General features: G+C 36.6%; 9 protein-coding genes and 1 pseudogene across 14 annotated transcripts; 3 read left to right on the top strand and 7 right to left on the bottom strand.

The window, feature by feature from the left end:
• Window positions 1-3,428: 3,428 nt before the first annotated feature.
• On the bottom strand, window positions 3,429-28,299 carry coro2aa (coronin 2Aa). 2 transcript variants are annotated; one of them, XM_058791084.1, is made up of 12 exons: window positions 27,891-28,299; window positions 18,079-18,279; window positions 15,533-15,649; window positions 14,812-14,961; window positions 12,758-12,937; window positions 12,213-12,329; window positions 10,271-10,375; window positions 10,070-10,166; window positions 7,534-7,646; window positions 7,300-7,390; window positions 6,595-6,881; window positions 3,429-6,493 (listed from the first exon to the last, which is right to left on the bottom strand). In XM_058791084.1, exons 1-12 carry the CDS (start codon window positions 27,903-27,905, stop codon window positions 6,362-6,364), a joined length of 1,605 nt encoding a protein of 534 aa, XP_058647067.1. In that variant the 5' UTR covers window positions 27,906-28,299; the 3' UTR covers window positions 3,429-6,361. The 2 variants fall into 2 exon arrangements, with proteins under 2 accessions (XP_058647067.1, XP_058647076.1); XM_058791093.1 differs by lacking the exon at window positions 27,891-28,299 and adding an exon at window positions 21,247-21,467.
• Window positions 28,300-29,630: 1,331 nt separating this feature from the next.
• uso1 (USO1 vesicle transport factor) lies at window positions 29,631-51,305 on the bottom strand. 4 transcript variants are annotated; one of them, XM_058778380.1, is made up of 26 exons: window positions 51,015-51,305; window positions 50,498-50,584; window positions 49,653-49,717; window positions 49,485-49,561; window positions 49,206-49,217; window positions 48,217-48,317; window positions 48,005-48,107; window positions 46,144-46,199; window positions 45,930-46,050; window positions 45,652-45,830; window positions 44,923-45,063; window positions 42,526-42,614; window positions 42,284-42,438; window positions 41,730-41,935; window positions 40,280-40,300; window positions 37,205-37,315; window positions 36,763-36,881; window positions 35,496-35,677; window positions 34,983-35,104; window positions 34,065-34,203; window positions 33,805-33,968; window positions 33,258-33,317; window positions 33,071-33,148; window positions 31,041-31,136; window positions 30,693-30,908; window positions 29,631-30,574 (listed from the first exon to the last, which is right to left on the bottom strand). In XM_058778380.1, exons 1-26 carry the CDS (start codon window positions 51,078-51,080, stop codon window positions 30,503-30,505), a joined length of 2,838 nt encoding a protein of 945 aa, XP_058634363.1. In that variant the 5' UTR covers window positions 51,081-51,305; the 3' UTR covers window positions 29,631-30,502. The 4 variants fall into 4 exon arrangements, with proteins under 4 accessions (XP_058634363.1, XP_058634446.1, XP_058634532.1 ...); XM_058778463.1 differs by lacking the exon at window positions 49,206-49,217 and having other exon boundaries at window positions 51,015-51,304; XM_058778549.1 differs by lacking the exon at window positions 40,280-40,300 and having other exon boundaries at window positions 51,015-51,303.
• A 1,715-nt stretch (window positions 51,306-53,020) lies between these two features.
• On the bottom strand, window positions 53,021-63,153 carry g3bp2a (G3BP stress granule assembly factor 2a). Its single transcript, XM_058778972.1, has 13 exons — window positions 62,719-63,153; window positions 62,182-62,298; window positions 62,012-62,093; window positions 61,744-61,917; window positions 60,201-60,291; window positions 58,476-58,578; window positions 58,127-58,313; window positions 57,111-57,212; window positions 56,891-56,993; window positions 56,689-56,748; window positions 56,432-56,557; window positions 56,196-56,314; window positions 53,021-55,463 (listed from the first exon to the last, which is right to left on the bottom strand). The coding sequence occupies exons 2-13, from the start codon at window positions 62,274-62,276 to the stop codon at window positions 55,182-55,184; spliced, it is 1,524 nt and encodes a 507-aa protein (XP_058634955.1). The 5' UTR covers window positions 62,277-62,298; window positions 62,719-63,153; the 3' UTR covers window positions 53,021-55,181.
• Window positions 63,154-63,309: 156 nt separating this feature from the next.
• ints12 (integrator complex subunit 12) lies at window positions 63,310-69,597 on the top strand. The gene is made up of 6 exons (XM_058779101.1): window positions 63,310-64,380; window positions 64,464-64,622; window positions 64,725-64,909; window positions 65,326-65,485; window positions 65,580-65,732; window positions 68,820-69,597. The coding sequence occupies exons 1-6, from the start codon at window positions 64,225-64,227 to the stop codon at window positions 69,435-69,437; spliced, it is 1,431 nt and encodes a 476-aa protein (XP_058635084.1). The 5' UTR covers window positions 63,310-64,224; the 3' UTR covers window positions 69,438-69,597.
• A 152-nt stretch (window positions 69,598-69,749) lies between these two features.
• Window positions 69,750-86,789, bottom strand: arhgef38 (Rho guanine nucleotide exchange factor (GEF) 38). Of its 2 annotated transcripts, none has more exons than XM_058778762.1 (14): window positions 86,435-86,789; window positions 83,285-83,469; window positions 83,011-83,128; window positions 82,526-82,673; window positions 82,407-82,424; window positions 81,977-82,176; window positions 81,675-81,808; window positions 81,483-81,587; window positions 80,386-80,508; window positions 79,626-79,937; window positions 77,036-77,167; window positions 76,766-76,967; window positions 70,919-71,130; window positions 69,750-70,195 (listed from the first exon to the last, which is right to left on the bottom strand). In XM_058778762.1, exons 1-14 carry the CDS (start codon window positions 86,658-86,660, stop codon window positions 70,013-70,015), a joined length of 2,298 nt encoding a protein of 765 aa, XP_058634745.1. In that variant the 5' UTR covers window positions 86,661-86,789; the 3' UTR covers window positions 69,750-70,012. The 2 variants fall into 2 exon arrangements, with proteins under 2 accessions (XP_058634745.1, XP_058634828.1); XM_058778845.1 differs by having other exon boundaries at window positions 69,751-70,195; window positions 86,484-86,621.
• A 3,807-nt stretch (window positions 86,790-90,596) lies between these two features.
• ppa2 (inorganic pyrophosphatase 2) lies at window positions 90,597-96,007 on the top strand. The gene is made up of 12 exons (XM_058770438.1): window positions 90,597-90,918; window positions 91,300-91,364; window positions 91,516-91,554; window positions 91,636-91,689; window positions 93,593-93,712; window positions 93,901-93,987; window positions 94,345-94,471; window positions 94,559-94,686; window positions 94,779-94,867; window positions 95,034-95,103; window positions 95,179-95,218; window positions 95,293-96,007. Exons 1-12 carry the CDS (start codon window positions 90,744-90,746, stop codon window positions 95,319-95,321), a joined length of 1,023 nt encoding a protein of 340 aa, XP_058626421.1. The 5' UTR covers window positions 90,597-90,743; the 3' UTR covers window positions 95,322-96,007.
• A 379-nt stretch (window positions 96,008-96,386) lies between these two features.
• On the bottom strand, window positions 96,387-121,840 carry tet2 (tet methylcytosine dioxygenase 2). Its single transcript, XM_058770423.1, has 10 exons — window positions 120,792-121,840; window positions 104,914-107,754; window positions 104,574-104,664; window positions 103,228-103,321; window positions 102,816-103,024; window positions 102,372-102,522; window positions 101,531-101,620; window positions 101,173-101,310; window positions 100,618-100,972; window positions 96,387-100,458 (listed from the first exon to the last, which is right to left on the bottom strand). The coding sequence occupies exons 2-10, from the start codon at window positions 107,708-107,710 to the stop codon at window positions 99,062-99,064; spliced, it is 5,322 nt and encodes a 1,773-aa protein (XP_058626406.1). The 5' UTR covers window positions 107,711-107,754; window positions 120,792-121,840; the 3' UTR covers window positions 96,387-99,061.
• A 20,916-nt stretch (window positions 121,841-142,756) lies between these two features.
• Window positions 142,757-168,172, top strand: cxxc4 (CXXC finger 4). The gene is made up of 3 exons (XM_058785260.1): window positions 142,757-142,976; window positions 144,424-145,362; window positions 167,127-168,172. Exons 2-3 carry the CDS (start codon window positions 144,538-144,540, stop codon window positions 167,169-167,171), a joined length of 870 nt encoding a protein of 289 aa, XP_058641243.1. The 5' UTR covers window positions 142,757-142,976; window positions 144,424-144,537; the 3' UTR covers window positions 167,172-168,172.
• Window positions 168,173-212,059: 43,887 nt separating this feature from the next.
• On the bottom strand, window positions 212,060-217,554 carry LOC131543978 (uncharacterized; annotated as a pseudogene).
• A 5,430-nt stretch (window positions 217,555-222,984) lies between these two features.
• On the bottom strand, window positions 222,985-224,344 carry LOC131544784 (uncharacterized). The gene has a single exon (XM_058783234.1). It carries the CDS (start codon window positions 223,980-223,982, stop codon window positions 223,050-223,052), a length of 933 nt encoding a protein of 310 aa, XP_058639217.1. The 5' UTR covers window positions 223,983-224,344; the 3' UTR covers window positions 222,985-223,049.
• Window positions 224,345-230,951: the final 6,607 nt, after the last annotated feature.

Raw genomic sequence — 230,951 nt, forward strand, 5'->3', positions numbered from 1 at the left:
GAATACAATCAAACAACCAAGTCGGAAGAGATCGTCATTCAAGCTTACTCTTCTTCATTGTTTTAAATTGATAAATCTATGACTTAATTATTTAATTATATATGTATATGTATGTATGTATATGTGTGTCTTGGGAAGTGCTCAGGTCTAAATGGCTTTGACTAATAATTTGTAATCAAAAGGCAGTGACAAACTTATATAGTATATCAAAGACTCTTTAAAAACAAATCGCAAGTGTTCTTAGAAGATGCATGTTGGTAAATCTATGTTAATGTTTGATCAAGAGTCAGATGATAAATATAGTATTTAGAGTACAAAGGGAGTAGCTGCTCAAACTCCTATAGTTCTACATCTGTGACCCTGGACCACAAAACCAGTCTTAAGTGTCAATTTTTCGAAATTGAGATCTATACATGATCTGAAAGCTGAATAAATAAGCTTTCCATTGATGTATGGTTTGTTAGGGTTGGACAATATTTGGCAGAGATACAACTATTTGAAAATCTGGAATCTTGAGGGGGCAAAAAAATCTAAATATTGAGAAAATCACCTTTAAAGTTGTCCAAATGAAGTTCTAAGCAATGCATATTACTAATCAAAAATGAAGTTTTTATACATTTACGGTAAGAAATTTACAAAATATCTTCATGGAACATGATCTTTACTTAATATCCTAATGATTTTTGGCATAAAAGAAAAATTTATCATTTTGACCCATACAATGTATTTTTGGCTATTGCTACAAATATACCCCAGCGACTTGAGACTGGTTTTGTGGTCCAGGGTCACATGATCCTGTCATACTTTGTACATATTTCATGTGACTTTAACATATTGTAGTCACAAATTACTGAAAAGCTGAACAATATTTTGATGAAGCACTTTAAAACTGGTATTGTTTATAAACATTTTTTGTCAAATCTAAAGAAGTTTGGGGCTAGTTGTTCTCCAGTGGATATTTCCCAGGATAGGATTGCTTTGATTCATTCAGTTTCTGCATGAACCCAAACCTGAATGCCTTGAGTAAAAACAGCTATTGAATATTTTCACTGTTTTTTGCCCAGAAGAAAAAGATACAGTTCATTCAATGTATAATGACCTTTTGTAACAGGTGGGATAATTTTTCACAATAGAAATCTGCTATTAAATGGCTATTAAAAGCTTTATCAGCTAAATATAAACAGTAAAACAGTTGTGAAACCTTTTATGGAAGTTATGTTATTTAGTTTTTTTGTTTATTATTATTCAAAATAGGTTTAAAGACAAATTAATTCCAAATGAACTTCACTTTCTGTAACTGATGAGAATTGGTTGTGTTTCCTCTCTCAGCAACATGAGGGCACCACATCTTTTGGTAACTGACTGTCAGTGGTTACACAGAAATGTGTGTTTGTTTGTGCAGGGATCATGTAGAACAAACATCCTACAGGTCACATACAGTCCCACTGGTGTCCACATACTTGTCCTGTTGAATTTCTTAGCCTACAAGAAATAATATATGTAATATATACCCATTGTAAAATGTAAATTGTTCATATGGTTTGTTTAGAATTTATTACTATTGTATTGCCATTTTCAGTGGGGTATAATAATTGTGGTAAGGAATCATGGAGGACACCTGCAAGACTACAGTATTCTTATAAACACAGGCAAGGCTACAAATTCTCAATCAAGGGCCTGGGACCCGCTTTAGGGTGCCTGAGTAAACTTCAAAAGGGGCCAGAAGATGTCTCATTATTAAAATAAATTATATGAAATAATTTAACAATGAAAATGTTGAAATCTGTTGAAAATCAATAATGCAACATGTAAACTGATTTGTGTTTTTCACTCTGGAGAAAAAACTTTACATGCACCTCTAGATTCTCACTCCCATAACCTTTTATTTTGCCCCCTCAACAGTATATATAATTCATATTCTGATTCTAGTAATACTTAGATATAAATGTCAGACTCTCTTTTATTTTATTTAGTTTTGTTGAATATGCCATTACAAGAAATGTGTAAAAAGTGTTTGAGTCTGTGAATTTGAGTGTTACAATAAGATGAATTAGCAATTTGATCAAGGTATGAATGGAAATAACATGCATTTAAACAGCATTTACTTAACTGAATAAATTCAAGTCATTTTGATCAGTCTTTCAAAGCTGTGTGTGCTTGAGAGACAGGCATGAATATCACTTAAACTGCCTGGAAACAGATACCAGGTAAGTCACAGTTTATTTTAAATATAAGTGGCAGGTGGAACAGCGGGCGATGCAGTGAAATTCCCGCAATTTGTGAAAAAGGAATGGAAGCTGTGTGTGTGTGCGCTTTTGTGACAAATGAGGACATAAATTTGCATAATGACAAGGGTATGACATAGGTATTACAAGGAGAAGCTGACTTTTCAGGACATTATCCCATGTGCTCACTTTTCAAAACGCTTATAAATCACACAGAATGGAATGTATTGAAAATTTGAAATAGCACAAAGTTTCCTGTAAGGGCCTACTCCTGAAGAGTTTAGCTCTAACCTAATCAAACACACCTGAGCATGCTAATCAGAGTCTTCAAGATCATTAGAAAATCACAGGTAGGTGAGTTTGATCAGGGTTGGAGCTAAACTCTGCAGCAGATTGGCCCTCCAGGGAAAGATTTGAGGAACCCTGGTGTAGGGCAATAGCACATACAGTTTGTACAGTATAAAAACCATTATGCCTATGGGATGTCCCCACTTTTCACAAAAACAAATGTGTGTGTGTGTACCTGTTGTTCTATTCAGGTGGGGACTTAAACCTGAATACACACAGAGTCACGGGGACTCGTGTCACGGTGGGGACCTAAATTGAGGTCCCCACGGGTAAACAAGCTAATAAATCACACAGAATGAAGTTTTTTGAAAATCTAAAAATGCAGAAAGTTTCCTGTAAGGGGTAGGTTTAGGTGTAGCGTTGGTGTAGGGTGATAGAATATAAGGTTTATTTTAGGGTCTATTAACTAGTTGCTTATTAGCATGCATATTACTAGAATACTAGCCATTTATTAGTAGTAATTAAGCACATATTAATGCCTTATTCTACATGGCCTTATTCTACATCCCTAATCCTACCCAATACCTAAACGTAACAACTACCTTACTAACTATTAATAAGCAGCAAATTAGGAATTTATTGAGGGAAAAGTCGTAGTTAATAGTGAATAAGTGTTCCCTATTCTAAAGTGTTACCGAAACTTTTTGTATAATATGACCAAAAATTGTAATCCGTAACTGATTCCAGATTACATGACAAAAATTGTAGTCAGTAACATAATCCGTTACATTACACATTTTAGGTAATATAATCAGATTACTTTTAGATTACTTTTGATTTAACTCGTTTATAACATTGATTTAAATAGCCTTATCTTGTACCATAATGATGTAAAAAATGCAAAGAGTAAGAAAACTTGTTCCATTCATTGTAATTAACAACATGAAGTGCATTAAACATTATATTACATCAAGGTTTCCCAAACTAGGGTTCGTAAAAGAACTGCAGGGGAGTTGTGAGTTTAAAGAAAAGCTGACAATGAATTAAATCATAAAATATTAAAATGAAAATAAATCATTTTAAAACAAACTCCGTTTTGAGGAAAGTCTCTTCACTCGGTGGCCATATTTGCAACGTCCTGGGCAGCTCGTACAAGTCCTATCTTAATGAATGAGGGAATCCAGAAATCTCAAAAACTGATCGCTGAACTCACGATTAAATAACATGTCAAATCGTGTTAATTGCCCCATGAATGTTGTTTCTTATGCTCAAATAGTGTTAAAAAGCTTATTTTTCAGGCTAGACCAGCCAATGCACATGCGGAGTAATAATGTGCTTATGACTGCTCATGTGCATTGGCTGGTCTAGTCAGGTTTCTATGGGAAATTTGGCTCTTTCTTTTAGAAGGTGGGACTATTCCTCAATATTGTGCGTTGCAGTTTCTCCCATTCATAAGTATAGGAGAGAACCGTCTTTGTATTTTTATAGTGTTTGTTTTAAATACAACACTTACTAAAAAAGATGAAATATTTTTATTTACCTGCATGCAGTGTGATCATTAATCAACATCAAAGAAACCGTGAGCATGCAAATGTGTTACTTAATTATTGAAATATTTATTTTAAAATCTAAGGGGTACTTAAAGCAAATATATTTGGTGAATAAGGTTTAGATGAAAAAAAGTTTTGGAATGCCTGCATTACATGTAACCAAGAAATAACGTGAATATGTGCATTTGGTTAATTATAATTAATAATACATGGTTAAAAAACCTACAGAGTAATAATTCAAATAAAAATGAATGTGTTCATCAGTAGCCTAGTTGATGCAATATTGAAACACTTCTTAAACCTGAAATGATTTTTGTAAATCCAGTGGTCAAATGCAGTCGCCACCTGACTAATGACTGATCTTTGTGTGAATGTCCACAAAACTGGACTATATATACATATATAATATGTATATAATCGGTAGGCTATTTTAGAAAGGAAAATTTAAAAGATGAAAAAGAGAAATTAGGGAGAATCGATTAATTATGAATACGTTATTGCTATTGTTTGAATAATATGTAATCATGTAATCCATAAAAAAGTAACTGTAGTCTGATTACAAGTATTTTAAAATGTAACTTACTCTAATTACAAGTACTTCATTTTTGGAATCTGACTTCATATCCAGGCTTAAATCTGGATTCTTTCGAAGTTATTTGACTAGTCTTAAAAGAAATTATGAAAATATATGTCATTTAATAAAGTGGCCCATTTTAGATTAAACTAGAAGGCAGCAACCAAATTCTCTTTCATGAAATAGAATTGTTTTGTCAGTTCTTATAAAGATCATCAAAGTTTTATCCATCACGCATTACTTTTCTAGATTTCATATTTTTAAATCATCTTACGTTTTTCTGTAACACAACAGCATAATAAATAATGTAGAAGTCTTGTTTATTGTTAGTTCATATTAACTAATGTTAAATGAAACCTATATGTCAAGTATAGTTGTGACAAACATTTATTTGTGGTGAATGCCTTATTGAGTCTCCAAAAGCCTCTTTATTTGGCTATTTTATCTGATAGCCCAAATTATTGTATTTATTTTAGTTTAGGATTAAAAAAGAAAAGACTGCAATCAAGGTTGTTTGGACAACATTTAGTAAATATCTTGAAATATTTCAGCAACAACACTTAAAATAGCATGTTTACCCTCTTATTCGATTATATATTCTGACATGTGCATATACAGATCCATATATAAACAGAACATTATTAAAATAATTTGTAAAAATTATGGCTTGTTCAAATTTGTGAAAGGCTCCTAATGGATGACTATTTTTAGTTAAACACGGTAAACCAATAAAATGTGGTGGTACTTTCATGCATTTTGAACAGTTTGGCAGTTCATAGCAAGCATGTTGCAGAATGGGATTTTGGATGGCCAGAAGGAATTACTGAACCTAAACCTGACTTTCCTTAGATATTGTGTGAACCCCAGCCAGTTCCCACAATGCTACCACTTCAGTGCATGCTGGGATTTGGTAAACTCTTTTATCAGCATTTGAACACACAAAAAAGTAAATATCTTAAACATAACATGATAATGCACATGTGTATTACATTTTCAAATTTACCTCCCTTTGTTCTAAAAATGTTGCATTTGCATAATTATTATCAAACTTTCATCCCACATCACTCATCCATTTGCACAGAAATTTAAATAGAAAATTAATCTGAAAAAAAATCTCATTACAATTATATTCAAGCTAAATCTCAAATAACCTAATTTATAAAACAAAACACACATATGCTCATTTACGCCATTTTTTAAAATAGTAATAAAACAAACAAACAAAACATTTAAACAAGTCCGATCACAAGCTAAAAAAAAGTTTGCATAGTGCTAAAGTCTACTAAAAATTTCCATGAAGGTTGTACAGTATATTTGTGCACAAAACGTGCATACAAGGAATGACTTTCCATAAAGAGATGTAGCCCGTGTGTTTCCTCAAGGCGCGGTCGCATTAGCGAAATTTCGTGGGCAAAAAGGTCTATTGTCCATTGTCAGAAGTGTCGCGATTCATGAAGCACAGAGTCACTTTCAATCCAAGCAGCTTTCTATTGGTCAATGGCTCAAATTCGTGTGACCAACTTGAACACAAACAAAATCTCTGAGGACTGAACTGTTTTGCCGTCAAACAAAACTCCCGATCGCAAGGATTCCTCTAGAAATGACTGGACTTCTGTAAATGTAACCACACCTTTACAGCATAATTCATGAGGCAGAACATTTTTTTATGTGAATGTTAGTGAAGCAGACAAGACTTTTGACAGTGTGATGTACTACAGTTTCTTTTAAAGATTGGCTTGTGAGTTTCTCACATTTTTGATCTCCAGTTCCAACTGTTTAATCCGCACATCCTTCTGGTTAAGCTGCTCCTTCAGCCTTCGGATCTCTTCCTGCTGCTTATAAAACAATTGTCGTAGCTATATGCAGAAACACATACATAAACACACATTAGAGGGAAGTATGAAAACCGTTTATGCAAGTAGCCCCTTAGCATTGCTATAAGCTCTATGTAGCATACCTCATTCTCTGTTTTTGGTGGCGAGCAGCGTGTGGAATCTAGTTGTCCATTGCTGACGTAGCTTGTAGAGCTGCTCTTTTCATCTGTGGATGGGAAAAGCGAGGTAGGGGGGGATTCTTTGCGTGCGTTCCCTTCTTTGGCATCCAGCCGTTCCTGAATCAGCAGTGATAGTCCTGGCCGACTGCAAGAATGCTGTGTCTCCATCGAGTCTGTTGGGTCTTTCCCTGAGCCCAGTTCCACATATGAATCCAGTTTACTTCCAGGCCTCAGAGACATCATCACCGGACCTGCAGAGCAAGTAATTAAGTTTTATTCTCTGAATCACTAAAAGAAATTGTTTTATTATTTCTATGACATTAGCAATAATGCATACACAACCAACCATTTAAAAAAAAAAAACACTTAAGGATGCATTCAACTGATTTAAAAGTGACTGTAAAAACTCGTTACAAAAAAAATATGTATATTTCAAATAAATGTTGTTCTTTGGAACTTCCTGTTTTTCAAAGAATCCTGATTTATCATAGTTTCCACAAAAATATTAGGCAGATATAAAATATGAAATATTATATTAGTATATATTTCAAAATATTAGTTTTTACTGTATTTTTGACCAAATAAATGAAGCCTTGGTGAACATAAGAGACCCAAAACATACAACCAATAAATAAATATAGAAATATTTTATTTTTATTAGACTCTAACCTTTGTCTAGACCACCGATCCACTCATCTGCTGTCATGGAAGGCTTGTTCCCAGCTGTCATGGGGTAAATGTCCTCTTGATAGGACTCTGACTGCAGAACAGAGTACAATAACATCTGTGAGACTGCTAGGGATCCTCATCAACAAGGATAGCACAGTCAAGTGAGAACTAGCTCTACTTTTTGTCATATTCTTTTGTATTTGAATGCATGTGTGAACAGAATTGTGTATATACCCTTCGTGGAACAATCATGGATAGAGGTTCTATGAGACTTTTGATTGTCACTAGCTTGTAGAATCTGAAGATTTCACAGGAACACACATCAAGACCTCTCTTTGGCATGACACCTGGAAGAGAATGCATAGACATGTTCTGATTTAAGTCACAATTTAAAATATATGAACTGTATAGTAATATATTAAAAGTAATTTCAAATAACACGCAACAGTTAAAATTACATGCCTGTTGCGTGTTATGAGCTGTTATGAGCTTAATTATGTTAGCCAACACATAAAGTACGATTATTAAAACAATGATTTGATATGTACTTTTAACTTTTTCATTTGACGTTACTACAAAGTGCACTTTTTAAAGTGTTAAGTCTCTTTGAGTACACATAAGTGGCATGTGCATTTTTTGGGGTTCATAAAGATGAAAATTTACAATTAATATTGTATCTCCCTTTTCTGTCAAATATATTAGAAAAGGTAGTATCATCACAACTATGTTCCTTCTTAGAGAAAAATTATATATGTGAGGATTTCCAGTCAGGTTTTAGACCATATCATAGTACAGAGACTGCTCTAATTAGAGTTACAAACAACCTGCTTTTATCATCTGATCGTGGTTGTATCTCTCTATTAGTGCTACTGGATCTTAGTGCTGCGTTTGACACTATCGACCACAACACTCTTTTAAATAGACTAGAAAATTATGTTGGCATTAGAGGAAGTGCACTGGCATGGTTCAAATCGTACTTATCTGACCGCCATCAATTCGTGGCAGTAAATGAAGAGGTATCATACCAATCACAAGTGCAGTATGGAGTACCTCAAGGCTCAGTACTTTGCCCCTTACTTTTCACGATTTACATGTTACCCTTGGGAGATATCATTTGGAAACATGGTGTTAGCTTTCGCTGTTATGCTGATGATACTCAGCTCTATATTTCTTCGCGACCTGATGAAACTTACCAATTTGCAAAACTAACAGAATGTATAGTTGATGTCAAAAACTGGATGACTAGCAATTTCTTACTGCTAAATTCCCGAAAAAACAGAGGTGTTAATTATTGGACCAAAAACTTTTGCATGTAATAACCTAGATCACTGTCTAATACTTGATGGTTGCTCTGTAAATTCTTTGTCATCAGTTAGGAACCTAGGCGTACTTTTTGATAGCAATCTTTCCTTCGAAAAAACATGTTTCTAGCATTTGTAAAACTGCATTTTTACATCTTAAAAATATATCTAAATTACGACCTATGCTCTCAATGTCAAATGCAGAAACATTAATTCATGTGTTCATGGCCTCGAGGCTAGATTATTGTAATGTCTTATTGGGTGGTTGCTCTGCACGTTTAATAAACAAACTCCAGCTGGTTCAAAATGCAGCAGCTAGAGTTCTTACTAGAACCAAGAAGTATGACCACATTAGCCCGGTTCTGTCAACACTGCACTGGCTCCCTATTAAACATCGTATACATTTTAAGATCTTGCTAATTACCTATAAGGCCCTGAATGGTTTGGCACCTCAGTATTTGAGTGAGCTCTTATCACACTATAGTCCTTCACGGTCGCTGCAATCTCAAAACTTGGCCATTTGATAATACCTAGAATATCAAAATCAACTGCGGGCGGGAGATCGTTTTTTGATGCTGTCAATGCTGTTCTCACAACAACTACATCCCTTTGTCTTGTCACTAAAGTAGTGTATTTATGGGCTAGATATGAACGATCATGCGAAGCATATTGTATGTTTTATAAGCAGTGAAATAAGCATGTATTTGACCGAAATTCCAGAATTGTCAGCGAACTCCATGTATAGCGCAGTGAATGTTTATATGATTGTCAACCAATGGGATGCTACATTTTATCCTTTCCGGCATTAAAGCACTTGAATATGACAAGCTTGTAATCACGACTTCATAAGTGGGAAATAGGAAATTTCTGATAGCACATGAAGGCAGCATGATCCCCAGACCCTGTCTCCTAGACGGCCATCGGGACAAGACCACAGGAACCAGATGAGTCCTCTGTACAATCTGACTCTGCTTTAGCCTAGATCTAAACTGCTGATTTTGTCTGGCCAGAGGAGAATGACACTATTTCGACACACTATTTCCCCGTCTAAATACTGTAAAGCCGATATAAAGCCACCCAGCTTTATATCAAGCTGATGTAAAGCTGCTTTGACACAATTTGCATTGTTAAAAGCGCTATACAAGTAATAGTGACTTGACTTGACTTGACTAGTATAAATATGTGTGTGTGTGTGTCTGTGTGTCTGCTCCAGCTGAAGATAAAATATAGTACAGTACTTCTCTGACATCTAAAGTATTTAAACCATTTACTTACCAAACCTGATAAGTGAAGAAAAAAAAAGGGTAACAAGGATGAACCAGTTTTAAATGATTGTAGACGCTGAGTTGTACTGATGTTTTGACTACTTGTGCAAAGGAACATTGGGGAAATGGGGTAATAGATTTATGATGTTGTTATGAGTATGTTTTTGTGTGTGTATACATGTAAACTATACATATAGTACTCACTCATTCCCTTCTGTGGTAGAAGAGACCGGTATTCAGTCAAATAGTGCACATATGGCTTCTCTGGACTGATTTCATAGTATCTGATATTTCCATCACCCTAAAGATTAAAGGAGGATTGTGTTATCCATTAATAACCTGTATCATCAATACAGCAGTAAAAAACTATTTGCCAATCTGGTAGTTTAGGTTATATGTACTCACTTTTCCAGCTATGTAAAGCATGTGTGTGTCAGGGTCATAAAACGGGAAGAGAACGCCAGAGGAGCCGTCCAAGTCCTCTGAATAAGATGGCTGAGAGAGGTCCTCCTGCAGAACACACACGCACATGTGATTTTGGCACTTCACCGATGTAATAATGTTAGATTACAATTTTTCTATTATTATTTTTAAGCAAACCCACCAAAAATACCTATGTAAAATTATTACTACATTTGATCCATATTTAACTCATCTCAGGAATATACAGTGGGTACGGAAAGTATTCAGACTACTGAATACTATTCAGAATACTTAGGACCATGTGATATTTCAGTTTTTCTTTTTTTAATAAATCTGCAAAAATGTCAACAATTCTGTGTTTTTCTGTCAATATGGTGTGCTGTGTGTACATTAATGAGGAAAAATGAACTTAAATGATTTTAGCAAATGGCTGCAATATAACAAAGAGTGAAAAATTTAAGGGGGTCTGAATACTTTCCGTACCCACTGTAGATGGGTTGCATTGTAATGGTCAGTAAAATAATCGCTATGTCATGATTGTAACACTAGGGGGAAATCTAAAGCGATGATTAGCGCATTACTTATACTGCTTCTTAGAAATGTCTGTCTGAGGATGAACGTGTCAGAACAGAGCTTGTATACAGACGACAGGTCCATTCCAAACAGTCAGAAATTAACCAGGGCTTACGGCACAAATGCCACCAAAAGTGACAAAAATGTCACAGATATTTAGATGTGAACATAGATAACTCCCCCATAGTGAATTCCTCTGTTTGTGAAAAGTCCAAATTTGGAGTGTTTATCTCTAACACTCCAGTGCCACTACTAGTAAAAAATATGAAATAATATAATGAACTGTATTGCATATATATATATATATATATACATACAGGTGTATCTCAATAAATGTCGTGGAAAAGTTAATTTATTTCAGTAATTCAACTCAAATTGTGAAATTCGTGTATTAAATAAATTCAATGCACACAGACAGTGGGTTTTTGTTAAATGTGAGCCAAAATCATCACAATTAAAAGAACCAAAGACTTAAACTACTTCAGTCCGTGTGCACTGAATTTATTTAATACACGAGTTTCACAATTTGAGTTGAATTACTGAAATAAATTAACTTCCACAACATTCTAATTTATTGAGATGCACCTGTGTATACACACACTACTTTTCAAATTTTTGGGGTCAGTAGGTCAGTAAGATTTTGATCAGTCAATATGCAAAAAATTATTCAAAAGTGTCAGTTAAAACATTGTTACAAAACGTTTCCTAAAATTTCAAATAAACGCTGTACTTTTAAACATTTTGTTAATCAAGTATTCTAGACTGGGGGAAAAAAAATATTACTGGTGCCAAACTTCTGAACGGTAATGTATAACTCCTATTTAATTCCTGTTTTTTTCCCTCACCCATTCCTTTGGTTATGCTAAGTTTAATGCACCCAAGGGTTTCAGTTTCCAAAGAAAAATCAGTTAGAATTTTGTTGAAAATGTACTTTTTTGAACTTGTCTTATAGCTTTCATCAGATCTGCTTGAATTTAAAGGGGTCATCGGATGCCCAAGTTGATATGAATCTTTAGGGTTTTAATGAAAAGTCTATAACGTTCTTTGGTTAAAATTTCTCAATGGTAGTGTAAAAAAACACCCTTTTTACCTTGTTAAAATCAGCTTTTCACAGCAACTATTTCCTTTTCCAGTCTATTCTTTTATACTTTATACCATTATGGGAAAATGGTTCCCTAATGTTCAAGACATGGTTACGGTCTTGTTTTATAGGTGACAGGCTAGCCATAGTTGCTCTGATCAAGAATTTATTTCAATTAATGAATGAAAAATTTGCCCTAAAAAGAAGACACGCTGTGTGTTTTTATACAAATAAAGAAAAATAAAGAAGCCTATTTTGAGAATCACCTACCTGATCCCAAAGTGCAATCTGACGATGGTTCCAGCGTGAATTGCCCGTGGAGAGGAGCATTTTCAGGTTTCCAAGAAATAGCACTTTACTGGCTTTGTGTGATTTGCAGTTGGTCTCCTGAAATCACACATTACACTTCAGTGAGATTTAAAAATAAATGCACATTCTCTTTCATAAAAAACATACTTGGTGAAAAAAAATCAATCAACCATGTCCTATACAATGACATAAATCATGAACTGAAGTCTTGTGTTCATCTGAGTCACATGAAGAGACACTACAGTGTGGATGTAAGACTCTGAGTTGATGCTGACATGTGGGTAAAGGTTTAAAGGTGTTAGTTTTGGATGTGTGGTGTCAGAGGGGCAGCCAAGGGGAAGTGCATTTCTGTGCAAGTACACATATATGCCGTGTGTCTCAGCTCATAATCGAAATTAAGTGTAGGACTAATTACTGGGTTAAAGTTGCATGGAATAATAATGATATGAGCCTCAAAAACATATGCATGACAGATAAAGAAGAACATCAGGCTAAAGGCAACACACCTGTAAAAGGGTGCCAGTACGTGGGTCAATCACTCTGATCTTCTTGTCCTTACAAGAGGTGGCGAGCCTGCTGCCGTCTGTGTTGAAGGACATGGACAGAACCACATCTGAGTGCACACTGATGGACCGCACAGGGTTCTTGATCACCTGCTCAGGAACATCGAGCTTCCACACCATAACCTACTCATCAACACACAAACAAAATTAAGTCACATTTACTGACATCTAATGCATGTACACTATACCGTTCAAAAGTTTGAAGTTGGTAAGTGTTTTTTTAATTTTTACAAAAGATTTCTATTTTAAACAAATGCTTTTCCTTTGAGCTTTCTATTCATCAAAGAATTCTGTAAAAATATGTCACCGTTTTCACATTAAGCAGCACAACTGTTTTCAACATTAATATAATAATAAGAAGAAATGTTTCTTGAGGACAAAATCAGCATATTAGAATGATTTCTGAAGGACCATGTGACACTGAAGACTAAAGTAGCCTATTGGCTGCTGAAAATATAGCTTTGCATTTCAGAAATAAATTGCATTTTAAAATATATTAAAATAGAAACTACTTATTTTAAATCATGAGAATATTTCACAATATTACTGTTTTACTGTCTTCTTGATTATAATAAATAGTGTCTTTTCTTTAAAAACCTTCAAAATCTTACCAACCTCAAACTTCTGAATGGCATCACTGCAAACTGTCATTTTTTGTAGAGACATTTTACAAGAATCCTACAGTTTCTGCAGAAACAGTGCAAGGAATGTGAGATACTGTGAGTGTGCATATGCGCTGTGAAGGTTGTTGCTCAACACCCACCTTCACTGCCTCAGGACAGCACAAAAAAAAAAACTCAAACAGAAAAAAAGGAGGAAAGGGCGGGGGACCATGAATAAGAAGATTGGGAAACAGTGATGCTTAAAACCACTTTTGTTCTAAGGCTGGCTGGGTGGAGGAGAATGGGCAACAAATGGAGGTGGGAAGTCGCAAATGCACAGTCAGTGTAAATTTACTTAGACAAGAAATCACAATTTAGAAACAATAAATCAGTCTGGCTCCAAGCATCCAGGAAATGTACTGTAATATGGACTGAAAACACATCCAGACACGAAAATGCATCAGATTAACTAAAATCTAATTTAACTTTAGATGAACCTAAACAGTTAGCTTATCTGTTTCTTGATCAAAAAGGAATCAATAAAATTAAAATCTACAGCCAAGGTCAACAATTATTTAATTATTCTGATTATATTATATCATTATACTATTACTACAGACCTGAAATAAAAATAAATACTCATAGGGCTGTAAAAAAGGACAACAAATACAGTACACAAAGGGTAATATTAGAGCTCAATGTTTAACATAAAAAATAAGCATCTATTACACCTAGAATAAAAAAGGCGGTGTTGCCCTATTTTATTTCTCTTGACCAAACAAGTTTCAGTATAGAAAAATGACTCAGGATGTAATGTTGAACACTGCATACTATGAGGCACATTCACTGCTGATACAGCTATATTACATTTAGATACTGAGTTTAGGCTTTTTAAAGTTCTGGTAAAGTTTGAAATTATATGTTTAATAAAATAAGCCACAAAAAAACTAAATGGAAGCTTAAAGAAAAATACTTTCAGAAAAATATACTTTCAATAAAAGTGTCATCATAAAATGTCTCACTGCTGCTTTAATATATATATATTAGTGTTTTTGGAACACTGCTTGTCTAACTAATTGCTGTATCATTTATTTAAGAGATCCCTCAGCCTCTCTTCCAATATTAATAAGGTCACTGCAGATTTTTGGGTCTCTTTCAAGTTCTAAATTAAATATACCAAAACTCAGCTGCTGGTGAGTATTTTATTTGTTTCGCTCACACACCGAAACCATACAACTATTTGACCACTGGAAAGGAAGTTTAGGATTATAAAATGGTGATGTGTGCCAAGAGCTTATTATCATTGTGAATATTTTAAATGTCTACCTGGGGGCCAGTTCACAGAAATCTTGTCTGTTTTCATTCCATGAGAAAGTATGTGTATAGTTTAAGTACCTGGTAGTCGTAGCCAGTACTGAAAATGATGTTGTTGGCAGTGGGATGCCATTCAATGAGTCCGACACGTCGTGAATGACCCTGCAGCTCCTTCCGAGGCACTATGATGTTCTTCAAAACACCATGTTCAGGGATATCCCAGATCTTTACCTGAACAACAAACATGAGCACAAATGATAAGCTGTTATTGTTGCGAAGACAATGTTAAAATGTATCAAGAACATCTGTCTGAATTCAGTTACACTGTAAAAAGTGATAAGTTGACTTAACTTAAAAAAATTGAAGAAACACGTTGCCTTAAAATTATTAAGTAAATAATAATAAAAAAAAAAAAAGTTAAGTGAACTTGACAATTCACTTAACTTTTTTTATTATTATTATTATTTACTTTTAAGGAAACGGGTTTGCTAAAAAATTTTAAGTTAAGTCAACTTACCACTTTTTACAGTGTGAGGAAACCCGTTGCCTTAAAATTATTAAGTAAATAATAATTAAAAAAAATAATTCACTTAACTTATTTTTTTTAATTATTATTTACTTAATAATTTTAAGGCAACGGGTTTCCTCATAAGTTAAGTCAACTTATCACTTTTTACAGTGTACTGATCTGAAGGTAGAAAGTGGGATATGAGATATCCAGATCCATTTTAGTCAGTAAAATGTGAACATGCACCAGTCTGAATTTGTGCTGTGAGTGTATGCACGTTATGTCCACACTTACTGTGGTGTCCTCTGAACAAGATGCTATGCAGAAGTCATTAAAGGGATTCCATTTGATGTCAAGTACATTGCCTCTGTGACCAGAAACCTTCGGATGATGAGGGTCAACCTTGCCAGTCTGAGAAGATACACAGATTATTACATACCAATATTTGTGTAAATAGAGAGAAGAAAACCATGGGGTCAAGGTTTGAAGTATATTTAGCACACTCTGCTGATAAAATTATCTACGGAGTAAAAATCCGTGACCAGCGATTATCTTAAATGTTATAACTTAATGTATTTAAGTTGAATAAGTAATGTTAAATAATATATTTGACTTGAATAAAACCAGTTAATTATTTAGGTTAATATTATTTTCAGTGTTCAAAAAAAGGTTTGCAATAAAACTGGATTTAGGAAATGTACAGTTTAAAAAAATCAGGGGACTGTAAGGTTTGTAAAAGAAGTTAATACTTGTATTCAGGAAAGACACATTAAATTGAACAAGCGTGATGGAAAAGACATAATGTTACACAAGACTTCTATTTCATATAAAAGCTGTTCTTTTGAACTTTATATATTTATCAAAGAATCCACAATGATATAAGCAGTTCAGCAACATTAATAATAAGAAATGTTTCTTAAGCACTGAATCAACATATTAGAAAGATTCCTGAAGGATCACGTGACACTAAAGTATATAGTAAATATAAAACATTCAGCTTTACCATATGTTTTTTGTTTTGCCTGTTTTAAGTATAAATCTCACTCATTTATATTAAAACAAGTGACAACATTGGTGAGAACACTTATATTCCATTATTCATTCAATATTCAGAAAAAGAAAACAAGCCAAAATGCTTCTCAATTTACTTTTTATACAGTTATTTAGATATTTACTAAAAACAAGATACAGATTAGACTGTTTGTAGTGTAGTACGAAAAAAAAAATTTAAAAAAAAATTAAAAAACTAGATATAAGTCATTGCAAGTTTGACCAAGAATCATAGCATAGAAATGTGTTTGCAAAGGACACAAGTCTCAACAAGAAGAACATCCTTTAGTAGCCAAAAAAACAATTACGTAACACAAATGACTCAGTTAGCAGGTGACGAAACTTGACTTTATCATTTTTCATATCTAAACTGACAACAATTGGTTGTGGGTAAAGGCACAAAAATGTTGAAATGTTGAAACATGAATTAACTTGTATTGTGTGGTCAGACCACTTTATTTTATATGTTGTTTGCTACAAAAGCAAATTTAATTGTGCACTTAAGTTAACAATAATATAACACTACTTTTTTAGACAACATTTAATGTTGGGGGAAAGAAGAAGAGACAGACAATACAGAAAGATGCCTCAAGGCTTTCATGTAACCTGTGCCATTCTTGAGACATGAGGTAATATCTGACTGAACATGAGACAGTCAACAGACCAATAAAATCACACAAAGAGCTAAGTGTGTCAGAACAGGTAAGCGTGCAGGAGAGTGTGTGTGACAGAAAGAAAGAGTGCGAGAAGCTATTTTTGTATATTAGGCTGTAAAATAATAGAAGCTCATAATAAAAAGGTCTTCAGAAAAAGGGAAGACACTGTAACTTATGTAACTCGCCAGGTTGTCCTTTAACCTTCCCATTATGTTAAAAAACTGGGTACAACTTTTGAGTCACAGGTCAAATAGACCTACATTTGTTTCCATCCAATTTACCAAAAATGTACACTGTGAAAATAATAATGACTTACCTAAAACAAGAAAACCTCTATTGTAGCTTGTCAGAGAATGAAAAATACAAAATTTGTGAAAAAAAAACAAACAATTTTGACAATTTGACACAAAAGTGGTTACAAAAATTGTTTAAAAGCACATTAAATGCAAGTAAAGTGTCTACTTTTAAGGTTTCAAATAAGTTTGGAGAGAATAAAATGTCAAAATGTGGGATCGGTGTACATTTTCATTCAGTGTCACTTATATTTATGTAAAAATTTAAACAAAATACTTATTCTGACCTGTACATATTAAAATATATAAAGAATAAGTGAGCATACAACATTTTATTGCATTTTAAATCAGTAAAAAATTATTACTGACAAATGGCCAAAATGGAATAGTGGCAACATTTAAAAATGTAAAATTACAAGTAGACTTTGGGGGGAAACGAATGAATCTTTTAAAATGCCATAAACTGATTCTTGTGGTAAATATGCCTGACAAGTTACACTGAATTATATTTTAGTGGCTGTTTTCTGTTAATCATGGTAAAAATGAATGACTATTGAAAAACTATTAATTGAACAGGACACTTTGTAATGTACTGAAAAACAACAATAACAATTCAAAGCAGTATTACACTTATTGTTTTGATGCTTGAAAACCCTTTTTCATCTTTTACCCATGTACATTCATGAGAAATATTCAAAGAATTTCAAGAAGAAATAAAGAGTTAACCAGGCTGAAAATTGAATGTGGGTCTAAATAACGCAAACACAACAGGAGGGTATTAAAACATATACAGTCCGTATATTTTTAATACTAGTCACAGATATGAGCGTGTTTCACTCACGTGATTGATGGACAGTACCAGGAAGGCCCCACCCCCTGCACATTCAGTGATGACGGCGATGAAGCGAGGGTTGACGGTGCAGAGGTGATTGTCATGAACACTCCGGGTGATGGGGACACCATCATAGCAGTTCTCTTTTGTGGCCGGCTTCCCAAACACATGGCGATACTTGGAACTACGGTACTGAGGACGCCATGTCATCTAGATTGAAACAGAAGATGGATACACATTTGACATTACTGCCCTATTGACAAAAGTTTTGAAAAAGGCATAAACAGGCCTACAGGGGGAGAGAGAAAACTTGCATCACAATTATTTAACCTCAAAAATATTCAGAAGTGGCTTCCATGAGGGCTTACAGTTCTGTGTAAAAAGAGTATTTTTCTGGGTAAGTTTAATATTCAATGAAGATCATGAAATCAGCTCATGAAATACTGAAGATGTAACAGAACACAAACATAAAATCCGCAAATGCCCCTCCTGGTAGATGCTGATTTCATTTAATATTTTTCCAAAAGAGTGAACTGGAAATTAATGTCCATGACACAAATATAGCAGCCTCCAGGTCAGAGTGAAATATGCACGTGTGCATCAAAAATATTTGTCTAAAATTACTCCATTTAATAAAACAGGTGTTGTTAGTGTTCTATTCAATTTATAGCATATAGTTATCTTTTCACATATATTTTTATAGCCTTAAATGTCCACATTAGTCTAAAGAAGGACACTGGGATAAATGTATTAATGTATTTTTTTTTTCAATAAATACAGGGGGAAAACAAATATTGTGAAAGATGATGATAATTAAAAATAACCATTTTCTAGTTTAATATATTTTAGAATTTTAATATTCCTGTGATGGCAAAGCTGAATTTTCAGCAGCCATTACTCCAGTCTTCATTAGTCATGACACTTCAGAAATAATTATAATATACTGACTTGGTACTCAGGAAAGTGCTGCTTAATATTTTTATGAAGACTGTGGTTCATTTTTTCAGGATTCTTTGATGAACAAAAAGTTCAAATTAATAATAATAAAAAAAAAAAAAACATCTACAGATTAATCAATTATCATTAGACTTGTACATAATTTGTACATTATGTACAAATAATTGTACATAAATATATATATATATATATATATATATATATATATATATATATAAAATACCTAACTACATAATACTATTATTGTTAGAAATTGCAACAATATAAAAATAGAAATATAATAAATTTATACATTTAAAATTGTAATTAAAACATAATAATATACAAATATGAAAAATGAATAAATACATTCTAAAATAATAAATAGTATATATATATATATATAAATATATATATATACACAACAGAAATATATTAAATGAATTAAACTATACATTTAAATGACAATAAACAAACAAATATATATTATAAAAATAGACCAAGAAACAATAAATGCATTAAACTACATTACAATTATAGCAAATGAATAAATCATATAAATGAAAAACTTCAAATAATGAATAAAACACAAATATAACAAATGCATTAAATTATAAATTAAAATGCTCCATTATGACAAGACCACGGGAATCAGATAAGCCCTTTACACAATCTGACATTGCTGCGGTTGGAATTGAACTGCAGGTTTCGTCTGGCCAGAGGAGAACTGGCCCCCCGACTGAGCCTGGTTTCTCACAAGGTTTTTTTCTCCATTCTGTCTCAGAGGGAGTTTTGGTTCCTTGCCGCTGTCGCCTCTGGCTTGCTCAGTTGGGGACACTTAATTTCTAGCGATTATCGTCGATTTGGTTGCACAGATACTGTCTAAACTAAACTGAGCTAGACAATGACATCTCTGAATTCAATAATGAAATGCCTTTAACTGAAAATTGAGTGTTTAATCTTAATCACTATTCCACAGAGACCTACACAGATTTCCACAGAATTCTAACTCTCATTCAAAAATGTTTGATTGTTACATTTTATAGATAATTTGTTGATGATACTCTACCCATAAATATTTCCACGTGGGCATAATTACCATCCACCTCTGCAGGAAACTACGAAGAAAAATGTCACTAGCCAACTTCCAACAACTTCACAAACAAAATTCCTGTCAGAAACATCTGCAACAACCCTGATGACTGTGTAGATAAATGCATTGTGAAAACAGTATGACTGGTTTTGATTGAAGGATAAAGTTAACAGGTACTAGACAGAAAAGCAAGATCAGATTGCAGAAAGTCTGGTGTTTCCACAACTGGATTTACATATCGGAGCTGTCTGCAGTTGAATTCTGAGTGTGAAGATCCAATTCTGGAGAATATTGTGACTAGAACAGATAACAGTTACAGATTTGACGGTTTATATAGCTGCCTGACTGGAACTGCAACTATATGCAACTAAAAATGTTCAGGCGATTCCACAGTATACCGACAAACACAACAAACAAATGCACATATATTTAAACACACCTGAGATTAACATCTGCTCTTTCTAATCTTCCCTTTAAATGCAATGCATCCTGGATGGAAAAACAGTCTTATAGGCAATAAAGGTCAAACACGTATCCTAACACTATATTCTGTGTCTGATCATTTATTAGAACATAAATACATACTGAAATATTTTGAAATTAAGTAGAGAACATGAAACACTGCAACACTGTTAAATTAACGAGCAAATCCTTCTGTGGCAGGATTTGTATATGTTTGAGTTGTTCAGCTTTCAAAGGCTGGTGTAATAATTAACGAAGTGACGGATTATCTAGTGTGGGTGTGGTGGTTGGTTACAATAGATATAAAAATCATGACAATACCACAACCTTCTTATTAATGTTTGAAGCATAATTAATAAAATAACTAAAATATATAAGGGTAGATGTCATCCAGACACAATGTGGAACATGACATGAAAAGTTTACAATTACAAGACAGTGTCTTTATATCAGTTACTACATTAACATAACCAAAACAGTTTGAGCCTTGACATGCAGATAATAATAGTAACAGTATCAGTACCATAACTATAATAGTATAGTATTCATTATAATATCTCTCCAAACTCCATCTGACCTGAAATGAACTAATATAGTTTTTAAAGATCTGAATGGTTTATTTAAGTGAGAATGCAATACATCTGAATTACAAAGTAACGTCCAAATTAATTGTGGAAACTACTCACCCTGTCTGTGCTGAGCACACGAAGACCTGAGAGAACAGAGGTGAAGATGCAGATATAAAACTGGAGAAAATATCCCTATTTGCCACTTCCACAGGCAGAGTTATTCCATTTAAGATCTCTTGTAAAACATCAAAGACAAAGAAAATATGACAATAAAGGAAGAAAATCCTAAAGACAGTGAGAAAACGTCTGCCCTACAGCCTCAGTAAATGTGGACAGAATGCCAGCAGCACGTCCAGTGTTTGTGAGCGAAGCAGGTAAGAGATCAAGTGTGCACACTCCCTAAATGGGCGGTGCCTCACAGCAGAAAGCACAGGGGATGGGGAGGTGTGAAGGAAAGATAGGACAAATTCCCCACACTGATTTCCTGTACATTAATCTCTAGGGCTAGGGTGTTAAAATGTCTTAATACTTCTATATTCAATAAATGCATTGACATTGGTGTATTTGCTTTAAGATAGCTCTTAAAGAAATGTTTTTATTCTGAACATTTACTGAAATAAATCACACAAAGACTTCAGACTAATCATGCAAACTACTGAATCAGAATATGAATCGATTCAGTAAAACAGACAGTTTGAGTTTATTCACAGGAATGAATCGCACAAACAATAATGGCATTTTTACAGCTTTAGTATAAATCAGAGAAGCGATTAAAACACTCTCATACTTATTAGCTGCGAGGCAAGGAAAGATTTAAACCACTGCAATATTCACAATTTTGCTTAATTCTGTGGGATTATTTATTCCATGGAGCTGTAGTGTGACAACTTTTTTTCTACATTTACCTTTCTATTTTTGCTCAAGGACCTATATTTAGTTTTTCTGTTCTTTTGGATGTGCGTGCTTTTGTTCATTTTCTTTTCCAAAAGAATGTATTGTGAAAATGTCAAGACAGACATTTCAACTGAGCCGAAGCAAAGGCTGTTTTTCTGTGTTACTGTACAACAAGGAAAGCTCAGGTCATTACCGAGTGTTATCTGAGTACAGCAGAGGCTTGATAGAAATATGTTTATGCTATGTAAATAAGCAGGGTAAAACAAATACACAGGAAATGAGGACTGGAGTCGTAAAAGTGGTAGAATTACTGGATGCAACTCAATATGAGAAGCATAAACACACACACAGGGACAGAGTCCAGTCCACAGGTCAGGCTTAGTCTAAAATGAGCAGACGGAAGTATCGCTTCTGTCAGATGAGTTTAAGTTTCACCTGGAAGGTATGTTAGACACCTGCAAGTCATAAGAGGATATGAATCACTGAAAAATCTGCTAACTGTATCTTTTTGCTGACTTGCTGCAGGCGAACGTCGATCACTAAAAAAAAAAAGAAGTTCACACTACCATTAGTGATGAGGTCAGGATCTGTTATCCAAGCAATTAGAGAGCAGCTTGACATACATCTTTCTGGAGGCCTTTAGAGCTGACTAATGTGCAGAGATTACAGACATTATGCTAATAACCCGCTACAACAGAGGAAAAGCTCTATGGGTCCAGATCTTTCAGTGTGGAAAGGTGTTTGATCTTAAATGAGGAGATCTGCATTTTAACAATACACCGCCTGGTTTCAGTTTCTGGGCCATTGAGGCCTCACTAAATCCTGACTGTGAGGATGGGGCACTGGAATTAGCATTGTCTTGGAGAATCCAGTTCACTGAACTTTGTTATGTTAATTGACCCCAAAATCTTGAGAAAGACTGTGTTTTGATATGATAGGGGGGTCTGGTTGAGTTTGTTTAACCTGTCTCAACTCTTCACTCTTGCAAAGTAGGTGAAGTTTGATCTGGAATAAGGACATGAGTGCACGTCCTGAATAAATAATGATAAAAAAGAACAACTTTATTGCTTTATTGCACCAACACAAGATCATGAAACTGAGTCTGTAACAATATCTGTTAACTGACATCCCTAAAGTCCAAAAATAAACCAGTGATATGATAGCAGCTGTAGATAGCAATAAAAGCTTGATCACGTCTACAGCTTTCAACACAAAATGTTACATTAAAATCTTGTTCTTAGCTGTATAAGTGTAGCAAAAACAAAAAAATGCAGTTATGTAAGAATATTAGAGTCCAAATAAACTAAATAAACCAGCCCAGGCTCAATGAAAAACAAGATATTTCTGCACAATGAAATTTCATTTCTTCTTGCATGTTTCAAAACATTTACAAAGTGAAATGCCAGTCAGTAGCACTAAAAGAGCATTTGGTTTTATCAGAAAAAAATAAACGTGAATCTGGCAAAGTTATATTATATTGGTTGCTGTACGTATTGTGGCCGTTCCGAAATGAAATGTCCTGTAAGTGATGCTAAAAGGTTAATGCTCTATGGCATTTAAAAAATACCAACTACACTAAACCCTAACCAAAAAGTAAACATGAGATTAAAAAGTAGTTTCAGAAGCAACCATGCTAAACACTAAATTTCCAGGCTAGACTTAGAACACATTGGCGTAAACATGTTTTGCATATGCCCCCCATACATTCTGTCTTCAAATACTCAAAAATCTTTATTTTGGACTGGTAGGAGGTGATCTACTTTTGGGTTTGGTGAAATCATTGAGGTGAGCAAAAGTTTGTCAATGCATGTGTTGAGTAAGGAAAAATGTGACTTTATTACCAATGTGCTAAAGCTGAAGAACGTGACTCATTTGCACATGCTCTTTTTTTTCCTTTAAAAAGCGGGACTGTTCAATTTGACTTTCAAAGCTTACATTTGAATTTCCCTCTTAAGAGAGAAAATCTAGCTACTGAGGCTCACCAATCTGTTGGTCCTGAAAGAGACATTTCTGGATATAAACATCTCCATTCCTCAGAGAAACAAAACAGTCTATGATTATGTATTCAGCTATTACAAAACATGAATAGTAGTTTCTTGTCAAGTCAAAATTGTGTTTGCAATATGGGTGGAAAGCACATGCCACACGGCTTTACTCTGCTAGCAGACACATTATTGATTCATATAATATAGGTAATATGTTAATAAGGAACTATGGCTTCCTCAAAGACTCAGTGGTCAGTATTTTTACAGTTCATAAGTTAAGTGTGCTAACAACTTAAATATATGTTAACATTACCAACATAAAATTGTAATTTCCCCCCCAAACAGATGATGAAAGGGGAACTTATGTGATGTATTAGTGTGTTTTATAATATTATGGCACTGTATATTATACAATAGACAGTGGACACTAAATACATCCACATAAAATTTGTTTATATAAATCATGAATGTCTGTTCATAATCTGTTCACCTGCCTAAATGAGTGAAACTATATATCCTAATATTGCAAACAATACAGCCATCTGCTCATTTAAACACTATGACATTCAGAAGAGTTTATGAAACCTGAAACTAAATCAATATGTTTATTGACTAATACAAAGCAGGGATGTGCTGCACACACAAACTGTATAATGACCTGAGCATTACAGAGGGATGTGAAGTCAGGAAGAATCCATGCCATTCAATAACCTACTTAAGAAGAGAGGATGCTGGGAAAGGCTCCTTGATGGGTTTCAGAGTGCAGTACAGTAACTGTAATGTGAAGCTAAAAATAAAACAAACTGGCTTGTTTAGATGATGGATGGATGGATGGATCTCTCTCTCTCTACACAAACACACACACACACACACACACAAATGTTAGTTTTTGTGAAAAGTGGGGACATCCCATAGGCGTAATGGTTTTTATACTGTACTTACTGTATGTGCTATTGCCCTACACCAACCCTACACCTGAACCTACCCCTTACAGGAGACTGTGCATTTCAACTTTCCCCAAAAATACCTCACTCTGTATGATTTATAAGCGTTTTGAAAAGTGGGGACATGGGTCAATGTCCTGAAAAGTCACCTTCACCTTGTAATACCTGTGTCATACCTTTGTCATTATACAAATCTATGTCCTGACTTTTCACAAAAACGCGCGCACACGCACACACACACACACACATTTATATTTATATATACTGTATAGATATAGAATAAGCAACATGTATATGTATATAAGAGTTGTTTCATAGTGAGCGATGTTGCTTATTTGTTAAGGGTTTGTAATCTCCCAGCATGCACTGCAACATGAATGAATTAGATGGTCAGGATTGTTTTGCTGTTTGCTGACTTGATTTATGTTGCTGTTTTTGTCACCATTGCAAGTTATTTGTTTTGTATGGGTTACGAGCTCATATTTTTTTCTTTATTATGTTTGTTGATTGTTATTGAGGTTTCTGTGCTAATTGTTGAGGACCATGTGTCTATATTTTATTACTGCACATAGTACCATTCTTCAGAGGTCAAGATTAACTGTGTATAAGAATGAAATATTTCTAAGGCCTATAAAAAGATTTGCGGCATTGCTCATTTATTATTTGCTCAACAAGAATTATGTATTGTTCTGACATTAACTTTTCAAATTTGTATTTATTGAATGAACAAATTAAATTTGGACAAAGAAAGTAGTATTACAATTATGTCTAGAGAACCTAACATTATTGATGTGCATATGTTGACTTGTTTCTTTCCCCAACAGCTCAACAACTGAATGATGGACTGCTATTCTAAAAAAAACTTTGAATCAATATGTGGGTGTGCATTTCCATCCACAAATGTCTAACTTCACCAAAAGCAAGACAAAATGAAAGACAGTCCCTGTAGATTCCCTGTCAGGTCAAGACAGAGCTAATTTGATCAGAGTTTTTTTTTTTTTTTCTAATGTACAATACAGAATCAGCATATTAGAATGATTTCTGATTGATCAGAAAACAGTTATTTTAATTTGTAACAATATTTCACAATAGTACTGTTTTGTCTTGGTGAACTTTTTTCAAAATTAATAGTATATAATTGACTGTTCAACAATAACCGGCTAGTGCATTAGTTGACCACCATAACTCATCTATGACCTTTCACTAAGGTCAACTGAAGGTCAACAGCTAGAAGGAAAAAGTTAAAATAATCCAAGATCTTTGAATATCAAGATCTTGATGGGACTTATTGTTTATGTTGAGTAGAAACCGCTACAGTTTTTACAGCTACAACCAAATACAAAATGTAAAATTGAAACAAATCATGAACAAATGATCTGTTCACACCAAGAGCGGAATTCATTTGAAACAGCGCACAACTGTATTTAATAAAAATATGTGATGCAAAACAAAGAAGCGAAGAATACTAAACACCAAATGTGCTAAGTACAACTTCAGTGGCTCTGGAGATTAAAAGCTTAGCCTACAACATATTAGTTCATGTATTTGCTATATGAATAATACTAATAATAAATAAATAAATAAATACAATTTGAAACACTCACCAATGTGAACTACTGGCACTTTTATCTAAAGCTAATTGTGTAGTGACAGTGCTAGCAAATGGATTGTATGCAGTTGTGTATGGTTCATCAATGCAGGTTCAACCAAACCTTTTCTGAGTAAAAAAGAGTGTTAAGCCTTCAAGTTGGCATTTCCTTCTCACCCTGTACAAATGCTCATAAAAAAATATTTTGCTTCAGTAAATATTCTCACCTGACCTGAAATCAACCAACAAATCAAACTCCTCAGCCTATGCTGAGAATTATCACTGAACTGTTGCAAATGTACAGACAAAAATACCATTAAAGAGTAAGAATGGACAGAAGAGCCAGAGTCATATGTGTCCAGGTAAAGACCCAGACTAAGGCAGCACTCATGGCTCATGGACGTGTCTGAACACGACCACACCTCTCTTTGACACGTTTCACCCTCAGGACTTTGACACCTGGCAACCCTTCTGAACTGTCTTTCTTTACCTGGCCTCCCCTGAGTGTCTGTCTGTCTCACTCAGTAATACAGCCAGGCCATTTCCTCCATTTAATATTAAAGAATGACAATATTCAAGCCAATTCGACTAAACATTAGTGGTCTGGCAGACATGTGTTTTATGATAATTGATTATGATAATGATTATTTGTATTAGTATTTTCAAAGAGTAAATATATAGGCTAATACATGTACACTGGAAAATGGACACTAAATGGATAGTTGATGACTGAAACTATAGGGCTATCTCTTTAATGAATGTGATAATATTCTGTTCACATTTGAAACAATCTAGTCAATATTAAAAAATAAATAAATAAAACACTTTCATCCTTCATTGCAAAGATCACATGATGTAAGTCTCAGTTCAGCTCTAGAAGGGATCGTGAAAAAGTCTAAACAAAATAAACGCAATAAAACAAACATCACTTTACAATAAGTTTTCATGTGTTGACATTAGATAATAGCCTATTAGTTAACATGTACTAACAATAAAAATAGGCCTATACCTCTAAAGCTTTTATTAATTTTAATGAACGAATCAGGCTCATAATGTAACAAATGTATTGCTCATTTGTTAGTTAGGCTATGTCAATGCATTAACTATGGGACCTTATTGCAAAGTATTACAATCTGAAATATAAAAGAAAGCCTTCAACAATAAATTGGTAGAATTATCAAAACTACTTTTGACAATTTTTTCAAAATCATTGATATTCTAAGGTCTCCTAAAGTAGCTCTATCACCGTCAATAAAATAGCCTATAATAGCCTAATAATAATAAATGACATTTAAAAACACAGTCTGGAAAACTACAGCTAAGTGTGTATATAATTATGGGTTTTCCTACCTTTGTGATGGTCATGCAGTATGAAGCGAACTGAGAATAACCCACGGCTACTAGATCCGCGTCTTTTTAAACACTCACTCGCAGAAATGTGTCAGAGAGAGAGAGAGAGATTGTAGGATGATGCCGCAGTGTTTGAGGTGAGGTGTGAGCATCAGCTGGCATCTGTTAGTGTTCATTATGAGACGCAAACTTGTCCTCCTAAAGGGGCGCTTGGGCGCTCAGAAAGACAAACGCACCATTGAGTTTCATTCAAATCCCGGAACACTGTTCGTTTAATTCGATACATTTATACACTACAAAGTGTAATCGTTTAAATGTATTAATTCAGGGAACTGTTATCCGGGAAACAAGTAGAAATATTGTAAAGCAATCTCTATAAAATCATGAAATAAAAGTCTCAGTCAGCAATCACAAAACTACTATGATTGGTCCAAGCTTGTTCAGCGAAGTGAAAAGTAACATACACCACGTGACACCGCGGTGTGTGCCTTACACCAGCATTTGCCTGGACAGCAATTTCCCACGATTAAGAAAATTCCCGACAAACTTTAATACTCATTTAGTTTAAAGATATGGTTAAGAGTTAAAACAATATCTTACTTTTTTGTACTAATTATACCTGCACGCACTAAGACCCGCCCATTTTCATTCGGGTGTATTCCGTTCAGCATCCGTCCCGTTTTTTCGATGTCTATGGGTGTGAGGCGGCGCTGCGGTGGAGTAAAGGGTGGGGAGATGATGAGAGATGATATAACCCATAACCTGTGTTTGAGAACACTGTCCCCTCCCCCCATCCCACAGTAAACAATCAGAGGGCCAAATATGAACACAAAACATGCAAATAAATAAATGAAGTAATGTGCGGGATACATGTGTAACCAAGTATAAATGCACGATAAACAATAAATCTGGTCGGGCTTTTTTTTTTTTTTTTAAGTCTAAAAGTAACATATGCAACTAAGGCATGAATTAGCTTATTAGTTCTTGTAATACTGCATTTATTATCTTTAAACCTATTTATTTATTTACTTACGCGTTTCTTTCTACAGTGTGATAATGAGGGGAAGTCAGTGTTCTTTTAATTAATTAAGATTTGGCTGGTCAGAATGGTCCCGGTAGCCCCTACTTATAAATGTCAGAACTACACCAGTTTGTTTCAATCTTTCTTCATTGGCAGCTATTCATAGATTTGTAATCTTATTCTATAGCTTAATATTTCTATTGCAAATAAATGCTGCTCTTTAAATGACAGAAGTGCCAATGGTCTCTATAGTACAGCGTATTCATTTGGGAAAGGGCCACCCATAAAAATGTCACAGGCCCATGAGTCTCTGATATACTTGTCTTCTTGTCTCTCTGCCCTGGTTGCTGAAAACATGGCTTTCCATCACATGTAAATGTTTTAAAACATAAATATAAAAATAGACTTTTAATTTTTATAAAAATTAGAATATTTCAAACAATAAAATGTTTAATGCAGTTTGGACCTTTGATTTTAACGCTACCTTGAACAGAAGAACAAATTGTAGTGTACAAATAGCAAATATTTACTTATATTGTAGCATTTTTTCCTCCAGTGTATTCCTAAAAATAATTATTGTAGAATTCATTATCAAACATGACCATGAATGCAGTTCATGGCAAAATTCCCCAGTCAATCCTCAAATACAGCTGTATATTGAACAACACACCTTTCAAAAACATTAAAAACCTTAGTTTAAAACCAAAACATCACAGACAAGCATTTATATAGTTTATTCTAAGGAGGCTTGTTTATCCATAAATTAACCAAAGCTTGAATCAAATTTTGCAAAATACCTCTCCAGTTTTTTAGGAACCTGAAAGTGTAGCATCCCAACATTTAATGGGACTTCAGAAGTGTGATACTGAACACACGGGTAGTACTAACACAATGTACTGCAAAGTGGGTTGAGTGTGCTTGATCATTTGTCGATATGAATGTATGGATGAACAATTCTGAAAACTGCTGACAGGGAGGAACAGATGAAAGAAAAAAAACAACAACAACAGCCATTTGACCAGGCAGCAATCTAATGCAAAACAGGAAAAGGGAAATTTGAATGAGATGTTAAACAGAGTTCACAATGCACCTGAGCAGAGAAGGCATGTCTTACAGAATACATCCATCCATCATCAAGACACTCTCATTCACTCACAAGTTGCCAAACTGTATGGAAATGCAGACTGAACTTTCTCTGTGGCTTTGCACTAGGCATACGAAGCAAATCATTTCTTTATTTTCTCCTCTCCATCATTAGTGCAAATAGCTCTCCAGAATCTTCTACAGTATGTTACCCGGACATAAGAACGTTGATCAAAAAGAGAGTATTCATCTGTATTTATTATCTGAATAAATTCGAAGCTTCTTTAAAATGAAATGGGTCTGGTTCAATTAGTTGGATTGTTTTCCACTGCAAAATAAATTCTAAAAATTAAAATGCAGTTATGAAGAAAGTAAAGAAATATGTGACTCTTCTAAAAATCAGAAGATCGGCTCTACTGTCCAAGGCTTACAATCTCTTTCTCTAAGTGTGTAAGTGACAGGTTAATATTAGCAGTCTTTCACTTCCACTATTAAGTCAATACTTTTTTTATTCATCACACTCTTCTTCATCATCATCATCAAACTGGTCCCTTGAATCCAAATCATCCTCATCTTCAATCTGTGGGAAAAAAAGTCAAATCAGAACCAAGAATAAGAAGAAATGCAAGAAGCCAAAAAGACATTTGATGAATACAAAGCCAGTGAAACTATGTTCTGCATTGTTGGGAGGAATGTACCGTCTCTCCCAAGTCCTTGAGTCTCTGTTTCAGGCTCAGAATCTTCTGGTCCTGGTCAGCGAGTAGCATGAGAAGATCGTCCTGCTCCTTCTTAGACTCCTGCACCTCCTGCTGCAACTTGATCTTCTCTGCCTGCATGATGGCAGCTGTGCTCGTGGCTGAAGCATGTTCTTTCTCCATCAATTCCTTGCTCTCCAGAAGAGTTTTAACTTCCCCCTGAAAGACAGGGTAGGACAGAAAAAAAGAGTAAGTGTTAAATGGGAAATTATGGAAAGTGTAAAAGCACAAAGTAAGCAAACGAGTGAATGATGAAAAAAGGAAGGCGGCCATTCTTCTAGGGCAAGTCACCTTGAGCTTTTGTGTCTCTGCTGTCTGAGCAGAGAGTCTGCTCTCTAACTCTGCAATCTTCTCTGTGTAGACACCGTCTTCTCCTGGAACTGCAGCCTGAAAGAAAGACAATACTGAACTAATGAGCACAATCACAATCGTTCAAAAGTTTAAGGTCAGTTAGATTTATTTTTTATTTTTTAAAGAAATCATTGCTTTTATTCAGCGAGGTTGCATCAAAAGTGACCGTAAAGTTTTCAAATAAAAATCTTTTACATCAAATCTATGGCAATCCAGAAAAAAAAATTACTAATAATAAGAAATGTTTCTTGAGCACAAAATCAACATAGAATGATTTCTGAAGGATTGTGACACTGAAGACTGGAGTAACGATGCTAGAAATTTAGATTTGCCATCACAGAAATAAATTACATTTTAAAGTACCTTAAAACAGAAAATTTAGTGCAATTTGAAAATTTGAAAATAAATTTAGGCTACTTCAAATTTCAGGTGGTTTTTGTCCTGCCCCTTTCATTTCTGGATGATAGTATTCAATGGCCACGTACACACTACAAGTTTCAGGAGTGACAACCGCATTTAAATGCAGGAGTGAGTCCCATAAATTATTGCTCCATGTGTGTATGGAACAGCAGTCACTTCCGCATTTGTAACTATAGCAACATTTTGGCTTCTTGCAGGAGTGAAGAAGAATTTAGCCATTTGTCATGTGCCATTTTTTGGCTAAAGACTCTTTTTCTCCGTCGATTTTAACTGAACTACCGCTGATAGACGTGCTGTGTTGTGTTTCTGCTCGGGAGGCTGCTTTAGAGAGCGCTGTCTTGCAGTGTTGCCCCGTCCTCATATTTACAAGTGCTTTTAGGCATGTTGTTTGGTCTTAGCTCATAAATCTAGGCACTTTATGGAGTTAGTAAAGTGGTCTGTTGTAGATATGAGACATAATATTTTTTTTAGTGTTATAAAACAAAGCATTTGGGTGTTTTAGTGCTTGTCCTTGTTTGTAGTTGTTGTTTTTTTTTCTATGAAGATCTGGCAACACTGACACTTTACCGCAGGGTTCAAGAGCGCAGCTAGCCCCGGCCGTGTCAAAATGTGCTAAGGTTAAGATTTCTTTTCACTGTTATTTTCTTGCATCTCACATACAGACGAAGACACATTTCTGATGCACGTTTAAATACGTCATTAACAACTAGTTGTTCAGTTCCGTCCGTACACACTGCGTAGAATTTCTGTAAATGAAAGAATACCTGTATTTTTCGGGAGTTAATGCGGTTGTCACACCCGTATTTTAGTGAATTGTGTGTGTACAGAACACGATTAAGGAGTAAAAGGTGAACTGACAACCGAATTTAACTGTAGTGTGTACATGGCCAATGTGACACTGCAGAGGTGGCACAGATCCTGCCTCTGAAGTGGCATTTAGATGCATTTACAAATTAGAGCATTGAAAAATTAAATAATACTTTAAATATGAAATTAAAACTATTAGTAGATGGTGGTAAGTTCTTGTCTTAATGAGTAAATGAATCATTGACTCGTTCAAACAATCTGTTCAAAGCATATGATTCATTCAGAAATTCAGTCTTTATGAATGGATCACTGAAACACAGACTCATTCATGCCCTCTCAAGGCTTGTTTTTTGCAAAATGAGTGACACATTTACGATATGTTTGTAGATGATACATATCGCACATCCCTATGTACCTGACTGCTGCTCATGGCCTGAGGTGTCCCCTCTCTAAACTGTCTGGGTGCTGCACTGCTCTCAGTTGCCAATTTTATTTTGTTAATTATTATTTAGAAAATCAATTTTCATAATTTGGGAAGTGATTTGAATCATTAAAAATAGAATCACAGTGTTTCCCCTCCACTCCTAGTGGACTGATGAAAAAAGCCTGCCCATGATGACTCCACAAGACTGGATTTTACGATTCTTAGACTGAAATACAGGTGGTCTGTGGGAATGCTATCTGAAGCTGAGACTACAGTGTGGTGGACTGTACTGTCTGTACAGTTATTGGAACACACTTACTGTGGTCTCAGATCCTCTGAGTAGCTCCTGTCTTTCACTCTGTAGTTGTGTGATCTCTGCTTTCAGCAACTCCACCTCCTGCAATCAAACATTTAAAAAAAATTATTTTCAATTACGTTCAAAGTGTTTTGTATATAATATTAGCGTTTTGTATGTAATATATTGAAGGGAAAGGTTGGAATTTGACCTTTTGTAATTCTGTGACATCTGAAGTTGACCCCTCTGCTGATGGTACTCCCTCAGCTTTCTGTTGGGCAGAAACCAAATATACCACTACTGTTCAAACGTTTTGGGTCAGTACATTTTATATGAATTTACTATTCAAAGTATCACACAAAAAAATATTAAGCAGAACAACTTTTTTCAACATTGTAGTAAATGTTTCTTGGGCACCAAATCAGCATTTAAGATGATTTCTGAAGGATCAGGTGACACTAAAGATTTGCCAGAGAAATGGCTGCTGAAAATTCATCTTTACCATAGCATGAATAAATTACATTTTAATACATATTAAAATAGAAACAGTTATTTTAAATTGTAACAATCCTTTGTAACCATTTTACTGTATTTCTGATCAAATAAATGCAGACTTGGCGAGCATACGAGATTCATTGCAACAACATAATAATGATCCCGAGCTTCTGAATGATATTGTAAATGCTACTGTAAAAGGCTAAGATATTAGAATACCAATAGAAAATAAATTTCAATTTTGAATTTTTGAACACTCATACCAGGCTGGTTATTAGCGAGTCCTTTTCAGTCAGCTGTGTCTGCAGCAGCTGGTTTTGTATTTGCAGTTCCTCAAGTTGTTCTCGGAGTTGGCTCAGCTCCTCTGATTGCAGGCCGTTCACGTGTGCTGCCTCTGCCTGGCTACCTGTCTGCTGGTTCTCTTTACCTACAGAACGCGAAGAAAGAGTAGATCAGTTGTAACAGTAACTTCAACTAAAATACTGCAGAGACTACCGATATATTTCTGATATTTTCTCAGTACCTAGTTTGAGTTTGAGGATGTTGTACTGATCTTTGTGCTGCTGGATCTGAGAGAACTGCTGTGTTATGTTGTTCTGCAACTTTTCATTCTGGGAAGTCAGCAACGTTACGTGCTCCTTCAGCTCATTTATTTGAGAATCCTGCAATTAAATGAACAGAGGAGAAATGGAAAATTAATGTGTAATTTAAACAAATGTCTATTTTTCCTTTTAAAACCCTACAGAGGATAGATAAACCAGTGTTTAAGCAAGGGTAACCCACTTTCCTGCGGTCAGAAGTTGAATATGTTTAGTTATCCTTATGACAATTATAGCCCTATAATACTATAATCATATTAGCCATATTCTAAGCCAAATACATAAGGATTCACTTTTCTGGATTAAGATCCAGTAGGACTACCTATGGCAGCAATCAGAGCTATAAATAAATATAGAAAATATATATCAATTCTTCTTGGTCAGATTTGCACGCTTTTGAACATCATATTTGAAGTGGTCATTTCACAAAAGTTGCTCAAAGTGCATTGGCTGGATCACAACATAAATAATCATTTGAATTTAAGTGTATTGGCATATCAGTTTTATGGTAGGTACAGATAATAATCAAATATTCAATAAACAACATCTTATAAAAAGGAGAGACAATTATGTGCAACGACTACTTTTTACAAGACTCTTTACATGTACTTGTTATAAAAATTGTGTTTTTAGCTGGGAAATATATATATATATATTTTTTTTTTCAACAGAGCTTATGATTTTCATATAAAATAGACTGATGAGGTGTGCAAATTATTGTTGCTTCATGAATAACCCAAAAGAATTGAACATACTACATAGATTAAAATATCAATAGGACTACTTTGAAACCTTGCACAGACATAAATGTGAAAATGGAATATAGTTTGATGTATTTTTACCTGTTCTCTAATCAACCCTTTGTACTGGGTTACAATGCTGTCATGCTGTTCTAGTGTTTTCTTCACCTCTTCTTCTTTTTTCTCTTCCTCGCTTGACCTAAGCACCGCTTTTGTTATCATACCTATGAACAAATAAACAACCATTATGGAACCATTATGAAAAAAAAAAAAAAAAAACATTATGGATGAGATAAAAGGGTCATGTTGTGAGTAATCAAATTTTCTTTAAGGTTTAATTCAGAGAGGATCGAAGATATTAACAAAATGAACATTTTATGAAGCACATAATGTATCATAATGTTGAAGTCCGCTCTTCATTCTAAGGCAATACTGCCCCTGGACTCTTAAAGAAGTAATTCACCCAATAATGAAACTTTTTAACAATGGAATTTCAATGGGTCTGCATCACATTTAGACTTGATTTAACACAGTGCACTTGTGATCGGATCACTGACAGATGTTAATAACGAGGGAAAAGAGGTATTAGTTTGTGTTCAGGGTTCCAACACTGACCTTCCAACTCTTTAACAAGTTTGGTGAACTCATGATCAAACAGCATGTGTTCTGGGGCAGAAAAGGCTGGCTGAGGTTTCTGAGCAGCACGAGAATACAGTTCGTGTTTGGTTATAAAGCCCAGCTTCTCCACAAAATTTTCTTTTCCTATGCGCTTCTCAATCAACTGCTTCAGCTTTTCTCTGTGGAGAGGAAGAGAAAATGTTTTGTGAAACAGTGAGAGATAGGAGGCACAACTGATGGCATAGGGGCAAATGTTATAAGAAGGGCTGCCAATGGTAACATGTTAATTTATCAGATTAATTAGAAATATATGTCAGTAAGATTTTTTTGATGTTTTTCAAAAGAAGTTTCTTACGCTCACCAATGCTGCAATTGTTTCATCACAAATACAGCAAAAGCAGTAATATTGTGATAGTATTACAATACACAATAAAAATTGTATTTATTTATTCCTGTGATGGCAAAAAAAAAAACATTTTAAAGCAGCCATTACTCCAGTCTTCAGTGTCTAATATGGTGCTCAAATAACATGTTATTATCATGAATGTTGAGAACAGTTCTACTTCTGATTTTTTTTTACAAACATGTAAAACATGTTAAGCTTATATTTAAAGGGTTATTTCACCCAAAAATGAAAATTCTATCATTAATTACTCACCCTTATGTTGTTCTAAACCCGTAAGTCCTCCGTTCATCTTCGGAACACAAATTAAGAAACGTAGCAAGGACATCGGTAAAATAGTCCATGTGACATAAGAGGTTCAACAGTAATTTTACGAAGCTATGTGCGCAAAGCTATGTCCCCGAGTTACCGTCTTCTGCCATTTTGGAGAGTACCCCAGAACGTAATCCGCATTGGAGGGTCAGAGAGCTTTCAGATTCCATCAAAAATATCTTAATTTGTGTTCCGAAGATGAACGAAGGTCTTACGGGTTTGGAGCGACACGAGGGTGAGCAATTAATGAAAGAATTTTCATTTTTGAGTGAACTATCCCTTTAACACGAATTTGTCCAATTACCTAATTTTGTACCTAATTTTATACAATATAAGAATAATCATATCTGCTTTCTAAAAAAAAATTTTCTGTGTTCATGTAATGTTAATGTATTAGCACAATAACATTTAATTATATGAACATTAATTACCAATTAAAAGATTAATCATGATTTTAAATCAACTGACAGCCCCAGTTAAAATACAAAGAAATATGAATAAAAGAAAGTATGAGTGGAAATAAAGAAAAAGGGTAAAGTAAGAACATACTTTGTGTAATTCTCTAAGCTGTTGTCATTATAGTAGATACAAATGCCCAACAACAGAGCACACAGACCCTGAACCAGTCGCTCATCCTCACCCAGGTTTTCTGAGATTTGACCAGTCAGCTGAAAACTTAAGTTAAGGATAACACACAGAGCCTGTGACAAACGAGTATCTGTACTTTTAATGACGAGCCATCAGAATGGCTCACAGACAAGTCCACACTGGTTGTAGTCTAGTTTGCAAAGAATGAAAGATGTAATGTGGTTGCTCTAAATGTAATTCAACGACTAGCTGTAACCAGAACTGATCACCTTAAAGCCCATAGTCGCACTGTGAATTATTAACTAAGATTCAAGCTTTATCATCACTGTACAATGAGATTAGTCACTTTTTATATGTACATCAGCTTAATAAATCAGGTGTGTGCGTGTGGATTGAAGGATACAAAGGGAACATTGTCTTGATTGTGCAGGAAGTGCATGACAGCAATTGGACAGTTGCTGATCCAGGTGCAGAGCAACATGAGGAGGCCGACCTTCGTCTGCACCCTACTGCCCTGTACACAGAAACAAAAACACACAATTATAAGGTCTTAATCACACACTGCCATACATATTTATATTGAGATACACACATCTTTAACATCTAAGAAATGAGCAAATGAGTTAATAAAGAAACCACTGCAAGAAAGTCACATTACATTGTACAACATCTGTCATTTGTTAATAAAACTCATTTCAGACAATATTTCCAAGGTCCTCCAAATCATATTTGCTCATTTCTGTAGAAATACATTAAACAGCAAGACTGCAGAGGGTTGCTTTTTTGAGTTAGAAATGTGCAGAGCAGTTGGAGCCCATCTAACCCGTCTTTGACCTGTTTTGCAGTTGATTTTACAAAAAACTATTCAACAAAAAAAATCATTTACAGATAAAAAGAGAATTACAAATTGAAAAATGTTTGCTGTTAGAGGGTCAAATTATATTCAACATCTATGAGCTTAAGACTAAACAAAAGCAGTCAGAGAGAACTGAGTGTGTGTGCCATTTTGATTTTAAGTTATCAAAAACCCAATCCATGTTCTATCACAGCATATCTGCAATAAGTAACTGTGAATAACAGATGTGTTTTATTCAAAAGTCAAAGGACAAGGTTAAAGGCTTTCCAAGATTTGACAATTTTCTGTACTACCTACCAGCACACACACACTTTTAGTTAATTAGCTTTAGGCTAAAATACCATCAGGATAATCAAATTTTTTTTTTTTTAGATTAGGTCTATGACTTCCCATTAATAATACGTAAAGGTGTAAAATATAAGTTATGTGAAAAAACAGGAGAAGGAAACGTCAAACACAAGCCTCAAACTGAAACAGCCTCTACAGAAAAGACAAGAGTTGCATCCCAAATTATGTATTAATGCAGTATTATAATGCTACCATCTACTTTATGAATTTAAGAAGGGTAGTGTAACTCAAAAGGACCACTCAACATTTTTAGCACATGGAAGCATTCAACGTTTTTCAGTTGTAGATATTGATGTGCCTAATGAATGTTTAGCTTCTGCTCTTCTTAAAGAAAGCTGTGACTGAGTTTAAAAAGTGTTTTTAAAGTGTCTTTGTATTTTTAGTCGAAGAACTACATCATCCAGATATTCGTACACGCTACACTTTAACTGCATATTTCAGTGTTAACACACTTTAGGTCAATTCAAACTGCACAGACAAACGCCAACAAACACGTTGACTGTTGCATTTTTCATTTTATGAAAAATAACTCATGTTCACACTGCCCAACAAACTGCAACAGACACTGACAGGGGTAACACACTTAATTAAAAAAACCCAACAAACGTGTTTGTTGGCATTTGTCTGTGCGGTGTGAATTGTCCTTTACATGCATTACTTACACTACCGTTCAAAGGTTTGGTTTTAAACAACTTTGTTTTTGAACAGTCTCTTATGCTCAGCAATGCTGCATGTATTTGATCACTAAAGCCCTGTTCACACCAAGAACAACAACTATAAAGATAACGAGAAAGATACAGCTCTAAAAATCGTTCTCAATATTAAAGAATAGCAGAGTCCACACCACAACTATAACGATAAAGGCACAGAGAAACAATATCGTTGGAATCACTTTCAGAGCGATTTTTTCCAGCTGATGAACGATACAAACATTGACAGCCAATCAGAATCAATTCTGCTATAACGAGCTCGAGAATTTAAAGCGGCAGACGCGCGTGCGCTTAGAATAAACAGACGATATCCTTTGCTGGTGTGGACGCAAATATCGTTATCTTAATAGTTATCGTTCTTGGTGTGAACGGGGCTTAATACACTATCAAAAAATACACAGAAATATTGTGAAATATTATTAGAATTTAAGAGAATCAGTTCTGTTTCAGTATATTTAAAATGCTATTTAAAATTTACTCCAGTCTTCAACATTACACAATACTTCAGAAATCATTATAATATGCTGATTTGGTGTTTAATAAACATTTCTTCTCAAAAAAAAATGTTAAAAAGTTTTTTTGCTCAATAATTTCTACAAAATTGTAATATTTTCTCCAAAAGAACTGTATTTATTTGACAGATCAATTGAATGTGTCCTTGCTGAAAGTTTTATTTCCTTACAAAAGAACAAAAAGAAAAAAACTGGCCCTAACCTTTTGAATGGTATGCAATAATTTCGAGTTTGAAATGAAGCATGTACATTTCCATTCAAACACTATGCGATAGGTTTTATTGTTCAAAAGCTTCGTTCAGACTGTCAGCCCAAATCCGATTTTGTGCATATCCGGATGGAATCTGATTTGAATAACTGACTGTCTACACAGCATATCGTAACTGTTTATATCCGATTTGTGTGTATTGCTGTTACTGTTGTTTTTAGCGTAGTCATAACAGCGCAACGGCATTACCATAGAAACCAATGCACATTCAGTAAAAACGAAAGAGCGCTTATGGACACACAAATCGGATATGAACAGTTACGATATGCTGTGTGGATAGTCAGTTATTCAAATCCAATTCCATCCGGATAAGCACAAAATCGGATTTGGGCTGACAGTCTGAACGAGGTAATTGACGAGTTAATTGCTCAAAAACTGACACAAAATAATCAACATGTTCAGAAAAAAAAATTCACAAATAGCAAAACAGGAAAGGACTGGGCAGCAGAAAAAGCAATCAGAAAAATTAGTTTTGAATGAATATTTGCGGTCATAAACTCATTGGACTTGCAGCCACCTGAAAATGGGTGAATAACAGTACAGATTTCACAGATTGAGTCCGAAACATCTGTATCTTCCAGAACAAGCCCGAAAGACCAGAGCATGCGGTCAGCAGTTGAAAATCAAATGGTCAAAGCCAGGGCTGCCAGGGTCAGTAAGGGGACACAACAAACAGGGCAGAAACAGCAAACAGAAAAAACACAAAACACCTAATGAACCCCCAATGTGGAAAATGAGGCCAAGCCACACCATCACATTAAACTGTCCACACTGAAATACTCACCCTCCGGTTGAGCTTATCACCCTGCAAAAACCACAGCACATTTCATTTTGAAATTTAGTGACAACCACAAGCTACCATTCCCATACGAGTTCCCAGTGTCTCCAAAATGTGGGACACCTACCCCACACCTGTTGAAAAAACAGCTTAGACCGACCAGTATGAACTTGATGGTCCAGGCTTGTTTATGTTGGTTTGGTGCTGGTCTAGCCAGGGCCGTAACCGCCATAGAAATTAAGGGGGACAAGTCAATTAGAAATAGCCAAATTGTAACAAAGTGCGCTCATCAGTGTTTACTGTTAACAAAAACAGAGTGCAAATTCCAGTGTGACAAATCTTAATGGTGAAAGAGTGTGAGGTAAGATTTAAATAGCTAAATATTTGTGACCCTGGACCACAAAACCAGTCATAAGGGTCAGGTTTTTTTTTTTAAATTGAGATTTATACATCATCTGAAAGCGGAATACAACTATTTGAATATCTGGAATCTGGAAAAAAAAAAAATAAAAAAAATAATCAAAATCAAAATATTGAGAAAATCACCTATAAAGCTGTCCAAATGAAGTTCTTAGCAATGCATATTACTTTTTACGGCAGGAAATTTACAAAATATCTTCATGGAACATGATCTTTACTTAATATCCTAATGATTTTTGGCATAAAATAAAAATCAATAATTTTGAACCATACAATGTATTGCTGGCTATTGCTACAAATATATTCGTGCTACTTACGACTAGTTTTGTGGTCTAGGGTCACATTTACTATTTAACTGATAAGAAATGTTAATGACAAACAGTAATTACAGTAATACAAACTACTCAACCTTTTTGTCAAATTTAGCTTTGAATTGAAAATACATGCTGTCATTTATGTGATTCGTGTAATTTTTTTTAAATGAATGTGACGAGACAGGAAGGCATTGTTTGTGTGTATACAAATAAGACAAATGGTGCATTTTTAAAAAATATTATGGTTCAAATTAGTGTCTTTACCAAAAGAATTGTATTCTTGTCCCCTGAATCCATGTAATTTTTTTATCTATTTAATGAATTTAAATTAAAAGAACATTACCATTGGACTCTTTTTAAAAGACCCTCAAAGAAAATGGTCCCCCCCAAAGTTCAAGACATAGTTATGGCCTTGGGTTTAGCCGTGTAGCCATGCTGCTAGTTGAAAAGGTGGATTTGACAGTTAGCCTGAGAACAAACTAGCACATCAGCACCCCATGCAGTAGACCAGCAACCAATACACAACAGTCTAGTCTTTTCAACAGTGAGTGTCTGAAAAAAGTGGATACGGTAGAATTACTGAGGTAAAAAATTAAACCTAAAAATTAGTTTTAATACCCTTGACTAAAGTCCACAAGCTCAGAGCCTTAAACCCAAAATGTCGACAAAACAGCCATGGATTCCAACACACACTGCCACATTTTGAAGTTGAGAGAGGGTACCTGAGACAGGATGTTGGTGCACTGCTGGAGAAGGGAAACGGGTGGCTTGCCGAGACTGGTGGCCAATTGTACCCGTAGCAGCTGTTCTTTCTGAGTGAGGTTATCCTGCAGCGCATGAGCCAGAGCCACAGCGGCACACCAGTTTGACAGAGAGTCCGCTGAGAACAGACCTCCACACAATAACTGTCCCGCTGAGATGGAGTTAGCTGAGGGATAGAGAGACATGACATGGGTCATAAAATGTACACAAATGACAAGGGGGAAAAAAATGATTTTGAATGTAAAAGTTTGATTAGTGAAATCAAATATTTAAACTGTGAAAAACAAACAAAATAACCGTCTGAAAAATAACCACCAAAGTTATTTAAGTTAGTTAAATTATAGTATAAGTTTACAAAGAAAATAGCACAGCTACATTGGGACACAGTTTTTGGACAGAAATTGTCCTCCTACTGTTCCCATGTATAAAACATAACCAACTGAAGTCAAATGATGCATGAATAGTCGACACTAAGACATCCATTAATGGCAGAACTAGTCAGGGCAACCCTTACCATCTATAGTGGAGGGCAGCAGTGTGGCTACAATCTCCCCCTGTCCTTTATGGTTCTTGTACAGGAAGCATTGGAAGCAGTAAAGTACAGCACAGCGGAGAACAAACGGCTGTCTCTCGTTCACCATCGACATTAGAAGAACCACAATCGCAGGCCTGGAGGAAACAGCCAATATGTTCATATTACCAACTCTTCCTTTTTCGGTTACTGTTTCAATAAACAGTGCTAAGGACAAACCAGACCTTGGTGGATTGGATGGTGCGTTAACTGATGCAAAGTAGTCCTGATTCACTTCAGAGCCACGTATGACTTCTGACACAGTATTGATGGTCTGCACAAGAAAGACAAATAGAAAATACTTTAAACTTTTCAGTTGGTACATCACTGGTACAGTGATATTCAGTTCTTTTTAATTGTATCAAATAAGTAAAAAGCGGCAGTTGTGTGTACATGGTGAAATACTGCACTTTTTTAACTGAATGCTGCACAGTTAGGGGTAATGTTTTTGACAGTTTTGCTAATATCTTGTATCATTTTCAGTATCTCGCAGGTGAGCACTGCATTTTTATAACGCTGTTTCAGTTGAAATTAGTTACACTGAGACACTGCATTCTTTTTTCTTTTCCACTACTCGTGCCTCGCAATTTTAAATGCAAAAACATGTACTGTGTGAACGACCCCTTACTTTGTAAGTGCTTAATAGGGATCCATTTCTTTGAACAGTGGTTTCACTATCTGATGTATGTACACTGGTTGCTATAGTAATGACACGGGTGATGATAAGAGTAGACAGAAAACAAAATTTTGCCTCATGTCATCTCATGGCAGCTCATGAGGTGCATGAGAGAACATAGGCGAAGCAGGAAACATTACTGGTGTCTGCACACCCACATTTATATCCTACTGCACACTGAACAACAAAAATGAACAGACTTGAAATTATTCTAATTTCAATGCAGCTTCAAAAGACTCTACACAAACCCAGCCGAGGAATAAAGGATCTCATCTAGCGAAATATTCAGCCATTTTCTAAAAATCAACCTCAAAAACAGTTTTTTTGCCCTACCCTACCTTTTTGAACCGCAGCGAAAAACTAACCATGCATGGCCTTTCCATCATGATTATGTAACGCGTGTAATCCTGCATGGACATCACAGATCAAATGCAAGATGAGCATTTGTGGTTAAAAAGTATATACATTTTTATTTCTTTTATAAAATGACCAATCGTTTTACTAGATGCTATCCTTATTCCTTGGCTGGGATCGTGTAGAAGCTGCACTGAAACTGAACCTTGTGCCTTTGGACCTTCAACCCATTGGCTCCCATTGAAGTCCACTATATGGGATTAAAATCCTGGAATGTTTTCCTCAAAAACCTTAAAGGGTTAGTTCACCCAAAAATGAAAATTCTGTCATTAATTACTCACCCTTATGTTGTTCTAAACCCGTAAGACCTCAGTTCATCTTCGCAACACAAATTAAGATAGTTTTGATGAATTCTAAGAGCTGTCTGACCCTCCCATAGCAGTTGGGGGTTCGGTGCCTTGCTCAAGGGTCTCACCTCAGTCGTGGCATTGAAGGTGGAGAGAGTTGCTGGTTATTCACTCCCCCCACCTACAATGGGGACCTTCAGGTTACAGGTCCGACTCTCTAACCATTAGGCCACGACTGCCCCCAACGTAGCAAGGACATTAGTAAAATAATCCATGTGACATCAGGGGTTCAACAGTAATTTTACGAAGCTACGAGAATACTTTTTGTGCGCAAAGAAAATAAAAATAACTACTTTATTCAACAATTTGTCACTCTGGAGCCATTTTGGAGAGTATCCACTGAACGTAAACAACGTATGATGTTCTGTGTCAGGTGCGCCACACGGATACATTTTCTACATTGTTTGGCTCCAGATGACGCGGAGGAGATGAATTGCTGAATAAAGTCTTTTTTTTTTTTCTTTCTTTGTGCACAAAAAATATTCTCGTAGCTTCGTAAATGGATTGTCACATGGATTATTTTACAGATGTCCTTGCTACATTTCTGGACCTTGATCGTGGTAATTACATTGCTGTCTATGGAGGGTCAGAGAGCTCTCAGAATGCATCAAAAATATCTTAATTTGTGTTCCGAAGATGAACGGAGGTCTTACGGGTTTGGAACGACATGAGGAAGAGTAATTAATGACAGAATTTTCAGTTTTTGGTGAACTATCCCTTTAATTTCTTTGCGACTAAAGAAAGAAAGACATGAACATCTTGGATGACATGGGGGTGAGTACATTATCAGGAAATTTTTCTGGAAGTGAACTAATCCTTTAAGATTGAAACTGATTGATCTGAATGGATTTGGGCAGTTAAATTGAAAGTACTGTTCAAAACTCTCTACATGTAACTAAATATTGTGGTAGGTGACCAAATAATGTCCACTGTTAGATTTCACTTGCCAGTGATTGAGTTAGAGGCTAAAAAGTTTAGCACAGATATATTTTCGCTTGCCTACACTACACTCTGACTAAGTGCTTGAGAGTTTCACGCTCTTTCTTTTCAGTGCACGATTCCTATTGATATCAACAGAAGCACAGCAGTATTCTGAAGCATTGTAAACTTTGAAAATAAGGTGCCACTGCTGACAGCAATCTGACCTCTGTGAGGATGTCTGCAGGAACACCTGTGGCCATGAGGATGGTGCAGAGCTGCTGGAGGAGACCACACTGGAACATGGCCTTCTGACAGCTGGAGGTGGCCCCTGGAGAGTTCACTGGAGAAACCATCACTCGTACCAGCTACAAAGACAAAACACAACTAGAGATTTTAACTTCTCTTCACATAACAAAACAATGCTTGTTGACAGTTGTTTCTATGAATTTTTTTGGAATATGAAAGAATCATTAGCTGGTACAGGTAAATAACTAGAAGAACATCAAAGTGCAGTAAACAGTAAAGCTATTTTGTGTTAAAAAAAAAACTAAAAAACACTGCATTTATGATTATGTAAATGAATTGAAATAATATGATGACATATAACAGGTTGCAAGATAAAGCAGCATAACAGACTGCTTTTATACAAGTCAAATAAATGGAAGCAAAAGACACCAGATCCATCATACACTCAAGTTTCCAATAGCCATGCCTGCTCTTATATTAAAAATAAGGTGGGTAATATTGTAAAATAATATAATAAAATAAAAACAAAAACACTAATAAATAATAACATTTGTTATCATTATTATTAATATAACTAGAACTATTCAAGTAATCTTCATAAAAACTAAATTCACAGTAAATGTTTTAATTCCACAATAAATCTTATTGTAGCTAGTAAGTATTGTAATACTAATCACAACATATTAAATGGATTCTTCATATCAGACCTGTAGCATTAGATGGAGGTTGGTGACCTTCTGTGCCGACCAGCCAGAGTTGTCATCCCCCACTTCAAACCACGGCTTCATCTTTTGTATATAGGAGCCTTCTTTAAAAAAATTCTGGTTGGAGCTATTGTTCTTCAAGAGGTTGAGCAACAATAAGAGACAGTCCTCCACCACAATACCTGTGAGGTGAAGATGTAGATGAATTCACAATCTTTGAAAATTCAGGGTGGAAATTCATTTTCTATTTTAAAAATGAAAAGTGTCTGTTAACTGTATACCTCCGTCACTTGAACCCTCCTCTATGATAATTTCAAGAAGTCTCTCAAATGCATTTTCAAAAGCCACAATTTTCTGTATAGCAGTGTTGCCTTTGGTTAGCTGCTGCAACAGCAGGAGACCCTTAATGGGGGGGAAAGTACAATGGTTTAATTTAACTTTAAATAAAGACTTCCTCTATGAACATTCATGTTAATGTAGAGCGATAACACTTACGTCATTACGGATAACTTCTCTGGAGTCAGCAAGTAGATCCATTAACCTGGACACTCCTATCGAGTGTGAAAACACAACAACATTAGAAACCAGAGGATTTTATGGATTCTAGAAAAGAATCCATACAGCTTTAAATAATGATAATGTTGAACTCTGAGCAAAAGTCACCACAGATATTGACCTGTGAGAGTAAAATGAAAAAATATTTATCCTCCAAATTTCAAATGGCCAAAGCATTGGGTTGTGAATATCCCAACCGACCCAGTGGGTCTATACATATTTTGTTTTAAATGTTTTTGCAAAATGTTCACCAAGGCTGCAATCATTTGATCATAAACACAGTAAATCAGTAACATTATGAAATATTGTTAAAATAAAATACTGTTTTCCATTTTAATACATTTTAAAATATAATTTATTCCTGTGATGACAAAGCTGAATTTTCAGCAGTCTTCAGTGTCACACGATCCTTCAGAAACCATTCTAATATGCTGATTTGGTGCTCAAGAAACATTTTTTCCTATTTTTTTTTTCAGGATTATTTGAAGAAGAGAAAGTTTTAAAAGAACAGCATTTATTTAAAATACATTATTACAAAATAATCTAGAAGTCTTTACTGTCAATTTTGTACATCCTTGCCTAATAAAAGTATTTATTTTGCTGCATATTAGTCTTTAACCACTAAACCTATAGTCACCACAAGCCACATATAAACAGCTATTGTGGCTGCTTAGATTTTTGGGAGTGGCATTTATTCAAGGATTAACTGAACAAAAGGGTGCTGGAGTTGTCACATTGTTCGCTTTAAGTATATATTGGTTGTTACACTGCAAGCAAGCAGTGCAATACCTAACAAATCTAAAATCATTTCAAATGACCACTAATGCTTTGGTTCTAAAACTTCTTTAGGTATCAGGAGATGTTTTTTTAAAATGGTTAGTTCACCCAATAATTACAGTCAGCAGAGTCTAACGTTGTGTTCAGAAATAAAGTCAGTGAGAGTGAGTAAATAAAGACAAAATTTTTGGGTGAATTATCTCTTTAAGTACTCATTTTCAGGGTACCAATGTGAACCTTGTGTGAACAGCACCTGCACCATTGGCTTCTGAATCCTGACTTGCCACTGCATTCTTGCACCCTATTATTTGGTGCCCTGCTTTTTGTTTCATGTGTTTTCTATATACAACCAAGTCGAGTTTATATTTTTAATGAAATTTTGGTAGTCTATTGGATCACGCTGGTTTGTAGTACTTCATTTTGTAGATATCTCAGCTAATTTATAATTTCATATTCAGAGTTATAAAGCACATTATGTTGGCTAAATGTGTCAAATTCATAACACATACACTCCAATTCAAACATCATATTTTTCAAAGAAGTCTCTTATGCTCATCAAGGCTGTATGTATTTTAACAAAATTACGGTAAAAAACGTAAAACCGTGAAATATTATTACAATTTAAAAGAACTGCTTTCTATTTTACATGACTCGCATGATTCTTCAGAAACCTTTCTAATATCCTGATTTAGTGGGGTTTTTTACCAGGATTCTATGATGAATAGATTTTATTTGAAGCAGAAATCCTTTGTAATATTATAAATGTGTTTACTGACAATTAAAAAATACTGACATACGTTGGCACGGTAATGTATTTTATGCACTGTATATGAAATGTGATCAAATATTCACTGTACATAAGTCATTTATTATTTGAAAATTTCTTTCAAAAAGCATGTAATTATCAGTGTTTTCAAACAAAAGCAGACCACTGGTACCAGCAAATAGTTCTAAACAATCAGACACGCTAATTTTGCAATGATGCTTTCCTAATTACAAGAGAAAAGGAAATTTTTGGACTAACCCATTGGGCTGACAAGGATGATACCTTGGACCTGAGCACACTGGCTTTTCAAAAGTGCAGTTAGGAGCTTAACACCTGGCCAGCGGACATGGAAGTCAAACTCCTACCGCAGGCAAAACGGTCAAACAACATCAGGAATATGTTATAGAAATATGGTAAGCAACGAGACAACAAAAGTATAGTTAGCAGATGAAATATCAGTCCTAGCTTACCTCCAACAGTGTGAGGAGAAGTGTGATATTATCTGGGTCCTGGATGAACTTGTCAGTGAACTGAGCTCCCATATCATCCTCCTGCTTTTGCTGGTTCTCCTCTGAAAGAGAAAATGAGAAGCAGAGAAACTTATTCTTTGTGGGGTTTTTTTTACTTTTCTTTGATTACTTTAATGCTAAAAAATCCAGGAGAAAAAAAAAAAAAAGGAAACGGATATCAAAACTAATACTAGGAAAAAGGAGATTCAGTGTGCTGCTAAATATGATCAAACAAAATTGTTTTCGGTACATATGTTATCAAGACTTCAGATGGAAGAGCAGTGGAACATGTCTGCTGACAAGAAGTGTATTAATACAAAGAGAGAGAGAAAAAAGCACATCAACCCACAGGTTAGTAAACTGGAGAAAATAAAATAAAATAAACAAAACCACACACCAGTTAAAGCTTAACCTCTTCCACACAGAGAAAAATGTATTACACTTAATGATATTAGGACAAAGCAAGGACAAGGACATAGCTTGAGAAGTGCAGTTCTCTTTCCTGTTTCCAATAGAAATTTGATTTGGGGGTCTTTTGTCTATTCTTACAATTTAATTATCATTAACTTGGAAGTCCACTAACAACTAAACCATGTAATCAGTGCAGTAGCTCAACCTTTGATTGAGCTGAACATAAGGAACAAACGCCTGCTACCAAATCTTAAGCAGCTAAATTAATATATTGATCAAAAGAAATTTTAGGTTTTGGATGATTTTCTAATCTCCCAACCAGCAGCATTTGTTAAATGTTTTCAATTTAACTGAACATCTGTTAGAACCAGAAACCATTACACTGTTATATGCAAAATGCCTAAATGTTGCCGTTTTATGGAATTGGGACACTGTGAAATTCCCAGAGTATCAAATGCATAGTGGAGGTATTCTGCAGGGATTTCAAAGCATGGATGGGCTAGCGGTTAGACAGCATCATGCACAAAAAAGTGCTTTACCTTCAGAATCATCTGGTCGATTAAACATGGAAAGAAAAAGGAGGACGATCAGATATGCAATATTTCCCTGCTCATCAAACATAAACTGCAAGAGGGAGACTAGTAACAGACTGAAACAAGGTTTAAGGACTGTAAGAACAATTTAAAGGAAAACAATTCATTTGGAATCAAAGAATAAGACTTGAATTAGCCCAAGATGCTTTATGGACATTGAAACAAATCAATTAAAATCCCAACATGTCAATATACGAACCAGACAAAATAAAGAATATAACATACCTGGTTCCTCCTCTTCGTCACTGCAAACAATATTGTACAAAGTGTCCAAAGCGTAACCAAGGATTTCAGTGTCTGTCCTGTTTCAAATAATCACCAAAGACAAGTCATACTATGAGGCAAATGTCTTTACAGTGAATGTTATATTTTTGACCAAAGTTTGAAACATACCGGTCAGTCTGTAGTATACGAACCAAATGGTCCATAGCCATTGTGCCAACCTCCATACGGTATTTCTGTAATCAAAACATCTACTTGACACATGTTCTTATATATTTCTGTCAATACAGAAATTTCTTTTCTGAGACAAAAGTGCTTTAGAGGTGTAGGAGGAAGCATTTTACGGCAAAAAAAAAAAAAAGATTAAATAAATCAAAATCTCACATCGCTTTAAGGCACGTTTGTGAAATATAAATCATTCTGTGAGATTTACGCAGCATGTACTGTAGTCCTTCTATTTTGAAATTCCAGTTACTGTAATATGCATTACGAGCAGTGCCCAATGTATATAGACTTATACAACAGTTAACTATGGTCTCGAGTCCCGACCTCTAATTGATTAAATACATAATTAAATTAAAACATCACCACAATTTAAAATGACTGTTTTCCATTTCAATTTATCTTAAATTGCAATGAATTCCAGTGATGACAGAGCTGAATTTTCAGCAGCCATTACCCCAGTCTTGTGCCACATGATCCTTCAGATTTCATTTTAGTATGCCGATTTGCTGCTTAATAAACATTTCTTCTAATTATCAATGTTAAAAACAGATGTGCTGCCTGATATTTTTTGTTGAAACCATGATACATTTTATCAGGGGTCTCTGATGAATACAAAGTTCAAAATGACAGCATTTATTGGACAATCCTTAATGCAACCTTGCTGTTTCAAAGTATTTAATTTACTACCTTACTAAAACTTTTACCCAAACTTTAAACGGCAGTGTACTAGTACAGCACCCATAATACTTCAATTACTAACATCCACATGAAAAGCATTAATTGCTGGTCACCTTGGAAAGAGATTTGAGGGCACGGACAGCATCTCTTCGATCCTCCAACAGGGTGGATGAAGCCACTCGGTCACACAATTTTTGAATCTGACAATGAACAGACAGACACATGAGAACAGTTTGTGAATACCTTGACATTGCATGGGATAAAGTGAAGTCAAATTATCCATACATAAAAAAACTACTATTAACACACCAAACACACAGTCTAATTGAACATATGTCATTCAAACTTACTTTACATCAAGGTAGCACAGACATAAACACTGCCTGATTTGGAAGTGTCATTTGGAAACGTTTTAAAATCCTGATTCATAAGCTTTCGTATTTACACACACACACACACACACACACACACACACACACACACACACACACACACAACTGCTGATCTGTTCAGCCTTATGTAATGTTTGTCATTGACTCGATAAGCAGGTGCTTTCAGTTGTTTATAAAATGCATTAATTTTTATTTGTTCACACATATGTTTATTTGTTTATGCAGTAAATAGACTCACTGTTTCTGCTCCAGTCGGCTGTTGGCCTGTTGGATGCCTTCCCACTACTTCCCAGATGTAATTCATCCTGCTATGTGTCCGCTTTAGCTAGTATTGTAAACGTCGATGTTGAGACAGATTAAACGTCTGTTAAAGTAAAGAGAATTTCCAGGACAGACAGACAGTAAATGTCATTAAAAACAGCAGCTGCCTGATGTTGATCTCTCAACACAACAGCACCCAGCCCGGAACTGACTCGGAGGCGCATGCGCACAGACGTGGCGATACGTGGCTGACCAAAGCGTCAATGACGGTCTTTTAAAGACACAGTTACACATAAACACCATGGTGGGCAACTATATTGTATAAATTCATTCATTGACCAGCTTATTTTCATGTGTAGTAGCTTTTCAAATAATAATATTAATAACATTTAAATTAATAATAATAATAATAAAAACTAAAACAATTGCTTGTAGACCTCGTGGTTCTGTGGTGTAATACTTAACGTAGAAGTTAAGATAACGGCCCGGTTTCACAAACGAGGCTTAGTTTAAACCAGGACTAGGCCTAAGTTAAATGAAGATATTTAAGCAACTTTTACAAAAATGCCTTAGAAGAAAACATTAAAGTGTGCATCTTGACACAGAACAATGACACTGACATATTTGTAAGGGATAATCAACGGCTAACGTTAGCTGTGCATTAAACGATTTGAATGCAAGACGTGGAGGCGAAGAACCACCCGACGCGCAGCGGAGTGCATTCAAATCGTTTAATGCACAGCTAGCCGTTGATTATCACGTCATTTGCCAGCATTCACATATTAAAGATGTTAATAATATTTGCGCTGCAATATTTGACCGGAACAATAAAAATTACGGTTATTTTCGTCTGTATTACTATTCAACTGTAACTGTATGTTACTATGGTTACCACTGTAGCACATTAATATAGAACGTGATTAAACTGGCCTGGAACTACCTGTGCAGTTCAACGAATTTAATCAACACCTGCCAGCCAATCAGAATCGAGTATTCAGACAGACCATGGCATAATAAGATATGCCAGAGCAAGATATTTTCAGTTGAGACAGCTCAAACATACATTTTAGCCTGGGACTAGCTTAAGCCTTGTCTGTGACACTGGGGGGATATGATTTATTTCATTTAAGAATTTCATGAATAGACGGTTTCAACGGCAACAACATAAATAAACCTTACTGCGCATGCGCGCTTTTGTGGCCCTAATTTAACTTCCGGTAGACATCCAAATACAATCAGTAACAACAGCTAAGTCCCTCTAGAGTAGATTATGTTTTGATAACAAGCAAAATATGTTTGCTGCGTAAATCAGACGGACTGAGATGCAGCGATAACTACTTGTACGGACTTTTTAAAAATGCAAATTTATTCTCTGCCAGCAGGAGGCGCTTTAAAGCGGGAGAACTAGAGGTTTTCCCGGAAACGGCTGTTGGGCTGTACGTTACACAAAGCAGCGCTGAGCTTACAAACGCTGCTTTATCAGGCATATAACTAGATTAAATGAAAATGACATCGAACATTTTCTAAAGACAGTTGTCCTTCAGAAATACAGTGATATAAAACACCTGCACCTCGTTTTGATTTTAAACGTGCATTACGTGCTCATATTCAACGAAGCAAGAAAATCGGTCAGTTTTGATATTGTAGCGGGTTGCCACAAATAAATATATGTACAGCACATCCCACAGCACAACAACCTGAGCCCAACTTCATTACTCATCACCTTAACTTTAACTGTGTTTGTAGCCGGCGCCACTAACAAGACCGATAAACAAACACAGACCGGAAGTTAACTTCGGTCCAGGCGCGTGCGCCCGATGAAACCGTCTATTGTAGCTCCCTGGAGTTTGTCTCTGCTTGTAAATTGATTCACTGCAAAAAAAATAATAAAAAAATAAATGCAAATAAAAAAAGCCATGCTGAATGTTTCTTTTTATAAATTAAACAACTTGCAAGTGTTACACTTCTGATCTTTTCTTTTGATTTAAAGCCACAACACTTGCACTGAACAGCACAGATTTCAGTTTATTGTATGTCAAGTCTAACACATTGAAACTGAATAAAAATGAAATAAAAATAATAAAAAAATAATAAAAACAGTAATAAATAAACATCCAGCTGCAACATGTTCTACTCACACAAAAATGCAGTCTAAGTAGAATAACATGGTAACCACCTTCTAATACAAGAACATGTTCTTGTTCCACCAAAATGAACTACATCTATAAACAGAGCATTTATAAAACTCATAATAACTGCATGAAAACCAATGTTTTGCATTAGGATTAGAGGGTTAAAATAATCTGATTATATGATATGAGTGAATAAAACAAATTAAAGTCTGATGCATATTTTGGGTTGAAAAAAAAGCACAGTTATTTGACCAAGCCCTAAGTGTATAGTCTTCTTTTGTTCTCTTCTGTAATCCAAACGTTCAAAGTATTTGGCTGACTGAAGTACTTTACATCTAAAAAGAAAGGCCATTGTGGCATTTATTTACACAGTAATTCAAATGTTCCAGGTCCCAAACTCAGAACACGAAAGAACTAGGTAGAGTTGATGGGGAAAGAAGTCTCTAGGCAGGACTTTTCTTCCAAAATCTTCCAAAAGTAAATGTATCTGCAACCAAAATGTCTTTTAACAGAGAACAAGCTGTCCCCAAAAAAACAACAACAAAAGAAATGCAATGTCCCTGATGAAGATTGTCCTAGAAATACTGCAATTAGTGCAATCTACCTGACACGGAAGACATTAAACATCAAAAATAGCGCTACATTGAACTGTACTTACAAAATCAGTGCAAATTGTAGACCGAGTACCACTGCACAATGAAAACAGTGTCTACCCCACTGTACTTATACTTCCTTCCATTCATGAAGAACAGCATTAACACGTTCCTCATCATGAAAATGGAAAACGGGTGTGGATATCAATTAAACAGATACACATGAAAAATAATAATGAAAAAAAAAAAACAGCAGAAAATTATGCTTCCCCCAATAAGGCATAAATTCTGAAAGGACCAACAGTTCTTAGGGGAAAAAAACTGTTAATGAAGCCTTATGTGTCTGGAGGAAAATTGACAACCTCTTTTTCTAATCAGTGCTTTTTAAAATACCATAATTTCATTTTTAAAAAAAATGTAGAATGCAAAACTAGTCCATTTGGGAAAGTCAGAAATGCACCAGCAAAGTTTCTCTGTACCCTGTATAAATACGGTTTTGCTTTAATTTAAAAAGAACAAGAACAATTGCTTGGATGTAAAATGGAACTCACATCACAAAAATGAGATCAGGATTATATAAAAAAAATGTATTAAAGTGACTCTGCCTTAGAAAAAACATTCAGCATAAATCCAAAATGCCTTTACACAAAAAATCATGGTACCTTTCCACTTTACAAATGCTTCCATTAATGCTCCATTCACTTATTCAGGCAGACCCAGAACATAAGAAAAGTGTTGTCAAATCTGTACATTAAAAAATAAAAACAAAAATAGTACATAAACAGAACTGGAGAGGACATGCCTTGTCTCCACTCTCACTGTCTTGCACTATACTTTAACTTTCCTTTTTTCTTTTCTTCCCGTACAAGTAATTACCATTAAATGAAATATTATTAGCTCACAGTTATGACTACAGGTAGCCTTTAGCTTATTAATGAGCTGATTAGTGAAATTACCTAAATAATATGTATTAAAAGGCTAGCCTGAAAGAAAAAAAAAGAAAAAATATTTTTCAAAAAAGCCACCTTTCAATCTGCACATTTTACACCAACAGCAACTGGAAGGTAATCTAATAGGAAATGTCAAAGAAACATCACAGATCAGAAATCAGCGCTAAATATACCTAACTGATTTGTTTCCCTACAAAGTTTGCAATTGTTACCACTTGATAAATGACAAACCAGAGGACTTGCAGCACAATTCCAATTTAAAGTGAACAGTGTGTTTTGAGTCATTAAATTGTTCAAGTTGTTGATCTGTTTCACAAGAAACAGCTGACATTCCAGAGGCAAAAATGCAAGTGTACACAAGGAGTAAAACTGGAAAAAAAAAAAAACCTGATGTATGTTTTTACATAGACTTCTCAATATCATCATAAATGAACATTTTACTACTTCCAAACTACAAGGGGAGCTCCTCTCAACGCCTCTGAGCAGTAAAACGACCCTCACTAGACCCTGCACCCCTCCCAGAGGCCATGCCTGGTTTAGGTACGGTGGAAACACGTGAAGGTGGGCCTCTGCCGTCACGGTCTCGCATCATGCTGCTTCCGGGAATGCCACGCAGCCCGCCTGGACCACGGTCACTACGCCTTGAGTCCCGGCGATCTTCTCCACCTCCACTACGAGTTTCCCGCTCACGCATCGCCCTCGTTTTTTTCTCCTCCACGTTGAGACGTACCTCACCACGGAACATGATTGGCTAATCACAAATGAAATGGAGATGGGTCAAAAAATATTCTCTCAATACCATATCTTTATACATGAAGAAAAGTATAACAGGTATTACAAATAAAAGCAAGGATGCACGTTATATATCAGTACCAATTAGCAATGCCAAAGTTAGAGTTTTTCCCATTTATCATAGAAATTATGTTTTTTTTTTTTTATTTAATTTTTTTTGAATATTTACTGAATATTTTATTTCAAGTAATAAAATGTTTTTATTATATATATATATATATATATATATATATATATATATATATATATATATATATATATATATATATATATAAATATTGATATCAGAAATTATTAACAATAATAACCATGAGACTGACTACAGTTATTAATGTTTCCCTGGTTCTCCCTTTTGATTACAGCAGCCATTCTTCTGGGCATTGCTCAACCGGCAAAGGGCATATCCTCCACACTCGTCTTGCAGTGAGAGATGGAATTGCATGCCTCATCAAAGACTTTATATTTTGCACAGTACCTGTCTCACAGTGCTTTGCAATAATTCTGCAGTTATCAATGTTTTTGTTCTGGTCATTTATTTAGAGAAAACAACAGAATTTAAATACTGGCCATTTCTAGGTTATTATTATTAGCTTAGTGTGTCTGCCAGAATTGAAAAAACTAATTGTAAAATAGTGCATTCCTAAAAATTGTTTTAAAACCACATGCATCAAAATAAAACAGCTTTCCTTACTTTAACTCCTAAAATTCTTTGCACCGGCTCAGAATCATCAAAGACAACAAAGCCAAAGTTGGGAATCTTTCCTCCAGTGCCTTTAGTGTTGATTCGCAGCTCAACAACATTTCCAAATGCTTGATGGGAGAGACAAAAAGCAAATGTTAAGATGATTGATTAACAGATATGAGAACATGGATCAATCCAATGGTTACCACAACCTTAAAATAAAAAAATAAAAAAACACAACTTACTCATGAAGAAGTCTTTGAGTTCACTCTCATCAATGTCATGAGGGAGATTTCCAACAAACAACTGATGACTGTCTGGATACCTGACAACCCTTCTGCTGTCCATTTCACTCGACTCATCACCCCTTCCTAAGCAACATACAAAATTTCATCTGCTATGACTATGCAGGGACCAACAACATCAACCTTTCCATATCCATTAACAGCATTATTGCCCAAACGAAAGCTATATCCTATAAACAATGGAAAGACATATTTACCTTTATTCACAAAGCTGAAATGTGGCTTTCCAGTTTGAGAGTCAGAAGATAAGACACCATCTAATGATATAAGAAAAAATATGCAAAGAAAAGTTCAAAAGTTGTTTTGAAAAATGTCTAAAACTCATTAATAACAAATGAAAGTTATCTGTAAAAAAATCATTTGTACAGAAAGTGTGAAAGTATTTGGAAAGATTCATACCAGATCTAGGCCCTCTCGAGGTTACTGAAGGTCTGTCACGGATACGCTGGTCACGTGGACGGATTGTAGCTGATGACACCTCTGCCTTGGTCTCAACTCTGGGCTGACAACATTAAAAATCAAGAAAGCATGCACATGAAGCACGGTTCTAGTAACTTTAAGTCAACAGCATTATTTTAAAATAAGAAAGAAAGATATTAAGGTATTCATAAGTACTTACCTGTGGGTTTGGTGCTTTAACAACATGTGGTTGAGCTCCAGAGGATGGAACAGTGCCAGCAAGAGGCAAATTTTTGCTGGTCACAGAAGCCCAAGATGAAGTCTGACAGAGATATGATAATTAAAAATATAATTAGGACATACATAATTAAAACAACAATAAAAATAAGTCATCTAGAAAAAAAAAAACAGCTAAACTTTTTTGAATACTTACCAGTGAACTAATTATATTGGAACTAAAAATGAATTCTCAAACTATCAGTACCAATCAAGCTCTTTTATCATTTGTTCAATTTATGGATCTGATATAGTCTGAATTTTTAACAAATTAAATTAAAAATTTTTAACATGGGTTAACAACAACTTCTCTGTGATGAGATGAAAAGTAGTTCATGCATAAGTGGCATTAAAGATCTTGGCAGGTCTTCCAGCCAGTGCTATCAAACCTTTACAATCAATACAGAATGCGGCTGCAAGATTAGTCTTTAATGAGCCAAAAAGAACACACGTCACACCTCTGTTCATCAATTTGCACTGGCTACCAATAGCTGCTCGCATAAAATCCCTTTCACAGACTTTTAAATTAAATGTTCCGAGCAGCTGAGTCCTTAGCTAAAACACATCTCTTCCATCTTTATTTGACCCTCTAATTCTAGCACTCTCTATTCTAATTCTATTTTATCTATTGGTTTTCTTTTTTTATTAAAATAAAAACACTTTACCCTTTACAGAATTGCACTCTATTTGTTTTCTAACTGCTTGTTTTCTTTTAAAAAAAAAGCCTCTAACACTAGCTTTCTCTATTCTATTGGTTTTGTTTTCTTTTAATTTATTATATAATTAAAAAACAAAACAAAAAAACTTGCTACATGTACTGCGTTAGGCTAACTGAGACTTGCATATTATTGCTCTTTTGTTGATTTTGATGGCTTCCATTGTCCTCATTTGTTAGTCGCTTTGGATGACAGCGTCTGCTAAATGACTAAATGTAAGTGTAATGTAATGATCAAAATTTACTTTAGGTGGTTCTTGTATGTTAGGTGGCGATTCCATAGGAACAGGAGACGGTGCCTTCTCCTCAAACTCCTCTACGACCTTCTCCTCTGCCTTGAGCTTCGGCTCTTCAATCTTGGGTTCTGGGGCAACCTCAGGCTCTAGTTCCATAACTGCTTCCTCATGAGCTTCTTCCACACCATTGTTACAGCTGAAGGTGAAAAAGAAAGGGATAAAGATATTTATATTTATAAAATGGATAGTAGTAATTCAACAGTACCATACCAGAACGAGAAACCTCTACAATTCTAGAACATTACAGTAAGCTTTCTTTCTAAGTTTTCTTTTAAGTTCCAAGTGAAATGTGGGTTACCTCACAGGATGGGGTTCATAGCAGTTTGCATTACTGGGGCTGTCCTGGAGGGGTTCAGGTGATGGTTGCCTGTCTTCTGGCTCATCGGTTTCTTCTTCGGACTCTGTCCCAACATAACACAAAGTTTTTAAAAAATCATTGAAAAAATCTGAATGATGAAGTACCATCCTGTTGCTTTAAAACATTCCTGTAGCTCTAAAGAAATCAATTCACAAAACATAGCTGCAAGCAATTAGAAGATACTGATGAAACAGACTTAGGTTGCAAAACATAATTGAGTCTTTTATGCCTGACCAAATCTAGTATTTTGTATGGTTGACCTTCGTCTATAATAAGGTAGCACTGACTGTTTATATCCTTAGATACTTAGTTATTTGAATCCCAAACGCTATTGTTTGTAAATATATAAGACGACCATCAATTTATGAGGAATGCCCTTGTTAAAGTAACTTTGTATTGATGTGGTCCAATCCGCATCAATCTGAAAATGCTGCATCAATTTGACTAGAGTAATGAATGAAAAAAAAAAAAAACCCCAGACATTTTGGGATGTAAAACATTGATGTATACCAAACTGAAAGAATATCTAACAAAATAATTTTAAATTTGCAAATTCATAAAATCCAGACAGAGAAAAAAAAAAGAAAACATTTTCAAGGTTGGACTTATGAGTACTTGAAGTTATTCTTGAAATTTGTTCCACATATCTCCACGTGGGGATTTTCTTTTTTTTTTTTTAAGTTATATTTTCTGGCTTTTATGCCTTTAATGGACAGGACAGTAGAGACATGACAGGAAAGCACTGGGAAGAGAGAGGGGAGTGGGATCAGCAAAGGACCTCGAGACGGGAATTGAACTCGGGTTGCTGTGAGCACAACTGCGCTATACGTGACCCTGGACCACAAAACCAGTCTTAAGTGTCAATTTTTTCGATTTATACATCACACGAAAGCTGAATAAATAAGCTTTCCATTGATGTATGGTTTGTTAGGATCTGACAATATTTGGCAGAGATACAACTATTTGAAAATCTGGAATCTGAGGGTGCAAAAAAAAACAAAATCTTGAGAAAATCGCCTTTAAAGTTGTCCAAATGAATTCTTAGCAATGCATATTACTAATCAAAAATGACGTTTTGATATATTTACAGTAGTAAATTTACAAAATATCTTCATGGAATATGATCTTTACTTAATATACTAATGATTTTTGGCATAAAAGAAAAATCTATCATTTTGACCCATACAGTGTATTTTTGGCTATTGCTACAAATAAACCCCAGCGACATAAAACTGGTTTTGTGGTCACATATGTCGGCGCTCTAACCACGAGGCTATAATTTTAAGATTTTAGCTCAAATGGTGTAGCAGAGCTGATGTTTGGAATATTGCAAATTTAACTGCTAGTTGCTAAGCAACCATATATCACATCCATCTCAAAACAACACAAAATATAATTAGTCACAGACCATTTATGCACTTAAAGTACGATGAATTTTCACTAAATGGAAAAAAGTTAAAAACGTGAAGAACAATAAATGAAGCAACAAATGGAAATCCCTGGGGTCCAAGTACACTGTAAAAGTAAAGAAAAAGACAGAGCTAGAGCAATACCAATGCCAAGACATGCACTGCTAATACTTTTGGATATGAGAACCAACAGTTTTTTTATAGATGCTGAATGTATGAACTGTATGCGTGTAACAATCTTTAACTATCAGCTAACCTTCATCAAGCTCCGCCTCAGAGTCACCAAAGACCTCATCCTCATATCGGAAGATATCGTTGTGAACATAAAACTTATTGGCCACAGAACCCTAGACAACAATGAAAGAAAAAGGGCAGTATATTTATAGGGCAAATCATGATCAGCATGCAGATTATCAGATTGGCCAATCCACAGTCTACACAGGTGAAATTAATGTCATTCTGTACATACTAGCACACAGCAGGACAAGTTTTTTCTTAGCATTGTGGGGTAAAATTAACAGCAGACAGCCTGAGCGTCAGTGATAGTTTCTTGCTGCTTTTGGGTTTTTTGGTTATTTTCACTCCTTTATATTGGGCATGTCATTTTTATCATTTACGTTAACTTTGAAAATAAATATAGTGTTTGAAGCTGTGAAATCAAATCAACCACTTATTGACAAATTCAGGGTCTTTTATATTTAACAATGTATAAATGTGGTGGTGTCAGGAGTCAAGAGAAAATGAAGACTATTATGTTCACTTTTACATCCAACTACAAAACACCTGCTTTGCTTAAGAAACATTGTTGTCGCTACAGCTACTTGAGCTGTAGAAACCGGCGGACAGCATACAACTGGCTGAGGGCAGAAATATGCTAATGTCCACATGCTGCTAAGACACATTTATTTGCAAAAGTGAACTTTGCATCCGATGTCCCCTTTAAGACCAAGTTAAGAACATTGAAGGGTTAAATTAAAGGGAACTCAATATATCTAAGTTTTCTAAATGTAAATGCATAGAGAGCACACGAATTACGAACATTTCAGAGTTTAACAATACAACATATTTCCATTACTTTTTAATTCATTTTACAAAGCAATAGATAAAGGCTTTTCCAACCACTAGAAAATGGAAATAACCATAATTTTCACTGTACCTGCAGAAAAAGATCAGTATTTTTGTCTTAACTCAAGATACATTTAGATGAGAAGCAAAATAACATAAGAAGTTGGTTTTCTGAGAAACTGATAAAAATGTAGAAAGTTTATGATTAAAACAAGAACAAAATTTGTCAGTGGGCTCACAAACATGAAAACAAGTTGATATTTGCTCTTGTTTAAGCATAAACTCAGATAATTTTGTTCAGTTTTTCAGGTAAGAGACTTTATATCCTCATTTTGCATCTCAGGTAAATGTATCTTTAGTTAAGGATGTTTAGATATTTGTACTGAAAACAAGACAAGCACTGAGGAAGATATTCATTTTTGCAGTGCATGCAACATTTAATACCATAACTTTACAAATGTAAGACTTTCTGTTCCAATTTAACACCCTTGATTTGTGTAAGGACCTTTGTAAGACCTGTAGAAACCCCATACTAAACACTGACTGTGGAGGTGAATACCAATGCAGATGATTACTTGGTATTTAATAAACTGACAAATTTGTAGAAATTCATTTTCAGTAAGCAATGCTAAAAAAAGACTAAATAGGTGCTTTGGGGTTTTATGCAGCAAAACTTCTAAGGAGGTCTATGCTTTTTATAAGGAATTCACGTGACGTGTTATTATTATACACACCTCTGGAGCCAGTACAAATGTCTGTAAGAACTTCCTCATGGGCTGCCCATTATTGGAAAGTTCTCCCATCACCTGGACAACCACACCATCACTCAGAGTGGCATGGGCATCCACATGCCGGATTTTTGTGTGGCACTCACTGAATTGCAGGGACATTACCTTCTTATGTATCTCCTAGAGATGAGGAGAACAGATGCTGGTGAATATATTTAAATTTCTGAGGTTTTGACAGGTTATACATGAACACTCAACAAACATCAAGACTTACAGCTTGCCCATAGACTGCCTCTGAAAGCTTTCCATTTGAATCCAGTCCACCATGGACATAGGATGAATTTCGTCCATAGAATCTGAATTATGAGAAAGTTTTTTTCATTTTTCAGATGAAAATCCCATGAAAGATGAACTCATGCAATTATGATTTTACAAAGCATATACCTGTGCAGAAAGTCTGGTGCCTTATTGAGAAGTGTGTAATACTGTCTCACAAACTCCCGCCCTACCAGCAGGGGACTGGGCTTCTCCATCACCATTTCTTTGCTAAAAAGTCAGAATCTGATGGGGTTTGAAGGGGAAAATATGTATTACACTACCACTACTACTACTACTAACAACAACAATAACATAAAAAATAAAACAAACATTAAAATCATCTTCCACTTCTCATTAGTAAATTGACTCTTTTTCTAAGAATTTGTATTATCATTAACATGCTAAGAATGCTTTAAAAGTATCTCATGTAATTTATTAAAATGACGCTTACATGAGGGTTCTATGCAGTGCATTAAGAAAAATGACAAAGAAACAGGTTATTTCAACTTTACTGTCTGGTAATTGTCAATAACGTCATAATCAACATTTATTTATGCATAATAATAACAAAAATATGACATCTAAATAAATCCTGTTAGACTACAGAGAAATGAAGCATGTCGAAATTAACTGAAATGGTTTTGGATTTATAGATCCACTTACCTTTTTCTGGGATCTATTTGATTTATTTAAGTGATTAAATAAAAAAGAAGAATTATTCAAATCGTCTCATAAAATTTTAACTGTTGTATGTGTGTCAGCGACAGCTGCTCAAGAGCACAGAGAGATAAATTCCATCTATGCTGTGTTATTAATGGAAATGCTGCTGTTTGGATCCTTATTGTCTAACCCCTGCGATCTGGGACAAGAACCCCCGTCACACTGGAACAGCCAATCAGCTTCTTACACTCGACAGCACAATTATGACGCTGCTAAAACGCACTCTTCCGACCTCTGTCAACAGCACCATAATCGACGCGATTTGCCACTTAATTCCCGCAATAAATAAATTGGATGGTTTTATAAGAATACGGCTTATGATCGTTCATTATAAGACCTCACTGAACCATTTTATCGAGGTCAACACAATTTTACGCACTACGTAGCATTTCCTTGTGTTACATTTATTAGTGTCCGACTCATTTGATTTTTAAATTCCCTGATACGCTCTCATTTTGTTTGCTTGTTTTCGTTTGTTAATATATAGTGATATTTGTAAATCATCTGCAACTTAATATTTCTTGTGGATGTGTTGTGGCTGAATATGACAGCTAAAACGTATCGCTCGTGTCGGCATGATTTAATAGAAACACAAAGCGTCACCAGGGAGAAATAAGAGTCTAGTCGGCAAATATCAACTCAACTCAACTCAAGGTTGTCATCCTGTAGGGGGCACTTAAAGGCTCAGAAAACAGGATCCTACAGTGAGACACATTCAAAACTCAGGACGTTTTTTCTTATTAGATACATTTGTACAGAAAATCAATAATAATTTAACTCAGTTTACTCCAAGGAATAGTGTGTAACCCACTTATGGATTTCCGCCACGTAATTTTCTTTTTAATAATCTAAAATTAGTCATCACAAACGACTGTGATTGAGCCATTCTGATCAGCGGTAAGAAAAGTAACAAGTATCACGTGACAAAAACAGGTTCCGTTTCAGCAGTTATGTGATAACAATACAATAATTTAAACGTGACATTGATAAATGTTTGTTGCCTTCGAATTGAAAACACACAGAAAAGAGATTAATTAGAAGGTAAAAGCGAAAAACGATAGCATCCGACCAATTAGAGACAACATCCTTGCCGCTAAGCCCCGCCCATTTTGAGTCTTCTCAGTTTCATCAAAGGCTTCTCTGTTTATTCTGTTTCTGTTAGGTTGTCGGACCATTTCAAGCAGCAAAATGCTCACTGCTAACTTAGTTAATTAGCGCTAAGGGTAATATTGTGATTTACTACTGTATATAAAACGAGCTTTACACAAAACCTTAAGACCTTAATCTCGAGTCAATCGGTTCCAGTTGCTTAGTTATCTTAAAAACTAGAAGTTGTACGGGACATAAATGCGGGTTATCTAGTGTTATTCTTGTATATAACACATTAAACGCCATAGGAAGAGGGCTAATTCGTTGTCTTATGTAAAATCATATAATAACCGCTAAACAATGGCTGGAGCGGTAAGTCTAGAGCTAGACCCCATCTTTCTGAAGGGACTGGGGTACCTTCACTCCAAGAGCAAAGACTCAGCAGAGAAACTCAAGGCCCTGCTGGATGAGTCTTTAGCCAGGGGCAGTGACTCCAATTATAGGACATCACTGAAGGTGATCAAATCAAAAAAGGTATTTTTATGCTTGGAACTTAATTGTTAGATGCATTCATGTGCAACTCTTTTTCCATGCATTAGGAAGCCGAAGTGAGCAAGGTGTCATTACCAAAAATGACCAAACAAGACTCCAAATCCTCTTCTAGTTCATCATCATCATCATCCATCACCAGCAGCAGCAGTAAATCAAGCAGCTCAGACAAGACCAAGAAAGAGAGCGAGAAGAGGTCTTTGGAAAAGGTCTTTTTCAATGTCATTTTGCACTATTATTTATTATTGTAAATATGCTATAACTGGAAAAGCTCAATCGAAAACACTAATAAAAGATCATGTAATATGTAGATTAGGGTTGATCCTGGGGAAGGAGTGGAGCCACCAAAAAAACCTCGTGTGGAAAAGCAGGACAGTCATCCCTTGCCAATTGCATTTCAAACCAAGGACATTCCCATCCCGGATTTCACGGATATTGATGAAACCAATGCTGACGACTTCGCCATGGAAATGGGTCTTGCTTGTGTGGTTTGTCGGTGAGTGATGTAGTAGCGTAATAATGGCAGAAAGGCCTGGTAACCAAAAGGTTGCTGGTTTGGATTCCACAAGGATTTATCACGTTGTTATGTATACTCTGGTTTCATTTGAACTCTTTAAACATTTAAAGTCAGCTGTTTAAATATCATTTACCTATTTTCTTACCATAAATAAACAAGTTATAAAATACAAAATAATAACTAAAACCAAAACTGAAATAGATTAAAAAAACTTCAACTAAAATTCAAAAGAAAAGTGAAACTATAAAAATAAAAGCTAATTCAAAATATCAGCTAATAATATGATTTATAAACGTATTTGGAACGGTATTTGTCTTGTCATTGATGTTCATTGAATTCTTCACAAAATTCAGGCCATGTATGTGTGACATTGATCCAGCTTTCTCTCTTCTCAGACAAATGACTGTCACTTCTGGCAATCAACTAGTGGAGTGTCAAGAATGTCATAATCTGTATCATCAGGAGTGTCACAAACCTCAGGTTACTGACAAGGATGTAAATGACCCACGGCTAGTGTGGTACTGTGCTCGATGCACCAGGCAAATGAAACGAATGGTAAGAATTTTATGACAATAAGTTAGATGCATATCACTTTAAAACTTTGAAATAATAGTAGCAACACTCAGAGTGATGTTTATTAATGTCTCAGGCCCAAAAAACCCAGAAACCTCCACAGAAACCAGCTCCTGCTTTGGCAACAGCAGCACCTATGTTGAAAGATCCACTAGTGAAGAAAGCTGAACTAAAGCCCAAACCGGAAACAACAGGTTCATTCCAGGCCTTTAAGAGAACGGAGGTGAAGGTGAGTGTATTCACACCAGTACAGGTTATGGACCAGGGGTCTCAAATTCAAAGTACTTGAGTCAGTTGAAAAATGACAACAAATTTAAGGGGCCCTATCATACACCCGGCGCCAGGTGTGATGCAAGTGTTTTTGCTAGTTTTAGTCCGACACAGTTATCATTTTCATGTCCAGCGCCAATTTGTTTAATTTCCAAATGCACTTTCACCCATCTATTCGCTCATGGGCGTACTGGTCTGAAAACGAGGTGTGTTCAGGTGCATTGTTGGCACATTGCTGTTTTGAGGCAGCTGAAAACAATTGCACCAATGACCAACTAAAACCTGGTCTAAAGTCAATGGCCCAGTAATTTGTTATTTATTTAAATGGCGCATTAGTAATATGCGCCTATAGGCCAGTGCACAAGGTGCGTACACTCAATGTATTACAGACACAGGGACGTGCAGCAGCACACAAACATGCCAAATATTAAAAATGAAAGGATTACAATGTAAAAGATTATTATTGTGTACGCTTTAAGCTCGCACACAAGCAGATCTGTTTCCTTTCTGGAGTGGCGTTTAGTCTTTGCTCCATGTAAATAGCGAATCTGCCATGGTGCAAGCACAACTGGTTTTTAAAGGGAATGGGAGATAAGACTCTGATTGGTTTATTGCACATTATGCCCAAGGCCACCCTTTTGGGCCATGCACCTGGTGTGGCGACGTTTTTTTCCAGCATTAAATTAGCAAAAGTGGATTCGAACATGCCTTAAGTGCATCTGCGCCATGCGTTTAGATCAGGGGTGGGCAATTAATTTTCCCAAGGGGCCACATGAGAAACTTGGGCGGTTGCAGAGGGCCGGACCAATACACTTAACTCAGTTCTGCCCAATATATTTTATATCTCTTTATAAAAATAAAAAAAAAAACAGTAAATGGAACATTACAATCATACAATGAAAATGTGGAGCACACAATGAAAATGTGCATTTTTTTTTTTTTTTTGCAGCGTTTTAAAAACTACCATCACAACTTTGAACAAAAAATCATGTATTTCAAAGATTATGGACGTGACATTCGCAGTTAAAACCTGAAACATACATTCTCATAGAACGTATTCATTACCAGTAGCTATATTGAACCATCTCTTTATATTTTTCTAAACCGCTGAAAACAGAGTGCAGACATCAGTAAAGTATCAGTCTATAAACAATGAGGAAAACAGTTCTCTATTATAGATCAGTGGGCGCATCCAGTACTGTGGAGATGAGAGAGAGAATTACCGTAATAAATAATTAAAATATCTCTTTTTTTTCCAACACATTCATAATCATTAGGCGACTTTTGCCTGTGCTTGGTGGCAACCTTTATACGTGTACTTGAGCACGGAATATATTGAAGCTCATTGGATTATTGGACTTAAATGAACGACTAGTTAAGTTGTTGGGGGCAGCCCTATTAAATGCCAGTTAGACGTCTCTCTGGAGAAGCCCAGTCCCCTGCTGGTAGGGCGGGAGTTTGTGAGACAGTATTACACACTTCTCAATAAGGCACCAGACTTTCTGCACAGGTATATGCTTTGTAAAATCATAATTTCATGAGTTCATCTTTCATGGAATTTTCATCTGAAAAATGAAAAAACTTTCTATAGATATAGCCTATTTCACATGTCTGTGAGGCAGCCGTACGTTGAGTTTCAGGTTTTTTTCTAACACGCTTCAGAGATGGCAGAAAGCGCGTCCTGCTTTCATTATTTTATAAAAGCAACGTTTTGTTGTTTTTATGAGTTTACAGAAATCAAATCAGTTTCGAACTGATTTTAAGTTGTTTCATTATCAGGGAAAAATGCAACTTGCGCTGTGGCGCCTCCCTATCATGCAGGTGCATTCCACACTCCGCACAAACAGGTTTATTAAAATAAATCTTCACCAGTCTACATTTACATCGTTAAGTAAAATATGTTGAATATAATATCTTACAAATATTTATAAAAATGCTAGCCTAGACTGCAGTTTCACATTTTGCGTCTGCATAACAAGGCTGTTGCCTTGAAAATAAAAGCAGTGCGGTTGTATTGCATACACCTATTTGCGATTGACTTTTAATTCACTAATTACCTCATGTGGGGCCGGTCAAGGATAGCCAGAGATGGCTATACAATGCCTAGGTCTGCCTTAGATCATTAAAAAGGGCCCTAAGTATTTTACAGCCATGAATTAAAATTATATAGTTACTGATGCATGATAGACTGACTACAAACTAGACATAAGCTAGACATATCAAAAACATAAGCTGACTTCAGTGTAAAGGTCAGTAATTATTTAAATGTAAAAGGGCACAAGAATCAAATTAAAGATGCAGAATGCTGTTTATTTATTTTTTTTTGGATTAAGTAAGTCGGGAATGTAAAAGACTCTTTTTCTCTTGGGAAGTTTCAGTGTGAACATACTACTCACTCTATTTATACTACAAAATGCCAGTGAATAGTGCAAAGTACACAAATTGGGATGCACTTTAGCAATGTATGTCCAGCTTTAAAGTTATCTATTTCTCCCTGCAACCGTCTAGTCGTGTGTTTGTTTTTTTTTATCATTTATTTATTTAGTATTCGTTTTGTATTTATTTATTTAAGGGGTTAATACTTTTATTCATCAAGGAAGTATTAAATTGATCAAAAGTGACGGTAAGGACATTTATTATGTTACAAAAGATTTGTATTTTAAATAAATGCTGCTTATTTGAACTTGCTATTTAAAAAAAAAAAGTAGCACAGTCCAGTTCTGGGTCCAAGCTCTGTCAGATGGCAAAAGCAAACAACAGACGTATACAACCACAGTGTACTGTAATATTACAGAAAAATCATGATCCTGACCTTTATCTCCATACTGAAGTCTCAGAAGGTCAGGCAAGGTTTTTTTTTTTTTTATAAATTATTAAAATATTGGTGAACAGGATGGCAGGCTGCTGAAAATGTAGCTTTGCCGTCAAAGAAATTAATTCCATTTAAAGTATATTCAAATAGAAAAGTTATTTTTGTAATAATATTTCACAATATTACTGTTTTTACTATATATCTGATCAAATAAGTGTCTTTTTTTGTGTTCAGGCATCTGTGGCATCAGGAAACTCTTCCAGCAGTAGCTCGTCTTTGCCCCCAGGCCTTACAGGATGGGCCGCTTTTACCAAGACCTCAAATGTAGGACCTTCCAGTACCAAGTTGAGCACCAGTCAGCCAGGTAGCAGTAAATCAACCCCACCTCCCTCGGCCTCCAAACCTGTCGGACTCTCTGCGCTGGCCAATGTTAAGCCTGGTCTGGCTACTAAACCTTCAGGAAACAGTAGTGGTGGAAGTGGTAATGGAAACAACGGCTCTAGCACGGTACCCATGAAACCACCCCCTCCTCTCACACTTGGCAAGCAGGTGTTGAGCCGCTCAACGAGTGGAGATAGCTTGGGGAAAATGACTGTGACTGGATCACAGTCACCTGGGGCAGCACCCTCTAGCAGCCTGGGAGGCAACGGTGGGTCAGGAGGCAATGGAGGGGGCAACGGGGGCAATAGTGGTGGCAATAGCAGCAGCAGCAGCAACAACAACAACAGCAGCAATGGAGCAAAAGCCTCAGCTGATGGCAAGACGCCCACTTCCCAGGAGTCTCAGCTCAATGCTATGAAACGACTGCAGATGGTGAAGAAGAAAGCAGCACAAAAGAAACTGAAGAAATGAGGAAGAAAAAGCCAGACTATTATGTTAAAGAGCAAGTCAAATCCTGTTTTTCAAATCAAATATACTTGAATTTGAATGTTACTGGTCTTTCAGAAATGGTTTGGTTTGAAGATGTGCCTCATTCTTTCTAAACCAGCCACATTACTGAAAACAAGCTGCTCATTTTAATGACGTGTTTAATAAATAACACTTTTTTTTTAGAAAAATGGATTGTTGTTTTAAATTTTCTTTTTGTTTGTTTATGCTAATACTTTTTTAAAAGTGTAGGAGATGAATGAACAACAGCCCACAAACAAACTGACATGGTGATTTGCATGATCGTAAATATTTTATTCATCACATAATCTTTTATATATTAATATTACTATATACAATTACTTAAAATAAATTTTTTGATTAACAAGCTCTCTATAACAATTTGTATATAATTCAAGCAAACACTGTTGGTAGCATCACATGTGCAAAAATATTTGTGCGGGGGTGGCCTTCATTAAGCGATTAATTTAAAAGCTATATTCATATTTTTCTTCTTTTAAATAAAAAACAATTATTAATAGAGATTTAAAAAAATAGTTTTAAGCATATGACATCTTTCCAAGGTAATTTGCTGGGACGTAGCCTTTTTGTCCATTGGATTCAGCGAGCCACCAGTCTTTGTTACCAACGAGGTCAGAAAACTTGAGGATACGAACATGCTGGTTCTCCTGAAGTGTGAGCTCTTGTTCACAGCGTGCCTGGAATGCATAAACTGCATAGAACTGTGAAAAAGAAAAGTAAAATTAGTCTTTAATAATTCAGCTTGACGACAGTACAGCCTCAAAGCAAGAAAATTTAACTTTAAAGAAAAGATATTAGTTTGAAACTACAAAATGCACTGTATTGCCACACAACAGAATGGTATCTGAATAGTATCTGTTTGTCTCATTTGAAATGTCTTGGTTTGTCCTCCTGAGATCCTTTCCAGGACATATTACCAGTAGATGGTGCTGTCTATCCGTTGTTTAATACAACAGAAATAGGATATTTGACTGTTCCTTTTACTCCACTTGTGTGTGTTTGTGGCATTCCATAAAGTTCTGCAAGTCATCATTTTACCAGTAGGAGGTGACAAGTAAGTGGCTTTTTGTATCTTATGAGTCATTCATTCATTTGCTTGACTGATTAGTTCAAAAACATGGATTCATTTAGGAATGAAAGGTTGATCCTGTTTGACTTTGCTGGGAACCATTTCCATTTCCAATAAAAAAACATTAGCTGCATTATTGTGCCTAATATGAATATGTTCTTTTTCATTGAAAATGTATCATCGAAGAAGCACTAATTAAACATCACTGTTCCTGTCAATGATTCTGGCCATCCTAAACTCAGTTTTGCTGTTTCGACCGGTTGCTAAAATTTTGATACAACAGCACTTTTGCTTGTATCAAACTACTTCCATTTTTTAAGCTTACTGTACTACACATAAGCTACATGTGTCTTACATGTTGGTCCTCAGAGGGGTCCGGCTCGTCCTGTGGTCCAGACTGAGGGGACATACTGTCTGAAGTGCTGTATGGACTGAAGCTCCGCATGCTACTGCTCCTGCTGTTCGACACGAACAGACTCAGATTGTCAAAGTCATCTGGCCTCTCAGTCACCTCCCGCTGGGGGTTGTAGGCTTTCAGGAATGAGGAGTACACGTAGCCCTGCGTACCTAAACACACACACAAAGAGAAATGTCATTATCAGCAGCAGGAGCCTGGTTAACCTAATAGGAGCAAAAAAAATGTTGCTTTGTGAGACCATAAGAATGAACGTGATCTCAGACAGATCAGTTTCAGGCCTCAAACTAATTGAATGAGTTATCTGAAGGATTATGGATTCCACTTTTCACATTCCTCTTAAGTAATACAATTAAAATATCACTTTCATGACGAAATTACAAAGAACACTCTTTTTTCCGTATTGTGATCTTGAAATATTTCATGTAAAAAGTGTCATTTCAAGTGCTTTAGTGGCTAAATTCCTTTTTTCTACTTCCAAACGCTGTTGTTTTATCCCCCATTGACCTGAACAACCTACAGTAGTTGATACAGATAATAAGTCACCTGACATAACCAGAACGCTGGTCCTGTTGTGAAGCAACAGTCTCTGTGGAGTTAATGAGAGGCTAGTTTATAGACATGTGATGAAAGATTATCCTGAGGGGACTTCATTACTTTCTCCCATAAAGTTATGGAGTGCTACCACAGATAGTATTCATCCACAATTTCCTCCAGCCTTATTAATGCTTTAGTTAATGTTGCCTCTTGGTTTAAACTCACATTTGAATTCATAGCATAAACATGGGTAAAACAACAGCAACAAAAAAACACTTGTACTTAACATTAGTAACAAATCGAGTTACAGTATATTTTGTTACAGAATTTATTAATCTAGGGTTAAAGATAATTTATAAATTTGCTATCGTTTATCGTTAATTCATATTTATTCATGATACACAAACTACTGTTTATACAACTTGCAATGTTAAAATGTATGTAGAAATTAACATTAACCAAGACTAATGAATACAGTAAACCTTAAGATTCACCAAGAAATTTTAGTTTTACTTGCTACAACCACTCATTTACAAATAAATAACAGAACATATGCTACTGCTAAAAGTTTTGGGGTCAGTAAAAAATAAATTAATACTTTTATTTAGCAAGGATACATTAAATTGATGAAAAGTGATTACAGAGATTTATACTGTTACAAAGGTAACACTTTACAATAAGGTTCATTAGTTAACAACATTAGTAAACATGAACTAAGAATGAACAATACTTCTACAGCATTTATTCATCTTAGTTAATGTTAATTTTAGCATTTACTAATGCATTATTAAAATCACCAGTTGTGTTTGTTAACATTAGTTAATGCACTGTGAACTAACATGAATAAACAATGAACAACTTTATTTTCATTAACTAACATTAACAAAGTTTAATAAATAGTGTAATAAATGCACTGTTCATTGTTTGTTCATGTTAGTTAATACATTACTAATGTTAACAAATGACACCTTATTGTAAAGTGTTACCGTTACAAAATATTGATTTAAAATGAATGCTGTTATTATGAACTTTCTCTTTTTCAAAGAATCCTGAAAAAATCAGGATTTCACAAAAATATCAAGCAGCAAAACAATTTTCAACTGTGATAATAAGAACTGTTTCTTGAGTACCAAATCAGCATATTAATATGATTTCTGATGGATCATGTGACACTGAAGACTGGAGTAATAACTATTGAATATTCAGTTTTGCCCTCACAGGAATTAATTAAAATTAAATATATTAAAATATGAAACAGTTATTTTAAACTGTAATAATATTTCACAATATTTTGCTGCATTAAAAAAAAAAATCTAATAAATGCAGCCTTGGAGAGTATAAAGAAAACTTAGTCTTACTCAGAGATGGGCAGTATTTCAATTAAATGTATTTGAAATACGTATTTAATTACTAAATACGTATTTTGTAATTTGTATTTTGCTGGACAAAAACAAATAAAAAGTAATGTGTAATTAAATACTTTTTTGTATTTGAAATACTTAAAATACATAATCAAGTAGGCCTAGTTCTTTTTTTTCTCAGATAATACATTATATTTCTTCAAACACACAAAAAAACCCCACTATTTATACATGCATTTATTTAACACACCAAGCTTCTTATTTACATTTCCTTGCATTTGTGCATAACACACACTGTCATTCTGTTTGTGCCTGTGGAAGCCTCTGTCACCATAACAAATTCCTTGAATGAGTAAACATACCTGGCAATTAAGCTCTTTCTTCACCTGTGTTAAAAGTACTGTCAACTATACCCTAGTTTTTGGCTAGATGCAAGTGAATCATGTCCTCTTAGATCTGGGTTAGTACACCCAAAAAAACAAACAAAAAAAATCTGTTGTCAGTACTCACCCTTGTCATCATTCCAATCCCGTAAGACCTTCATTATCTTTGGAACATAAATTAAGATATTTTTGACGAAATCCGAGAGCTTTCTATCCCTCTACAGTCAGTCATGCAACTTACACATTCAAGGTCCAGAATGGTAGGAAAGACATCATTAAGTAATCCATGTCATTAAGTATAGTTTTTGTCCTAGTTTTCATTGTGTTTTCAGTTGGTCTGTTCCCCTGTGACCTAGTTTCCTGATTTGTTCATCTTGTTCACCTGTTCATGATTTATTTACTCGTCAGCTCCTTTGTTTGCTCCTCTACTTAAACCCTCATTTCTCCCTTAGCCTTTGTCCGTTGCTCGTCTATTTACGTTGTGTTTCTCATCTGGCTTGGTTGAAAGTTGATTTATTAAAATGAAGAATGTCTTGTACCGCATCTCCTGTCTCCTGTGTCCTTCCTACAACAGCGTGTGACAGAAGCACGGACCAAAAGATGACTGCAGCTGAGGACGCGTTGTGGGGTTTGCGGCAGGGCGGTCGGGGGTTGGAGCGATATGTGGAGGGTTTTCTCGAGCTCTCCAACCTGGTGGGCTGGCACAACTCTGCTCTAAGTGCGTGCTTCTAGCTGGGGTTGGATGACGAGACGATACGCTGTGATCTTCCCGTCTGTGATTTTCCCCTGATCGAGCTAATTAATCTCATCCTCTTCCTTAAAATTCTCGTCATCCAGCCCCCGCTCGAACACGCTGCGTCTCCCCAGCTCACCCCATGCCGAGAACCTCCACATACCGCACCAACAGCTCGGACCACCTGCCCCGCCCCAAATATCCCCGAGTTGTCCAAAGCTCCATCCTCATCCTCAGCTCAGAACCGCCATCCGCGGGGAAGTCAAGCCTGCCGTCCACGGCACAGTCAAGCCCGCCAGCTGCCGCAACATCAAGCCTGCCGGCAGCCCAATTCTTAGCCCTCATCCAAGCCCCTGAGTGTGCTCCAGTGTCAGCTCCTTCTGGGCCTGTTCCAGTGCCCGCTCCTCCAGAACGCCCTCCAGTGCCCACTCCTCCTGAGCTCCTCCCAGACTCTGTCCAGATTTTTAAGGACCTGAAAATCCCCAAGAAAATTTTTGGGGGAGCCATATGCCCATGGCCATAGTGGCCAAGGGCCAAGGCCACGGAAGTGGATCTGCCATGGCCTCCCGAGTCTCCTGCTCCGCCATGGACACCCAAGCTCCCTGCTCCGCTGTGGCTCCTTAGACTGCCTGATCCGCCCTGGAGGCCTTCCACATGTCCCTGTCCAGCTCCAGCCTCCAGAGCACCCACCACCCCTGGTGGTATTGTTACTGCGCGGGACGCGCCTTCCAGGAGGGGGGAGTTATGTCAGGGTTATGTTTAGTTTTTGTCCTAATTTTCATTGTTTTCAGTTGGTCTGTTCCCCTGTGACCTAGTTTCCTGATTTGTTCATCTTGTTCACCTGTTCATGATTTACTCGTCAGCACCTCTGTTTGCTCCCCTACTTAAAACCTCAGTTCTCCTGTCCGTGCTCATCTATTTATGTTGTGTTTCCCATCTGGCTTGGTTGAAAGTTGATTTATTAAAACGAAGAATGTTTTGTACCGTATCTCCTGTCTCCTGTGTCCTTCCTACAACAGCGTGTGACAATATCATTAAGTAATCCATTTTATTAAGTACATGAGTGCTTTTTTTGCACCAAAAGCATAATTTACCACTTTATTTGTTGTGGTACTCTAGTGAACACTCACTCATGTGTGTTGTGTTGACGTGAGTCTTCTATGGCATGGACACAACTTTTAATGATTTTGTGAACACAATGCAGATCAATATTTTCATAAATAAAGTTGTAAATTATGTTTTATTGTGCAAACAAAGCACTCACGTTGCTTAATAAAATGGAGGTTAAACCACTAAAGTCACATGGAGTACTTTAACGATGTCTTTCCTACCATTCTGGGCTTGGAATGTGTAAGTTGCGTTGGTGCCTACGGAAGGAAAGCTCTTGGATTTCATCAAAAAGATGAAAGAAGGTCTTACAGGTGTGAAATGACATAAGGGTGGGTAATTAATGACAGAATTTCCATTTTTGGGTGAAATAAACCTTTTTTTATTCCCTCGTCCATGGTTCCAACTGGAATAAAAATAAGCTTTTTTTGGTGCTCAGTGCAAACTGGCTATGTATTAAAATATATACTATGAGATATTGCTCACTGAATGTTATTACAGGACAGAAGAAAATGTTGCTCTAGAACTTTACTTGCTAGCTGACAAATGACTTTAGCTTGCTTGGCAAAAGTTAGCTACTTGTTTCTGTAGACAAACTGAAAAAAAAGTACTAAATTAAAATAAATACTATTGCTAATGTCTGAACAGCATGTAACAAAAATTAAAAAATGAAAGCCTGTAGACTAATTATTATGTGAATGACTCAGCACGGTTTTGTTAGGAAAATCGAAGGGAAACAGTCATTACAGTGTAATTTTAACGAACCTCATCTGTCGACATGATGTTGGTGAATCTCACTGGCCACTGCTCGCTGGCAATGGCCAGTGAGATGTGTGAGTGTGTGCAAGAACATGAGCAATAAGTTACTGACCACAGCTCACTTAACGGCCACCACCGGTGTCGCTAATAACAAGGGTTTCTGTGTATAGAGCCCTATAACAGCTAAATATCAACATTTTGAGGAGTTAATCTTTACTGTTGACAGTGAAATAGCTTGAGCCATTCTCTTTAGTATGACAATACAGTTTCACAGGACTGCTTACTTTTTGACATGCTTATAAAGAAACGATAAAGGAGCAATAAAGAAACATGAAAGAATAAAGTGGAGAAATGCTTGATGGTATTTAACTTTGGTAGAAATATGGATCAATAAATTGTATATATTGTGTAGTGTTAGGGTTAAAGAGTATGTTGTTTATAAGTTGTTCAAGGAGGGGAAAGCACTAAATGTTATGGCACGGCCTTTTGTACTTGATTGCTTGTAAAAATGTATTGTATTTTTGTATTTTCAAATTACAAATGACTTGTATTTTAATTAAATACATTTCTCACACCAGTATTTTTGTATTTTAATTAAATACATTTGATGAGCTTGTATTTGTAATTTGTAACTAAATAGTTTTTGATGTAATTGTGCCCATCTCTGGTCTTACTGACCCCAAACTTTTGTATGGTAGTGTGTGTCCTGTTATTTATTTGTAAACGAGTGGTTACAGCCTGCAGAACTAAACTATTTTTTGTTAACACTTTACAACAAGGTTCTATATTTTAACATTAGTTAATGACTATCAATATCTCATAATACTTCCCTCTTTTGTGCATTATTATATATTTTTCTTCTAAAAAACAAATGTAAGGGCATTTGAACAGACATAAACAGACTTACTCCCAGTATGTACCAGCCAGCGGCTGCTGCTTCCCATAGGGTCTTTGTCTTCCAGCAGGGCCACCAGCTCCCCCTCCAGCAGGCTGATGTCATTTTCCTGACAGGCATTGCAGTTACGCTTGAGCTGATAGAGCCGATCCACTGCAAACTCTTCCAGGAGCCAGGCCCTGTGCTCCTCTGTCTGTCTGGGGATCTCTGGGACCTGAAGAGAATGTTCAAGTCAGCTGGGACCTTATGGATTTACCCATTTTTTTTCATTTGTAATCCTACCATTTTCTTGTCCCGTTTTTCAAAGCTCACTTTGCGCTCCATCAGCTTTTGGGAATTATCTTTGAAGAATCCAAGATTGCTCAGCTCCTCCATGATTGAATTTTGAACTTCACTAAAGTTTGACAAGGGAACCTAGATGACCAATGGTTAAAATGTCATATTAAACATCCATGACGGAATTTAATAAGTCTTAAAATTATTTAAAATTAGTCATATCAACATAATCTTAAATACAATGCTAAAATACTTAAAATAATGGTGTACAAAATTAAAGCGACTGTATGTAGTTTTGTGTATTATTGAGACTTTGAAGCAGTTAAGTGAGTGTAATTCACTGTTGTACAGTGAATTACAGTGGATTTCTGTACACATGCATTTGTTGCTGCTGTAAAGCAGTCCACGCTTTTTTCAAACCCTTTCACCAAACTTACATATTTTCAGAACAGACATTTGGGAGGGAAGATGTGGAAGGAACAGAAGTCGTTTGCCATATTAGAAGTAAGTGTACCATCAGAGTGATCTTAAAAACGATATCAGGGTAAAAAAAACTTATATACAGTTATTTTAAACTTACGTAATATTTTGAGTTGATTGATTTTTATTAAAGCAGAAGTCATAGAGGTTCATATCAGCCTGTATGTGGGCCTTCTAATATTGGCTTGTACAAAGCAGTCAAAAAGGTTGAGAACCCCTGCTATGGATGGAACAACCACTGTAATACACTGAACAAAATTATAAACATTTTTCATGAGCTGAACTCAAAGATCTAAGACTTTTTCTATGTACACAAAAGGCCTATTTCTCTCAAATATTGTTCACAAATCTGTCTAAATCTGTGTTAGTGAGCACTTCTCCTTTGCCGAGGTAATCCATCCACCTCACAGGTGTGGCATATCAAGATGCTGATTAGACAGCATGATTATTGCACAGGTGTGCCTTAGGCTGGCCACAATAAAAGGCCACTCTAAAATGCAGTTTTATCACACAGCACAATGCCACAGATGTCATTCTGTTGGCATGCTGACTGCAGGAATGTCCACCAGAGCTGTTGCCCGTGAATTGAATGTTCGTTTCTCTACCATAAGCCATCTCCAAAGGTGTTTCAGAGAATTTGGCAGTACATCCAACTGGCCTCACAACCGCAGACCACGTGTAACCACACCAGCCCAGGACCTCCACATCAAGCATCTTCACCTCCAAGATCGTCTGAGACCAGCCACCCGGACAGTTGCTGCAACAATCGGTTTACATAACCAAAGAATTTCTGCGCAAACTGTCAGAAACCATCTCAGGGAAGCTCATCTGCATGCTCTTCGTCCTCATCGGGATCTCGACCTGACTGCAGTTCGTCGTTGTAACCGACTTGAGTGGGCAAATGCTCACATTCGTGGCCCATGGTGGTGGTGGGGTTATGGTATGGGCAGGCGTGTGTTATGGACAACGAACAGAGGTGCATTTTATTGATGGCATTTTGAATGCACAGAGATACCGTGACGAGATCCTGAGGCCCATTGTTGTGCCATTCATGCACGACCATCACCTCATGTTGCAGCATGATAATGCACGGCCCCATGTTGCAAGGATCTGTACACAATTCCTGGAAGCTGAAAACATCCCAGTTCTTGCATGGCCAGCATACTCACCGGACATGTCACCCACTGAGCATGTTTGGGATGCTCTGGATCGGCGTATACGACAGCGTGTTCCAGTTCCTGCCAATATCCAGCAACCGCACAGCCATTGAAGAGGTGGACCAACATTCCACAGGCCACAATCAACAACCTGATCAACTCTATGCGAAGGAGATGTGTTGCACTGCGTGAGGCAAATGGTGGTCACACCAGATACTGACTGGTTTTCGGACCCCCCCCCCAATACAGTAAAACTGCACATTTTAGAGTGGCCTTTTATTGTGGCCAGCCTAAGGCACACCTGTGCAATAATCATGCTGTCTAATCAGCATCTTGATATGCCACACCTGTGAGGTGGATGGAGTATCTCGGCAAAGGAGAAGTGCTCACTAACACAGATTTAGACAGATTTGTGAACAATATTTGAGAGAAATAGGCCTTTTGTGTACATAGAAAAAGTCTTAGATCTTTGAGTTCAGCTCATGAAAAATAGGGGCAAAAACAAAAGTGTTGCATTTATAATTTTGTTCAGTGTATTTAAAACCCATATTACACTTTTGAATTTTGGTATTTATCTGCATTATTGCTGTTTTACAGGAAGTAACTGGAACTACGTTTAATCTTGTAGCCTATGTGAATTTTTCCTTTTCAGATTCTGTGGGAAGCTACAGTATATTATATGCCTGAAGAACCTTTATGCTTAGAATATAATAGGCTAATGGTTTTGGATAACACAAAGGTTGTAGGATTTAATCTAAGTGTGGACCACAGCAGTAACCTGATAAGTTCCAAAAAAAAAAAAAAAAATCACCATTTTGCCCTTGTGCAAGATACTTAAACCTGAGTTTTCTAGGCTGAAAAAGTGCTCTGTCACTTTCTCTACATTTCATTATGATTTTGTTGTTTTTTTTAAAACTACATGAGTATTTTAGCATAATTTTCTACCTTCTTTAACTTACCGGTAACTGGTGGATAGGCGGCTGAGCAGCTTCCATCAGCTTTCTGATTAATTTTACTACACAAATCAAGCAGTTGTTGAGGATTGTCCTGACAGCTCGGTTGAAGCATTGCAGCTCCTCAAGCAACTGGGCATTGAGGGCCAGGTAATCTTTTTTGGCCAGGCCCTGTTCCTCTTTGGAGGATCGGGAATCCAGCTGGCTGCAGTAGTCCAACAGTTTATCGTAGCGCTTCTGTATCAGCTTTTGTGGTGATGCAAACATTCCCAGCAGGCTTGAGAGCGGAGCAAGAACAAGATGCTCCATATGATCTTTCTGAGGAACACAAACCATACAAATTTGTAAACAGGATGAAGGGTGGGAAAGCTGATATTCACTGATGCAGACATTTATTTTACAAAATAAAGGTTTATACCTTACAAACTAAATGATTTGATAGAAAGAAAGCACAGGGATGTGTATGTATGAAATGTGAAATAAACCTTAAGGGAATAGTCGAATGAGTCTCACAAAATATTAATTTCAGAGTTCAGCATTCTGGTGATATATTTTGCTGTTATCTCATCCTACTGTACTTCCTATTGCTTAAATGTAATTTTATAGAGGAACTTTAAAAAGGATCGTCATTGACTGTTTGAGATGTTATGGCTCACACAGCAGGTTTTTTTTTTTTTTAGAAAGAAATGAGAAAGAACTGAGGAGGACTTTAAATTTTACTTGATAAATTATGCAAGTGCATGTTTGTGTGAAGGAAAACACTTACAAACTGTTTGTATGGGTCATTGCCATTCCTCTTGTGCTGAAAGCCATTTGTGTCTATTTTGTCTGGATCCTTCATTATAGTTTCTAGGTCCTGTGCATTTTGAACAGCAATGGATATCATCTCCTACAATGTAAAGAGAAATATAATTATATACTTCAGGTCCTAAATAGTCTTAAAAAATACCCAGAGTACACATTATTTAAAAGTTTGCTTTGAAATGCTTTCAATTAATAGAAATGCAATCAAATTCACAGTATTGGGGCTCTGCCTTTCCCCCAAAACACTAAATAAACCCTCAATAGCTAAAATAATCTCAGTACTTTCCTATGTATGCACTGGAAATATTGCTAAAATTGATCCATGCAGTCATTTTGAGATTGATTTTGTCATCCGTCATTTTTATGATTTTGCTTATAGAATGAATTTATTAATTATCTCATAGATCAAGAGTTCCTAAAATCATTACATATATTTGAAATCACCATGTACATTCGTGTCAAGGTGATAAAATCAAAGGTTTTTAGAAACCGCTGATTAAATGCAAGGAGGACGGTATTTGGCGTGTAAAGCACAGGAGATAAGTGAGTGTAATTAGTAAGTGAGTGATGGAGAACACCTGTCATGCAATAGATTTTTTTGGTGGGAAAAATATACTTATGGAGGGTGTAATTACACTCACTTATCTAATAAAAATTTAGATTAATATCTGAAATTTATCTGTACAAATACTGAGGTTCCAAAAGGTGCATCCTCCTTTTCTGAAAGCAAAATAAGTGTTCTTATGTTAGAAAATACTTTTAAGGCAAGACACCACATATGAACAGGATAAAGAATTTAACTAGACATCACCATACTTCCCCAATTGATTTATATATGGTTTTTGAAATGTTATGTTTAAATATGCAAATGAGGAATTGTCTAATTAAATATGCACACATTTGTTGACATATTAAAGTTAAATTTTTGCTTAATTTTGTTTTTACACAAACACTTAAAAGTAATTTTGGGTGTTTTAATTGTTTCATTTGTCTAGACTTAATTGTATTTATTTTTGCATGCTTAAAAATATTTCACGTTTTAATAATGCATCTTCATACCTGAGTATAGAGCAAGTAACAGGTGATGTTTTTCACTAGTTGTCTCACAGCTTTCTCAAGGCAACGGAAAAGTTTTTCCTCTTTGTCAAACTCTTCATCTCTCACCTGTGAAGACAGAAGCCATAACAATATGGTCACACTGCCTTTACAGAGGTAAAACATGGTCATTTTAGCCTTGTTTCATTAAAGTACCTGTGGCTCAACACCAGTGAGAATCTTGAAATAGCTTGTCAGCCGGTCTGATTTCTTCCTGATAGAATGAATGTTGAACTTGTTGAGTTTACCAATCAGTGAGGTCTCATCGTCACTCCTCTTATACTTCAGCACTGAAACAACACAAGTGTCCTTTATTTGCATACTTGAAAACTCCCAAATCAAATAGAAAGAAAGAAAGAAAGAATTTGTTAATCTAAGCTGATTTGGAAAAAAAGGTATTTTTTAATTTTTTACAGTGTACTTGATATAGTTTGTGAAATATCCTGTGTATGTCTCACCTATGTCTTTCCTCCTCTTGAACTCATTAATGTTGATGTTAATAATCTTTACAGTGGTCAGAGCTTCCTGTAAGGGTCTGTTGTCAGGGTGGTTCGTGGGTGTGGCATTCCACAGTTCAGCCAATAGCAGCGGGTATTTCATGATACGCTGCACTGGTTTAATGAGTAGAGAGCCCATGTCAAGCAAATTGGGCTTCCCTCTAAAAAATGACATTGAATGAAGAAAACATTAAAAACAGAACATGGTGCACTCCACTTTGTTCACTATATACAAACTGTATAGATTACTTTTATGATGTTTCTGTATCACAGCTGATTCTAGAGAAATAACATAAGTCTATAAACTAACATTCATGTTTATGATTATGAAACATCTGAATGAATACAGTATTATTTATGACAATGTTTAAATTAGAAAATGCATACTTACTCTTGATCATATATTTTCCTGTAGGAGAAGAGACAAAAAAATCATTAATGTGAACTTCAGAGCCAAAGGCCTAAACATTACACGTATATCTAAGAGATAAATGCAGTTAACATCATTACTTGAGTGTGGATATGCATCTTCTAAAATGCTGCTGGATGTCTTCCTGTGCTTCATAAGAATTGAGTAAAGCATTAGCCTCGTCATGATGATAGCAGTAAATTTTGTATACATCCTCCATGACGGCTTTGGCTTGGATAAACACTTCTCCTAAAAAAGATCAGACTGCATTTTAGCCAGAACTCTATGAAGTTTAAAAATATTGTAAATACATTTTCAAATAATTTGATATAAAAATCTTCAAATAGTTCTATAATTTAATCTTTTGTATTTTAAAACTAGATCTTAAAATTATATAGGGTTTATTAATTTTATTAATATATAGATTAATAATAAACATGAATAAAGTAATCCTAATTTTTAATGTTGGTTGTTGCTTTACAGAAATGTTGAATATCGTGAGTCATTATCACTATAAAACATTTTTGTTTGTTAATGCAACGCTTGTTAGTCAAATATGTCTGTTGGAATTTTATTTCAAAATTACCTATGAGTTGTGTTTCAGGGTCAGGGTCAGCTATGGCATCTCTCAGTCTTTGGAGCAGTTCAGCAGAGACAACACACACAGACTCAATGTTGGTGAACAGTCGATCTACATCCACCACCTATGAAATAACACATCAGAGTTTTTTATTTAAGAGACAACACTACATATTGATATATATATATATATATATATACTTTTTTTTTTTTTTTTTTTTTTTTGAGAGAGAGAGAGAATATGTCTCTACGGAAATATGGTTGTGGAACTGTGAACATGCCTGGGCTGCTCTTAAAGGAAGCAGAACCTCACTTATGCAGAGCTCCAAGTCCTTCTGATAGTCTCCCTCTGTCCTAACCAGCTCCTCAATGACCTTTGACCTTTTTATCATCCTCCTGTGGCGGATCTCTTCTGGATCCATGGCTGGGGACGTGGGTGAGGAGAGATCATGGGGGGACATTTTCTCTGATGTAAGAAAGGAAAAAAAGAGACAAATTATGCTGTTTAGATTTACATACACAGTTAAGTATGGTGACAGCATTTTAGGTATTATGAAATACCATATTGCATGTATATTTTATACAACTTATAACCCTGTATTTCATCAAGTGATATAATGTTAATAATGATATAATGTTACTTGAACTGCCAAAATCTGTTTTGTACCTTAAAATGTACCGAAACTATCTTAAATATACAGGTTGTTAAACAGAAAGCCACACGGTGAATCAAAATACCATCAAGATAACACAAAAATAATGCAATAAACATTAACTATATTACAGAAAATGCAACATAAAACATTGTTTTATGTTGGGGGGGGGGGGGGGGGATGCGAATAGCACTTGTACTAACTGGAAAAGTTGACCTATAGTGGTACTGACCACTATTATAGGTGCACAAATGAGCAATTACATTACAGTATTTTCATTAGTAGAACAGAATATGTTCAAATTGCATTCAAATCGAAGTAAAAATAAATAAATAATAAAAATAAGAAAGTTGAACAAAGCAGGTATGTACTTTGGGAAGTGAGATGATTTTTTGTTTCCTGATCACCTCGATATGACACTTCCTCTTACAGAGAGAAACACAGAGAGGCTACTGGCAAAGGTGGGGCCAGGTGTCATATTACTTTTTGTGATGTAATTGCTGTCTAGGCCTTATATAGTTTAGTACTTGCACATCCCAAAGATACAGTAGATTTAGTGTTTAAACAGACTAATCATTAGACCGAATTTCAATAATTTCAGATGCAAATAAGGATATGATTGTAAGAATGCGAGGATTTTCCCTTGCATTACATGGTGATGACACTTCTAAAAAGATCCAATCCTACATTTTACACTTAAAGTTTAAAATTCAGCAACTTTAATTAACCAGGAAACAAAATGGTGACTTATTCTGTGTGAAAAAATGTGCAGTGCACAGACATAATTTGAGGAGCAAGTCTTAGACAAAGAGTTTGGTTATGATAATAGAGGAGTTGTATTTCACTCATCCCCATTCACACAGAATCATATAACAAATCTCTGCCCTACAAATCACCATAACGTGTTCATTATTCAGAAAAGAGTGCCACATGAAACCAGACAAGCTAATACAGTGGATTTCCTCAGTAATAAATTATTCTCTAGTGAAGCTGCATTTTAACTGTCTGAGCAATTTAGACTGGCCGAAAGGAAAATACAAAGCCTTTCACAAGACTTTTCTCTGAAGGCCGACTAATGGAAACTTGGGCCGCACAGAACAGATCACATTTCTGCAGGAAAACGTGACCTGACTGAACTCAAGCTTGGGGATGTGCTGCGAGCTCTGTGTGAATGTTGATTTACCTCCATCGATAATGATTTGCCTATTTTATTTTAATCATTTTCAATCATTTGCCAGCCTCAAGCAAGACTGTCATCCTACTCTTATTTCTCGGTTTGACTCAATAACACAAAAGTAAACATACAGGATGCAAACATATCTCTTATACACACACACACACACACACACACACACACACACACACACGCACGCACACAAGTGGAACCTGCCCTGCAAGTGTCCACTAAGAGCTTGTGTCTCATGTGATCAAGTGTTTGCTTTAGACATTTATTTTTCTTTTGGGACAGACATGAAAATATCATATTTCAAACAAAGTCATACTAACTTGCTAACACAATATTCTTTTTCAATGAATCTATTGCTTCATTGGTGTATGAATGATCTAGCACACTCAGTTTTTCTGAGCACTTCCTGTTCAGGGATCAACATTTCCTGAATGATGTCATCGTATTTGACTTGAAATGTGCCATATGACATACAGCTGACTGTCAAAGACATACTAAGAAATTTAAATATAAATATAAACGATATAAAATGGATTACAATACTGTGCTGGAATCATTTGCAGATATATTAATAACTAGGAGTATTTCATTTGAATAACTAACATACTGTATCTAGAATTGAAAAGTTATGAAAATTATTTTAAAGTCTGATTGCTAATGATTCTATAGAAAAGGGAACTAAAACTGCTAACATATTCCTCGTTTTCAGCGTTTCAGATAGTCAATACGTAAAATGGTTTGTTTGCTTTTCAAAGATATAGTTCAGATATAGACAACTCATTTTGTTTATATAAAGGCTATTGTCTGGAAACTAAGAAGCTTGTATGACAAGACTGTCCACATATCTGTAAGATGTCCTCAATGTCATGACTTGGCTGTCCTGAACTGCTTCATGCTCACTGGTTAAACTAGTTTTTTTGAAGTGATGTCATTTTCAAGTTAAGATTATGATGACTCTGGCATATCAACACGACCAGACATGAGACATGATGTTCACAAGAAAATGAAAGAATGAATGAACAACTGTATATTTCTCACATTATTTCTTCTTCATTGAGTTTAAGGCTCTAATGAAGCAAAAAAAGAGTGCAATTTGGAATGAACTAACTATAGATTAGTAGATACGGCAAAACTTCCTGATAAAGTAAACAACATAGGCACTGTGGCTGAGCTTGTTTACAGCCATGTTCTGCACTGTGGCCGAGGTTCAGTTTGCATATGTGACATCAGTCCAGTGGGAATAGATCTTTCTCTGTAACGTAACAACGCAACAGGTGCTAAGCATCAGCACACATACATGCCCTCTTTTTACTTCGCTGCATACAAAGATCTAATGGAATTTGAGATGGGAGGCTTTACAAGAGTATAATTGGTCAAAAAACCAACTCTGCGCTAACCTGCTGCTCTGCAGGATGACAGAAAAAGTAGGTGACTGTTGCAAAACGCGTTGCAGTTAACGTAACAACTGTCTTTATAAAGTCAGCAAGGCTTTACTACAAAAATATTTTATGTTTAACCACTATAAGAGAGCATTGCTTCATACGAATGAGCTGAAACAGCACATTAAATTTAGTTTGTGACAGAATAATTACCTTTAAGTTTAGCACTATACTCTGTCTTGTCAGAATAGCTCCTTCTCACCAAGGTTGCGATGCTGATGTCACCTTTGGAAGCGTCATCATCCACAATAGTATCTGTCTTCCTCCTTTCCAGGTATCTTATAAAAAGTCTGTTTCTCCTTTTAATGCCTTTATCCTTCTCTTTTCTCTCCCCCTTTTCATTCTCTCTGTCATTCCCACTGGCCTGGTTGGGATCCATGTTGACCCCTTTCTGCTCCCTCTTGTTTGGCTGTCTGGTGTAAAGGTGAAAGAGAGAGACAGAGAAGGGGAGAGTCTGGGAAGAGGAACAGGTGCAGTGTTGCTGCTATTGCTCTGCACACTAACTCCATGCAGGTAAACCCTCCCCCTCTGTTTCTGCTATACCTGCCTCAGGAGAGCTGTAGCCACACCTCCTTCACTTCTCTCTTTACAAAAAAACACACATATGAAGCTAGAGATGAAGGAGTTTGGTCTCCCTTAAGGTGAAGATAGATGGAATGAAACTGGATTCACACAGCGAAATATTTTGCAGAGTGACTTGAATTTGCAAGGTAGCATTTGCATACCTGTTGAACACGTGGAATACCGAGAGTTAGGCCAGCAGCCAGCCAAGACACAAGAAATAAGTTTATCTATCTATCTATCTATCTATCTATCTATCTATCTATCTATCTATCTATCTATCTATCTATCTATCTATCTATCTATCTATCTATCTATCTATCTATCTATCTATCTATCTGTCTGTCTATCTATAACCACAAAGAAACCCATAGCTGAAACATAAACTTTAATTTTGGTTGATTAGCATACCTTCAAATTTTGGTTGTCATACGTGTGTGAGAAACTAAACAATCCCTTTAGATGGTTGAAAATACGTGTGCAGATAGAGTTAATATTAAACAAGAAGGAGGGTCTGATGACTAAACTTCGAAGGGCATGACAAAGGTCGACATATCAAACAGGGCTGTAAAGTTTTCGATTTGTGTCAACATTTACAAAGCATTACGACAACGCTGGTGCATGTATCAACATTAAGACCAAATGTGTTAACACTGTCAAATATGTCATATGACTGTGGCCTTTCAAATAAGTTTTTTGCTATATTCTGGTTACTGTTTTAATAGATCAGATTTCCAATCAAAACTCAAATTGACTTTATAGTGAGAAATGGTTGTTGAGTCATTTTAACTCTGACTAACATTCATGACTACATTCAGGGGGTTAGCTGTCTGTCTGTGTAAAAATGTAGTCGAAAATGTCTCATATACAGAGATGTGAATGGATAACTTACCTTTCATACGTGAAATCTGGTAAATCTGGAATTATGAGCTGCATAACAATGTCTGTCTGGTGTAGATAAAGAATGAGTGAATGGATGAATTCATCCACCCATTACAGAGAAAAACAGCATCAGAATGTGTTAATTCTGCATACAACAGTTGTTAGGTAGACTGTTTTTAAACTTTAATTTTCTATTTTTCAAATGAACTGGAACGGATAAACTAGTTGGATCTATTTAGAATACTGAGGAAAATTGGTGGGGGAGAAATAATTTTTTGTATTTTAAAGCAGATATAGTTATATAGATGAAATGATGTGGGGTAGATGGGAGATCATAATCAGCAGTTTCGCTAAATCAGGAAAAAAAAGGCCATATGGCATGTTAACAGCTAGTGATGGCAGTGACTTTTCCATATACATAATGAGAAAACTGTTTACCTTTTTTATTTGGGGATAGGTAGATAACAGTGTTTGCAGTTGAGGCAGACTGAACCTGACTCACCAATTGTTTAAAATTAGAATGTATTCAGTCCTTGATTAAGAGTCATGAGGGTGGGAAAAATGTCATTATCATAATCATGTGATACTTAGTCCATAACCTGCAGGCAGCCATGTCTCTGTTTAGAAAAGCAAACAAAAGACAAGGAAATTAACTTTCATAACATCGGGTAGGTGCAAAAATTTTACCTTTAGGGATACAACAGCTTCACTGAGTCACTTTCTTTATACTTTGTACCTTATCCACCTAAAACTTCATTGAAGTACCCAATTGGTGAAATGATTTTGCAATTGTAACTCTCTTCTGCAGATGACAATCTTCGTCATATTGGGTGATTAAAATAAAATAAAATGCTGTGGCATAAATGACTCACTCAGGCATCTGAATTTGGTCTATTTAATTAAGTAATCCTTTCCACTGAGCATTTTCTTTAAACAAACAAACATTTTAGCTAAATACTTTTCATAATAAAAACATAAAAATTGTGTGTTTGTAGTATTAGTATGTAAGTAATATGTAGTATTGCTCTTTTTGTGAGCAGGCAATTAAACTATTTTTGGATTTATTTGTTGTTGAGTCTATGAGTTTAGAGTCAATTAACCCCTAGTGTTATCCTGTTTTGAAGGTGAATAATAAGTTTATTTTTTTCAAAATGTATTTATTTACTGCTGATGAAACAATAAATAAAGACGGAACTCTGTTTTTTCCTGAGCTGTGTGGTACCTGTACTCTTCTGTTACTGGTAATATGTTTTGCTTGATAAACGTTCTTGTATTAGTAAAGATTTTATGCATTGTGCCCCTGTACTGGAAACTTTTATCATATGGTACACTTTTATGGTTTTTGTATCTTTCTGGTCAACATGACTCACTCACCGTATCAATGTTTCGGATCAATTTTAGCAACAGAAAGGAGTATCAGATTATTGAGGTGGAGAGGATCACCGATTGATTGAAGTCTTTTGCCTGAGAAAAGGGGACTATTGACATTGTACCTACATTTCATTAAAAATTAATTGTTTTCCTTCTTTATTAGGCCCAGTTTGACTAAAACAGATTACAGAAGTCAAAGGTCTTCTCAATATTTGTGATATCACAGTTGAAAAAAAAAGATAAAGGAAAACTCTTTTGTAACTAGGCCTGTGCATACAAGTGAATACTTGGTAATGCACCATCTGTTGAATGAGATGAACAAATTTGTTTCGATTTAGTACATTAGTTGAAATAATAAGCAGTTTACACTAATAAACACACCACATTTTCTGTATTAAGGTGAACACACTGGAGTCTTTAGGATTCTCCTTTAACTGAAACATGTTGTGGGATACATTATCTTCCTACTTTACTGCACCACTGGAGCTGGTTACAGCTAATGATCACTTCTACCTGGATCTAGTTTTATATGGGCTTGAATTGACATAGGCTACTATATTTTTTGCACAGTATTGATTGGTTTTGGTTGCCTTTAAACTTTGTACAATAACAAGTCTTTATCGTCTCATAGCCTACCTCGAGTGCATTAATGTGACATTAAAATACATTTTATGTCAACGTGCAGAGTTTTATAGTTAACCTCTGTGCAACTGGTGAGATCAGTCCTGGTTTGTAAATATTTCCAGATACTGGCACCTTTTGAGCTGTTGGCCAGGTTGTTTTCTTCTGCATTTGAGGATGCATTCAAAACTTCCTGCAACGGTTGTGGTTAATACAATAGCTGGGAAACTGGCTAATATTTTGGAATCTAAAAACGTAGGATTTAATTATTCTTTAAACATCTCTCAAAAATGACTTGCACAATTTGAAATGCTTAAGATACATATGAACAAATTAGATTTTAGAGGAAAAGATTATCAGTGAATAATAAGTTTTATTTCAGTCTTCTCCTCACACAAAGCTATTGGATCTCATAATATTTTAACTACAGTGTGTGATTGGTTTGGACCACTTATAGTGACTTTTGACAGCCTGTGGTCAGCTTTCACTTTTAAAGGTATGGAAAGAGTAAACATTTGATTCATTTGCATCTGCTAAGGATGTTTAAGGTTATAGCCTATATTCTTGTATTTAACAACAAAATAAAAAAAGGTGAATCTGTGGCAATGTAATTACCTACATAATTAAAGCTGAGTTTTTACCTTTCATTTTTTTAGCAGCTAGAGAAAGACGAAGAGCACCCCCTACCGAACACTCATCAGCTGCCTTACATTTACATACTAAATGAATGGTTCTTTTTTTATTAAAATAACCATAACTCTAAATAACAAAAAATATATAATAACAATAAGTGAAAGGTATAAAACATATGAACAGTTAACCTAAATTTCATACAATCTCCCTATCGCAGGTAATAATCCGCACTGTTCCTCATTCTTGCATGTTTGCTTGGATACGTTGGCTAACCTTTTGTGTGAATTACGGTCATCTGGTGATAGGTGGCAGTGTGGAATAACTAAAAGAGATTTTGTGACGCGTAATGTGCGAGACGTTCAAACGCAAGCAGGAATATACGTCGATGTAAACAATGCGTTCAGTTATTCATATTGCCACGAGGTTTTCTGCTGCCTTCTTCTCTTCACAGTCCTCTCGGAAAAGCACGACTTTATTTTCACCTGCTTCCATTCACATGAGAAAAATGGCGCATTACATTACAGAGCTGAGAGGACGGCCAAACTCTACTGACCACAGGGTTTACTTGAGTAAGTTTGCCCTTCTCGTCTTTTAATGTCATTCATAAAAATGAGCATTATAAACGGCTCACACCTCTCAAATAAAATGATTATTGGTGACAGAACGTTAGGTCGCTGTTTGGATTTATGCGCTCTAACGGCGGGAGATTTCTGAACGTCATAAGCAAGAGACAGAACATGCATATGCATTTACGGTTAACACTCACGCAAATTAAAACCTAACGATTAAACTATGTAATTTTCCCATTTATCGTTGTATTCTGTACACTTTACGCTTACTACATATGGTCTAGCAACACACAAGGTCTCATGGTCTTTTAAACACAGAGTAGAGAATACTTCATTGATACCTTGAGATGAATGATACAGATTGTAACATTTGCTTTGCAGAAACTTCAGATGGAAAGTACATATCCCCTTTCCATGACATTCCTCTGTATGTTGCTGATGAACTGGTTGGTATAATGTACTTCAAATCAGTGATGTTATGTAGTAATAAATAAGTTAGGAATTGATTGAATAACCTAATTTACATCAAGATAACAGGCACAGTTCTTACCCAGTCTATTTTCAAATTTTGTTGGCGTTATGTTTCTCACATATTAGGAATGTGGTGTTCCACCAAAGAAGTTTAAAACGAACGAGGTAACCATTCATCAATCTACACATTTTTGGGAACTTATTGTCGCAAAATAGAAGTTAATAATGTTGTGCTGTCTTTAACAGATATTGTTTAATATGGTTGTAGAAGTACCTCGTTGGTCAAATGCCAAGATGGAGGTAAGTATATTTTTACAGAGTTGTAGCAGTTTTTCAAGTGTCTGACTGTGGCTAAGATGTCCAGCAATTCTCTATTTCTTTGAATTGATCAGTTGGCTGATTTGGCCAATAAATAAGAAAACTAATTTAACATTGACTATAAGATTCACATGAGAAGAAGAATAGAAAAGAAAAAGAAAAAGAAAAAAAAATCAAGTCTGTTTTTTATATAAATCAATAGGTTGCCAAAAGGAAGATTTATCTGCCAAAAATAATTATAAATAATACCACATAGCTAACCATGTAAATATAGCCTAACTTTGTATCTGGGCTGTATAGCTTCGGGCTTATACAGTAAGTACCAAATCAATCATAATAATTACATTTTGATATTAAATTTAAAATGTTAATCCTTTAAATACTGTATGTTCTGATTAGGGCTGCCACTAAGGACTATTTTTATTTCGACTAATTTATCAATAAATCAATTAATCTAAACGCTAAATTTCCCACAAAAAAATCAACAATTTTACTTAAGAATATTTTATTAAACTATATTTTATTAGACCAAATGAAATCCAAATTTCTATGAAATCCTTTTTTTTTTAATTTTTTTTTTTTAAAGCAAAAGTAAAGTGCAACATAGAATGCAAGAAGCAAGTGTCCATCTCATAGTCCAAATCACTGAAATCAAAGTTCAGTATTATAGTGTAAGAATGGCAACATATCCACGTGTTCTAGTCTACTACTAATAAAATTATAATCAAAAAACACTTTTTAAAGGACTATTTACCAGAAATATTATTTAGCAGAATTTATTTAGGAGAAAAATGTAAATGTGCAGTATTTCTGGAAAAAAGAAAGAATCATTTTAATAAAATTAATTAATTGGAGATGCTTTTGATTATTAAAATTTAATGGAACCATTAAAATGGAATCCAGAAAATAATGGAAAACAGAATTTGGTAAAGATAAAACTGTAAAACTCAATTAATTAGACAGGCTTTTTGATTAATAAAATTTTATTTAACCATTAAAACAGAGTATAGAAAAATGAAAATGGAAAAAACTGAATTTGGAAATAAAACGGATTTCATAGGGTCCTATAATTATAATAATTTTTTTGTGGTAATAAAAATAGATGCAAGTGAACAATAGCCTTTAAAATTACTTAAAATACATATAGGCTATAATAGCAATGAGGCAATAATAATTAGTTCAAATAAAATATCAAAAGCAAGAAATCGTTCTAGTGTTAAAATACATAATGTATTAAAAACAATAGAGCTAATGTAGATTACGCATTACAACAAAGGCGATTGTTTTTACACATTACTGTGCTATCTAATCCTTGTTTAATATCGACCAAGCACCATTTAATTCAAATGTCCACTTAATCTTTAATATTTGGCCATTTCTTTAGGACAGAAATGCTATAGCCACTGTAATTAAATGAATATGTGGACACCAAAACGTGTAAACTCAGAGTGAGGGTTTGAGCTTTTATTTTGAAACCGCGATGTATTCTCCTGTGCTTGCGTAGATTTATAAATTATTTACCGTACAAATCTGATGAAATGGCACATGTTGTGTTCCCAGATGAACGTTATAATAAAACCAAACTCACAACAACATGCAGAGATGGAGTTTGAGACGCTCCACACATGTAAATGATAACAGTTCCTTGTGGAACTACTGTGAACGGAGCCGCTGTATATCATGCAGCCTTGGAAAACAGTCTAATAATGTGTTTTATGGATATTATCTTTTATGTTTTATGGATTCTCGTCCGTGAAATGCACCACTTCCGGTATTTTGCCGGTTAGTCGAGGATTGTTAAAAATCGAATAGTCGAATCGTGACAGCCCTAGTTCTGATATTGTGCTTAATGCAATAGTATGTTATTTTTATTTTTTGTCCACAGATAGCAACAAAGGAACCACTAAACCCGATCAAGCAAGATGTGAAGAAAGGCAAGCTGCGATATGTTGCTAACATTTTTCCACACAAAGGTTACATTTGGAACTATGGTGCACTTCCACAGGTGATGTCATGTTTTGATTATGGCTATGATTTTCAAAACTGTCTGCAATCTGATTTGAACATCTTAATTGTACAGTATTCTTGCGTTGTGTGTATGTGTGTAACGTTTTTTATTATTAATCCTCTGTAAAACTATATAAATTCTAAAAATACTTTTTTTTTTTTTTTTTCTTAAACAAATGTTTAAAGACATGGGAAGATCCCAGCCACACTGACAAGGAAACCATGTGCTGTGGAGACAATGACCCCGTAGACGTGTGTGAGATTGGCTCCAAGGTGGGAACCACTGGTTGATATAATATTTTACAAAACTATTTAAACCATTTTGCAGTTTTGTGTTTCACAAAAAAAAAAAAAAAAGTTCAAAACACTGAAACCTTAAAATCAATATTTCTCAGTCTTTTTTAAATTATTTTTTAATGACTTTTCAGTCAATTCTCATATTATTTTGTATACCTCTATGACAGTTTGACTTCTTTTCCCCTTCTAACGCTGTGTAGGTGGCATTTTTGGCCCATTGTTCCATCAGTGTATTAATATTTTGCGTTACACATTCTTCTTTCTTTCCTAACACAAATTGGTTATGGGTCTGATTACTACCACTCTAAGCCACTGTATATTTCTGTGTCACAGGTGTGTGTAACAGGGCAGGTGATTCAGGTTAAAGTTCTTGGAATTCTGGCTTTGATAGATGAAGGAGAGACTGACTGGAAGTTAATAGCCATCAATATAGAGGACCCTGATGCATCAAGCCTTAACAGTTGAGTAATTTTAAAAAAATGTTTATGTTGTTATTGTATTATCAGCATTTATGACTGTGTAATCTCAACTAGTGTATCTTTAACAGGTATTGAGGATGTGAGAAAGATTAAGCCTGGTCACCTTGAGGCTACTGTGGATTGGTTTAAAAAATATAAAGTGCCAGATGGGAAGCCTGAGAACCAGTTCGCATTCAATGGACAGTTTAAGGATAAGGTAGTGTATCATGGAAGATTGATTATGAGAGTGAAGTGGTTATCCATTTAATGATCAATCATCTAATGTTAAGGTTGTTGATATCATGTTAGGACTTTGCGTTAGAAGTCATAAAATCAACACACAGCTACTGGAAAGCATTAGTGTTGAGAAAAAAGATGAAAGGTGATGAAATTGTTTGGTGAGTGTAAGATTTGATTTTTATTTCAGATTTATTAAATGACAGCAGAGTTTCTCTTTGTAATACATTTTAGTTTTTCTACTTTTCAATTGCTTGATATTTTTTAGTCATTGTGATGACCATTTAGATTTTTGTGACTGTTTACTTTGATCCGTCTCTTTCTTAGTCAAAACACTTCCTTATGTGACAGTCCGTTCAAATGCAGTGATGCAGAGGCCAGGACTATACTTGAAGCTGTGAGTATTGATATCCTTTCATACTAGCAAATTTTTGTCATTTGACAGAAGACAAATACTCTTTTGCTGTTGTAGGCTGCAGAATATGGGGAACCCCTCCCAGTACCATCTGAAGGTAAAATTGTATTAATTGTTTTTTAATACTTGTACAAGTTACATGACTTTGTTAACTTCATTTCTATTTTGCAGTGGACAAATGGCACTTCTTCACAAAGTAAAAGATCATTCACTCTCTGCAGTGTCGTCTCAGAAGAAGGTAGAAAAGGCCAGAAGATGCCTTTACATGGGTTCAGTAATGTCCCTGGTGCAAAGATTTTTGTTTTAGTAATGTTTTAGTTTTTAAAACATTGCTTTATTTATTATAACAAGACACACACACACACACACACACACACACACACAGACACCTCTCATTCATTTGGTGAAATGACCAAGTTATTTTTGCAGTAAAATTGGTGAATATGTTTGTTCTTAAAATGCACGTGTTTCAGTGCCAAAGCTCATGTTCATACTTTAAAGGTTGAATAATTAATCACTACAATTTGAGGTTTTACTTTTTTCTTCTTCAAACTTTTACAGTGCCTTTTCATGTGTGTGTGTGTGTTTTATTTCTATTCATACACCTATTCTGACAAGTCATGTAGGAACAAGTGAACAAGTTTAAGCTTAGGTACAAGTGTAAGAAAACATTGGTTCCTATTGTCAGTAATTACAAACCAAAAGTAAATTGGGTATTAGGACAAGAAGAGTTTGTCTTGGCAAGATGACCAAGAAATCAAACTCTGTAGCAAGAATGTGAAGTTCCATGCCTGATTTAAAAAATAAATAATACTCCACTTCTTTCCCTGGAATGTGTACCATCAGAATCAAGTACAAGTATACAGGAAATAAAAAATAATCAATCTTTTTTGTTTTCCATGGTAATATATTTACAAAATAAAAAGTGTTTAAATTGTAACTTTAAAAAAAGCTTGATTATTTTATTAATGCATTGAAAGAAAAATTGTGTTTTAAATGTATTATAATTTAAATCTTATCAGTAATTGTAAAAAAAAAAAAATAATAATTCACAACCTTTGTTAGTAATCTAAAATAATGAAATGCAAAAAATAATTATAAAATCAAAGTGTTGTAAAGAAATAAAACATCAACGCTTCCAAGGGTCAATTATTTATAATTTGTACCATTTGCAAATTATAAATAAAACCATATTATATGTTTGGTTTATTTAATCATTAAAGGAGTCAAAATTATAAATATGAAGTTGCACAATTTACAGTAAATTCTTGAAATAAATATAATTTTTATTAAAAAAAACCCACATTTCAGCAATATTAGGAATGATAACAAATCATAACAAACAGCTTTCAAATAAACTGCATTCAGTTCTTCAGTACATTACAATACTTACAGTATTCAAAGCCATTCTTAATTCAATGTTTTAAGCATTACAAATTTGAAGGGAAAAGGGGAAGCAATACAAAAAGGCAGAAAATAGCACATTTAAACCTTTAGTGTCTAATGGCAAAATACCAACAGGTATACATAAACAGCTAGCTTAATGTAAAAGTTGTGCACCCCAGTTCGTTAGTTGAAGTCAGAAAGTCATTCAAGTAAAGTTGACTCCACTCAGAAACTCTCCGAAGCATCTTCAAGTATGGCTATCCTTGTCACTCACAAAATTTTAACCACCACTTTCTTTTGCTTCATACACAACCTGCTACTCAAGCTGGGTTCTGTACACGGAAATTTAACAACTAATTAAAACTACAAAATTGGAAGCTTCTTTCATAACTAGTCAGTACATCAAATTGATTTCTAATAAAAAACTAAATTGTAAACTTTGCTGTTGTATTCAAAAAAAAAAAGAAAAGAAAATGTAAGTGACCTGAATACCAACAAGACAAAGATTTTAGGGGCAAAATCTATGATTATTATATGTGTGGAGTGATGGTACTTTTAACATGTTAAATTAAACTTTGTACATAACATGGACTTAGACTTCTGCAATGCAAGCATGTGGTATATACAATGTAGCATAATCTATTTAATTTACAAAAATCTACCTTTTTTGAATTTACATACATTTTTTTGTATTATTTCTGAAAAAACAAATGAAGTGCTTTAATTTCGAATGAAAAATCGAATGAGTTGTATATAATTCATTACCAATTATTCATCACTTTTCTAATTTGATTCAGTGGACAGGGTTGTGTAAGAGGCATTACCATGTTTAGTGGTTGTAAATACATTTAGCCTCAAACTGTACATATGCAACTAATGTGCACTCAATAGTTTAACTGATTGGTCTTACCTTTCAGTAAAGAGCAAATGCATTGCTTTATATAGGTTGTGACACTTTCCCTTTAATTAAATCAGTGCATGTTAAAATGTTCAAATTACTTCTTGAAAAGTTTATCTGAATTTTGCTTCAACAGTACACAAATTCAGATTCTTTTAGTTTTATAACAAAGTTAGATATGTGTGTAGTATATACAAGAAATTTAGATCGATTTAAAATGCAAAGGCTCAAACCTGATTTAGAGAAGACAACATGAACACAAGTGATGTTTATGCACAGAAATGAGCTGAGATCCCTGATTTTGCAATTCCATTGAAACTTGAAGTTCAAGTAATACTTTCTAATAGATCAAGTGTGAAGAAAGTAAGAAATGAACTTAGCATCAATGATGGCCTTAAGGTCTGTGTTATATTTGCTACAAAGTGTTTGGAAATAAAATAACAGAAACACCTTGGTATTATAATTCTATTGCCAAACTAGTTCTGAGGTATATGATAAGTAGGTTTTTCTACGTCATTCATAAGCCTTCTCAACGCCCTTAGAAATTCTCACATTATATGTATAGCAGGTCAAGTAGCACCATTTGAAATAAGATCAGTTCAAACCCAAAGTAATAGTACTCATCTTTACTAAACTATTATCTAAGCATACATTCGAAAAAATAATAATAATAGTAATAATTTACTGTACAAATCTCAACTTGTTTTATACAGCTAAAGTTGCATTATGTAATAACCGCCACAGCAAGCCAAGCCAGCTGCCTTTGAAACAGTGACATTGATGCAAAAGTAACCCTGTTATGTTTTCCTTGATACATGCTTTAATGACCTAATATTGACCATTGTCTTTCTTGACTCCAAGTATCAGTATTCAGTGTTCTGAAATGTCACAGTTTTAGTGAATCAGAACATTACTCTTACAAAATTGACCCTCAATGGCTCACTATACAGTAAGTATAAAGGATTTCTGAAATTGTATAAGCACCAGAGAAATTCTTTAAAAGGCTGATATATGATGTTTGACTATCCACCATGGAGTTCATCATTATTGTTTTCCACATTGTGAAACTAAAATGGCTGCAGTATAATGAATTGTCTTACAAATTGGAGGGCATAAAGTAATACCCTCACTATTATTAAAAAGTGCCTCTAAAACACTAATTAAGAAAATTATTTTCTTAATTGCTCAATCAAAGTAACTGTGTTACTTCAAAACATTATACAAGGTGTTTTGTTGTGTGTTGTTAAAGAAAGGCATTTGAAAACACATTCAAAACACTCCCTAGCACCATAGAAAAGTGATTAGCCACAAAAAGTCACCAAACATGAGTTTTTTTTTTTCCAGTAATATGTCCAGATTTGTTGGACTCTAAGCACCATGGATGAAGAACAGTGTGTTATCATAGAGTAATTAAATAATAAATAAATATTTCCAATTGATTAAACAGTAAAGCTTGACTTCTTAAGAGCATGAAAAATCCCACTGATGAATTACCTTTCCATATAGTAGGATACTGAATCTATCTACTCTTAATAACTTCACACAAACTGAGCAAGCATTATGGGTTATTTGGCCAGTGGCACAGAGATCTGCAACAGTATTGTAGCACCATTTAATTTGCCTGATGCCACTCTTACTCTGGACCTATGGAGGTTTTCACAGGAATTGATTGTAAGGCCCAGTCACCTTGGTGAAGGCATAGGGAGATGTGCTTACGTATGTATTGGTAGTGCAGGATGTTGACAGCTCATTAAGCATGAGAAGGAACTGCTTATATGGAGGCTCTGAAGGTTCAGAAGGTTCTGAATGTTCTCTTTTCACCTTCTTTCCACTGCTCTTGCTGGATGTACTTTCAGTACCATGCTTCTCAGCATCCTCCTCTTTCTCTCGGGCCTTCTCTGCCATCTTGGCTTCCCACAGAGCCAGTCCATGTTTTGCCTCATTCAAGTTCTTGTGCTGGTAAAACACTAAAGAGATACGGGTGGGATGGTTGCGGTCAGGCTTCTTGAGTGGTGTAGTTGCATGGAGCTCCCGCTTAGCACACTCAATAATGATTGATCCATGACTAGGTGCCACTGCCACTCCTCCAATTTCAGGGTCAAGGAAGTTGTGCTCACTGTCAGACCACACATCCTCCTTTTCTTTTTGTTCTGAAGTCTGGGTAGGGGGTTCCTGTTTGACTATGGGGTTAAGGGCATTTTCACTGGAAAGCCTCAAACCTGGAGGTTGGATTGGGTTGAAGCATTCAGTACCCAAAGGAGGAAAAACCTGAGAGATACCATTTGCTCCATGCATGTTTATCTCTAAATCTTTATTATTTTGCATACTTAAGGTATTTAGATTTGGGGGAAACATCTGAGGATTCTGTGACATATGAGGTTTGGGGTAAGCTTCAAACTGGCTGCTTTTGCTGATAGCTGCATAGTCCAAATGTCTGGGTAGGGCTGAGGGAGGCCTGGAGAAAGCATCAGGTGGCATATTAGGACCATAACCTGGGTAACGTCCCATGGAGTGCATGCCAGGTTTCATGTTACAGGTGCCATAACCATTGGCTGGCAAGCTAGGCTCTCCATAGTGTGGTGGGTAGTTTAACCCGTAATGTTGAGGTGCACTGTACTGCTGCTCAGAGTATAGTGAATTTCTTTGGGGATGATACATATCTGGATGCTTTAGATTGGAAGAGTAGTAAGGGTGGTAGTTGTCCATGGGGAGTCCTCCATTACATTGGTAACCAGTGTAGAGAGGGTTGGGTGTAAGAGACCTGGGATATGGGGTGGGTGCATTAGACACATTAATGTAAGAGTTGGGTGCATGTAAAGGAGAGGGATAAGGACTGGCAGAAGATGGGGTTTGAGGATGTGGGGTTACTGATTTAGAGCTGTTTAAGAAGGTTCCTGATGCATTTGAGAATCTAGGGAATGGTGGGACAGTGTAAGAGGGATTAGGATTAGGTTGTGCTTGCTGCTGCTGCTGCTGCTGAGGCTGAGGCTGATGGGCAGCATGAGCATGTGGGAGATGCCCAGAGTCCAGATATGTTCTCACATTACCTGGGCCTGGAAGAAATAATAATAAAGACCAAAATATAAACTTTCAGTTGTAATATTGATAAACACTTGGAATCTGCTCCATTACTTGGTTATATAATTCAATTTATCTTCCCCAAATAAAATATATATAACTGAATAATGGTTTTTGAAGCTTTGCTTCTGTACCTGTTACAGTTGTGTTCTGGCCTGGGTTCTCAGAAGCGGCCTGTTTCTGCTTTGCTTGCTGGGTGTTGTCCATTTTGGAGTTAGGTGTGTTGGGGTTGTTTGGTTTGTTAGCTGCAGCTCTCTTGGCATCCAGCTTCTTCTGCCGGCAAGACTTGGCAGGCTCTGGTAGCATACGCACCTGTCTACGAAAGGCACTGAGCACCTGAATAGCACCAGTCTTGGTCTTCTCCAGCTGAGCGTCAGCACTGCCAAATTCATCAGTGGATGAGGCCTTGTATAAGGGAAGCACATGTAGCTGCTCATCATCAGGAATTTTTCCAATCTCACGATTGTCCTCCCGTGTTAGTGTGCAGACCTACAACAGGGGTAGAGAGGGAGGTTTGGAATTTTTAATATTGTATACACTACTTTGTTTTAGCCACCTTTAGTTTTTCACCTGCAAGGTGTACAGCAATTTGTAGATGATTTGTATTGGTTCGTAAAAAGCTGATTGTTTTAGTGAATGCTTTTTATTAGTCTTATTATGGCCCTCTATCATAAGCATTTAATTCTTACCACAGTACTGCCCCCCTGCATGTTGTGAAGGTCTCTGTGGGCATGGGCACAGAAGTCTAGACAGGCTGTAACTCCAGAAAATGGCCGTCCTTCTTTTAGACCCAGTCGGCAATCGGGAGCTCTGTGTTCATGATCTACCTGTAAAATATAGGTAGATATAGAAATGTAAAATTGAAACTTAAAATTTAGTTCAAAAATTTTAGTAGACTTTTTTTAGATGCTCCACAGTACATACACTTTTGCTATGACTTTCAAATATTACAACATCACTGCAACTTATTATTCCACTTTCTAAGGAAACGTAAAATCTTACATATTCTTGATAGTGGTATAAGACCTGAAGCAGAGATATATATACCTGATTGGCGTATGCATCAGGCGCCATTTTTTTATACGTTGGGGCAATTAAAGTTGCAAGACTCTGGAGATTTTGTTCAAGTTTCTCTTCCTATAGGGGAATAAAAATACTCCTGTTATCTCCTGTTAAATGCTTTAGAAAACGAGTCGGGCCGAATACCAAAACAAACTTGAAGCCAACCAGCAGTAAGGGGCGTGTCTACTTATGATGCGGGGTAGAGAGCTCAGTGCACATGACGTACATTAGCCGAGCCGAGTGACGACAGAAAGATAGAGATGGCGGATAAAAATCAAAAGAGGAAAACATCTGCGGAAAAAGAAGGCTTACACCGTGTCTACACTGGACGCAACAAAGCGACCGTTGAAAATCATTTGAAATGAAAGCGGCAGCAGTTTACTGTCGGGATCCAATGTAGACAGCATTATTAGTGATTATAATGAGTTCTATAGTATTTTGTGGCGCCATGCCACTCGAATCTGGGGTAGACACAGTGTTCGTTACGATAAGGCAAGAAGTAGGATCCGTGTAAATATTGGATCAGCTTTTCAGCACTGGAGATAACTGAAGGAGCAGGAAGGCCTGTGATCGGATGCCGAGGTTGCTTTGTTACTTCTAGACAGGTGAGTAACATTGGTTTTGCTTTGTTTCAGAGAACTAATCGTTGCCTGGGATGTGTAATGCGTATGTGTGGCGGAGCTATCAAAATAGGGGCAAGACCCTTTTGGGGTAGGGGCGTGTTTGTTTTGGTGATTTCAAATATCAACATTGGCTACCACAAATCGCTTACCCCACCTTTAATTCATGTATAATTCAGTTGTGTGTTTGTGTGTGAGCATCTCACCTCCTTGGGATCATCCCCAAGTAGTTTGAACTTTCGAGGGATTTTACTCCTAGCAAATTTGCAGCCATTATAGTACATACTCCATGAGCAACCAAAGGAGAAAGAAGCTCCACAGGCGTCAGGTTCAAAACCCTGACATGCACATGTTCTCCTAAAGACAATAACGGAAATTACAGAATGTGACATTTGAAGATTAACATATTGTAAATATACCTTAGAGAATGTCTAGGATTTAATATTTTGTTGAAGCTATTAAATATACCATAATCAGCAGCATAACTATACATTACTATTATGTTCAGCAGAAAGTGGTTAGATACATATGTAGCAATACAAAGACCTAAGGTTATCAATTTGGATTAATTGTGAATTGATAATAATGAGTTTTGTTTACTGAGTGTTCACTGTATTTGTGAGAAAGCAGTAATAAACATTTGTCCTTACTCCTCATTTAGAGCACATCTGCGGTTGGTTAGGGCACCATGTTTTGTTAGAGTGTCACTGAGTTCTGAGTAGAGACGGTCAGCCAGATTGATTGGTATGCCTTCCCAAATTAGGATGACCACTACTATACAGGATGTCTCACATGAGTGGCCAGCCCGCTCTCGTACCAAGACCAGGAGTTTCTCATCTACATTTGCCCTCCGTATTACCTACACAACATAGTGCACATGTACACATATATTTAGAAAATATACAGGAATCAGTTTGAGATATCTGTTAAGTAATTGTGTTTTCCATAGGGAGCGCTGTTGATAAGAAAACCAACAAGCATGCTTTAATATGTAACAGACAAAGAGGGGCAATACATGTACACACACAAAGAACACACAGGATGAAAATAAATGGTCTTTACCCATTTAGCAATGGGGCAGCCCTGCCCACTCTTCCCTTCCTTTCCTGTGTACACAACTTTTTCAATCCTAATGGCACTTCCAGTCAGTCCAGATCTGTCAAAGAGAAAGGTAGTAATATAATATGTGGTATATTTAGGGTGACCATATTTTAGTTTTCCACAAAGAGGACAGTAGGGGGCGGGGTTCATGGGTGGGGACATGGGCGGGGCTTTGCCTAACAGTGTATGTAGCAAGGTTTTTGTTTGTTTGTTTGCTTATTTTGTTTTATAATAAATAAAAATAAAACAAGTCAATAGAACAGAAAAAGAATAGATAATGCTAGAGTTAGAAGGTCATTGTTTATAATAAATAAAAAGAAAATAAGTAGAAAGAATAGAGAATGCTAGTGTTAGAGGCTCTTTTTTCTTTATAAATAAAACAAGTAGTTAGAATAGAAATAGAATAGAGAGTGCAAATGTTAGAGGGTCAATCTTTTAATTAAAAAAAGCAGATAAAATTAGAATTAGCATTATAATAGAGAGTAGAGTTAGAGGGTCAAATGAAGATGAAAGAGATGTGTTTTCAGTCCTTTCTTGAAAATATTAAGCACTCAGCTGCTTGAATTGAGTTGGGCAGATAATTCCACCAAAAGAGAACAGTTCATGTAAAAGTCCATGAAAGTTTTATCATAGGTAGAATGCAACATGTTTCAATACAAGCATTTCAGTCAAATGTAATTTATGCAATATTTCAAACCTTTAATCCACTTGTGGAAAATAATATCAACCCATGGCAACAGTTTAGAAGTAGCCCAATTCTGTGGAAAAACGCGGACATCTAACAAGAGCTGCAGGAGTCAGATTTGACTGATCACAGGTCGAGAATAAGGAGAGATGACTGACAAGACCATGCTTGAGACCATGCTGCTGCTCAACAGATCCTGAGCTCATTGACAGATATCTGATCTTGTAAGATGTGCTCCCTTTACACAGAGTGCTTATGATCGCGAAATTGAAAGTGAAAGTAAACAGCGCTAACGCTCATTGAAAAATATTTAAATACACCGCATACAGACAGCGGCTCACTGATGCGCCAAAATTATATACAATATTAGAATGTTTAAAGGAGTGGACACGAAAATTGCGGGTGCTAAACACATGTTGCGGGAGCAGGCGGCAATGGTCAGAAATTCAGCGGGAGCGGGATTAAGAAAACAGCGGAATCCCGGACATTTTGGGGGCGATTAAGAAATCCCGGCCGGATGCGTTTTTGTAGGTCCAAAAAGAGGACATGTCCGGGAAAAAGAGGACGTATGGTCACCCTAGTATATTATTTCATAATATCATTAGAGTTCATAATATCATACCTTTCCTCCATAATTTTGCGGATGCCTGCAACAGTTGGTGCTGATCCCAAGTGAGTATAATATGGGCCTTCATCCCTTTCACTGATTTGATCTGTGGATTAAAGAATAAGGGAAAGGTATTGTGTATTTTTAGTAGATGTTCATAAACAAGTTTAACTAATATGTGATTTAATGTCATTAATAACAACAAAATATCACTAAGATACAGCATTAAACTATTAACATTAAGTATTACTGAAGATGTTCTCTTAAGAGATCTTAACAGGTGTGCAGTTCGAATGTATAAAGAACACAAAATGTGTAAAAACTGGACTAAAAGTAGCTGTGTAAAACCTCTTACCAACACAATGGCATGATGAAATATCATACTGTGTCTTCAAAGGTGTATCTAGCAAGTTTTTCATTTGTGTATCAAACATCTTCATGGGTGACTCCAGAAAGGTTTGTAACCCAGGTTCAATCTTTTTAGGTGGGGTGAAGTTTTGTAGTTTGCACTGTTCCTTGACATTCCCCTCAGCACTGGTTGAGAGCACAGTCACAGCCCCAGCCATCTCTACCTTCACCTTATTGGGTGACTTGCTGACCAAAGACTTTCTTTCAAACACAGGTGAGAGCTGATACTGTTTTAACTGCTGCTCCATGGTAGCTAGAATACTCCTCTGCTGGCTTTGTTCACAGGACGAAGAAGGATGCTCTTGCTTTACTACTACTGGCATGACTTTGGTTTTGTCTTGATCTTGCTGTTTTACTTCTATGGGTGGAAGTTGAGCTGAGGTTTCTAAACCTGAGCAGTTTTCACTTTTTATGGCCGGCATACTTGGCCTGATGTTGTTGGGGCCTTGCCTCTCCTGCCTCTGCAGAAGGTGCATTCGCAAGGCTGCGTGCCTCTGCAAATCTCCTTGAGCACCTTGGTTTGGGAGAAACTCTCTCTGGATTTGGCCGAAGAGTTCTTGGAATTCAGCTTTGGTAAATGTTTGAGCAGGTATCTGAAGACTATTAGAAACTTGTGACAGTTGTGATTGAGAAATCGGAGATTGAGGAAATTCCAAATGATTATGTACCCTGTGTTGGAGAGGTTGCTGGTAGTTTGGATATTGTTTACTGGTGTTCTGAGAGTACTGCATGTTCTGCTGGAGTTTTCTTTCTGTTAGAGCTTCGGCTTCTTTAGTCAAGAATTGTACATTTGAATTAAACAAGTCTGGAAATGTAGAGTTTTCTCTTGTAGTTGGACTAGACAGTGGTTGTGCTGGTGTTTCTGTACCTAGAGATAACTTCTGGGATTCTGAATGAAGGCAGACCTCTGTTTTAAGCCTTTTCAAGAGTGGTGCATCTACCTGGCTGTGGGAAACATCTTGTGATTGTGGAGCTGCTTGCATATTCTGTCTATCCTGAGGGAGCTGATGGGGAAATGTGCTGTTGTCTTGCTGATGAGGCTCAGCAGGTGGTGGTTGAGAAAGGAAGCTCTGGGATTGTATCTGGTCTTGATCATTTTTGCACAATTGCTGAGATGTGCGTTTGTTAAATTGCATGTTACTATGATCGTGCATACCAGAATTGTTCTGTTGACATTCAGGGACAGAATTGTGGGGGAACTTTGTAGGAGGTAGGGAGTTTTTGTAACTATCATGTGCCTTATTTTCATATGAGGGACAACTAGGATTACTGAAATTTTGAGACCGAAAGTTGTTTGAGGACATGGAATTTATACAACGACTTTGGCTCTGTGTGACTGTATGCTGCTGCAGGTGGGTCTGTGGAAGGAAAAAATCCCACATCTGGGGGTGGTCAGTAGACGGCTGTGGTGCTGAAGCTGAGTTTAAATCTATCCATTTAATCTGGGATGAGTGATCTGTATTCTCTGATGTTGTCTTTTCCTGATCTGGTTTAGGCTTATTTTTCTGCTCGCTGTGTTGATTGTGAGAACCTGATGTACAGGCCTGGGAGGTCAACCTGCTGTCTACTATATGTGACTCAAGAATCTGTTGCTGTGGCAAGGAAAAGTCTCTATTGTCGAGGAGGCTTTCATCGGTTGGTTGTTTCTGTAGCACCTTAATCTGTAGGTTCTGTTGACCTGTCTGAGTGTTTTGTGATGGTGCTCCTGCCATCACTGGGGGCAATATATAAGATTCACGACTAAAATCTTGGTTGGACTTGCTTAAACAATCAGAGTCGTTCGGAAGGCCTTCTCTATCTTCTTGAATCTGTGAGCAACCATTGATGCCTGTCTGTGATGGCACATTGGACTCCGAAGCTTCCTGACTCAGCAATTGTGTTCCCATATCTGGCAGGTCAGAGAGAGGATAAGTAGGCTTCTTTTGCTCGGCTACAAAACTAGAGTATCCATTCACTGTGAATTCTGGATTGTAACCATTGCTGCCTTGTACTTCTGGGGGTGCCTTGGCAAGTGGCTCGGAGGCAGATGCTTGGGGTGAAATAGGAAAACCTGAGGTTAATGAAGGTGAAGGAGTTTCCTGCTCCGGCAGGTTGCTGGTGACCTGATCTACTTGAGATGAATTGGTTTGAGGTGCGATGGACACATGCTCTGGGTAATACTGAGATAAAGTTTTCTCTAAGAGGTCACCAGTTGTACCCTTTACTGAGGGTGGGCTTGTTGTAGCACCATTGGGCATTGGAACTGGCTTGTTCCTTGACAGTAAGAATAAATCCCCATTGGGAAAGTTACAGTTTCTTTTACTATGTTTTATCTCAAAATCACCTGGCTTATTGTGCTTAGGGAATCCCTCTAAATGGTTCTCCATTCCTGCATCTCTATTATCCCAAAGCCTCAGATCCTCATTTCCATTCACCTCTGAATCAGTGCAGAGTTTTTTAGGCTGGTGAAAATCTAAAAATGTCTGTTCACTAAGAGCATGTTTCATCTGTCCATTCATCTCATGCATGCTTTGATCCAATATCCCCTGCATATTATCAGGCCCAGAACAATTCTCCTGTTGACTTTTCATTGGGTAAACTACTGTGTTGGGCTTGAAATGGCTCCAATTAGTGTCCCCATTGAACTGCTGAGACGGATCTCCATTCTGGTGCTTGGTGAGAAGAGGGTCTGTCTGCTGAGTGGCACTGATTTGTGAAAGTATCAGACTTTTTTCCGTCTCATGGCTGGTCTTTTCTGTTTCCATCTGGTCTGCTCAGGGTCCATTCACAAGGCTGCCCTCTCTGCGTCCTACATGGAAAACATGGAGAATTACCAATAGTAAAAACACATAATTTTTGTTAGCATAATGTTCTGGGGTAGTGTGGGGTGCTGGCTAGTGATCTGGACTGTCAAAATATGTAAGATAATCAAAACAGAAATTGCCTAAAGAGGTCCTTAGAAAAGATATAACAAAATTCCAAATGTTGTTTCCCTCCTCAAGTCAGACTCTTCTGTGAAATATTAGCCCCTGTTTCAAAGCAGGCATAATCACAATTTATTTAAATCATAATTTAAAGTAGCTAAAAAAAAAAAAGACATACTTTGCATTCTTTGCATTTTCCTGTACAGTCAAAGTTAACAGACTAAGTGTTGTGTAATGCAGATACCAATGGCTTCTTTTTTCATTTTGTTAAGATATATTAAAAAAAAAGTCCTGGATTGCACAGACATAAACACTGCCCTAACTGTCAGGAGATATTTTAACAAGACAGAATGGTACCAACCATCTTGCTAGCCAATGCTCTGTACCTATGTCCATTTTTTAGTTATGTTATGTTCTTAATACTGCATTCATCATTAAGTGGCTTTGGATTAAAGCTAAGATTTACTATACATTCTATGAATAATTAAACTAGAAATGACAAAATAACTTAGAAAATAGAGAATTGTAGATTTATTGCTTGCAACCAAATCTACAGAGCCATACAGAAAGAACAGGCATGTAGGATATTTAATATGTAACAGATTCTTCATGGAATGTCTTCCGTTGTTATGAGTCCAGAATGGTAGGAGAAAAGGACGGTTAAAAACAGCTTAACTACTGATCTACTGGACCTTTAAATTAAGAGTCTTTTTAAATAGCAGTGTGATCTTTTTAAGCAGGGGTTTGAAACCTGGCACCATTGGCATGTGGAGCGATAAGGGTAAAATAAATGAATAATAATATACATTTTGTTATATGTTTTATTATTTTTGTAAGAAAGGTCAATGGCAAACTACAACCCGAATTCCAGAAATGTTGGGACGTTTTCTAAATTTGAATAAAATGAAAACTAAAAGACTTTCAAATCACATGAGCCACTATTTTATTCACAATAGAACATAGATAACATAACAAATGTTTAAACTGAGATATTTTACACTTTTATCCACTAAATGAGCTCATTTCAAATTTGATGCCTGCTACAGGTTGGCACGGAGGCAACAGAGGGCTGAAAAAGCAAGAAATTTTGAAAAGATTCAACTGGGAGAACATTAGCAACTAATTAAGTTAATTTACATCAGGTCTGTAACATGATTAGCTATAAAAGGGATGTCTTAGAGAGGCAGAGTCTCTCAGAAGTAAAGATTGACAGAGGCTCTCCAATCCGTGAAAGAGTGCGTAAAAAGATTGTGGAATACTATAAAAACAATGTTCCTCAATGTCAAATTGCAAAGACTTTGCAAATCTGATCATCTACAGGGCATAACATCATCAAAAGATTTAGAAAAACTGGAGAAATCTCTGTGCGTAAGGGACAAGGCCGAAGATCTTTGTTGGATGCCCATGGTCTTCAGGCCCTCAGACGACACTGCATCACTCATTGGCATGATTCTGTCATTGACATTACTAAATGGGCCCAGGAATACTTCCAGAAACCACTGTCGGTAAACTGTCCTGTGGGCCAAGGCTCATTTAAAATGGACTGTTTCAAAGTGGAAAAGTGTTCTATGGTCAGATGAGTCCAAATTTGACAGTCTTGTTGGAAATCACGGACGCCATGTCCTCCGGGCTAAAGAGGAGGGAGACCTTCCAGCGTGTCATCAGCGTTCAGTTCAAAAGCCAGCATCTCTGATGGTATGGGGGTGCATAAGTGCATACGGTATGGGCAGCTTGCATGTTTTGGAAGGCACTATGAATGCTGAAAGGTATATAAAGGTTTTAGAGCAACACAAGCTCCCCTCCAGACAACGTCTATTTCAGGGAAGGCCTTGTGTATTTCAGAAGGACAATGCAAAACCACATTCTGCAGCTATTACAACAGCATGGCTTCGTAGTAGAAGAGTCCGGGTGCTGAATTGGCCTGCCAGCAGTCCAGATCTTTCACCTATAGAGAACATTTGGCGCATCATTAAACGAAAAATACGTCAAAGATGACCACGAACTCTTCAGCAGCTGGAAACCTATATCAGCAAGAATGGGAACAAATTCCAACACCAAAACTCCAGAAACTCATAACCTCGATGCCCAGACGTCTTCAAACTGTTTTGAAAAGAAGAGGAGACCATAGCAGGCATCAAATTTGAAATGAGCTCATTTTGTGCATTGAACACAAAGTAAATTAAACATTTATGTTATCTATGTTCTATTGTGAATAAAATATTGGCTCATGTGATTTTCATGTGAAGTCTTTTAGTTTTCATTTTATTCAAATTTAAAAAAATGTCCCAACATTTCCAGAATTCAGGTTGTTCCTCATTGTGACCCACCCTTATAGTCACATAGATTAGACTGTTTTTTTTTTATTTTTTATAAAATGTTTGTATTTAAACTTTTATAGAACTAGCATGGAAAATCATACATTGGAATATGCTATTATCAGTCTCATAAATAAAAAAATATATGTATTATGTGTCCATAACTGTGTCTAAGTTGATGTACAGTGAAGCTTAAATTTATTTAAATCAATTTATGATCACTTGATTTTTCAGAAATAATGTAATTTTCATCATTCAGAATTGGAAGGAATTGTAGTTGTGGCTATATCATGCTAGTAGAATAGTGTTTAACAAAATAACCAAGGCACTTCAACAAAAATCCTAACGTCAAACAGGACTAAGCAGTAACTTCAAAATTACGTTCTCTAATTTTCATCTCCACCGTATATAGGGTAGTCAGTAAATCACAATTGAGGTCTTTGGTATTTCTGATGTTGTTTATAAAATTGTTAATAATAATAATAATAATAAAACTTTTCTGTAACTTGGCCTGTGATATAAATGACAGGATACAATCCAATAATCCTAATAAAAGTTTGATCACATTATAAAATTGCATCTATTATCATTTCTGGAAAGGGGAGATTGTGATTGGTTTGGAGCCTGCATGTGTGCTACATGAAACTTGAATATGGATCCATTCCAGAGCCATTTCAGGGTTTCCCAAAAGCTGAGAAAGCCAAACAGCTTGACACAGTAGGATAAACCCACACTGAAAACAGCACACACACAAAAAAAAAAAAAAAAAACACTCTCTGAGCAGGAATGACAAAGCACGAGATCTCAGCTGAAAGCTGTCTATATATATCTTTCAGACAATGGGTTTTCATTAGCTGTGTCCATACATGTAATTAAAACAGTAAGATTAATGCCTTTTTTATTTTAAATAGGATTTATTTAAATATGTTTTGTAAGAACTTCTGTGGACAATCCTGTGCCTTAGTGTCTTGGTGAGTCTTACAGTCTCACATAACATAAAAACAAACTATTTAAACATTCCTTTATCTTAAACATCGTCTTTATCTTGTCTCTTGACAACTGGGAGTGGCTTTGAATTCAGTTTGTTGTCTGTCCTGTTTTTTGAGTTTCCTTCTTTTCAAATTCTCATTCTCTCTCTCTGTGTATATTTAAAATTATTAAATGCATTCTAAACCAATACACCAAAGCACACAGCTACTACGGCAATGGTATTTATTGTTAAGTGATTTAACAGTTCCTTAGCCTCAGGGTTGCTGTCTAAATATACAGTAGGTCAGTGGGAAGTGACATGTTCCGTGTCTTTCATGGTTCACACTTAAACAATGGTACTATGGACAAACAAGTGAATCATTATTATATGATACGGTCCACATAATGTCATTGTTTCTATGTCATGACGAAAAACTTGATAAGGTGCTTATTTTACCTTTTTACATTTACTTTTACATTAGTTCTCAGTATGAAACAGACAATCAAATAAATAAATGAATAGCTTTTTTTGTTTTTTTTAAATTTTCTTTTGGTCTTAGGCATTCCAAATATGCAAAATGTGTCATATTGCTCACCTGTGTAAATCAAAACCCATATTTGTTTGAATAATGTGTGGAGTGTTTATATATATATATATATATATCAAGAACAAACATTAAAAGCCAGTTTCTCCTGCACAGTTCTGTTCTTCTTCAAAGGAAACAGACAGGAATGAGGTAATTCTTTTGAAGTTACAAAGTTAAAAACAATTAATAGATGAAAAGCCTAAGAACAAACCTTTTTCTTTTCTTTTCTTTTCTTTCCTTTTTTTAGGTTTTAAAACATAACTTGCTTTGCTACTCCGGTACTGACATAGATAAAGTCATGTAGAATGTTGTTCTTCTGAGCTTTAGTAAACATACTGCTGATAGGTGTTTGACTGCAGTTATGTTTTTGAGTGAAACTTCATCCCTTGGTTCCTCCCACTGTAATTTGATCATACAGCTCGTGTGCAAGTGTGCTTTAAATGTCACGCATGCATGGTTGTAAAAGTGTCCTTCTCACACTTCTCCTTTGAGCGTTAACCGTACCTTATTTTCCCCTGAATTACAGACAAGGAAACAAGCTCAGCAAGAATGTCAGCTTTCACAGTCAACTTTTGTTGGCATTTATTTACTTGAACTTACCAACTTTGACTTGAAAACACATTTTCCAAGTTGCTATAAAGAGTACACTGTAAAAAGTGATAAGTTGACTTAACTTAAAAAAATTGAGGAAACCTGTTGCCTTAAAATTATTAAGTAAATAATAAAAAAAAAAAAAAAAAGTTAAGTGAACTTGACAATTCACTTAACTCATTTTTTTTTATTATCAATTACTTACAAATTTTAAGGCAACAGGTTTCCTCAATTTTTTTAAGTTAAGTTAACTTATCACTTCTTACATTGTAACAAAAGAAACCACAAGCCACTTAACATAATCAGGACCAGTGTATCTTTCCTTTTCAAGTGTTACGCTGCCATTGGAATGTGTGTGTGCGTGTCAAGAAAAAAACTGCACTCTCACTCCGTTCAACACATCAGCACTATGACTCAGGAAACATTTCTAACAAACTTTTCTAGCTTGGGCTCTGAACTCCACAGCCTGAGCTTTAATGGTGCCAACAACATCCGTGACATTTTGTCATTTTCAATAAGAAGCAAGAAGACATAAGCATAAGAATGGAAACAAAGAGGAAAGAACCCCTTTGAAATGAACGGGTATTTATAGAGAGTCAGCTTGTGTACGGGGGAAGGTATGTGACATGCCTCAGAGTCTGTTTGGAAGAGCACTGTGAGTTTTGTTTTTTGATATTTTGATTGTATATATCACATTCAGATTTTAGTCTTTTTAAAACAACAGAATAGATAAGAAGACAAAATAGTAGAAGTTGTTGTATGCTTTTAAAGTTGCTTCATTTTTCCTTGTCTGCACGCTTTGTTCATCCCCAATGACATTTCAAATCCTCTTTGTGGGAGAGGATTTGAATAGAGGTAGATTACTTCAAAAGCTGAGCAGATATACACTTCTGTTTGTAATTTCACCCACAGCTAGGTCCCCTCTGAAGAGTCAGGTCTGTGTCGGACCTGCCATTGTCCTTTGTTACTAATAGAAGGCAGATGTGGCTCTGCTGTTTGCAATCAAGTCTTTGTGCTCACATTCACTCTAAACGGCCTTTGCATGACCTGCATTGATACAACCAATGATTATGTTGTGTTAGCTATTTAAAAAATTAAGCCCAATAAAAAAGAAAATCTAGCTGAAATGTTGTAAATAATCAAGTTGACATGACTTGAATTTAGACTGAAAAATATGTTATAATGACTTACATCTATCTATCTATCTATCTATCTATCTATCTATCTATCTATCTATCTATCTATCTATCTATCTATCTATCTATTTATCTATCTGTGTGTGTGTGTGTGTGTGTGTGTGTGTGGGTAGTTGACATAAGAATTGGACTGTGTCCTATGGTGTGGCATAGCAAAAATGTAAAAAAAAAAAAAAAGTTAATATACAAATAACATGAGAAAAATTAATCTTCATTCTTAAAGTAACAAATAGCATGAGAGAGGTTTATCTTCAATGTTAGAGGTTTTTTTAAATATTGTGTATATATTAGTATCGATGGTGCATTTAAGATCCCTGACCAGCTAGGGGCTTATAACAAAATAATCAAGCTGTAGTACTTAGTTGGTTATCTGTAATTATTCATTTACATCTACCTACACTGCCTGTTTCCTTACCTGTGGTGGCGATTGAGAAGAGTGGATGATAATTAATTCAGCATAGGTTGTATAGCTAACATTATAACACAGCAGACTGAACCTGCTGACCTGGCTGAACCTTGCTTCACAGTCAAACACTGTCAGTAAACACAGTAAATACAACCATAGATTACTACAGTGTAATTAATGTGTAATTACGCACATTGTCATACAACAACCTCCCTTTCCCAAAATCAACTTCCAATATGCATTCCTCTCAACTTCTTTCTGTCTCCATCTACTACTACCCCCTCCCTGTTTCTTTTTGTCTGCACCAGTCAATATATCTGACTAATTTGATGAACTGTGCTCAGGGCAAAGCAAATTTCTTTCAGAGAGCGTGGTAGCCATGGTGATCATTATATTGGTGCTGCATGGCCATCTGCTCTAAACATTAACTGAGCATGAATGACTGACACAGATAGAGAGGGACAGAGATAGAAAAAATGCAAAAGAGTGAAAACATGTGCTGACCACATTGATTCTGGTGGGATCAGCTCTCTTTTATGGGTATGTGACAGAGTTTTATTTACTACCATGACATGAAAGCTGAGAACCAATAGCCATCTCTTCACTTTGAATGAAACTCTCATATCTGGACAGGGGCTTTCAATTGCTGTAAAGAAAATAGGCTCAGAGTTACAAAACAAGGCTAAACAAAGTCAAGCTCAAGAATAAAAAAAACTTCTTAATGTTATAGATACGGTTTTTGAACTTGCCATATGTGTCTGCACTCACTGATTAAATATTGTTAATAAAATGAACTATAAGTCCTGACACAGTTTCCCCTACACATTTTGGTGAAGCACGGATTTATTGATGCTCATTGCGATCCACAATGAATTTCATTTTGAAAAAGTCTACAGTAAAACAAAATAGTTGGAACATTCGCTCAAGCGTAAATTAAAATATAGCATCCATTCAGTGTACACTAAACCTTAACATAAGTGTAACCTCTGGATGGGAGAATTTGAGCTAGATGCAGATGGGTTTCATCTTTTCTACAGCCTGAGTAACAAGGTTGCTGCAACCATCACCACAGATGAAGCTTATTGTTTCACCTGTTCTTTTCATGGCGTGAAGAATGAAATGACTTCACTTTGGTAACTACTTCATCTTATTCGACTTATACTAAATATCATGCTTAATGAATTCCACGATACCCTTAACTGATCTTAAGCAAGGTCTGAGCAAGGTCAGCATGTCTTAGCAGACTCTTAGCAAATAATCACTGAGAATCACAGTTATCTATTCACCACAGTGGCTGTTAATAAGGAACTGCATGTTGGTGGACATTCAATTCCATTAATTCTATTATTTTATTATATTGATGGATTCTAGCATGCAGAGTTGGAGCAAAGTGTCCTATTAGACACCAGTGAAGCATTGCACTTATAAGGGTGTATGCTGTTACCCCATAGTATTTCTAACAGTGATCCCTTTATTGAGTTTATTAAGTTGTATTATTGCCCATAACTTGGGGGAAATCAATCCCATTGATACACGGCAGTATGCAACATTCAGTAGAGAGGAGACAAAGAGTGATGTGGCCAATCTGTGTTGAGGATTAGTAGTCCATTATTGTTTGAGGTGTAAGATTTTACCTCTCAGGTCAATCACTTTGTTTGTGTAAATAACAAGGTGTCAGAAGTAACACAGGTGGTTTCCAAAATACTCAGTCTCAGGCCTTTGCTTGCTCTCCATGCACTTACACCATTTAGGTGCTATTGTTACTAAATGTGCACTGGAAATGTATTAATGTGCAATTTTTAGCTTTAAGATGTACTACTCTAAACCATTAAAATATTTATATGTGTATCCTTAAGTAGTCAGGGTATGTATGTTACCACATAAATCAGATTTTTTAGGTTACCTGACAAACATTTTGTGGCTTTAGCTTTTTGTTATAATGGGGATAACAGTTCTACTCCAGAGGAAATAGCAGTCTTCTAAGTGGGTGGACTGCATTAAGGACATCAAAGACTGGATCTTAAAAAAATTATTTGGCTAAATTCTATTAAAACTGAAATACTAATCATTGGATCAAACATTTCTAATAGTTGCTTGACTATAGTTTGTGTCTAGATGGTTTTACTGCTCTACAGTTAAGAACGTGAGAGTCATGTTGAATTTGTCATTTCAAAGTAGCATTCCAGTGTCTCTGGAACAGCACTCCTCCTAGATATATCACTAAGTTATGAAACATTCCTTCTATTCATGATTCAAAACGGTTTTATATTTAAAACAACATTTTAACCTTATCTTCTTTACACTGGTTACCTGTTCTGCATTAATTCTAAAATGTTTATATATTGTTCATTAAAATTGTTAACAAAGCAAATTATTTAGTTCAATATCTATGAACTGTTCTGTCACCTTATTATCTCTCATGTCCTTTAAGGTTACAAAGCTCTGATATACTGATACCAAAAATGACAAAACTCACAAGAGGATTTTTTGCAGTCTCAAATAGGGCTTCAAATGTGTCTACATAATAGAATAATAGCAATACTGTACCAAGTTAATGTTAAGAATATTGCTAATGAATCCTGTTCCGCTTATTCTTAACAAGAATTCAACTGAATATTTAATCACAAATTAATAAATTAATAATTGCATTTTTTGTCATATGTATCTTGATTCATCCCAGCGTTCGTTCCTCATCTTACCTTACCTTAGAAATTTACGTTTTTTGTTTTTTTTATTGCCATTGTCACCTTTGGATTGTTTAAGGCCTGGGAGTTGCAAGGCATTATTCCTTGTAAATCCACAACAGTATTATATACAGCTCTAAAAATAAATAAATACATGCATACATACAATTATCATTATGCAATTTTCCTGGACAAAGTTTCACCCAACACTTTTAATCTCCTGACAGAGCGTGTATTTTACATTTCATGTTGGCTTGTAATATCTTCCAATTTATTTGGAAGTCAGAGACTGCTGATATAGCATTATATACACAAATTTCAGATTGACCCCTGCTCGTCCTTAACCTCTTGAAATGTCATCCAAGGCTTATGGGTAGTTTACAGTCTTGAATGACATTGAGGTCCAGCTGTCTCTGTGGTAAATCTGCTGTCAACAAGGTGACTTTTAGCTTGCCAACCAGTGAATATACATGTGAATCTTACACCCCTTTCTCTCCTTTTCAGTTATCAGCTTATTGAAAATATTCTTATGAAGTATTTTATGAGAAGGATCCTTTTAGATTTCTTGACTCTGTGGCCTTGTTGCACTGAGGTTGTTGGGCTTGTGAGCAGCCTGGTTGTGATTAGTGTGTCTGCTGGTATTGAATGTGTGCACCCCCACATACACACACAAAAGATTTCACAGACACATGCCACAGACCTCTTCTTGGTAGACTTGCTTCTGAGCAATTCTTATATAAGCAAAATCCCCCTATAACCCCAAACTGACATCACCGGTTTTCGAAATTAGCATGTGGCATATGATTCTCATATTAGCGTGACATACTTATTTTTTGTAAATCTTTGATTCTGAGGGGAAACCCATCAAGCATTTCTTTTATGAACCACCATTCTACGCCTCTGCTAACCAAGCAGATTTTCTCTGAATCCACACAGCTGGAACTGGAGAGAAAACCTACTGAAAACCACATACATCATCACTTCGTTCACCTAACATGTGCTTTTCTCAGAAGTACAGAACCAATCAGTACTTTATTTCATAAGTAATGAAAACTCTCTTTTAGTGATTCACTGAGCTTTACAAATATATTCAGCCAAGTCCTCTAACCACAAAACATTTTTAGTTTTCAGAGAACTGAAGGTGGCAGAAACTATGCAAGCCACGTGCCATGAGTTTAACTTAGCTAAAGTCTTTTGAATACAAATGTTCTGGAAAGGGTCTAAATTGGCGTAGTCAATGACCGTGCTTTCCAGTGACCTTCTTGGCCGGTGTAAGTACACTTCTCCATCTATCCCTGTGACTGGGTTGTGAGGTAGTGTTTGTAAACAGAGCGACCATGTGCGCTTACGCACGTGGAGTGTACTCTTCAATTCATGCCTGAGAATTAAACCTTGTCAACAATACATATTCTAACACCCCAAAATTCTCTTCAAAAATGCAAACATCCAATGACTGTATTGAAGGATGAGACAAATATGGTGTCATATAAATCCCAGCAATCAGAGCTACTGTGACAATTTACACCAAAAATGCTTAAAATATCACTGAATCAAGTGCAGTGCAAGCTATAAGCTGTTAACTAAGACAAGAAATTAGTATGCAGGCTGGAAAATGTTTTTGGCCAAGGGTTATGATTACTGATATACAGTATTAAAGAGCCCTACAAATAAAAAATATTGGGTCCCACTTTATATTAGGTGGCCTTAACTACTATGTACTTACATTTAAATTAATCATTTGGTACAATGCACTTATTGTGTACATACATGTTTTTAAAAATACCTATATGTAATTACATCTGTAATTAATTTTTGTAATTACATTCATAATTACGCTGTTGACCCGTCCCTTACACCTTAACCCACCCTTAAACCTACCCAAACCACCAAACCTGTTCCTAACCTTACCCGTATCCCACCTCAATACATTGTACTTATTTTTTAATGTAAGTACATAGTAGTTAAGGCCATCTAATATAAAGTGTGACCAAATATTGTAATTAAATAATATAAAAATCCCATATTTTCATTGCAAATAGAGGCAAAAGTTTGTCTTTTTAGAGAAACTGTCCTAAATTGTGATTTTTAAACACCGACCCCTAGCAAAAATATGATGAGCACAAATCACAAGCAAAACAAAATTGAAAGTGACAAAAATGGTGGGGAAAAAGATAATCAAAAAAAAAAAAAAATCTAATGTCTGCTTTTCACTCATACATTCAACCAAATAAATCATTTTAGCATTTTTTTCCCCCTAAATAATAATTTGAGTTTACAGCACACAAAGAGCCTTCTTATCATGCAAAGAAATCTACCATGTCATTGAACAGAAGTACATTATTGTTTTGCACCAAACACTCTTATCAGAGAAAAGGGTCTGCCTGTACTTCCAGTCCAGATAAGTTCCAGCTAATGTTGTATATTCTCACCAGTTAAAACCATACCATGAACACGCAACCGTTGCAATTATATTAAAGCAAAAAAATTTTAGTGACTGATGTATTGCTGTATCACCACTACTACAATTATCTCTTCTAAACATAAAATTGGAGTGGAAGCTTATACAGTATCCAGATTCCTTCACTGTGGTTTCATTAGCATTTGCACCACCTCTCTATCACGTTTATTGACAACACTCCATAAAGGATCCCCTTGCAGGCATGGGCTAACTTCCACACTTCACATCTAAACAGAATGTTGGAATACACAAGCTAAATACACAAAAAAAGGGGACAGGACTTTTATCTGTATTATTCCAGTAGCCAATTATGATGCAAATCCTAATAGGGCTGTTAAAATCAGTTAAGCAAAGGTAACATTTGCAATTCATTAGTGCAGATAAAAGAGTTGCTGCTGTAGCCTTTTGTAACAGTTTACTTGAGTTAATACATTTGACTGTTACCTGTCAGAAGCAACAATGAATTCAAAAATACATCTGGAACATTCAGACTTGGTTATTTCCAGCTGAATATGGACTTTCTCAATAAAATGGTAAATTTATTAAAGCATTTGACATTTTCTTTGCTCAGTCTTAATTTCAACAGCCTATAGCTAATGTCAGACATATGCAAATATATTCCAGGCCACTACAACACACCATGGACTGTGAGCTGTAAATAATAGCTTAATGGAATATAAATAAAATTCAGCATGGGCACTAAATTGTTCTCTATATGATTAAATGTTATACAGAGAACTTGTATAGAGAACTGATGTTCTCTAATTTAAACATTTTTTGCTTCTAATGAAAATATTCACTGTGAGCATCAAATGTAGTCATAAGCACAGTTAAGATGTTGTGTACAAATAAACAATGGAAATCCTATTAACGTCAGACAAGGCAAAAATTCCACTCTCTGGTGGCCCTCAGCTAATGGTGCTATGGCGTTGGGTTTCAGTTCTTTTAAAGCTTCTGACCTTGTGGGTTTCCACCACTACGCTCTTCTGTTTTTTTTTTTTTTAATCCTCAGGACTGTGCTAGCCTTTGTGTCTGCTTGTCATTCACCGATGAATGCAATGAAAGCAAGGAGCTTCACTATTCCTAGACAAACACCTACATTCAATCAAAGCACATGTACCAAAAACAACTTTGTCATATTTAAAGAAAATAATATTCCTTGTCACATTTACATGAAAAATAATACATAGATTTATTTGAATAAATATGATTGTTTTTTTCAGACCCTAAAATGCCTCTTTCTTGAACATACAGATGTCTAGCTAGGTCGGTGGACACTGAAGAGATAAGATAATTTTGTTAGCAGTGTGACTGTTTAGTCTTTCTCTCAGCACAGGAGATGTATTGGGAAATAGTGCCTGAAGAAGAATTGGCCAACAGCCTCACAAAGATCACCATTTTTCAAAGCAGGCGCATTCCTAAAGCTGTCCACTGCACAACATCTTAGATAAAAATGACTGATGAAGACAAATGAGATTTAAATGCTTGAAATACATTCTGTCTGTACAAGCCAACAAAAAGGGACAGAGAGAGGGGAGGGAGAAAGAGAGAGAGAAAATGTCAGCCATGTTGGTGAAGCTTTATCTAATATCCTTTCATTCTTATGTCAGCTCACGGTTTTAAAAAGGACAGTACATTGCTAAAAAAGAGCTTGAAGCCATTAAAGAGACCCTGGAGGCCAAAGGAAAAAGGGCAAGAACAGGAAAACTTTCTCACCTTGTTTTAAGTCCTTCCACTTTGTAGAATTCCAACAAACCGTCTAGGTCTCCTCTTAAACAAATCCTAAAGGGCAGCCATCTTGCTTCCTTCTGTTCCGTCTATGAAACAGACTACCTCCGCATCAATATTCATGGGCTAGTCTGACGTCTGCTTTCATCATCAAGGGTAGAAGCCTTGCATTGCTTTTGGATCTCGAAGCGCGTCCAGACGCAGCCCGTAAACACAGGCTCACTCTTGTATGTGCTTCTATAAGCAGTGAGCAGAGTGAGACAGTCCAGTGTGCAAGTGTGTGCAGATCAGAGGAACCAAGCTTGCTTCACCGGCAAGCTGAAGTAATTGCAAAATCGCTTTCCTGCTGGGTCCTCTCCACACAAAGGGGACTGAGTTTCTTTTCTTCCCCCTCCTTTTTCTTTTTTGCTCTTTCTTTTTTTTTCTTTTTTCAGCCGTACACAATAGTGCACACTTTACTGGCTGCCCTGAAGCACCGGACTGGATTGCACAGTCCATGGCTTCACCGTCCGCACACAGAGAGAGAGGGAAAACCCCTCCACTCACAGTCAGTTTCAATGACTCACAGTATGCAAACAGGAAAAGAGAGACAATTATTACAAGACATAAAACCAGCATTTCTGACTCACGCTGTTTGGTCTTATTAACTCTAAAATCTCTCTGTCCTTAGTTCCTCACAGATTAGATGGTGAAGCACTGCCTCAGCTTCTATGAAGCCTTACCCTTGTTTACACTTGCTTGGTCTTATTTTGGCACACAGCGGTTTGGGGGCCGCACACTTAGACCTTAAAAAAAACTCTGGAGCTTGAACAAATTCTTGTCTGATAAACAGGATACCAAATTTATACTGTTTAATCCACTACCGTGAGACACTTTGGTTAGAAAGAAATTTGATATTTGTCCTAATATCTGAATGCAGTTACAGATTTTCTGTACAGAAGACAGAAAGTTCAAAGCTTCTCATTTAACACTATGGCCCTTGTGTGCAGTCATGTACATGTGAAAGCTAGCACTAACCCATCTCCTCCTCCACTCTCCGTTTAGAGCTTTTAAACATCCCTTTTTTGTCTTTCTGGATTTTAACAGGTGGTTCTTGTCTGAAAAAAATCTGCCTTTGGCTCCACTCCAGTTTTGAAAGGGAGACCCCACCTCTTTCCTGTGGGCCACAGCCTAGCTGGAGTGACGTTTGTTGACTCAATAGTTTCAGGCAGGGAGCAGAAAAGGAGATTTGTTGTTACACTGTGTGGAGGAAGGGCAGTGGGGGAAGGCAGGAAGGCTTGCATGAGCAGTAATCACCAGAACTGGCCACTCCACATCGATCAGGTCAGCAATGGTAGGAATTTGATATTGCACTTATTACAATTATCAAAGTATAACCCGAGTTATTTAAGTTTTAAGAAAAAGTGACACAGAGTAATCATAATGTTTGCAACAATTGTCATTTTTTAATTATCACATTATTACTGGTTAATACACTGTAATAACTACTTAATAACACATGTACGTGCAAGTATTGTATGTACAAATTGATATCTAATGAATTTGTAAGATCTTCCTCATACAAAAACATACAATTTATATGTAAAATTTCACCGTGAAGGTTCACCCCTAAACTTAACCCTCACAATGGTGTGAGAGGTCACTATAAGTCATCGCACAAAAAAAAAAAAAAAAAAAGGTACACACTCTCAAGACCGTACCTTTAGCAAGAAATTACACAAGTTGGCCTAAACACAACAAAATGTAGTTTTGGCTCAGTTTTTCTCATTTTAGGTGTTGTCACATATTTTTTTCCTGTATGATCCGGTTAATACATGTTAATGACTGATCTTAACTACATTTTCCCTCCAAAGGACAAAATCATGTATGCCTCTTTCAAAAAACTTCTGTGAAAATTTGTTCTGGCACTGTGCAATTTTGTTCATTTGCATTTCCAGAGCATTCCTGATTTCTGTGCTTTAATTAACGCACACCTTAGACAGGCCCATGAAGACAAACATCACAAAGAGCCTAGTGTGAATGGTCTGTAGTTGAAAATAACATAGCTACCATGTTGAGCAAACTAAACTAAGCATCCCTCCTCTACCCAGTGGAGGAATGTAATGGTTTGTGAAAAAGTGTCAGAAATGACATATCATCCTTTCACATCACTCCTCACCTCTTGGGGGGAACCTCTCACCTTCTGTGTGAAAAAGGGGTTGACCCCAACTGCTGGGGACAATGACGGAATGGACACACTTTTAACACGAGTGACCTCACACGTCTGCTTGATTACAGGCATTAAAGAGGGCAACAATTGAGGCAACAATTATGATGCTTCAACTCCAATTAAAAACTTGAGAGATGCCAGCCACATGACACCTGACATTTCACATAGGCTTAAATAACAACATGCATTACAAATTTTAGGATTGTGGCCACTAACTTAAATTACTGTCTGCAATAAATCAACGTCTGTGCAAATAAACATTTGACAATAGGTACCTCCTCTGGCAAGAAGTCACTTCTGCACTTATCTTACAAGACTCGTTAGTGTAAGACCTTCATTTCCTAATTACTACAAACCCAGCAGGAGGGACCCAAATTGGGGAGTTCAGAAGAGAGGACAGCAAGTTACAGCAGTAGCTAAACACATTCCGCAGACAGAACCAACTCAAAAATGCAAGAAAATCTGAACTGGTAGTGAAAATCTTCACAGTCTGCTTTGTGTTTCTCTAGTTCTTGCAACTGCATTTCCATTTGTATCTTACGCTATTGTAATTAACCATTTTCACTTATCCCAGACTAAGCAGTTGCTTCAAGTGAAAAGGGCCGAAGCTCTTTTCACGCATTCTGAATACAGGTGCCTGGTTCTCTCTCACTCTGTAGGGATGCAGGATTTTACGAGGCTCTATTCACAAAGGCTTATTATTCTCCTAGCACAGACACAGGCCATGGAGGGCCTTCAGGGGATGAGACCATAGTGTGGCCACTGCTGGCCCTGTCTGTTCCCGTGAGCTCCAATGCTACTTCTGCTTTCCCAACCAAATAATCATTTGATTCACATATTAACATGAACAGAGATAATGGGGATTAGGTATTAGTTGATATTTGATTGATGCTGATATATCTTTACTGGCACAGTAAAGCTACAGATATAAATTACCATCTCAAAACAAATGTTGGTAACACTTTACAACAATTATTACGTAATATTAGTTAATGCATTATACCATTAAAGAACAATGAACAATGGATTTGTTACAGTATTTTTTTAATGTTAGTTAATGAAAATATAATTGTTCATTTGTTAGTTCATGTTAGGTCAGGTCTGTTAAATAATATTAACTTTTGATTTTAATAATATATTAGTAAAGAAAAAAATGAACATAACATGACTAATATGAAGTGTTTAGAGGTATTTTTTCACTGTTAGTTCACGTCAACTAATGTTAATAAATGGAACTTCATTGTGTTACCCAGTGTTTTGTAACTCATCACATTTGCAATGTGTACTATGTACTTAGTACTGTGTTCCTATGAGAACATAATCTTATGTGAAAATATTTCAAAATAAATTAAGTTATTTTGTTACTGCAGGGGTTTTTATTTTTATCTGTTTATTTGTTGGTTTGTTTGTTTGATACTTTTACAATTCTATTAAATTTACTGTGACTGGCTGTAACTGGGCCATTAGAGTAACTTTATTTTAGTGTAGTTTTGTGTGTGTATGTGTGGAATGACTAAATTATAAATGCAACACTTTTGTTTTTGCCCCCGTTTTTCATGAGCTGAACTAAAAGATCTAAGACTTTTTCTATGTACACAAAAGGCCTATTTCTCTCAAATATTGTTCACAAATCTGTCTAAATCTGTGTTAGTGAGCACTTCTCCTTTGCCGAGATACTCCATCCACCTCACAGGTGTGGCATATCAAGATGCTGATTAGACAGCATGATTATTGTACAGGTGTGCATTAGGCTGGCCACAATAAAAGGCCACTCTAAAATGTGCAGTTTTACTGTATTGGGGGGGTCCGTGGGGGTCCGAAAACCAGTCAGTATCTGGTGTGACCACCATTTGCCTCACGCAGTGCAACACATCTCCTTCGCATATAGTTGATCAGGTTGTTGATTGTGGCCTGTGGAATGTTGGTCCACTCCTCTTCAATGGCTGTGCGAAGTTGCTGGATATTGGCAGGAACTGGAACACGCTGTCGTATACGCCGATCCAGAGCATCTCAAACATGCTCAGTGGGTGACATGTCCGGTGAGTATGCTGGCCATGCAAGAACTGGGATGTTTTCAGCTTCCAGGAATTGTGTACAGATCCTTGCAACATGGGGCCGTGCATTATCATGCCATGACCCCACCGCCACCATGGGCCACTCGATCCACAACATGAACATCAGCAAACCACTCACCCACACAACGCCTTACACGCTGTCTGCCATCTGCCCTGTACAGTGAAAACCGGGATTCAACCGTGAAGAGAACACCTCTCCAAAGTGCCAGACGCCATCGAATGTGAGCATTTGCCCACTCAAGTCGGTTACAACGACGAATTGCAGTCAGGTCGAGACCCCGATGAGGACGACGAGCATGCAGATGAGCTTCCCTGAGACAGTTTCTGACAGTTTGTGCAGAAATTCTTTGGTTATGCAAACCGATTGTTGCAGCAACTGTCCGGGTGGCTGGTCTCAGACGATCTTGGAGGTGAAGATGCTGGATGTGGAGGTCCTATGGTGTGGTTACACATGGTCTGCGGTTGTGTGGCTGGTTGGATGTACTGCCAAATTATCTGAAACGCCTTTGGAGACGGCTTATGGTAGAGAAATGAACATTCGATTCATGGGCAACAGCTCTGGTGGACATTCCTGCAGTCAGCATGCCAATTGCACGCTCCCTCAAAACTTGCGACATCTGTGGCATTGTGCTGTGTGATAAAACTGCACATTTTAGAGTGGCTTTTTATTGTGTCCAGCCTAATGCACACCTGTACAATAATCATGCTGTCTAATCAGCATCTTGATATGCCACACCTGTGAGGTGGATGGATTATCTCGGCAAAGGAGAAGTGCTCACTAACACGGATTTAGACAGATTTGTGAACAATATTTGAAAGAAATAGGCCTTTTGTGTACATAGAAAAAGTCTTAGATCTTTGAGTTCAGCTCATGAAAAATGGGGGCAAAAACAAAAGTGTTGCGTTTATAATTTTGTTCAGTGTAATTGTGAAAATAAATTTAATTCAGTATGAATATTCTTGCTATCAATAAATTCTGCTGCGCCCATTTATGCAAAATTATAATGTATTACACATCAAACTTTTGTTTAATTGTACGTTTAATAATATAGTGCCAACAAACAGCATGTCTATAAAGTATTTATGAGATATTTTATCACGTTTATATATAAATTTCAACTTAATTCACTAAAACACAAAGATTTGCATCGCTACAATAAATGCGGTTTTTCTTTTTCTTTTAAGTTGAAATGTGATTTCAGCACCAGTAAAAACTCAATGTGGCAAATATTCAATTTTCTTAGGAAGTCAATATGAAGGAAGGACGACCTCTGATGGCAAGTGGATGGAAGACCATGAACCCGATTCGTGACAGGGGGGTTAAACTTTCATGATTTTACCACTGTAAACAACACCTTTAAAATAAATTGGATAAAGAATTGTATCAATAAGCTCATGGAATTTGATCCCTAATGTTATTTTTTCTAAACTGTGGTTTAAGTTTCTTATTAATCTGTAACTATAACATCATGAAAATCCCTAATCAAATTATCTCTTTTTCATAGGCAAATGTTATTAGCTTGGTCACTCATTTTTAAACACAGTTTTACACCTCACTCATATCTAATCTGTAATAATAAGAATCTACTGTATCTCTGTCTCTAATCTGTTTTTTTTTTTTTTGTTGTTGTTTTTTTGAAAATTGGTTTAAAAATGGTATTATTCTTGTGTCTCAACTTTTCAATCAAAATGGTTCAATCTGTAATTACTTTTAGTTAGTTTTTAGTTAAGCATGGAATTCCTGTTAGTCCAAAAGAGTTTGCAATTGTTGCTGATACAGTGCCACATGGAGTTCTCATGCTTTTTAGAGGTCTTTCTTTTCATAAATCTCATTTTCCTGTTAGCTAAATATCATATTCATACATGTAAATTTTCTAAATGCAAACCTCTTTTTTGAGATTCAAACTTAAAATTAAAATGTATTTTGAATCTATTGAATTCTCTACAAACTTAAAAGCAATAAGAACAATGGCTTTGCTAAAGGACTTGGCACTTCCTCTGGACTGAAAGACTGAATGACCCTGGACTGTTGTTGTATTGTTATGATTTGACAATGATGACAATAGTTATTGTTTTTTCCAAGCATTCAATTAATAAACAAAAATACTAAAAAAAAGAGGTGCGCCCCCATCTGTTGGCTAACTACAGTTACTGCAGCAATCTGAAACAATCAGACTTATCTGAACAGTTAAAATAAGCATATGAATTTCTTTTTTTTTTACTTTTACATCTGTCAAAATATGTATACACATACAAATATTTTTATGTGTATATTTTGACAAATGTAAAAATATACATATTTTCCCAAATAGGTTCACTGAAAATACAATATATATAAAAACTTTTTAGCTTGCTCTCACTATTCTTTTGAAATAATTATTTTTTTAAACATACACTTAAGTTAAAAAGCAGCTGGACTCAAGGATGTCATCTGTGTAAGGGGGGGAAATAAAGACTCTGGGTGTACAATCTGGCATTAAAATTTTTATAATATCATGTAAAGCATAATAATAATATGAAGCGTGATATCGCTTTATATCAGCATGGCTGTGACTTGGCCATTGGAACGAGTGCCATAGGTAATCACAGCCATGCTGATATACTGGAAAATAATAATGATAATAACTGAATTCAAAATTACTTCATGGATTCAAATCTCACGTTGACAGTTTAACAACTGAGCCTGGATTAGTCTACTAATTCGGAAACGTAGTTTTAGAATTTATAACGAAGGAACGTTGAGTTGCTTCATTGAAAGCTTATTGTAGGCTATTCCTGCCCTGCTAAAAAAAAAAAAAAAATAGAAGCCCAATAGAAACCATCACAGAAATTCCAATGGTTTCCATTAAAATACCATTATAAACCATTAGCTTTTTCCAGTAAAACCATTACAAAATTCCTTTTTGTAGTGTGTTTTGGGCATTTTTCCAATAGGATTTAACATCCCACCAATAGAATCCATCACATAGGGTTCTATTGTTTTTTTGTTTGTTTTTTTAGCAGGGTGTATTAAAAGCTTACTGTAGAGTCGAGTATTATGAGAGAGATGGACTGAACGAGTGTGATTACCTGCATATGATAGAGCATTCGTTCTTCAGCTCAATATCATATTCAAAATAAAACATTAGTTTGAATGTCCACTGAGCGAAGTGATATCTTTGTCGGTGTTTCATCTGTTAAGGGGGATTTCCGATGACAACCCTGCTCAGTGAATTTGTTGGTTTCTTCTTACAAAGTGTTGGTGAAAGTAAAAATTGTGTCCTTGTTTACAACCCTGTTTTAGTATTTTCTAATATAAAAGTCTTTACTGCTTACTCACTCATAAAACAGTCTCTTGTCGCCATCTAATGTAGGATCAATGTAACTAAAATCACCATCACGAACACACACACACACACACACACACACACACACACTTTTTCTCAATACCAAATACTTTTATTAAACACTAATATATATATATATATATATATATATATATATATATATATATATATATATATATATACAGGTGCTGGTCATATAACTAGAATATCATCAAAAGTTGATTTATTTCACTAATTCCATTCAAAAAGTGAAACTTGTATATTATATTCATTCATTACACACAGACTGATATGTTTCAAATGTTTATTTCTTTTAATTTTGATGATTATAACTGACAACTAAGGAAAATCCCAAATTCAGTATCTCAGAAAATTTGAATATTACTTAAGACCAATACAAAGAAACGATTTTTAGAAATCTTGGCCAACTGAAAAGTATGAACATGAAAAGTATGAGCATGTACAGCACTCAATACTTAGTTGGGGCTCCTTTTGCCTGAATTACTGCAGCAATGCGGCGTGGCATGGAGTCGATCAGTCTGTGGCACTGCTCAGGTGTTATGAGAGCCCAGGTTGCTCTGATAGTGGCCTTCAGCTCTTCTGCATTGTTGGGTCTGGCATATCGCATCTTACTCTTCCCAATACCCCATAGATTTTCTATGGGGTTAAGGTCAGGTGAGTTTGCTGGCCAATTAAGAACAGGGATACCATGGTCCTTAAACCAGATACTGGTTGCTTTGGCACTGTGTGCAGGTGCCAAGTCCTGTTGGAAAATGAAATCTGCATCTCCATAAAGTTGGTCAGCAGCAGGAAGCATGAAGTGCTCTAAAACTTCCTGGTATACGGCTGTGTTGACCTTGGACATCAGAAAACACAGTGGACCAACACCAGCAGATGGCATGGCATCCCAAACCATCACTGACTGTGGAAACTTTACACTGGACCTCAAGCAACGTGGATTGTGTGCCTCTCCTCTCTTCCTCCAGACTCTGGGACCCTGATTTCCAAAGGAAATGCAAATTTACTTTTATCAGAGAACATAACTTTGGACCACTCAGCAGCAGTCCAGTCCTTTTTGTCTTTAGCCCAGGCGAGACGCTTCTGACGCTGTCTGTTGTTCAAGAGTGGCTCAATGCGACAGCTGAAACCCATGTCTTGCATACGTCTGTGCGTAGTGGTTCTTGAAGCACTGACTCCAGCTGCAGTCCACTCTTTGTGAATCTCCTCCACATTTTTGAATGGGTTTTGTTTCACAATCCTCTCCAGGGTGCGGTTATCCCTATTGCTTGTACACTTTTTTCTACCACATCTTTTCCTTCCCTTCGCTTCTCTATTAATGTGCTTGGACACAGAGCTCTGTGAACAGCCAGCCTCTTTTGCAATGACCTTTTGTGTCTTGCCCTCCTTGTGCAACGTGTCAATGGTCGTCTTTTGGACAACTGTCAAGTCAGCAGTCTTCCCCATAATTGTGTAGCCTACAGAACTAGACTGAGAGACCATTTAAAGGCCTTTGCAGGTGTTTTGAGTTAATTAGCTGATTAGAGTGTGGCACCAGGTGTCATTTTCAATATTGAACCTTTTCACAATATTCTAATTTTCTGAGATACTGAATTTGGGATTTTCCTTAGTTGTCAGTTATAATCATCAAAATTAAAAGAAATAAACATTTGAAATATATCAGTCTGCATGTAATGAATGAATATAATATACAAGTTTCACTTTTTGAATGGAATTAGTGAAATAAATAAACTTTTTGATGATATTCTAATTTTATGACCAGCACCTGTATAATATATATATTATATATTTATTAAACACTAATATATATATATATATATATATATATATATATATATAGGTGCATCTCAATAAATTAGAATGTCGTAGAAAAGTTCATTTATTTCAGTAATTCAACTCAAATTGTGAAACTCTTGTATTAAATAAATTCAGTGCACACAGACTGAAGTAGTTTAAGTCTTTGGTTCTCTTAATTATGATGATTTTGGCTCAGATTTAACAAAAACCCACCAATTCACTATCTCAACACATTAGAATACTTCATAAGACCAATAAAAAAAAACATTTTTGGTGAATTGTTGGCCTTCTGGAAAGTATGCTCATTTACTGTATATGTACTCAATACTTGGCAGGGGCTCCTTTTGCTTTAATTACTGCCTCAATTCGGCGTGGCATGGAGGTGATCAGTTTGTGGCACTGCTGAGGTGGTATGGAAGCCCAGGTTTATTTGACAGTGGCCTTCAGTTCATCTGCATTTTTTGGTCTCTTGTTTCTCATTTTCCTCTTGACAATCCTTCAGGTCTGGTGAGTTTGCTGGCCAGTCAAGCACACCAACACCATGGTCATTTAACCAACTTTTGGTGCTTTTGGCATTGTGGGCAGGTGCCAAATCCTGCTGAAAATTAAATCAGCATCTTTAAAAAGCTGGTCAGCAGAAGGAAGCATGAAGTGCTCCAAAATTTCTTGGTAAACGGGTGTAGTGACTTTGGTGTTCAAAAAACACAATGGACCAACACCAGCAGATGACATTGCACCCCAAATAATCACAGACTGTGGAAACTTAACACTGGACTTCAAGCAACTTGGGCTATGAACTTCTCCACCCTTCCTCCAGACTCTAGGACCTTGGTTTCCAAATGAAATACAAAACTTGCTCTCATCTGAAAAGAGGACTTTGGACCACTGGGCAACAGTCCAGTTCTTCTTCTCCTTTAGCCCAGGTAAGACGCCTCTGACGTTGTCTGTGGTTCAGGAGTGGCTTAACAAGAGGAATACGACAACTGTAGCCAAATTCCTTGACACGTCTGTGTGTGGTGGCTCTTGATACCTTGACCCCAGCCTCAGTCCATTCCTTGTGAAGTTCACCCAAATTCTTGAATTGATTTTGCTTGACAATCCTCATAAGGCTGCGGTTCTCTCGGTTGGTTGTGCAGCTTTTTCTTCCACACTTTTTCCTTCCACTCAACTTTCTGTTAACATGCTTGGATACAGCACTCTGTGAACAGCCAGCTTCTTTGGCAATGAATGTTTGTGGCTTACCCTCCTTGTGAAGGGTGTCAATGATTGTCTTCTGGACAACTGTCAGATCAGCAGTCTTCCCCATGATTGTGTAGCCTAGTGAACCAAACCGAGAGACCATTTTGAAGGCTCAGGAAAACTTTGCAGGTGTTTTGAGTTGATTAGCTGATTGGCATGTCACCATATTCTAATTTGTTGAGATAGTGAATTGGTGGGTTTTTGTTAAATGTGAGCCAAAATCATCACAATTAAAAGAACCAAAGACTTAAACTACTTCAGTCTGTGTGCATTGAATTTATTTAATACACGAGTTTCACAATTTGAGTTGAATTACTTTTCCACAACATTCTAATTTATTGAGATGCACCTGTGTGTGTATATATATATATATATATATATATATATATATATATATATACATACAGTATGTATACACTACTAGGCTAGTCAAATGTTTTAGAACAGTAAGATTTTTATTATTATTATTTTTTAATTCTCTTCTGCTGACTAAGCCTGCATTTATTTGATCCAAAATACAGCAAAACAGTACATTATATATATAAAATATCTGTTTTCTATTTGAATATATTTTAAAATGTAATTCATTCCTGTGATTTCAAAGCTGAATTTTTAGCATCATTACTCCGGTCACATGATCCTTCAGAAATCATTCTAATATTCAGATTTTCTCCCCAAAAAACATTATTATTATTATTATTATTTTGTTGAAAACAGCTGAGTAGGATTTTTTCAGGTTTTTCTGATGAATAGAAAGTTCAGAAGAACAGCATTTATCTGAAATAAAAAATCTTTTGTAACATTATAAATGTCTTTATCATCACTTTTGATCAATTTAAAGCTTGCTAAATAAAACATATTACATTTTTAGATTGTCTAGAGGCAAAGGAAGACCTCGGGTTTGCTTTTGTCAAAGCTTCTTCCTATCAGCCTAGCCTTGATGCCTCGTACACTTATGAACGATCACAATAGACACCTCATTAGTAGTTTGGGGCAGTGTTTATGAAGGGCACTCGGCCTATGAAGTCTGAAGGGGCGATCATCTCACATTGGCACATAAATTGGCTGGACATGACGGCAGGTTTCATGGCTTAACCAATTTTGTTTTCTTCCAGATCCTCAAGATTGCCATGTGGGTCTTCTTGAGAATGGACAACATATCAGTAGTCTCATACCTAAACTGCCAAAGGGAATCTACTCTCACATTTATTGTGTTTAAAGAGGCACATTCTACTTTGGGCACAAACAAGTTTCTGTGTTTAAGGACAGTACACATCCCAGGTTGGTTGAACCTGATATTTGACCTTCTGCCAACACACGGGTTAAAGTGTGTCTTCAATTGGTGGCATGTGTGGTTCTCAGCTCAACTCAACACAACTCAACTGCTCTCAACAATCAAAGCAGATCAGATCTTTGAATTCTAGAGGCCACATTACTAGGTGACTGTATGCATTTAAGTGATGGCTTTTCACTTCTTTGTGCAGAGAGCCCAAGCTCAGTTGGTTCAGTGCTGGCATTCCTTCAGGAGCTTATCTTACTGTGGGTTTGGCCCCATCATTTGAGTTTACAACCACTTTAGTGTATGTGATGTAACTATTTTTTACTGAACTCTCTAAGAATCTCTTATAATTACATTATACATTCACCATATGAACGGACAGACTACCAGTGAAGTGAAACCTTTGCTATTTGCAGATTATCTCACAGACAGTGGAATGGTTGATTTTAAAAAGCCAGAAAATGGGTTTAAATCCCTTTCCAGACTAATAAATATCTACAACATTTCTGCTAAATCAGGTTATTTGAAGCTTCCAGAAGGTGTGTCCTTCCCCTTTAATGATGTTCCACTAATTTGCGGACCTGATTATCAATTTAGACAATTGGTATGATATTAAATGTTTGGGGGTACTACATTTTTCCACAAAACAAGATATTTAAATTATTGGTTACAAAATGGTGCAAGATCAGCCTAATGGCATTATAGCTCTGTTCCCTTTTGCAAGAAAGTAAGTTAAAAAATAATCTTAGTTACAGCTATAAAGGCATTATCACTAAAACCTTTTTTTTTTCTACGCACAATAACATACAACTTGATTGCAATTATTAAGACATATTTTGCAGTGTTTTTGTTTGGTAAATGAATTAATAGTATGTTATGCTTCTGATGCAATAACAGTATCTTACGCTCTCATAAAAAAATACAACAGCTGCTAACGTGTATCATTTATGTAGTAATTTGTACACTTTAGATAATAACATGCATTCATCCAAACATGAATCCCTTCTATATTGTTTGCTATTGTGGTTGCTGAAAAATTGCACTTACCACAATACAGAGTCTTTTTGTTGCTGTTTAAATGTTTTAATTTTCCAAATTATATTACATGAATATAATTTGGAATTATTGAAATTAATATTAGGAATTTTAAAAGGAAACAGATTAAATACTACAGGAAAACTTTGGGCTTGGGAACCCTAGTTATGGGTGTCACTGGTCTCTTTTATTGTGCACTATGTAGCATAATTCCTAAAAGCTGCAAGACACACTACATTAAATATCAGCTAAAATGAAAAACAAAAGACCCACATGCAAGCACATTCACCTCAAGTGCAAGCAGTAAAAATATCATGTCAAGGGAGCAAGGGAATTGGCACCTCTCACAGAACATGATGTTGTCAGAACTGAAAAGAAATATAGGTAAACCTAATATAAAATAGAGATCACAAAAGATGGCAGACTTTTCAGAAACCTTTTTTCGTTTTTAATTGCCATTTTTCTTCTTTAAATAACTCTTAATAAATCTGAAAGCAGTGGCCCAACTGTGGGTGTTTCCACCAAGTGGATCCATTAATTGCAGTCAGTTTTAGGAAAATGAACAGAAGTGCAAGAGTTATAGTTAAACATTCTGGGCTGTATATGAACAGTAGGCCTACATGCAGACCCGGCTGGTGACAAAATGTACAGACACAAACAAAAAGTGGCAAATAAAAAAATAAAGCATACCTTCAGCAGAAGCCAGACTGTTAGAAATGATTTGTAGATGGGTCAAATTAAAGAAGTAGTATCAAAACACAAGGTGTGGGAAGAATAGTTAACTTAACAATTCGGTTAAATGTCGTGAAATGAGACTGAACTGTTTAGTTATTACTTCATTACCTGAGATGTTATTTAGGTGTGGGAAGAAAAGTGTGTTGTCTAATGTTAAGTGGCAAAGTTGGTTTTCCTGCTTTTAAAACCTTAAAGGTGTGTGCTACAACGTGACCTAACTGCAACCAAAATGCAAATTTTTAGTAAAATTGCTAAATTATTGTAAAAACTCAAAAATTCGATGCACGTATAGATGTATTTAGTCCTGCAGAGGGCAGTATTGAACTGAGTTACGGGAAGTGTACGAATGCATGAATGAGGCTGTGAATACTGAAGGAAGCATTTGCTGTTGCAAATAAATATACATTTATATTTACATACGTTTTTAAAATGATTGCCTTTGTGTCATATTTGAAATGGCTTCCTATTTTTATAAATTATATTTGTGTGGTGTCCAATCCAGAAATGCTTCTGAAGGCCACAAAAATGCTTTTTGAAATTTACCCAATGTTAAGAGACAGGAAAGTTCAAGGGTGTGCGATTAAAAATAATTTGAGATTCAACACAAATTAAAATGCTTTTATTTATGATCAAACAAACAAAACTTTGACAAAACCAAAGACCAGGTGGGGTGAAAATAAAGAAGTGGGCCTATAACATTTAGCATCTCAACTAATCATATTAGTACTGAACTAGTATTCTTAGGGTACTTAGTCAGTCAATTACATACCTGGCTCACCATTGAATTTTAAATTAATATAGTCAATTAGTCTCACAGAAAGTTTAGTATGTCCAATTCATGTTCATATTTATATTTGTTAAAAATGTTTTGCAGTGTTTTTGTTTGGTAAATGAATTAATATTATTTTATGCGTCTGATGCAATAACAGTATCTTACGCTCTCATAAAAAGATTTGTGCTGTCAAACAATTAATCGCGATTTTACAAAATAAAGTTTTTGTTAACATAATACATGTGTGTGTACTGTGTATATTTATTATGTAGGCCTATATATAAATACAAACACATTTAGTATATATTTTGAAAATATTTACATGTATTTACTTAATTATATTTATATTCATATAATTTATATTATATATAAATATATTTAATATATAAACATAACATATTTTTCTTAAATATAGGCATGTGCATGTATGTGTATTTATATGTACATAATAAATATACACAGTACACATACATATATTATGTAAACAAAAACGTTTATTTTGGATGCGATTAATCGCGATTAATCATTTGACAGCACTAAAAAAAATACAACAGCTGCTAACATGTATAATTTATGTAGTAATTTGTACACTTTAGATAATAACATACTTTAAGGTACTAATATCAACCCTTTAGGGATAAATACTGCATAGTGCATCAACTGTTGCAGGTTTTATAATAACTTCCAATGCAGGCAACTGTTTGTTTGTTGTTGTTGTTTTAACTGTGAATGAAACATTATGCAAATATTGTATTAAAGCATTGTGATCTGGATGTAAAAATAGGGTTAATATTACAAAAATGAGGCTATGTGAAGAAAAATCATTTCAATAACTTTTTTTTAAACATTTGAATTAAAATCGACAGATTATGTTGTTTTACACACAGAAGTTGAAGTTTGGTTTGGTTTGGGTTTTTTTAGGTAAAAATTATGTTATTTGAGCCTACTTAAAGAAAATCTACCAGGTGTAACACTGCCAAAATGTTTTATTTAATTTAATAAATAAAACATTTGTAATTTATTAAAAAAGATTCATTTGTGACAAAAATAAAACTTTTCTCAAAGCAGCAATTTAGTAATGATCATTTAATCCAAATATGTTGTAACAAAATGGGGCTTTATTTTAGCAAAATGTAGACAAAAAGGCAAAGTCGAAACAACAGCAAACAATAACAATACAGTGCAGACGCAAAAGAGTAATCCACAAAACAGGTGAAGGTCTGGGCAAGCAGCAAACGATCACAAAACAAATTAACAGTCCAAGATAAAAAACACAAAAGGCAAGGTGGAAGACAAGAAACATTACAGGCTAAACAATATCCAGACATGGAAGTAAGTGTGTAAGTGTGTGTGTGTGTGTGTGTGCATGTGTGTGTGTGTGTGCGTTTTTGTGACATATGAGGACACAAATTTGTATATTGACATGGGTATGATAGGTATTACAAGGAGAAGGTGACTTATGAGGACATTGCCCCATGTCCCCATTTTTCAAAAGGCTAATAAAGTTTCCTGTAAGGGGAAGGTTTAGGTGTAGGGTTGGTGTAGGGCGATAGAAAATACAGTTTGTACGGTATAAAAACCATTACGTCTATGGAATGTCCCCACAATTCACAAAAACAAACGTGTGTGTGTATGTGTGTGTCTGTGTGTGCGCGTTTTTGTGAAAAGTCAGGATATAGATTTGTATAATGACAAAGGTATGACATAGGTATTACAAGGTGAAGGTGACATCTCAGGACATTGACCCATGTCCCCACTTTTCAAAACGCTTATAAATCAATCAGAATGAGTTTTTGGGGAAAGTTGAAATGCACAGTCTCCTGTAAGGGGTAGGTTTAGGTGTAGGGTTGGTGTAGGGCAATAGCACATACAGTAAGTACACTATAAAAACCATTACGCCTATGGAATGTCCCACTTTTCACAAAAACGAACATGTGTGTGTGTGTGTCTTATATAGTGTGAGACTGATGAGGTAATGAGATACAGGTAACTGGAGTGCCCACTGGTGGAGGGATGAAGCTGAAGACCACTATGGTGGAGCAGGCAGAGCAAAATACAACCAGGGCAGAACAGACGGGACCAGAGATTCCCATGGTGGAGCAGACAACCGCCAAGGCGGATAAGGCATAACTGGAACAAAAGACACAGGGAGGTTAACAGCGGCCTCAACGGCCGTAATAGCACAGGTAGTCATTACTGGGACAACATCATTGGTCATAACAGGGCGAGCAGAGAGTTCACAGACAGCCTCCAAGGCTGTGACTGGACAGTCACAGACGGCTTCCTTGGCTGTGTCTAGACAGGCAGAAAGTTCAGTAATGGCCTCCTCGCCTGATGCTGGACAGGCAGGAGATTCATAGGCAGCTTCCAAGGCCGTGACAGTACAAACTAAGATTTCAGAAACGGCCTCCCTAGCCATAACGTGATAGGTGAAGAGCTCTGAAATGGCCTCCTTAGCCGTGACAGGGTAAACTGAGAGTTCACAGGTAGCCTCCTTGGCTGGGACAGGACCTTGAGTGAATTCAGAGGCAATCTCTGTGACCATGACAGGAAGGACAGGGAGTTCATAAATGGCCTCAAAGGCTGTGACAGGCCTGACTGAGGATGCACAGATGGTCTCCATGACCGCATCAGGACAGGCAAAGAGTTAAAAGGTGGCCCTTGTGGCCGTAACAGGCAGGGCTGAGAGTTCATGAATGGCTTCTATGGCCGAGATGGGTATGACAGGGGATTCACAGATGGTCTTCATGACCATGTCAGGACAGACAAAGAGTTCATAAGTGGACACCCACGCCTTGAGAGGAGCTGAAGCAAACACCACTGCCACCTCTGGAGGTTCTGCAGCGGGTGTCGCCACCTCTGGGCTAAACTCGGGAACTGGAACATTCTCAGGGTAGAACTCTGGACCAGGAGCCATCTCTCGACTTTGGTCAGGGGCTAGAAATGTCTCTCGACTCTCTGGAGTGGATTCAGGGACTGGAGCGAGCTCAGGATCAGATTCAAGGGCTGGAGTGAGCTCGGAAATGGATTAGAGAACTAGAGCAGGCTTGGGAATGGATTCGAGAATAGGGCGGATTCCGGAGCAGACTGGGAGCGCTGAGACTGCCTGGCTTGAGAGCGTCGAGGTTGCAGGGTAGGCAGCCATTTGCACTGTCACCAGCGGTGAATCCTCCACACTGGATGCCAGTCTCGGACACCTTGGGACTGAATTTGTGGCTCTGGGCATGGTCAACATGACGTGAAGAAGCTTTGGAACAGGGGCCATGACGGGACAAGACTCTGGAACGACAGCCATTTTGTGAAAAGTTTCTGGGCCGGTGGCCATTTGTAAAAAGTCTCTGTGCTGGCAGCCATTTTATGAAAAGTCTCTGGGGCTTTAAAGTCCTCTGCCTCTCCCACAGTGAAAGGAGAACCGCATTACAACAGAGCAAAGTCCAAAAATGTACAGATAGACCCTCGAGGACCATCACGAATGAGCTTGGATCTCAATGGTCCATGGCAGAAAAAGTTAATGAGAGCATAGTCCGGGAGATGTTCCCTGACTGAGGAGAACTAACCTCATAGCTGGGTCCATGGCTGGCCTGGCAACACTCATAAAGCTGCTGGACCGGGTATGGCTGGATATTCTGTAACGGAGTGGGGCATGACAACGGAGTGATGGATCCAAATGCAGGCTTTATTTTGGCAAAACATAGTCAGACAGGCAGGGTCGAAACAACAGCAAAGAATCCAGGGCAGAGGCAAAACAGATTAACAGTCCAAGATAAAAAAACACAAAAGGCCAGGCAAAGCAAGGCAAGGCAAAAGACAAGAAACATTACAGGCTAAACAATATCCAGCCGTGTGTGCGTGTGAGCGTGTAACATATGAAAACTGCACAGCATTTAATTACATTATTTTTAAATTGATTTCTAAAATGTTTTTAAAAGTTTATACTGCAACGTGACCCAACTGCATCCAAAATGCAACCTTTTTGTAACATTGCTAAATTATTTAATGGGGCAAGAGACTGACACAGTGACTAGAAAAGCTCAATCTTTTCTCTCTCCCCCCCTCCCCCACCTCACACACACACACACACACACACACACAGACACTCATACCTATAGTAAGAGACTGGCACAGAGCCAGTCATGCAGCTGCCATGTTTGGCCCATTCCATTCCCAAGCTACAAACACTCTCGATTTCTCGTCTCTGTCTGCTGACAGTTAGGACCATCTCTGCAGATTTCCCAGGAGGATTAAGGGGATGCTCATAAGATAAAATGTGTCTGCAGTAAGGAGGTTTGGACTGACACAGATGTGTCCATGCATAATGGTCTGAAACTGCAAAGTGGCAGTGAAAGCATTTATCTAAAAGAGCTCACCTCACCAGCACTATAAAAAGAGATACTGGGCAATTGCTATCTTAGGGAGCCATTTAATCCATTTCTATCCATCTGATCTGACTCTTTAAAAATCTATATTTTTTTGTTGGTTTGGCCTAATGTAGTTATTCAGTAATAATTAATGAAATTTAGCCTTAAAAATGGCTAAGAACAATTTACATTGTGATATTAAATTAAACTTTTAGTCACCTTTTTTTGTTAGGCTGTTTTAATTAGTTATATCAGTGTGCGGACATCACGTTTGTTTTTCGCTTTTGTTTTAATACTGAGCCAGTAGATAAGTTTGCTTAACTTAAGCGTAAAGAGTTAAAATAATGTCATTTAAAACTGATCGTATGATCATGATGATGTTAAAAAACTATTGTCTTTAAAATACGACATATGTCATTTCAATAGCAAACACTAATATACTACTGTTCAGCGCTGCGTTTCCCAAAAGCATCTTAACTTAAGCAGCACTTGAAAACCATCGTAGATCTACGAGTAGCCTACTCTGGAGTAATCGTAAAGCCCTACGTGCATCGTAAGAAGACAGAATTAGGAGGTCACCTGCAGGACAATCGGTAGATTACACTTTTAACTTTATTCAAGTGCAATGTGACTATAATTAAAGCTTTTGATTGTACTTTATTGCACACTTTATAATCGTTTTTTTTTTTAAATATAAAATGAAATTAGGCTAAATAATTAAAAAGGGCAGATAACCAAAAAAAAAAAAAAAAAAAAACACAAACAAGCAAAAAACAAAAAACAAAACAAAACAACGCATCTAAATAAAATGACTGAACAACAACAACAAAAAAAGAATAAAAGAAGTAATGTAGGAAATGCTTCAAAGACTGGGAAAAATAGGGATAAACTCATAAAAATCTGTCAATGGCTTGATGACATGCACGAAAAGCAAATAATGTCTCTACAGATATTATATACAATAATATATTATTATTATTATTATTATTATTATATAGTATATTAATATTGTACTTTTTTTTTTACATATTAAGATTATTATGTTATATTATATTATATTATTATATCCGAGCTGTCTGGAACGCAGCATTATGTTAACATTTCAATTAATGAGCTTGTACTACAATTACGAGCTATTCTATAAACTGACATTTCAGCACTTGACCAACGGATAGCGACTCCTAAGTAGCACTTAAAGCACGGCTACGTGCGATTGTGTTAAGTGCAATTTTGGGAAACGCACGTGAAACGATAACAAGCGTTCGTAAAATGACTCGTAGAAAACGCTCTTAAGCGCTAAGATCAATCGTTATTGGGAAACCCGGCACAGGTTGGTAAGATTTTTTTTAAATGTTTTTGAAAGAAGTCTTTCTCGCTCACCAAGGATGCATTTATTTCATATGACAGACAATAATTTAGCTAAATTATTGTCTGTCATATGAAATTACTAATTACATTTATTCTTGTGATTGCCACGCTGAATTTTCAGCAGCCATTACTTCAGTCTTCAATGTTGCATGATACTTCAGAAGTCAGTCTAAGATGCTGATTTGATGCTCAAAAACATTTCTTATTATTATCAGTGTTGAAAACAGTTTTGCTGCTTAATATTTTTGTGGAAAGTAGACACAGTCTATTTTTTCCTGCAATTTTCAAATATTTGATTTGCATAAAATATTTAAGATTAATTTCATGGCTGTTTTGAATGTCTGAAATTGAACAAAATGATTGGGTAACCCAGGCCACTGGGGGTGCACTGTCCCTGCAAATTATATATCTGTGGTAACAGGACTTCTCTAATTGGTGGATTGTGCTTTAGGATTTTAGGAAGTGTAGTTTGTAACCAGGAATTTTGACAAGCATTCTTTTTTCTGGACCCTACTGTTGGGCTTTTAGTAATATGATTGCAGGCATGTTGATACACATTCAGTAATATGTACAAAATACATCTAAAGCTAGCACAAATATTAAAGCTGCAGTCCGTAATTTTTTGGTTAAAAATGATCCGAAATCAATATTTGAGCAAGTACATAACCAGCCAGTGTTCAAAACTATCACCTCACTTTAGTTTATAATAATGTGTTCTAATCTGAGTGGTACGGTAGGTTTTCGTGGGAAATTCGAGTATGGCACTGCATCATTATGTCACATCTGTAAACATAAAGAAGTTGTCCCCAAAACATCATGAGTGTTGGTACAAAATAGTGCCCCATTCTGGTATTTTTTATGAACAATAACAACAACAATAATAATAATAATATTTGACATAAGCCATATCCGCACCCCCCACACACACACTTCACAGTTGATTAAGCCCTCAAATCTCTTTCAGTTTATGTTATTCTAGTAGTAGTCTTCAGAAGTCACTTTAAAAGACTTTATAGTGCCTCGAGTAATTACTCAAGCAGATACTAAGTAATACAATAGAACCTGCTATAAAGTACAAAAATAGTGAAATTGGATTTGTTTGTTTTTGTAAATGTGAGCTATTTCTTCTATGTCACATAAAATAAGATATTCTCAAAATGTCTCAAAATGTAGTGGAAGTCAGTGGTTCAATGTCTTCTTCCATGTGTTCTTCAAAATGTTTTCTTTTGTATTTCACAGCTTGAAATGATCGAGTGTGAATATGTGGTGCTGAACATAGTGATAGCCCCCAAGAAAAAATATACTTTTGTTAGTGTAACCAAACGTTGTTATTTCATATATTAAGTTATATTAGTAAATAATAATATTGACTGGAAAAACAGTAAAGCACATTAGGTTACCAGACAAACATTTGGTTTTTACCTGCGTAATTGCCTAACGAGCTGACTACTTTCTGACAGCAGGGTTATGAGCCAAAGTGTCTAGGTTTTGAGGCAAAGCCAATATGAAAATGTTTTAATTGCTTTTAAATACACTTAATATTGCAATTAATTAGCCTACTTACACGTAATCTGTGAGACTGTAATGTAAAGAGTTACCAAACAGCGAGAGAAAGCACGCTGTTTCCCGGTGGAGATTGATGAGCATCCCCCTCCCCAGAGCTCCTGGTGTTTCTATAGTAATTTCCAGCCAATGATCAGTTGGTGTCCACATCCCCATCCTCCTCACCTCAGCACCAATCAGCCACACACAGCGACAGGAGACACCTCACCTCCAGTCATCGCTCCACGGACAACAGGCTCAACCCGGACGCCATCACAAACATATACCTTTTCTTCTACTTTTCTTCGCATGAAGAATGGCGTTTTGTGCGTAAAGATGGTGTTTTTGTAGTGATCACTCGGCGTGTGTTTATTGTGTATTCATCGCAGTAATGTGCTGCTCTAGTGTCTGGATTGTCTGGTAGGTGATGCTCTTTCATTTTTTTTCTCGCTTAGCGATAGTGGCGCATGCTTTCTGAATGTCCACTGTTTTATTATTTATTTCGGGTGGTTTTGAAGGCGCCAGAGTGATTAAATTCCATTATGCAATTTGATCTGAATGTCTCGGGCTGTAATCGACGGCACACTTGTCTACTCTCGACCTCTTTGAGTCTCCTCTGAGTATCGGATATTTCTTATTCTCTGAACTTTGTTTACAGCTTGAAAATCAGCGGTTTAAAAGCACCTTTTACTCGTGAACAGAAAAATAAAACAAACAACAGCGATGATAATAATAATGATTTACATCATCAGTAGCATTCATTGTACATTATTTCTCAGAATAGAAAACTTCTTGTGAGTCTTGTGATCTTTTTTTACTCAGTTTTGTTCTGTTTGCCTTTAATTAGGAAGTTATAAAGCAGCATGAGCCTCTTTAAGAAACTTAATAAAAACATTACTGGCTTGATGTGAGGTCTCAGGTGATTAATGACAGGGTCCTTAGATATGAATGGTTATTCAGTATTTGTCTCTCAGGTGGAAATGTACAATTAAATTCAGAACCAGATGTTAACGGAGCTTTGAATTGCTGTAGTCGTCTTGCAGTGTATCACAGACAGTCAGTGAGAGAGTCTAGTGAAAGGTAATGCAAGTAGAGGAAGATGTGTCTAATAGGCTTTTATCTGTGGCAACAAAACCCAGCCAGACTGGGAGATCGGAAATGGATCCCCCCACACACTTCAAGGTCTGGGACTTGGTTGAAGTGAGCCTCACAAAGTATCCTTGTATCATTGGGTGAATCTTGACAATGTGCTTTATTTTTCGACATTTTTCGTAAGAACTTTGCGCTTGATGCATGATCAAAAGTTTTTTTAATTAATTAATTAATTTTATTTTTTGAAAATTCGAGTTTGATTTTCCTTATATTTGAGATAGCTATTACAAAAAGCAAAACAAACAAACAAACAAACAAAAAACTTATGTTAAATGTGCATGAATGTTTTGTTTCTATTATGATGCTACTTTTATTTTCCAAGTATTGGTCCCATAATATAAATAATATAGTAAATATTAAATAATTATCTAATTTTACCATTTCTTTCTGGGAAGTCAGTGTACTGACAATATATATATATATATATATATATATATATATATATATCGATCTTGGTGGTGCGATTATATGTCTTTCACGTATGATTATGCCTGTTTCCTATGGTTATGCCAAATAAAAGTAGCTACAATGGTAAATCACGAGATTAGAATCCCAATTTTATAACTAAAAGCAATCAGGAGAGAAAAAAAAGAAATTGACAATTTTGACTTGTGAAGTAAAAACCTTTCACTATAGTTGAGTAACTTGGAAGTGTCAGATGATGCACAGGAAATGTTTGTCACTTGTATCCGTAATTGTTGTTCTCTTGTTTTAGTGGAAAGGATAAACCAGGATGGTAACGTGTTGTGTCTAACAAGCTTCACCTTGACAAAAAACAACTGCCACCCTCCCCTGAATTTTTCTTGTGAGCACTTGAAACTTAGCAGTCATGTCTAATCTTAACAATGCACTTTGCATTGAAAGCGGCCAGAGCACCGACGTGTCACTCTTGCAAAAGGATAATCTTCAGGACGGTGGATTAAGCCAGCTGTTGGATTACAATGCCGAAATGGAAAGGTACAGGTCGTTTGCAAACTTTTACAAAACCAATGGGGCATTTCCACAGACCGCTAAGATTGCCCGCATAACGACACCAATTTTTCCCAGCGCCAGAATCGGCGTGTCCCCTTGGAACTGTGATAACGGCATGCTCTGGGGAAGGAAATCAGCAGCAATAAACCCTAATAGGACCAGCATGCATAGAAACGACTCCCAAAGGCCGGGGAAACCTGGCGTGCCGCCAGAGACGCTGCAAATGGCAAATAATAATTTCCTCTCTAGCTTATCCCCTGAACACTGCAGACCTTTAGCAGGAGAATGCATGAACAAGCTGAAATGCGGTGCTGCTGAAGCAGAGATAATGAATCTCCCGGAACGTGTTGGAACTTTTTCCGCTATTCCGGCTTTAGGGGGCATCTCATTACCTCCCGGGGTCATCGTCATGACAGCCCTTCACTCCCCCGCAGCCTCAGCAGCCGTTACAGACAGTGCGTTTCAAATTGCCAATCTGGCAGACTGCCCACAGAATAATTCCTCCGCATCCAGCGGAAACCCAGCGAAAAAGAAAAGGAAAAGGTGTGGGGTCTGCGCGCCCTGCAGGAGGCTAATCAACTGTGGAGTGTGCAGCAGTTGTCGGAACCGTAAGACGGGCCACCAGATCTGCAAGTTTCGGAAATGCGAGGAGCTAAAAAAGAAGCCTGGCTCATCACTAGAGGTGAGACGATGGCTCAGACACCACACTCCCCCTCCCTCTCTCCCTCCGTGCACTCAAAAGCATTAACCTTTCCTTCTAGTCACGTTTCTAAGCCCTTGAAAATTGTTTCCATGCCCACCCATGCCTGAACATCCCCCCAGCTTCTCAAATCTGCCTACCCGCCTAGCCTAATTGGCAGTAATTAGGGGTGTTTGTGCGGAGCGCAAGCTGAGCTTGGCTCAGACACCCCTAATTGCTGCCAGTCAGGCTGGGGCTGGAACGCATCCGAACAACCCAGGGCTTGGCTCTGCTCCAAGCTGAGCTGGGAAATGGTTTTCAGCAGAGAGCCATCCTTCTCTGCACTTGGTCATTTTAACCAATTATAGAAACTGTCTCCTGACGAGGCTAGTCGATCTCTCCCACAATGGGAGCAATAGGAAAATTCCTGCTGCTGTTCTTCTATCACACTTGGGACGTGGAACGTCTAGATTCTCATCCTAATATCCTTACACACTGAAAAGGAAATAGGAAAAACAATCGAAAGCATTTTTATTATTTTTGAATAAATGAACCACATAAAGGAAAGACAATAATGTGTCTAAAAAATACCAATTTGGAAGTGTTTGTGTGTGTATGCTTGAAGGAGAGTGGACAAATATAGGACATATTTCTAGAAACAGGAGAATTTAGTTCCGCTAACAAAGGCTCTGTTTACACATGGTGTGAACATCCGTTTTGGGTGATGTGATTTGAACAGCACAATATACAAGTGTAAACAGGTTACAACGCACACATTTTACAAATTACACAAAAGGACAATAAAAAGCACTTGGCATTCATAGTGTAAATGCTAATGTGTCTTAATGCATCTCGAGCAACATGACTACCTACTCATCTAATATGTAATCAATGCACCAAAACAAAGGTTTGAAAATTGCACATTGTCTTGTGTGTCTGACATCAACATGCACTGACCTTCCCTTCAACGAACTGCAATCACAATCAGTGGTTACAGGAAATGCATATGAAAAGCCAGTTGTAAATAGGGCCTAAAGCATATTTTCACAATGGGTAAATTCTACACCTGCTGATTGAGTGCATGGAAAATTATCTAAATATATTTGAATACTTGTTAATACTGTTTTCGAAAATCTGTTGACTTGTGTGAAGGTTAAGGTTGAGTGTGACTGTTGTTTGTTGCATGTGTTTGGTGTTGTAGCAGCTGGTAGTTTATGTTGTTCTACTTCCTTCTCATTACTTCTCCAAGAATGTGCAGGCCAAGGTTCTGAACACTGACTTGGCATTGTTGATGTGATTGTCATGTGTGATAGGTGGGGTGTGGAATTTTTTATTTTATTTTAAAATACTTTTAACTATTCCAACTTAATATACATGGACAATATGTAAGCTATTATAGGTTGATTTCTCATAATAGCATAAGCAGTGCTATAAGTTGTGGCACTTTCAGAACCTTCAGAGCCTTTCAAAATCCCATCAGTTTGGGTGACCAATGGCAGATGGGGGAAGTGGTCTGGTTTGGAAACCTGTTTGAAAACAGTGTGTTTTTTTTGTGCTATTCCATTTGTTGCTGCTTTTGAAACAGATGTAACATACTTCACCTAAAGTTGAATCATGAATTAATTTTATTTTAGGACATTATGGCAGTTTGGGGCAACACTTTAGAATAGGGAATGCTTATTCACCATTAACTACAACTTTTCCTTCAATAAATTCCTAATTTTCTGCTTATTAATAGTTAGTAAGGTAGTTGTTAAGTTTAGGTGTTGGGTAGGATTATGGATGTAGAATAAAGTCATGTAGAATAAGGCATTAATATGTGCTTTATTAGTACTAATAAATGGCTAATATTTTAGTAATATGCATGCTAATAAGCAACTAGTTAAGAGACCCTAAAATAAAGTGTTACCCAGTTTGGAACTATTAATTAATTAATTTATTTAATAAATCCTCATTTTGAGATTGTGAAATACTCTTCTTCTCTGTAGAATGCCGTTTTGAATTCTTTAGCATAAACTCCATTGGTGAAAGTTTTAATGAACATGTTTCTTTTTTTTTTTTGGTAGATAAAGTGGTACAGAAATGAAGCAATTGGGTATTTATTGATCTAGGATGGTACAACGCTGCAGGAGGGCTAATAGTAATCTCATATAAGGTTTACTTCAGATATTGTGTCCGGTGAGGTGGCTGTTGATTAAAGAAAATTTACTTGAACACCAAATCAGCATATTCGAATAATGTCTGAAGGATCATGTGACACTGAAGACTGGAATAATGACTGCTGAAAACTCAGCTTTGTCATCACAGTAATAAGTTACTTTTTAAAATATATTAAAATAGAAAACAGCTGTTATACATTGTAATAATATTTAGCTCTACTGAGTTTGCTGTAAGACTGATTAGCATCCTCAGCCCACACACAGCCTTTATTAATTTATATTGAGCCAACGTGTAATGACCAGTGTAGAAGAACCATGTGCCTTTACACAGGCATTTGCGGACACATACAGACCAAAATATACCCTTTTTTCAGTTTATTATTGACTTGCTTCCAACTATAAGTCTGGATACACAACACACAAACACACACTGATTCACACACACAGACAAACACACACATGTATGTAGACCCAGCTGATTGCACCTTTTGCTGCTAACAAATGATAAACTCCCAGTAAGCAGCTGGATGTTGCTGTCAGTGTTTTGCACCTGGGAATCACCCTGAACTAATTATATCTTAAGCGGCAGTGGAAAATGCAAATTAGAATTTTACTTACACCCCTGAAATCGGAGAGCCAATTTAATCTAATACCGCCTTTAATTTAGCGCGCTAATGCAAGACCCCGGAGGATTACCCTGTGTCACTGCTCCGCTGTTCTCTCTCTCTCTCTCTCTCTCTCTTTCTTTCTCTCTCAGACACCAGAATGGATTAGTCTAGCAGAGTCATCTTATCTTTCCTAACGTTTCCTGAGCTTGCTTTGGGTCCAGTAATGCTCCAGGTTAGTCAGACAGTTTGAGCTTGGGTTCTTTTTTGGAAGTTTTTTTTTTTTTAAAGATGTTGATCAAAGGCTGTGTGCATAAGCCAGGATCTATATTGGAAAGTGGTTGTTTTTTGGTGTGAAATGAATTGTTTTTTATGATAATGCACAAAGATATATTTCATGATTTAGTGATTGCTCAATGATTATGAGAATAAATTATTGAATTTTTGCTTGGGGAAATTAAGTGTAAGACAAAGTATTTTGTTTGTTCCATGAATAGGGCTGTTTTTGCCTGTAAAAGACTGATTATCTGACAAAAAGTTTGCCAGGATAAATTAAAATAATAGTGCACTTAAAAATTATGTCATAACTTATTCACACACTTCGTTCAAAACCATATATACCATATTTACAGTAAATTACAAGCTCCTAATATTACAAAAAACAAATCACCGTAAAGGCTATATGACTTCTACTATAGGGCAGTATAAGCTCACTGTTTATGTCTTCTGAACCAGCATCATACTGTAGCTTTGTGTGAGGAACAGGATAAAATTTAAAGGGATAGTTCACCCAAAAATGATTCATGATTTACGCACACTGTAAACCTGTGTGACTTTCTTCTTTGCAACATATCAATATCTTGATAAATGTAATTTTTTTTATCTTTGAAAGTCAATGTCAGGTTTGGGATGACACGAGGGTAAGTAAATAATGACAGAATTTTTATTTTTGGGTGAATCACTTTTTTTAATATATTTTCTCTTCTCTTTTTAATGCTTACAAATTCAAGTTTAAAAAAAAAATCCCATCGCTCTGCACAGTGTGCTACAACTTTGTTGCTGAATTTATTGTTTTTTGTTGTGCTACCAATTAAGACTGAAATGTAATCAGACATGCCTGGCCTGTGCCCTTACCCATGACGCCTGCTGTCTCCTCTGACCTGGCTTGATTTAACATCTCCAGTTCAGTGGCGAAAGCAACTCATTATCAGCGGCCGTTTTCTAGGATGGGGAGGGGTGGTGGATCAGTGGAGGATGGTCAGGGTGAAAGTGTAGGTGCTGCGAACGCTAATGTGTGGCACTTAAATTTTAAACAGGTGACTGTAAATAATTGATGGCTAGCTCTGGATGAGAAGTTAAATGGTTCCCCATCATTGCAGTGACCTGTTTGAAAATACGTGAAGAAAGTCAACGCAGAAGGGGTCTTAGTATTTACAGGCCATAAAAAATATTGCAGACATTTTGTACCACATTTCAGCAACATTTGCAGATTCTGTTAAAGATACATAAAAAATAAATAAATTTAAAAAAAGAAAGAAAGAAAGAAATTACGTCAAACGTAAAAAAATTATGTCAAATGAGATCAAGGCTCATAAACCCTTGTACACTTTATCATACTTTTAAAAATAGTACTTATTGTGGAAATAATTTAATTTAAAAGAATGTGCAAACTGAATGTAATGTTTTCAGACACTCAAATGCATCTTAATTGTAATTAAATAAAAAATGTATTATAATATAAATATATATTAGATGCAATCAGCTTTTAAGAACTTTTGTGGCTTTTTTGGCCACTTAAGTATAGGACTTAAGTACATATTTATATGTCATTTCATAATTATCCAATTGTCTTTGAAATATAAAGCATACTACTGAATTTACTTTTATGCGTTTATGTTTATTTATATTTATATATAATCAGAATACTTATAGAATAAAATAGAATAGAATATTTATTCTTAATAGAATAAAACTTGTATGTCATGTATTTAAAAATATTTGTAATTACAGATTTGTAATGATAAAGTTGCATTTTGCATTTGATATTACTTATTTTATTTACATAACATATGTATTATAGGTCATTGTTTCTGCATAATAAATTAATTATGCGTTACACATACTCATGTGGATATGGGGTTTTATCTCATTCTTAAAACCCTTGTCTTTGCTTCATGCTGAATCTACACAAATAGGTGTCAGTATAAAGTCCAAGTCATTTACATTATTTTAAACACACAATGTCCAGCACACTAAAGCATGGAAGACAGTAATATTGTCAAATGACTTGAACTTTGCCGAATTGATTTGGGAATGAACAGTAGGGACAAACTAAAAGACTAATAAAAGACTTAAAGGCTAATGATCCCTATACCAATATTTACAACAACTGCAGCTGATTTTGCATTTGTCAAATCAAAACATTTTATTGACTTAAAGTTCCAGTAAAGTGGTTTGGCTTTTTTTTTTTTTTTTTCCTCAATGCTTTGACATATTTCCAATTGAAATAAGAAGTCAAGGTGGGGCATTTCAAAGAACTCCCCTATAGCACTTTAAAATACAGCATTCTGTGTAGTATGTGTAGAATTCAAAAGGGTTGGATAAGTTGTGTGGTCTCGTACAGATGATTGGCTCTGAGAAGCACTGAAAATTTTATGAGAGGCTGATGAAGTATGATGTCATTAAAATTGTCCATCCATATTGGTGGTTGAGAGAGACTGTAAAATTTTAAATCATAAATCGGGTAACACTTTTGAATAATGGTCCGTTGTTAAAATCTTCTATATGCAAATTTTGTCATTGTTTTGGAGCACTCTAATTTATAGATTAGCTTAAGGTTAACATATTTATACTAAAAGCTACAAAACATCAGTTTTGATTGGAGACCGTGTTTGCTAACTCTTATTTGTCCCAGTGGTATATACTGACATCTACTGGTGTGGATGCATGGAGTCTGCTCGTTAACCATTGGCTGTTTGTTTATGTTTTGTTTCTTTTTGTCTGATGAGCTCAGGTGAAGAAAAAGTGTAATTCTCTCTTTGTGTTGTGATGATACAAAGAAAGCATGGAAAGAAAGTTTAATTTTCATTTCTGAGTGTCTGTTAATACGGTATGAGGTTTTAGCTGATTGCACATGCTGATTGTGCAAGATGGCATTGAATGGTACAATGTTGTTATAAAGGATGTTACAGTGTCCTTAATGTTTCTGTTATACATTTTTTTGTTTGTTTGTTTGTTTAAACTATGTATTGCTGCTGTTTTTCGAGCCACATTTTCTTTACAACTTCTCCTCAGACCATAAAATAAATCCTTGTCAATTTTGTAATGAATTATGGCTTCTTAGCACATCATTGTCTATGTTTTTTCCTTGTGTCTTAAAACACACATCAATTAAATTGACATTCTTGGATTCAGCCCCAACAAATTCTCGTACGTTGTTAGTGGATCATGATGCAGAGTATGGCTGCCTCAACAGCTTTCCCATTTTTTTGGTGTATGGTTCTGTGTTGCTATGTCTTTGACAGACACATTTTGTGGTGTGATGGCTGCGGCTGTCTTGTCTTCATGCTCAGCACTTGAAATCCTGCCATTTTTCCATGGGGAAAAAGTACTGCTACATACAATCACCGGACACTGTTTTATTGGGTATGGCTGTTAAACTGCTCGTTAATGCAGATATCTAATGGGTCAATCAAATGGCAGCAACTTTAGACATGTAGCAAAGACGGTCTGCTGAAGTTCAAGCCCAGCATTAGAGCGGTGAAGAGAGGACTTTAAACATTGGATGGTTGTCGTTGGTGCTGCTAAGAACAGTACAGTACCAATTGTACCAACTGAGCATCTCATTTAAATGCCTCAGCCTACCTGAGTATTGTTGCTAACCATGTCCATTTATTTATGACCACAGTGTAACCATCTTGTGATGGCTGCTTCTAGCAAAGCTTAAACTATCTCAAACTGTTTTTTTTAAACATTTACAACATTTACATAGAGTTTACCGAAACACTATTTTCCTATTTGATACTGTAAAGCTGCTTTGACACAATCTGTATTGTTAAAAGCGCTATATAAATAAAGGTGACTTGACTTGACTATACCCAAATAGCCTCCACAATCACCAGATCTCAATCTAACAGAGCATCATTGGGATGTGGTGGAATGGGAGATTCACATGATGGATGCGCAGCCAAAGAATCTGCATCAATTGCGTGATGCTATCAGGACAATATAGACCAAAATCTCTGAGGAATGTTTCCAGCACCTTGTTAAATCTATGCCACAAAGAATGCAAAGAAGTCATTTCTGAAGGCAAAAGGGGGTTCAACCCAGTACTAGCAAGGTGTTCCTAATAAAGTGGCCAATGAATGTATAATTGTAATCCTGTACCTATTTTTAGGTCTGGAAAAAGTGACAGATTATTTTATTGTAATTAACATTGCACCTCTTTAGCATGTGAGTTCTTTAGCTCTGTAGTGAATTTAGTAAAAAATTAGAATCCGTGTTTGTTGTTTTTTAACTGTGGTATTGATTTCTGTGATTTGAGACATACATTACACTATGTTTCAGAACACTAATTACAGAACCTTTTTTTTTCATATTTTGTTTTATTAGGTTTTCATGCATCCAAGGCCAAAAAAATGCAGATCACCTAATTTCTCAAAGAGTCTAAAACAGTTTGTTCAAAGACTCAGTCTCTCTAAAACTGTCCTTTCCATGATCCTAGTCTGCTCTGATTGGTCAGATGGCCCAGTCTGTTGTGATTTGTTTACCGCTTGCATTGTGTTTCTGCAACGAAACACCCATTACCATATTTCAGCTCCGGAGGCTGTCAATCCTCAGTGATTGTGAACACTGTAACTAAAGTAATGATGACATTGATTTTAGCATATCAATTTGAGCCTGAGTCCAATGATGAAACTTTAAAAGAATTAGTTGATCAACCGGAGTCTCCATTGCAAGCACGACTTGAGCAGGACATTTCTCAGTGATAAGTTTTTAATTACTGTGTCTTACATTATGAGATGTTGTAAATGTGTTTCCTCAACATCAGCATTAACAAGTGTATGTCCATCAATAAACTCAAAAAAAGCTTAACTGTTTCAGTAAGACAGTATTAACGTGAGTTGGCCGGTTAGATGCAGACCTACAGCTTGTGTACTGGGTGTGTACACAATATAAAACACAAAGCTACATATTTTGAACACTTGATAGAAAATATATACACCAATAATTAATAATCCCTACAAGTTGTGATTCAGAGGAGAAAGTGGGTCCCGTCTTTAATGGATAAGCTATGTAGATAAGTTATGGAAGAGAGACTGGAATTACAGATGACTCGTTTCGCGAGTTCAGAGTCTTTCGTTTGTGAGACTATAACTTTATTTACTGTGCACTTTGATCTTTAAAACTTTGCAGACCTTTTAAATTCACAAGCAGCTGTATTACACAATGCGTGAAAGATAATATTCGAAAAGCATAATGGGGCACTTTAAGTCAGCGTTTCACCTTTCAATAGTTTAAAGGTACAGTATATGCTAATCACAGGATCTTTGGTATGACTGGAAGATGACTATCCATTAATGACCAACATGTAATTTGTCTAAGCTTGAATAACTCTGTTAGGGAGAAATGACTGCTCCCTCTAGATGAGGACGTTTGGTTGGAGATATATTGAAGTCTGTAATTTAACAAATATTAAAGTATTAGATCACTCCAGAATGGAAATTCTGTGATCAGTAGCCTCCTGACATTGCCAACATGCATGACGTTTTCCCTGAAGGAAATGTTTAAGATTGTTCTCACTGCTCTTTTCCATACATTGACTATAAAAAAAAAAGATTTTCACATGTGCACATTCATACTTTGCTTGTACCCAGCATCTCTTTTCTAAGTTTTATTTACTTAGTTTTTTTGCAGTCTGACAATCACCAATCATAAAGAACAGCATCACAGTGCACACCTGGTGTTACAGACAGTTTTCATTTCTAAATATGTAGCTATTTCTGCTTAAAATGATGGATTATCTTTACCAAGCAAATTTGGTATCTTAGAATATATTTTAGAATCTGAATTATGATTGATGAGTAAGTAGAACTGAAATAAGAACTGAAATACAGAACTGGCTTATCTTTGAGAGAATTTTTCTACTTAGAAAATAGTACAGACCTGTTCTTCAGTCCTGAAGATGGCTAAAATAACTGGCATTGCAAACAGACAGACCGAGGGCTTCACAGTCAGTGGGAGGTTCAGTTTAATTACCTTAAAATATTAGTGCTCCCTGAGAAGCTGTCCACGCTCCCACACATATGCTGGTGAATCTGTTTAGAGAGGAAGGCCGGTCAACTCCTGTTTTGCATTTTGATTTAACATTTCAGAGAACAGGCAATCTGTTCAGATCGCTTAGCCCTCGCACCGATACACCCACATGGCTCATCACTATGCTGCACTCACTCACACTCCTGAGCCGACGCCAGTGACTGACGTCCCGCTGCCATTCTTTAAAGGCCTGCGGGCCGCCACAGGGAGGGAAGCTTTCCACAAAATGTCCCCTGAGAGCCCTTAGAAAGCACCCTGCTGCCACTGTCTTCCTCTCACTCTTTCACCATCCGCTCTTGTACCTTTTCTACTTGTGTTTCTCCGCCTCCTCCTAAAAATGAATTTTTCTTTTTCTACCATTCTTCATTTTCTTGATGTAGATCAACAGCTAACAGTGACATCAGCCTTATTTCCCTGCATCTCGCTGGCCTTTCCTGTTTTACCACTGTTTATGGGGTTGTTGTCTGAGCAATAATGATATCTTAGAAGTGCTCTTAGAGAAAGCTGGATGGTGTTCTCTAGACTGTGTTGACAGACTCTGAATACTGAGCAGTTTAAAATTATAATGGATATGTATTCATCATTCAACACCTTTGAAATTTTGTCGGGAAGATGTTGAAAATATCTATGTGTTTTTATTTCATTCTTAATTATGTGGTGCTACTTTATCATGCAAAAGGGTTTTATTATTTTATTTTACTGACCACTTGTCTTATGTGAGGTCCAAGAAATGCTAAAATCTATCCAAAAAACAGTATGGATGGCCGGTCCAAATTTGATTTTATTAACAACTTGTCTTATGTGGTGTCACAGAAATGCTAAAGCTTATCAAAGCATCTCATCATAAGCAAGGAAACAGCCTAGACAGCCAGTTCATCATAAGTGTTGTATTTTATATTAACACTTTTAATAAGAGGAGCATAGACAGAATGATGATAAGGAGGTGAGCTTAAAAATGACACAAGCCAGATTTGAACTTGTGTTACCACCATAAGCACCACAGCTCAACATGCAGAACATGCAGAACACATGGAAAAATAGCCGAGACTTCCAGATGTACTTTATGGTATTCTAGATATTTACTTTTCTTACAAGGTCAAATGTATACTCAGAAGATGGCATGGATATTACATCTCATAACTGCTCTCTTCACACATTTCTTCTCAATATTTCATTCTCTTTCTCTGTCCTGAAAAGATGCTTTATATTAAACAGGTACTTTTCTATCATTGCTCTGTGGTCTGATGAATGTGATAAACTCAGACACCAAACAGTATGTAAATAAGACACAGTTGTTCAAGTAACAGATTTCCTTTGGGAATTCCACTAAATATTTCTACAAAATATTCCTAGTACTTGACAGTTATCACAGACATACTGTAGGTGTGCTTTCTCTGTGTCAAGCTCTGGGCTCTCTTCAAAACAAACAAACTAACTAAATAAATAAAAAATAAAACACAATGGAAGTGAACAGGGCTGATTTTTGGAATATTTAAAAGAAGAAAAAAATAATAAAAAAGCACCTGCATACATTTTCTTTCGAAATGTCCATATTATTTGATTTGCAAAGCTGTTTAAATAATAGGCATTACATTGTCATTGCAGCAAATCAACTTTACGCAGAAAAATAAAATGAAAACAGTCATGCTTTTTAGCTAGTCATAGCTTTGCAAATATTAGTCCATTATAACTGCTGTGCAGAATCTGTCAAATCATATCTACTGTGTTCTAGATAATTGCATCATCAAAGGTTTACACAGAATTTCTCTAAAAAAATAAAATAAAAAAAACCCCCTGCAAATAACTGCTGTAAAGATATGCATTATATATTTCATATATTAAATACTGATATGATTAGCTAATTCACATAGGCAACAACAAACTGTGAGATCCTTAAATAATTGTAAAATAATAATTTTATTTAAATAATTTTAAAATTATATATATCTTGAAATCAATGTTTTCAAACATGATTGCCTGTATTTTTAATCATTCATTCTGGTTGTGTGAAGGTGTTTTGATGTAAGGCTAAAGCAATCAACTGCAGAATGTGGATGGCATAGATGAGCGGTGTGTTTGTAACAGCCTTGAACTGGCTCCCTATTATATGCCGTTGAAGCGGCTGGGATATTGGCTACCAACACTGAGATGAGATCTCCTTCCGTGAATGTTGGTGATGGATTGCTGTACCTTCCAGGTTTGAGCTCGGCAACGCCCCAATATTCCCGCAGAATAGAGTGACAGGCAATATATAACACATCAGTTTGGGCTGACTGCACCAGAGAAACTTTTATTTTTTTTTTCTGCCTGTATTTTTGCTAGCCCTCACAATCCTAAAATGCTTGAATCTTTTGTATTTTCCTCTCTTTTTGTGATTCTGTCATCTTCTGTTCTTCAGAGTTACTTGCTAGAATTGACTCATTTAAAAAGACTAGCTTTTTTGTCATTGCCAAGAAATTGATGAACATTTGTACTGTTTTTAAGATGAAGACTGACAGTAAGACAACCAGCCATACTTATCTGTATGGGCATATGAGGTTGTGCCTCGCCAAAATATTCATCCACTTGAAAACATGTAACTCTATATAAACTGAATCAATCCTAAATTGGTAATTTAGGAATTTTGATTTAACTTGTAAATGTTCAGCATTATCCAGCAAATAGTATCAGAGTTTCTAGACTGTTGATGAGCCGATGAGATAAAATGAGATGGATATATTGAAATTTAGCGCGTGGCTTCAGCAGAAAAGTTGGCTATGTAATGATCATACAAAGAGGGGCAGAGGGTGTTGCTGTATATCAGTGTATATCAGTCTGCATCAGTTAATATTCTAATATTATATTATATTAATAAATGTTAATAAATCACTATCACATTGGTGAAAATATATTTCTATCATGACAACTCTCAGAAGCTTTTACCATGGTAATGGATATGACAATATTAATGTATTTGATCTTGGTGGAATAGATCTGCTATGCTGCTGCTGTTGGTTATTGCTGTTGTTGTAGATTAGTGCTGCTGCTGCTGCAAATACAGGAACTTTCTACTGCCAATAGAGTGGGGGAACTATGATGTCACTTTGTAGGCAAAAACCCGGAAGCGAGTTCACATTTTAGCACTTCCGGTTCCATCGTCCCAGAGTCAATGGGTTTTTTTAATGGGATTTTGGTTATATTCCTTAAATAAGGTCCGTGGTTCACACAGGCTCAAGATACTTTCACGTTTTATTCTACGACATAAAACACACCAGTTAAACCCCACTCATGATTTTTTTAAACTGGTATGTGTCTTTAAAAAGATGGTTGCGAGCACGTTGCTAAATGGGACTACAGTCGCTGTCGGAGACATTCAGCGTCATCATGCCGAAGAGTTTATCATTTTGCAGTATTTTCCAATTGTAGTATAATTTGTAATACAATTAATTGTAGAATAACCAATGAATAGTTGTTGTTCGACAATGTTTTTTTGCTTTGACCCGAAATGCAACACAAGTTTTCGGGCGGAAGATGCTCGTTTTATCGCTTTCCTACTGACACGGAGACTCTGGTTCGCACCATAAGGTAAACTCATATTACGATTATTTCATGTAAACACCACATTTGCCGGCTTTACATGGTGAAAGTGAAATTTTAATGATGCATAGTGCTTAAAGCCACGTTAAAATTAAATGTTTATGGCCGCATGAAGCTGTTAGAAAGCATATAGATTGAGGATTTCCTAAAAGCAAGGATAAAATAACATTTTGTGTAACCACCCTAAAAAAATTATAGCTGAAATGTGGTACTTAAGTTTAATCTTACCATATCCCAAAACTCACTCACTCTGCTGTTATTTAATAGATTAAATGCACTAGAATTTTATTGAATAGTACGTGGAGACATTTTTAATTAAAATGTTCATATTAATCAAGGATTTATTGACTTTTAATGCACCTTATTTCAAAATGTACAGAAATGCGTGCTTTCAAATGTCCTTTAGTTAAGATTATTTCATTTATTCACTATACTATTTATTACTAATGTCTCATTTCAGTTTTAGTTTAGCTTTTTAGTTCTGGCGCTTTTATTTAGGCTTCAAAGGCGTCAAAGTTATATTATTTTGTGAAGATTATCTTGTTGGACAAAACGTGTAAGTTTCATGAACTATGATTGAACACAGAGCTTATTTTTTGCGATTATCTAAAAGCCTATGGAAAAATCCTATTGGGTTTTTGTCAAGGGAACCAGTTTCATGCTAACAGCCGATACGCATACAAAGTGACATCATAGTTCCCCCACTCTATACATACACCGATAAGGTGTTGTGAGTTAGTAAGACATATTGCTGCTGCACAAATAGCATATAAAACAACCCAGAGCAGACCTGTGCAGGTGGAGCTGGGGAAGATGGAGGGTTTCAGAGGAACTCTGAATGCGCACTGCGAACTGCTCTAGTAAATGCTAAACAGCAATTTAAATGTAAAGCAGTAAGCTAATTGGCTGCGTATGCAACGTGAACCAATCATCTTATGCCAAGTAGATTAATGCTGTAAATATAATCAATTTGCATTATTTACCCATCAATCTGCACCATCTAGAGATTCATGACAGAACGTGCCATAAATTGTATATTCCTACTAACAGGAATATACAAAATAGCTACATTGCAGAAAAGGAATAAAAGATATTAAAGGGGTCATATGATGCTTTTTTAAAGATCATTATTTTGTGTATTTGGTGTAACAGAATATGTTGACATGCTTTAATGTAAAAAAAAACACATTATTTTTCAAATACTGTACATTATTGTAGGTCCTCTATGCCACACCTCTCTCAAACGCTTCGTTTTTCTACAAAGTCCCTCCTTCCGACAAGCACAGTCTGCTCTGATTGGCTAATTGGCACAGTGCATTGTGATTGGCCGAACACCACAAGCCGTGTCGGAAATGTAACGCACCTTTCCATAATCGCAAGCTTCAGCTTTCAAAATTAAAGTAAAGACAGTTAATAATGTCCACAGTGATAATGCTCGTATGTGATTGCAAACAAGCCGCGATTAAGGCGATTTCTGACGGGCTGTACACTCAGCTGTGATGTGACCCTGTCTCTCTCTCTCTCTCTCTCACACACACACACACACACACACACACAAGCGCACATAAACACACACACACACGACGCTCCAGATTGTCATGGCAAAGTCAGAATTACCTCCTCTCCTAGGTTCAGGAAACTGCCATCCATAAAATGCGTTGCTGTTCTGTTGCAAGTAATCTTAATGATTCCTAAATGCATCTGCTTTCGGAAGGCCAAATAAAGGTTTTTTTCTTTCGCTTAGAAACACACAGCTTCTCCCTGACAATGCTGCATCGACACTACTGTGGTTACTGAAACCACACCTTACGCAAATATTTCCACATCGTGACGTAGACATGTGGGGGCGTGTTTCAATGAGCCGTTTTAGGGGGGCGTGGACTTTTATAATGAATATCTCTTTGGTTTTGAGACCTTAGTCTTTGCAACTTCAGGGATCTTATCTATGCATGAACAGCTTGCAACACTCGAAAGAGAAAGCAAAACTTGAAATCACATCATATGACCCCTTTAATAATAGATAGATAGATAGATAGATAGATAGATAAATACAAAATAAACAGAAGATACAAAAATAAGTGCGAGACATATCCTAAACAATTAACCCATATAACCTGTTTTTAAAATATGTAGTGCAAAGCTAAGTTGAAATGTTTACATCTGCTTAGCAACATTGCAGTTTGCTGCATTAAAATATAATTCAATTGATGTGCTCATATGTGTGTACTATGTGTGTATTGGCTATTTTACAATGGTTTAAAATGCAGCCAATGAAAACTTGAATTACAGATGGAAGCATCCATTTATAACATTAGCTTAGGTGTTTGAGTCTTTTGTTTTGAACTCATCCAATCATTGGTTTTCAGTGAACTTGTCTTTTGGATTTCATCAGTCAAATTCAAGCAGAAAGTAATCCAATTTGTAAGATATTTAATTTCATTGGATTGTTTTCTAAGAATAAGCATTATCATATGGTTTTTAAAAGTACCTAAATCATTTTCAGTATGAATGCATGCAAAGATATGGAAGGTGCTTTTAAGTTGATAGTTCTTTAAAAGTTGATTTAGATCAGATTTATTTTGTAATGGTAGCTAAGCACAAAACACAATTATATGGTCAGTAGCATTTTATTATTTGCATTTTGGATTGTTTTTTTTTGTTGTTTGTTTTGTTTTGTTTTATCCTGCTGTCTGCCCCCATCAGAAAAACGAACTGTGGCATCGTATATTATTACCATAATTTAAAAAAAAAAATACTCATACCATTATACAAGGTTTTGGTCATAATGCACCTCTCACTCAATGATTGCATGTGATATGTACACAAATTTTCTGAAATTAAATGAACGTTTATTATGCATGATATTTCATTTAAATTATGAGACATATTAATCGGATTACCGATATAACGGTCTGTCTTAGTTCTTATGTTTTTAGGTTGAGCAGTGAACGCATGTGAAATATGTTTACAGGTTCAGCGGTAGAAACAGTCTGAGGATATGAGCTATTCTTGTGTTGGGAGCATAAGCCATGAAGGAAGAGAGAAGTGAAGGATTATTTATTTATTTCTGAAAGAACCTGTCAGAATTGCCTCCAAAGGATTGCAGTCATGAATGGTGGCCTGGTTCCCAGTCCATACGTTAATAAATAATGGATATGTCAGGGCAACGTATGGGCTGTGCGTTATAATGAGCGTTCTGGAGCACATCAGCACACTGCCTGGACTGGTATTCATATCGTGAAGAGATGAGGGTCTCAGCCACTGTCACTGAACCCAAACCCTCTCGTTCTTTTTTCCTGTCAGCTTTCTGTTTCTTAAATTTTACCCTTCTTTTTTTAAAAGAAAACTTTCTAGCAATGTAGAGGACATCTCAACATATTTTTTACATAAACATATTATGTGCTGGGTACTAATTGATTACATGTAATCTGGATTATGTAAACAGATTCCAAAAATGAAATGCTTGTAATTAGATTATATAAAATTTTAAAATGCTCATGATCAGATTACAGTTACTTTTTTATGAATTACATGATTACATATTATTCACACAATGCCTTTAAATTCTTCATAATTTTTATTCTCCCTAAGTTTTCTTCATTGTCTCTTAAACTGTCTCTTAAATCTAAAAATCGTACTTTGACAATTCACAGTATAGAATGGCCATGGCCATAAATTTAGGTCGAAGCACATATGATTATAATGGTTTTTCGTGGAACACACAAAAATATTTTTTTTGTGCTTTTTTGTCCATACAAAAAAACACTGATTTTTTTTTTTTTTTTTAAATATCATTTGCTTTGTTAATAGTCATACAAGTCATACAAGTTTGAAACAACATGAAGAAATGATGACATAATCCATAATTTTTTTTTTCTTTTCTTTTTTTTTGGTTAACCATTCCTTAAATTCATGGCTGTATTTGGCTTATTTCAGTTGATGTGTCTTTAACGTGTGTCAGCGAGTGTGTTTCGTTCTTAAACTCATCTACGTTGACAGCCCAGTGCTGATTGAATTTGAGTCTCTGCAGCATCTGCCATTATCATCCTCATGGTCTTGAGTGGTTTATCTGTGGCCTCTACGAATCACCATATCAGGGCTTCTGGGGGTGGGGAGAAAGGATGGGATTGAATATGATGTGCGTGTGTCTGTGTGTGTGTGTGAGACAGAGAAAGAGTCTGTGTGCATATATGTGTGTGAAACAGTATGTCCATGTCTTTGAGTGCGAATGTATGTATTTGTGTGTGTATATTCATATATATATATATATATATATATGAAGAGTTCCAATGCAAAAGCCTCTAAAAGCCATCTTGGTCAAAAATGAGATAACGATACTGAGTGAATGCTTTCCACACATAGTATGTGTTCATCAAGTACTTTCACTTCAAATGCGCTTAATCCAACCCATTCAGAAGTACCAGTACTTACACAGAAACCTATACATAGTAGCCAGAACGAAATGCTAATTTTAAAGAAAAACGTCAGACGTACTTAGAGGCTTTTGCATCTGAACTCTTCATATATATATATATATATATATATATATATATATGCACTGTATATGTACAGTATATACGTATGTGTGTGTGTGTGTGTGTGTGTGTGTGTGTTTGATTAGGCATTAGGCATTTGATTAGGGTTTGATTATGAGTCAGCACTCTTCCAACCTCATCACTCTTCTCTTTCCTTCTACTCTCCCTCACCTCAATCAGAGCAGGACATGTACAGCCCCTGTCATTAACTGCACCTGCCATCCCCAATCAGTGTCAATGGCTGTTAGGACCCCCACCACATCCACAACTCTCTTTCATTCAGTCTGCCTGATTTTGGCTTTGACTTGTCTTTCTTTGTGAACAGGACATAAGACTGTATTCTTTATTCAGTACATCTCAATCACATAAATACATTCATGTTGATTGTTTGAGGGCATTAGGTGGGAGGGGGGGTGCACTGATTTGAACATTTTGTCAGATACAAATAATTAATAATTATGTAAATAATAATTGAGATAACTGTCTGGTTTTATTAAAAAATATGAAATAATTAATTAATGAAAATAATTAGCAATTATACATAGGTATTCCTTTGCAACATTTTGTATGTTTGGGTAGATATTGAAACCTACAATATGGACATGCTGGAGACATCTAAATGTAAGCAGAATTACGTATTTATAAATATAGAAATGTAAAATATTTACAAATCCTTTATATCATAAATATATTTAGGTAGTTAGATTTTTACAGTTTTTAAAAAATATATATTTTAGTGCAGGATTTTTGTGGTTATGGTTGCTATGGGGTTGCAGATAGAGAACACTGAATGAAGGCTTGAATTTAAATAAAGACTGATTTAATTCAGCATGTTCAGAAAACTGCTGTATTCTACAGCAAAAAAAATAAAAAATAATAATAATAATAATAATAATAAGTATTACACTAAATAATGGTTAAACCGTTACAGACATTTTCTCATTTTAGGATTTTAAAGTATAGTCTTGTTGAAATTATGTAATCCTTTAAAACAAGTCAGCATCAGAAGTGACACAGAACAGTGTGAAATGTTATCAAATTAGCCAACTAATAAATGCAACTGAAAAAAATTCAATCTCATTGCAACAAAATCAACTGATTAATTAAATTAATTAAATATTCAGGTCCCACTTTATATCAGGCATCCTAACTACTATGTACTTACATCATTAAATAAGTACAATGTACTTATTGTGTTCATATTGTATTGCAAACCACTTTTGCTGCATGCATTACATGCAGGTAATTTTTGAAGTATAAGTACATATGTGTAAATAATAAGTGCATTGTACCAATTGATTCCTTTAAATGTAAGTACATTGTAGTTAAGGCCACCGAATATAAAGTGAGATCAATATTCATATATTAAATAAGATTCATAAACATTTCCTCATCTATAAAACTGCATGTACATTTTAGATACAGGGTTTTCTCTACTTTATATCAATATGGTATTTCAGTGTGTATGCAAATGTATGTAAATGTTCATTTGGTAGAACCACATTTTACAGGGAAAAAAAACATATGAATACTTATGAGAAAATGTTGGATATGGCTAGCAAAACAATATATTATTTTAATATTTTACAGTTTCTTACATTATCTGATTCTGGAACGATTTAAAAAAACAAAAAAAAAACAAAAAAAAACAGTAATATTACCCGACAGCAATGTGGTCTCTGATATGCTGGAAACCTTGAGGACACATGTGACCCTGGACCACAAAACCAGTCTTAAGTCACTGGGATATATTTGTAGCAATAGCCAACAATACACTGTATGGGTCAAAATTATCGATTTTTCTTTTATGCCAAAAATCATTAGGATATTGAGTTAAGATCATGTTCCATTAAGATATTTTGTGCATTTCCTACCATAAATATATCGAAACTTAATTTTTGATTAGTAATATGCATTGCTAAGAACTTAATTTGGACAGCTTTAAAGGTGATTTTCTCAATATTTTCATTTTTTTACACCCTCAAGATTCCAGATTTTCAAATAGTTGCATCTCGGCCAAATAGTGTCCGATCCTAACAAACCATACATCAGCAGAAAGCTTATGTATTCAGCTTATGTATTATAAACATCTCAATTATATATATAAAAAAAATGACCCTTATGACTGTTTTTGTGGTCCAGGATGTTTTAAAAATGATTTTCCACGTATTAAAAAGCATTGACTGCAGGCTAATATGTATGCCCTGTTGGCCAGCTGAACATTTGTCCTAGCATCTTTTGATTGGAAATAAAACCTCAAAGTTACTTGCATCTTCCTGTCGTATCACTACCCCCTCTATCTCCTATTCCCTCCCCCCTCTCTCTGGGTGGTTTGATGGAGTGATTTTGATGGAGTGCGCAGGCGGGAGAGAGCCGTCGTCGAGCTGTGCTAATTGAGCTCTCTTTGTGCCTGGTCACAGCAGTGAGGCGAGGAGAGACGGCTGGAAGTGAATTTGAGCAGCACTCAGGAAGCCTCAACCAGATCGATAGTGCGAGACTTAACAAAACGCAGACATGCCGGCCACGCACATCAGGGTCATTACTGTCTATAGCGAGCCACATTTCCACCGGGGACTGATCAATGGGGGAAAATACATGGATTTAGAGAAACATTTTTTTTCTCTAAGCCACAACTTATTTCGGTGTTTTTCTCTAGACTGTTTCTCATTCAAAAGAAAAGGGCTCTTTTTTTTCCCCAAAAATCTCAACACTGGGATTAGTTTTCTGTGGTTGGCAGTTATCCAAAATATATGTGAGAAGAGAGTCACTCTATGCAAATCAATCCTTTTGTCCATGGCTCTTGCTGTTCCTCTCCTGCTCTTTACATTCAGTCATTCATGTTTTTATTTACTGAAGATATCATCCTCCTGCACACTTTACCCCCTCATGATTCTGAACATTCATGAAAATTCTTTTTCACTGTTCAACATGAAAAACAGATATTTCCCCTAATTGTCTGATTGGTCCCTTGAGGTTACATTCAAGAAAAAAAAAAATTAATTAGGCCTAAATTTAATAGTGTCAAGCACACAGGTTTAACAATAACAAACCTAATATGTTGCACATTTGTCAGTTATATGAATGAAACAAGCAAAAAAAATAATAATAATAATGGCATAGTAGAAACAAATAGGATTTATAAAAATATAAACCTGGTTATTATATATTTAAAACACATTCAGTTTATTAGTACTATTACAGAAATCTGACAAATATGCATCACATTAAGTTTATTAGTTTATATTAAAACTATGTAATCCAAATGGATGGAAATTTTGTATGAAATTTAAATAAATAAATCTTAAATTTAGGTCTAGATTTCTTTTTTTTTTCTTTTTTTTTCCCAGAGTAAGGGTGCTCAGCCTTTTCAGAGAATGTGTTTTGTGTTGGTCTAGGAGTGTCTTTATTGCAGTAAGAGTAACAGGTCACAAGTTCAAATGTCATTTGCTATTAAGATGGTGCAGCAAAGACTTAAATAATTGCAGAGTAAATTATTATTTGTTTCTTTCTTTGCATTGCATGCAAACGTCGAGTACGAACATGAATGTTGAGTGTGAATGTAAGCATTTTTGAGGAAAGTGTGGAGTCTCTGCATAATAATTCTGTAATGTCTTCAGTGATAGATGCAGTACTCGATTTACCAGCAGTGCAATGTGGCATCAATAAAATGTGTAGATTATTTTACTGTTTAATAATTTTATTTATATTATGTGTCATGTGGTGACACATGGCATCGCATGACATTATTCATAACTCATCTTATGCTTAAGATATTTTTAGTTTGTTATCCTTTATAGTATGTTGCAGTAGGCCTAAATGTTGAGGTCCATGCACATCCGAATGGAAAGAATGACATGCTCATAAATGCTTTAAGCAAGCAATATGTTGTGATGAGTTGAAACTAAGCATTTGTTGAATGAAACAGCTCTTACCTTTTGTTGTCACATTTGGTCATGTCTCACCACTTGCTTGCTGGATAATAAGTGTCCTTGCACTGAATGATCTTATGAATGCTCATTTAATATGAACCACTATAAAAGTGTCCATCAATAAAACCTATACCATATTTGGTCTTGAACACCTTTCAAATAACTTGCAGAGATGAATAATTGCTGTTTGAAAAAAAAAAAGGTTCCCTTCACATTACATTATACCTTACATTATACATTTTTTTGCAGATTTAAATCTATAGAATGCTCCATTGCTTTAAGCTTTAGGCTTGTGTGTTCATTATCCTAGACCACTGGCTCAACTATTTTAATGTTTTTTCTTCACAGCTTTCACACACACACAGACACACACACACACACAATCACACAAAACTAGCTTAGGTGTAATTAACTGTGCAGTTATTCAAACATGGACATCAGGACAAAACCATTATGAGATGTACAGATTGTACTAAATTGGCAATAATTATTCTAAATTCACTTTCTGGTAATGATTTGAATAAATGTAGCAATAGATTGAACTACTTGCTTTAAGAATGCATTAATTAACGTTAACTAACTTTATTGTAAAATGTTACAAAATTTGTAATGCTGATTCTCTATACATTACTTTTGTGTTTTCAACAGAGAACGCCAGTAAACAACGGGGAAGCATTTCGATGGTTCTTTTAGGACTCTGAAACAAGTGACATCACAGATACCACAGACTTACCACAAAAAGAACTTGCAGGGCTACAAGGACCCAAAAAGCCCAGACTGTGGATAACAGAGCATGAGAGAGGGTGGGACAAGCTAAATACAAATATTCAAAAAAAAAAAAAAAAAAAAAACCTTTGTAATTTTATTTCCTGTGTAATTATTATTGTACTTTTGGCAGCATCATAATGTATATTTTTCAGTGTCTGTCAATGTGTTTTAGTGTCTTGGCTGTGCAAATTGCAGCCATTCTTGTAAAGAACTGAGTAGACAATCATTACAAACAAAAGAAAATAATGTCAACCAATGGACTAATGGCCAATGAGATCTCTCTTTAAAAGAGAGAACTCTCTTTAAAACACAACACATATTTTTAGATCTGATGCAATAATCATAAAGGTAATTGTTCTCTGCCATCATATTCCAAGCTTTCTATGGAATGATCTTAAGAATACCTCTTTTCACTTAAACCAACAAATCCGAGAGGACACGTTGTGACCTCCACTATTAATGTGATGTTTTGTAATTGACACGCTGTGTACGAACACTAAACAAAAGCCAGTAAGTTTCTTTCTTTTCAGCTGTGTTGATTTTGTGTGGCATATTGCAGTGCAGGGCACATTTTCTTGTTGCCATGATGCACTTTTAAAAGTCTGGTAACACTGAGAGAAGGTGATTTAAGGTTGTTTGTATAGTCTCTCAAAGTTCAATTGCATTCCATTTAGTTTTGGTTGAATCTGTTTAAAAAGCTGCCCAAAGGTAGGTAGAGAACCAGTAAAGAACTTTCGTGAACATCACAGTAAGATTTGTGACATGCATTTTTAATTCTCACAACACAGTAAACTACACATTCCAAAATGAATTATCCAATAAGTTGCTCATTGTCTTTACCCTAATGTTGCATGTGTAAATGTGTTTTTGTTTTAAAGATAACTAAAAATTTGTATATTGTTGTTGTGATGCTTTTACGTGTTCAAATAATAAAGGAAACAAAAAATAAATAAATAAAGTGTGAGAAATGTAATTTGATGCCAGGAAATGGTGACATTTTTAATCAAACATGTGCAGTTAAATGTCATAATTTGTATATATGTGTCTTGTCTTTCCCTTATCCTAATGCAAGCATACATTTCATGTCTCTCTGTAATTGTAATGCAAACTATCACTAGGGATAAAAAAGCAGGAAGAAAATACGTGAAGAAACAGGCATTGTCATTCCCATCTTCCCCTAGAATGCAAAAATGTCACACGGAAAAGAGAGTGGCTCCCAGAGGCATTAAGCTTTAAAGAGAGACTGAAATCCCATGCGGTTTGTAATGCGTGGAGAGGGTGCGTTTTGGGGGGATGGTTTGGGTGGATGGAATACTGAAGGTTGATGGGTAGACGGGTGTTTGGGTAAATCAGGCTTTGGATATTGTGAGGACAGAATCATTTTTGAAGGTGTGGAAAAAGGGAACAAAGGACTTTTTTTCGGTAACACTTTAGAATAGGGAACACTTATTCACTATTAACTACGACTTTTCTCTCAATAAATTCCTAATTTGCTGCTTATTAATAGTTAGTAAGGTAGTTGTTACGTTTAGGTATTGGGTAGGATTAGGGATGTAGAATAAGGTCATGTAGAATAAGGCAATAATATGTGCTTAATTACTACTAATAAATGGCTAACATTCTATTAATATGCATGCCAATTAGCAACTAGTTAAGAGACCTTAAAATAAAGTGTTACCCTTTTTTCTTATAAACAAAACAAAATGTTATCAATAACTAAACACTAAAACCTGGTTTCAAACTAGCTGGCCTCTTCTGGGTGATTAGATTAGGCTAAATTGCAAACTACACCCCTGTTATTTATCATGGTACAAAATTCATGTTACTTGTGAATTTTGTAATTTTGTCAGACATTTTTATTGTTCCATAATAAATATATACAACTCAGTATATATGCAAGTTACTCAGTATACAAGCATACAAAAAAATAAACCTAAAAAAAACCATATAATAATATGTTGCATGTTGCATGTTTTGCAAAGTTTGAAAGGTCCAGTGAGTGGTTTAGAGGTTTAGAAATTTTTCAGTTTTATCCAAAACAGATGAATCTGAATCTTTATCCAAAACATGAATCTGCCAACATTTTTATGTTAATTGTTATATATATTGTGGCAGTTTAAGTTTCTGGTGAGTGGCGCTGGTTCTGACATGTTTGAAAATAATGGACCATACATTAAATCATATCCTAAACCTAACTGGTAGTGGTACCAAAAGCAAATGTACACATAGAAATCGGTACAAATGCTGTCACTGGGGCGGTATACCCTTTCAAAAGGTACAACTTTGTTCCTTATTTACCCTTAAGGTTTCATTTTAGTACCTTAAAGATACATATTTGTGCCTAAAGTGTTCATATTAGTACCTAAATGGTACATATTAGAACCTTTAAAACTGCATTTGCAAGAGTAACCGTGTATTTTTGCTTTGACGTCTTTTATCTTGACTCTTGTTTCACGGATGTTGTACCAGGTGAGCTACCGAGCAAGTTTGCTACATCAGAAAAGTCACACATATGGGGCTGATTATGCAATGCAAATGTATTAGTTTACAAATCATGTACTGTGTAAAGTATTTTGAGGTTTTCCTGATGCTGGTAGTCATTTTGGCTGGAAATTGCAGCTTTGTTTTTACAATTTGATTATGATTATGTCTCAAAGTTGAGTAAACTGGTTGCAAAAAAACAAACAAAAAAACAATCACCTCCTGAGGTTGACAACCTGCACCGCCTTAATTTTTGTGTGTCTGATAAAAGTGCCAAATGTATGATTAATACTTGTTAGTGACTCTTCACAGACTTCTCTGCTGTTCAGGAAAGTATGTTGGACAGGAAAAATGAAGCATTTGAACAGCTGGCAGTACAGGGCCTGAGGAATATGACTGCAGTTGACAGCAGCCTCATCTATGCCAAATCCCCTTGGCTAGTGATCACAAAGTGATAAGGGCCATTAAGAACATGTTGAATGCTGAGATTAAACCACAACAGAGAGGGCTCTAATCCTCCTCTGTTCTTGAACCCATTCACACACTTTGATATGAAGTAGGTTCCCTGAAATCACACAATCCTCCATTGCAAAAATAAACGAATACCAAAAGATACAGATATTGGTTGTGCAAAGTGTTCTGTGTGTAAAATTAGCTTGTAGAAAAATTTTTATTAACAGTAGCTGGTCATGTTAAATATATTCAAAACATAGGGTATTTCACATATGTGTTTGTTTTATGTTATATAGCTAAAAATCAAGCAGTCAAAATAACATCCAATAAATGAAATGTATGAAAAAACTATTTCAGTTTGAAAAAAAAAAAAAAGATAGAGCTAGAGATAGAGATTTCTCACTTTTTGCAGTGGTTCTGCTGGGTCTGAACCCTGTGTCTCCCGCAGGCATGCCCACCCCAGGGATGGTGCAGTCGTCTAAGTAATCCCTCAGGGATTCTGCAGGGAATGCTCACGCTGTGCAGTGCTCTGTTGTGCAAGGAATATTGGCAATTCCTTGGTACACACAACTCTTGGAGGGAGGAGTGAGGGGTTGAGGAAAAAAGACAGGTGGATCTAATGTGGTAGAGCAGTCGAGATAAATACAAACAATTTGCCTCAAAAAGGAATAGTCCATTTAGCTGAAGTAATTTGGCACCATGTGTCCTATCAAAATATCACAATGTACTTGTATAATGTCTGCTTACAGAAATATATAAAAAATGTTTATCCTTTCAAAATGCTGGAGTCCAGGTAGACAGAGATGGAATTTTGAGACGTGACTATTTTTTCCCACATAAAGTGGTAAGGTTACAGAAGGGAAGAAAAAGGAAAGCAAAGACATGGCTCAAAAAGAAATAGAGGGAATGAGAGTGTAAAGCTGGAGCATGCCCTTCTTTTTATTATTTATTTCCCATCTGCATTTTTTTCCACAGCACACATATTGATGCGGAGAGACCAGGGTGTGAGTGTGTGTCAGAATCATTTCCTGATGAAGGTGACAAAGTGGAAGTAATCAGCAGAGCTCTGATCCAGTATGACAGCCCTAGCAGTGCTGCTCTCTGCTCACAAGCAGGTAGAGCGAAAGAAAAAGAGGAATTTTAAAAAAATGCTGTTGTCTCTTCATAGCTGCATGACAGACGTCTTCAAAGGGTAAAAAGGCAAACAGTTTACATAGAATGGCAGAACTGTAGTGTTTGTTATTGAAGTGACGAAGTGACGAAAACTTGAACATGTTTGCAAGCACAATATGGTCAATATAAGAATTTAAAAAGCTACAGTACAGTACAACAGTTCAAAAAATAAAGGTTAACTGGCATCTATGGTTTCATGAAAAACGTCTAACATCAATGGAAACTTTCCATTGCACAAAAGGCCAACAAGAAAGGAAATATGAAGAACTGTTCACTGAAAGGTTTTAAAACTGAAAGGATCCAAAATTGTTCTTCTATGGCATTGCTGTGTAAACTTTACTTTTTAACTACTGTTCCCACACAAATAATAAAGCAGAAGATAAGAGGAACAATAGGATGTGAAGTGTTACTACCTTGGGACGTTTGGCCACACAAAACCTTTCTGTCAAGCTAAGAAAACCAAACAGATGTTCAGGGCCAGAATACTAAAATTGTAAACATACTATTTCATTCTAGGTGTACAGCAGTATTTATTTCAAATCAACTTTTATCACATGTACTACATTTACATTTAACACAATAAAAAATCCCTTGAAGTAAGCTGCTGTAGGGTTAAGTGCCTTGTTCAAAGAGACTATAGTAATAGCTTTTGGATTAGTCCTTGCAGGGTTTGAACCTACAACCTTTCGACCAGCCCAGAAAATAAAATAAGTTATCTTGCTTTTTAACTCAGCAGAGGAAACCAATTTCAAGTTTCCAGCAATCCCTTACCTCAGTGATTTTCAACCAGGGGCCCGGGGTCCACTTGGCCCTCAGCAAACTCCCAGGTAAGTACAAAAGAAGAAGTAATTTTGGGTTTATTAATTTTTATTGCAACAGATTATGTACCAGGTGTACATTTGAATATGTGTAAATATTAGACCGGGGGTCACCAGACTCGGTCCTGGAGGGCCGGTGTCCTGCTATTAGTACACAAGTTTGGTGACCCCTGTATTAGACAAATGGTCTTTGAGTTAAAAAGAAGAATGAGAACCACTGCTTTAGCTGTACTCTCTCTGTGTGTGTGTAACTGGTATTCTCGTCGTTATGGAACCAAATGTTTTTTTTTTTGGTCCCCATAAGGAAACAAGCTTATAAATTATACAGAACGAAGTTTCTTAAAAATCTGAAAATGTAGAAAGTTTTGTGTGAGAGGTAGGTAGAAGTAGGTAGAGTGTGTGTGTGTGTGTGTGTGTGTGTGTATGTGTGTGTGTGTGTGAGCGTTTCTGTGAAAAGTCAGGACATAGATTTGTATAAAGACAAAGGTATGACACAGGTATTACAAGGTGAAGGTGACTTTCTCAGGACATTGACCCATGTCCCCACTTTTCAAAACGCTTATAAATCATACAGAGTGAGGTTTTTTGGGGGAAAGTTGAAATGCACAGTCTCCTGTAAGGGGTAGGTTTAGGTGTAAGGTTGGTGTAGGGCAATAGCACATACAGTAAGTACACTATAAAAACCATTACGCCTATGGGATGTCCCCACTTTTCACAAAAACAAACATGTGTGTGTGTGTGTTTAAATATAAAAAAATGAAGCATGTACTGTAAATACAAGCAAGAGTGAGACCCAGCTATGTGTTCACCTAAACTGAAACATAATCATAGAATCATTGCAAAGGAGGAAGGAATAATGTGATAAGAATGAATATTCAATATTTATATCAAATTGTTGTAATTTGTGCTTTAGCATGAGTGTTCATCACAAAACTGCACATAAGACAAGCACACTAACTAACTCTACAAGTGTCATTCTGGCACTGTTATGGCAAGATGAAGTATAAATATTTCAGGCTGTCATTGCAAGCAGAGTTACAACCTTGTGCATCCTCACAAACATACACCTCTGCTGCCCTTATTTTTACGTTAAGGACATAATTGTAGCATACATATTGTTGAGTATTTTGCGTTTTTTATGAAATAATGATTTTTTAACAGTTTTATTATAAAATGTGTTTATTTGTTTCATTTATCTTTTTATTTTTGCTAAGGTACTGGACAGATTTTGTTAATTTATTGTACAACTCATGTTAAATCATTCTGCAGTTTGAATTCTTTGTGTATATTGAAATAAATTTGAAGAAAATCAGACTAAGATTTAATATGACTTTTATTAATTACAGTAAACATTAAAAAAAAAAAAAAAAGAATGCAGACACAATGCAATCACATCCCTGATATAAACTCCTTAAAAATGTCCATGAAATATGAGATTCTTTGTTCCTGTCTTCATGCATGGCTTCCACTCTTTCTGTGGTGGGCGGTGAAGAATGTTGTTACTAGGCAACAAGCATAACAATGACACAGGTGCTCACTCTCGGGGGGTGGGGGATTCTTATTCTTCTCTCTCTCTCTCTCTCTCTCTCTCTCTCCATCTCTTTCTGTCCTTCTTTTCATACATACTCTATGCATCTTTTGCTGCTCTTAAAGTTTAATTTTGAAAAAAAGAATTCCAAAAAAAATGATTAAAAGTGACAAGGGCATAAGGGCACAAATAAAAGGCTGTTAAGATGCCCTCGGTGCCTTAGCCCTTTGTCCTAAAAAAAATGAGCTCAGTCTGCTCTCTCTCCTCTCCACCGCTGCTCACCTTTAATTAGTAAGGCTACACTCAACCCATATTCTTGATATTGTCTTCACACTACCCACCAACCAGTTGCTAGATCTCTCCTCACTGATGCTCTCTCTCTCACACACACACACACACACACACACACACACATGCACAACATTGCCCTTGCAGTTAACGTCTGCCAAAGGTTCTGACTATTGGTCAGCCGCACACTTAGCAACCAAGGATGGGGGGTAATTTCCTCTGTGCAATCCCGTCTCTCCCTGGATCACTGAACATTCCTCACCACTGTCACTGACCCCTGTACATCATGCTAGACAGAGATGCAGAAGCCAGAGCAGTTCTGCCTTGAGTGGCACATCAGGGAGAAAGAAAAGTGATAGGAGGAACAAGAAGCCATCTTAAAAGAAACCATCTATATTTAAACTTTGCAAACTTTAAAAACAGTAATTTTGTGAAATATTATTACAGTTTAATTGATTTGTTTTCTATTTTAATATAATTTAAAGCTGAATTTTCAGCAGCTATTACTCCAGACTGCTACAAAATTTGATGAAACCATACATATTTTGTCAGGAGTAGAAAGCTTGAAAGAACAGCATTTAAATAGATATATTTTGTAACATTGCAAATGCCTTTACTATTTAATCTATTTAATGCATTCTTGATGAAAATATTAATTTTTGTTTAAAAAAAAATCTTACTGACCCCAAACTTTGGAATGTTGTGTATCTGCATGGCCTCAAAAATGTACACTTTCAGAAGAAGAAAAAAACTGACACTGGGACATATTAATACTTTTTGAAAGGGCCCCCCTCCCGCTGAATGGAAAATATAGAAACTGCAGAGATAATAGTCCAATTCTTTATGGATATTTTAGGAGAGGAGAGGAGAGGAGAGGAGAGGAGAGGAGAGGAGAGGAGAGGAGAGAACATGTGTGAGAATATTTCCATCCAATCTGATCAATGGTGATATTAATCTGCTTGCCAGTCAGCCTGCCACCCAACTGTTTGATTAAAACAGGGAAGAAATATGACGTAACCGATAAAACTGTTTGTCAAAATGTCTGTGTGTATGGAATGGGAGAGGAGGAAATACAGGCAGAGATAAAAGAGAGAGAAAAAAGGAGAGATGCAAGAAGGGATTGAGAAGTGGGGGAGGGTGGTGTGCTGACCTTCGCAGTGGTATCGCTTTAGTGTATGCCATTTAGAATTGAAAACGTTAACATTCATTGTCTGAATTTGACTTAAATTTGAATAGTAAACATGCTGCAGAAATTCAAAGGTTTGATAGAATGAAAAAGATTTTGCTAAAAGTTTGACAGTTTTATAGTAGACCAAGAGACAGATATGCTGGAATTTAAATAACAATATGTTTATTACATTCACTTTTAGTTTAAGAATCAGAACTGAAGAACACTTCATCATAACCTGTTGAATTGTTTGACTTGTAATTCAACAAATTACACTTTTTGTCATTCCAGTTCATATTGTAGTTCAGCAATTACATTGGTATGAATGAGCATAAAATGTCTACTTGTCATTCAGTCACAAGTTGAAAAAAAAAAAAAAAAAACTTGAAAAACATCAAAGTGTAAATTTATCCCAAGTACCTTCATAAAAACGAAAAAGCACAGAAAAACACACGACTGAGTAGTTTGACACTGGAATATATGTCTTCGCATCGCTAGATGATGTCCTGGTGAAATCAATTCCGATGCAAATACAGCCAGCATATCGATCCATTTATATTATGTATATTATGCAAATAATTCTTATACTTCATAAAGATCATTTTCACTATTTTTTCTGTTGCACTCTGTATATTTCTCACTCATTTTGTGTGTAGTTTGTGAATCAAATCAGCACTGTTTGTGTTTTTGTTACAGAAGACAATTTGTGCGATTTTTTTCCACTATTAGCTGCACAGTTCGTGTTTGCTGTTGTTCATACTCAGATTGAAAATATATTTCTCTGAAAAAAAGTCACTTTTTACTGTGTTTTATTATTATATAACACTGATTCCATTTTCTTTACTCCCTAAATGTTTTTTTGGACACATCTATATTGTTAGCAAACTAAATAGACCTGCTTTTCAGTGAAAAGCGCCTATAACAATATTGTAAGAAATGGCTCTAACTTGTTTAGGGAATGTTATATGTAGACAAAATTTTATTTGGAAGTGTAAAACACACAGATACAACTTTCTAAAGAAAAAAAAAATCCAAACTTCAGGAGTTTCTGTTTGAGTACATACACAGTAAAAAGACACCCAAGTGTTGCTTGCGTTTTTCTTAAAATTCTGGAAATTCATTAATTCTTAGAAAAAACAAAAGGAAAATTGGGATATTAAATTAGCTAGACTGAAACTTCAAGTTCACCTGTTTATGTAAGGGATAATCAACGGCTAAGTTAGCTGTGCATTAAACGATTTAAATGCACCACGTGTAGGCGAAGAACCGCCCGACGCGCGGCGGAGGGTGGTTGCCTCCGCGAAGTGCATTCAAATCGTTTAATGCACAGCTAACTTAGCCGTTGATTATCCCGTTTATGCCATGGTCATTTGCCAGCATTCACATATTAAAGATGTTAATAATATTTGCGCTGCAATATTTGACCGGAACGATAAAAATGACGGTCTGTATTACTATTTAACTGTAACTGTATGTTACTATGGTTACCAATGTTTATAGGAAGCGCATTAATATAGAACGTGATTAAACTGACCTGGAACTACCTGTTCGGTTCAACGAATTTAATCGACACCTGCCAGCCAATCAGAATCGAGTACTCAGACAGACCATGGCATAAAATGATATATGTCACTTGATGCTGACTGCTAGAATAGGTCTGAAAAAACAAAGAAAAGTACAGGTGTGTCAGGTGCCCCAACAATGTTCTAGGTCTTTAAGGCTTAAGGGTACGTGTACACAAAAACATATCTTCCCAGAAGTCCAAAAAAAGGGGTAAGAAAATAACAAAATTACAGAACATAAACTTTACATCAAAAACTTTACTTGCACATTAAATAGTAAATATTAAACTGTTTGGCATAATTTATATGACTATTTTGAAAATAATAAACAGCAAAAATGTAATTTAAATTATGAATTAGTTCAAATTTATTAATATCTGAAAAAAAATTGTGATCAGTCAGTGTAATTTTTTTTTAAATGTATTATTATTATTATGAAATTAAATTTCATTGACGGTGATATTGGTTTTTGATGTTCTTTTTTATAATTAATATACAGGGACTAACAGTAGCTCGAAAAATAGAGCATGGCACTAGCAAAGCCAAGGTCATAACTGGATCAATCTGCACCTAGCAATATAAGATGCTTTGGATAAAAGCATCTGCCAAATGCATAAATATAAATGTAAAAAATTTAAATATACTGTATGTGTTAGAATATATCAGAGTCTCTGGCCAATGGCATCATACACATTCATATGCTCACTCATACCTGCAGGAAATGTACAGTGTCCAATTCATCTGTCCTGCATGTCTTCGGATTGTGGGGGAAACCAGACTACCCAGACGAAACCCACACCAACACAATGCCATGTATGCCAGTTAGCTAACGTATGTACACACACACACACACACACACACACACACACAAAATGGGTTCTTCAGCGGTTCTTTGGGGTGGTTAAGGTGCTATATAGCACCACTGCCATACAAAGAACCCATTAAAGGTGGGGTATGTATTTTTTCAAAAACGCTTTAGAAAACTGAGTCATGCCCAGTACCAAAACAAACTTGTAGCCAATCAGCAGTAAGGGGCGTGTCTACTCATGATGCAAGGAGAGAGCACTCAGTGCACATGACGGACATTAGCCGAGCTAAGGGACGACAGAAAGATAGAGATGGTGGAGAAAAAACAAAAGAGGGAAACATCTGCGGAACAAAAGAGGGCTTACACCGTGTGTACACCAGACACGACAGTTGTCAGTCGCACCGTGCCGCAGCAGCTAAAGTCTGACTACACTGGATGCGACAAAGCGACCGTTGAAAATCATTTGAAATTTGTGTCAATATGTCATAAATAGAACGCGGCAGCAGTTTACTGTCAGGGATTTGTCGTGTTGTGTCACAGCGTGGCATCCAGTGTAGACAGTATCACTGATTATAATGAGTTCCATAGTATTTTGTCGCGCCCCTACCCAAAAGGGTCTCGCCCCTATTTTGATAGCTTACTAACAAAAAAGTTTAATATGAGTATGGTGGAGGTAATCACCAGGTCTACCATCATCTGAGATGTTTTATTTTGTTCTAAAACAGTTTTTCACAATATGTACTTTTAAACAAAACATAATGTTACCGTATGATGCACTTTTCTTTGAGCTACGAGTCTCTGTGTCAGTAAGAAAACATGGTGGATGCAAAGGATCCAGCATCTGTAGGTGACAGTTAATTTTTTGAAATGTATATTTTTTTTATTCTCTGACACTGACTTACTGAATTTGAACCAAAAACCTTCTTGCTGTGAGGCAACAGTACTACGCACTGAGCCACCATGCTGCCATATCTCATTACAGCACCTTGATATAGAAATAAAAATATAAAGAAGCAAAGCAGAGTTTGAAAACCTTACTGTATTTTTGTAGAAAAGGTACATAGCTATCTTACTCTGACCAAAGTGATTTCGATTGTCCTCATGTTGCAATTGCAAAATCTTAAATGCTAATTCTCAGGAGGGTGTGAATGTACCATTTTCTTATTAAATAATTAATAATGAGGGCTAGAAAATTGCTAGTGAAGGGATAACCTTCACATAATTAGCTTTCTTGAGTATGTTTTGCTGTTAATTATCTGGTCATAAACTATCACTGACTGATTTGAGTGGGCACAGGACCTTTCTTGTATGAAGATTTTTCATGTTGTAACTGATATGAGCCTGAATGCAGACAAACATAACATTTTATTTTGGTCTTGCTTGATGTCATTGCAGTCTTTTGAGTGATACTGCAATCATAAGATTTTCAGTTACCAACTTAAAAACTGGATATATCTTTCAAAAAATGGCCTAAAATCATGCTGAATTGCTGGGGTGGCCTGACATCTCCTCTTGTCATTGATTAAGTTACCCTAGGATACAGTAGCAAGGAAACATTGGAGGGTGTCAGCTAGGTGCTCTGGTTTCCCCACAGTCCAAAGACATGCAGGATAGGTGAAATGGAAACACTAAATTGTCCATAGGTGTGAATGTGTGTATGTCTGTGTAATCCCTGGGATGGTTTCCCTGCCTATGGCTTGAGACATTGGGATAGGGTCCAGCATCCCCACAGCCATGTATAGAACAAGCAGTGAAAGATCATAAATGTTTTCATATGATACACAACTGCATATTTTTGCTCCTTCTGATCAAAACATTGTAATCATATCTGTCATTTGACATTTTAATGGATGTTCCAAATCTTCTACCATTAGATCAGAACACTGAAATCTAAAACTGAAAGCTGAAATATTGATATTTGGTACTAAATCTATTTCAGGGTTTGTTGGACTTTCTTGCTTTCTTCAGATGTAATCTGAAGCAGAATAACTCAGGATGCAGTGGAGGCTTTATAGGGTCAGCTGGCCTTTCCTCCTAAGCACTTTGGGGAAATTTGGATTTGGCAGCAATTTTTCAAATGGATCAGCATTTATTCCTCACCCGTGGTATCCATTATAACAAATAACATCATATCAAAACCATTTCGCAGGCCTGGGGCATTGGACAGGGTGTCCACTGTCTCCTATGCTATTTGCACTATATACTGAACCCTTACCTGTGCAATATGCCAGTAGAAGTTTATCAGCTGAAAACAAACCATCAAATTTTAATTATATATATAAAATATCATACATATTACATGCATATACAAAATTCAGAGATCTAGCCTGAGGTCTGCCCTTCACTACCTCCATTAAATGTAGCTACCTCAATGTAAGCATTGAAAAATACAGTTAAAGTGACAAATACAGTGCTGCAGTGATGACGTATTTTTGTAGGCCAACCTGGAGTTAGCATCACCTTGGTCCCTTCACAAAAACCTAATAATTTCCATTGGCTTTTGGATTGTTGTATAAAATAAACTCCAACAAAGGTTTATGATTCTTACATGTTTTGTTCGTCATATGATAACCTACACAAACGAATACAACTTGAATTCTGAAACCTAAATGCAGTACAGTCGCAGCTGGACTCCAGGAAGATAGTCTATTCAACATTCATTCTTAAAATTTTACCCAATCACTGGCATTGCTTTGGCTTCAAAAGTCCACAACAGCTTATCATTTCACTGTGCTCACTGGGCTGTCATGGCACCTCCCATCTGCCATCTGTTTAGCCCCCACATGGTGTACAGTATAAGCGCCAAACCCCAATGAATTCAATTGGGTTACAGATGTTAAAGTGTCTTGATTACTGTAATGCTTCTTACATGTCTTTGTCACTCATCTCTGTATCATCTGCAGCAAATCCTATATGCTGCTGCTAGACAATTGACAGAAACTAGAAAGAACAGCATATCAACAATTTTGGTCACTCTTCATTGGTTATCAGTCCAATGAAGGGTCATCCAGGATTTATTATTCATTTTAAAAAGAGTAAATACTTGTAATTGTCACCTAAACGTCTCAGATTTTCCAACTATTTAAAGATATTTTAATGGCATTTTTTTTACTTTGACTTTGGAGTATGAGGATATATGAATTAATAAAGTGATATCAATAGGACTGCAGTCAGTTATATGGTCCTGGTCCTACCACTCCAAAGGCCTTTTGAAAGTAACCTTTAAGCAAATTTTTTAACTAAAACTGCATAAACCTTATCTACACAATGTAATGTAGTAGAGGAAATGAGTCAGGATTTGTAATTACAGTACATGGACGTTCATGTAGTCAGTATAGAAATACACACAATACCTTCAGTCTCAGGATCATGAAGACAAGGTGAACCCCAGCAGATAGTTAACCTCTGATTGCATAACCTTACGTTTAGTGATCTCCCACGTTATGACACTCAAAGTCGATATGCAATGGAACATCAAAAGACAAATCAAGATGAGACTTATTCAGGACAGGATTTTGGAAATGAACATCAGACACAGGTACACTTTGCATGTTATTCTAATCAATAATTCATATTTATATATTCATATCATTCATACTGTACATGAGTTACCCCAGGTTATGTTTCCATAAAAAGGTGGAAAATGTTGTGTTCATGTGTATCCGTGTTTGCTGCACTTATGATTCAGATATGTGTGGAAAATAGAAGAAAACTTATCGAAGCAAGCAAACTGCAGTAAGAAGCATCACAACTAGATCACTCGAGTGGTGACGGACTAGTGAGAACTGAACAGGGAGGAATGGTGCTTGAGAAGAATGATTAAAAACACTTTAAACATAGAGGGACTGTTTTCGACTGTTTTCTCTTTTGAGATTTGGTCTTCAGTCCAAGTTATTCAATATTATTCAACAATGTTCATTAAACATTTAAAATTTGTTTAAGCAATTTGTTTAAGCTGTATATCACAGATAATCATTCTTAAGTTTCTTTTTTCATGGACTTTTGTTTTCACCAGTTTTCTGTCTTCCTTTGTTCAGTTTCCCCACCACTCTTTAGCTGTCATGGATATTCATTTAATCAGCACAGATGTTTTCCATTATTACCCTTTGCCATTTATTTAGGTAGCTATGTTCTCACCTTTCATTTGTCTGGTATTGTTTGTGTCGAATACAACTTGTTGGTTATCTTTTTAGTTATTTTAATAAACCTTGTTTTATTTGTATTATTCATCATCTTCCTTGGAGTTTTTGACACTGTAGAACTGAGTTGCTATTCTTTTTTACATTTTTTCCCTCTCTCACGTACAAAAAAAGGTCATGTTTAAAAATATTTCCCTTAATACGCAACACAATGCATAATTCAAAATGTAGGTAAAAGACCTGGAAGATGAAATAAGTCAAGATGAAATAAATTCAGTACATTGGACCTATTCTATTTTCTATTTTTCTAATCTATTTTCATTTTGTTTTTACTTATGCTTGTCCTTTTGTCCATCTATGTGTCACAGATCCGCCCACAGCGTCATCCACACCAACCACCTACACCCGTTCGCAATCACCGGAGTACTGAATACCACCTGTCATCACTTACCTGCTCGCTATATCAAGTCACTCACCACAATCCTGCGTTGGTTGGTATCAAGGTCGTAAGCCTGGCTCACTTCCCTACTCACCTCTTGGATTGCCTGGATCCTCCGTCCTGTAAGCCTCACCGACCGACCTATCACAAAAGTGTCACTTTGAGTTGGACGAAGTCACTGAGTTAAAGGACCCCTTTGTTTTAAGTTACGTTTTGTTTGAAATCCTTCGGGATCAGTTTCTGTTTGTGGGAAGGAAATAAAAGAAGTGTGTTCCCACTAACCCTGTGTTTGCCTCTCCGTCCAAACCTGACAGAATACCAACCCCTCAAAAGGAGTAATTGGACGTTGTTAAACTGAGATGGAAGACCAAGCTCTTCCAACACCGGACCCATTCACCGAACTAGTTCACGCTCTCCATGAAGCCCTCCAGCCTCCTCCGGCCATCCCATCTCCTTCCGGGTGCCCAATGGCCAAACCTACCCTCTACTCCGGCGATGCGGCCACCTGTAGTGGCTTCTTGCTTCAGTGTTCCCTGTACTTTGAGTTTCAACCTCACCAATTCCTGAACGATCGGGCAAAGATAGCTTTCATCATGTCCCTGCTGTCCGGAAGAGCCCTACAGTGGGCTGAGGCGCTCTGGAATTCACACAGCCCGTCGTGCGGTCACTGGGTGCCTTCACCGACCATTTCAGTGAAGTGTTCAGCCATACAGCCTCCTCCATCTCCGTTCACGAAGAGCTCTTTCAGTTACGACAAGCCAACATGTCCATCCATGATTACACCGTAAGATTTCGCACTCTAGCCGCCGACAGTGGGTGGAACGAGACAGCACTTCGCCGCCTATCGACGGGTCTTGCACCCTCCATAAAACAGCAGATGTCTGTTATTGAAGACTCAGTGGGCTTGGAGGGCTTTCTCCAGAAATCGTTGCACATTTCACAACAGTTAAATGCTTGTCGTTCGGAGACTACCCCAGCAACCACCTCACAAGGATCGGTCCCACTTGTGCGGAACCCATGCAGGTGGACCGGTACCACCTATCTCCGGAGGAACGGGCCCGCCGGAGAACCCACAATCTTTGTATGTACTGCGGCTCGGAAGTCACTCTCTGGTAGCCTGCCCCGTTCGCCCCGCGAACTCCACGGTGAGTACGGTCCATCTTCACCCTGATGTTTCCAAGATTCCACATAGTGATGCTCTAATCATTTACCTGAACCGATCCTTTCCAGTTAAAATCCTCATTGACTCCGGAGCCGCAGGAAATTTCATCTCTTGACCAGCCTCCTTCAACTCCAACTACCCGGCTCCGAGTACTACATCCCACCGGATTTCCACCATACAAGGCAAACCGTTGAGCAAAGGGCTGGTACGCCACCACACTCCAGAGGTCACGCTCGCGTTGGACACTTTCACGAGGAACAAATCTCCTTTCTTATCTTGGAGGAAGCCATTGTGGATGTGGTGCTGGGTCGTCCCTGGCTCGTAAAACATCATCCAGACTTGCATTGGAGTTCGGGAGAAATCCTTCGTTGGAGTGCTTCCTGCTTTGAAAAGTGTCTCCCCAGTCTCCCGGTACCTCGCCAGTCCGTACCATCTCTCCCACTCAACTCCACCACCGTGAGAGCCCTACCACACTTACCTCGGTCAAGATTCCCAGAGCCTACCTCCCTTACCAAGGCGTGTTCAGCAAAACGGCCGCTACTGCCTTCCTCCGCACAGACCCTGGGACTGCACCATTGACCTGTTACCCGGGGCCAAACTGCCTAAAGGTCACGCCTATCCCTCTCAATCCCGGAACGCATCGCCATGGAAGAATATGTGAGAGGCGCTACAGCAAGGGTTCATCCGTCCCTCCACATCTCCCGCAGCCTCCAGTTTCTTCTTTGTCGCCAAGAAGGACGGGGCCTCCGCCCATGTATAGATTACAGAACGCCAACGCACAAACAGTCAAATTCGCCTATCCCTTACCACTGGTCCCAGCTGCCTTAGAAGAACTGTGGGGCCCGAGTTTTCACCAAACTCGACCTCCAGCGCCTATAATTTAATCCGAATACGGAAAGGAGATGAATGGAAGACAGCCTTTATCACGCCCACCGGGCACTACGAATATCAGGTTATGCCGTATGGCCTTCGAACTCTCCATCAATATTTCAGAACTTCATGAGCGAGATCTTCCGGGACATGCTCAACCGATTCACCCTCATTTATATCGATGACATCCTGATCTACTCTTCCACCCTCGAGGAGCACCAAGACCATGTTACCCAAGTTCTCCAACGCCTCCGCCAGCATCAACTGTATCTCAAGCTCGAAAATGTGAATTCCATCAAACAAAGATCCATTTCTTGGGATACATCATCGGCGGATGGAGTACAAATGGATCCAGCCAAGGTGAAAGCCGTAAAGAATTGGCCACAACCATCTTCTATCAAGGAGCTCCAACGGTTCCTCGGGTTCGCCAACTTCTATCGACGTTTCATAGCCCATTATAGCCATCTGTCAGCTCCTCTAACCTCTCTCCTCCAAGGAAAACCGAAATCCCTTACCTGGGCGCCTCAAGCGATGCAAGCCTTCAAAGGTTAAAGTCCTCCTTTGCACCGCTCCAACACTCACCCATCCAAACCCCAATCAACGCCGTGGTGGAAGTGGATGCTTGACGGTGGAATTGGCGCGGTCTTGTCGCAGCTAAAGGCGAACCTCCAGTGCTTCACCCTGTGCCTACTTCTCCAAGAAGATGTCCCCAGCAGAACAAAACTACGACATCGGGAACCGCGAATTACTGGCAATCAAACTAGCACTGGAGGAGTGGCGGCACTGGCTAGAAGGCGCACAACATCCGTTTGAAGTGATTACTGACCACAAAACCTCCAGTACCTTCGCGAAGCCAAGCGCCTAAACCCCGACAAGCCCGCTGGGCCCTTTTCTTCACTCGATTCAAATTCACTATCACCTATCGTCCCGGCCACAAGAACCTCAAGGCCGATGCTCTGTCCCGCCTGCACCAGCCCGACCCATCACCCGAACATCCAGAACCAGTCCTGCCACCCAAAATATTCGCTTGCCCCATCATATGGAAGGTGGATGACCAGATCCGTGCTGCCACTCAATCTGAGCCTGCTCCGCCGGAGTTCCAGAGGAAGCTGTACATACCAGCCACCTTCCGCCTCCCCTTCTGGACTCTCTACACACGCCTCCGGGATCCGCCACCCGGCCACAAACGCACTCTCTCGCTCCTTCGGAACAAGTACTGGTGGCCCAACATGAACCAGGACGTTGCCCGTTACGTCCGAGGCTGTGCCGTCTGTGCCATCACCTCGACCCCCCGTCACTTGCCCGAGGGAAAACTGGTCCCCTGCCGATCCCACGCCGCCCTGGTCCCATATCGGAGTTGACTTTGCCACAGACCTACCACCCTCCAACGGATCTACCACCATTCTCGTTGCGGTCGACCGGTTCTCTAAGGCCTGCAAATTGATCCCCTTACGAGGATTACCCACAGCCCTCGAAACTGCGGAAGCTCTCTTCCAACATGTCTTCCGGAACTTTGGCCTGCCCGAAGATATTGTCTCCGACCGAGGGCCTCAGTTCACTTCCAGGGTCTGGCGTAGTTTCTTCCGGCTACTAGGAGTCTCTGTCAGTCTGTCCTCCGGGTATCACCCACAGACCAACGGCCAAACGGAACGGAAAATCCAGGAGATTGGGCGCTACCTGCGCGCCTATTGCCATCGTCACCAGGACCACTGGAGCAAGTACCTACCCTGGGCCGAGTACGCCCAAAACTCACTGCGGCAAGAAACTACCGGTCTCACCCCATTTCAATGCTTGTTAGGATTTCAACCTCCGCTCTTCCCTGGACCGGAGAGCCTTCCAAGTCCCGGCGGTTGACTTCTGGTTTCGAGAGCGAAGAGTGTGGGACACGGCGCATGTCCATCTCCAGCGGGCAGTACGGAGGCACAAAAGACATGCAGATACCCATCGCGAAGCCAAGCGCCTAAACCCCGACAAGCCCGCTGGGCCCTTTTCTTCACTCGATTCAAATTCACTATCACCTATCGTCCCGGCCACAAGAACCTCAAGGCCGATGCTCTGTCCCGTCTGCACCAGCCCGACCCATCACCCGAACATCCAGAACCAGTCCTGCCACCCAAAATATTCGCTTGCCCCATCATATGGAAGGTGGATGACCAGATCCGTGCTGCCACTCAATCTGAGCCTGCTCCGCCGGAGTTCCAGAGGAAGCTGTACATACCAGCCACCTTCCGTCTCCCCTTCTGGACTCTCTACACACGTCTCCGGGATCCGCCACCCGGCCACAAACGCACTCTCTCGCTCCTTCGGAACAAGTACTGGTGGCCCAACATGAACCAGGACGTTGCCCGTTACGTCCGAGGCTGTGCCGTCTGTGCCATCACCTCGACCCCCCGTCACTTGCCCGAGGGAAAACTGGTCCCCTGCCGATCCCACGCCGCCCTGGTCCCATATCGGAGTTGACTTTGCCACAGACCTACCACCCTCCAACGGATCTACCACCATTCTCGCTATGCGGTCGACCGGTTCTCTAAGGCCTGCAAATTGATCCCCTTACGAGGATTACCCACAGCCCTCGAAACTGCGGAAGCTCTCTTCCAACATGTCTTCCGGAACTTTGGCCTGCCCGAAGATATTGTCTCCGACCGAGGGCCTCAGTTCACTTCCAGGGTCTGGCGTAGTTTCTTCCGGCTACTAGGAGTCTCTGTCAGTCTGTCCTCCGGGTATCACCCACAGACCAACGGCCAAACGGAACGGAAAATCCAGGAGATTGGGCGCTACCTGCGCGCCTATTGCCATCGTCACCAGGACCACTGGAGCAAGTACCTACCCTGGGCCGAGTACGCCCAAAACTCACTGCGGCAAGAAACTACCGGTCTCACCCCATTTCAATGCTTGTTAGGATTTCAACCTCCGCTCTTCCCTGGACCGAGAGCCTTCCAAGTCCCGGCGGTTGACTTCTGGTTTCGAGAGAGCGAAAGAGTGTGGGACACGGCGCATGTCCATCTCCAGCGGGCAGTACGGAGGCACAAAAGACATGCAGATACCCATCGCGCCGCCACGCCCCTATACCGTCCCGGCGACCGAGTCTGGCTCTCCACTCGGGATATTCGCCTCCGTCTGCCCTGCAAGAAGCTAAGCCCTCGCTATGTCGGTCCCTTCCCTATAATAAGACGGATAAACGAAGTCACCTACGAGCTCCAGCTCCCAGCAACTTACCGCATTTCACCTACCTTCCATGTATCCCTATTAAAACCGCTCACTAATCCTGCTCTCCTCCTTCCGCAGAGCACGGCACCTCCTCCTCCCGAGGCCGACCCCAGTGGGACCATCTACAGAGTCGAAGAAATCCTAGACTCCCGTCGACGGGCGGCCGACTCCAATACCTGGTGGATTGGGAGGATTCGCCCAAGAGAGATCATGGGTAAACCGAGAGGATGTACTGGACCCTCGCTTCTTTCCGACTTCCACCGGTCGTACCCGACCGCCCCTGCCCCAAGAGGACGTGGTCGCCCTCGCCGTCGGTCCCGGCGCCAGGAGACGCCCGTGGGGAGGGGTACTGTCACAGATCCGCCCACAGCGTCATCCACACCAACCACCTACACCCGTTCGCAATCACCGGAGTACTGAATACCACCTGTCATCACTTACCTGCTCGCTATATCAAGTCACTCACCACAATCCTGCGTTGGTTGGTATCAAGGTCGTAAGCCTGGCTCACTTCCCTACTCACCTCTTGGATTGCCTGGATCCTCCGTCCTGTAAGCCTCACCGACCGACCTATCACAAAAGTGTCACTTTGAGTTGGACGAAGTCACTGAGTTAAAGGACCCCTTTGTTTTAAGTTACGTTTTGTTTGAAATCCTTCGGGATCAGTTTCTGTTTGTGGGAAGGAAATAAAAGAAGTGTGTTCCCACTAACCCTGTGTTTGCCTCTCCGTCCAAACCTGACACTATGGGTGTTGCTTATCAATAAATATTTACCTTTTGTTGCCTTTGTTGTTACTAGTTATGCTGCATTTGTTAAAGTGATTTTCATTTCCAGACCATTTGGGGTTAATTTTAACCTAGCAGTATAGTGATTTGTCATACAGTAGTTCAGTTAAAAAATAAATAAATAAAAATAAATACTACAGCCCTGCATGTTGGGTCAAACAATTAACGCAACCAAGCTGGGGCAAATAGGGAACAACCCAGCACTGGTTTGCCAAAATGAGCCAAATTGGGTTGTTTTTAATTAAGACAGAGTGTCACCTATGGTAAAATTTGCTATTTTGCCAAAAATGTAATCCTAGTAATCTGATTATTTAAATTTTTTCGTTTTAAGATTTTTTGTTACTGTTCATGTGTCTATAGTACTGTAACAGATTAGTTATTTTTCCGCATCCCTCTTACGTAACTGGTTAACCCTTTAACTGAGTGAGAAGCTACAAGCTTCAATGTTCCATCCAGTTCCTGGTTAGCTGTGAAATAATTGGAATTACTGTCAGGGATAAGTCTCTAATTGCATGAAGCGCTGAACCCGAGGGTTTGACAATGTCTGCTCTTTTTTTTTTTGATCCGAGGTATTTAGCGCTGAATGTGCTTGAGTAAATAAGCAAATAATCTTCAATTAAACTGGACCTGACCTTGCATACACTTCACCTGATCCACCACCAATTAAACACTTGGGCTCAGCAACCTACCATCTCAGAGGATAAAGTGAGTGAGTGAGTGAGTGAGTGTGTGAGAGAGTGTGTGTGTGTGTGTGTGTGTTCATATACCCACTTAACCATATTTTGTTGACAAATTTATAGCCAGAAGTAAGCTAAACCTGACAGAATTTTTGATTGCTTCCATTGTCCTCATTTGTAAGTCGCTTTGGATAAAAGCATCTACTAAATGACTAAATGTAAATGTTAAATATTATAAAACCTCCTTTTGTGAATGTCTTCATTTGTAAAAACAATATTATGATAAAGTGGATAAAGTATTATAGTATTCATTACTGTATATAAAAACAATACAAGTCTATGCAATATCTCCATTTAGATAACTGTCTAACTGTTTAGATAACACTGTTTAGTTAGTTTCATTATTATGGACTTTTAATTTGTTTTCATTAGTTTCCTGTTTTTTGTGCAGTTTTCCCGCCACTCTTTTGTTGTCATGGACACTCATTAATCAGCACACCTGGGGCCTGTACCACGAAGCCGTTTTAGCTGGCTAGCCAGGTAAGTTTCAGTTTAGTTTGCCCCAACTCTGGGTTTTAGGTACCATGAAAGTGGTTTGGCTTTTAGCAGTGTTCATCGCCATAGTAACTTATGCTCCACAGCTAACCTGCTCCGGGGCAGGTTATGTTCTGGTTTAGAGAGATCTCAAACCGAAATTTGACCAATCAGCTTCAAGCAAAGTGACGCAATAAAGCCACTCCTCCAGTTTCTCTTACTCCAAATTAAAGGACGCTACATAGTAAAACACTTTTAAAAGATAAAATCATCATTTTTAGAAATGTTTTTTTTTTTGTATAATTATTTTATATTATTTATATAATTATTATACCCTTAATTAATTACACAAGCCAGCTTAGTTTAATGGTAATTATTAAGCTTTTATTTAAAATCAATGTAAACATATAAATAATATGCAATATAAATACGTTTTAGAATCAATAGCTTTAAGCATGACTACATATGAGCTTCGATTTTTAAGTGTTTTTATACCTATAAACATTATCAACTCTATAAACTAACTTTACAACTTTTACTTGCACTTATATGGTAAGATTTTTGTTTGTGTGTCGCCGCAATCTCACAGATTGACTATATTTATTTAATAATAACGTTTTATTTTTATCATCTTTGTCTTAGATTTTTTTTTTAATTCCGAAGAAAGGCTTTGGTTTCACAGTAAATTTATGTAAATGTAGTTTTTCTAAAACACTGACCTTTTTACAAAAAAGAAAAATCTAAAAAAAAAAATATTTTGGTCTCATCTAACTATAAAACCTGATCCTACTGAAAGTAACACCTTGGGAACGTATAAGTTGAATTTTTTTTTCTCATTCGTGCCAGTGACCATTTAATTTATTCAATTTACAGAATTATATTTATATCAATGATTAGATTTGTGTGAGTATTTTGAATAAAAGACTAAGAGGAAAAACATATTCTGTGCCACTCAGTAAATGCATAACATGTCCATCAGTAACATTGCTATCATATCACCATCAGTCAGAATTATGACCACATCACCTTGAAGCTGAAAGTTACCTTTTGCCTTTTTGAGTTTAACCTTCAAATCTTTTGCTTGCGGCACTAATGATGGTGTAGCTATTCCTGTTTGCGCATTAGCACAAGCCCTTTAACCTGACTATGTCTGCCCCTGTTTCCACAGAGATAATAAAGCCATCAAAGCATGCAAACATGCTTGTGCTGTGTCTCCATGATGAGCAGGCAGTGAGGAGACGACTTTCCAGGCAGACTTGCTACTGATCTTAAAAGGCCAAGGCAACAACTAAATGTGTAAGGCCAAATTACTGTGTCCTCACAGCAGTCATTTTAATGTGATAAATACATTTCTGTGAAGTTTCACACTGCTATTAACATTGTTGAAAGGTTAATGAGGCTATTAATATAAAATGTGAAGATAACACCCCATAACCTCTGAAATTACAAACTTTTGATTAGTCTCAAGGTAATAAATAATAACACATACATAGAGCTCATAAAATATGGTAAATATGAAACATGAAATATCGCTTTATATTAACATTTTAGACCTTGGTTTAACAGATGTTGCTTTTCTCTAAGGGAAAATATATATGAATTATATTGCAGTTATAATGCAAAATTGCGGAGTTCTTTATAGATATTCTTCAGTATACCCACACATAATATAAATTAGCAAAATGTTGTCCAGTGTGAAATTATTTTGTGTAAACTGAGGTACCATACAGATAATATGTTATGTTGTATGAAAATGTTATTTAACTAACTGGAAACACCAAATTCAGGCAGATCTGCCGTCTGATGCAACTCCGTAAGATAATGATGATATGTGGATTCACTCATGGATTTTACTAAAAATATTCAGATTTAAATGGCTTAAAATAATTTGAAACTGACATAAAATTTGGGGGCTTTTGTTTACAAATAGGTTTCCCTAAGCTTTTACATGTAAACTAGGGTATATGTACAGTTCATGATTTTTCTAACTTTGTACGCTCAGCTTGTAAATGCTGTAATTTATTTTTCCACAAGGCCTAATATTTTACTTTTTTTTTTTTTAAATGGATGAGATGGAACAGGTCAGGTCAGAAGTCGTGAATGTTAAATAGGTGACACTGACAGATGTAGTACAGATTGCATTCAGAATTCACACAACTTCATCAAATGTAATATCTACTCAGAGATAATGCGATTTCGAATGAGTTGTGTATGCATACACTAAGTGTTTGTGTCAAAACTTAAGTATACTTTGGGCTTAGTACTTCTACCACCCTTAATCTGCCATTATTCAGAAAGTGAAACAATTCCCTCCCAAACAGCTAATTACAGGAAGCTCACACAATTGGTTGAACCTGAGTTTGTCACTCAAACCATTAATGTGTCTCTGCACATTAAACTGGGATGGGAAAAAAGTATTTTACCACCTAACATGTAAATAACATTCAAAACGTAAACCTGTACACACACATACTTTAACTTTGACACAATGACACTTAACTATTCTACAACCATAAAGGGACTTACTGTAATTCCCATTTATAAAAAAAAATAAATAAAATTAGATACATTTTAAATGGGTTGTAATCAAATTACAGTTACACCTGAAAAGTATTTTAGATTACCAATGCGATTACTTTTATTTTTAATGTCATTTATTTCATTTAAACATTAATGTAAACTAGCGGGCAATTGATGTAAACAGCAATTGGTGGTTTTCTGACTATGACACTTTGCAAAAGCATCTACATAAGTTCTGCTCATAAGTGTCATAGCCCCTGCAGAATATGCAAAATTTTAATAATTAAAAAAAAATAAAAATAAAAGGATCATAAAAAATTGCATGTTTTTTGTACTACTGTCCTGAATAAGATATTTCACATAACACATGTTTACATATACTCCACAAGACAAAATTGCCCCATTCAAAAATGTACATACCCTTGAATCTTAACTGTCTGATGATCCACCACAACTGTTTTCATATCTGTGATAGTCCTATGTGAATCCCTTGTTTGTCCCACTGTTCTTCAGAAAAATCCTCCAGGTCCAGCACATTCTTTGGTTTTCCAGTATCTTCTGCATATTTGAACCCTTTCCAACAATGACTGGGTGATTTTGAGATCCATCTTCTTCTCACACAAAGGACAATTAAGGGACTCATATACAACTATTACAAAAGGTTAAAACATTTACTGATGCTCAAGAAGAAAACAAAGTGCATTGAGAGCAGGGCTGTATTTTGGGAGTAATTGATATCTTCAAAGGTTATAGGTATCACAATCAGTTATCATCCTAGAGTTTGGATATTAGGGGATACTGAATTATTAGATTCGTCTCATCACAAAAAGTATTTCATACTTTTGGCTGGTACGGCTGGGGGAAAAAAAGTATATTAGTGAATTGGAAGTCGACTCATTTCATATTGCACCCCTGAGAAAATCCTTTTCATTGTTAGGAAATCACCAAAATCTTTTGAAAAAAATTGGGGCTTTTTTTGGAGCTTTTACCTTCTCTTATTGCAAAATAATTGTACATTATTTTTAGATTTTATTTTATTTTTTATTAATAATTAAAACAGTTAAATAGATTGTTTTTCTTTTTTCTTTGTTTCTTTCTCTCTCTTTCTCTTGTTAGTTTTGCTTTTGTTAAAGAAAAATGATGTTTGTAATGTTGTTTATACAATACATGTTTAGTTTCGCATCATATCTGAAAATAAAACTATATATAAAAAAAAAGAGCAGGGCTGTAAACTTTTGAACAGGACATTCTTATTTTGTTTAAAGTTATTTTTATTTATTTATTTAGTACTGCCGTTCAGAAGCTAATACAGAAGACAAAATAAACGTTCAAAACCAATTCATCCAATTCAAAACGTTTATACACCCCAGCTCTTAATGCATTGTGTTTCCTTCCTTCCTTCTTTTTCTTTTTATTTAAGATTGTCTGTATTTTTTTCCTTCAAGAAATATTGTGGAAAACTGATGTTGTTAAAAATAATAAGCAGAGGAAAACAAAGTGCTATGTTTGGTGGATGTCATTTTTCTCTAGAGGACCCTTTGTGTCACTTACCCTATTAGTATTTCAAAGTATTCTAAAGTATTTAGATTAAATGACAAAACTTTTGGAATCTAATGAAATGCGTTACACATTACTTTTCATGTATTTTGCAATCTGTAGTGAAATCCATTTTTAAAAGTAAACTTCCCAGCACTGTTTGTGAGTTTCTTTGGGTTAACATGAATAAATGTAAATGTAAATGTTGATTTACTTTTTACAAATATGTGTTTTGTTCTGCTTGCTTTTCTGTGGCTATTTTTGGAGCTAATTAAAATTAGCTGAGCTCTTCAGTAAACGAAAACAAGCTATGATACAGTAATGAAAACTGAACACAACTCTCTATGGCAATTTGTTACAACTACCAGAAATGAGAAGCTTGCCACTTTTTATGAAGTGACAATTACCTTTATGAGGACATATTATTTTTGTAACCATAAATTTGACTTATGACTTACCTCAAACTTTTCACTTTAATCACAGAAATTATTCATACAGAACAATTAAACAATAATTTTTTTGGTTATACATTTTATTTATATTTAATTAAACAGACATGCTGGTGTACAAGACATAAACAGACAAGATACCCCACCAAAGCTGTCAAGCTGCAGAAACATAAACACTCTAAACAATGCAGCTCTACCCGCCAAAACTCATGTACTGCTGCTGCAGCAAGTGCCAAGTTAATTGCATGTGTAGGCTAGCTATGCGTGCCCGCACCAGCTTGGCCGAATGTTAAAATAGCTAGAACTCATAATGTGTACCTGGAGGGGGATAGCCCAGGGCTTTTTAACTAATGACTTCTCTATGTGTACCTGTGCTGGCATATCCTTAAAATGTATTTAAACTAATAACTTAAGCTATAGCCCAAAGCTATATAATGCTGCATAGTATAAGCTGATACAGGAATAAATAAATAAATAATTCAATGAGCAATAGAATTTTCAGTAAGAAAACTCTCATAGCACACTCACTAAAGTAAAACAAGGTTAGATGCAGAGGTAATGCACCAGTTGATTGACTGGCAGATTGCATGTCAAGGACCTATCAACTTTTGTGCCATCAAATCATTTATATCAAACTCCCCAAAAACCAGTAAATCTGTATTAAATGTCACATTTTGCTCTACCGTTATTTAGCGTCGTGAAATACGTCCAAATGATGCTTCTTTTCTCTGTCATTAGCACTGCCACTTCTCTTTCTGTTTGAATGACTGCCTCTGCTTTTCATCATTTCTGCTACAGTTCAGATGAATGGAAGCAGAAATAGTTCCTATTTGCCCATTTTTTTCTTCACATATAAGCGTATTTAAATAACATTATGCTAAAACCAGTAATATATAAATAAAAGACTTGGGATCTGTACCTTGTCGATAAAATCTAATTATTTGAAGTAATGATTTCCCAAGATCATGGTGCCTATCCTATAGGAATCAGCCTATTTTATGTTGGACTGTCTTATGTTTGCTGATAAGCCTTTGTTTGCCACTAATATCAATACATTTTGCTTCTAAATAGAATGCTTCTAAATGAATATGCTGCAAGTGATGTCACCGAGCACCAATTAGAGGTGACAGCATTTGCATATCTGAGTCTTTGCCTCACAATTATTAAAAAGAAATGTAACTTAATGAACTGCCAAACCTTCTGTGAATTAATCTTATTACTCTACCCATTCAATTTTGACACCTTGTCAATATTTGAAGCAAGTAATATGGACCAGCACAACAAAACTAGATTGCTTTCATCATAATGAGTATTATAAGGGAAGCAGGCATCTAGGTTTATCACGGTGCATGTTCTATGAGAGTCTCTCTTTCAATGACAGGTTTGTTTGTTTTAGTGCAACTTTTCTAATTTCATTCGTTGCATTGTTCACCTGTAGTGCGACAGAAGCAGCAGCTGAATTCCCAAATAAAAACATTGCTAGGCTTTGTTTTTGACACTTCAAATAGTGTGCCCTTCCTGCAGTGCCCTTCAAAAAAAAAAAAGAAAGAACATTTGAAATTCGCCCTATGCCAATAATGGGTTAAATTTATTTTCAAGTGTCATTGTTACAGTGTAACTATACATTTAAGTACTATGTAGTATTAATGAACAAAATGTATGTATATTAGGGTTCAGGTTAAGGTTAGTTGCCTGTAATTATGTATAATTTACTTGTAATATTATGTAAAATGTGTAACAAGCGTTACCCAATGAATAACCAGAAGTTCAAAAAAAAAATCTGATTTATTCTTAGTTAGTTTCTTTTTAAGGGAAGAAAGCAAAGAGGACAAAGAGTTGGGTTCTGAAATGCATTTGGATTACACATAGTAACATAAACACAGCTTTATATAAACTTATTAGAAAGTTATTAGACGAAAGCAGATTGATGCAATAATGCTATTTACTTGTATCTCAAACGGCATTAAAATTAACAGGGAATGCAAACACTGAAAAGAATGTAAATCCATGGAATTATTATACAATATAAACATGAAACCATTGCCTTTCAGTTTTGCATGCCAAACAATTTTTGGCACTGCGCTGCCATTCCATCCGATGTCTGACATACAATATGGGCCCTGAAAGAAAATCAGAAACAATGCCACTTGACTATTGTGTGTCAGAGCGTGTTACTCTGGCTTGGACACTGATCTTGTCTCCTATCTCCTTTTTTTATATGCACATTATACTTTTTTGTTACAATGGGGCAATTTTTTCTTAAAGGTTACCTTTTTTATTTTACCTTTGCTGTGTAATATAGTGTAGTGTAGTGTGTAATGTAGGTGTAGGTACTTGTTTGTCATTCTACAATTATTCCTGCTATGTCGCCATGTTACACATTGTATAATGCCCACCTACTAGCTGCACTGGCCCGCCCTCAAAGAGCAGTTGGGTAAAAAAAAAAAAAGTTTTATATTGAGGAGATGCTGCTTTTCAACTGCGAGGGCAGTTATGCAGAAAATGATCCCACTTAGCTGGGCACCACTGACCAATGCCAAACGGCACTGATGTGTGGATATGTATAAAAAATTTCAGGGCGCTCACCAGACATGCCCAGTGTCCAACCCCATTATTATTTTTTTCTCACTGGAGGAAACTGAAAGCTTTAAAAGGCTTAAAAGCAGACACCAAGTTTGGTTTGCTTATGCTTGACATGTAAAAATACCACCGTTTTACCTTAATGGGGGGTGGGGGTGCTAAATTTCTAGAGTGGCTAACATCAGTTACAGCACCTTAAAATCTAGTTAGAAACACTGTAAATTGTCATGTATTGCCTTAATTGCAGTCAATTAGACAACATCTCTGCAAGGATAAAAGGATAGTCTATGATGTAACTGTCCATAAAGTACTGTTTATATAGATCAAACTTCACCCACAAGACTTATGGCAATTATGAAAACAGAAGTTCACTTTCACGAAACCGTTTGTTGCTATGCATTGCAAAAAATTTTGCTTTCTAAGGTCATCATGTGTGCAATGACAAGAGGCCCTCTTTACGATAATTTGATCTCACTTTGGACTAAACAGCCCCTAGTTGCAGGGACTAAAGGAAAAAAAAAAACACACACACATGCACTGGTTAAAAGAGAAACCGAAAGAACCATAGGTTGGCCGAGGAGGAAGATGCACAGTGACTGCGATGCAATAAAATGTTTTTCATTTTCATAATTGAGAAGGCAGAGATTTTTTGCAAAGTATGTATGTACTACATAATGATACATTTGTAACCATATAGTATTTGTTTGTTTATTTGTATTTTATTATTCTACTATTATTTAGTTTAAAATACATTTTGTATCTTTATACACTTTGGGAAAAACGGCACATCTTTCTTAAGGGGAGCTTTTAGCCTCATTGTACCTCTAATCTAATATAATTACAGGTGATGGATAGTGAGTTTCCCCGTTTGCGGCTTTGGCCGGTAGCAGACAGCATTGAGGAGATCACCTTTGTGAGAAAGACAGCAGATATATGGCTGTAGATTATATTTTCAGGTCCTGCATGTGAGATGGGAGAGGGAGAAAAAGCCCATGACCATGAAATAATTTCAGCGTCTCTCACTCCCTTGAGACCTCACGCTGTCTGAGTCAGTCTTCCCCTCTCTTCCGTCTCTCTCCTCCATTCAAATCTTCCCCTCCCCCATTCAGTCTCCTGCTGCTTGAAGCTGGATGTCTTTTTTCCAGCGGAGAAGCCATGCACTGCAGTTAAGTGCTGCAGCAAATCATCACATTAGGAATATGATCAATTAACACTATGACCCATATCCGTTTCTGACAACACACACACATACAGACATACACATATTGATACGCAGAAACAGCAAGCATATATATATATATATAACCGCTCACAAACACAAATTATTGCACTTATATCTTTTTTTAAAAACTCAAAATAAAAATTTAATACTAAACACAATTGTACACATTTATGTTTTATTTACAGAAATTCTTACAAACAAACATTGTTCAAAAACAATGGCTGCAAATTCATTTAGCTAACTATTAAAAATCACCCCCTACCCATGAAAAATTTGGCTGTTTAGTTATTTCCGTTGCAAAAAAACAAAAAACAAAAAAACACCAGTAAAGCCCGTTAAAGCAGTTCCACCTTAAGAGCGGAACCTTAACAGATTATCTCGGTTATTTCACTGCCACTGAGCCGGCACTAATAGTCCGAGGCAGATATTGAAGAGTAGCGCAGGGCCGTGGAGATCTATTAGAAATTCCCATCTACACGGCTCATACATATTGATTTCTGACACCAAGCAGCACTGAAAGCCCCACGGGAATAATATATTTAGCAGGGTTGGCAGTGAGGAGGTCACAGAGTGCATAAAGATTAACCACACAGCCCCCTGACAGGGCTGTGTGTGACTGTGTGTGTGTGTGTGTGTGTGTGTGCGTCCACACGCAAAACATGTTTGTTTCTATTCATTTGTCCTCGCCATCGAAGGTGAGCAACAGAAAAGCACCGGTGATTTTTATATGACGCAAGAAACAGAAAAATGCTAGGCGGTGTTTTATTACTCATACCCTGAGTGTACATTATCAAATGGATAAAACATCGAATGAGTCATTGTATGATGATATTAATTGATGAAATTCAATACATTTGTGTACTGATATCGCTCATTTACAGTTCTGTGGTTTGTGTGAGTGTGTTAAATCACCTATGCATCTGTTGTTTGCTGGAGGGCTCTGAGCCTGGTGGGTGCTGATGCAAGGCACGCCTTCACTGATTAGCTTGTCCAGGTGAAAGAGTAATTACTTCAAAGGGACAACGAGTGGTGAGAGCAAGACAGCAATCTGTGGAGCTGGGCTTGACTCCACACTGAGAACACTTAGCATTACCCCCACCCCCTACATCCACGCACACATCGCCCATTTCCTTGCACTGAAAATGACAACACGTCTGCGCTTGCTCTACCTCTCTCCGTCTACCTACCTTAGCTCTCTAGCTCAACCATTTTCTCTAATACGTGTCCTTATCTGCATTAGGTTGCTTCAATTACAGAAAACTGTTTTATGGTTGACTAAATGGAGGCCTAGTAGTTTTGTGGTCGGTGGTTTGATTGCTCTGAGGTAGGGAGGTTTAATGAAATGATCTTTTAGAATTTGATGAAACACCTCTCTGGTGCCACAGTATGTTGTAAAGGATGGTTAACTTTTGAGGAGAAAGCAAAAACACTGTTCAAAAGTTTGGGGTCGCTCAGATGTTTTTGAATAGTCTCATCGAGGCTACAGTTATTTGATCAAAACTACATTAAAAACAGGAATATTATGAGATTTCAAAGATTTAAAAGAACTGTTTTCTATTTTAATATATTATAAAATGCAATTTATTCCTGTGATGGTAAAGCTGAGTATTCAATATCTTCCAGAAATCCTTCTAATATGCTGATTTGTTGGTCAAGAACCATTTCTTCTTCTTCTATACTTTTTTTTCAGGATTGTCAGATGAATAAAAAGGACTTGATATAGTTTGCAGTAGAATGTTTTTGTAAGTCTTTAACAGAGGTGGGTAGTAACGAATTACATTTACTTCGTTACATTTACTTGAGTAAATTTTTTGGGTAACTAATACTTTTAGAGTATATTTAAAAATGGGTACTTTTACTCTTACTCAAGTACATTTTTAGTGAAAAAACGGTACTTTTACTTCGTTACTGTGGGCGACGCTCCTCTCGTTACTTTATCTTAATGCATATAAGTTAAAAATCCTTCAATTTATTCCAAGCGCGCCATCTACTTTTTTTTCTGGGCAATGAGCGATGCCCGTTCAACAATGATTCATTCTTTTGAGTCAATTCTGTTCGAAGGCTTGATCAAACCAGTTGGCAGACCAATGAATCGGTTCGCGAATCAGTTTGAATGATTCGTTCAGTTCCCTGCAGCACACGCTGAGTCGTCTGAAGCGGCTCTCACTCAAGAGTTGCAACATCAAGAGCGCTGAAGATGTGGCTTTGGATCAACAGTCAGTTGAAAGCGAATCTGCAAAGGCTATGGTTTACTAGCTATGAAGATCTTTATTAGAAGAACACCGCGTGTGCTGTCGGTTCCACAGGTATAGATTCGATTACAATACACGATACCACTATGACATTACCACCAGTTTGTTGTACATGTACCTTACACATTAAATACAATGTATAATTGATTCATTAAATAAGCTGTGACAGAGTATGAAATAAACACCCGCCAAACCCACGTTAGTTCCAGGAGGAATGCCTTGCCTAGACACAATTAATATTGGTATTTTCACAATATTTACGCTTGCAGAAATAAAGGCTACATTTGTTTACATTTTGCAGAACAGACGGAAGAAGATCCGTCAATGTGCATTTGTTTCGTTATGTTCAGATGTTCTGTAGCGGTCGTGTGAGGAGATTTCACTCTTCTCCGTGTCAGAGGTTATATACATTTATAATACATAATTCAACTTTAAAATATAATTTAATTTAGCTCAGTGATGCAAATCAGAATTTGTATCAGCTGTTACTCCAGTTTTCGGTGTAATATGATCCTTCAGAAATCATTAAAATATATTGTTTTATTACCAGTGTTGTTGAAAAAAAAAAAAAAAAAACAGTATATGCTGGTATGGTATTTTGAAGCTGGGATGCTGGTTTGTGCTGGTCATGTGCTGGTCTTGAGCTGGTCGGACCAGCTTAGGACAAGCAAAGGACCAGCTTAAATCAGTTCAAACCAGCATCCCATGCTTCAAAACATACCATACCAGCATATGCTGTTTTTTTCAACAGGGAACAGTTTTTCTGCTTAATTTTTTTTGGAACCTGTGACAGTTTGTTCAGGATTCTTTTATGAATAGAAAGCTAAAAAAGAACAGCATTGATAATAAATCAGGCTGATAAAAATTCTGATTTGCATCACTGAAATAAATTACATTAAAAAAAGGTATTTTGAACGGCAGTGTGTGTGTGTGTATAAAAATGTATCTAAATATCTATATATCTAAATAAAAATAGACTATATTCAGTATATGATCCAAAGTAACTAGTAACTAACTACTTGAGTAGTTTTTTTTTATCCGATACTTTTTTACTCTTACTCAAGTAACTATTCAGACTATTACTTTTACTTTTACTTGAGTAAATATTTCTTCAAGTACTTTTACTTTTACTTGAGTACAGTTTTTGGGTACTCTACCCACCTCTGGTCTTTAATGTCACTTTTGATCAATGTAATACATCCTTGCTAAATATGAATTTATTGCTACTACAAATGATATATAAAAAAATATCATATCAAAAAAAAAAAAAAAAAGTTGAGCCAACTTAAAATTTTAAGGCAACCAACTTCAGCAGATTTTTGAATTTGCTCAACTTGTTTTTGTGGGGGATTCTCAAAGTTTTGTTGTATAAACTTAAATCAAAAATCTGCTGAAGCTGGTTAACTTAAAATTGTAACTTTTTTTTTTTTTTTTTTTACAGTGTAGGCCTATATATATATATATATACATACAGTCATGGCCAAAAATATCAGCACCCTTGCAATTCTGTCAGAAAATGCAACCCTTCTCTCAGAAAATTGTTGCAGTTGCAAATGTTTTGGTACTCACATGTTTATTTATTTAAATTTTTTGCATTGGAACAACACAAAAAAACAGAGAAGAAAAGTCAAATCTGATACAATTCCACACAGAACCCAAAAGATGCACTGGACAAAATTATTGGCACCCTTAACTTAATATTTGGTAGCACCCCCTTTGGAAAAAATGGTAACACTTTCTATGAAGCCCTTATATATAATACATTATAAGGGTATTCTTAAGGCATTGTAATGAATGCATAATGCATTATAAAAAACCTTATAATGTGTTATATCATCTAATGAATATTCACAAGAACAGTTATAATATTTAGTTATTTGTGGTTATAGCTTTTAAGAGTATGATGATTTATAACACAGCGAACACGTTGCATCCACTTAAGTTACAATGGATTATATTTCTCATAGTTATAATGTATTATAAGTCTCATATCTTGCCATCTTTCTTATGCTACTTTGCTTAAAGCCATCAATGACCACTTATAAGTATAGTAATAATAATAGTAATATTTTTTTTTCTCTCAGACAGCCATAAGATCAGATGAATGTGTAATGACACATTTGCTTTGAACTATTTTTTATTTTAATATCAGTTTGATTATTTTGGTACCCTTTACACAGCTGTTGTTAAGTAACTCTGCAGCTACATGTCGACTAGCAGTCATTGGAGTATTAATAGTATGTCTGCTAAATATATGCTAACACTTTATTTTGATGGTTCCCCAACAGACAAACTGACTACAAGTAACTTTGCAAGTACGTCAACATCATACTTACCCTAACCTTAACCTAAGCCTACTAATACTCTAATGAGAGTTAGCTGACATGTAGTTGCAAAGTTGCTTATAGTCAATAGACTAAGGGGACCATCAAAATAAAATTTAACCTAACATACAGTATAAACATTGCATTTTATTTTAATTTTTTTTTTCAGTTGAAATTATTAATTAGCTCACATCAAAATTATTATTAGCCTCACAGGGAACACTCAAATAACACTCCACACCTAACCACTTACAAGATGTAATTAAATAATGTCAATATATATAGTCCATTATACATGTAAAAGTAGATTTAATATGGTGTTCAATGTGTTATAAATAATCATAATCTTAAAAGTTATAACCACAAATGCATAAGCATTATAGTGTATTATAATTGTTGTTATGATTATTTATAAGACAATATAACATATTATTATAAGGTTTTTTATAATGCATTCATTATAATGCCTTAAGAATACCCTTATAATGTATTATAAATATGGGCTTCATAGAAAGTGTGACCGAAAAAATAACTGAAATCAATCGCTTCCTGTAACCATGAATGAGTTTCTTACACCTCTCTACTGGAATTTTGGACTACTCTTCTTTTGAAAACTGCTCCAGGTCATTCAGATTTGATGGATGCCTTCTCCCAACTGCTGTTTTGAGATCTCTCCACAGGTGTTCTATGGGATTCAGATCTGGACTCATTGCTGGCCATTTCAGAACTCTCCAGCGCTTTGTTTGTAACCATTTCTGAGTGCTTTTTGAAGTGTGTTTCGGGTCATTGGAAGACCCATGATCTCTGGTGGAGACGCAGCTTTCTGACACTGGCCACTACGTTGTGCCCCAAAATTCTTTGGTAATCATCAGAATTCATGATACCGTTCACACAGTCAAGGCATCCAGTGCCAGAAGCAGCAAAGCAACCCCAAAACATCTTTGAACCTCCACCATGTTTGACTGTAGGGACTGTTTTCTTTTCTTTGAAGGCCTCATTTCTTTTTCTGTATACAGTGCCATGATGTCCTTTACCAAAAAGCTCTACTTTTGTCTCATCTATCCACAGTACGTTCTCCCAGAAGGCTTGTGGTTTTGTCACATAAATTTTGGCAAACTCGTCTTGCATTTTTATGTCTTTGTGTCAGCAGTGGTGTCCTCCTGGATCTCCTACCATAGCATCCCTTTTCATTCAGATGGCGACGGATAGTGTGAGCTGACACTGTTGTACTGTGTGTCTGCAGATCAGCTTGAATTTGTCTGGAAGTTAATCGGGTTCTTTATCCACCATTCGAACAATCCGTCGTTGTAATTTTTCATTAATTTTGCTCTTCCGTCCACGTCCAGGGAGGTTAGCTACAGTGCCATGGGCTGTAAACCTCTTGATGATATTGCGCACAGTGGACACGGGAACATTAAGATCTCTGGAGATGGACTTGTAGCCTTGAGATTGTCCATGTTTTTCCACATTTTTTTCTCTCAAATCCACAGACAACTCTTCTTTCTTTTTTCTATGCTCAGTGTGACACACAACACAAAGGTTGAGTCAACTTTTCTCCATGTTAACTGGTTGCAAGTGTGATTACTATATTGCCCACACCTGTTACTTGCCACAGGTGTGTCTAAATACAAATTACAGCAGCATCACATGCTTGAAAAGCAATTATTTCTTACAATTTTGACAAGGTGCCAATCATTTTGTCAAGTCCATTTTTGTGTGTGTTGTTACAGTGCAAACAAAAACAATAAGCGTGTGAATACCAAAACATTTGCAATTGCAACAATTTTCTGAGAGAAGTGTTGCATTTTCTGACAGAATTGCAAGGGTGCCGATATTTTTGTCTATGACTGTATATGTGTGTGTGTGTTTGTGTGTGTGTGTGTATGTATATATATTGGTCACAAGGCATCAGGTCACAGGTCTAATGGCAGGTTAGGCAGATTATAGTACTAAAATAACTATTAAAATATTTTCCCTCACTTTGATAGGCAACCTGTGGGCATTGTTCAGCATGAGGGGAAACAAATTAGGTTTTCACGGCAACCCATTAATTTGAGTGGGAAAATGAAGAGAAATCAAATTCAGTATGTTTGAGCAGATTATTTGTTAAATATTATTAAAAAATAAAAAGTGAATTCAGTCTGATGGGATTGTTTTCCCACACCAATACAGTATTCATTATCAACTGTGTCTGTCAGACTGAATTGAAGAGTGCTGATCATATGCTAACTGTTTCAACATCTAAAATATGATTTTGTTAATAATATATGAACAATACCTGTTAAAAATTAAAATGGTCAGAATGCAGTGTTACAATGTATTTGATGAAAATTTTAGCACAGGAGGCTATATATCATTATGCAATAATAATCTTTCAGCTTCTAGCAAGCGCTATGGTGAATTAACATGCACCCCAGAACACACATTTAGCAGCCTGCAATTGCATTCGTCTAAGGCTGCACCCTGCCCATCCTTGAGGGATTCGTCAGCAAGAACGCAGTGGAGTGCAAGGCAGGTTCCTCTGTCAGAGTGAAATAATAAAGCACCAAGATGCTGGTGGTGTCGTGTCAAATCCTATTGGATCCCTCTATAATCTTACTCCTGAAGGACCTCAAAGTGATTCTATTGGCTGACAGAACTTTTTTGGTAATCTATGGATTATTTGCACAGGTGCTTTCGCATTGTTCTTAACAAAGACATTTCCAGTAACAACGATTACTGCACCAACATACAGAGAGTTTTTATAATGAGGAACATTATTTACAATTAGTCATGTTTTCATCATTAATATGAATTAAATTAATATTCATTGTGAAGATATTTGATTATTAATATAAAAATGTAGATCTCCGAATCTAGTGCATGCAGTTCCTGAATAATAAAAAAATTTCAAATGCTTTTTATCATATAATACATCAATTATAATTAAATCACTCTCAGATCCATGATGTAGATAAGTTTGTTTCTTCATCTGAACATATTTGGAGAAATTAAACACTACATCGTTACTCACCAATGGATCCTCTGCAGTGAATGGGTGCCATCAGAATGAGGATTCAAAAAGCTGATAAAAATATCATAATTCACTCCAGTCCATCAATTAATTGTATGTGAAATGAGAAGCTGCATGTTCGTGAGAAAGAAATATATCAGTGTTTTAACGCGTCTGGATAAGTTCATAATAATGCTTCCTTCAGTGAAAAAGTTCATCCTCTGTTGTCCTCTCACATCAAAATTCACTGCATTCATTTAGAACTGTTTTGGATTGTTTTCACTTGTGCTTTATCTGTTCATATTTCTCTCCTGTTTCAGACAAGATAAAATTTTCACTGGAGAAAACAATAATATGGATAAAGGACTTTAGCCAGAAACAACAGTTTGAAATTGTGTCTTGATAGATTTATTAATCACAGAGTTTTTTGTTTCAAAAGATTTTAGTTGATGGACTGGAGTTGTTCCGATTACTTGTGTATTATTGTGATTTTCATGTTTTTGTTTCTTTTTCTTTTTGGACAATCATTCTGACGGTACCCATTCACTGCTAAGGATCCATTGCTGAGCAAGTGATGTAAGTCAGAATATCTCCAAACATATCTACAAACAAACATATTTACATCTTGGATGGCTGAGGGAGAATTAATTTTCGGAAAAATTTCTTTTTTGGGTGAACTATTCCTTTATTGGTATGTATCACTCATTGATGATATTTCATACCTGTTGAGCTTTGATTTATAAATACATCAGCTGTTAAGAAGGATCAAAGGAAAAAAGACTTTTCTTCATTATTTACGGACACAGGATTTGTGTATGTGTTTGCTGGTGCTTTTAGAACAGGTGAAACATTAACCATTTGACAAACTATATCTAATAAAATACATGGAGTTAAACAATTAATCCCAAATGCAAAATAAGTTTTACTTATTATACTCAGATTTGAACATTTTACGTGTTTCTTTGTGTTTCTAGGGCTCAACAAGCAGTGTCATATAGTTTTTCACAAAAATATTTTATACAGATAAATTGCTGACCACTTTCTAATAAAAACTTTACATGACCTTATGTAATTCTGACTGTCCAGATAATTCAGGAGCTATAACCAGCGTAATTTGGCATGTGATTTCTTAAGTTTGTGTTCAAAGGATGGTGCCCATTAACAAGATACAGTGGGGTCATTCCAAACGTGTCATAAACGATTTTCTCAGATATTCACAGCGCCCACAAACAAACAATATGTGTTGTGATCAAGTTTGCCTAAGCGCACCGCAAAACATAAGCCAACGATTTTACAAGCAGTCACTTTCTATGTGAATGCATATTATGACATCTGAGAATAGTTTTACTTCTCCACTTCCACAGATCAAATAGACTGCACTGCAATCATTTGAACCAGAATCTAATTTCAGTAATCTTGTCTTACTGTATAAATACCTTTGCTCACAAAGTTGTGAAGATCATCTTCCCCATCTTCTCACACCACTTTCTTTGCAGCCATTTCTGATTATGTTATGAAAGACAAAAAGGCTTAGATTCAGGATTTAAGACATTTATAACTGCTGGCAAACTAAGGATATTTACTTGACAGCATCACAGTCAGTAGAATCCCAGTTGTTTTGTGATATTTTAATGTATTTCATTTAATTTCTCTATATACCAAACTGGTAGATGAGGAAAATTAAATAATTGTTTACTACATAATACTCCCTAATTCTTTATGATGTACCCGTGGCTTTCTTTTCTTTATTATATTATGTATCTCCAAGAAGGGTCTGGGGTCCTGAAGAACACAACAGTGATTCATCATTTAATTATGATTTGACAAATGCTGTTGCCTCCCGATTCCTAGCGCCTCCTCCTTTTCAATTCACAGCACTGTCAAACTGTCACGCACACTCTCCTGGGATTAATTCATGCTGTCTGTCTTTGCGAGCCTGCTGGCGCTCCTGGGGCGGCGGGTGCATTGACACTGTCAATGAACGCAGCAGCTGACACTTCCACAAGAGCCACACACATTTCCACTCCCCCCCCACCTCTCCTTGCTTTCGCCCTAACCTTACTACCATCAAAAAGTACTGCCACAAACATAGACACACATACAAAAAAAGAGGCTTATGCAAACAAAAACAAACACACATGCTTGAGACGCTTCATATATGAAACACCCTGAGAGATACATACACAAACATGAATGCATAGCCAAACATGTCTCTTTACATCCATACAGCACCTACTTTTTTGTAATCATTCTGTGTTCATTTAACACTATGAAAGTCCAATTTGATCACACAGGAAAATGTAACTATTTTATGAGGTTGCTGTTTTGTATGAATTTGTATGATGTGAATACTATGGTTTTTAGAAAACAAGTAAGCATGAAGGTCCACCCCTAAACATCTATCACTGGGGCATAAGCAGATCGTACAAAAACATACAGTATGAATGAGATCATGCAAATTCATGTTTTTTTTTTTTTCAACAGTCCAAAAGTAGTCAAATAAAGTGCAACCATCCATAATAAAACATGCCTCACATGGCTCCTGGGGTGAATAAAGGCCTCCTGTAATGAATCGATGCATTTTTAAAGAAAAATATCAATATTTAAAACGTTATAAACACTTTTCTCTCACTTCCGCTTACTGTCATACGTGCAAGCCTTTCCGGTGGATGATGTAGAACGTATGTGTAGCGCACGCGCTGGTGAGATATGCTAGTCTCGCGAGTTTGTTTACAGGAGCAAAGGAAGCAAAGTTTCCTTACTTTAGCAAAAGAAAACCTTATATCGAAATCCTCCGTCATTTTTCTTTACAAATCCTTGTTTTGTGCTTCTAATTCGTCACCGGAGATTTGTTTTGTTCTCTCTCCGTCACGCTTCCACGTTCATCACTAATCACTGGCGTGTGTGCTGCACATACGTCCTACGTCATTCGACCGGAACGGCTTCCACGTATGACAGCTCACAAAAGTGTGAGAAAAGTATTTATGACGTTGTAAATATGGGTATTTTTCTTACAAAAACGCATCGATTCGCTACAGGACGCCTTAATTCACCCCCGAAGCCATGTGAGGCACATTATATTATGGATGCGTGTGCTTTATTTGACTACTTTTGGACTGTTGAAAAACACCTGCCTACTCCCATTCTAAAGCATGGAAGAGCAAGGATAATTATTGGATTCGTCTGAAAGAAGAAAGTCATATACACCTAGGATGCTTTGAAGGGGAGTAAAACTAATTTTCATTTTTGGGTGAACTAACCCTTTAAAGTATTTTACCTAAAAAAAAGTATATATACAATTCATTTTTATTTGTTTTATGAATTCACTTTACTAGTATTTAGTATTAGTATTTAAATTTTAAAATGATGTCCAGCAAATAGTTAAGGAAATCAAGTAAAATGTGTGTAGACTGTTCTATACAATTGGTTTAGTGTTAAATCAATAGAAGTAAATGGAACATTGGTAGGAAAACAACTGCATATTTGCATAATTTCGTAGAAAGCGTTCTTAAACATCAATCTTAACACAGAAGCTGTTATTTAACACTCCTGCAAGAGATTGCAGATTATTTGGCCATCTAAATGCATAAGCAGCCTTCCTAAGGCCAATTTATACTTCTGTGGGTCAACAACATTGGCTCTGTGTAGCTACAATGGTTACAGCTACAGTTTTTTTCAACTGCTTACTCACATTTTCAAAACGTTGCCTCTCATCAACGTCTACTTTCAAAACTTTACGCACAAATTTCACTCACAAAATGCAAAATGCCTCACATCTCTTGCAAAATGAAGCACTGCATTCAAAATATCACAAACACATCTTACGTTGCAAACACCTTTGCCATAATATTATATTTTTGGGTATATCACACACATTCAAACCTAAAGCTAGTTCCTATGTACATTTCTATACAAGATTGAAAGTAATTGGCAGAGAGATTCACAGTAAACACAAAAGCAAGATTGAAACCAAACTTTATTTACTGTAAGCATTTGTGGTTGTGAATACAGTATTACACAGTACGAAAGAAAAGAAATGCATCAGCCATGTTATGTGGATGTGTATTTATAGGCCTATTAAAGCCATTGGTTGGTGTTAAGTAAAGCAATGAGTGTTTGCACATGTGAGGAGTGAGTGTGAGGCACTGATGAATTTAGTGTGGCATTTTGATTTGTTGTGTTTGAAAAAGGTAATCAAGATACTTCCAGTTATATTTTTGTGTGTTACATAGATAATTGTGTGTTGTGTTTTACAAAAAGTGTTTTATGAAATAATGTATGGTTTTGCAGACTTGGTGTGTGGTTCTGGTGTTTAAGTGTCAGGTTTCAGAAATTGTGTGACAAGTAAAGATTTTGTGTGTAAGCAGTTGAAAAACAAAACAAAACTGTAAGTCTATGTCTGAGCCTGATGTGCATCTCTTCAAAAATGTAGCTATGCGTTGCACTCTCACAAACCACTGCAGATGTAATTGGTCTGCTTTGTAATCAGAGTCTCTTACCAAGGATGGCATAGCTGCTTCACATCCATTGGTAATACACAATAATCATGGACAACAGCTAGGGTTTGCGATGTGTGTATGCATCAGCTGAAGGAAAAGAGGTTTACAATTGAAAATCTGTGGAAAGATTGCCAAGTGAGACTCCCATGTGAAAATCTGACCTACCTCTCAGGATGACCTATCCATATTTTCGTTTTTTTTATAGTTGGAAGTAAGGCTGTAGTCCTGCTTTACAATATCCAGATTTTTTCCTACCTGACAAGAGATATTTCTTTCCTGACAAGATATGGTACCTATGTCTTTACACATTTACTATGCTGGTAGTACATCTTGATAGTTTTATCTGTGCTTACCCAATTTTAACATTGCAACTTTACCAACCGGTATTATAGGTCATTCTGAACAGTTAGGTTAGATTTTCAGAAGACTGGCACTTAGTGTTTTGATAGCCCTTGGCTCAAATATCATTTGTTAAGGCTTGAAAGTGCAAGATTTTCACTAGCATTTGCAACTAAAAACTGCAAACTGTAAAATATATTTGGAGCATGTGTGCAAAAAAAAAGAAAAAAGAAAAAAGGTCCTCATAAGTCTTAAATTTCTTAAATGTTATAACAAAAATATTAACTTTTTAAGAGGTCTAAAACTTGGGATGAAAAAACAGGAATCATGATACAGCCTAAACTTCATATGAATAAAGACATTTAAATAAATTAAATAATTTTGCTTGTAGATGTCTCTGTTACGTGTTTGTCCCTTCTAGTTTCCTGTTTGCCCTTATTTGGTTTTGTTCCGGTCTTTTTCATTAGTTAATCATCGTTGGTTATCCCCACCTGATCTGTATTTATTATCTTGTTTGCTCCTTTGTTCCTTTTCCTTTTTAAGTCCTCAGTTTTCTGTCTGTCATTGTCTCAGCTTAATGTTGTAAAATGGAATACATGTGTTGAAGCTTATTAAAAGATTTCCGTTTCATGACTCCTTCATCAAGTCATTTTTATCTACAACCGGTAACGGAAGCTGAGACCTAAAAAATGGAAACTATGGAGTCCGCCGCTTGCCTTCTCGCCCTCATCCAGCGTGGTCTCCCTTTCTACGAGTATGCGGCAGAGTTCTGTCAACTCGCCAGGTGGATGCCGCTGGACGACGCGGGCATAATCCATCTTTTCCAATGGGCCCGAGCCGGAACTAGCCCGCTGGCCGCGGCTCCCCCTCACCAGCCGCCATCCGCGGCTCTTCCAAGCCCGCCGTTCGCGGCTCTACCTAGCCAGCCGCCGTCAGCGGACAACGCAAGCCAGCCGCTGTTAGCAGCCAACCCAAGCCCGCCGTCTGAGAGTGTGGCAAGCCCGCCAGTGCCTGCTCCTCGCTGGTGCCTGCTCATAGAAAGTGCCCGCAAGTGCCCTCCGTCGTCCCCGCTGGTCCCGTCCAGCTCCGCGCTTCCGGAGCGCCTCCCAAGAGTCCGCGCTTCCGGAGCACCCCAAGAGTCCGCGCCCCCAAGAGTCTGTTACTCAAGAATGCCACCCTAGGGTGGGTGGGGGGCATATTGTCAGTTCCTGTGTGGCTGGGCCAAGGGCCAAGGACCAAGGCAACAGAGTCCCCCGGACCCACCTTGGCCTCCCAAGTCCCCGGATTCACCCTGGAGGCCTCCCTTGTCCCGGTCCTACACTGGCCTCCAGGGCACCCCCCCCTTTTTTTTATGTTCTCCTTTGGAGCACATGTGCTCTTTGGGAAAAAATTAAAAAAAAACAAAAGTCAAGCTTTGTGTCACTAAAATATTTGCTTAAACTTATATAAATGTTTTTATTGACGTATTTTAATTTTATTATTCTATGAAGAAAATTTAACATCCACAGAACCTTTCCTTTTCACAAAATAGACTTTATAATGGAAAAAGGTTCTTTAGATTAGTTAAATGTTCTTCACATTTAGTAAAATGGTTCTTTTTAAGAACTGATGACGAAAAAGTTCTTTGGGGAACCTAAAAAGTCTTTTAATACAATTCTCTGCAAAAACCCTCTTTCAGAACTTTATTTTATACACAATTAGATAGTTCTGCTATTGAAAAGTTTTCAAAAGTTTACTTTTTCCTAACACCCCATTCTCAGGCCTTTATCCTCCCACCATTCTGTCTCTAAATGCATGCATATGCTCACACACTTAAATAGCCTTTTACTTTCAAAACAGTCCTCTGTCTTTGGAAAGCACATCACTGGGCCACTGGTGATAATTAAGGATTCAAAGTGTATACAGTTCCTAGAATATGAAGGATCCCCCTCTATAGTCTTTTTAACACTTCAACCCTTTAATCACATCTCCACAATAATTCACCAGCCCCTTAAGCCCATTCCCACCATCACCAGCCCATGGTCTAAGCCACAGACAACACACTCATAGACTAAGAGACCATCTGATGCATATTGTTTAGAGTTTTAATTGAGAATCATATTACATTGCATATCCTGCTACGTTTCAGTGAAATAATCCATACTTAAAGTTAACAAACATTTTCCAATCATTTTTTCAGTGGTGTGTGTGTACATCCATTTGCAAAGACTGCTTCATTTAAATGCTGCATTTTGTTTGTTGGAGGCAGTCTATTTTCATAATGTCATCAATTTTAGATTTAGATGTCCCTAAACTAACTTCCACTAATCATTCACTTTTGTTTCATTTTATGGCAGCCTATAGATTCTGCTAAAGATATCCTCTCTGAGAGACTGATGAACCTATTTTTTAATTGTGCCTTACTGTCTGTGCAGAAGCCCAGCAGTGCCTCTAGAGGTACAGTTAGTGAAATCAGAAAAAAAAATTGGAATGCCTTTCCGAAGAACCCTTAGGGTAGGTGTCCCCAGTATAGAAACACTTGATGGGCCACTTGCCACCTCCACATCTTATAATAAATAAGAAAGTTAAATACCTTTGACAAGTTAACTTTCTATGAGAGATTTTGATTTCTTTTGTCTTTAAATGATATTATCCCTAAAGAAATTTCATAATATGGTAGTGTTCATCCTGTTTATTAATTATGAAAAGTTGCATTTAGCTTAATAAAGCTCAATTTAGGATTGCTCCGTTAACCAACTATCCAGTTACTATAAACATAGGCAACCCTACCCTAGCATTGCTGGGTGATATAGTTATATACATATAATATGTCATGGTTTCCACTTACTTACTAAATAAATAAATAAACAACCAGCACAACTTTTAACTCTGACAATAATAAGATTTATAATTAAAACAGAAATATAAAAATATATATTAAAACAGAAAACAGTTTTAAATTGTAACAATATTTCCAATATTACTGTGTTTATGATCAAATACAGCCTTAGTGAGCATAAGAGACTCATTACAAAAAATCTTTTGAATGTTTGTTTATACATACACCCATACATACACATATGCATCTACTCATCTATTCAAGCTCACCCCCTCCTAATTGACTGAAGCTGGCTAGAGAGTAGGAATAAAAGAAAACTGAAGCCATTCACCTGAGACTAGTGCTGGCAAGTACCATATTACAAGCTAATGCATAATTAGACAGGTGCAGTGTAAGGGCACTCTACGTGTGCCATCTTTATTGATGCTCTGCCATCTAGTGGCCAGAAGAGTATCACGGCATCCAGCCTGTGTTACAATAACCAGTGTTTGGCTATCTAAAACAGGAGGATGGAAAGATTTGCTTATTTTACAGACATCAGGAGACTATGTGCAAGGTGCCCTGTGCATGACTGGACAATCTGGTAAGAGTAGACAGAGAGGAACATGGCAAATAAAAGAGAAGTGCAAAGCATGTCACTACTGTGCAGAAGAAAAAAACAAAAAAACAATGAACTAACGAATTATTAAAACTGCACAGGAGCTTATAGATTCCTTGGGCATGATCTGTGTGCCAGAAGAAAAACCAGAATTTTACATCTTCAGGCAGATCCATATTGTATAACTGTTTTTAACTACTGTATGTACTACTATGTACACAGCGCACTTTTGTGTTTACATTGTACTTATAAAAATTTAATAAAATCCATTTACATTTGTGATTCATTATTGTAGTTACATAAGTTATTTTTGCAATACAACATAAACACAATAAATACATTGTACCATTTGTTTGTTTGTTTTTTGCTTTTTTTACTAGGGCTTTCAAGCGCTTAAAATATGTATTCAAATTAATTACACAATGTGGCGATTAATTAATCTAATTAATCGCAAATTAATCACACATAAAATGTGGCTGAGAAATTACCCCCAAAAGCTAATTTAAAGCCATTATTTTGTTAAGAAAAGCATCAAACAGATTTTACAGAAATTTCATTTTTAATTTTTGGGTGAAATATCCCTTTGATTATCCCTATATCCCTTTATATTTTTATTAATATTAAAATATTAAATTATTATTTTTAATGATATGATACTCTAATTAAGAAACTAAAACTTCCAGTGGGTGGCAGTAAATGTCTTAATGATCAAGTCATTGAGTCATATATTCATTCAATTCATTCAAACAGTTGAAAATATAAACAGTCTAAAATTACACAATTCACTTCAAAAGTGCACAATTTCAACTCTCTCAATTCAGTCCTAGTCTAATCATGTTTAGAACTAAAATTCCACCCACACAGTTTCAGTTAATGCAAGAAAAAAAAGATTCATGTAGTCCTAAATGGGTTAAAGCTGCAGTCCATAACTTTTTGGGGTTAAAAATGATCCTAAATCAATATTTGAGCAAGTACATAACCAGCCAGTGTTCAAAACTATCACCTTACTTTAGCCCAATTCACAACGGTTAGCTTATAATAATGTTTTCTCATTTGAGTGGTACGGGTAGGTTTTCGTGGGAAATTCGAGCATGGCACTGCATCATTATGTCACGTCTGTAAACATAAAGAAGTTGTCTACTAGGCTTTTGCATGTGAGGATCCTGCAGGTGGCGGATCGTTTATAGTCTTTTCTCACAGCAGCTAGAATAATTAAATGTATCATTTTGATGGCGGATTGTAATCCAGAAAGGATTATGTGTTTATGAAACACATGTGAATGAAATTAAATTATATTCCAGTTTTAAATGTGCTTCTGATTACATATAGCCTGGGATTACACAAGATTTGTACTTCGAAGTTCGAAGGGAGCATAGTTTGCTTTTTGGGTTAAAAGAATTTCTTAATATGAAATTCGAAAGGCATGGCAATTAGACTGTACAGAAATTGAAATCTACACACTAATGCACACTATAATCATTGTCACACAATGCTGATGTTGTTAACATTAATAATTTGAGAATAAAGTATAACAATAATAATAATTTGCACAGTTAGATGTGATATGAGCTAACTGATCGTTAGATTTAATCACCATTGGTAGCGCGATTTATTGTAATGCTTTTTTCTTCAGTTGGTCAGAAAACATGGCAGACGTGTTAATTACTTGTTCTTACTTACTTACTTACTTACTTATGCCCTCCACCCCTCCCGGGGTATGGGCCGCCAAAGGTAGATCTCCAGAAATTTCTGTCCTGGGCCATTCTTTCTAGTTGATTCCAGGTGTAGCCCATCCTTTTGACGTCTGCTTCGAGGTCGCGTCGCCATGTGATTCTTGGACGGCCTCGCTTCCGCTTGCCTTGAGGATTCCACCTGAGAGCCTGCCTGGTGATGTTTGTTGGTGGTTTGCGAAGTGTGTGCCCTATCCAACCCCATCTTCTCTTCCAGATTTCTGCCTCTACGGGAAGTTGGCCGGTCCTTTCCCATAAATTGGTGCTACCGATAGTGTCAGGCCAGCAAATGTGGAGAATCCTTCTGAGACAGCTGTTGATGAATGTCTGGATTTTTCTGTTGGTTACTTTGGTTGTCCTCCAAGTTTCAGCCCCGTACAGCAGTACTGACTTCACGTTAGAGTGAACAGCCGGATCTTGGTGGTCAAGGTCAGCTCTCTGGAAGCCCAGATGTTCTTGAGCTGGATGAATGCGACTCTTGCTTTACCAATTCTTGCCTTGACATCTGCATCTGTTCCACCTTGCTGGTCGATGATGCTGCCCAGGTAGGTGAAGGACTGCACTTCCTCCAGGGTACATCCGTTCAGTGTGATTGGGTTGATGTTGCTGACGTTGGTCTTAATCCACGCTATCAAACGCCTTTAAACGTACAATGATGAGTTCCACTCCAAAGACTGCTCGACTATGATGCGCAGCGTTGCAATCTGGTATGTGCATGATCGGTTCTGCCGGAAGCCAGCTTGCTCATGTCGTAGTTGTGGATCGACGGCGTCCTTCATCCTCTCTAGGAGGATCCGATTGAAGACCTTGCCTGGCACTGACAGGAGTGTGACACCTCTGTAGTTGTTACAGTTGCTGAGGTCACCTTTTGTTGGAAGCTTAATTAGATAACCCTCCTTCCAGTCAGTCAGTACCTCTTCCTTCTCCCAGATCTTCTCGAAGAGTGGGTACAGCATTTCCACTGACGAGTTCAGGTCTGCTTTCAGGGCCTCTGCCGGTATGTCATCAGGTCCAGCAGCCTTCCAGTTCTTCAGCAAGGTGATGGCTTTCCTGATCCCTTCTCTGGTCGGCTTGTGGCAGCTGATGGGGAGATCTTCGTCGGCTGGGTTGATGTCCGGTGGATTTGGTGGCGCTAGTCTGTTCAGGAGCTCCTCAAAGTGTTTAGACCATCTATTCATCTGCTGTGCTAGTCCTGTGATGGTTTTTCCCTCCTTGTCCTTGACAGGTCATTCTGGCTTGCTATACTTCCCAGACAATTTCTTTGTCGTGTCGTACAGCTGTTTCATGTTGCCTTTGAGTGCTGCCTGCTCCGCCTCAGCTGCTATTCCATATATGTAGTCTTTCTTGTCCTTCCTAATGCTCTTCTTAACTGCTCTGTGGGCTTCTGCATATTCAACTTGGGCCTTGGCTTTTGCAGCCCTAGTCCTGCTGTTGTTTATTGCCCCTTTCTTCTGTTTTCTCTCTTCTATCTTGTCCAAGGTATCAGCTGTGATCCACTCTTTGTGATGGTGTTTCTTTGTTCCGACCACTTCTTGACAGACTGTTCTCAGTGTCTCTTTTATAATCTGCCAGTTGGCCTGTATACTGCTTCTTTCCTCTTCTTCGTGCAGCTCTTGTAGCACCTCAGACTTGTTCTTCAGCTGAAGTTCAAACTCATCCCTGACGCTGGTGATCTTTAGGCGGTTGATATCATACTTCACTCTACCTAGTGTTGTTTCCATCCAGTTCTTTTTTAACTTCAGCTGCATGCTGGCTACTACTAGGTGGTGGTCAGACCCCACATCTGCTCCTCTTCTAACTCTAACGTCCTGAAGGGATCTTCTAAACTTCTTGCTAATGCAGATGTGGTCAATCTGGTTCTCTGTCACACCATCCGGTGATACCCAGGTGCTTTTGTGGATCCGCTTATGAGGAAAGACGCAACCTCCAATGACCAGGTTGTTGATCGCACACAGTTCTGCAAATCTCTCTCCATTATCGTTCATCACTCCCAGCCCGTGTATCCCCATAACATGTTCGTATCCTGTGTTGTTAGGTCCAACCTTGGCGTTGAAATCTCCCATAAGGATGACGATGTCTCTGGCTCGTAATGTTTCCACGATTTTCTGCAGCCTGTTATAAAACTCATCCTTGTCTTCTTCATAGGAGTCGTTGGTTGGAGCGTAACACTGGATGACGTTAGGGCTGTGCGATATGACGATATATATCGGATAGACGAAAAAAAAGTCTATCGTTTCATATTATGTTCTATTGTTTATTTCGTGGTGTCACAAAATACATTGTTTACGGTAATACTGTTTAATCATTTGGATGACTGAGATCTTTACACACCACCACGGGGCGTGAAGGGGAGACATAACCAGGTGGAGAACGACCAGAACAAAACGAGCACGCGTTTTTAAGCAATGCAGTTTTAAAACAACCGATTTTAAGCAGTTGGAACATAAACAACAGAGCTATATGCATGTGCAGTCTCTGTTTCTGTGTGAGAGGACCGCGCTTTTTGTTTTTTTGCCGCTTTATTGACTTGAACGATTACATAAACACACTTATAAGCGTCAGAATCCCTGTCTTGGTAAGTATCCTCATAAAGACAGTGATTTAGGTCTTAAGAGAGAGGAAACAGCTAAAAGAGAAAACGCATATGTAACAGTATATTGGATCCGGACTTCGGTCTTAAAGGGGAAGCTGTCCAATATTCGTTCTGTCTGCCATTCATATTAATCATAGCACATTGCTAAAAAATCTCTCACTGCTCTTGACTAAATCACTTTTGTAACTTTAGTAAGAAGAAATAATGATATATTTATATATATTTATATGTATAGAATCTATACATAATACACGTGTTAATTATATCTATCATAGATAGATAGATATATATAATTAACACAGTGAAGACTAATTAATTTACACAATGTATGTAGCGCTTCTTATTTATTGTAGTTTTTTGTTCTATTGCTTGCAATTAGTTTCTTATACTTATTTCATCACTGACTGTTTTCAGTGAGCTTGAGTTTTTTTGGGGGGGGTTTTTTGTCTATTTTTAGGCTTGTGTTAGTTTGAAATTGACGTTGGTGACAAGGATTATGAAAATTCTATGGTATCAAAGATTTTAATATCATAAAAACCTTTTTAAAAGAAAAAAATTGCTATATCGTGATATATATCGTTATCGTGATATAAAATTAGTCATATCGTGATATAAGATTTTGGTCATATCGCCCACCCCTAGATGACGTTGAGGTTGACCTTCTTCTGTTTGGTTCTGAAGGATGCTGTGATGATTCTGGAGCCATGCGCCTCCCATCCAATCAGTGCCCTCTGTGCTTGCCTGGATAGCATAAAGCCTACTCCCTGCGTGTGGGGTGCGTCAGTCTCTTCATGCCCGGAGTACAGTAATAGCTCTCCTGTCATCACTCTCCTCTGTCTGGCTTGCGTCCATCTGGTTTCACTGATGCCCAGTAAGATCAGGCTGTTGTTCTTCATATCGGCAGCAACCTGCTTAGTCTTACCTGTCTCGTACATGGTCCTGATGTTCCATGTGCCGATGTGTGTTCTCCTGGTCGAAAGAAGAATCGGCTCGGTGACTTCCTTTCGGCTTTCACCATCTAGCGTCATGCGTCCCCGAATTGTTGAAGATCTTCCCACTTCCAGGATATTAGTCTCTGTTTCTCTATTTGGCGTTTCTGTAGCAGTTAGGGTTTTTCCGGGGTTGGGTTGCTAACCCTACGCCCAACCCTCTTCCTTTTTCATCCGGGCTTGGGACCGGCAATGGCGGAGTTACTTACTTGTTCAGAAGACAATATATGGTGAAAATTCTTATTTGGGTCATATATTCCAAGACGTAGGCTAGAATCTGTGATTCCTAAGTACAGTATCCACACCAGTGAGGTGACTGACAGACTGACACACATACTCCTCAAAACATTAGATTCATCTGCGCTGGAGCCCTGCCGATGCACAACCCCAGGCACGGAAGATAATTCCGGACAGAACTGCAATTCCAGGTTTTCAAACAGAGATGGTGACAAAGAGGCAAAACTTACGGACTGCAGCTTTAAGTAAACTTAAAGGTCCCATGGCATGAAAATTTCACTTTATGAGGTTTTTTAATATTAATATGAGTTCCCCTAGCCTGCCTATGGTCCCCCAGTGGCTAGAAATGGCGATAGGTGTAAACTGAGCCCTGGGTATCCTGCTTCGCCCTCAGATGGCCCAATCTGGAATCTTCCCTTTATGTCGTCATACGGGGAAAGGTTACCTCCCCTTTCTCTGCTTTGCCCACCCATGAGAAAATGAGCTACTACCCTGCGAGGCAAGCGCAATATTTTTTTTTCCCTCGAGAGACATCATGGCTTTCAAACGAGCGAAGCATGGCAGTTGCTCAGTGTTTGGATGTACAAATGAACACCGAAGTATTTTTTTAGTTCCTTCATCCAAGCCTATGGCTAGCATTAGCTACATGATAATAACTGTAACAGCATTATCATAACATAAACAAACCAACTAAAGTACTGTATCCAGACACAATATTTTAAACTAACCATTCGGAGACGTCCTGCTGTAGCCGCTGAGTTGCAACTTCTTCATCCGGTGCTTCTCCATCTGGATGAGATTCTGGGTCAAACTGAAAAGCTTGAAGGACTGTGTGTCTACGAGCCATTGCGATACATCCACTGTCAACATTAGCGCATGGTAGTGCAAGCTGGTTAAGGCCACACACCCACCTTCCACCTTGCCCCGCCTCTCTCCTCCTCATTAGCATTTAAAGCTACAGACACAGAAATGGCACGTCCTAAGGAAAGCTCATTGTGGGACTGGCTCGTAGTGGCTGAAATTCTGCACCAAGGCTGAATTTCGGGAAAGAGACTTCAGATACAGTACTAGGGACCACTTAGGCCTATATAAAAGCATCCAAAAAGCAGCATGTCTTGGGACCTTTAAGTTCCCTATTGAACGGTCTCTCGCATTGTGTCGCTGACGCTTATGGGGAAACTCCTGTTTACTCTGTTACTGAAGCCTGATTTGTTCATGTTTGTGTAGTTGCACAAACCAGTGGCACTCTACTGTAGTCACTCAAAGCATATGCTCTTCAATAAATATTTTATAACCGTCCCTCCCCCTGTTCCGCCTCCGCTCTACCGCCCTCCTAGATTATTTTAAGTTAGTCAAGTCAAGTCAAGTCACCTTTATTTATATAGCGCTTTTACAATACAGATTGTGTCAAAGCACTTAACAGTATCAAATTGGAGGATAGAGTGTCAGTAATGTATAATGATAAGATTAAACACTCAATTTTCAGTTAAAGGCATTTCATTATTGAATTCAGAGATGTCATTGTCTAGCTCAGTTTAGTTTAAATAGTATCTGTGCAATCAAATCGGCGATAATCGCTAGAAATTAAGTGTCCCCAACTGAGCAAGCCAGAGGCGACAGCGGCAAGGAACCAAAACTCCTCTGTGACAGAATGGAGAAAAACCTTGGGAGAAACCAGGCTCAGTCGGGGCCAGTTCTCCTCTGACCAGACGAAACCCGCAGTTCAAAAGTTTCTATTTCTATTTTAATTTTGTTGCAATTTCTAACAATAGTAGTATTATGTAGTTAGGTATTTTATTATATTTTAGTTATTTTGTTAATTTGGTTGATATATCTGGGGATATATCTCTGGGGTCATCCGGGCGTCCTGGTCTCCGCCGACGATCAGGGCCGCAGACGTCACCTCCGGCGCCGACCCACCATCTGATCGGACACGGACCGAGAAACAGACTAGGAAAGAAACAGACAAACATTAGCGCAGATGCCATTCAACTTACGATGTAACGAGTACATCGTGTGTTATGGGGAGTGTTCCCGGTTCCGGTTGATCTAATTAATGCAGCCTAACAATCCTTTAACGGATTTGAATAATAGAAGCGTATTAATGTGTTATGTGTAAGCCAGGCTAAAGAGATGGGTCTTTAATCTAGATTTAAACTGACAGAGTGTGTCTGCCTCCCGAACAGTGTTAGGTAGACTGTTCCAGAGTTTGGGTGCTAAATAGGAAAAGGATCTGCCGCCCGCAGTCGATTTTGATATTCTAGGTATTATCAAACGGCCAGAGTTTTGAGAACGCAGCGGACGTGGAGGACTATAATGCGATAAGAGCTCGCTCAAGTACTGAGGAGCTAAACCATTCAGGGCTTTATAAGTAATTAACAAGATTTTAAAATCTATCCGATGCTTGATAGGGAGCCAGTGCAGTGTTGACAGAACCGGGCTAATATGGTCATATTTCCTGGTTCTAGTAAGGACTCTAGCTGCTGCATTTTGGACCAACTGTAGTTTGTTGATCAAGCGTGCAGAACAACCACCCAATAAAGCATTACAATAGTCTAACCTTGAGGTCATAAACGCATGAATTAACATTTCTGCATTTGACGTTGAGAGCATTGGTCGCAATTTAGATATGCTTTTGAGATGAAAAATGCAGTTTTACAGATGCTAGAAACATGGCTTTCAAATGACAGATTGCTATCGAACAGCACACCTAGGTTCCTGACTGATGAAGAAGAATTGACAGAGCAGCCGTCAAGTGTTAGATAATGTTCTAGGTTACATGTGGGGTTTTAGGTCCGATAATTAACACCTCTGTTTTTCAGAATTTAGCAGTAAAAATTACTCGTCATCCAGTTTTTATATCGACTATGCATTCCGTTAGTTTCTCAATTTGGTGTGTTTCACCGGGCCGCGAAGAAATATAGAGCTGAGTATCATCAGCATAACAGTGAAAGCTAACACCATGTCTCCTGATAATATCTCCCAAGGGTAACATATAGAGCGTGAAAAGTAACGGCCCTAGTACTGAGCCTTGAGGTACTCCATACTGCACTTGTGATCGATATGATACCTCTTCATTCACTGCTACGAACTGATGGCGGTCAGATAAGTACGATTTGAACCATGCTAAGGCACTTCCACTAATGCCAACAAAGTTTTGTAGTCTATTCAAAAGAATGTTGTGGTCGATAGTGTCGAACGCAGCGCTAAGATCCAGTAGAACTAATAAAGAGATACAACCACAATCAGATGATAGAAGCAGGTCATTTGTAACTCTAATGAGAGCAGTCTCAGTACTATGATACGATCTAAATCCTGACTGGAATTCCTCACAGATATCATTTTCTCTAGGAAGGAATATAATTGTGAGGATACTACCTTTTCTAGTATCTTTGACAGAAAAGGGAGATTTGAGATCGGTCTGTAATTAACTAGATCTTTGAGGTCAAGTTGTGGTTTTTTAATGAGAGGCTTAATAACAGCCAATTTGAAGGTTTTGGGGACATATCCTAATGACAATGATGAATTAATAATAGCCAAAAGAGGATCTATGACTTCTGGAAGCAGCTCTTTTAGTAGTTTAGATGGAATCGGGTCTAACATACATGATGTTGGTTTAGATGATTTAACAAGTTTATACAATTCTTCCTCTCCTACAGTAGAGAATGAGTGGAATTGTTCCTCAGGGGGTCTATAGTGCGCTATCTGATGCAATACTGTAGCTGACGGCTGCAGGGATACAATTTTATCTCTGATAGTATCGATCTTGGAAGTGAAGTAGTTCATAAAGTCATTACTGCTATGCTCTTGGGAAATGCCAACACCTGTTGATGCTTGATTTTTCATTAATTTAGTTACTGTATTGAATAAATATCGGGGGTTATGTTTGTTTTCTTCTAGAAGAGACGAAAAGTAATCAGATCTAGCAGTTTTTAATGCTTTTCTGTAGGATAGGGTACTTTCCGCCAAGCTAAACGAAATACCTCTAATTTAGTTTTCCTCCAGCTGCGCTCCATTTTCCGGGCTGCTCTCTTTAGGCGCGAGTGTGCTCATTATACCACGGTGTTGGACTCTTATCCTTAATCTTCCTTAAGCGTAAAGGAGCAACCGCATCTAAAGTGCTAGAAAAGAGAGAGTCCATAGTTCCTGTTACATCATCAAGTTGTTCTGAGCTATTGGATATGCTGAGGAACTGAGATAAGTCAGGAAGATTATTTATAAAGCAGTCTTTTGTGGTAGAGGTAATGGTTCTACCATATTTGTAACAAGAAGTTGGCTTTACAGCTTTAGCTATATGGAATATACAGGAGACTAGATAATGATCTGAGATATCATCGCTCTGCTGCAAAATTTCAACGCCACTGACATCAATTCCATGTGACAGTATTAAATCTAGAGTATGATTTCGACAATGAGTAGGTCCTGACACGTGTTGTTTAACACCAATTGAGTTTAGAATGTCTATAAATGCTGATCCCAACGAATCTCTATCATTATCAACATGGATATTAAAATCACCAACGATTAGGACTTTATCTGCAGTCAGCACTAACTCCGATAGAAGATCAGAAAATTCTTTAATAAAGTCTGTATGGTGCCCTGGTGGCCTGTATACAGTAGCCAGTACAAACATCACAGGGGATTTATCATTAACACTTGTTTCTTTGGATAACGTTATATGAAGCACCATTACTTCGAACGAATTATACTTGAAACCCAACCTCTGAGAGATACTGAAAATATTTCTATAAATTGTAGCAACACCTCCCCCTTTACCTTTTGGACGCGGTTCATGCTTGTAACAGTAATCTTGGGGTGTAGACTCGTTTAAAGTAATGTAATCATCTTGTTTTAGCCAGGTTTCTGTCAGACAAAGCACATCTAGTTTATGGTCAGTGAACATATCATTTACAAAAAGTGCTTTTGAAGAAAGGGATCTAATATTTAATAAGCCAAGCTTTATCATGTGTTTATCTGTATTATATCGTTTTTTTATTTGTTGAACATCAATTAAATTGTTACTATTACTTTGGTTTGGATGTTTTCTGTATTTTCTAGTTCGGGGAACAGACACAGTCTCTATAGAGTGATATCTAGGTGAAAAAGTTTCTATGTGCTGAGAGTTAACTGACTTTGGTGGCGTGAGGCGGCTAGCAGACGATCGGTTTAGCCAGTCTGTCTGCTTCCTGACCTGGGCTCCAGTTAGTCAAGTACAAACTCTAAGACTATGTGCCATATTTCTAGAGAGAAGAGCGGCACCACCCCAGGAGGGATGAACACCATCTCTTAGGAGCATCTGGAAGTCGCTCCTTGGGGGGGAGCTCTGTCACGAATCCGATCTATGAACTTCCGTTCACTCACCACCAGAGGTCATTCGCTCACCACATTGACTCTCACACCACACATTACACTGGACTCCATTTCCCATCATCCATTGCACTGATGACACATACACAGCTGATTACACTGATTGCACATACATGGCTGAATGCTCTGATCACACAGCTATCACCAATCACATGCTCACCTGAGAGCTATTGCACACACACACATGTCATCGCTAGCAACGGGGTCAGCCCCGCCTCCTCACTAAGATAAAAGTTTTTGTCTTTTCCTCGCTCAGAGTTGCTCTCAGATTGGTCCTGAATTGGTCCTCAGATCCTGATCTAGTTTGCCGAGCATTGTTCTGCGTTTAGCACTCCCCAAGTGTTAGCTGCTTTACTAGTCTCCATTTCATGTTAGTTTTGTCATCGTGTGTTGCCTTGTTTTCCTCTTCCCTGACTCCTGCCTGTGTATATTGGATTATCCCTTTGTCTTTCCGTTTGGACTCTGTTCGCCCCTGCTTGGACCATTGCTCGTGTTCTCGGATTACCCCTCTTGTCTAAACCCTTTGGATATCGTTTGCCGATCTACGACCCACGCATGCCCACGGAATTCTCTTGTGTCTTGTCCTCAACATATCTGTTTGCTACTGTTTGAACTATGCCTGTTAGGACCACGTCTCTGTCTAATAAAAGCCTGCAAATGGATCCGCACGTCTCACGTCTTGTTTGCCCCGTTACAACGGCAGACTGATGACAGCTCACTCAGGGTGGGTTTAAGGTAAGACGGCCTTGTCAATCAACTATCGTGGGAGCGGCCTGTGCAGAACTACGTCATTCTGACAGGAACGTCAGAACAGCCTGATTTGGGAAAGGGGATTTTAAAATAGGGATTTTATAGACATCCGATGACTAATTAAATTAGAATAAAATGAAACCTAAAAGACTTTCAAATCACAATTATTCACAATAGAACATAGAGAACATAAATCTTAAAATTTAAATGTTAAATGGAGAAATTTTACACTTTTATCCACTAAACGAGCTCATTTCAAATTTTATGCCTGCTACAGGTCTCAAAAAAGTTGGCATAGTGGCAACAAAGGGCTGAAAAAGCAAGACATTTTGAAAAGATTCAGCTGGGAGAACATCTAGCAACTAATTAAGTTAATTGACATCAGGGCCCGTATTCATGAAAAATCTTAGTGCTAAGAGTTGCTCCTAGTAACAAAATTCTAAGAAAATTCTTTAGAAATGTGGGTGTTTCCTCTTAAAATTAAAGAAAAGATCCTAGTAAAGAAAAAAGTAATTTAAAAAGCATCTTAACCCTTAAAAGAGGTCTTAAGGTCGAAAATAGTTAGGAGTACGAACGAGGACTTTTAAGGGCTTAAGAGTTTCTTTAGCAGTGGAGAAAATGGACGAAACATGAAGAGGGAGAAGAAATGTGTTGCACACAATGCATGACAGTGAGTTAATAAGACGCTACACATTAGATCGTGCAGGGATCATGTTTGTGACCGATCTTATTAAAGACATGCTAACATCCGACACCGCGCTGAAATGCCATATAACGCCAGAAATGGACATAATCACTACATTAATATGTTTGGCAACTGGAAAAATGCAGCAGTGATGATTTGGGTCTGTTACAGCTCTTATGTCGCTGTTCATTTCCTATAAAATACGTTATGACAGCATGGTAAATAAAAAATAAAGAATAGGCTATATATACACGTGTGTGTGTGTGTGTGTGTGTGAGAGAGTACGGTAAAACAGGAAAAATTACGCCTGTAATTTCAAAGTGAAGGCTTATAATAAACCCTACTCTTAAAAGCACTCTTTTATTTCTTTCTTGGACAACCAACCAATCACAGTCTTCAAAAGACTGTGTCATCACTAGCAACGGGGTCAGCCCCACCTCCTCACTAAGATAAAAGTTTTTGTCTTTTCCTCGCTCAGAGTTGCTCTCAGATTGGTCCTGAATCACTTTTAAACTAAGATTCCTAGATCTTAGGAGCTCTAAAAGGATTCTTAGAATCTTTAGGAATACGGGCCCAGGTCTGTAACATGCATGTAACATGTAACATAGTAACAAGCTATAAAAGGGATGACTTAGAGAGGCAGAGCCTCTCAGAAGTAAAGATGGGCAGAGGCTCTCCAAACTGTGAAAAAGTGCGTAAAAAGACTGTGGAATACTTTAAAAACAATGCTCCTCAACATCAAATTGCAAAGGCTTTGCAAATCTCATCATCTACAGTGCATAACGTCATCAAAAGATTCAGAGAAACTGGAGAAATCTCTGTGCGTAAGGGACAAGTCCGAAGACATTTGTTCGGGCCCTCAGACGACACTGCATCACTCATCAGCATGATTCTTTCATTGACATTACTAAATGTGCCCAGGAATACTTCTAGAAACCTGTCGGTAAACACAATCCGCCGTGCCATCTGCAGATGCCAACTAAAGCTCTATCATGCAAAAAGGAAGCCATATGTGAACATGGTCCAGAAGCGTCGCCATGTCCTGTGGGCCAAGGCTCATTTAAAATGGATTGTTTCAAAGTGGAAAAGTGTTCTATGGTCAGATGAGTCCAAATTTGACAGTCTTGTTGGAAATCACGGACGCTGTGTCCTCCGGGCTAAAGAGGGAGACCTTCCAGCGTGTTATCAGCGTTCAGTTCAAAAGCCAGCATCTCTGATGGTATGGGGGTGCATAAGTGCATACGGTATGTGCAGCTTGCATGTTTTGGAAGGCACTATGAATGCTGAAAGGTATATAAAGGTTTTAGAGCAACACATGTTCCCCTCCAGACAATGTCTATTTCAGGGAAGGCCTTGTGTATTTCAGCAGGACAATGCAAAACCACATACTGCAGCTATTACAACAGCATGGCTTTGTAGTAGAAGAGTCCGGGTGCTGAATTGGCCTGCCTGCAGTCCAGATCTTTCACCTATAGAGAACATTTGGCGTATCATTAAACGAAAAATATGTCAAAGACGACCACGAACTCTTCAGCAGCTGGAAACCTATATCAGGCAAGAATGGGACCAAATTCCAACACTAAAACTCCAGAAACTCATAACCTCGATGCCCAGACGTCTTCAAACTGTTTTGAAAAGAAGAGGAGATGCTACACCATGGTAAACATGCCCCCATCCCAACTATTTTGAGACCTGTAGCAGGCATCAAATTTGAAATGAGCTCATTTTGTGTATAAAATTGTAAAATTGTTTAAACATTTGTTATGTTATCTATGTTCTATTGTGAATAAAATATTGGCTCGTGATTTGAAATTCTTTTAGTTTTCATTTTATTCAATTTAAAAAAAAACATCCCAACATTTCCGGAATTCGGGTTGTAGCTAAAAAAAAACAGCAGTATATATTAAGAGAGGAAGCATTTTAGTTTATAACAAATATATTATGATAAATTATTTAAATTTACACACAAAAAATACAAATATGTTTTAATAATGGACTGACATCTCTTCAAAAACAGATGCCACTGAGATCTTGGCACATTTCTTAGAATTCTTGCTTCTTTTCTACTAAATGCTTTATTTGATCATTTTGCTCCTGTGCTTTTAATGTGATAAACTGTCAAAGCCAGGGGTTTTCAAACTGAGGTCCTGGGACACAAGGAGGGAGACAAGATGGTGCTCAAAAAACATTTGAAATGACCACAAAGCAATTCCACAGGCAGGCAGAACTGTTTTTGGTATTTTATCAGGTGCTTGATCGCAGCATGAGGCAAATATGCTGTGTCTGAATCCTATGATTGTGTCACATCCTGTCAGAATTGTTATGCTCATGCATGTTAGCTTGCCAAGTTAATAAATTCTTAAGCTATATTGTGGTCCTGATCTTTTATTTCACAACACATAAAACTGTGTTAAACTCAAAAATCAACATAGATAAATTATGTCCAAAAAAAAGAAGATCTATTTTGCTTTTTATGATCAGAGCTATTATTTTATTGTGGGGGCAAAACATATATTGCAATGCAATACAACGTTGACTGATAGATTTACAAAAACGTGAAAAACCTCAAAAGCCTGATGTTTGATACTCACATTTTAACTTGATTTTTGTAAAACAACGTATAGATAATCTTTTACACTACTATCCTACGCTACACTACAATTATAATAAACCTACAATGTAATAAGTGGTAACCTGCTGTTGTTGCTTTTGCATTTTACATAATTTAACACAATAATTAGTTTTGTTGGTATAAAGGAATGTATTTAGGTTCATTCATTTGTGCTAAATATATATATATATATATTTGTAATAAAATAAATAAAGTTAATGTAGATGTTAATGTAATCAGTAAAGATTTCAAAGCAAGAAGACTTGCACCACAGCCTGAAGGGGAATGTTTTTAGAATTATACTAAAAGGCCTTTAACTTGCTAAAAAAATATTTGCTAAATCAATCAGAGGACAGAAGCATGTAGACTGTGTACAACAGGGTTTTGATTTTCTGTTCAGAAAAGTTTTGATTGTTTTTAATTTAGAGGCCTTAGAAATTTGTACAGTATATCAAATATGATAGGCTTTATAGGGTTAAGAGGAAGGCTGTGTCTGAACACTCAGTTCACAGACCATTAAGCAGTGTGCATGTGACTGAATCACTTTCTGTCTTTCTCTAATTCAGTAACTCTCACTGCAGATGGCCTAGTGCTGCTTCACAACTGCTCACAGAGACCCCATTGTTCCCCCGCAACATCATGTTTATTTGTTGGTCAGATCAAGTTCAGAATGAGGCTGTACATGGTGGCAGTTTCAAAAAATGATCGGTGTGGAAAGACTGAGGCCTGTGCCAGATCACCCACCAAGAAAGTCAATGTCATCACAATGCAGGCTGAATGAAGGCATCATGTGCACTTCCTTAATTCCTTCACTAGCAACTCTCTGTGACATGAACAGAAGCAGTAAGGGGCAGTAAAAAAAAAAAACAATTACACACTTCCAAGAAATAATCTGGCACTATAATATAATGAATTGTAAATTCTTAAATGTTGCTTGCAAAAACTGCTTAGTCAAAATACTGTTTTATATATATATATATATATATATATACTGTGTATATTTATATAAAAAAAAAGAAGTATATATATATATATCAGTAAAGATTTCAAAGCAAGAAGATTTGCACCACAGCCTGAAGGGGAATGTTTTTAGAATTATACTAAAAGGCCTTTAACTTGCTAAAAAAAAATTGCTAAATCAATCAGAGGACAGAAGCATGTAGACTGTGTGCAACAGGGTTTTGATTTGATTTTCTGTTCAGAAAAGTTTTGATTGTTTTTAATTTAGAGGCCTTAGAAATGTATACAGTATATCAAATATGATAGGCTTTATAGGGTTAAGAGGAGGGCTGTGTCTGAACACTGTCTGTGTCTGAATTTTTTTTTTTAAATATACACAGTATATACAGTATATAAAAAATACAAATAAAAAAAAACAGTATTTTGACTAAGCAGTTTTTGCAAGCACCATTTAAGAATTCACAATTCATTATATTATAGTGCCAGATTATTTCTTGGAAGTGTGTAATTGTTTTTTTCTTTTTTTTACTGCCCCTTACTGCTTCTGTTCATGTCACAGAGAGTTGCTTGTGAAGGAATTAAGGAAGTGCACTGAACACTTTATATATATATACTGTGTACAGAGAGTGATATTTCTTTCTTTCATTTTGGTTTATGAGAACTTTGAGAACAAAAGTCATTCAGACAGCTCAGATTTATTTAGCACCAAATGCAGGAAATACCATTACATTGACATGACAGAGAAACTTTTAGGCAGTGACGTGTACATCTTTGAACAAGGAAGGAGAACTTAAGTGGGAAAATCACAATGAAATAAATGCTGGATGTCTTACAAACTTAAACTGGGAATTACCTGAAATGTCAGAAACTTACTCATGAACAAAACAATCTTCTTCTGGTTGGTTCTATTAAAAAAAAAAAAAAAAAAAAAAAAAATGGCTTAGCTCACACCGTGCTTCCCCAATATAATACAAAACAGTGCTACTGAGTAAGACAGCCACCCACCTAACTTTTTCTCTTGACCGTGCACAAAATCTCATCTCAACAGATTTGATGAATGGCTTTGTTCTTAATTCTGTCATTTCATCTGAATATCCATATTTGTTTTAGTTGATCAAAACAGTTTGGAGGACAAGTTATCTAATTTGTTATCTCTAAAAAATTGGGATCTGTGACATTGCATGATATTGAAAATCAAAATTTTTGGTGTCTGTTTGTCAGTGAGAGATTTTTGGATACATTTAATGTTTTTAGATTTGTGAAAGAAATTGCACAGAAGGCCCTGAGTGGCATGTTCTTACTAGTATTATTTGATTTGATTTGATTTATTTTGTTTTATTTAATGTAATGTAATTTTATTTTATTTTATTTTTTAATGTAATGTAATTTTATTTAATTTTATTTTATTTTATTGTATTATTTTGTTTTATTTTATTTTATTGTATTGTATTGTATTGTATTGTATTGTAGTGTAGTGTAGTGTTGTTTTGTTTTATTTTATTTTATTTTATTTTATTTTATTTTATTTTATTTTAATGTAATGTAATGTAATGTTATGTTAT

Source organism: Onychostoma macrolepis, chromosome 01 (genome assembly GCF_012432095.1).
Source record: "Onychostoma macrolepis isolate SWU-2019 chromosome 01, ASM1243209v1, whole genome shotgun sequence".
Lineage (NCBI taxonomy): Eukaryota > Metazoa > Chordata > Actinopteri > Cypriniformes > Cyprinidae > Onychostoma > Onychostoma macrolepis.

Excerpts from the sequence above, each read along its gene's own strand:
- g3bp2a (XM_058778972.1), bottom strand. The coding sequence starts at position 62,276 with ATGGTGATGGAGAAGCCCAGTCCCCTGCTGGTAGGGCGGGAGTTTGTG. Across the intron at positions 56,558-56,688 it reads TTTCAGCTTTGTGAATAAAG|GAAGGGGTGATGAGTCGAGT; the intron begins GTAAATATGTCT and ends TATGTTGCTTAG. Across the intron at positions 56,315-56,431 it reads ACTCAAAGACTTCTTCATGA|CATTTGGAAATGTTGTTGAG; the intron begins GTAAGTTGTGTT and ends TCTCCCATCAAG.
- uso1 (XM_058778380.1), bottom strand. The coding sequence starts at position 51,080 with ATGAATTACATCTGGGAAGTAGTGGGAAGGCATCCAACAGGCCAACAG. Across the intron at positions 42,439-42,525 it reads GCACCATCCAATCCACCAAG|GCCTGCGATTGTGGTTCTTC; the intron begins GTCTGGTTTGTC and ends TGTTTCCTCCAG. Across the intron at positions 31,137-33,070 it reads TCAGAGGATCTGAGACCACA|GCTGCAGTTCCAGGAGAAGA; the intron begins GTAAGTGTGTTC and ends TCTTTCTTTCAG.
- LOC131544784 (XM_058783234.1), bottom strand. The coding sequence starts at position 223,982 with ATGATAAAGCTTGGCTTATTAAATATTAGATCCCTTTCTTCAAAAGCA.
- tet2 (XM_058770423.1), bottom strand. The coding sequence starts at position 107,710 with ATGGAAACAGAAAAGACCAGCCATGAGACGGAAAAAAGTCTGATACTT. Across the intron at positions 104,665-104,913 it reads TTCATCATGCCATTGTGTTG|ATCAAATCAGTGAAAGGGAT; the intron begins GTAAGAGGTTTT and ends TTTAATCCACAG. Across the intron at positions 100,459-100,617 it reads CCAGAACACAACTGTAACAG|GCCCAGGTAATGTGAGAACA; the intron begins GTACAGAAGCAA and ends TATTTCTTCCAG.
- arhgef38 (XM_058778762.1), bottom strand. The coding sequence starts at position 86,660 with ATGGATCCCAACCAGGCCAGTGGGAATGACAGAGAGAATGAAAAGGGG. Across the intron at positions 83,470-86,434 it reads GTATAGTGCTAAACTTAAAG|AGAAAATGTCCCCCCATGAT; the intron begins GTAATTATTCTG and ends TTCTTACATCAG. Across the intron at positions 70,196-70,918 it reads ACCCCTCTGAGGACCAACAT|TTCTATGCAGTTTATGCATT; the intron begins GTAAGACACATG and ends TCTTTTTCACAG.
- coro2aa (XM_058791084.1), bottom strand. Across the intron at positions 10,376-12,212 it reads AGATTGCACTTTGGGATCAG|GAGGACCTCTCTCAGCCATC; the intron begins GTAGGTGATTCT and ends TGTGTTCTGCAG. Across the intron at positions 7,647-10,069 it reads TCTACCACAGAAGGGAATGA|GTGTCATGCCAAAGAGAGGT; the intron begins GTGAGTACTATA and ends ATTCTCTTCCAG.
- ppa2 (XM_058770438.1), top strand. The coding sequence starts at position 90,744 with ATGCGTTCAGTTATTCATATTGCCACGAGGTTTTCTGCTGCCTTCTTC. Across the intron at positions 94,687-94,778 it reads ATGGACAGTTTAAGGATAAG|GACTTTGCGTTAGAAGTCAT; the intron begins GTAGTGTATCAT and ends ATATCATGTTAG. Across the intron at positions 94,868-95,033 it reads AAAGGTGATGAAATTGTTTG|TCAAAACACTTCCTTATGTG; the intron begins GTGAGTGTAAGA and ends TCTCTTTCTTAG.
- cxxc4 (XM_058785260.1), top strand. The coding sequence starts at position 144,538 with ATGTCTAATCTTAACAATGCACTTTGCATTGAAAGCGGCCAGAGCACC. Across the intron at positions 145,363-167,126 it reads AGCCTGGCTCATCACTAGAG|AGAACGCCAGTAAACAACGG; the intron begins GTGAGACGATGG and ends TGTTTTCAACAG.
- ints12 (XM_058779101.1), top strand. The coding sequence starts at position 64,225 with ATGGCTGGAGCGGTAAGTCTAGAGCTAGACCCCATCTTTCTGAAGGGA. Across the intron at positions 64,910-65,325 it reads CTTGCTTGTGTGGTTTGTCG|ACAAATGACTGTCACTTCTG; the intron begins GTGAGTGATGTA and ends CTCTCTTCTCAG. Across the intron at positions 65,486-65,579 it reads CCAGGCAAATGAAACGAATG|GCCCAAAAAACCCAGAAACC; the intron begins GTAAGAATTTTA and ends TTAATGTCTCAG.